We start from the raw sequence: 288,358 nt of genomic DNA, 5'->3' as shown, positions 1-288,358 counted from the left end.
AATATATCCAACTGCAATTATGAGTAGAGTTGGAAATATGAATGAATGAATTTCACTTACTCTCCATGCATTCAGGAAAAAATTACTTAATCTCTTTGAGCCTCATTTTTCTTCTATAAATCAATCCTTCTGGATTCTTTCAAAAATTAAAGGTAATATACTTTGAAGGGCACCTGGGTTGCTTAGTGTGTTAAGCATCCAACTTTTGATCTGGCTCAGGTCATGATCTCAGTGTTGTGAGATTGAGCTCCACTTTGGGCTCTCTTTAGACTGTGGAGTCTACCTAAGATTCTATCTCTCCCTCTCCCCCTGCCTCTCCCCTCTTCCTCTCTAAAAATAAAATAAAGGTAATATACTTGGAAGTATCCAAAATATGCCAACACAAAGTAAACATTCAATACATTTTAGGATTTTTTTCTCCATCAAAATGCAGCCTATTTCATAAGGTTTTTGTGAGGTCCAAATGAGGCACAGGAAAATTTCTACAAATTCAGAAAAATCGAAATACAAAGTATTAGTTGTATTATCATTGGCCTTATACTTAATAAGGTCTCAGTACATTAAATTTATATTTTATATACTAACATTGCTTTTGAAAAGTAAACCATCACCTTACACATCTATTGGAAATATAAGGTCTATTTCTTAGGCCTTTTGTGTAGTGGAAGTCTCAACAAAGAGAAGCTGTTTTATTTTCTTGACCTTTATATAATCTTCAAGTCAATGGAAAATTGTAGTTCTTAATCATAACTTGGACAAAAGTGGTATGAGCACCCAAGTGTTATTTATGGTGTTAATTTCCTAGAAGATACATTATGAGTGGGATAATTTACCCTAAAGGAAAAAAAAAAAAAAAAGGATGTGGCCAGCTAGGAATCATGACTACTTTTCAGTCTACATAAATGAATGGCATCCAGTGCTACAAATACAATTTTTCCTGGTATAATCTGGTTCTAGTTTGATTAGATGTCAGATAAAGGAAGCAAGGCAAGTAGAATGTCTTCTCTGATAAAACCACATTTTTATTATAGACCTATCATCAATGCTCTTCATTATGTAATCCCTGCCAATGTCAGCTACTCTAAGTCCTGAATACTCATGAGATACTGTATTCCATTTAAAGACATTATTACCTTTCTGCTCTCTTTATCAGCACAAGGTAGAAAATGAAAAAAGGGATTCTATTCTGATATCTATCACACCAATGGTCATGAAAAGATAGAAAAATGACATATTCATTTATTTAAGCTAATATGTGCAGTTCCAAAAGTCAGAGAGAAGCGATAAAGAACAAGATAGTCATGTCTGAGTTAAAGAAACTGTGACTATGGCCTTTTAGAAGCTTACTGGTAAGTGTTTGACAACTTCCTTGATGGAGATCAAAGAGAGCAATTCAAAAGAGGTTTTCAACCAAAAGAAGTATTTCAAGAGAGATTTTCAAGCAAAAGGTATTTATTTTGTTATATTTCCTTTGTGAACAGTTATCATTTTTAAGAGAGTGATTCTGAAAACAAAAAACTAGATGAGTGAAACTAACAAATAGTAAAATGTTGAAAGTGGCGACTTGAAAAACAGTGTTAAGAATCGTGCAGGAGGTAAACTGAACACTAGGATATTAAATTCTGAGTGAGAATCAGGGAGAGCAGGAGGGGGATGCATCACCAATAGCTAACTGCTGGATGTAATGGCACCAAAACACACTCCTCCAACCGGTATCTGGCCTTCCTGTCCTTATTTTGTTGTATTTGATCTAGATGTCTTGAGTTGTGATATATTTCTTATCCCAGTGTCCAGTTTAGTGACTTTGACCAAGAAAACCTAGGTCTAACCTCCTAGCCTTAGTTATCAGCCTGTTTGTGATGTCCATTATCTTTGGTGCTGACTGCTTAGTTTTTGCTTATTTTGCTTCATCAGTTTCACAGCTTCCTCTATGTTCCTGACTGTGACTTATTGCCATTTCTACTTGATGGCTCTGCTTGCATATCTGATCAAGAGTATCCTCTAACTTTGATAAATTCAACTATAGTGTCCCATAGAAAGAGCCAGATATCCACCAACAATGAAGATTATTAAGCTGTATAAGAGGTTAAGAAGCAGTTGAATGCATTTTACAGTCCCTTTTACAAACAGAAGGTGCTAGCAATATTCTTCTTGAAGTCCAAAAGCTGAGGTGCATCCCTGTTATCTTTGGTTAGCCTTTTTCTTTTTTCTTTTTTAAAGATTTTATTTATTTATTCATGAGAGACACAGACAGAGAGGCAGAGGCGCAGGCAGAAGGAGAAGTAGGCTCCATGCAGGGAGCCCGATGAGGGACTTGATCCCGGGACTGGGATCATGACCTGAGCCAAAGGTAGACGCTCAACCACTGAGCCATCCAGGCATCCCAGGCTTTTTCTTTAATGGAGAGAACATTCCCTGACTCCAGTATGTTTTCACTGAGGAGAGAGAGAGAGAAGATGGGAAGGAAGGAAGGAAGGAAGGAAGGAAGGAAGGAAGGAAGGAAGGAAGGAAGGGAGGAAGGAGAGAAGGGAAGAAGGGAAGAAGGGAAGAAGGGAAGGAAGAAACTTGCTGTTTGCAAAGCTATCAGCTCTCCTACAGAATATATTGCTTTATTCATTAAATCAATAACTACTTCTGAATGAGCAGAGCCCTGTGGTAAACATTATAAGGGATCTAAAGCAAGGCAAGCCTCAGAACCTAACAGCTTGATCTTAACAGTGCTGGACAACTGGACCAAAAGGTCATTTCTGAATCTTGGTAGCTATCCTGAGCTCATGTGTGTAAAATGGCATCTTTCCTAGGCTCCACCTAAAACCGTATAATGACACTTCAGTGTCTTACACTGTGACATTTTTCAATCTGTATCTGCTTAGGGGAGATACATGGTGCAGACTTGAGGAAAGGAAGGATCTGCATATACTTTCACCTTATACATTTCTAAAAACTCATACAGTGCTAAATAATGCTCTAATCACATTGAGCAAGATTAAAATGACTTTATTGATCTCTGTAGACTTATATTTAGAAAAATAATTTTCTTAGAGTTATCTTGAAATGAAGTAGCTTACCAAATGACACCATGAAAATATTTGTTATGGAGATTCTTGCCATGTGACAGACATGAGTGTTTATGATGATTTTCTATCATCCTACTTTAATGAGTCCAAACAAAGATTGCTTTTATAGCAGTATTTGAAATATCTGTTATATTGTGTTTAAAAAAAGCAATATTATAATTTTTGCTGTCAGTAACTTTTAACATTCCAACTGATTGACTTGGCATCTGAATTCCCTCCCCAGATGTTTTCATTAGTTATATATTCTTCTTTTCATTTATTTTATAAATCTTCCCATAGGAAATATTTCAGATACATTTTAGGACCAAAACATTCATGTTCAAAAGCAAATACAGCTTTGAATTATGTGTAAATGTTGTTGATTTTAAGGTAAACTCCTTTCGCAAATAGGACCCTTCCATATATATCAGGTTGTTTTTTTCTGAAATTAGACACAATTTCATGATACTATCTATTTGGGCATTTGAGAAAGATACACATAGTTTTAGCGCCAGCTATGTCACTTTCTAGCCATGTGACTTTTGGCAAGTCAGGTATTTTCTCAACCATCAGTGTTCTTATTTATTAAATTAGAAAAATAATATTCCGTACCTGACAGAGTCATTCTTAGGATAACATGTGATCATACATATAAAGCACATATAGGAGGTTTAGTAATATTCTTTCTCAGTTTGACTGTAGTTAAGGAATTCCCAGGTAGAAAGATGATAATAATTATTCACAGGTTTATCTTTAAGAATCCATGTGAGAGGGGCACCTGGATCGCTCAGCCTTTGAGCGTCTGCCTTTGGCTCAGGGTGTGATCCTGGAGTCCCGAGATCGAGTCCTGCATCCGGCTGCCATGAGGAGCCTGCTTCTTCTCCATCTGCCTGTGTCTCTGCCTCTCTTTCTGTGTCACTCATGAATAAATAAATAAAATAAAATAAAAAAGAATCAATGTGAGACCTCTAAGTTTAACAAAAGAGGGATAGAGAGTACGTGTATAAATGTTGGGGGATGTTGTGTGGAATAGAGAGATGCTGAGTAACAGAGGGTTTGCACATTGCTAAATTCGCTTCAGTGAAGCATATTTAACCATGTGTACCAAATCCCCAGGGGAACATGGAAGTGCCATAGAATGTACAAGTAACCCATCACGCATCATGGATGGGATGGTGATAATGGTAAGTCTTGAGTGGCCAAAACTCAGTGAGCTAAAAATTGAACCCAGGTGGCTTGAATCTCAATTCAGAACTACTTTATCTTTTTTCTGTACACCCCTGGAATGAGGTTCCTTGAGTTTTTGCTTGGATGTTTTATTTTGTTTTAAGTTAGCTTAACAATTTAATGATGTGAATTTCAGATGCCATGGGATAGCATATTCAAATTTGTCTGTACTTTACAGCTATTCTTCATTAGCTTATATCAAACTTGAATTTACTTCTGATCAAATCAACAGGAACATAAGCAGCTTGGATTCCTGAAATGTGTTTCGATTAAATAATGACAAATTTCAAAGCAAATTGTTGGGCCCATTTCTGTAGCAATCTTGTCCTATTTTCTTGTTCATTTACTGAAGTATAAGAGATGACAAGCTTCTTTTGACAGGGTTTTAATTAGTTTCCATATGTGATACTTTTAGACCATGTGGTTCTGAATTTTCTTTTTGTATGGAAAAAAAAAGGCCACTTAAACTGTTTTAATTATTTACCTGCATCAGTTCCGATATTCCCCAAACAGATGGCTTTGACACTTTTTTGTGCTTCTGATTTTTTTTTTTTTTTTTTTTTTTTTAGGCTCTGCTGTCATTCCAGAAATTCAGATAGACTGGTTTACTTTGTGAGTAATTGTATTAAAGAGAAGCAAAAGATTGACTGTAGGTCAGCTGAAGGATTTTATGCAGTTAAACTCAATTACAGGCAATGACTGAAGTGACTTTAAAATTGCTTTTCCTAAAGAGGAAATAGATGCTGTCCTCTGATTTCTGATGGGACAGTGCTCATGGAGCTTCTTCAAAATGAATGAAGTTTTGATATTTCCAACCCCCATCCCCTTTATGTTTTCCTGGTTGTGGGAGTTGGGTGGTAGAGAAAGAGGTTGTTTTCAGGTTGTTGTCTGGTTTCCACAGCTGTACTAAACCAACAGTGAGTTTTGGCAAAGATAAATCATTTTGTGTAGGGACATGAGGTAGTTATCTGAGAGAAAAGACTTATTTCTAACATAGAGAAATGTTTTCCATTCTTGCAGTTGAGGAGGCTTGCTGTGCTGCCCTTGGGAGTAAAGCAGAGATATTCACCTTCTCTTTCTCTTCCTTCTCCTCGTTGACCCTGGCTAGTCTTGTACCTAGCAGAAAGCTCAAAAGGGAGACCTTTGGAGAGTTTGAAACCAATATACTCCCAGAGCTCTGATGATGCTTTCTGATCTCAGAGTTTCCTCTATAACTCTGCCAACCTGAAATCTTCCTTTCGACTACCCATTCCTCTTTTCCAATCACTGTTTGAAATTCAGTCTTTTCAAGAAATGTGTTATTTAAGCCCATCCAGCTTAATTATCCCCTAAAGCATTTTGTTTGAGATGTAGAATGTGAACACTTATTCCCATATTTTTACTTGAACTCTCCTTTTAACACAATGTATGGAAGTCTTAGGTCTATCAATAGAATTTAAAATCCTTCAAAGACCAAATATTCCTTTTATTTCTTATGAAAAGAAATACGGTGTCATACGTATGCCTAGGCCACTGTCAGCCAGTGTTCTAGAAACTTTGAAATCCTCCCGTCTCCCACCTCTCCATTTCTCCCTAATACGAATGTAGTGTTGTCAGTGTCTTCCTGCTTGACTTTACTTTTAGTGGGTGTGACTATTTGGCCTCCTGTGAGACTTCATCATTATTTATTGCTCCATTCATTTATCTCTACATAATATTCTATCTTATTTACTGTAATATCCGTTCCAAATCTCCACCAGGCTTGTAATCTACTCCTGCCTGGCTTTAACAAATGACTATTTGCCTTCTACTTTACTGCAGAGTTTGAGATGTGTCACTTCTTTTTCTCTACTCTTGATTTTCTCTGGTTTTTCCTATCTGTGACTTTGGTATCTCTTGGCCCTGACAGTGCATCTTTCTTTCCTCCCAGCACCTGCTGTCAGCCTTTCCCATGCCTACTCTTCTTTTAGAAACATTAGTCTATGGATTACCGTCACTTCAATCTCTATTCTCCTTGCTTTAGGGTATGCCCAGGTCTGTGTCTCAGAGACAAGAGTAGTTTTCCAAATTGCATTTTTTAAATTAATGAATATAAAATGGTCTTTTCTAGTGTAAAATAAAACCAATGGAGGTATATCTTTAAATACATGAACATTATGGGAAGGAGCATACTTGTTTATCTCATTAATAATAAATGAGTTGGCAGCAAGGTTGATTATGTATTGAGTTAGGAAGAAAAGGTAATAACTTCTGCTCCTATTCCACAGGTTAGAATATGTGGTCATATGTCCACATCACTGTAACAATTGTGGAAAATATCAACCCTAGCTGTTTAGCCACTTCTCTGTGGTAATTCTACTTCATGGAAGAGGCAAAACAATGGATGTTGCTTTAACGTGAAGCCAGGTGGGTCTAGAGTTTGCTTTACAGGATTTTTCTTTTAAACAAATATAGAAGTCTGTCCCCACCTGCATGCCCAGGTTTGGAATCAGAAACATACTTTACGTAGTTCCATATTGTATAAGATATTGGCCCATTATTCCATTATTTTTTACTTCCTTGGTACAGCTCTGAACTCCAATTTTTTGTCTCACCAGCCTGGTGAGGCTACCACAGCTTCTGGATTTTGCTTTCTCATAAATAGAGGAAGCAAATGATCTTAAGTGAAAAAACAACAAAATAAAACAAAATGTTATGGCAAGCATAGGACTTGCCTCAAAATATTTTCTTTTTCTTGAGAATATTTTCTGCTTTCAGTAGAAAGGTTAGTCCAAGGTAAACTACTCTTTTATAGGTGCAAGCAAAAGCCCCAGGAGAGGATTTTGAGCAGAAGGGTTGAATTACATTTTAGAATATCACTCTAAACACTGGGTTTGAATAGACTATAAGAGAAAAGAGTAAAACTGAAAACAATTATGAGACTGTTGAAATAGTCCAGGTGAGAAATGAGCATTATGGAAATCTTAATAGCTCTGTAAATTCCCTGTGTGAGGTCACTCTAGGATTTGAGGCTGATGGGCCATGCAGTTGCTGCTTAAATCTCGCTTTACTGTGACCTCAGTTTAACTTCTTTCTGGACATCATGTAAAAGCCAATATAATGAGCATTAACGTATTGTATAGCAGTACTCCAAATATGTGTAATATAAGCATTTAATTAACCCTCCCCCTACTATACCTTTTCATTTTCATAACAGATTGTAGGGATATTTCCTTTCAAACATTAGTGATATAAAGGAACAAGATAAAATGTCAACAATGATTGACTTTACACTCAGAAAGATCTTTCTTGCTCAGAAAGATTGTGATTGATTGATTTATATACTGTAAAACAAATCTGTTTTTCTTTTATTTAAGTATAAACCCATTTATTATTAATGAGATGAACCAAAACAAAAAACAAAAAAAAAAAAAAAACGAGATGAACCAGTGAACTCTATCACATAATGTTCATGTATTTAAAGATACATCAAAATAATAGTACTGATTAAATTATAGCACATTATTTAAATCATCCAGAATTCTTTAAGATTTATTTATTTATTTATTCATGAGAGACACACAGAGAGAGAGAGAGAGAGAGAGAGAGAGGCAGAGAGAGAGAAGCAGGCTCCATGCAGGGAGCCTGATGCGAGACTCGATGCCAGGTCTCCAGGATCATACCCTGGGCCGAAGGCAGATGCTCAACTGCTGAGCCACCTAGGAGTTCCTCATCCAGAATTCTTAAATCATGGGTACAAGTAATGTTTTCCTTAAATGTTTTAGCCCTCCAAAACAGAATTGCATAAAGGTTGAGTATTTGTGCTTTGGAATACATTTTCTGAGTATAAAGCTCATCTATGTTCCATGCTAGTGGCATTAAGCTGGGCATATAACTTACTTTGTAAGGTAATTGTAAAGCTTAAGTAAGATAATCATGAAAATTTTTAGGACCATGCTTGGCTCACAATTAAATTATCCCATTTGTAGATGAATGTAAAGGATGTCTTCAGTTATTTTTAGAGGTGTGTTTAAAGAATTTGTAAAATAATATCTATTTATTATTATCTTTTTAAAATTTAGACACTCTATCTCTTTTTTAGCCTCCCTCCCACCCCATTCATGGCTAATCTAAAATGAGGTCGGGAGAATGTTAAGAGATTCCTTGAATAAATAATAATAACAATAATAATAATAATAATAAATAATAATAATAGAAAAAAACCCAGGAAACAAATGAATGCTGAAGTTTAGCTTTTCCTTTTTTAAAGATTTTATTTATTTATTAGAGAGACAGAGAGATAGAAAGAGAGAGCACAAGCAGAGGGAAGAGGGAAAGGCAGGCTCCATGCTGAGCAGGGAGCCAGACATAGGTTTCCATCCCAGGACCCTGGGATCATGACCTGAGCCAAAAGCAGATACCCAATCAACTGAGTCACCTACGTACCCCTGAAGTTTACCTTTTTTCCTCCTTCTTTCCATAGCTTTACAGAAGTAGCATCTAAGAAAACATCTTTCACTTTTCTTTTAGGAAACCAAAATATACAACTTGTTAAGTATAAATTTCCTTGAAATTTTGAAGGTATAACATACTCTGTCTACTTATTGGATGCCTCACAATTTGGTTCAATTGTAGTTGGATTGTTGAGATGTCAAAGTAAGCTCCAAATACATAAATTATTTTGATTTATTTGTTTTACCATCAGCAAAATGACACTTTAAACCTGCATCTGAGTTCATAGTATAAGACATAGGCAATAGAAATTGCTAAGACAATTCCCCCAAGGATGATTGCTGCAGTGACTTGAAGAAAACATATTATTAATGGGTTATACTTAGTACATAAGGTTTAGTCAGCAAGAAGAAAGCAGTTTTTGTTAATAAGAGTAAACAATAAATGTTGACTCAGTGAAACAATTCTATATTTTTCAAGAGTATTTCACTGATAGAGAAAGTGTCAAGTAGGCTATGCTGTCCTCTATCTGTCTATTTTTTATGATTTATTTTAAATATTTTGAGCACTTTTTATTAGAAGGCTTTGTAGGAGATGCACAGGTAAATAGGCATGCTCCCTATTGTCTTGATATAAAGTAGAACATCATAGCTGAAAAGAGAGGTACAAATATAAAATATGGTACTTGAAATAAGCAAAAGTTTGCTCTGTTCAGGGAGTTATAGCAAGGCAACAAAAAGCAGTGTCATTTGATCTGGACCTGAATAGATAGATTACACCTTGGAGGGTAGAGAAAAGACATTTTAGGGAAACAAAAGATATAAAATTAGAAATGGAGGGGAAAAAAAGCCATTAGTAAGAAACAAAAAGTAGGCCAAAATGTGTAAGAGGTTAGAAAAGCTAGGTTAGGGCCAGAATGTTGAATAATATAGAGTTTGTTTTTTCACTCCTGGGGCAATTTGGTACCACTGTAAGTTTTCGAGCTGAGAAGTTATACGACTTATATTAAAAGATTATTACTAATTCAGCACTGCATTAGATTGATCAGAAAGGGAAAATAATTGAGGCAGAAAGACTAATTTAGAGCTCATTAAAATAGACCAGCTAAACTGATTTCAGAGCCTCAATTTGAATATGATAGAATTGATACAAAACAATTTTTGTTTCTATTTAATGTATTGGTTCTATATAGTTAAATTCAAATTTATTTTATTAAAAAGTGAAAGTAGAAAGTACAATTGAAGTTATAAATATACATATATACATCATGTATATGCTTTAAAAACCTTGAAAAAATATGTAGGCCATTATTTCCAAGCTTCAGTGGCCAAATCCCAAAATTGGAGGACAGAGAGTTGTATCAGTCCAATTGGTTTGAGATGTCCCATTCTGGACAGGCTGGTGATCTTTCCAAGGGTAGCAGAGGTCAGAGAGAGAGAGATGTGCATTCAAGAAATTGACTGGGGAGTGCTCTGGGATCAACACCAGTAGTGAACTTAGTGGCAAAGAGAGAATATGAACTACAAAGCAATTGTCAAGGAGGGCCTTAACCAACCCTATGGGGATTTTAGAGCTAAGATATCCCTTCAGAGTTGTCCTGGACTGAGGCAAGAAAGCCAGCCTTTGTACCACTATATCTAACATCAGTAAATAATTGCCAATGTAGAACTTGTCAGCTACCAGTATTCCCAGCAGTCTATGGAATGAGTGTCTTGGTGGTACAAGGCATAGTCTGGCATTCCAGGCAACATACCACAATAAAATATGACAAAGAGTAGAGGTGAAGGACCACATTTAACTTGAGTTCTCCAAGAACATAGTGTCAGTATTGGGGGGTAGGTAAGAAGCAATTTCCATTCAATGAGTTATATTGTCATTGAATCACACCAGGATCTAATCATTCCCCTATTGTTGAACATTTTTCTAATGTTTTGCTATAACAGTGTAATAAAAATGTCATGAGCTATAATTTTCTTTTTTTTTAATTGTATTTATTTATTCATGAGAGACACAGGGAGAGAGGCAGAGACACAGGCAGAGGGAGAAGCAGGCTCCATGCAGGGAGCCTGAAGAGGGACTCGATCCTGGGACCCTGAGATCATGCCCTGAGCCAAAGTCAGACGCTCAACCACTGAGCCCACCCAGGCGTCCCAGCTATAATTTCTACTGGACTGTTACTTTACAATATTTGCTTTTGATATACTTTAGTGTCTATACTTAGAAATATAAATGCTGATTAGGTTAAGAATAGATTCTTTCCATTTCTCAAAACCTTCAGCCAGATGAGTGTGGCTCATTAGAGTCCTTAAGAGGAATTATTTAGATTTCTAGAAGCTTGAAAATAAGCCATGAAAGGTTTCTCATGAATCAAGATTTGTGTTAACCCTACCCACACCCTCGCTTTATCCTTTTTAAAGTTACCCAGTGAATCACACAGTTCTACAATATACTCTTTCTTTGAACGTGCAAGGCACTGATATGACCTGGTCCGTGATATTCTTCATTGGCTGCTGAAATCTTGGTGGCTGAATGAGCCAGGAAGGAAGCAGAGGTAAGAAGTCATGTGATTATTACTGCAGGATAATTTCACAGCTCATGGTAGAAAACAATTATGAAACTGTACCCAGTGACTGTGATTATTTTTGACTTTCTATCACCATCAGACCATTGCCTATTCTTTACTGGGAGCACATGCACATAAAAACATGGCAGAAACATGTGTATTGTCAGATGAACTACTTAGAGCAAAGGATCTATCTTGTCAGAATACCAACTGATCCCCTTTCAGCCCTGAACAAAGAGGTATGTTCACCCTTGTTAATCAAAGGAGAATGCAACTCATATCTGTATTGATAACTATACCTGTGTTTCTCTCAATATTTGCATCTTTATATCCATATGATCGGTATTGTTATTACATGTTTATTATATCTAGGTACTTTTATGCTTGTTAATTCTTACAGCGAATCTTTGAAGCAGGTGTTAATACTATCAATTTTCAAAGATACCGTGCTACATAGAAATGATAGACCTAGGGTTGAGTCACAGAGCCATCTATTTCAGAGCCTATACATTCAAAGGTTCCCCTTCCTAGCTACACACAAGAAATACATTTGGAGCTTAAAAGCGATTAGGATTCTGTACTACTTCTCTGGAAATTCTGATTCAATATGTCTGGAGTCGGAGCTCCAAATGTATGCTTGAAAAGCTGCCCAGGTGGTTCTGACATAAAGGTAAGGTCGAGAACTACTGCCTATGCTCATTCCACTCTACTTCTCTGCATTTTTATGTCAAAAAGGGAAGGCAGACAAATTTCCCAGATTGTGTATTGTTGAGAGTCCTGTCAGGTATATACAAGTAAAGGTTATGTATTGAGGATGTCTGGTCAAAAACGTTCCTCTTCTTGTTTATTTTAACATCTCAACCATCTGCTATGCTCATAAACTTCTAAAAATGTTTTCTATGTCTACACTAATATTACAAGTAGGACATATTGGTAACATAATAAAATTGTTGCATCAATGATGCAAAGAAGTAAAATACTTAAGTGGAAATCTTCTTTATTTATTTTCCCTACAAGATTTTTTCCTGTTGTAAATACTTTTACCATTCTTGACTTATTTCTATTAATAAAATGTTACTTGCTTTTGCAATAAGGACCATTTAAATTGTAATTTTGTTATGGTATGAAAATAGAATTAGGGTGCTGAATACTACTGTGAATACAAATTTTCATCTGGGTACATATTAAAATAACACATTCATTCCTACTAAGTAATAAGTACTGAACTAGGTGCATTAAATTGCCTTGAAATGAGCACCTACTATGTAACAGGCAGTTTTATATTAATTTAATCCTCAAAACAGGGAAGTTAGAGAAGCAGCCTTGCATTCCAATGTGCAAATGGTGCAGTGGAAGCTCAGAGGGGTTAGGCCAGTTGCCCAAGACCACACAGCATATAACTGGAGCCAAACTGAATGTAGGTTACTACCATTCCAAAGCACTTGCCTTTGCCTTGTATCTAATGACTACAATTTTTATGCTTAGTGTCCTAGGAGAAAAATCACTTTTTTTATTTCAATAATAACATATTTAGCAAATGACAGAGTAGAAAAAGTAATGTATGAGGCTTAATGCTCTTTCTTAACCAAGTGTATTCATATGGTAAGAATATAAGAGTCTATGGTTAAAGTGCTTCTTCTACAAAGTCTTTTCCATCAGCTTTATTTAGTTTTTTTTTTTTTTTTTTTTTTTTTTTTTTTTGAAAATCTTTAATTAACTTTTATTGGTGTTTAATTTACCAACATACAGAAAAACACCCAGTGCTCATCCCGTCAAGTGTCCACCTCAGTGCCCGTCACCCATTCCCCTCCAACACCCGCCCTCCTCCCCTTCCACCACCCCTAGTTCGTTTCCCCGAGTTAGGAGTCTTTATGTTCTGTCTCCCTTCCTGATATTTCCTACCCATTTCTTCTCCCTTCCTTTATATTCCCTTTCACTATTATTCATATTCCCCAAATGAATGAGAACATACACTGTTTGTCCTTCTCCGATTGACTTATTTCACTCAGCATAATACCCTCCAGTTCCATCCACGTTGAAGCAAATGGTGGGTATTTGTCGTTTCTAATTGCTGAGTAATATTCCATTGTATACATAAACCACATCTTCTTTATCCATTCATCTTTCGATGGACACCGAGGCTCCTTCCACCGTTTGGCTATTGTGGCCATTGCTGATAGAAACATCGGGGTGCAGGTGTCCCGACGTTTCATTGCATCTGAATCTTTGGGGTAAATCCCCAACAGTGCAATTGCTGGGTCGTAGGGCAGGTCTATTTTTAACTCTTTGAGGAACCTCCACACAGTTTTCCAGAGTGGCTGCACCAGTTCACATTCCCACCAACAGTGTAAGAGGGTTCCCTTTTCTCCGCATCCTCTCCAACATTTGTTGTTTCCTGCCTTGTTAATTTTCCCCATTCTCACTGGTGTGAGGTGGTATCTCATTGTGGTTTTGATTTGTATTTCCCTGATGGCAAGTGATGCAGAGCATTTTCTCATGTGCATGTTGGCCATGTCCATGTCTTCCTCTGTGAGATTTCTCTTCATGTCTTTTGCCCATTTCATGATTGGATTGTTTGTTTCTTTGGTGTTGAGTTTAATAAGTTCTTTATAGATTTTGGAAACTAGCCCTTTATCTGATATGTCATTTGCAAATATCTTCTCCCATTCTGTAGGTTGTCTTTTAGTTTTGTTGACTGTATCCTTTGCTGTGCAAAAGCTTCTTATCTTGATGAAGTCCCAATAGTTCATTTTTGCTTTTGTTTCTTTTGCCTTTGTGGATGTATCTTGCAAGAAGTTACTGTGGCCAAGTTCAAAAAGGGTGTTGCCTGTGTTCTCCTCTAGGATTTTGATGGAATCTTGTCTCACATTTAGATCTCTCATCCATTTTGAGTTTATCTTTGTGTATGGTGAAAGAGAGTGGTCCAGTTTCATTCTTCTGCATGTGGATGTCCAATTTTCCCAGCACCATTTATTGAAGAGACTGTCTTTCTTCCAATGGATAGTCTTTCCTCCTTTATCGAATATTAGATGGCCGTACATTTCAGGGTCCACTTCTGGGTTCTCTATTCTGTTCCATTGATCTATGTGTCTGTTTTTGTGCCAGTACCACACTGTCTTGATGACCACAGCTTTGTAATACAACCTGAAATCTGGCATTGTGATGCCCCCAGCTAAGGTTTTCTTTTTTAAAATTCCCCTGGCTATTCGGGGTCTTTTCTGATTCCACACAAATCTTAAAATAATTTGTTCTAACTCTCTGAAGAAAGTCCATGGTATTTTGATAGGGATTGCATTAAACGTATAAATTGCCCTGGGTAACATTGACATTTTTACAATATTAATTCTGCCAATCCATGAGCATGGAATATTTTTCCATCTCTTTGTGTCTTCCTCAATTTCTTTCAGAAGTGTTCTATAGTTTTTAGGGTATAGATCTTTTACCTCTTTGGTTAGGTTTATTCCTAGGTATCTTATGCTTTTGGGTGCAATTGTAAATGGGATTGACTCCTTAATTTCTCTTTCTTCAGTCTCATTGTTAGTGTATAGAAATGCCATTGATTTCTGGGCATTGATTTTGTATCCTGCCACGCTACCAAATTGCTGTATGAGTTCTAGCAATCTGGGGGTGGAGGCTTTTGGGTTTTCTATGTAGAGTATCATGTCATCGGCGAAGAGGGAGAGTTTGACTTCTTCTTTGCCAATTTGAATGCCTTTAATGTCTTTTTGTTGTCTGATTGCTGAGGCGAGGACTTCCAGAACTATGTTGAACAGCAGTGGTGAGAGTGGACATCCCTGTCTTGTTCCTGATCTTAGGGGAAAGGCTCCCAGTGCTTCCCCATTGAGAATGATATTTGCTGTGGGCTTTTCGTAGATGGCTTTTAAGATGTCGAGGAAAGTTCCCTCTATCCCAACACTCTGAAGGGTTTTGATCAGGAATGGATGCTGTATTTTGTCAAATGCTTTCTCTGCATCTAATGAGAGTATCATATGGTTCTTGGTTTTTCTCTTGCTGATATGATGAATCACATTGATGGTTTTACGAGTGTTGAACCAGCCTTGTGTCCCAGGGATAAATCCTACTTGGTCATGGTGAATAATTTTCTTAATGTGTTGTTGGATCCTATTGGCTAGTATCTTGTTGAGAATTTTTGCATCCATGTTCATCAGGGATATTGGTCTGTAATTCTCCTTTTTGGTGGGGTCTTTGTCTGGTTTCGGAATTAAGGTGATGCTGGCCTCATAGAACGAATTTGGAAGTACTCCATCTCTTTCTATCTTTCCAAACAGCTTTAGTAGAATAGGTATGATTTCTTCTTTAAACGTTTGATAGAATTCCCCTGGGAAGCCATCTGGCCCTGGACTCTTGTGTCTTGGGAGGTTTTTGATGACTGCTTCAATTTCCTCCCTGGTTATTGGCCTGTTCAGGTTTTCTATTTCTTCCTGCTCCAGTTTTGGTAGTTTGTGGCTTTCCAGGAATGCGTCCATTTCTTCTAGATTTCCTAATTTATTGGCGTACAGCTGTTCATAATATGTTTTTAAAATCGTTTGTATTTCCTTGGTGTTGGTAGTGATGTCCCCTTTCTCATTCATGATTTTATTAATTTGAGTCTTCTCTCTCTTCTTTTTAATAAGGTTGGCTAATGGTTTATCTATCTTATTAATTCTTTCAAAGAACCAACTCCTGGTTCTGTTGATCTGTTCCACAGTTCTTTTGGTCTCGATATCATTGAGTTCTGCTCGAATTTTAATTAACTCTCTTCTTCTGCTGGGGGTGGGGTCTATTTGTTGCTTTTTCTCTAGTTCCTTTATGTGTAAGGTGAGCTTTTGAATTTGAGATCTTTCCAGTTTTTGAATGTATGCTTGTATTGCGATGTATTTCCCCCTCAGGACTGCTTTTGCTGCATCCCAAAGATTTTGAACGGTTGTATCTTCATTTTCATTAGTTTCCATGAATCTTTTTAATTCTTCCTTAATTTCCTGGTTGACCTTTTCATCTTTTAGCAGGATGGTCCTTAACCTCCACGTGTTTGTGGTCCTTCCATATTTCTTGTTGTGATTAAGTTCTAATTTCAAGGCATTATGGTCTGAGAATATACAGGGGACTATCCCGATCTTTTGGTATCGGTTCAGACCCGATTTGTGACCCAGTATGTGGTCTATTCTGGAGAAAGTTCCATGTGCACTTGAGAAGAATGTGTATTCAGTTAAGTTTGGATGTAAAGTTCTGTAGATATCTGTGAAATCCATCTGGTCCAGTGTATCATTTAAAGCTCTCGTTTCTTTGGAGATATTGTGCTTAGAAGACCTATCCAGGGTAGAAAGAGCTAGATTGAAGTCACCAAGTATAAGTGTATTATTACCAAGGTATTTCTTGAGTTTGGTTATTAATTGGTTTAAATATTTGGCAGCTCCCACATTCGGGGCATATATATTGAGGAGTGTTAAGTCCTCTTGTTGGATAGATCCTTTGAGTATGAGATAGTGTCCCTCTTCATCTCTCACTATAGTCTTCGGGGTAAATTTTAATTTATCTGATATAAGAATGGCAACCCCTGCTTTCTTTTGAGGACCATTTGAATGGTAAATGGTTCTCCAACCTTTTATTTTCAGGTTGTAGGTGTCCTTCTGTCTAAAATGAGTCTCTTGTAGACAGCAAATAGATGGGTCCTGCTTTTTTATCCAGTCTGAAACCCTGCGCCTTTTGATGGGGTCATTAAGCCCGTTCACGTTCAGAGTTACTATTGATAGATATGAGTTTAGTGTCATCATATCTATTCAGTCCTTGTTTTTGTGGATTGTTCCACTGAACTTCTTCTTAAAGGGGAATTTTAAGAGTCCCCCTTAAAATTTCTTGCAGAGCTGGTTTGGAGGTTACATATTCTTTCAGTTCCTGCCTGTCTTGGAAGCTCTTTATCTCTCCTTCCATTTTGAATGAAAGCCTTGCTGGGTAAAGTATTCTTGGTTGCATGTTCTTTTCATTTAGGACCCTGAATATATCCTGCCAGCCCTTTCTGGCCTGCCAGGTCTCTGTGGAGAGGTCTGCTGTTACCCTAATATTCCTCCCCATAAAAGTCAGGGACTTTTTTTCTCTTGCTGCTTTAAGGATCTTCTCCTTATCTTTGGAATTTGCAAGCTTCACTATTAAATGTCGAGGTGTTGAACGGTTTTTGTTGATTTTAGGGGGGGATCTCTCTATTTCCTGGATCTGAATGCCTGATTCCCTTCCCAGATTCGGAAAGTTTTCAGCTAGGATTTGTTCAAATACATATTCTGGCCCTCTGTCCCTTTCCGCGCCCTCGGGAACCCCAATTAAACGTAGGTTTTTCTTCCTCAGGCTGTCATTTATTTCCCTTAATCTATCCTCATGGTCTTTTAATTGCCTGTCTCTTTTTTCCTCAGTTTCCCTCTTTGCCATCAACTTGTCTTCTATGTCACTCACTCGTTCTTCCACCTCGTCAAGCCTCGTCGTTAGGACTTCTAGCTTGGATTGCATCTCATTTAATTGATTTTTAATTTCTGCCTGATTAGATCTAAATTCTGCAGTCATGAAGTCTCTTGAGTCCTTTATGGTTTTTTCTAGAGCCACCAGTAGCTGTAAAATAGTGCTTCTGAATTGGCTTTCTGACATTGAATTGTAATCCATATTTTGTAACTCTGTGGGAGAGTGGGCTGTTTCTGATTCTTTTTTTTGAGGGGTTTTCCTTCTAGTCATTTTGCTCAGTGCAGAGTGGCCAAAAACAAGTTGTATTGGGAAAAGGAGAAAAAGAGAGAGAAGGAAAGAAAAGAGAAAAAGAAAAAAAGAGAAAGAAGAAAAAAATAGGGGAAAAAGAGAAGAAAAAGAAAGAAAAAGAAAGAAAGGAGAAAAAAGAAAAAAGGGGGGGGGTGGGGGAAGCAATCAGAAATCAAGAAGAAAGAGAGAAAAAAAAAAAAGCACAAAACAAAAAAAAAAAAAAAAAACCAAAAACAAAAAAACAAAAAAAACCACGGGGGAGTATCTTCCGATTCTGTGTAGTTTAAGTCCCTTGACTTCCCTTGGAACTGGTCCGTCTCGCTGGTCTTCTGGGGGAGGGGCCTGCTGTGCTGATTCTCAGGTGTTAGCACTTGGGGGAGCTGCTCTGCCCCTGCCTGGTGCAGGGCTCGGTGGGGGTTGTTCACCCCGTGAGGCCCCGGGAGGAAGCCACAGTGGCGGGGGCAGCTCTGGGACCCTGGATCCAGCCCCCGCAGTAGCTCCGGGGCTCTCCTTCTGCAGGGCCTGGGGGCTCCGGGGCGGGGCCGCTGATCTGCTCAGTTCCAGGCAGGAGCGTCCTTGCTGTCCTGGGCCCTCCCGGCCTCTGCCTGTCCCGGGGGAGGCCGGATCCTGGGCTGTGTCCCTGCGCCCTGTGCTCCGGGGCCTGCGCTGTTGGATTCGCGCTCCCGGCGGTGCAGCCCCCTCCGCGGAGCCGCCGCCCGAGCCTCTCCGAGCTGTTCCCGGAGCCGCGCAGCCCCCTCCGCGCGGAGCTTCTTCCTCTGCGCGAGCCGCCGCCGCTGAGCTGTTCCCGGAGCCGCGCAGCCCCCTCCGCGGAGCCGCCGCCCGAGCCCCTCCGAGCTGTTCCCGGAGCCGCGCAGCCCCCTCCGCGGAGCTTCTTCCTCTGCCCGAGCCGCCGCCGCTGAGCTGTTCCCGGAGCCCCGCAGCCCCCTCCGCGGAGCCGCCGCCCGAGCCCCTCCGAGCTGCTCCGGGTCCCGCCGAGCGCTGCAGCCCTTAGGGAGCTCAGCGCATCTCCGGGGCGCAGGTGCCTGTTACTGTCCCAGGGAGCCCGAGGGCGTCCCCGCCCTCCTGGGGATCCTGCTCCAATTCCCGGGGAGCCCCTTTCCGCGGGGAAGGTCGGTGCAGCTCCTGCTCCTCCGGGACGGGGCTCTCCTGTCCTGGGGACACTCGCCCCGGCCTCAGCCCGGCTCCTCGGGGCCCCTCCCCCTTGGAGGCCTTTTGTGTCTTTATTTCTTTTTCCCCGTCTTCCTACCTTGATAGAAGCGCGAACTCTTCTCACTGTAGCGTTCCAGCTGGTCTCTCTTTAAATCTCAGGCCGAATTCGTAGGTTTTCAGGATGATTGGATGGTTTTCTAGGTAATTTGCTGAGGACAGGTGACCTGGAGACCCTACTCCTCCGCCATCTTGCCCCTCCCCCCTATTTAGTTTTTTCATCTGAAAAATGGGGAAAAATATTAACATATCTTAGTGTTGTTGAGAAAACTTAATAGAAAACTACCTATTAAGATACCTATTTAGCACTTTGCAAAGTAGGTACTTCACACACACAGTTATTGTTATCATTAATAAAATTCTCATTGGATAGTTAGCCATGTTATTCTTATTTACCTCTTTATCTTAGATTCAGGAAAATAGGATAAGTATATCATATTTAAGGATTGAAGGGTTTGCATTAGATATTACATTTTTACAACATATAAGCCTTTATATGCTAACATAAAGGTCTGTGAACATTTTTTATTTTATTTTATTTTATTTTTCATTTTTTTAAAGATTTTATTTATTTATTCATGAGAGACACACACATACAGAGGCAGAGATATAAGCAGAGGGAGAAGCAGGCTCCATGCAGGGAACCCAATGTGGGACTTGATCCCAGGACTCTGGGATCACCACCTGAGTCAAAGGTAGATGCTCAACTACTGAGCCACCCAGCATTTTTTAAAATATCACAGCCCCAATCTAGGAAATTTAATTGTGCCATCTGAATAATATGATATGGTATGAAGAAGAAGAATTATGTTTAAGGAATTACTGGGGACATGAAGGATAAATGGTCTGGATAAATTTATATGGAAAGGGTACTGGTGACCTTCAACTTGATAGTATATATCGGACTAAATCAAACAAACTGGGAGACAGGTTCATCCATTTATAAAATGTAGAGAGATAAAAGAGGATGTTCTGGGAATACAAGTTTAGGCCATTCTTTTCATATTTATCAAAAAAATGACAACTAGTATAACAGCTCCTTCTAGAAGTGAACTAAAGTAATTACAGGAAATTTAAAAGATAGCAAAAAAGTACATATATTAATGTTGGAAATATAGTCAACGTTATGCTAGATATACAGCAAACTGAAGCAATCAACAAAGTTCATTTCTGAAAAAAAAAAAAAGTGAAGTAGACTGGAAAAGTCAGAAAAAATCTTCCCAGAATCTCATGTGTACACTGACCTTTGGAAAAGCTAGTTTTAGAAATAAAGAAGAGTTGCAGGAGACACACTTGCAATATTTAGAAATAGGCTAAGGTGGGCCATCCAAGGGCAAACACTGCCAATTCTAAAAAAGAAAACTTGTGTGGCATTCATGGCACTTTCCCTAATGTGGCAGATTTCTTCCCTCCTGCAATAAACAGGACAAATGAATACTTTTATACTCAGAAAAAGCAACTGGATGAATGAATAAATGTCACAGCAGAAATTAAAATATTGTGCAAAGTAATAAAGGCAAGAATAGATATCTTGACATCAATGACAAATTAATTGAGAAGCCACCATAAATCGGAGAAGTCTCTTAAAAAGGGAAATCAGTCAGAGTGGAATGATTGAGAGCACAGGCTGTGGAGCTAGACTATGGGTTTATATCATGACTCTACAATTTATTATTTTTTAAGTATTAATATAACTAACATAAAATGTTATATAAGTTTCAGGCATACATTATAGCAATTCAACAGTTCATTACTCAGGGCCCATCACAAGTGTACTCTTAATTCCCTTTACCTATTTCACCCATTGCCTACCCACCTAGCTCTAGCAAACATCAGTTCTCTAAGAGTCTGATTTTTTGTTTCTCTCTTTCTTTTTCTTTGCTCATTTGTTTTGTTTCTTTAATTCCACATATGAGTTAAATCATATGGTATTGGTCTTTCTCTGACTGCTTTATTTCACTTAACATTATGCCCTTTAGATCTATCCCTGTTGCCAGAAATGCCAGAAATATATATATATATATATATATATATATATATATATATATATATATATATATATATGTACTTTATCCATTCATCTATCAATGGACACTTGGGTTATTTCCATATCTTGACTATTGCAAGTAATGCTGTAATAAACATAGGGGTACATAAATCTTTTCAAATTAGGGTTTTTATTTTCTTTGGAAATATACCTGGTAGGGGAATTATTGGATCATATGGTAATTCTGTTTTTAAATTTTTGAGAAACCTCCATACTGTTTTCCACAGAGGCTGCACCAGTTTGCATTCCCACCAACAGTGCAAGAGGGTTTCTTTTTCTCCACATCCTCACCAACATTTGTTATTTCTTGTGTTTTAGACATTAGTCATTCTGAAAGGGATGAGGTGATATCTCACTGTGGTTTTGACTTGCATTTCCCTGATGCTTAGTGATGTTGAGCATTTTTCATGTTTGTTGGCTGTCTCTATGTCTTTTTTTTTTTTTTGAAGAAATGTCTGTTCATGACTTTTGCTCATTTTTTATTTGGATTATTTGTTTTATGGGTTTTGAGTTTCATATGTTCTTTTTATATTTTAGATATTAACCACTTAGCAGATATATCATTCGATATATGAGAAGATAAATCTTCTCCCATTCAGTAGCTTTTCTTTTTGATTTGTTGATTGTTTCCTTTTCTGTGCAAACCCTTTTTAATGTGATACAGTCCTAATAGTTTATTTTTGCTTTTATTTCCCTTGCCTCAGGAGACATATCTAAAAAAATGTTGCTAAAGCAGATGTCAGAGTGATTACTGCCTGTGTTCTCTTCTAGAATTTTCATGGTTCAGGTCTCACATTTCGTCTTTAATCCATTGTGAGTTTATCTTTATATATGGTATAAGAAAATGATCCAGTTTCATTTTTTTGCATGTAGCTGTCCAGTTTTCCCAACACCATTTGTTGAAGAGACTTTTACCCATTGCATATTCTTGCCTCCTTTTAATAGATTAATTGACCATATAGTTGTGAGTTCATTTCTGGGTTTTCCATTGTTCTATTGATTGATGTGTCTATTTTTTTTTTAATCACCACCATACTGTTTTGATTATTATAGCTTTGCAGTGGATCTTGAACTCTGGGATTTTGATATCTCTAGTTTTGTTCTTTTTCAAGATTGCTTTGGCTATTCAGTCTTTTGTAGTTCCATACAAATTTTTTTATTATTTGTTCTAGTTCTGTGAAAAATACTATTGGTGTTTTAATAGAGATTGCATTAAATTTATAGATCGCTTTGGGTTCTATGGATATTTTAACAATATTTGTCCTCCCATTCCATCAGCATGGGATAACATTCCATTTATTTATGTCACCTTCAATTTCTTTCATCAGTGTTTCATAGTTTTTGGAGTATAGGTCTTTCACTTGGTTAAGTTTACTCCTAGGCATTTTATTGTCTTCAATGCAACTGTAAATGGGATTATTTTCTTAATTTCTTTTTTTTTTTGCTACTTTATTATTAAGATATAGAAATTTTCTTGTCTGATTACTATGGCTAGGACTTTCAGTACTATTTTGATTAAAAGTGGTAAGAGTGAACTTCCTTTTCTTATTCCTGATTTTGGGAGCAAAGCTCTCAGTTTTTTCACCATCGAGTATGTTAGTTTTCATATATGGTCTTTATGATATTGAGGTATGTTCTAATCTGTCTTGTCTCTAAACCAACTTCATTGTGGGTTTTTGTCATGAATAGATGTTGTATTTTGTGAAATGCTTTTTCTGCATCTATTGAAATGATCATATGTCTTTTACCCTTCCTCTTGTAATGTATCACATTGATTGATTTGTGAGTATCGGATCACCCTTGTATCACAGGAATAAAGCCCACTTGATTGTGGTGAACAATTTTTTTTAACATATTGTTGGAGTTGGTTTGCTAATATTTTGTTGGCAATTATTGCATCATGTTTATCAGCGATATGAGCCTATAGTTTTCATTTTTGTAATGTCTTTCTCTGGTTTTGATATGGGGATAATGCTGGCCTTTTACAATCCATTTTAAAACTTTCCTTCCTCTCCTATTTTTTGGAATAGTTTGAGAAGAACAGGTATTAACTTTTGCTTAAATGTTTGGTATAATTCACCTGTGAAGCTGTCTGGTCCTGGACTTTTATTTCTTGGGAGTATTTTTTATTTCTGATTCAATTTAATTGGTATTACTTGGTCTGCTCAAATTTTCTATATTTTTTTTTTCTGATTCAGTTTGAAGGTTGTATGTTTCTAGGAATATATTTTCTAGGTTGTCCAATTAGTTGACATATAATTTTCATCATATTCTCTTGTAATCCTTTGTATTTCTGTAGTGTTGGTTATTTCTCCTCTTTCATTTTAAAATTTATGGAAGTCCACCCCACCCCCTGTGAATCTATTAAGGGATAATCAATTTTGTTGATTTTTCCAAAGAACCAGCTCCAAATTTCATTGATTTGTTCTACTGTTTTTTTTTTTTTTTAAGTTTCTATTTCATTTATTTCTGTTTCAATTTTTATTATTTCCTTCTAATGATTTTGGGTTTTTTTTTTCTTTTACTAGTTTATTAGGTGTAAGATTAGGTTATTTTTCTTGCTACTTGAGGTAGGCTTATATTGCTAATAATATTTCCTAAGAACAGCTTTTGCTGTATCCCCAAAATTTTGGATTACTGTGTTTTCATTTTCATTTGTCTCCAAGTATTTTTTGATTCCTCTTTGATTTTTTGGTTGATCCATTCATTGTTTAGTAGCATGTTATTTAACCTCCATATATTTTTTTTCTTTCCAGATTTTTTCTTGTGATTGATTTCTAATGTATAATATTGTAGTTAAAAAATATGATATGACTTTAACCTTTTTTAATTTATTGAGACTTACTTTGTGGTCAAACATGTGATCTATTCTGGTGAATGTTCCTTTTGTTCTTGAAAAGAATATGTATTTGCTGTTTTAGGATGGAATGTTTTGAATATAGTTTGAGCCATCCGGTCCAATTTGTCAGTAAAAGGCATTCTTTCCTTGTTTATTTTCTGTTTGGATGATCTGACCATTGATGCAAGTGAGTTATTAAAGTCCCCTACTATTATTGCATAAAATTTTATTTCTTTCTTTGTGTTTGTTTTTAGCTGCTTTGTGTATTTATGTGCTCCCATGTTGGGTGCATAAGTATTTACAATTGTTATATCTTCTTGTTGGATTGTTCCCTTTATGGCTGTGTGGTGTCCTCTTTGTCTCTTGTTACAATCTTCATTTTAAAGTTTATTTTGTCCTATATAGGTTTCTACATCAGTTTTCTTTTCACTTCCCTTTGCATGATAAATATTCTTCTATCCTTTCACTTTCAATCTGCCTGTGTCTTTTGGTCTGAAATGGGTCTCTTATAGACAACATTTGGGTAGTTCTTCCTTTTTTACCTAGTCAGTCTTTACCTAGTCCAGTCTTTTGATTGGAATGTTTAGTCTATTTATACCCAAAGTAATTATTGATAGGTATGTACTTATTGCCATTTTTTTACTTGTTTTATGGTTTGTAGTTCTCTGTTCCTTTCTCCTCCTCTCTTCTTTTGTGGCTTTCTTTAGTGATATCCTTGGATTCCACTCTCTATTTTTAGCATATCTATTACCATTTTTTATTTGTGGTTATCATTAGGTTTATATATAACATCATATATATAGTGATCTATATGAAGCCGAATGTCATTTAAATCTGAACCCATAATATGTGCAATACATTTTCACTCCCTCCACCGTATTTAAGGTATATGGTGTCATATTTTTCACTCTTTTATTTTGTGCTAATATTTTGCTATTTTTTGCTAATGAATGTTAGCAAATGTTTTCGTAGATATACTTGATTTTACTGCTTTTGTGCTTTAACCTCTCTGCTGGACTTATAAGTGATTAATCTACTACTTTTATTATGTTTATATGTACCTGTGAAATTTTTTCCTTTCCTATATTTCTTACTCCTGCTTATGGTCTTTCCTTTCCACTCTTTCCTTTCTCTTAGTGGCAATCGATTCCTTTAACTTTTGTTTGTCTAGGAGACTATTTCTCCTTCTATTCTGAATTACAGTCTATACTATAATACTATATACTATAATATAGTATTCTTGTTACAAGTGTTATCCTTTCAGCACTTTGAATATGTCATACTACTTTCTTCTGGCCCACTAGGTTTCTGCTGAAAAATCACCTGGTAGCTTTATGTGGTTTCCCTCGTATGTAACTATTTTCTTTTCTCTTGCTGCCTTTAAAATTCTCTCTTTATCCCAATGTTTGGCATTTAAGTATGTGTCTGTGTGTGGACCACCTTGGGCTGGTTTTTTGTGGGGGCTCTTTGTAACCCTGGATCTGGATTTCTGTTTCCCATATTAGCTAAGTTGTCAGCTAATATTTCTTCAAATAGATTTTCTGCCCCCTTTTCTTGGCCTTCTCTTTCTGAGATCTATATAATTCCAATGTTATCACACTTGATTGTATCATTGAGTTCTCTTAATCTATTCTCATTTTTATTATTTTTTTCTATTTACTCTTTAGCTTGATAGCTTTCCATTACTCTGTCTTCCAGCTCACTGATCCATTCTTATCATAACTCTACAATATAATGCCTGTGCAAATCAGGGAACTATTTTATCCCTCTTTCCCTCAGTTTTCACATGTGTTAAATGGAGATAATAACTCCTAATTAGAGGAATACATAGAATCTTAAATAAATTAATATATATTAAATGCTGTTATATTAAAAACTCTTCTACGTAGCTATCAGGATAATTAATAATGAGAGGAGTGCAAAGGCCAAAAGAAAAGTACATAATGTAACAGAAAAGAAAATAATGGTATAGGAAAAAATCATGAAATTAGTTTTAAAATAATGACATAAATAACATTTCAATTATAAACATGTTAGGTTAAATCAAATGAAAGTGATAGTCTATGGTTTATTAAACATCAAATATTAGCAATTTCACACAGGTTAACCTAAAGATATACATAGGTTTAAAAAATTCTGTTTTAGTGAAATTAATTTTTAGAAATTTGTCTGAAATATAACTGAATATACCACTCACATATTGATAATGTAGTCTTCAGTAGACTCTTTAAATATTTCATGTTCTTAATTGTGAAAATGGAATAATTGAGTTACTATTCCTCCAACTTATTTTTGGTGAAATAAGTCAAAGAATGTTATTATGAATTAGAGATAATTTATTAATTGCTGTTTTCATTTTAATTTCAATAATAAAAAGTTATTTTTAATTTCCCACTTTTAAAACTAATTTGAAGCTAAGATGGAAGTTTGGTATGTATTTGATCTAGTTACAACACAGAAAATATTTTGTAGAGGTAACAGCAATTAAACATGCATAATTATATAGAAGAGCAATTTTTTTAAAATGATATTTCACTGAAGGTAATTAATTTGTGATTCAATTATACAAAACTGGAAAATATTAGAGTCAGGAAAGTGACCTAAAAAACTCAAGACTTCCTTTCTTAATTTACTTTATGTAATTGTGGATACTTGTGAAATTACTCTGAGATATGTTTAATCACATATCTGGTATTTTTAATGGATGATGCTTTGGATGGTTGTCATTCAGTTAGGATGAAATATATTAATATATGCTCCCCCTTTAATATGGAAGATATATTTAAAAACCAAAATTAATGACCTTCTTAATAATTTTTAAATAATGATAAGCCACCTGGGTATGTTAATATATTTGGTATTTCACCCAGAATAATATTTGTGAGAATGCATATTTTCAAGGAATTAGCAATACCTATTTTTCTGCATAATTTGATTAAGAAGTTAAAATTCATAAAATGTAATTTAGAGAAAAGCTTCTCAGTGGACTGAAGATAAAATTTGTTGGGATTCTAAATGTTTATTAATCGTTTTCACTCTAAGCAAGATACAGCAGTTAAGTAAATAACATCCTTCATCTTTAGAGAAAAATAATTAATGAGAAATAAATCTCCCATTTTTTATGAAATATCTTTAGGAAAGGCAGTGAAACAAGAAGCTTGCCCTGTCCTGATGAAGGCAAGTAGAACAATGAAGAGACCCAAATTCATCTCTGAGGTAAGGATGCTGTTGTTGCAACATCCTCCCTGTTTAAGTGTTTACTGAGCTCCAACTCTCTTTAATTGTCCTTCATCACGTGCATTGGCAGGGAACCCAAACACTCAGATGGAACTGAAGGGCCCCTAACATTATTCCCACACTCAGCCACAGTAATCCAAACACAGGTAGTGCCTGCATCTACAGAGGATTCTGTGCAGAAGCGAGGCCTGAGAACAACAGGTGCATGGGATGATGCGCTCACATTCTAGGGCATATGATCTATGACCAAATTCAAAATCCTCCGCATGCTAGCTGTAGAAATATGGGTAATCTACTTAATTTCTCTGTCCCTCAGTTTCCTTATCTTGACATGGAGTTAATGGACCCTACTCCCAAGGTAGCTTGAGTTCAGTGAGTTATTTTGTTGAAAACTTTTCAAACAGTGCCAAGCATATAGTAAACACTCCAGATTTTAGTAATTACTATTACCATCACTACCACTACACCTAATCCATGGGCCTCTTTACCATTTTTAATGCCTGATATTGACTACGAAATCCAGGCTGTGCTTCTGGTGGGGAGGTAGGAGAAGATTAAGATATTGTTTCTTTTAACTGACCTGCAAGCTATTTTATAACACTTAAGCATTGATAGCCTATTACAAAGGTAAACTGCATTTCATATATTATTTTATTTTATTGAATATACATCTTATAATTTTAGTTTTCTTATAGTTACTTCTTGTGGCAATTCTTCTCCTTTCCATATGAGTGCTTGACGTTAATTTCATCCCTTGATCATTTTTTTTCCATTTTTTTTGTCAGATACTTTCAATGATGCACCTTAGTTAGGAGATAGGACAGTGGGGAGGTCTGTGTTCTGTCCATCCCACTAAGGTACCAACGTACCCACTATTCAAATGCTCAAGCTTCAGGGGGATTAGAGAGATGCAAGTATTTCAATCTACCTTATTTTATCTGTTCTTTCAGGGAAACCGATGAATTCTCAGAACTCCAAGTTACATTGTCTTCAGTTTCAAGTCTCATGTTGAGAATTAAATTTACTAAATCCTACACATAGGCCTTTTGGTGGCTTTTGCCAACATCTTAGTAATTACAAGTTGAAGTTTATAACACTCTCACTCATGTTACTCTAATAAGTTCAAATTAGGACAAATGGGACTTCAACGCTCTCATAGCTAAAACTTAAGAAAGAAATTGAGTCGAAAGTGGAAATAAAAAAAAAAAGAAGAGATGAACAGATTTGTAGACAACGAGGGAAGGCCTAGAGTCAAACACATATGAACACTGCAAAAAAGAATGAAAAATTTTAAAAAGAGACTAAATGAACCTTGGGGAGGGGGGAATCAGGAAGTCAAAGAAATTCATACTGAATGGCTTTTGGCTTCCCAGTAAAGAATGACACAAAGTTATATAGGAAAAGTAAGAAGACAAAGGAACTTTGCAACTTGCACATAAGTATGTTTGTCACCATATACAGTTCAGTAAGATTTTCCTATAATTTTCCTAGCTGAGTTATGCTCAGGGTCAGGCAGTCCATATCCTTCAGGTGAATTATAGGCAAATAATTTCATCTGATTAAAATATTCTGAAGAAGTAGAATCTAAGTAGAATATATGATATCTGTAACAATAAATTTAAAAAAAGAACATCACCACTTTTAATTTTGTTCTCTTAAAATCCTCACTGGGACTCCCTGGGATACTTTGGGAGCATGGTAATGAATCAATATTAGAAGTAGGGAAGTTTTAAAATCGTTTATTCTAGGATTAAGGCAATGCCTGGGAAATGATCTGTTCACAAAATGCTATAGAATCTCGTTAGAAATTTCTGCTTTGTAAATAGGAAAATATATTACATTATTATCTATATTGCTTATGTTTCAAAATTAGGGCTCAGTTATCACTGTCAGAACAGATCCTGAGACCAGAAAGCTCTGCAGAAGAAAAGTAATGGTAAAAACGAAGCAATGATCTACAGAAGGTAAAAGCACATATGGGACTTTAAAGCAACCAAGAGAGAAAAATAGAGTGGTTGGTTAATATATGATCCAGTACTCCCATTTCTGGGTATATTTCTGAAGGAAATGAGATTGTTATATCAAAGAGATATCTGCACCCTGTGTTCATTGCAGCATTACCTACAATAGCCAATACATGGAAACAACCAAGTGTCCATTGGTAGATGAATGGATAAAGAAAACATGGGAAATATACATATACATATGTTCGAATATATGAATAATATGAGTAACACTCTGCCATAGAAAAAAAGAGTAGGGCACCCTAACTTTTGCAACAATACTGATGGACCTTGAGGGCATTATACTAGTGAAATAAATCAGACAGAGAAAGACAAATACTGTATGATCTCACTTATATGTGAATTCTAAAAAAACAAGTTAAACTCATAGAAACAGAGGGTAGGATGTGGTTGCCAGGGGCTGTGGAGTGGTGGGAAGGAGACAGACGTTGGCCAAGGGACACAAACCTTCAGTTAAAGATGAATAAGTTCTGAGGATCTAATGTACTGCATAGTGACTATAGTTAAAAATATTGTACATTTGAATTTTTCTCAGAGAATAAATCTTAAATGTTTTCACTACACACACACACACACACACACTCACACTGTTAACTATGTGAGGTGATGGATGTATTAACTAACTTTACTGTGATAACTACTTCACTATATCAAACGATCATGTTATAAACCTTAAGATTTATGTAATCTTATTTGGCATTATACTTCAACAAAATTGGGTTGGGGGGGAAGGTAGTTGGTGAGTGTCAGGTGTTTTAAAGAAAGGAAACCAGCCTCTTAAAAGAGTATTAGATGATTTGATCTCCAGCAGGAGGCTTTGTAGCAAAAGAAGGCAGTACTTTTATCATGGAACACAAAAATAGGACACTAGTTACTGGGGCTGAGATAAAAGTGAAGGTTTCTTCCCAAAGTAAAAGCAAGAACAAAAATTGAAATGTAAGATATGAGCCTGTGGAGAAGGCAAGGTTGAGGATAAACACCTGACTTGCTCCCTGAGGGCCTCTTAAATCCTCCCAGATGGGACGTGGTAGTATTGAAATCCTTACACAGTAGCACCAATTAAAATGATTTCAACGATGTACCTGAAACAATGAAAGTAAGTTAAAATCCTAAAAAGAAAATCAGATAGCTCTTTGGTTTGTATTTAGAGTTAAATCCAGCAGTATATTTAAAACCTTAAACTTAATCGTGCAAAATTTATGCTAAAAGTGAAAGTATAAGTTAGAATTCGTCTCTATTTTTCCTCCAAAAAGGTGAGCCCTGTATATAACCTTAACTGCTGGTGATATAAACATACCTGGAACTTAATTTGTATCATTTTAATCTAGTACAGCTTTTAAAAAAAACAGCTTTTTTGAGACATAACTGACATACAATAAACTGCACGTATTTACAATATAAACTTTAAAAAGTTTTGACGTTTATATATACCAACATAATCATCACCAAAATTAAGAAAATAAATATATTCATTATTTCCAGAAGTTTTTTCCTGTGCCTTTGTAATTTCACCCTCCTGCTCTAGCCCCCATCCCCAAGCAATCACTGATCCGGCTTCTGTAATTACAGACCAGTTCACATTTGATATTTTTAGATAGGTGATATGTACTCTTTTTGGCCTTCTTTAATTCAGAATAATTATTTTGAGTGGTGTCTATCCATAATTCATTCATTTTTCTTTCTTCAGTAGTATTCCATTTTGAGATTAGATCACAATTTATCTATTCATCTATGAACATTTATCTATGGACATCTATGGACATTTATGCTGTTCTGTTTTAATGAAATAAAGCTGCTAAGATTCATGTACAACTTTACCACATCTAGAATTCTTGTATTTAGAATATAGCTACTCGGCTGAATGAGTCAGAGCAAAATAATCTGAAAACCTTTTTGAGAGAAGCTGTAGAGTGGGTGTCTCCTCAGTGACAGGTACACTGATATGTCTTTTCCTCCATGACCATTTGTTGTGTTCCATCAAGGCAAGTACCCAGTTTTTTATTGACTCGGGATGAAAATGTACCTGAGTAAGATTCTATGGTACATTAAATCACATTGAAGCTGAGCTCTGCTAGTTTAAACTTCAATCAATTTCTTTATTCTCAAGTACCCTTATAAGGAATCGTAGTGAAGATGCCCAAGCTTCATCACTGTGAATTTTGGGATATAATCATCTCCAAGTTATTTCTAATTAAATTTAAATTTTTTCATGTGAAAGGAATTCATACCTATATGCTTTGATTTCTAGCATTTCCTGAGGGATAGGTTTGAAGTCCATTAAGCTGGAAAGCATTTAAGATTCATTATATACTTTTCTTCAAAGCAATGATAATGGAAAACAAATAAGGTTGTTAAAACTACATTTTCTCAGTGACCTGGTACATATTTTGTGCAAGTTAAAATCATAGAACATAAGACTTGGTTGAAAGTTAGGTGTCTCATCTCATCAAGGTTACTTAGTTTATACTCCTGGAGGTAAAGCAATTTGCTTAAAGTCACATGAGAACAGTTGCTAATGACTGTGTAGGTATTGAAGCCAGTTACCATCAGACATCTGATGTGGTTTTATTTCCATTATTCCTTACTATTCCTGTTGCCTTCTCAATTTTTAAAATAGCTTTCAAATTTGGGGAGACATACAATATTTTTATGCTAAATTTTTCATGAAAATAGATGTGCATTTTCTTAGCCAAAAGGTGTCATTTTACCAAGACAAGCTGTCATCACTGCGAAAGCTACAAACTTCTATCCATGGAGAAATCCAAAATCTATACTTTTTGTTCTTCCTCTAAGTAAAATGTTGTCTTTATTTACTTTAACTTAGAGCTCTTCTTGCTGGTAGAAATAGCAACAGTTTGCTTTAGATTAAATGTTCTTTTAAAATGTCATAGCTCTTTTTCCTCCTACCCAAACACCCCATTCTCATCCAAGGAACTTTTCTTCATATAACACTTTTTCTACATTTTTATAAAGGACAAATAGACAAGTTATTTAGTGTGGAATATAGTAGACTATAAGACCTGAAGTAAGAACACTATGCCACCTAATAAATGTACATGCACCTAAACCTGTGCATGTGAATTTAGATCTCAAAGCTTTAGTTTCATTCAAAACTTTACATAATATTCTCTTCTGTGTCCAGTTGTAGAAATTATCATGAGAAGGAAATGAGGTACTTTATAGGAAAGCACTTTATAGACTGTAACATACTATAGACACTATCATTGTAATTTTATCAATTCTCTGAAGCTGGATAAGGGAGTTGTAAAAACCTTGTCAAAATGCTAGGTCTAGTCCACCTGGGTTTCTACCTATGACAAAGCATGGGGTATAGACCTATATATTTTAGAAATGCAAGTTCCATTTGTGTCAAGACCACCACAATGGTTTTAGCAAAATAGGTCAGTTCTTTGCACCAGTGTATACTAAACACATGATGAGGAGTACCCTCATGGTGATAAAAGCACTACTGGCAAAAAGGATATAGAAGCTTCCCCTACCAAAGATTTCTGTGTGCAAATATGGATTCCCTCTTCTTAGTTAACATACCAGCTTTGAATTGTGAAACTGAGGCAATTACATTCTTCAATTTATTTATTTATTTATTTATTTATTTATTTTTTTACATTCTTCAATTTAGATACATTTTTTTAACATGTGTATATATAATCCCTGGGTCAGGCATTGCTAATTTCTCCATCTACAATGATGGATGAGATCAACATAGTCCTGGTTTCTGCAACTTATAATTGGATACCATAACCTCTCCGTTGTTTTATCAAGCTTGTAAATGTTTGAAGCTATATGGTATTTTGTGACCAAGATTTTAAAATCAGAGGCTCTTGCTATCAAGTTATGAAAAGACATGAAGAATCATAAAATCAGAATGGTAAGCAGAAGAAGCCAATCTGAAAGGGTGGCACACTCTATGATTCCAACTGTATGAAATTCTGGAAAAGATCAAACTATGGAGATAATAAAGGGATCAGTGGTTGCCAAGGATAGGGGGGTGGGGAAAGATGAACAGGTGGAGTACAGAGAATTTTCAGCGCAGTGAAAATATTCTGTATGATATTACAATGATGGATATATATCATTACACTTTTGTCCAAACTCAGAATGTACAACACCAAGAGTGAATCCTAAGGTAAACCATGGATGTTGGGAGATAGTGACGTGTTAAAGGAGATTCATCCTTGATTTTAAAATGTACCAGTCTGGAGAATGATGTAGATAGTGACGGAGATTACACATGAGTAGAGGCACAGGGTATGTAAGAAATCTGTATTTCCCTTTCAGTTTTATTGTAGACCCCAAATTGCTCTAAATAAATAAAATACTAAAAATTCAAATAGAAAAAAGTAGAATTCTTAATGCAATAAAAGGAATACTTCTCTATGTCTTCATTTGGTATAAATGCATTTAATCCCAATATGCATTTTCACTGTCTATTGATGACAGTAATTCCCCATTTCCATAATATCATTTTATTTCACATTTTCAAAAGAGAATGGTGAAAAAATATATAAGTAATATCTTTGACAAGTCTTTAATGTTTTGAGATAAAATGTTTTGAAAATTTCTACATAATAAATTTACTTTTCCAGAAAAATGATACTAGTTGATAATAAGCATTTTTTTTTAAACCTTGTGCTTAAAATATTGTAGAATATCTGGTATGTGTAAACACAGCTTTGGTGTGTGATGAGACATTCAGATTTGACATCCTAAAAAGCCCTAATTTTCATTACTTCATAGAGAATAATTCTGATTTGGGTTTGCAATTGATTTTTTTTTTTTTTTTAAGTACACATGAGCTTAAATCTTGAATGGAGATCTTTGGTTTTCCCTGCAAAGTCTAGCTAAGGTAAAAAGAATAATTTTAATTTAAAATATTTAGAAAGAAGATGAAAATATACTTGATTGCAGAAATTATCTTTTCAACCAAAAGGTCAAAGAAGTCTTAAGTAAATCCTATTTCACTGCATTTTATTTATAAAGACAACTTTATGCATACATATTTTTAATTGCTAAAACTAAAAGGCAACATTTAGAAAGAATAGTATGACTTTCAGGGGCACCTGAATGGTTTAGTCAGTTAAGTGTCCGCCTTTGGCTCAGGTCATGATCTGGGAGTCCCAAATGGAGCCCCACCTCTGGCTCCCTGCTCACTGGGGAGTCTACCTCTCCCTCTGTCCCTCCCCTCCCCACTGTGTGTACTGACTCTCTCTCTCTCTCTCTCTCTCTCTCTCTCTCTTGCTCATTCTGTCTGAAATAAATAAATAAAAATCTTAAAAAAATAAGGAATGTTATGACTTTCAGTTTTATTCTTCCTGTAATATTTTAGGTGTTAAGGGAAATTTAAGTATTGCGTTTTATGCAGCAGGTATGGAAGCATGATAGAAGGAACTTATACGCAAACATAGCGTGGGCTCCCCATCACCAGTGTTAATCTAGCTACTGAGTTCCTGAACTATAAGAAGAGAGAGAAATGCTTAGCCCCAGCTATGGTAACATCTCTCAGGAATCTAGCTAGACACCTGGAAGCCCATTAATTGTATCTGAACCCTTTCACTGTGGAGGGGACAAAGTATTATATTATTAGGATATTCATCTACTCTGGTTATGAGTTTGCTTTCCTGCCGACATTACTTAGGCCAGAATACTATGTAATTATTTACTTAAAAAATTTCATTTATTGACATAGGATCCTGTGTAAAACCACTTTGGACCTAAGAATAAGTCTGAGGATGGCGGCCTGCAGGGTTTGGTTGCTATTTTCCAGGAAGCAGTATATACATGGGACCAAAACATATCTATGACACACTTGCCCAATAGCTAGAATGGATAGATCCCCAAACCAAGGAGTGAAAGTAGGATTAACTCTCACTCTCAGTGACTTTTCAGACTTTAAGCTTTGTGCCAGTAGCAACCCTAGAATTTCCTAGATTAGAGATCCTACTCACAACACGGTATGCTTTCATCAGGGTACATTATAAGAGCTCCATGAAAATATTCCTGTTACTCAATCATTTTGAAGTCCTCAAAATGTCAAAATGAAGTCAGTGAATAAGTAGGTAAAAAAAGGATTTACTGTAGTACTGGAGATAACCAACTCTACTTTGCATGAGAAGCTGTGGTTAATGCTATATAATCAGGATAGAGATGAGTGTGTCTAAAACGTGTAGGTTTTACTGGGCATCCCTTGGAACTTTCATGACTAGTGACAATAGTGCATGGGCAAATACTAAAACCTAATCTGATAAGGTGAAGGACACCAAGGACTCAGATATTCCAGGGATGAATCCCTGGTGACCCCACCAGACAAACAACTTACATTGGCTGAAATATTGGCCAAGAGAGATGGAAATCCAGAGTGGGTAGATGGAGGGGATGGCGAATATAAATTATGACTCCTGCTAGCTGCAAATGGGAACTAGAACTTGTTTTCTTAACTACTCTAAACAAATCTTGTTAGAGGTTGCAAACAGTACCACTTACAAGAGTTAACAACACAGTGGACTTCATATGGGATATAAGCAGAACCAAGTGATACAACTGATGATTCAGGCTTGGATACATTAACTCTCCTTGACCCACCTGAATTCACCACAGCTATAGTGTACTGTTCACTCACCTGGTCTGTGTGCTGAACTTATTTTTAAGTATGTATCTTAGTATTATGTATTATTTATAATATGTATATATAATATATATACACATATACATATATAAATCGTATATATATATGTATCATATGATATATAAAAATCAATTTCTTTGCTTTGCTGATTCATGGCTTTCTCCTTAGCCGTAGAAATCTGCTTAGTAGTGAGATTTCAAGGTAGTGAAAGTCCCCTGGGTCATTCCTGAACAAATAAGGAACAGGAGTTGGTGTATAATTCAGCCAGCCTCTTTAACCTCTGGAAAGAAGAGTCCATTCTGAGGTGACTTCTATGTAGTTTCTCATGGTTTCCCCCATGGGATTGAGCCCTCACTTTCCACAGAGGTACCAATTAATTAACACATACTTGATTGGATTTTCTGCTTTCCATGTCTCACATTCTTTCTTTTATTTAAATTTAAGAGCTGTTATAAAGTATAAGAGAACTACAGGGAGATTGTCTAGGTTACTTTTATAGCCTCATTATGCTATAAGTGTTCACATGCAAATGTGCAGTTGAATGGCATCTCATAAGACTATTTACTTAACACGTTTCATTCAATCTCATTTTGGTTCAAGTGGTTCATTGACTCAGTTCTATACAGAATTCAATTTCTCCACCCCAGGACATGTTTCTATTTCAGTATACCCTTTCTCTATAGACCATAATTTTTTTGTCCCATAAGTTTACCTTTAGATTTGGTTACTTTTATATAATTTAACTATTATCTCTTTCATTTCCAGATCATAGAGATGCTGAAAATGTAATAGGTACTCTAGCAAAATGAATGACAGTAGGAAATATGGATAAGAACATACAGCTGCCTAAGAGTATCTTTCCATCTTAATTTGAAATGTTAATGTTTGGGCCATCAAAGAGGGCTGAATCCAGGGATATTAAATGAGTAGTTATCTTATTTAGAGCTGGCAATTTTATTTCTTCTAGAATAGATAATATCGACTGTTCAATATCACTATTCTCTAGTATAGTTAATGGTCAGTGGATTTCACACTCATTTATTTGAGAACTATTCTTTAGAATGAGAGTGTAAGAAATTTATGAGGTGTTTCACAATTCCACTTGTATTAGGAGACTACAGACAATAAAACTGAGTATGTTTTTGAATTTTTTTTCTAAATACTACCTCACAAGGACTTCTCCAACAATATAATTTTGATTTTTCTTGTTAGTCTTGAGACTAGATAATATTTTATTAATTCCAAGAAAAAGAGTCTGTGTATACATTGTATATTCTAAATTTTGTTAGTCTAAATAGGTTTCTTTTGTTTTGTTTTGTTTTTGTTTTTTGTTGTTTTCTTAAATTTGTTTTTATTGCAGTTTGATTTGCAGTCTATAGGCTTCATTTTTCCTATTTAATAGCAAAAATTATTTAAATAATGACATTGTAGGAAAATATATAATGTTGTTCTATCCAGGAAATTAACCAAAGGACGAAAACATTTTGGAAAGAAAATTCTATTCAGTAAATACTTTGAATGCTCATTAGGTTCCAGACACTGAGATGTTTATTATAAAGAGTCAACAAATGAAGTTTGATTCTCAGCTTTAGTATTTGCTGACAATGAAATCTGGGCTACTTATTATTAACTTCTCTGGTAATATCTTTATCATTAAAAGGAGAATATGGATACTTCACCTAATAAGCTTAATGTTAGGTTTAGATGAAATAATATATGGAAAATGTCAAGTAGTGCCTAGGGAAAAGTGCTCAACAAATGTTAGTTATTTTTAAACTGCAGGGTATTTGGGATGAACAAGTGATACATCTAGCATGAAGACAGATAATTTAACACGTAAGGATAATAGAGTAGAGTAGGTGCTCTTAACAAGGCTTCCAGAAGGAGGTACCATTTAATTTAGGATAAGAAGAAAAAGAAAGTTGGCAGGGAAAATCAAAAGTTAGTATGTTAGTTTTAAAGAACAAAGAAAAGACCAGAAGAGTTTAAGAATATGGTGATTTTAAGGAATTAAAGGAGTTTAAATGTAGCTGAATAAGGCAGTATGACTGAAGTTGAAACAAGACATAAACACAGAGAGATAAGCAAGCTTAGAACAGTGGCTCTCAAACTTTCGGTCTCAAGATTTCTATTTACTCTTAAAAATTACCAAGGAGGGGATCCCTGGGTGGCGCAGCGGTTTGGCGCCTGCCTTTGGCCCAGGGCGCGATCCTGGAGACCAGGGATCGAGTCCCACGTCGGGCTCCCGGTGCATGGAGCCTGCTTCTCCCTCTGCCTGTGTCTCTGCCTCTCTCTCTCTCTGTGACTATCATAAATAAATTAATTAATTAAAAAAATTACCAAGGAATTCAGAGGGCTTTTGTTTATCTAAGTTTTAATATCAATATTAATCACAGTAGAAATTAAGACAAATTTTAAAGCACTTCTTTGTCAATTTGTTTAAAATAGCAACAACAAGCACATTACTGTTAACACAACGTATTTTTAAAAAATATCTTATTTATTTATTCATGAAAGACAGAGAAAGAGAGAGAGAGGCAGAGGGAGAAGCAGGCTCCATGCAGGGAGCCTGAGGTGGGACTTGACCCGCGTCTCCAGGATCCGGCCCTGGGCTGAAGGCGGAGCTAAACCACTGAGCCGCCTGGGCTGCCCCAAATAACGTATTTTTATGATAAATCGATTTTCCAAAACAATGCATCACATTGTGATGAAAAAGGTGGCATTGTTTTACATTTTACAAATTTCTTTAAAGTCTATCTAAATAGAAGATAGCTGGATTTTTCTATGTGCTCTGAATTCAAGCTTTTATGATGTTATTTTTGTTGACATGTATGAAGCAAATACAGCTTCACATAGATATGAAGTAGGAAAAGGGAAGGATAGCTGAATAACTTTTTAAAAAAATTTTATTTATTTATTCATGAGACACAGAGAAGCAGAGACATAGGGAGAGGGAGAAGGAGGCTCCATGCAGGGAGCCCGACGTGGGACTGGATTCTGGACCCTGGGATCACGCCCTGAGCCGAAGGCAGATGCTCAACCACTGAACCACCCAGGCTTCACTATTTGAATAACTTTTGCAGATAACTGTGAATAGTGTCCTTTTGATGTTATGTCAAAAATCAACAAGGAATAATTCTTAAACATTAGTTACAAAGTGAGGTCTGATCCCATATCAATCAAATTTTCACATACTATAACGGTATACTGTAATATTAGGGTTCACTGGTCTATTTTACACTTCGAATGCATCTTTTTCTCACATATAATTTTGTATCATGAGTCATAGGTCATTTGGAAAATATTAGTTCACTGTGTTATCACAACCTGATCTCTTCAGAAAAATCTTTAAGTATTAGGAGGATAATGAATTCATGGTAGCAAATACAAGTTCTAAATTTTCATTTGAAAGCTAAAATTTGATTATTGGCAATATATACGATCATTTTTTAACAGGCTCATTTCAACCATTTTTAAGAAAATTTCTATCAAATACTCAATTCTGAATAATCACCTTTTGTCTGTTGGTTGTTCTTTCAAGTGAGAATGGTGTTGAGTCAAGAAAGAAGCTAGTTCAGCTTGTAAATCAAACTATTATCAAGAGCTTCAAAAGTGTGTAATGCAAACTTCTCATTTTATCACCACAGAATATTCAAAAGAGATGTACACAGAGTGGAGCTGTGACACCTTTATGAGTCTTCATTAAGATTGTTTTTTCTTTTTAAAGATTTTATTTATTTATTCATGATAGTCACACAGAGAGAGAGAGGGGCAGAGACACAGGCAGAGGGAGAAGCAGGCTCCATGCAGGGAGCCCAACGTGGGATTTGATCCCGGGTCTCCAGGATCGCGCCCTGGGCCAAAGGCAAGCACTAAACTGCTGTGCCACCCATGGATCCCCCATTAAGATTGTTTTTAAGTGAAAGTAGCTTTAAAGAAAAAAAAGAACAGAGAATGTATGATAATAATTCAATGACTACTGGTAAGTCTACTGCTATTGTCTTAACTTGTGCTTAGAAATGAGCTGTATTATCCACTATTGTTTCTGTACCATCAGTACAAAACAGGAAAATATATATTTTAGTGTTGATATGAAAATAGTTTTGATCTCACATGTTCCTCTCAGGGGCCCAGAGGTGTTGGATCACACTTGTTTAAGAATGATTAAGTTATCAAAACCCCACAATATTCTAAAAAAGGAAATTGATGTATTTTTAAATGGTATATAACTTATCTCTTTTAATTGTATGTGTTCATCACATAAAGGATGTATTTACAGAGCCATTATATGAAACAGGAATTAAATGTGTCCTCTGGTTTCTTTGAGTGCAACTTAAGGGTATAAACATAAATGGCAACCAGGTAGATAAAGTGGAAACATAAGCACAATGAAGCATCACTGGATTTCTCAGGTGGTGAGACTATTTGGTAACTGTTAAGTTTTTAGGAACTGAGCCAAAGTAGGAAAACCATCAATGCCACAGAGTAGGTTTAAGTGTTGGAGAGGTTGTTGGACAAAATGACTTTCAGATTCTCTTCACTGTTGAAATACTATGGTCTTTTATTTAATTAGACTGCCTCAAATGTAAAACACTATGAGACACACACATAAAAATTTTAAGAAAAACCATTGTCAGATTTATTCTTCAGAATTGTTTTGTTGTTGTTTTAAATGCCAATTCCACAGATTTCCATAGACCAATTGCTTTTGGAAGGAAATTCTACTGGTATCTCATTTGGCTAAAGCATTTATCTAAACACAATCTGCTCAATCCTAAATAATGATAAAAGCTGCACATAGAATTGTGTTAAAACAGAAACAAGTCATTTGTAATTTTGCTTAGTGCCAGAGCTAATTAATTTTTATGAATTCTGTTTCATTTGCCTAATTACCATGTTCAAATTCCTGGTTTGTTGATTTCTTTTTTCATTTTTCAAGTGGACAATGGAATTTGTACATAAATTCAAAAAGTTACATATAAATTAAAGAGTGATGCATAATGAATAGATTATAAGTTTCTTCATTGTTTTAAAAAACTATCCCAGGTTAAATTTATGTGGTACTTAAACATTTAATTCAGTTTATTTGGAGAGAAAAAAATGACAATGATATTGCGTGACTATTGACTTCCTCTATATTTCAATAGGTTACAGTGCTCATTTTTGACATGTAGACATAGCAAACTGCTTTAATGTAAAATAGTATATATTAAAAAGTAATAAATATATTTTGTTAACTAACAATGTATTAAAAAGTAAAAAAAAAAAAAATCTGTTCCTCAGCCTCTCTCTTTCACTCTCTCGGTCTTTAAAGTAAAAAAAAAGTTGTACACAGACGTGGTTAGCTATGAGATAAAAGATGCCCTCCAGTTCTATGAAATACATGGAGGTGAACCCATGAGAGATTTTAAAAACAAATGTAAAAAGAAATCCTTGAGCTTCTTTTATTCTTCATTCTCATTTGTCTCCTTGCTAATATTTAAGAACATTCCAATCACATCATTCCCCATCTGAAGTGGCTATTGTCTGTTTCCTTGTTCTTTCAATCTTTTCTCTCTTGCATGGTAGCTTCTTTCATCTTTAGCTGTTAAAAGATAACTCTAACCATTGTTTAAAGAACAAGCAATCTGAGGTGAAGCTCAAAAGCACTAAAGAGCATTACATTTATTGAATTGTACTTAAGATCAGTGCATTATGAATCTTCTATTAGTGTTCTTTCACTATTTTATGGACACCTTCCCCTGTTTTTTTGTTACATATATAATGCACCAAGCCTGCATATAAGCAACATTCAGCTTCACCTTTAGGCTTGTTTCAGTTTTCTCTTATGGGCTTTTTGTAATTCCCTCTAAATCAATATTTGTCCTTTCTATTAAAATACCAGCTCTTGCAAGCAAGACAGCATTTACTGTGGATCCTAAATCAACAGAATACAAGCTCAGAAATGTGGTAATTGTAATGCTTGAGACTTCGATATAAAGAAAAATAATTTAGCTACAATGTGAAATTTGTCTCCAACAGATGTTAATGCAAAATTACTTAAAATATTTGTTATAAATTAAGCTTAACTGAATAGTTTATAAGAATAAGATTAAAATAGGTTACAATGCATTCTCAATATCATGATTATGATTTTTTTGCATTTGTTTTTATAAGTCCCCAAACTGAATAAATTTGATACATCTTTTTTTTTTTTCCCCCTCACTGTAGTTCTTACATGTCAAAGCAAAAATTTCACTAAAGTTAAATAAGCAAGAAGTCTTTATTCGGTCTATTGTAATACGAAAAAGAGGCTGCACTCAATTCTGCTGGGAAAAACAACTGGAGAGTTCTTAAGAGCAGGAGTAGAGGAATACTAGGTCATCTTGTTTGCTAAATGGCTTTACTCAAAGAAAAAAAGCAAAAACAATGTTTTAACTCTGGTATAGTTAACTATGGGGTTCAATTAGTTTCAGGTGTATAATACAGTGATTCAGCAATTCTATATATTAGTGCGCATCATGGTAAGTGTACTCTTAATCCCCTTCACCTTTTTCAACCGACCAGTACCCACCTCCCCTCTGGTAACCATTTGTTGGTTCTCTGTAGTTAAGTCTGTTTTTCGATTTGCCTCTTTTTTACCCCTTTGTTTTGTTTCTTAAGTTCCACATATGAGTGAATCATAAGGTATATTTGTCTTTCTCTTACTGACTTATTTTGGTTTGGATAACACTTTCTAGATCCATCTGTGCTGTTGCAAAAGATTTCATTCCTTTCGATGGCTGAATAATATTTGATTATATATATACTATATAGATTAGTACCATTAATATATATTATACCATGTATTATATATAATACATATATCATATATATACCATATATATTATACCAATATACTATATATATGTATATATATGCCATTTATTCTTTATCATTTCATCTATCAGGGGATACTGGCACTGCTTCCATAATTTGGCTATGCTGAAGAAGGCTGCAATAAACATAGAGTACATGTATCATTTAGAATTAGTGTTTTTGTATCCTTTGGGTAAATACCCAGCAGTGCAGTTACTGGATCATATGATAGTTCTATTTTTAATTTTTTGAGGAACCTCCATACTGTTTTCCATAGTGGCTGCGCCAGTGTACATTCCCACCAACAGTGCAGAAGGATTCCTTTTCTCTATATCCTTGCCAAGAATTGTTGTTTCTTGTGTTGCTGATTTTAGCCATTCTGACAGGTGTGAAATGATACCTCATTGGGGTTTTGATTTGCATTTCCCTGATGATGAGTGATGTTGAGCATCTCATCATGTTTCTATCAGCTATGTGGGAAAATGTCCACATTTTCCCATTTTCTATTGGAAAAATGTCTGGTCACGTCTTCTGTCCATTTTTAATTGGATTATTTGTGGGAGTTTTTTTAGTGTTGAACTGTATAAGTTTTTTTTTTTAAATATATATTTTAGGTACTAACCCTTTATCACAGATGCCATTTGCAAACCTCTTCTCCCATTCAGTAGATTGTCTTTTAGTTTTGTTGATAGTTTCCTTTCTGTGCAGAAGCTTTTTATTTTGATGTAGTCCAAATAGTTCATTTTTGCTTTTGTTTCCTTTGCCTGAGGAGACATACCTAGAAGAATGTTGTTATGGCTGATGGAAAAAAAGCAAACTTTCTTGTAGCTTCATGACAGTAGGTAATTTTACAAGTTGGAATACAGTGCTCTCAGAAGTTAGACTTCTACCTTTTCACAGAAACTGAGAGATAGGGATATTTTCTTCTGTTTTTATATCTTAAAGATGGCTCTTGGATCCTTGAGGGAAAGAAAAACAAACATGTGTGGGTTGCAAACTGACAAGAAACTTGGGGAAGATTTACATATATTTCAAAGGAGCAAGGAAAGAGTTTACATTGAGAAGTGTTTTAAAGTAAAGGCTCTAAAAAAATTAAAAAATAAATAAAGTAAAGCCTCTAAGGAAATGGAGATGAAGGGCCTAGAGACAGGAAGAAACCTACCTAAAATGTGGTCAAGCTATGGGAAAGGTTAAGACTGTATTGATCACATACACGATTTTTTCCAATTGAGACCTGTTTCTGTTTCTCTTTCATTGCAGTAGGTTATCACAACTATTGACAGAGAAGACAAAGTAGTTCCTATATTACAAAACTTGAAGAGGTTGGTTATTGTCGTATGGACTTTTGTTATAGAAATATCTATAAAAATGTTTCTTGCCTTTAGTTAATAAGAGCCCACAATTTATAAATTACCAGGAAGCAACACGAAGAAACAGAGACTATAAGATATTCTCTAACTTGAATAGCCATAATCACCTATTTTCATGCTAGTTGGTGATTGTGATAGTTCTAATATTTACAAGATAGATGGTAATAGGTGGACAAGTAATTGAGCTTTGTCTAAAATCTTACCAAAGGCTCTGTGTTATCACATATGCAACATGTACAAACACTTAGTTTTAAAACATATTTCTCAAATAGACACATGCTTCAATCATCTCAACATTGTCTACTCTGTGAAAGTCTTTAAGGATATAAAAAAGAATGAAATATAGACTCTTAGAGTTAAATGCAGTCTTAGATAATGTCAACCTCTAACATATATTTTTATGGATGAGAAGAGAACACAAAGGAAAAATAAGATGGTCCAGAGTCACAGGATCATCTGTAGGACTTCAGCCCTGTCCCCAAGCTCTGTCACTATTGCTTCAAATGGCAGAAAGTACATATGCTTTAAATCTGTCTAAAGAGCTGCTAAGCACGTGATTTAAAGACACTTCTTAGGTAATTATGGACAAGAGCAAAAATAAAGATGGGGAAAAAATGGGTACATACTATAAAATAAATATTCCACACACGGTTGAGACAGTTGCCATAATGATCACCTTTCAATTGTTAAAATTTTATTTTGGCCATATTGTAATGCATATGACATTTTATCAGATGTTTTAAAATGTGACTTGTCCACGTGTCCTATAATTATTTATTGAGTGTGACCAAATGTGTGCGTGAAGAAAATTCCAATCTTATATGCTGAAGAAGAATAGTTTTTAGTACCGTTTTAGAGAAGCGAGTCACTTTGAGTGACCCCTTTTTATATAGGTCTTGACTGCTCTTAATTTGAATTGAATGGATAATTAGCAGAAGAATTACCTAGAGAAAACAAGCTATTTTCAGTTCTCCAGTGGGAATTAGCTGGTAGGGATTCAGCCTACTGTGCTGAACAGCTCATTCAAATTATTGTAACTTAGAAATATCTAATGTACGGTGATGAGATGGTACTGTTTAAAGACATTTCTGAGGGTGTGGATTAAATAGAGCATTTAATGATAAAACAGAGAAATCAAATGGCATGATGTGGATGGAAACATAAGCAACCTTTTTGCTCTGAGCATGCTTTTGTTGCCTTTCCATTTCTTTTTAAGTCTCGTTTTTAGATATCAGTGATAAACTGAAGCCGAACAGAAAATTATTTTAACTGAGCCAACGCAGGGTGCATCTTCAAGTAAACTTCAAATGCAACCTGGGAAATTAATTCCAAGATGCTTCATGTGCTGCCATTGATTTGGGTTTTAAAGCAACGTAGTGTGGATGGCACAAGATTATTATCTTTCCGTCGTTACCCGTACGAAATGAGCAGGTCCTAGTTGCATAATCAGATGATATTGGGGAGAAAATGTTCAGGATTTTTGATACTGAAAAGAGGTGGTCAGGAATGTGTCTGGGGGGAATGCCTGTGTCAGGGGGTAACAACTATACTTTTTCACCCTTTACACGTTCAAGGTGGTTTGTAGGTAAAACAGAAATAACTAGTTTTAAATGATTCCTCTAGTGTGATTGTTTTCCTAAATGATCTGTGTTAATTAAAAAATATTCTGTGATTCCTGATGCATATATTAGTTTAAAGGGAGTCGTGAAGGTGATTGTCCTATCTTTGAGGATATGTGTGAGGATTTAAATCTTAAATGTGGTGTGTATGTGAGTATATATATATTCACACATGCATTCCTCGGCTGTTCCTAATTTGCGTGGAGTAGATAAGCAGCAGTCAGAAAGGCGGGGATATCTAGAGAAAATACATTTTTTACAATTTTCTAGTGGGATTTAGATAGAGGAGATTCAGCCTATGGTGTTAGTTTCATATATGTGTATATACATATGGACATGTACATATATGTATGTGTGTGTGCATGTATGTGTGTGTGTGTGTATGTACGTATACATAGTGCCTACTTCAGTGCCTAGGACGTCTATGACATTAAATAAAATGGTACTTCTTATTATTACTTATGTCAATACTATAAAAACTATGAAAAATCCAAACATTCCTATTTGGCTTTGATATATAGTCTTTGCTTATTATGCAACAAATATATAAATATATTCTTACTATAAAAGATTCAAATATGAAGAGTAAACCGTAGAATTTCTTTTTCCTTCCTCTTCCCAGCCTGCTTTCCTCCTTAGTGAATACCACTCTTAAGACTTTTGTATGTTTTTCTGCTGTGCATTTATATGCATTTACATGTTAGTAAAGAACTTATATACCTTCTCGGTTTTACCTACAAGAGATCACGGTATATGCCTTTTGGGGCAACTTTTGTTTTTCAATCACTAAATTTCAGCAATATTTCCATGACTGTGCACACAGGCATGCCTCATTTTTCTTAAAGGTCCCAAAGCATCCCACAGTGTGGATGTACTATGTATCATATAATCATCCATTTCTTGATGAACAGTTTAGTCATTCACAATATTTAGCAATTACAAACAAATCTGCAGTTAACATTCTTTTAGAACCTCTGGGAATTTGTATTCCTGGGGTTCATATTTCTAGATATAGAATTTCCCACTCAAATGAGCAGTTTTAAAATCTGTTAGGTACTGCAAAAGTACCTTTCAGAAACTTCATGGACATATATTCTGACCATCAGTATGAGTGTGCTCACCTTCCCCACTCCTTGTATGGCTATTACATACTTTTATCATGCTATGAACATAAAGGGGAAAAGCCAATATGATTCTTGACACAGTGGAATATGAGGTATCTACAGTGAACAAGTCCACAGTCTTCTGGACAGGCCAGGGCATGAAAAAATGACTGGTGCATTAATTCTCTTAAACATTTTGCTGCAAACACTGCCTTGGAATCTTTTAGAACTTAAGAAGCTTACAGTGCTTTATAGACTTTTGAATTTTTCCCACGAAAGCTGCTCTTGCAGAAGTCATTCCTATAAGTTTATCACCTAGTATTTGTTTTCAGATTGATTATATACTTTTCCCTTATGATTTTGTTTTTATTATTTTTATCTTTATTCTTACATAGAGAAAGAGCTTTATGCCTCTTGCTAAAACTACAAAGTCTTTGAAGAATGTTAATACTTGCTTTCCTGTATTTTCTAGGTAATACATGAAATTTTGATTAAAGTAATTAACACGACGAGAATGATCTGTTAGCTATATAAAATAATCAGATGAAACACATTTAAAAGCTTAGATTTAAAAAAAATTCTAGTGAAGTTGGCACACAGTGTTCTATCAGTTTTAGGTGTACAATATAGTGACTCAACAATTCCATATATTATTCAGTGTTCTTCAAGAGAAGTGTATTAAAAACTTGGATTTTCTCTCACATAGTCCCTAGAAAGTATAGTGTTACATTACTGATGAACATTTTTCCCACATTATTTTTAAATAGATATATTGTTGGATGAATTCAAACAAGTAGGAAGAGGTTTGTTCTTTGTGATGTTAGTTTCTTTCAGGCAATGTTTCCCTATATCCTTTAAGATACAGGAATTGATGGTTAATAGAAACAGTTTATATTTCCTTCTCAGATATTTCATATAAAAGTAGAACTGGAAAAAAATTAATAATAATAAAAGTACATCAACATTTAATGAGCATCTACTATTTGCCTGATGACCTAAAAATTCATCTTTTCCCATATGCATATAGGGGTATTAGCTGACAATTTATTTAACGTACTGTTCTATAAATATAGTTGTATATTCTTGTATTGTAAAATTTTCCAAAATGTAATAGAGAAATCAAGAATATCCAGTTCCTTGGCAGATACACGTTTACTAATTGAAAATAAAATCTTCTTTATTGATTTTTTTTAAATGATGAATTATGCCAAAGAGCTCAGGGAAGTCATACATATTTCAACTAGATTTTTTTTTAAATGCCTCAGTGGGCCAAGAAAGACAGATTTCTGCATTTTTATACATGCTTGGCTCATCCTAAATTACAGCAATGTTTCATTACCACCAAAATTCTCAAGATAAAAATTCGTAGCACAACTGCTTGCTAAGCAAAAGGAAAAACATAAATTGTATCTGTGCTGAGCAAATGGATTTGGAAACTGACTTTTATTTGGCTTGCAGCTCCCCTTGCAGAACAAAGTTTCTGCTGATTCTGTTGAGGATATGGCTAAGGTCAAGCGGATAATCTGATTGACAATCAACTGATCTACAAGAAGGGTATACCAAAATAGATGTTCTCTGTTTTGTAAACAGCAGTGATTCTTTTGACCTCACTAGTTTTGATTTGGAAAAACTAATTGCTCACAACAATTCTTTTTTCTTAAAACAACATTGTTGGTTTCTGCTTAAAAGAGGCCTAACGGTCCAGCTATAATTATTTTATTATGATAACATTACAAAAAGTTATTTAAAAGTCTTTTCACTTATAAATAATCACTTGGGGAAAAAAAAAAGAAATAAATGATCACTTAGGATAAAACATATGCCTGTTTCAATCTGTCCAGTAAAGCTAATTTAAATCACTGACATGTTCCTTATATTCCCCTCAAAAAACACATTTCCTGTTTTTGACTGTGTGGGTTGTCTAAAGTTTCCAAGAAGTCAAGTAACCCACATTTATTTTCATGCACTTCCATTCTTGATCATTTGTTTTCTCACATAGTAATTGCTAGTTCAAGCAAATAGATTTTTAATATGATTCTCCTGCTTTCATCAGGAATATTTTTGTTTATTCAATATGCAAATTTTAAGCCCTGCTGTAAGTTCTATGTTTCTAGTGTTGCCAGAGAGAGGAAAGCAGAGCAGATGCTACATGGCTCCAATGTTTACAACATTGGATTATCCATTTTTAAAAAAATGATTATTGTTTCAGATCCCTTGTTTAAGTTTATTCTTGTGCATACCTATACTTTACATTTTGATCTGATGGAGAAGGAGTTGGAAACTGATGGTCAATGAAAATTTGACAGATTCTAGTGATAGGTATGTTTATTTTCTTTATCTAAATAGTTTCTTTTTTTTTTTTTTTTTTTTTTTTTTTTTTTTTAATTTTTTATTTATTTATGATAGTCACAGAGAGAGAGAGAGGCAGAGACATAGGCAGAGGGAGAAGCAGGCTCCATGCACCGGGAGCCTGATGTGGGATTCGATCCCGGGTCTCCAGGATCGCGCCCTGGGCCAAAGACAAGCGCCAAACCGCTGCGCCACCCAGGGATCCCTATCTAAATAGTTTCTATGAATATAATACAAACTGGTTTCAGCAAGTAGGATTGAATACATGTTTACTCTCACTCTTTCCTTCAAGTCTACTAAAATGTAAACAAGGAGATTTTGGAAAAACATAAAATGTCAAGGACAAATAAATAGAGCAGAAGTGAGAAAGAAAGCAATGACATTTTGAGACTGCAAAGCAGAAAAAGTAAATCATACACACAATTTACTCCTCCTTTCTTGCTCAATTTTTCTACTTAGCACTTATTACTTGGCTCTGCCTACTGCCTGAGTCTCAGCCAGAACAGGCTCTACATGAACTGTCAGGACATAATTTCCTAGTAGAAAGTAGAGCGTGTGTCACCATGTCCTAGAATCTGAATCTTCCTCTTCCACAATGATGATCCAGTCGGTAGAAGTTCAGTTTGAATATTAGCTCATGATATTATTTTCCAAATAATCTATAAAATGTATAATGATGTTTCTATAATTCCATGTCTTCATAGATACTCACAGTGGGAAGTTTGGAGGCTCTTTCAGTTTACTGGTATTTAACCAGAAAGACTGGAAAGCTTTTACTTTTTATATGTTTTTGATTTTGTGCTTTAAACTTTTATACTAGATTATGTTAGTAGAAAATGCTTCTTCCAATGTCTTTTTTTTTCTAAGATTTTATTTATTTATTTGACAGAGAGAGAGAACACAGGAAGAGGGAATAGCAGAGGGAGAGAGAGAAGCAGGCTCTCCACTGAACAGAGAACCTGATGCAAGGCTCTATCCCAGGATCTTGGGACCATGACCTGAACCAAAGGGAGATGCTTAATCAGCTGAGCCACCCAGACACCCCTTCTTCCAACTTTTGAGTAAAGCAATCTTGGATAACAGAACATGAGCAAAACTGATGTATGGGATTCTAGGCGGAATTCTTAAAGGGAAGTAATATTCTACTCCCTTCCTATTTATTCTTTGCATGCTGGGTGAAATACAGAGAGGGTTTTGCAGTATCTCTAACCCAGTCAACCTATGAATGTTGGAAGAATAAGGGGAAGGAACCTGAATCTATAATTATTTTGCAGACACATATCATGCATATCATGCTAGGGAAATAAAATGACTTATTTTAACCTTGTTATTTTGGTTCTCTGATATAATTTGTATGAAACTGAATTGTGTCCTCCCAAAATTCATGTGTTGACTCTCAAATGTGACTTAACTGGAGATAAGGCCTATAAGGACACAATCACAGTTAAGTGAGGTCATGAGGGTGGGGTCGTAACTTGATAAGACTTGTTTTCTTTTCTTTTTTTTTTTTTTTAAGACTCCTTTTCTTTAAGAAGAGACACCAAATCTCTGTCTCTCACTTTCTTTTCCTCTCTCCAGAAGAAAGGCCATGGGAGGACACAATGAGAAGCCAGCCATCTGCAAGCCAGGAGAAGAAGGCTCACTAGAAATCAATCTTGACCTTGGACTTCCATCCTTCAGAGCTGTAAGAAAATAATTTTCTATTGTTTAAGCCACTCAGTCTGTGGTATTCTGTTATAGCAACATGAGCTAATACATATTCCAAACGTAAAGATTAAATAATATGAAATCGGTTCTGACAAGTGGGGTGTGGCACACAATAAAACCTAAGCTATGTTGGATCGGATCTACAGTCAAGTTCTAGCAACAGGACACTTGCATAGTTGTAAAACTAATGTTCTATTTATAGCATGGCAAAACATTTTGTTAACACAAATGTGTTTATTATGTCTGTAGTTCCCAGGATATTGTTGAAATCACCCAAGAAGTTGGTATGTGTTCACTGTTTCTTGCCATTTGCAGATGGGAATAGAAGACAATATCATTTTCTAAGGGAGTTTCTTTCTGATTTCAAACTTAAATATGAATAAGACTCAGGTAATATATGACCTTGCAGAATTGAAAGATGTTTCTACTTCTGTTTCCCAAAATAGAAGCAGAAATAGTTTTTTTTGGGGGGGCGGTCTTACAATGTGTAACATGTGTATGCAGTGAACTAAAGTTTTACCTTAAGATATCAATTTGAAAGATGTAATCTTTCTTTTTTTTAAAACTCTCCCTTCCCTGAGACAATGTAACCTAATACTTCCCTTCTAAGGCCACAAAGCTGAGTGCTCCAGAAAGGAATATCTAGTGCTGCCAAGAGTTCCTTCAGATATCAGATGGAGCTGGGATAATGCTCCTGCCCTGACAGCTAGTCATGCTTTTGCTGATGGTATGGCCTGAAATGTGCATGGAGTTGCAAGGTGGCCAGTCCCTGGGGATCAGTGGGAAAGGGATAAGTCAATGCTTCCAAACATTTTTGAAGTATCTGAAGCAGGAATCAATGGGAAGTTGTGCACAATTAAAGATGTGATTGAAATTGTTGTTTTTCATCCAAGTCTGTTGCTTGGAGATGGTCTCAAGGGATGATACATTAAGTTGTGGGCGTGGGAGTGAGGATTAGTCATAACACAGAGACCAGAAAATAAAATAATGCAATTTTCAGGAATAAAGTTTGTGCCTAGATGAGATCATTGTCTGTGGTTACTCCTAAAGACAGAAGTGTGGGATCCCTGGGTGGCGCAGCGGTTTGGCGCCTGCCTTTGGCCCAGGGCGCAATCCTGGAGACCCGGGATCGAATCCCACATCGGGCTCCCGGTGCATGGAGCCTGCTTCTCCCTCTGCCTGTGTCTCTGCCTCTCTCTCTCTCTCTGTGACTATCATAAATAAATAAAAATTTTAAAAAAAATAAATAAAATAAAGACAGAAGTGTAATACTATAAATTTTTAGGGTATAACATTACCAAACAAAAGACAAGACAGCTCTACCAGCTGCATGGTTGTTCAAATTCTTAAATCCTGACACTGAAGTCCAATTCTGTACATGTAGATGAATCTCTAAGCTCTAAAGAAGGTCGTAACTCCCAAGGACAATTTCAGATGCGGTCCCACAAAGTAGAAGAATAAGAAGAATTACATAGAGGGATGGATTAGGGACTACTGGGTTAAGAAATTCCTCCAACAGACTATAACCAGGGGCTGCCAGATGGACTAAATGAGGAATTTACTCTATTGTAAAGACAAGGAAGCCTGTACAAATTCTACTTGCAGGATTCAATAATTGCAAAAAAACCCAACTGATTCCTACATGCACCCCATTTATCTTCTTAAACAATAGTGTTTTGTTGCAGACTTTCTGTTCCTATGCCATAATTCTATACTGGCTATAAAGAGGAAAAATAAACTGCTTTTTAATTTATAGGTTTAATTTATAGGTGGATGGACAATAAAGAGCCACATATGGCCTTTGAAAGGATTGTACATTGCCCTGGGACCCTTAACTTTGAGCTAAGTGTAATAATGGGATGCATTTCTGTGTGGGAAATGGCATAGATGGACATTTGGGTGCCCTGTGGCAGACATTTTTTTTGGCAGATTATTAATTGTCCTTCAATACCCCTCTCTATTTTTATTTGAAATAGGAAGATTCACCTTTAGCTAGACACATAGCTGAGTAGCTGACCAGAATAGAGGTAAATTTCCAGAAAACCCTTGAATCTATGACCAACTTCTCACTTCTGGATAACTTGTAGACCACTAAGTTAAAGCAAACAGGAGCTGTGTTTAGTTAGGGACAATATGCTGATCTAAATATAGTGCACACAGCGTAGACCCCACTGCCAGTTGGTATTTCATACTGTATAGTCCAATGTAGGAGCCACTAGACACATGTGTCTTTCGAGACTTAAAATGTGGCTAGTTTGATAGAGGAGCTGAATTTTAAGTTTTATTGATTTTTTAAAAAGATTTTATTTGTTTATTCATGAGAGACACATGGAGAGAGGCAGAGACATACACAGAGGGAGAAGCAGGCTCCATGAGGGGAATCTGATGCAGGACTCCATCCTAGGACCCCAGGATCTCAACCAATGAGCCACCCACGTGACCTAACTTTTTTGAATTTTAATAATTGATATTTAATTAAGTTATTGAAAAATACTTAGATATGTTTGGAAAACTGGTATGTTACATCTACTTTTTCAATATGAATTCTATGAAATCAAAACAAATATTTTCAACAAAAATGTAGGGTCCAATTTAAGATACACTGTAAATGTAAAGAACATCAGATTCTGAAGATAATATAAAAATTTCATATATTTCATTAAAACTTACTATGAATTGCATGTTAAATGATAACATTTTAGATAAATTAGGTCAAATAAAACAAAAAATATTAAAATAACTTTTCCTGTTTCTATGTACTTTCTTAATGGAGCTACTAGAAAATTTTAAATTGCATATTGTGACTGGCATTCTGTATCTAATGGGCATTAGTGCCTTGGAACTTGAATGATGTCTACTGAATGTTGTGATGGGAGACCCTAACTCTGCCTTCCTATTCTCTTTTTACCTTCCAACCGGTTGAAATGAGGACTTGGAGTGGCTGTTTTGGATCAGATGGCAAGGTTAACATTCTAGAGATATTAGAGCAACCAGCCAGAGGAAGCATGAATCCATCACAGCATTGTAGGACTGAGCTGCCATACAAACTCAGAGTTTTACATGACAGATATATTTCCATCCAGTTTAAAATACTGCCTTTCAAATTTATATTATATAAAGCTGATGTCACTTCTACCAAAAATAACTAAGACACTGAATGAAATATAGTTTGGTGGACTTGCTCAGATAAAGTAACTTCAACTTTAAAAATGTATATGTTTTGTTTTAAATTTGAGACAAGTTCCCTTTTTCTTGGAACAGATTAACCTCCAGTACCTCATAAACCTTAGATTATTAGAATACTTTAGAATATTGTACACCTAAAACTAATATGACACTGTATGTTAACTAGAATTACAATACAAACTTTAAAAAAATAAAACACTCTAGAACTCAAGAGTAACAATGACTGGTATGGTATATATGGTATTTTTGTATAATTATTGCAAATAATGCAAATTCAGTCATTTTAATTAGGAGGCTTTATTTATTTATTTATTTATTTATTTATTTATTTATTTAGGAGGGTTTAAAGTTCATGCACATGAAGAATTCCCTGACTTAATTAATCACAATTAGAAAATTAAATGTACTCAGTATCAGAAAGATGACAAACATATGTTATTCTGACTGCATTTTGTTGAGGTTATCGAGGGAATATGGATTGTAAACTCCTGGTTGTAAGAAAGATACTCTGCTGGTCTACCTAGCAAAGCCAGCAACTGATTTAGAAACACAATTATCCAGGTATGTCTTTCAAAAATTAATCCACTGATAACCATTCCAGAAAAAGGCTTCCCTGGTTAAATATGTTTGAGTTACAATATGTAATACATACTTTTAGTAAATACTTGAAATGCATTTTAACTTTTTTTTTTTTTTGCATTTTAACTTTATAATGACTTTTTAAAAAAGATTGTTTAGTTATTTCAGAGAAAGAAAGAGACTGAGTGGAGGGAGGCACAGACGGGGGGGAAACCTAAGCAGACTCTGCACCCAGCACGGAGACCTACACAGGGCTCAATCTCACCACCATGAGATCATGACCTGGGCTGAAACCAAGAGTCAGATGCATAACTGACTGAGCCACGTAGGTGCCCCTAACTTTATAATGATTTTAGGGAGAGTTATAGGGAACTCATTTAACTTTATTAAGTGAATATTTTCTAATATTATATGAACATCAAACATTTTTTCTCTCTTTTTTTCCACATAGTAACTATATATTTGTGGAGGAATACCTACTGGGAGATCCTAGTCAAGAAATTCGACGGTGGCCATCTAACATTTAACTAAACCTGCTTAGCAAGTTCCAGTTAGGAATGTTCCCTTGAATCCTAAATTCTGAAATAGGTCTTGCCTCCTGAATTCTTGAATTCTTGTTGGAAAAGAAATCAGTATACATTTTTCTATCAATTGTTCTCAATATCTTCTAATTTCCATTTGAGAATCCATTTAGTTTTTAGGAACCTATCTCCACAATTCCAGGGTTGGAACCTGAAACCTAGTCTAAGAAATCTATTGTTCCTTTCTATCTTCTTAGCCATAGTGGTTGGTTCAGAGAATGGGCATATGCATCAAAAGTGGCATAGTCAAAGAAAATCTATGTATATTTTTGTTTGAAACACTGGAACGTTGTTGCTAGTTTCCTATTTTTTTGGTTTTGGGAGATTTTGCAATATTTTCTCACAATTTTTTGATGTTTTATTTTTTTGTGCCTTTTTTTCCCCTCAGGATATCTAGTCTACCACATTGCCAACATGATTTTTATGTTTTTCTCTGTAACTACATTAGGGATTCAAAGGATTTCAGGATGATCCCAAGGAAAATATATCACCACAAGAGGCAATAGCACATGATTAGCTTTATTCGGTGTTGCTTGGACAGAGTTGCATGTGAGGGGCAGTCTTGCACAGCAGGAGACTGTCCAGAGGCTTACAGTGAGAAGGCCACCATCCAGAAGGAGAGAGGGGCTAGGGGATTCTTGGGGAGTGAGGGCAATAAGAGAGAGGGATTGGGATCCCTGGGTGGCACAGCGGTTTGGCACCTGCCTTTGACCCAGGGTGCGATCCTGGAGTCCCGGGATCAAGTCCCACGTCGGGCTCCCGACATGGAGCCTGCTTCTCCCTCTGCCTGTGTCTCTGCCTCTCTCTCTCTCTCTCTCTCTCATAAATAAATAAATAAATAAATAAATAAATAAATAAATAGGGATTATGTGTCAACATGATGTCACTTAGAAATATGATGGGAAGACGATGGGTCATGGAACTCTGAAGGGCCATAGCAGCTTGGAGGATTATAACCACAAAGCTCTGTCTTTAAAGGCAAGCATATATGGGATGATGTTTCATAGGATATGCAAAGCAAGCAAGCTCTATATGGCCAAAAATATGCTTTTTGGGGGGCTATTTTAAAAATAATTAGATGTGTAAAATCTTGATTTTGACACTGGTAGGATTTGGACCTAAGATTTCTTAGCCTATAGTGAAGACATAAACAACATAGGGACAATAATACCCAGATGTCATCTTTGGCTCCTTTATGTGTCAACTACCTGAATCCCAATTACCTTGCTTTCATAAATACGCAAAGTATAATTTTGAGCAGGTGTGTTCATTTGATTTTTTTGAAGCCCTCATGATGTTTGTGAGAGAAATAATATACCAATGCACTGACTATTATTTTGTTTTTGCATTTTCCAGTTTTGCATGCTTAAGTTCTAAGGGATTTGGGAAAAATGAATAAGCATACAGACAAAAACCGTATTTGTTTTTTCTCTCATTAAAGTAGGTAACACCAGGCTTCTATTTATGTTAACATATCAGTATTCTCATGAACTAATTATATTTTGGAAGCTAGTTATGAGTGGTTGTTGTCTACTCCATAGAACATCTAACCATTTGATTACTTAGTCAATAAACTTAAGGCCAGCTGTGTCCTTTCATTCTTTGGCTATATGGAGAGATTCAGTTCAAAATTCTAATTCAATGACCTAAAAAATCTAAATTCCTCCCAAGGATATCTGAAAGGCTCATTTGCTCATCAGCCTTTCTGCCTCTGGTTTTTACATTCCTACATTCAGTTTCTCCTTATTTGATGTCAATAATGATGTAAAATCAGAAGCTTACAGATTTCTGTATACCCTAAAACCATTCATACCAAGGATTTAAAAGTCTGGGGTCATGAGTTAATATATATCTATATATATAGATATAGATATATCATTTATATATCTATATATATATATAGTTAATATATATATATTTGTGATGAGTTAATATTTTTTAATTTTTTTAAATTTTTATGATAGTCACAGAGAGAGAGAGAGAGAGAGAGAGAGAGAGAGAGAGAGATGCAGAGGGAGAAGCAGGCTCATGCACCGGGAGCCCGACGTGGGATTCGATCCTGGGTCTCCAGGATCGCGCCCTGGGTCAAAGGCAGGCGCCAAACCGCTGTGCCACCCAGGGATCCCGATGAGTTAATATTTTTAAACTTATTACTCTATGACATATATTTTGCTCCCCACTTTTGATAGATCATGACCTGATCCAAGAGTCATGCACCCAACTAACTGTGCCCCCCAAACACCCCACAGAATCGCTCTTAACCAATTGTAAAAATCCTTAACTATAGGCAAAAATAAAAACAGAAACAAACTAGATCTGTTCAGAGGGGACAAAGAGGAACAATATTCCTATTGAACTACATGTCTGAAACACTTCAAAGGGAGGTTAAAATTCATGAGAGCATGTCCCCAATGAATTGCTGATCATTGTTAGGAAGCACAAAGGCAACCCAGAGCATGCGTATACAGTGGCTGCCTTTTATGGATGTTTTAACACAAAATTCTTTGCAAATATAGGTTAGTTTTTTGTTTATACATTAATATTTGATAATGTGGAAATGGTGTCACAATCAATAAATGGTAATTAAAATAACCATATTTGACTATTTACTACTTGCTGCATTCTTCTATTTTCCCCATTCTAGTTAGTTAATTTAATTTGCAGTAAATTATTTTAATATTATTTTTTTAAGATTTTATTTATTTATTTATGAGAGACATAGAGAGGCAGAGACATAATGCAGAGGGATAAGCAGGCTCCCTGGAGGCACCCTGATGTGGAACTTGATCCCAGGACCCCCGGATCACGACCTGAGCTGAAGGCAGGTGCTCATCCACTGAGCCACCCACCCAGGTGCCCCTATTTTAATATTCTCATTCTCTCTTGGCATCCACAATAAAATTTTCACTAAGAATTATTCACAAAGAAATGATAGAAGTGATGATGGAAATAAGCATTAATTCAGATTTATATTTATATGTAATTGTGAATATTTCTAAATTCTATCTTAATAATCTACTTTGATATGCTAGTTAGCACATATTTCCTAATTATCTAGAAAGAAAATCTGTGCTCCAAGATCTCTTCAAAGTTTATAATTTTGAGCTCTCTGCGACCAAATATTTGTTAAAATTCCAGTTTCTTTAAACAATTAACAAACATTTAAGTTACTACTGTATTTTAGTGGTTTTTTTTAGATGCAAGGGATCCATATAGCTTATTTTATCACTAATGGTGGATATACCATATAAACAAATGAAATAAACTTCCGTATCTTCTTTGACAGAAGTCACAAAGGATGTCCCCTAAAAGACTGATATTTAAAAGATTATATAGTATATACTTTCTCCCCCACCTTACCTCACACCAACAGGGTTCCACTGTAATAACAGAGCATTATACTGATGAATCTGGCTTCAACCCCAAATCCTATGTGTGATTTTTTTTCAAGCCTGACCATAGGCAATTACACAGGCAATTACAAAGGCTTTACCTAGCAGTCCTCCTCATCCAGAAAGCTGCCTTCTCCAAAACAGATTGTATTCAGCCCACTTGGCTGGCCGGCCATGCTTTTACATATATCTCTATTCCCAGCATAGGTTTTAGAGGCCTCTTTCGTGGGGATCCTTGACCAAGCCTTTCTTAAGCATATCTGCCTGGAATTCCTTTTGGGAGGATAGAACCTCAACCCTGACCCAGGACTTGGAACTTTCCCACTACTATTGACTCCACCTGTCTATCCCCCCAGGCAACATACCCTCTAAGACTCATCCTCTGGTCCTCAGTCCATAAAACAGCAGGAGACTTTGTTCAGGACACTTTTCCCTTCTGAACTGAAACAGGGGCCCCTTACCTAGCACCATCTACAGGGAAAAAGTGGAACATTCAGGGAGCTGGCACTTTCTCCTGGTTTTTATGCTATAGCAGTGAGTGATTAAAAGCTTGACTTTGTTTTGGCTTATTGTCTTAATTGTCTACTGTGACACCTAGCATAACAGCTCAGCTCCCAGCTCAGCTCAGCTTTCCACACAGAACTAAAAGAGCTTCAAGGCACAGACACTGAGAAAGAGTTCTTAGGGAAGCTCAAAGGCAACAGAAAATATAACAAAGACACATGAGAAATTTGAATCTTTGGCCAAAAGTTACAGCAAACATTAAATACAGCTCAATTACTAGCCAGATAAAATCTCACACCAATGGCCTATTTATGTTGCCACTATCTGATATATTATGTCTGGTTGTCAACAAAAAATTGCTAGATATTCTAGAAGGCAAGAAAAAAAATACAATTTGAAGACACAGATATCAGAAACAGATTTAGATATGACACAGATATTGGGATTATCAGAGCATTTAGAATAGCAATGATCATGGAAAGGGTTCTAACAGATAGACAATGGGTTCTAAGTAGACAATGTGCAAGGCAAGGGGTAAGGTAAGCAGAGATATGGAAACTCTACAAATGAATCAAAAGCAAATACTAGAAATCAAAAACACGGTAAAAGAAATTCAAGAATGCCTTTGGGTCATCAGTAGACCCGGCATGACTGAGAAAATATCTTTGAATTTTTATTTATTTATGATAGTCACAGAGAGAGAGAGAGAGAGGCAGAGACACAGGCAGAGGGAGAAGCAGGCTCCATGCACTGGGAGCCTGATGTGGGATTCGATCCCGGGCCTCCAGGATCGCGCCCTGGGCCAAAGGCAGGCGCCAAACCGCTGCGCCACCCAGGGATCCCGAGAAAATATCTTTGAATTTGAAGAAATGTTAATAGAAATTTCTCAAGCTAAAATTCAATGAGATAAACAAAACAAAGTCAAGACAAAATTTTAAATAATTATTGGACCGTTTCAAAAGGTGTAGCATAAAGATAACTGGAACACCAGAAGGAGAAAATAGAGTAAAGCAGGAGTAATATCTAAACAAACAATGACCAAGAATTTTTAAAAATTAATTACAGACACCAAACCACAGATTCAGGAAATTTAGGATTATAACACAGTTTTGATGCATCTAATTTTTCTGATTTATATTGACTTAGTCATTTTTGCTTCCCTTTTTTCCTTTAACCTTATAGTTTCCTTACTTGTTCTTTTCTAGATATGCAGATGATTTAAGCTTCTTATATTTATACTCTTAACCTCTTAGAGCTTAATTCTTTTCCTCAATACTTAATCCTACTGTTAATGCTTATAATCTTTACCTCTTGAATCACATTCTTTAATCATAATCTTTCTTCACTTTTATTTTAATGTTTTTAATGTCATTGATTTCATAGGTTTATTTGCTATATTTAAATGGAGTGAAAGTCTTTAAATTGTGCTTGAATTCCTGATTTATATTATTTTCATGTAATCACTTTTATCATTTTATTTATTTTTAAAAGATTTTATTTACCTATTTCAGAAAGAGACAGTGAGTGGGAGAGACAGGGAAAGGGAATCTGAAGGAGACTCCGCACTGCATACAGAACCCGATTTAAGGCTAAATCCCATGACTGTGAGATTATGACCTGAGCCAAAACCAAGAGTCAGAAGCTCAAGTGACTGAGCCACCCAAGTGACCCTTAATGTAATCATTTTTAATTGTTTAGTCTTTATTTATTCTAAATTTCTTGGTATTGGCCTTATCACCTTTTATTATTTTAAAATTCCTTTTTTGTGAACACCAATAAAAAATAAATTTATAAAATAAAAAAATATTTTTATTAGTAAAAAAATAAAATAAATAAAATAAAATTCTTTTTTTGTAAGAACATTCTTAGTAAAAAAAAAAAAAAACGAACAACAAACAAACAAACAAAAAAACCCTTCTCCAATCACCATAAACAGGATATAATAAAAAGCCTTTAGCATTTATTCATTTAGTCTTTCATTCACTCAACAGATATTTATTGATAATGCACTATCTAGTCAGTGATTTGCCTTTTTCGTATATTAGGGAGACACTAGTGAAAAATATAGAATTCCTTCTTCATATGAAGTTTATGTTCTAGTGTATATTTGTGTGAGGAGGACAAGGGAGTGTATGGCCTCAGAAATAAAAAAGCAAGTAAGATAAGCGTGATGTGGTCTGATAGTGAATATTCCTAAAAAGGAAGTAAAATGATTTGATAGAGTGTCAGGATTCAGGAGTGCCTTACATTGGGTGGCCAGGGGTAACATTTCTTACAGAATAAGGCCTTAATGAGAAGAATGAGACAAAAGACTGTGAGAAGTATATATTCTAGGTAGAAACAACTGTGAAAAGGCCCGAAGGTTGTAAACATCCTCATGTTTTCAAGCAACAGAAGGCAGAGAAGGTAATTAATAAATGCTGAATGAGACACAGGCAAGAGGTTAGACAAATGTGATCACACACCTGATCCTGAAAGCTTTATTAGACATGATAATAAGTTTTGAGCTTTGTTATAAACATAATGAGAAGCCTTTCAAAGGTCTGATTAAAAGAGAATTTCTCTGGCTGCCACATAGAAAATGAATTAGATACAAGAGTGGACAAAGGAAATGTAGTTCTGTAGTTCGTTTAACATTGTAGTGACTTGTACTAGGAAGAAAGCAATGGAAGAGTGAGACATGGACAGGTTCAAGATATATCTTTTTTTAGTTAAACATATAGGATTTGCTGATGGGTAAGCTGTAAGACAAAAAATGAAATCAAGACTAATGAGTGGGGATCCCTGGGTGGCGCAGCGGTTTAGCACCTGCCTTTGGCCCAGGGCGTGATCCTGGAGACCCAGGATTGAATCCCACGTCGGACTCCCAGTGCATGGAGCCTGCTTCTCCACCTGCCTGTGTCTCTGCCTCTCTATCTCTCTCTGTGACTATCATAAATAAATAAAAATAATAATAATAAAAAGACTAATGAGTGGACTTGGGGTTTGTAAAATGGGTAGAATAATTGTACCATTTGCTGAGCTTAGGGAAGACCATATGTGAGGGTAGAAGTTAAAGTATATTTTGAATATTTTAAGTCTGGGATGCTTATATATATCCCAGTTCAAACCTAATGTAGGCTCTTGGAAATACACATCTGGGGCTCAGAGGAGATTTCTGAGCAATAGGAGATAAATATGCTATTTTAGATTCATCAGCACTTTTAGCTGCTGTGATGCTGTGTAAAATGGAGACACAAAATTGATCAGATTCGGCCTCAGAGATATCATCATTGGCTTTGAGAAAGTTCAATGAATGGATGGTGGCTGAAGATGGTTTGGAGTGAGTGAAGGAATTCACTCATTGAGTTGAGGAAGTTAAGACATTAAATATAGAGTTGTATTAATGAAAAGTATAGGATTGGAGTCAGAAGAGTGGAGATAAGGGAGATATTAATTATAATAGTCTTCTGATGGACTTAACAAGTAGATGGAGAGAAAGAGATGATGCAGAAGAGAACATAGAGCTGATGAAACAAAATATTTGAGAAGGTGAGGGGGCCTGGGTACTAGAGCAGAAATAAAGGGGTTGACCTTTGAAAGGAGCAGTAATATTTCTCTGATTTTTATAGAAATAAGCAAAAACAAAAGTATTTGATGAAGGTAGATCTGTTCTTTGATGGCAAGAAATTAAGATAGCTTCTTACTCTTTACCCTTATTTTTTATTAGCATATCTGTATTGTGACCAATTAATATTCATAGGGGAAAGAGGGAGTGATGGAATTTAAACAACAGAGAAGGAAAAGTGGTAGGATTTACAGGGATGATTGAGTGTTTATTTGAAGCTGTGAGCATAAATTAAACTATCACTAACCAGGTTTATGTGATTTTTTTCAGTTGTGTTCAGATGCTAATGTGAAGTATAAAAAAGTCTGATTTTTTTCATATAGTTTTTTTTTTTTTTCCGCCCAGGTAACCACAGAGGAGAAAAAATAGAGTAAGGGAGTTGCAGGAGTTTGTATCAGACGTGGTGACAAGCATGGTAGCTGAATGTTAGGACAATAATTCATCAAAACGATCTTTAGTGTACTTTCAATGGTACTTCATATGCTTCGGAAACCTGAAATATATCATTCTTAGTGAATTAGTATACTAGAAGACTTTATACCAAGCAATAGTTGCTTTGTGTATCTACTTAATGATGTACTAGAAGTGTAAGGTTGTATCATCTGACATCTTTTTACAAAACTGCTGTGTATTTGAATATATGTGCATTATTTATATATATAAATAGATATTAGATTTGGAACATTTGGTGTAAGGCCTCCAGTATGGCTTGATTGATCAATTATTTGGGAGTAATGGGAAACAGAAGTGGACAGTTTAGCTAAGAGAGGAAAAATCTGGGTTGAGAAATAGCTGGGTTCTACTGAATCTGTGTCATCATAGCTAAATTTAATCTCTCCAGGTATAAATTTCTTTACATATCTAATTACTTATATTATAATTATTTATAAGAAAGATTACATGAAATATGCTGCAGCCCAAAGCCTGACTGAGGGTAAGTTTAGCTCAATGCACGTAAGTCATTATTTTTACAAATAAAGTCAGAAAAGTCTTGGGACATTATCCTGATTGCCCATGCTCAGTCTGCTATAATTTGATGTAAGTAGATTCATCTGATAGAATATTTGAAAGTTAAACTTAGTACAGATATTTGAAAAATTTGCTTTCCAAGGTAAGAAGTTTAAATTATATTCTGAGACAATCAGCAGTAATTGAAGATTTCTGAACTTAGGTGGTCAAAAAATAGCAGTAAGAATAGGCAGTTGACATCAAGATAGAGCCTCTATCGCAAGGAAGTTTAAGATGGCAGCTCTGTTAAGAAGCTCTAGCTCATAACGAGACAGAAGAATCATTCTTACAGTGGTGACTTACACAGTCACTTGATAAAATATAGTATTAAGACAATATAAGTAAAGCTCAAAAGAAAATAAGGAAATTAGAGGTGTAATATGGTTATATGGAGAGCTTTCCTATATGAAGCAACAGGCTTCAAATAATTACACTATCCTTAGAAAGGAATCTAAGAATTGCCTCTCAGCTCAAGAGTTTTGAAAGTTTGTGTGTTTCATTGTCTAGGGAAAGGAAAAAAGTCACTTATGTGAAGCCAAGTCTTTAACTTGGAATTGTGCATGGAAAAGGCATCCCAAACAGTCTTTCTGTGTAATGTGTAAAACTCCAGATTGAAAAATTAAGTGAAAGGTTGGTCCAGGGACAGTGAAAACCCCAAGACCCTGACATAAACAAATACACAGCTGCCTTATTAAGACATATCATCAACTCAGAAAAATTAAACCTCTACAGATAAAACAATATTAACAATAATATCGCCAAGAACAGTGACAGGAAGCATCAAAAATAACAATAAAATCTAAGCACTATGAGTTATGAGTTACTGTGATGCATATTTGATAGAAAAGAGAGTAATAATGTTTTCTTAAACCCGGAAGTAATGCAATGACCTTAGACTGTTTATAATATAAACCACATTTAAACAAAAGAACACAGTTTAACATGTTAAACAAATTAACAAGAAATGAAAAGGAAACAAACTGAAAAAACATAAGTTTAATGGATGTTTTAAAGGATTGAATGGCTAATAAGGCAGTAAGAAATGGTGATCAGAATTCAAGGGAAGGTTAATATGATAAATACAAATTTAACAGCAAACACATCCTTCCAATATTGAGAATACAGCATTTGTAAACAAACAAACACCACAAGCACCACAGCTGAGAAGAGCTCTGAGGAAAACAGCTCTCCAGAGGCAAAAGATGGTGGGCAGCAGTGCTAAATTCCAAAGGAAAAATATCAAGGACAATGTTTAATTGAATTGTTAGAGTTTGAAAATATGTGTTTCAAAAAAAAACAAAAACAAAAACAAAACAAAAACAAAACAAAAAAAACCACATGTGTTTCAAATGAGGAACTAGACATTGTTCAGATGTTCGGTCACAATATGTTCTCTCTCTGTGCCTCCACCTCCTCCCTTCCCCTCCTCTCTCTCTCTCTCTCAAGTCACGTCAAATAATGTGATTGATAGTAGGCAAATGAAACTTCTGTCTTTTGATCTGAAATTCTGATGCCAACCAAATTTGACTTAACACTTTTCCATTTCTTTATTTTTAGGGTGCTATTATTAGAACAATTTGACAGGGAAATATATGTGAAGTTGAGAAAGACTTGAGCGATGCTGTATGCCAGAATGAATATATTATGTGGTATGTTTGATTTTAATAGTGCATTTAAAATAATATGATAGGAAGATCTGATTTTGCCAGAAAGCATGAACTGAATAATTTATTTTATAATATAAATTTATCCATTGAATCGATGTGTAGTATTTAGCCACCTTTTCTATATTTAGTTTTCATTCATGTCATAAATTTTAATGGATTATTTAAAACAGATAGGTTATAAATTGTGAATTCATATAAATGATAATGCACAGTCACATGTGACAAATTCATGAGCAGAAATACGCAGTGAAAATATTTCTTTAGAGATATTTGTACATTTGTCAATTTCTCCTAAAATTTAAATATGAAATTGCTAGTAGTTCAACTCTTGATAATAGAATATTTAAGAATAAATAATCTAGTTTTACTATTTAAAATTCACTATAGGTGTGCAAACTATAAACTCATGTTGTAAATATAAATTATACATCAAAGGATTTAGGAATACATATGTTGCGCATTTTATGTCTGAATTCACAGATTCTGAGGTAATATCAACTACCTGTATTGTAAACATGCTTTTATGTATTCTTTTAAATAATTCAAGACATGCTCATTAGGACATGAATTTTTTTTTAAATATGCAATTCAAGAAAATCATAAGTAAAATCCTACAGTAAACCCATAATATCAACTCTTTAAAATACATTGTTTTAAAAATATATGGAAAATGTTTTCATCCTTCATAGTTTTTCTATAGAATTCATAGATTATTTTGAACGGCTTTTACCTCTTTCTTTAAAACTGTGGACTAGAATTACTATGAAAGAGGCTTGAGGTTTTAGATGAATTAAATGCTTTATAAATCCATAGTGTGATGTGGCTGCTATATGGGAAATATAAATTTAAGTTGTTCTGGTGGATATATGGTATCTAGGATGAGTCCCACATAGAGTTGTTCTGTTTTTCTCAAGTCTGATCATAACTGTAATATTACATTCAGTTCTATGCTCCACACCTTGAAGGATATTGATTGACTTTAATGCATTCTGAGAAGAACAAAAAGGGTGATAAAAATGAAACCAATTAAAGGAACAGGGGACATTTACTATAAAGACAAGAAGATTGCCAGCCATCTGATACTTACTCATCTCCAAACTCGGAAAGCCTATCATACAGAAGAAAGAGTAGATTTATGGTGGCTCCAGGGAAGGATTTTAGCTCAGCGCATGGTGATGTTACCCCTGCTTTGTAATGGTGCACTGGGCAAAAGGGATGGTGCTGGTACTTGGGCTTTCCTGAGTTACTCTGAATTTCATTTGACATTGATTTCTTCATTTACAATGAAACGTACTGTTGTTGTTAGTAACAAGTAATAATATACTTAGTAACTAACTTGGAGATGAAGGGGGTCTCTGTGAAAGGATGGAATGAACAGGGGTTGAGAGTCATGAGACTAGACTTTGAATTTGAACTTTTGCTGCTTATAAGCTCTGAGCACTTAACCAGCCAGTCATTTTCACGAAAGCCCCTTTTTCAGAGGGACTGATAGTATCTTCTCAACTTTCCCATTTTTTAACATTACCCTCTAGTCTTCCGGTCACTCGAATTTCAAATTTTAGGGACAGAAGAGTAGAGGAATCATTGATGCTGAAAGCCTACTGCCTGCTTTGGAAGTCTGGCTTTGCCACTTACCCACGGGACCTAGGGGAAATTACTTGGCTTCTATGAGTCTCAACCTCCTCTTCTTTAAACTGAAGATAACAATAGCACCTATTTCATGGGTTTGTTGCAGAATTAAATGAGTAGGCACGAATAAAGCTTTTTAAAAAGTAATGGTACAGAGTAAACAGATGTCAATATTTGCTATTCTTATTTGTCTGTCCTTCGTAATTCACTGATCATGTAGCCCGTATGCAATTATTTTCCAGATTCTGCCAATATTTCCCTCTCTGTGCTCTTTTTTCCCATGCTCTTACTATCACTGCATCTCAAATAATTTAACCGTTATGAGATCTATTATACAAATCTTCTAAGTGGCATACCTTCTCTCTCTCACCCTTCCAGTCCAGATTACAGATTGCTGACATGTCTTTGAGAAACACTTCATTATTCTTACCCTTCTCCATAAACTTTGAAAAACTCTGAAATAAACCCCCTTCATAATCTGATTTGAACCTGCAACCTCTAGATATTTCCTCAACTACTTCTGCAAAATCTTGGACCCCAGCCTTATTTTGTATCATTTCCAAACCTGCATTCCTGTTTGTCCTCTAACCGTCTGGCTGGAAGGACTTGACCTACTTATATTCCAATAGTCAAGCTTCAGCCTGAACCTTATTCCATCCTAACACTTTCCCAGAACTTTGGTGCTCTCCCTCCCTATCATGAAATTTTATTGTGCTAATTGTCCTACGTATTCTCCTCATAATATATATCTCGTGTCTTGAAATTTCTTTTATTTGGATATTTTGTAACTTTTCACAATATTTAACACCCGTTTCACCAAATAAATATATTAAGTGATTATTACCAACAGATTCTTTTTCACATATTTGAAGTTCCTTCTTAATTCGATTATTAATTATGTCCCGCATAATTTTGCTTACACTTTCAAATATGTGCAGGTAGGCTGGCTTCATATCAGTATTAATTTAAACATACTTAAATTTGTGAGGTTTGATCTCAAACTGTCATCCTTAACATTGTCCCTTGTACAGCTGTTGAAGTAAGTGAAGTTTCATTTTACCATACAGTGCTAGATGATATATTGTGTGAGATGTTCCTATTGTGTGTTGTAGTTTTGGAGGTTTAAGTGAATTTTGTTGTGTTTTGCATTGAGAAAAAGTAGTTTGAGAAACGTACTGGACAGCAGTAGGTGACACATGGAGTTCTGAATCAAGTCTAGGTCTTGCTTTTGCCATTTCCTAGGCATTTGACTATGAGGAAATCAATCTCTCTGTACCTCTTTCCCCTTGTATAGAATGAAGATGATAATTCCAACAAATGTAAGCCCCCTTTATGAGATATTTGTCTGTTTTATCATTATCGTAGCCCAAATATCCATAATTGTGGCTGACATAGAATAAATTCTCAATATATTTGTTGAATGAACATCTCCTCCAAAGAAAGTATTTGTCAGGATGAAAAATATTAATGTTTGTGAATGTGTTCTGATGAGGGGGGATTTCAGTTTTATGAAAAATTTTATGTAAGCTCCTTAAGGAAAAGGTGTATTATGGTGCATCATTGACCAACTAATTCCTAGTGCCTGGCACATGGAAAGTGAACTGTTGACGCCAACCTTTTCTGAAGGTGGAGGGAGAGGCTGACCATAGGAATTCCTGCTTGTACATGCCATTCTGTTTGTACGTCATCATTTTCCTGTGAATTTTTTCTTATAATTTTAAGTATGTTATGACTGATATAGTTTAGGAAACTAGTTTGTATCTGGGTATCAAAGACAGGTGCCACTAAAGTACAGTGCTCATGGGTGAAGCCATGTGTAAGTGTGATTTTTTTAGATGTATATTAAAATATTTAAATATTCAGGGTAAAGGAGAATTAACACCTCCTTGCCCTGTGATAAAGTCTAGATTACTTACCACCATTCTGATTTGATAAATGTGCCACGTTCCCATGATATGAACAAGGATGAATATAAAACATTCACATGCTATTTGTTTTCTTAGGAAAACTAAGTTAGCCCCATTTAAAAAAAATGTATTCCTAGCCCCTCTATAAATATAATAAATAAGATTTAGAGTGGGTAAGATCACATAGTTAAAAGGAAACCAAACCGTGAAGATAACAATCCAGGCCATTAATTTCCAGACAGTGTCAAGCCACAGTTGTAAAATATCAGTACGATTTGTTTGAAGGCTGTTATCCATACTTAAGAAGCCAGGACTCATCTATTTTCTCCATCATTCTATCCTCATTAACCTGTATTTTTTGAATAAGAGAATAAGTAAATGAATGCTGAATGAGAAATTCAAATAAATTGCCAGGAAAAACCAAAATGAAGATTTCTTTTGGATGGGAGATTCTGAGGGAGTTTTTTGAAGATAAAGAATCCTGTTGGTATTCAGATGAAGGGTGGGAATATTGTTAGGTGGGGAGGTGGGATTGTGGGGAAAAGGTATTATGGGCAGAGGACAGAGCACACTGATGAGCTGAGAGCTGCTGGGGTTCTCCTGCTCTAAACGTTTCCCTCATGGAGGAACTGATAGGCCAGAGGATTAGGGCTGGGCTGTGTTGCTCTGGGGAAGGGGGTGACACAGGGAGAAGGGCCTCCTGGCCCTTCCTGTGCTGCCACTCCGGGTCCGTATGCTTTACCATGTTGCCACAGCTTGTCCATGTACTCTGAGCTCTCCTAAAGTTACTTTCACCTGTGGATAGTTGTTAAACCATTGGTTTTGTTGGGGGCAGGTAGAGACAAGGCTGGGACCTCCTATTCCACCATCTTGCTGACATCAGCCTCTCCTAAATTCTTCTTCACACAGTTTTAAGACCCCCAGCTATCGACTGACCAATTCCTCTTCCTGAGCCTCTGATTAAATCTAGCTCAACCACTTGCCATCATGGTTCTCATACTCTGTGCCACAGTGCACCTGCCCAAATCACCCTGGAGTCAGGTTAGACAGCTGGGGAAGCCACTATGCGCCTGAGCCCAAGAGTTTATTCAAAGTAGCCAATCTCCAGGGAGGCTGTGAAACCCAGCTAACCCTATGGGTCTTGCCATTGATAAGCTGCTCCCTGCAGCTCCAGCTTGCTGCTCCTCTGCACCCAGGAGGAACTCCCTAGGTGGCCCTCCCATCCTTCTCTCATTTAGAGCTGTAAGGAACAAAGACAGCTTTTCATCATCTGAGGGTCATTGTGATGTGTTCTGCTCTCAGAAGACTCTTTAAATCTTATAAACCATATCATGAGACAGATTTCAGATTATCTGGTGACCAAATAGAGGGATAGAGTGCAATGTTTTGGTAGAATGGATGGTATTTAACGGATTATCAAGGAAAAATATGGAGTAAAAGAAATCCAAGGACAGAAGTTTGACAAGTGCCTAACTTTAAGGAATTTAAGGAATGTAGTGAGGAGGGAAATAGGCAAAGCCAGGTAAGTGATCAAAGTCATAGCAGAAAATCTGGGACAGTAAAGGGTCTAAGCCAAGGATGGATGGATGGATTGATTGATTGGATGGATTGATTGATTGATTGACTGACTGATTGATTTTAAGCCAAGGATTGATTATGAGGCCTGTATTCATACAGATTTTTAAAAACCATTTTAATTGTTAAAAGAAATAGTAATGAATGAGTAACAGGGATGAATGCTATAGCAAGGAAAAACATAAATGGGACTTAAAAGAGCTTAATGGCTATTTAATTTACAAATTAATCCCCACGGCAACTTCTTCAAGTAGTTCACGGTTTCCTCTGTTGTGTTCCCATAGCCCTTGGTGAATATTCCTTTATTATATTGGCACTTACAGGCCAAATTATAATTTGTCTGTATGATACATTAAAATGTAAGCACTCTGAGAATATAAATCATGGACTTACTTGGCTGTCTTTTTTTTTTTTTTAACATCACATACACTCACTGAGATAGAGCTATTACTCATTGAGTGTCAAAGGAACAAATGTTTATTCTACTCCATTGTTAACACTTCAGCGCTCTTTTTGTATTTCAGAGGGTATTGGAACTGGAAGCAATCTCTTGTTGATTTACTGATTTTCCTAACATAGCTTCGGTAATCAACAGGAGCTCAGCTCTGCAGTTACTCAAAATTTTGTCCCGCTATGTATCTTTATTTTTTTATTTTTTTCCCGCTATGTATGTTTAATGTGTTCTAATATTTCCTGATGAAGAGCTAGAGAAAGGGGATAATCTTGTGTCAGAAGTTCAGTATCAATATACTCCTGCAATGTATCCTATCCCCATAGCAATAACCCCACGTCCCTCCATAAGACATTTTGTGCAAAGATGTCATGTATGTGATACGGAATCGTAAGTCTTCCGTTAGTAAGTCACTAGGTTCGAATCCTGTGCTTATGAGAACTGTGCTATGGTGACTAACTTCTCCGGGGACCAATTAACTTCATTTTGCCTGATGAATAATGATTATATTCTTTATCCTAATAAATCATCTTTTAAGCCTGTGTTTTGGTCACAGAGCAATTAAATTTAAAAATGTATACCTGAATTTTAAGAATTAAAACATGCAGCAAAGTCATACAAAATGTGTAATCATATTGATTTCCTCTTCTGTACCAACCCATTGGACACTGGGCCCTGCCCTAGGCACAAAAAGGATAGATTGAGAGTGTGTTACCTCACAAGAAGGAATGCTTGTTTTGGTCACAGAGGCTGTTCAGCTTCATTTTCTCGTAAAAGAGTGAGGAGATGAGGCCCTGAGAAGTAAATCAATCACTTTTGAAACTAGATTTTATAAAAAATCTAGTAAGTAATCCAACAACAGTTGCTCTAATTATGGCTAAATGTTCGTATCACCCAAGGAACTTGGGAAAAATATACCAAGATCTGTTGCTCCCTCCCAAAAGTTTTTTGTGTATGTGTATTTGGCCCACACATTATTCCTAAAAGTAATAATGATTACCCATTAGATGCTTTATTGGAATTATATTAAGAGCATATACTATATATCCTTAATTGATTAATTATTATGTCATGAAAAGACTGGATGGTATTTTCCTCATTCTGGGAGAATGAAAAATGGCGATAGCAGAGTATTAGAGACATCCAGATATGACAACAATCTCTTTCTTCAAAACAGTCAGATATTCTTGCATGAGGCAAGACAAAATCTGCTCTTCAAAAACAGAACGGGAAGCAAAATGAAATGAAAAAAACACAAAATGTGTTCATATTTCCAAATGAAATATGAGAATGGGATTCACATAAATATGAGCAAATATTTGCTTTTATAACAAATGTTGTTGCAATGAACAACACAAATTTCATTGTCTAATTTTATGGAGTTTCTATTTTTACATTTTAGAAACTAAAGAGTAAACTTGTGTTGGGTGCTGGCTTTTACTTACAGATACAACTGTGTTTACTAAAAAAAATAAAATAAAATAAATGAAGAATTTAGATCATGCCCAAACCAGAGAAAAACTAATTACAAATTTAGTTGTGAGCAACAAATAATTTGTAGGGCAGGGGTTCAAATGGGCTCCATTTCAGAGCTTTTAATGTGCAGCTGGGTTTAGAAATGCAGCTAGGTTTGAAAACACTGTCCTCTAATATCTAATTCTAAAAGTCATAAAATAAAAATTTTATTCACTATAGAAATAACTGCATACTAGAAGAAAAGCAAACAAAATGTAAAACAAAGCAAAAAAACTGCAAGAAATTCATGAGGGACCTTAGAGAAAAAATGGATACAATCCTGAATGTTAAAACATTTGCAATATTTTATTTTTTAAAGATTTTATTTATTTATGCATGAAAGACACAGAAGCAGAGAGAAGCAGAGACACAGAGGGAGAAGCAGGCTCCGTACAGGGAGCTCAGTGCAGGACTCAATCCCGGGACCCCAGGATCATACCATGGGCCAAAGGCAGGCACTAAACCACTGAGCCACTCAGGGATCCCCAATTTGCAATATTTTAAAGATGCCTGTTTGCCACCACATTAATTTACAAGCTTAATATAATTCCAACAAAGCATCCAAAGGGTAATCATTACTTTTAGGAAAGAGAGACATGTCACAAAAACATTCTAAATTTTGTATACTTTTTTTTTTGAGTCAATATGTTTAGGATTATGCGGAGCATAAAATAGAATCTTAACACTTGTTAATTGACATCTTGGTACTTTGTTAATAGTCAAGACCTCTTACTTGGCTTTAAACAGGCTATGTATCTGACACGTTTAGTATCAAATAATATTATGAGTAATAATAGTGTCTTTTTAAGTGTTTCTATTAGGAAATGTTCCACTGAGTTTTATTAATTGAAATTTCAATAGATTTTCAACCTTCCCGTGGTCTTCAACAGATCCAGTACTTAACCTTAATAATATTTAATAATGTTTCAGTACAAACACAGGATTCTCATCTCAGGAATGGAAGAGCAGATTTTGAGGAGCACTATGTGAATTACCACTTTTAGTCTCTTGGGACACAACTCAGCTCCAATCTAGATCCACTAGGACCCATTCCCAAGTGGAGCAAGACGTACTTGTTAATCAATTCTAGCCCTGGGCTAAAAACCCTCTGTGAGTGATGTCACTGGTCAAAACCTTTTGAAAAGTCAAACAAGCTGCTCAGGACACCCATTTTTTGTTTTTGTCGTTTTTTCGCTTCTTCCAGATTCCCATTTCTTTTTTATCTTGACATTGCATCTTTCTATCTCATCTTTCACTAAGTTGTGATATAGCTACGGAAAGATATAAGAATATTTTTTGCAGGTTTACATGGGATAAATGAGTTACTACCTTCTAATCAAAACTTAGACTTTCCCCTACAACAAAATGACAGATGGACTTCTCCATACTAATAGCATATGCTTAAAAGTTTTGCCATTAGTTAATGGATTACGTTTTTCTAGAATTATCTGAAGAGAACTTTAAAATGTAAGAATTTTGAAGATAAAAATTAATGTGGAGCTAATAAATATATTCAGAACTAGATGCCATGGAGAATGGGAATCCATTTTCCCCATCTATGAATGAAATTTGAGACTAGATAATTCCTAAATTCCACTTAAATTCTTACTAAGATGGTTTTATTATTCATTCCAAGTCACAGGAATAACTTTTTTAAGTACTAAGAAATAATTAAGAAAGGGAAATATGTGGGAGAGATTTTTTTTTAGTAAAAATCATAAATATATATATACATGAGCTTAAAGAAAATTAGGTTGCCTGGGTGTTATATATCTAGATAACTAATTAAATATGTCTGGACAAGAATTTCATATCCTCAAGTCAACTTTTCTAAACTGTAGGACATTAAACATTAAATCTGTAAGATCTTCTTTTCTTGGAAGAAAGAAAAGAAGGAAGGGAATGAAAAGGAAAGGAGGGAGGAAGGGGGGAGCGAAGGGGGCAAAAGAGAGAAAGAGGAAGGAGAAAAGGGGGAAGGAGGGAGGAAAAAGCCAAGAGACAGAGAAAGAGTTGCTTGTTCCCCTTCAAATAAGCATGGGCTTCTTTGTCAAAGTTTCTTTACGATTCCTTAATGCCATGAATATGATTCTGGGCATTATGACTCTTTAAGCTGGAGAAGAGAATGCATATTATTTCCCAAACTGATTTGGCCACAACAACATCTTTATTACAAAATACTTGTTAAGGTACCATAGGGTTCATTTAGAGCTGCCCAGGATTAAAGTTTCTTAGAGCAGTTAAAGAGAGCATTGCTTTTTAAAATAAATAAATACATAAATTTATTTATTCATGAGAGACGCAGAGAGAGATGCAGAGACATGGGCAGAGGGAGAAGCGGGCTCCCTGCAGGGACTCCGATGTGGGACTCGATCCCATAGGATCCCGCCCTGGGCCAAAGGCAGACACTCAACTGCTAAGCCACCCAGGTGTCCCAAGAACATTACTCTTTTAATCGTTCCAATTCTATGACATCACATATCTTTCCAAATATTAAACTAGACCATTCCTAAGTTGCTTCTGGTAATGAGGAGAAGGAAATAAATGTCTTTCATTCTTAGACAAATATGTAGCATATTATATTATTTCACTGAGAACTAAAATTGCAGTCCTGAGCTTAAATGTTACTATGTTTGTCAAGACCAAGCAGTTCTCTAGTTTACCCCACAGGTGAGAAATATATTTTTTTTATTATGATCGTTAAATTATCCATCATTTTTATTAATATGTCTCTTCATTACATTTTCAATGGGAGTTTAAAACGACTTTCTTGGAGAAGTTAACCATTAAATCCATAGCTGGATACACGCTACGTTCATTTCATAATGCTGTTCTATAAAATGGAACAGAGCTGTCACTGGCTAATTTATTTCCATGCCAAACCATTTAATCTCTCCAGAGAAACCCCTGTTTAAATAAGGCATGCTTGACCAGGAAAGGTTGTCATGTATTAACTGTCTCTGTGGGGAGTTGATGTTAAAAGTATAATTGGTTCAGTGGAGGGAACAGAAAATAAGCTCTTCTATTCACAGTCAGAAAAGCGGCTCCCAGTCATCTCTGCATGTAAGTGTGTTGTCACTTCTAACTAAGAAAGTGCCACCAGACAGCATTAGCAGTAGGAAGACTTCTGCTTTTCAAACCTTCAGGATTTTTTTTTTTCTACCCCGAGGACAGAAATCCTCCTAATATGCATTCTCTGATTGCCATTTATCTGTTAGAGTGTGAGGATGCACTCTCAAACTTTTTCTTGTTCCTGTCAAAGAAAGAATCAGATTTCCTCTTATTGTTTCCTTCTCATTCCTCTTCTCAATTTTTCATGATATTGTATTCCTTCTGGTATTTCATATTTTCTTCTAATACAGAGAGAACACCTATGCCATGGGATTTCAAGGTTATTCGTATGCTACAAAGCAAAAGCACTCTCCAATGCTACAAAAGCAAAACCATTTTTTTTTTTTAATGGAGTTGAAAAAGATAAAAGACAACCTCAGTTGCAGGGAGAGTAAGAATCCTCCTAGGATTTTTAATCCACAGTTCAAACAAGGTTCTAATTTCTTAATCATGATATAGAAAGACTAATGCAACCAATAGTGAAAACTGTTTATTCCCTCCCTATTTAAATATCTCTACTCAGCAATAGTTTCAACCCACGGATAAAATACTTTCTACAGTTCTTCACTGTGATTATCCAATGTTGATGCTGCAAACCAACAGGGCATTTGCAACCTAAATCTTAGTTTATTTTAGAAAATGTTTGATTTTCCCTTGGCAGCTCAATTTATTGTTTCTATCGACTTTCCAACAGTATTAGGTCAGACAAACTTCTTCAGCTTTCAGAAATGATGACTTAATACCATCTCTATTCTCTTTTGTACATAAAAATTACAAAACATTAGTAGTTGATTGGGTTTTTAACTTTTTTTGTGATCAGACAATGTAAATTGTATGATATCAATACTTTGAAATGTGTTGAGGAGTGACCTAGCATATAATCGATGTTTATAATAGTTTAATTTGTACTTGATAATAATGTACTATCTCTACTCATTGACTGTAGTACCCTAGAATGCAAAAAAAATATATATATATATATTGGTTTTGTTTTGTTTAGAAATGGTCTATATTCTTATTAAAATTTTTGATCTACTTAATCACAATTTTCTGATGAACTATTATAAAGATTTCCCACTATGATTAGTGGGTTGTTAATACCTCTATATAAGTCTTGACAGGTTTTGCTTCATATATTTCCTAATGATGCCAATTATTTTAACATATCATTATCCAACTGTCTATTATATAATATTAATATTCTTCTCTATTAATGCCGTCTACATGCATTCTATTTTATCTAATGTCAATATTGCTACCAACAATTTTCCTTTGTCAAGTGTTTGAAGATATATATTTCCCATATATTTATTATTTAACTGGTTTTTTAAAAATTTGTTTTTGATGTACTTAAATGATCTTTGTTTTAAATGTTCTTATCTGGGGCACCTGGGTGGCTCAGTTTGTTAAGTATCTGCATCCTGCTCATGTCATGATCTCCCAGTCCTGAGATGGAGCCCCGCATCAGGCTCCCTGCTCAGCGAGGATTCTACCTCTCTCTCTTTCTCTCTCTCTCTCTCAAATAAATAAAATCTTAAATAAAAAATGCTTTTATTTTGTGTTTTCTTTTCAGAAGACCTCTTCTTTGCTTTTGTCTTTCATTTCCTTTCTTGTCATCTGGTAAAATTGACATGTATTGACAATTACAATATGTTTATGTTTCTCTATTAGTTTGAAAGGTATAGATTGTATTTGTAGTATTTTGTTGTTTACATTTTAATATATATATATTTAAATTTTTCTAACAAAAATTATTAAATATCTTATCTTCCTCTGGAAAGAGATGATGACTCTGTCTCTTCTTTTACAATCATCCAATCTTGCTATTGGCATCTTGAAATGTAATTTTATTTTTATGTTGTTAGGTGATTTGTTTCATTTTACAGTAATAAAGGCACAGAAAACAATGCCCTGAGGGGAAAAAAAGACTGTGAGTAACTTACTTTACTCAACACAAATGTTTTTGAAAGACAGCTCTTACCTTTTGCCTTTTACAGTTTATATTTAAAAGCATTTATAAAGCATTCCGTTGAGGAAAAGCTTCTTCACTCCCAACTCTCGTTAATCCAATTTTCTGCTTTACATGCATTTTACAAATTGTCTTCGTATGAGGTTCTGTGGCATGACAGTGTATGATGTTTAACATCATGGCTTCCCTAATCAACATGGAAAGCCAAGTTACAAGGCCTTTTGCCATTTTGATGCCTTTCCAATTTTACTTCTTTTGTGTGTATCATGGAAAAACCTGAAAGCTTCATTACTCACTGAAGCAAAATATCGTCTATTATTTCGCAGAAAAATCCAAGATTAGCCCATCTGCTCATTTTATAATTTACATGTGTGTATTTATAGGTGATCTTTGTATAATATCTATTATGCATTCTTCTTTACCTGGTAGGGCTTGGACTCAGTGCCAAGGCAAATGGAACCACCTTCAGTTATTCATATTTTTTTCCTACTTTGTTTGAAAGACCACCTACAATGTATTTTACTCACCACAGAGAAGAGAAAATAGTCTCTTACACTCATCATCCAATTTTTGTTCTTCATTTGGAACAAGGGAGAACAGCAATCACCAGGGGTCAAATTTTGGTATTAGGCTTCAAAACTGATTTACACAAAATTCTACTAAGAAGTTTATCACTGCTGAGTGAGAACAGATGACTAATTTACGCATAGATAGCATCTCTAACCTGGGTTCCTCCTAATTTAGGAATTCAAACAGAGAGAATGTTACAAATAAACTCATGCTTATTAACAAACCAGAGACACACTTCATTATTGGCTTATGGGAAATTCCTTGTCCACACTTTCCTAGTGAGAGTATATTTAGGAGTTGAGAATTGAGTTTCTTAGGCAATTAATATACAAAAATCTTACCATCTGGTTAACTTTCCTGGATTTCTAGCTTCATGATATCTGTGCACAGGACACCTCTGTAGCCATCGTAAGGAAAAGTATGGTTGCTACTATATATAGAAAACTGATTTTATTTACCTTAAAGAGAGGGCAATAGAAGCGTAAGCAAAATAAATACTAACTAGTGATATTAGCATTCATTTGAATACTATTGCCTGACAAAATATCTGAGTCTGAGATCTATTTTCTCTTTTTGAAAAGGAAAATTATGTAACGCTAGAGAGGCAATAATGGAACGTTAGCAACAAAATGAGTTTTTCTTGCCAAAAGTGAGAGAGAGAAAGAGACAGAGACAGACCTGAAACGGGAGTAACTTTCTCAATGGTGACTCAGTGTGATTTAATGTTATTCTTCCAGACATCTAAATTTGTCCCTTTTTCTACCAGAAGTAAGGATTCTACTCTTCAGGAAACTCTAGTGCCACAATTTCTGTTGTCCTACTATAATTCTTCAAAAGCCTTTCCAATGCTGACCAAATAGATGGAAGTGATACTCTGAGCTGTTTTCCAAGACCCATTCCATTTATATCAACCATTCGATATATGGGAAAGATAGCATTTCTTACTTATATTTACCAAAAAAAAGTTAATGACTTTAAAGATAAGCTGGCCAGACAAGAAAATTGTAAGTAATCATGCATCAAGCAATAGAAAGATAACATAACCATTGATAAATATATTTTTTTATTTCGTGACAAGTTTTAGTATCCCCTGTATTTCTCAATAATTTTTTACCCAAAATCAGATCTCTCAAGGTTCGGTGTATAACAAAAATTTCCAATTTTCACATGGTGACTCAAAAGCCTATGAGATACAGATGTGAGTTTAAAGACAAATTTTACTGCTAAGGTCATAACTTTTGAAAGAAGTTCAGCTTTTTTCATCAAAAACTGAGTATAGACATAACTACCCCAAATTTGGTGTTTCATGATGGTAATGTCTGATACTTAATGAACACTTACTATGTACTGGACATTTATTGAACACGTAAGTGCTTTGCATGCATACATTTACTCTTCACAACAATCTTATGAGATATGTACCATTATTATTCCCATTTCCAGATTGGAAACTAAAGCCCAGAGAGGTTAAGAAACTTCTCCAAGCAGGACATATAAATGGACTTCTTGTCTTTTTATTTTTTAATATATTGCCCATAATTTTCCCTTTGAAATATATATTTATAATAATATAAAAATAATATATATTTTTAATATATTTAATAATACATTGCCTTATATCAATATAGTGATATAAGTTCTTATAAATGTAAGAACATGCATACGTAAGTGATTGTATATTACATGACTCTGTGTGTGTGTGTGTGTGCATGTGTGTGTACAAGGTACTACTGTATCTTAAGACCATTGTATAAAAGGCTTTTAAAGCCAGGCAATATCTAGTGATTGTTGGGTATTATACTCTTTTCTAGCTTCTGGTAAATTTTCTTTCTAAACGTTTTTTATTAAGGCATAATTGACATATAGCATGATATTAGTTTAAGGTGTACAACATAATGATTGATGTATATATTGTGAAAGGATCACTGTAGTAAGTCTAGTTAACACCTGTTACCAAACATAGCTACATTTTTTTTTCTAATGATAAGGACTTTTAAGATTTATTCTCTTAGCAACTTTCAGACATGCAATACAGTACTATCAATTATATTCACCATTATTAATCCCATGGTTGTCATAACTTGAAATTTTATACATTTTGACCTCCTCGACCCATTTTGTGCCCTCCACTCTCACCTCCACCCTCTGACTCTGGCAACCAACCATCTGTTCTCTGTAGCTACCAGCTCAGGTTTCATTTTAGGTTTTTGTTTTTTTTTTCTCTTTGGGTTTTGGTTTTTTTCTTTATTTTTTAATTCCAATATAATTGATGTGCAGTGTTTTATTAGTTTCAGGTGTACAATATAGTGACTCAATAATCATTGAGAAATACTTCTGAATAATTAATTGGGAGGTTATCAAAATAGGTGAAAAATGTATACTGTTTAGTGTGTTTAGATATTCATCCATTTATTTACAGAGGGGAACCAGTGGAAAAAAATACATTACAATACCTCTAGTGTTCTTATATTGGTGATTGGATTATTAGTGATGCTAAATTATTTCAGTATACACCAGACTATCTTACAGTAAGCAGATATGACTTGTGTATTCTAAAAGCAACTAAAACTTACTGATATGCAAAAATGGCAGTGACGTTTAGAATCAAGATGTGAAGTGCTTCCAGAATTTGAGGGTTTGAGCCTGAAATATCTGATGATTTAAGAAGGATAAAAGGTAAAATTAAAAATAAATATGGATGATATTCTCCATAACATAAATTATCCATCCAAAAGATGTTTTGAAATAAATTTGGGAGACTTCAAACAGGCTGTTTCAGGATAGCAGTTTGTTTTTCTGCAGCAGATTATAAGGACAATAATTATTACTTAATTGTAGGTGAAACTGTCAAAGTAATGTGATAACAGAGTAGAATTATCTGCCATAAATATTGGTATGAATTTTGAAAAAATGTAAATGTCATGAAAAAACAATTGTTTAGGTGATATTTCACATATATGTGGAGACATCTGTATATTAAAAAAAAATCTGAATGTCCTTGTATTAGTAAATTCTAGTAAATTTCTAGTAAATAAACATAAAGAGGGGAAAAACATAAAGTAAATAAACATAGTAATTCTAGTAAATAAACATAAAGAGGGGAAAATAAATTTTTCTAGTAAATAAACATAAAGAGGGGAAAATAAATTTTTCTAGTAAATAAACATAAAGAGGGGAAAAATAAGTTTTTCCATATGAGAATCTGATCACAAATATTTTCTAAAATGAATGGATTTTATTAAAGTAAAATAAGACCTGGAAGTTACTGTTTGTGTAAATTTTCAACGTCTTATTAATGATATGCATGCCTCTTTCATTCTGGCCATAAAAGGTGATAAGATTCATATACTAGGGGGATCCTGGGTGGCTCAGTGGTTTAGCGCCTGCCTTTGGCCCAGGGTGTGATCCTGGAGACCCGGGATCGAGTCCCATGTCGGGCTCCTTGCATGGAGCCTGCTTCTCCTTCTGCCTGTGTCTCTGCCTCTCTCTCTCTCCCTCTCTCTCTCTCTCTCTCTCATGAATAAATAAATACAATCTTAAAAAAAAAAAAAAAAGATTGATATACTAGATTTTAATGACCAGAAGTTAGAGAACAAAGTTAGTAAAGTAAAAAGCTATATAAAGCCATTATATATCCTTCATATCCATCTTTGAAATTTGAAGTCTTACTTTTGAACATTTAAACCAATTAACTAAAGTCAATGTATTTGTCTGTAAAAATCAGATGATAAATCATTACCCAATCAAACATTCAAAAGAATTTTCTCACATTACTGGTTCTAAGGGGAGTTTAATAATTTTTTAAAACAATATTGATTGGAAAGTTTAAGAATAATTTTGTTGCAAAGACAGTCTATCAAACTCGACTTTAAGCTACAAGCGACAGGAAAAATACATATCACAAAGAATGTGCAAACTCCTGGTTGTTTTTGGAATGATTTGAGGTAGTCTAAAGTACTGCTCTCTTTCAAGATCCTCACTCACAACTGTCCAGGAAGATTTGTGATTTGGGAGAAGGAAGTGGGATGTAGGACTCAAGATTCCTGGGTTTTCCTTGTTATTGGACAGAACATGTTTCATACCTGTATTCAAAGGAAAACACACAAGGATAAATGAAATGTCATTAAAAATGGTTTTCCATAAGAAAATAGGCAACAGCAGGGCTACATTAAAGTTTAACTTTTCTAAATGGAACTTGCCCATAATTTTTAATTTACAACCATACAATGTATGTTTTTCTTAAAAACTATTAAATTAGAAGAAAAAAAATAATATGACAATGTGGATGACATACTATAATACAACTGCATAGATGAAATACATGTTTCAAACACTTTATTTTTTAAAAATATTTTATTTATTTATTCATGAGAGATACACAGAGAGGCAGAGACACAGGCAGACGGAGAAGCAGGTTCCCTGCAGGAAGCCTGATGCAGGACTCAATCCTAGGACACTCAATCATGCCCTGAGCTGAAGGCAGATGCTCAACTGCCAAGCATCGAGGTGCCCCTCAAAACTCTTTAAAACATAGTACTTATTTACATTTCCAGTGCATGTTTTCCAAGAACAAAAAGAACGTAAAGAAAGCCTAAAGTCTATTCAGAGTGTTTTTATTTTTATTGATCACAATTGTGTGTATATGTGTGTGTGCGTGTGTATTTGGAACTATAATGTATATATTTTAAGATATGCTAAATAATTATTTTTTTAAAAAGTCAAAATAAATTTTAAAAATTTAATAAAATATCTGTAGTCTTAAATTTGAAATGAAAATACCAACAGGAACTCAGGACTTTTTAAAATACAGTAGCATTTCTTTGCTCTGTGCAATGTAAAGTCCAAGAAGCAATAACAAATCAGTTGCAATGAGCTCACCTATCATCCAGAGGATAATCTCTAAATACTATTTCCTACAAATAAATAAGGGAGTTCTGGGGGGAAAATGGTTGATTCTAGGCTTGGAGAAGAAAATATGCAAGAGTAACTTATTATCTCACAGTTCCAGAAAGAAAGGATAATATATAAAAGAATTGACTCATGTCTAAGGAAACAAGAGGCGGTTTGCAAGTTGACAAAGACTGGAGAATTTTTAATGCAGTGAACCAAACTTATCAAATACATGGAAATCTAGAATTCATAATGATACTCAAATAAACTTTAGGCACCAAAAAAAAAAAATAAATTAAAATAAAATAAAATAAACTTTAGGCACCAACTAAAACACTAACTCATTCTTAAAAGTGATAAAATGAAAGGAGGAACATTGGTTTTCCTCTGTTTTGTATTGTTGGATAACCAATAGTTAATAAGACAATGTCTTCTTCATAAAAATCATTATAGGTAATAAATGCAGGAAGAATGATAGAATTTTTATATTACTATTTTGCAATTTCTAATGAAATAACAGATCTGGGGAATGATCAATAGTGGATGCTAAAAGAATTTGGTGAAAGGCTGATGGGGAAATTTATAAAAGAGGAATAAATCTGACATATTAGATTTCTATTGCTGTCATCATAAATTACCACAAGTTTAGTGGCTTAAAACAACATAAATTTATTATCTCATAGTTCTGTAGATCAGAAATCTAAGTACAGTGCAGCTTAGTTCTCTTACCTGGATTTCACAAATCAGAAAATAGGATTGTCAGCAAGAGCTGCAGGGGTTTTTTGTTTGTTTGTTTTTTATTTGCTTTTTCTCTGGAGGCTCTGGGGATGAATTTACTTGTAAGTTCATTCAGGTTGTTGACACAATTCAGTTCCATATGGTTGTAGGACTGAGGTCCCACTTACTTGCTGGCTTTTGGCTGGAAGTCATTCCCAGCTTCCAGAGGTCCCTTCCTTCACTTGCACAGTGAGCAGCAGCACGTCTGGTTCTTCTCATGTTGTGATATCTCTGACTCCCCTTCCCATTATCTCTCCTGCTACCTCTTCTCTCTGACCCCCGTCTGAGAAAATTCTATTTTTTTTTAAGGACTCATCTGGTTAGATTGGATCTAGTCACATAATCCAAGATAATCTCTTCATCATAATTATATTGGCAAGATTCCTTCACAGCAGTACCTAGATTTGTGTTTGATTGAATAACTAAACCCAGGAACTTGGGTGGACATCTTTAGAATCCTGCCTACCACAGTTGACAATACTTGAATCTATGAATCAATCCAAATAAAATCCGACTGTGGTTTTTGTAAACAAAAGACCAAACACAAGTGGAGACTGAGTTTTTGATTCTGTACAGGTAAGGGCCTTAGAAGTCACAATTTCAATCTAACAAGCAAAAATCTGAACAGACTGAAAAATCAACAACTCCTCTTGGATTCACGAGAGAAGACATAGTGCAAACCACTAGATTGAAGGGACAGGTGAATACAGAGTCCAGGCTTAGAAAAGCTGACTCACAAACAAGCAGAAACTGCTTCAGGATTCAGTGCCTGGGTAGGAAAACCTGAACTATGATCAATGAATTGCTGAAAGCTCTTGTGGATAAGTCTGAGAACTAAAAACTCAGGGAAATCCAGTCTTCTGTGGAGGGGGAGGGCCTCACCCACAACATCATGAGATTTACCTTCAGGAACTCGACCAGATTCCCACAGTTAAATATCAGAGAAAATCCCTTCCTACTTTCAGCCAGAGACTGGGAAAGGAAACATTTTGAAATCCACCAGAGCACTCTATTCTTAACAGAGTCTGACCTCAACAGAAATCAGTTAACCAGAGCTAACTTGCTGTGGTATTATCAGAGCCTAGTGACCTGGGGAAGGGGCATACCAACTCTAATCAGCTCTAGCCTACTATTAAAAAGAATGGAAATACCCAAATCTAGACCACTGGAGTCATCTTATACCTAAGGGGGGGGGGGAGAAAAAACTGAGAAATACTTGTGAAATTCACAATCCAGAGGCATAGCCTGACTAGAAGACTGGAGACCTAATCATTGGGCTATTGGATGCTTCCTCTCCCTGCTACGCCTTAAAGATCCATTTATAGCAATTCCTTGTACTCAGTGCATCAGGTTGGCTGACAAGAAAAAATTATGACATTCCTTCCAATGGGCAAAAAACCAAACCAAACCAAAAGAAAACAAAACCCCCACAATTTGAAGACAGAAAACCTATCAGCACCAGACATGGCAGGAATGTTGGAATTATCAGGTGGAAAGTTAAGATGACAAATATGATTAAGGGCTCTCATGGATAAAGAAGGCTTACAAGAACAGATGGGCAATGTAAGCAGAAAGATGGAAATTCTAAGAAAGAATCAAAAGAAATGTTAGAGATGAAAAACGTCCCCCCCCACCTCATAATTTTTAATGCAGGCCAACATCTATTTCCTAGGGCAGCAGCTGTCAGGATGTACAGGGTCGGGTGTTTGTTAAGTCCAGGCCCATAGTCAGTATCCACATCAGTCACCGATGTGTTCATTGGCAGTATTCCTGCTGTAGATACAGCTGTGAAAAAGCCACCAAATCTCTGCTCTCCACCCACTAGGATACTAGTGGCCTTTATCACAGGAGTATTGCTCTATTACCAATTCACAGAAATAGTGGTTCTTGCTGTAATAAATATAGATTAAAAATATTCTTTGGATAATCCAAAACTCTTCAGGAAAAGACTCATCTTCTAATGCAAGATACATTTTCCCTTGATGAAACCATGGTATTATAATCATGTCAATCAACTTCGCCCAGAGATATCTTTCTCTCTGAACCAAATAAATTTGACAGATATATGCAGAACATTCCATCTGAATGCAATGGGATACACATTCTTCTCAAGTGCACATGGAACTTTCTCCAGAATAGACCACATACTGGGCCACAAATCAGGTCTCAACCGAGACCAAAAGATTGGGATTGTCCCCTGCATATTTTCACACCACAATGCTTTGAAACTAGAATGCAATCACAAGAAGAAATTTGGAAGAAACTCAAACACGTGGAGGTTAAGGACCATCCTGCTAAAAGACGAAAGGGTCAACCGGGAAATGAGAGAAGAATTAAAAAGATTCACGGAAACTCATGAGAATGAAGATACAACCGTTCAAAATACTTGGGATAAATTGTTTCACAACTTACCCTTAAAAAAAAGTTATAGTATTGTGAACCTTTCATGGTTTAGATCATATGTTTTTGGTGAGAATTTGTTGTTGATGGCAAAAATTTCATTCTATGTATTAAGCATGGATATATATACAATACATAAACAGGGATACATTGTATCTATGGTATTAAAGTTTTATAGGGTGGCAATTAGGATTAAAAGGCCTAAAAAAGGCTCTAAGGTAGTAAGAATGGAAAAAAAAACACAAGTTAAACGCTACTTGAGAGAGAACGCTACTTGAGAGAGAATGTAAATTATTTGGAAATTGGCTGAATCTTGATATACAGGTTTTGTATAGAATTTGTTTGGGTGCTGTTGGGAGGATGAGAGTGAGTGATAACCTTTCTGCTCTTTTTTTTAAGCAGCTACCTATCTGTCTAAAATCTTTTATCATCTAGGAGATTGCCATTAAACTAGGTTTTTGCTTTGTTTTTCCTAAATTAGAGTACTTGGAATCTGATTGAGCTTTCAGCAGTTTAAAATGCTTTTTAGCCATTGAAATGAAATTTATACAGTCAGTTTGATTGAACTGACCAGTAGGGTTTATTTTTATTCCTGTATACTTTTGGTATCTGTTGAACAGATTTTACTTTGATGGAATGCCATTTTGAACCATGGAATTGTCATTAAGTTACAATTGTTCACTGACCTAATTATCAGAAGTATAGTTAGTATCAGTTCTTCGATTCACATTTCAACAGAGCACTGGCAAAAAAAAAAACTATTTTGGATTTATATACTTAAATCAGATGCTAGATTTTTTTTTTCTGAATTAAGGAAGTATTTTGTTATAGAGGATACGCAGACTTCCAATTTTATCTGGGTTCATACTATTTAATGAACTGGGTTCATTAGACATGAGTTGCATTATGTTTTTGTTGGTTCTAAGTAAGTACGATTTAGTATCTTGTTTAAGCCATTCTATAGAGACAAATTTAAATCTCAGATTTTTTTTTTTTTTAAATCTCAGATTTTTTTTGTTGTTTAAAACAGGAATATATTTTCAAAAGAATAAATGACTTTAAAATTTAACTTGTCTATATTTCAGCATTCCTTAGTAGAACATTTCTGTTACCTTTCAAAGATGGTAATAGTTAATTTAAGTTTCAAGGGTAAATTTCTGGAACAATTTTGCTTATATTTGTTCATTATACCTTAAGAGACCAGACTTTGTGAACATGCACAATGTTTACAGAGAGGTATATCTAATTTAGAGTGTGCTATAATAAAAGCTGTGTTTTGGGAAAATTAAAAAAAAAAATACTTGGGATACAGCAAAAGCATTCCTGAGGGGGAAATACATCGCAGTACAAGCCTCCTTCAAAAAATTGGGAAAAAACTCAAATACACAAGCTAATGTGGTCCCTAAAGGAATTGGAGAAAGAACAGCCAATGAAACCTACAGCCCGCAGAAGAGAGCTAATAAGGATTCCAGCGGATTGCCCTGAAATAGAGACCTGGGGTTAGGCCTTCACTCTCACCCGCACCCCCCACAGGTGCACGGTGCTTGCCCTTGTTTCCCGGGCACACAGGGCTCCCGGCTCGTCCTCTGCAAGCACAGGCCCGAGCTGTCTCATCTAATGGGGTCGAGACAAGGCTAGCACCCCTGCCCCCAGGCCGCCTCCTGCATCGGCCAGAGGCCCTGCTCTAGGTGGAGAGACCCCAGGGCACCTCAGCCCCCCTCCGGGACCGATGTCCTCTGGAGCACGTGCACCTGCAGCGCCTGGAAGCAGGTGGGAGAGCCCCAGGCTGCGGGGAGGGGAGGGAGGCCCTAGTCGGGCACCCCAACTTTTAGGACTTGCAGTGGAAGGCATCCCCCGGTGGCTCAGAGGTTTAGCTCTGCCTTCAGCCCAGCGTGTGATCCTGGGGACCCAGGATCGAGTCCCACGTGGGGCTCCTTGCAGGGAGCCGGCTTCTCCCCCGGCCTATCTCTCTCTCTCTCATGAATAAATAAATAAAATCTTAAAACAACAACAACAACAACAAAAGATGTGCAGTGGAGGGAGGAGCCCCCAAACTTGTAGCTTGCAAACCCTCCCTGGTCGCCTGATGCCCCAGCGCAGAGCCCGAGGACTCGCGGGCTACAGGTGCTGGGACCTCCTCCAGGGCTGCAAACCCCGGGGCTCACCCGGTTTGTGTGTCGGGTGGTTTTTACCCTGGAGGCTCTGCTGGCCCCTCAGGCGTGTGTCTGGGCAGTAGTTTTGCCTCGGGGCCCGGGGTTGCATCAGGAGACGTGGTTTGCATCCAACCCTGGTTTGCATCCAACCCTGGTTTGCATCTGGGCCCCCTTCAGGGTGGGGGCAGGGGTTTTGGCGCCGCGTCCTTGGGGCTGTAGGTGCGCAGCCGGCTCCCGGATGGCTGGCTCTAGGGACACGCAGGGCCTAGGTCTTGGGGCACCCCAGGTCTGCCTATATTAGCACACTTTAAAAGCTGCTGCCTTAGGGTATCCTAGTCTTCTAGCTTCTTCCCTGCCTCCCAGACTCGTGACATTACCACTTAGAGTTGGTGACCACAGCTGGTGAGACTAACCAACCTTGAGAGTATGGGGAAGGGAACCTAGCTCCTAAGGTCTACGTGGTCATCGCTGTTTATATTCACCATTTGTAGGGGAACCTATAGATGGTCCAAGGAGCCTGGCCACCTCCCTATGACTCAAGATGCTGCATGCAGATGGGAAGAAACCTGTGTACCCCGCCCAGTTCCACTTTACAGGTGAATCTTATTTCTATTCCTATAACGATTTTAAGCCCTCCAAACCTCAAAATTTGCCCCTTACATCAGGCTTAAAGAAATGTCACCTTACTATAAATAGGACAGTTGTTTAACTTAACATAAATTGAAGGTAACCACACAAGTAATCAAAATAAAAACTTACTCCTATTAGTAAACCTAATCGGAACGCAGTTGCTGCTGCAAGATAAAACTTTTCAGGTGCTGATTAGGGGCAAAGTCACTTCCCACTGTACCTGCTACTTTGTGTTCCTTCCTCTAGTCACAATCAAAATTACAATCATAAAAGGAGCATATTTGCTTCTTTTTTTCTTAAAGACTGCATCTCTCAATATTGTCCATGTTCACCTTGATTCCTGAGGCTATGTACTGATGGGCAAAAATAATTTCACTTAGGGTCTATAAATTAATTATATGAAGATCATTCTCTTACCATAAAATGGGCCCATTGTTTTGGAGAAAATCAGTCATAAGGATCTCACAAATTAGTCTAACCCCGGTTGACAGATTCATAGACTGGCTGGTCTTTTGCTTCTGGCAACTTCATCAGCTCCTCCCTAATCTAAAAATAATCTTCAATTGGCTTAGTTTCCTGATTATAGTCCGATCAACAGTCAAACTTGTCGAGAACTCTGGCTTAACAGAGGCTGTGTGGGGATAATTATATCTATCAAAATTTGGACTTGGAATATGCCTTGAATGACAACGCCCAATATACCCTGAAGTAAACAACTTAAGCTAGATGGTAAATGTAGTAGTAAGAATGAAACACAAGAGAAAGAAAGTGAGGTAGAACTATTTGGAGGCTACCATTAGTAGACAAACTTCTTGAAATCTGCTGTTTAAAAAAAAAAAAAATGGGAGGAAAGAAGAAAACCATAATTAGGGTTCTAGTGAAGGTTTTTTATTCACGTACTTGTGTTTGCTTTTACAACCAGGACCAAGCCAGACCAGCATATGTTTGAAGAGGTTTACTAGAAGGATAAAGGGGAGGAAAGTTTGGCAATTTTGAAAAAGAAGGGAATGTGCAATCCATTCAGAGTTAGGAAGAGAATAAAATGTCAGCCTGTTTCAGGTTTAAATGAGAACAGGCTATTGGAGCTGTGAAAAAAAAAAACCACACACACACACACATCTTCAATCTCAACAGAAATACCATATTATAGCAAATTTTTGGAAAAATGACAAACAGTACTCACTTGGAGGAATAGAATTGACATTGATTTAATAGTATCTGCATTTATTCAGCAGTATAGGGAAAAGGACGATTGTTTTCAGTTCAAATAATACCTTATTGGTTTGGTTTTTATTTTCTTAGCTCGATGATAAAGATGTGGTACGTGTGAGTACACATATAATGTATAGCATATATACTATATATCCCATACAATATATATAATATGCATATACATATAGGTACATATATGACACATACACGCATATACATTGGAATATTGTTCAGTCCCGAGAAAGAAGGAAATCCTGCCACTTATGACATGGATAGATCTTGAGGGGATATGCTAAGTGAAAGAGAAAGATAAATACCATATGATATCACTAATATGTGAAATCTAAAAAAGCCAAACCCGTAGAAACAGAGAGTAGAATGATGGTTACCAAGGCCTGGGGGATGGGGAGAAATGAGGAGATATTGGTCAAATGGTACAGACTTACAGGATGAGTAAGTTGTGGAGAGCTCGTGCACAGCATGGTGGTTTTAGTTAACCATTATATATCATATACTTGAAAGTTGCCAAGAGAGTAGATCTTAAATCTTGTTGGCATCACAAAAAAGATGATAATTATGTGATGTGATGGAGGTGTTAGCTAATACTATGATGGTGACCATATTGCCATAATATCAGAAAGGGAGACAGAACATGAGAGACTCCTAACTCTGGGAAACGAACTAGGGGTGGGGGAAGGGGAGGTGGGCGGGTGGTGGGGGTGAATGGGTGATGGGCACTGAGGGGGGCACTTGATGGGATGAGCACTGGGTGTTATTCTATATGTTGGCAAATTGAACACCGATAAAAAATAAATTTATAAAAAAAAGAATAAAAGTGTATCAGATCAACAGGTTGTACACCTTCAACCTACACAGCGTTATATGTCAATTTTATCTCAATAAAGCTGAGGGTAAAAGATAATGTATGTTGACTCATAAGGGGCATTAAACTTTACATTAAAGTAGTTACTAATCATGACAGTTAAAAGTGTTTGAAATTTACGTTTAAAAAATATTTGGCATACTTTGACCTTGTATCATAGCACTGATTTGCTATTTTAATATATATACAATTAAAAATAAAACCTAAGGCTGCAATTTGATCACTTTCTGAGCTGATCCTGAAAGCCTGCTTTTCAAGAGGTCAAGGAAGTACAAGTCATCAGATTAGCTCTGTGCAGATGGGGGCACAGAAGGGACCAGACAGGTGAGAGGATGCATGTGACAGTCTTTTATAAGGCTCATCACTTTGACTTGTGAAGAAGAAAAAGTCACCATCTGTGCTGTCATCCTTGTTAACCTTCTGCTTTGAGTAGGAAAGATAAACTAAATACCGAGAATAGGTGAATCAACACAAAGCAATATTTGTGTCAAGGCTACTGAAAATCAAATTAAGGATGAATAACCTTGCCTTTGTGATGCTTACTATACATATTTTTGTAGATAGTTATCTTTATGACTGAGAAACTGTTTTGTGGGAAAATACTATGCATCAACTCTGATTTAAGTTTGAAACTGGTCTACTTTATGCATTAAAATTTCATTTTTGGTGTTACTGAGCTACTTGTTAGTCCTATTTAGCTATGGCTCTTATTTTTACTGACTGGGTAATTTTTAATAACCCATAAGGGAGAGAGGAACTTATTCTGATTTTTATAAGTCATTGAGCAAAAAATAAAGGGGTCAAATTTTAATGTTAATTAGATGATATTTATTTTCTTGGTTTGACTAAAATTCTGAGAATAATATTGTCTTTTGCAACCAAATGTCTTTCGGTTTTATACTATTTCGTTGGTTTAATTTCTCAGACCTTTCATTTCTTTCCTCCTATCGTACCCTGCTTGAAGGAAGAGAACTAAATCTATCCAGATCCTCAGAGATCTGTGTAAATATACATTGTCAGTCATAGTAGTTTCTTATTTTAGTGCCTGGGATTTAGTATCAAGCCACGTGTTTGACCAATCTGCAATTCCCCGTTATTCCTACATCTTACATTGAAGTAGGAACATCATTCAAATTCTTTAACTTATATGTCTACCCAATTTTTCACTTAGATTTCCTTGTCTCATCTCTAATACGTACATACTCTAACATGTGCTTTTATTTGATAGCCAATTTCATAATCCATAGAATAAAATTGAAATTCCTTAGTGCAGCATGCAAGGTCCTCTGTGATTTGGCTAAAGCTGGTATCCAGAGCCTCATCTCCTTTGATTCTATCTCTATCCAATGTGTCAGCTGAAGCTATTGTGTTGTAGTTCTTTACATACTAGTTCCTTAGTCTAGAATGTATGCATCTCAACTTTCCATTCTTCCAAGGCCAATCTTCAGTACCCAGCCCTGCTTAGCCTACATGCCTCTCTCATGTGAATCCTCCTGTAATTTCTTCCAGAATTCCCATTTTGTTGGAGCTTATCCTCAAGTAATGTCTTCAGCAAATGGGTATGGATGGTAAATTTCTTGACTCTATGAGGTTTGAAGATATCTATGTTGTGCTCATGTTTGAGATCAAAAGTAGATTTAGATAATTGTGAAGGACCATTATTGCAGAGGAGGTAATTGTTTTTTCAGATTTACTTATAGATATAGTGTAATTCCGATTAGATTATGAAATTTAAAAATAAGAATAACGAATGAGGGGATCCCTGGGTGGTGCAGCGGTTTAACGCCTGCCTTTGGCCCGGGGCGAGATTCTGGAGACCCGGGATCGAGTCCCACATCGGGCTCCCTGCATGGAGCCTGCTTCTCCCTCTGCCTGTGTCTCTGCCTCTGTCTCTCTCTCTCTCTGTCTCATGAATAAATAAATAAAATCTTTTTTTAAAAAAAGAATAACGGATGACATAATATTCTTTTGTAGTATATGTATATCCCAAAGCTAGCAGTATTATTATTTTATTATAATGTTTTCTAAAATAATTTGTTTGAAAGAAAGGAACACAATTTTTTATGAAGTTTTTTTTTTTTTACTTTTATGTCTGCCTCTCCATTCTAGAGGACACTTGTTGACAAACATTGTGTCCTTTGTTTTTATATGAATATAAAGCATTGTCATAAATAAATGGCTTGAAAAACAAACCATAGGTAATGATAATAATTATTTTTAACATATTTTCTCATGGTCATATTTTCTTAGTGCAGATAGATAACTTAATAGAGTGGAATAACATCTCCTAAGAGCTAAATTCATAAGTTGTAGGTCATGCCTGAAAATTCAGAAAATCAGTAAGTAGCTTCTCAGATTCTGAAGGTCATCTTTTACTCTTTGGGGTGGATAGTAATATCATTTTTAACTAACTATTATGTGTTCATTTTCTGATACCTTGAGACAAATGTGTCTCTTTTATAGGTGTTTTAAAGAAAAAGGAATCGGGATGCCCAGTGGCTCAGCAGTTAAGCATCTGCCTTCAGCCCAGGGCATGATCCTGGGGACCCAGGATCGAGTCCCACGTTGGGCTTCCTTCATGGAGCCTGTTTCTCCCTCTGTCTCTCTCATGAATAAATAAATAAAATCTTTTTAAAAAGTCTAAAAAAATAAAAAGTAAATACAAAAGTAAATATAAACTTGTATCTCAAGATTCCTAATGAAGAGTAAATAGTAAGACGGAGTAGGTGCTGTCATTAGACCACACGTAAGAATTTTTAAAAAGTGGGAGAGATGCCTATGGAGGAATCAAGGTTCAGATGGAGAAAGACAAGACACAATACCAAGATTGAGCAATTTTATGTTTTTAGTTAGGAAAATATGGAGGTATATTACACCCAGAATTGAGGAGAGGATGATTATCTCATTGTTTTGTTTATATGAATATCTGTTATGCTTGCTATGAATCCAGCAGGAAAGGCAGCAAAAAAGGAACTCAGTGTTCAAAGTCAGAATGATCAGAAGTTGAGTAGTTTGCCCATGGGCAACAGAGAACCAGCTGCTAAGAGAGGGTTCCAGGGCAGTGTTCAGGGAGTTTAATCTTCAAATGAAGTGCTTACACAACTGTCAAGGCAAGGGAACGTACAAAGACAGGTGGATAAAATCGTTTGTAACTTTTTAATTCTATTTCTTATCTTTTGTGTTATTTTTATGACCAGTTCAAAATGAACTGGGAAGATAATTAAACATTTTGTTTTTCTCATGATCATGTCCCTCACCAAAGGGAATATTTGTTGGATTTTATGATCTGTATATCTTATACACTTACCTCACTGTCGTAGTCTTGGCTATCATTTTTACTTTTCTCCAAATACTGTGTCTAGTCCTCTCAACACACTTAACTCTGTGGAAGATTCACTTAAAAATTATTCATATGTGTCCAAACTTCTATTTCAATTTTTTTGGCCTGAAATTTTATTTGAAGATGTTGTGAAGATCAAACCAAATTTAGAACCCAATTGATTGCCATAATAGAAAAACAAACAGAAAATAATGAATAGTGCTCCATTCATTCAAAACATATATTTCAATTCTTAATAAAATAAAATATAAATACAAGTTTTTCCCAGACATTTATAGAGCATTTTATATGTATACAGAGGCATTGCTCAATGTAATTCATCTAAACCAGGATTCTAGTAGTATAAACCAAATCCATTATGTACACATGAATATTAAGGCACATTAAAATTTAATTAATCTGAATAAGCTATTGTATTTTATTTTTATCTATATTGTTATAATTCAATATAAAGAACTCAGAAAATTATTGAAAATGGTCACATATATTAAATTGGACTTTAAAACTCTAGTTCTCATTATTGCCAATGAATTTTTTTTTTTGCTATGTTACACTACCATTCAATAAATTATAGGCTAGAATCTCATTTAGACAACTAAACTATAAATGTCCAGAACAAAGAGCATGCTGAGGAAAGATTTAGAAGTTCCTGTTTGTATTTTGTCTTTTCTGGTTTGGAATCCAGATATCTAATAAAAATAAAGTTTTTAATATTGTTAACGACTGAACATAACCTTTTAAATCAGCTATTTATGTTTTATTCACTCCTAAAGGAGAATGAAAAGACATAAAAGGTGCTATTTAACCTTTTTAAAATTTGTCATCCTCCTCTTGGTAAGAGAAGGTGAACTGCTCAGTATCCCCTCATTGCATTTAATATAAAGTCTGAGCCTTAACAATTTTGGTGTATTATTTCAACCTTTTTTCTCACATCTTAGAGTTGAAAATTCAAATGGCTAGTCCACATAGAGCCAAACTGCAAGCCTAGATGGTATGCAGGATTCATTGCTGCGTCAAGAGGGAGTGAAAAATGAGAAATAAGAAGAGACAGGTAGAGTAAGATCAGATTATGCAGAGCCTTGAATTTCAGCGTGTCTTCCAGTGACCTATAGGCAGCAGAGAACAATTAGAATTTTAGTAGTGGACAACATGAAGCAGTGATTCATGAAGGTTAACCTGGAAACCTTGTCTAAAACGATGCAAGGAGATTACAAAATAAACTCCTTTTCATTTGACATGGTTCTGTGAAGTTGTACTTTCATGGCTGCATTTCCCCCTGTTCTATCACCTGTTGGTCAGATTAAAAGAAAATTCTCTTTATAGGCTGTTGTTGAGAAAGAAATTATAGATAAATTTTGAGATTAAAAAGGTAACTCGGAGTGATCTTTAGCAGCTGGAGACTCAGAATCTTCTATCAAGGTACCTGGCCTTAAGCATTAGCTTGTAGCTCACACACAGAGAGAAAGCTTTAGAAGGATGAAGGCTACCGAACGATTTAACCAGAGTGTTAAAATACACTTACGTCGTCTTTTAGATGTAGCACACAATGAACTTTCTATTGCTTGATTTGAAAATCTAGTATAAATAAGTTACTTATTAATATAGATAGAATGTAGAGATGCATACTAGCCAGGAACATCTGAAATAGACTTAAGGAAAAGTGCCTTTGCTATCAACTCTGCAGGTAATGGGCCAAGTAAGCTCAATTCAATACTACTTTAACAAAAGGCAGGGCATTTAAGACAAGTAACAGGTTAGGAAAAAAGTATTCTCAATTCTAAGAGGAAATTCTTAGTATTACTCAATAGTTCATTTGCAGTATAACCATTTATAATAATAGCTATGTGCTGTGTTTGAATAAATGTATTACATTCATAATTCCCATATCTCTACAACCTCTGATTTTAAAGCATCTAACTTATTTGACCATTAGCTTTCCCTTTTTTATTGGATAATGAAATTCCTTTTTATTCCCAGTGAAAGTGAAGAAAAATAAAAACACATATACTTATTTCTCCCTTTTATGTCCTTATTTTGTTTTCTAAAAGATGCAAGCAGCAGAGGTGTTTCTATTTAGTAGTTTTAAGTACTGACCACCAGACATCTTTGTCCTTTAACCCCCGGAAGCTCTCCATTCCAAATTCCATTGTTAAACTGCAGAAAGAGCTATCAAATGGATCCCTAATGATAGCAAATTTCCTCCCTTCCTATTTTCTCTCTGTAACTGGAGCATCTGTGTTGAATGAAATTTAATATGTTAGACCCAACTGACAACAGTCAGTCCCTATGCAAGTGTCATTACCTGGTGCTTAGTGCAGTCAACACAATGGGCTGTGGAAAGGTTCAGAATATAAATTTTTCTTCACTTATTGTCATTAAGCTCATATATATACAGTGGCAAGGCAATATTTCAGCCAAGATTGGAGGCACTGTATTATCAGCCACTCCTTTAAAATGAAGTGGCACTAAGTTCTGTCCGGTGAAATATTTTTGTAACAAATCTACTCTAGTCGGAGGATATTTCTAAGCAATAACATTTATAGGGAAACTTATCATGAGCGCCATGTTGTGTTTCTGCTTGGTTGGCTTCCCAAACCACTGGAGGGGCTGATAAGCAAATACAGCTGGCCATGCTGTACACTCAAGATTAACTTCTATGAGATGTGCCTTAAAATAATTACCCAGACTCACAGTGACCTCATCCTGCTCTGACTTCTTGTTTCACTCTGAAGAGGAGAACTATTTTCTGCATTTTCCTGGGTTATGACCGCATCTCATAAACTAGAGGCTAAAAATCTTCAGCCATGTTCTTGGAGTAATGATGACAATAAGAATTGCAATAATGTCTAAAACTAAATGTCTTATTATGGTTCACACACTATTCCATGGCCGTATGTTAATTAATTTAATCCCCACAACAGCCCTAGGGAGTGGTTAACTTATCTCTTTCTGGAGAAAATGAAACCTGGACACAGTTTAATATCTTGTTCCAGGTCATAGAACTAATATGCACAAAAGTTGAGATCTTAACCAAAGCCCCAGGGTTCCAAAGGCCAGCTCTTAACCACCATGCTCTACTGTGGGGAAACATTTTAGGCCAGTGATTCTACCAACTTGTTCTCTTCTCTCTCTGTCTTTTTTTTAAAGATTTTATTTATTTATTCATGAGAGAGACAGAGACCGAGGAGAGAAGCAGGGAAGCTTCTTTAGATGCAAGCCGAGGGAGAAGCAGGCTCCCTGGAGGGAAGCCTGATGCGGGACTCAATCCCAGGTCCCCAGGATCACACCCTGAGACCCCCCAGGTGCCCATTGCTCTCTCCTCTTAATGATTCTATCTCTGCCCCTATTTGCATGTAGCCACAGCACCAGAGTCAGTGCTTGGTCCCTGTCTACTAGGGGTATTCATCAATCAAGTTGCAAGCAAACAAAACACTCTTACAGAAAAGCAGCTTACTGGAAAGATATTGCATAGTTCACAGTATTGCCAAAAAATATGTTAAGAACCAAGCTTTTAAAAGTTACACAAGGAGATAAAAACAAGCAATATGATGCTCCATCCTGCTAACATCAAGCTTTTTTTCTGTGACTTTCATTGGACGATGGAATATCCATGGAATATTTTCACACCACTTCTGAGAAGCAGCTTTAAAAGGCATTGCATGATTCCAGTCTCTTTTTTCTCTCATAAACTCAGCATGTCCCACGCAGGGACTATTCCTAAGGTGCAAATCCCAGAAATACATGCTTATTGTGTTTCGCCCGCTTATGGTTTGTCTGTTAAGCAGCATAATTTAGTTTAAACTGGCTCATTTAGGGGCACTCAGTAGCAAACAGAACCATGTCCAAAATGATGTGACCGTGTGCATTCGATGAGAACGATATTTCTTTTCTATAAGAGAAAATGAATTCAAAGGCTGGTACTGCTGCCACTGTTATGATTCAACACTAAATCCCGGTCTTGGCACCACTGTCGTCATTGTCCCAGAAACAGGATTTGCTGTTGCCACAGCAGTCATTGATTTTACATGGTTCATGTTTCTTCAGTTCCTGATTCAGTGTCTGGGAGAGAGGCATCTGATTACTGGAGTTTATGGCTAGTATTTTGCCTCAGTCACGAGGTTATCTAGGAAAGTAAATATCTGGGTTTTTCAGGTTTTATGGTAAGTGAAAGGCTCTTCTCATCAACATGCACCCTGAGGAATTTCTCAAATAACAAAGGGAGATATCTTCACATGCATTAGAACTTCCCAGATATCAAAAATCTCAATTAAAGCAGATTGAGTCCCACCCCCTTTCCCCTCTACCTTTCCCCTCTGTCCCTTCCTCTCTCTGACCCTAACTCTATCTCTTTCATTGCAATGAGCTTTAATAAAGCCATGATTCTCCATGAATATGAATGGATTAGAACAGGAGAAGAGAAATAGGAGGAAGACCAAAATTCAGACCCTGATGAAAGTTACATTGTTCAGTCCAGATGTACCATCAACAAAGCTGAAACAAATACCTTAAGTTGAAAAGTATATCTATTTCTCACTTTATTCAGACTTTGTATGAAAGAAAGAGTAATGATAATTAGCAAATGTCAAAACTAGCATAGCACATCTAATGTTTGAACAATGACGTCAAGGATTCTATCTTTTAACTTGAGAGAGAATACATAGAGGCAGTCCCCTTTAGAGTCGCTATTCCATACAATGGTGCATGGCTCTGCAGTGTAGAAATGGAATTTTTCTGTTTTAGTATATGTTTATTTCTATCAGAGGAAGATTTAGATAAACAAAATTTATACAAGATAATATACATGAAACAAAATGCCAGTGTGTTAACTAAAAGACTTGCCTTTCTGAGAATCATGAGTATTTTCTCTCTTGTCACACACAGTTCCTTAGGAAACTATTTGTGATTAAGGATTACTTGATGTGTCTCACCCCATTAGTTGGGTAGCACAACTTCTACTTGCAAACCAGTCCTCTCTTGCTAATCCCAACTAGAGTGGCTTTCTTAGCCTCTCTTGAGTTATAGGTGGCCAAGTTTCCATGATAAAATCAATAAATAATCATCTAAAGTCTGAGGGTCACAAAAAATAAAAAGTCTGAGGGTCACAGGATTCTGAGAAAGCTTTTGTTTTATTGATAAAAGACCTCATAATAAGCCTGGAAGTACTCCTTTCCTTTTATTATTGCTTTTAATCCACACGTGGAGCTGTGGCCACCATTTGGTAAACGTGAAGGATAGAATAAAGAAGAAAAACCAATACGTTAAGGATGGTATATGTTGTTTGTATATAACAACTGGGCAACTACCATCTACTTCCGTGATACTCCTTAATTTAAAAATACATTTCTTTATATTTCAAGCCACTATTGGTTAGATATTTTGCTAATAAAACCCAAAAGTATTCCTTTTTGATACACATGGTAAGTATGAAACCATATGAAATAAAATAAAATGTTTATTATTTTATTAGAAGAGATTTTTGACATAAACTTTGGGAAACTCAGTGAAATAATCCTATTATACAAAATTAAGAATATTTTAGAGATGAAATTTCTCCTATAGCTTTATTACCAGTATATATCTTGAGCAGACAGTATTTAATGTACTGTGGCTTTTGTCTCTATAAACTTATTTTCCGTAATTTCATGCTGATCACCAGTTGCATGGAAAAATTCACATTTCTTTTTTTTTTTTTTAAATTCACATTTCTTTTTTTTTTTTTTAAATTCACATTTCTAATTAAATTATTAATGTTTTTGTTATAGACATTGTATCTTTTATCTTCAAGGATTGATATTCATTAGTCTCTGATTATAATGGCATCTTAGAGTTCCTACTTTGAGGGTCGACGTCTGGATTTTGCCGTTAATGAGCTGTTGATCTTAAGCAAGTTATTTGACTAGGGCTTTATGAGTCTATATTGTAAATGATACCTTGGGTATTTGACTTTCTAAGTATATGCTGAAGCATCTCTAGCATTGCAATATCTTAGGCTTCCCTCAAGATAAAAGCATCCTATTTCAATAAATAGTTTACAATATTTTGTTTCTCATAGATTTTTTAAACTCTTGCCTCTATAACTTTCCCTTTTGGAGGCAAAAACCAAAACAAAACAAAACAACAACAACAAAAAACACTTAAAAGAGTACCTACTAAAGAGAAAAAAGATTAAATTGCAATGGATGTTATAAAAATTATTTAAAATTATATATGGATGGCAGTGTGAGTGACAGTAAAGAGACATTACAGAATTTATACAAATTATGAGTTTTCTCTACTGTCCTCAATGTACCCCCAAAAGACTTACACATACAAACATTTAGTTAACTTAAGTACTTTCTTTCCTCTTAAAAAAGAGGGATCTCTGAAAATAATGCATTAGTGCCATTATGTGCACTAAATGGCATTTGGAACATAAGGTTCCTGGTAACAGTTAGGAGTGATCACATTATTTAGGCTATTCGGTGCAAAGCATGGCTCATGCACATCTGAGATGCTTATAAGGGACTAACAGGCTGTTTATGAAACTGATATCTAAATCTTAGGAAAAAACGTTTCTATTTCTAGCTTGAATATTGTCATTTTGGTCAATGTAGAATATGTTGGATATTTAGAATTTCAGCTGGCTTTCATTTCTTGGTGGTGAAATAAATAGCTACTCTTTCCTCTCTTAATGTTTATACAAATTCAGAACTAAATTATTTAAATTCAATTTTAATGCTTGATAATTTGAGCAGACAAATTAGGCTATTCAGAATTAAATCTGATTACATGATCATTGAAAGGTAATATCGTATGCAGCTTGCTACAACCCATAAAATAATTCTTTACAAAGGAACTGAAACTTTAATTACATGTGTATATCATTTCATATTATCTAAATTGTTATACTCTCCTTCACATACAATTCTAATTTAGTTTCAGTCTCATTAAACGTTTCCAATATTCATTTTCTAGTGTTCCTCAATTTTAAATTTGGTTCTTTGTCATACATTAGTATTAATGTTATATAAGTACATATTTATTTTTACCTACCTTATTCCTCAAAGGTATTTCATGTTACCATAATGTCTTTTCACAAGGAAATTTAATAATAATCAGAGACCAGAGGAATCATTTGGAACTGTGGTATGAAACTGACTTTATTCTTAATGATTGAGCCCCTTCCCCTTTATGTTGGTAAAGTTGATAAAGTAATCCTGGATGCTTTGCTTTCTATGTTTAAGGGAAGTTCAAAGCATGCAATCCTTGGCCCACGTATAATTATCCTCACCCCAGCTCTGCGCCCTGTAAAAGTATAGCCAGTCTCCTTTTGGACCATCTTGGGAAATTACCATGCTTATCCAAGAAAGCCTCAGTATGTAAGTGATAAACTTTCTCACAGGTATGTGTGGCATCATTAATTTCAATACCTGAACCAAATGCTGAATGGGGTGTCCATCCTGTCTTTGTGAGTTGGTTACAGCATTTGGCGCTATAAATGGTATGTCTAGGCAATGATCACTACTGCTAGTCATCATTATTCTTTTGCTTTGATTCACTGCCCACTGGCAAACATGATCATTAAGTTGGGCTTCTCTGTAGTTGAGTCCTACTGAGCCTCTCCTAGCTTAACACATCAATGTTGGAAGTTTCTATATTTGACATTTAAGGACAGGAGTCTGGGCCTTGGCCCTCCTTAAAGTGGCCCAGAGTTGAGTGTCCTGGCCCAGACCGTGGCATTTAAGGACAGGAATATGGGCCTTGGCCCTCCTTAAAGTGGCCCTGAGCTGGGTGTCTTGGCCCAGACTGTGACATTTGAGGACAGGAGTATGGGCCTTGGCCCTCCTTAAAGTGGCCCTGGGTTGAGTGTCCTGGCCCAGACTGTGACATTTGAGGACAGGAGTATGGGCCTTGGCCCTCCTTAAACTGGCCCTGGGTTGAGTGTCCTGACCAGACCATGGCATTTAAGGACAGGTATGGAATTTGACCCTCCTTAAAGTGGCCCTGAGTTGAATGTCCTGGCCCAGACTGTGACATTTAAGGACAGGAGTATGGGACTTGGCTTTCTTTAAAGTGGCCCTGGATTGAGTGTCCTGGCCTGGACTATCTTTGTGTCTTATATTGAAACGTGTCTCAATTCAGTATAAGCCATGACTGATGCTAGAGTTATGAGAACAACTCTTATCTTTTTACTACTGATTATATGTCTAAGCCAGACATAGATCCCCAATTGGTAGAGTACTTAGAGGAAAAACTGATATTCTCTACAGTACATGGGCACATTGGATGGTCACTTGTGCGAAGGAATAGTCACCACGTGGCTTGCTGAGGTCATATTCCTAAGAACAAATGCCTTGTTAGAACCCTACAGAATGCTTCTGCTGCTGCCCATACTTTTATGGCTAAAGAAGATATTTTGACCCTCAGGGTTTTAGGGAAAATATCCATGGCACCCCTGTGGCACAATCACAGGGCTCATTCAAACTCGATTTGAACTCCGGGTCCTTAACTTCTATAAAGCAACTATTGCCATGAGAGAAACTCCTAACCCTGATGATATTGATTTAACACTCTCTGGAAGAAGGAATTTCTAAACATGGGAAGGTGAGAGAGAATCTCCCCTGCAATAAATCCAGTACTATGAAGGTAGTCCATTCAACAATGGTGATGATGACAATGAAGGAGGAGGAGGAGAACAACAGGAAGATGGAGGAGGAGATGAGGAAAAAGTTGTAATCATTGCCTGGATATAGAGGAAGGAAACAAAAAACTAAAATAGAGGTCCAAAATTTGACCTATTTGGAAATCCAGAATTTACTAAAGTAATTTATAACAACAACAAAAAGATAAAACTGTACTTATTGACTTTAATGCCTCTACAATGTAGGTTCTGAATTAACTTCAACATTGGCTGAAATGTACCAACTGGCAAACCTTAAGAGTCTTAATTGGTACTGGGGTTCAAGTTACATTTATACCTGATATTCCACAAAATTTAAATAAGGTGCTCCTCTTCTTTTGGAGGAGTTATCAATATAAAATTTCTCCTTAACCATTGGAACTATTGTTCCGCCTAAAATTCTCCATAGTCATAACACCTAGAGTCCTGAAATATCCCATAGTGAGCATGACCATTCTGACCCAATGAGTAGCACATTTAAATAGAATCTTGATACCTATCAATTGGCTTGACAAAGTGGGATCTGCCACAGACCTTCCCCTGCTACCCCTACCCAGTTAAAATAGTTACTATGATTCAATATAAATTAAAACAGGCCTTTAAGTGTTGAAACCCATTATACAAAGCCTATTTGGGACCAGGGATGGTTTTCCTGACCATTTCTTCAATTAACAGCATCATTTGGCCTGATCTTAAACTTGGAATGAATGAATGGAGACTCATTATGGATTATAGCAACTTTTATCCTGTGATTTCCCCCATTAAGATACTCATGTCCAATATTATTGAATATACCAACTCCGTCCAATCAGAAACTGGTAAACACTTTGCAATTACAGACTTGGCTAATATTTTCTGTTAACTCCTATTTCAGTAGTCTTTCAGCTACAGGTTGCCTTTAAGTTCAAAGAAACATAATTTTATCTGACTGCACATGGTACCTCAACAGCCTGCCATCTCACACACTATTTATTTATTTATTTATTTATTTATTTATTTATTATTAATTAATTTATTTATTTATTAAGATTTTACTTATTTATTCATGAGAAATAGAGAGAGAGAGAAAGAGAGGCAGAGACACAGACAGAGGGAGAAACAGGCTCCATGCCGGGAGCCCGACGTGGGACTCGATCCTCGGACTCCAGGATCACACCCTGGACTGAAGGTGGCGCTAAACCACTGAGCCACCCAGGCTGCCTTCACACAATATTTGTAGGAAAAAACAAATTAACCCTATTCATCTTTCTCCAGGAGTACAGGTATGACATCACATCAATGGCATCATTCTCTAAGGAGTCATTTGATAAACTCACTCAAGGAATACAAAAAAATCACAAAAGAGTTTTACCAAAAGGGTGTGAGCCATTTACCTACCCCTAGTACAAGGCCCCACCATCTTGGTTAAATTCCTAAAAATTATTGATCAGTCAAGAGTTGCTTCGGCATTGACACTATCAAGAAACAAATATTTATCTGTTCAGTACAGCAATGTTAACATGAGCCAAACATCTTTTAGACCTTCTCAATTTATGAATCTTACTTAAAAATCCATTTATGGTGTTACTTGCGAAACAGTCCTTTTTTAATGAGGCACCTTACTATAAAAGTCTCTAGAATCAGTCCAAATTGCAATACAATAGGCAGTCCTTGTAATGTCTCCCAGGCACTCCTTCACTGTAGAAGCTTTGGCAAGCTCCTCTAATGCCTCCTCTAGATCAACCAGGACGGCGACCAATTTCCTTTGGACTTCTGAAACATAAATTTCCCATGCACTTGTGTGGCACATACCATTAGAGCATTAGTTGTCGGCCGCATACTGAGTTTACCGAAGTTCTAAGCTCATAACTTGCTTCTCATTATGTCTTAGGTCATAAAAGTAGCACCCTACAAGCTTGGTTCAAGGATCAAGAACTCCCTGATAAGATGAAAAATGTACCTACAAGATCCGGGTCTTCTGACGTATTCTGGATGCATGGGGAATGCCCTTCTTGTCTCTAGTCCATTGTCAGATACATGGTGCCAGAGGAGGTCTCTCTCTCCCACCCCTCTGCCTGGATAGCCTTTTGGGATTGAATGAATGAATGAATAGCACAGGAAAGGCAATTTTTATACTTTATGTATAGCAGCAACATTCTCATACATAATGGAGCTTGCTGGAGAGCTGCTGGTTTTCATCCCTTAACAAGAATATATCTGATCAACAATGAAACCCAAAGGCTAGCACATTGACTGTATTTCAGACAGTGATCTTAACACTAGATTGGCCCCATCCGTATTTTTTTATGGACTCTTTGGCCATTGTCAGTGGTCCGGCTATCTGGTCCAGTCAGTGGCCACAACAATTCTTTATCCAACATTTCTGCCTTTCAGGAAAACGTTCTTCGAAACTCTTGACTCACAGATTCTCAGAATAAATTTCAAGGTCCAGTTGTCTTTAACCCATACTAAAGTCATCGTGCAAAGCCTCATCATTATGCTCTTCAATCCCTTCTAAGTTTAGACATTAATGACTGTGAAGAGGGTACTCATTTTACTTCTCAGAATATGTGTTGTTGGGATCTTAAACAGGACATGTAATGGAACTTTTACCTCCCTATCAGCATTGGGCTACAGGTCTCATGAGGTAAAAACATGTGTTAAACAGTTTCAAATTCAATTAAGTGAAAATTTGCACATGTTAGTCATTAAATATCCAGGTGAATTGTAGTATAGAGTGTAACTCCTTTTTTGATGTTTTATGGCTGACAGCTTTAAAGCCCTACCACTTCCCGTTCACCTTCTCCTCCACATCTGAGTAATCTTATAAGAAAGCCTGGGTGCTCTCTTCTTTGGCACCAATGGCAAGTTTAAACCATACAAGTCATGCAAGGTTTGTGAGAAACCTCACTCTGGGCCTACCCTAACCACCATGAAAAAGGAGCCCATCTCCTTTTTCCACTCCCCACAGTCATTTTGGGCCATCTTTGGATGCCACACTGCTTTTCTCAGAAAGACTTCATACGTCATTAATAATGTTTTTTACTCCCTATTGGTGTTTATGTGGCATCTTGACATTCAACTAAATTTTTGTTAGGGTGATCTATCCTGCTTTTATGGAGTGGCTACAATAGAAATACTGTGCATCAAATGTCATTCTATTTGTGCAGAGAAAAAAACAAAATTGGCTTCCTCAAAAATATCTAAGGTAGGAATCATAATGGTTATCTAGTCATCACAATTGCTAAGAGTCGACATTACTGAAACACTGATTGCTGTTATGAATGAATATTTTTGCCCAAAGAGACAATACAAGTTGTTTAACAACAACAGCAGCAGCAGCAGCAACAACAGCAGGAGCAGCAGCAAGAGTTTTATTGTTCTTCGGCCGATCCACAAAAAATATGCTTAATAGGCAAGAAAGTTTGCTGGTGCCTTGCCTACATTATTAAAATGGTTGACTTTTAATGCTTACTTTGGTTCTAAGTGCATTAGAAAAAAGTTTGGAAGCATTCATTTTTCCCTCTCCAATTATTGTAACGAGTACAAATAGTGATACTTGTACAACAATCACTTCTATTAATATATTTCTGATCCTTAGAAGTAAGCATATTGTTTGCATGCCTATCTTTAGAAACATTTCCATCCACCAGCTAATCGTTAATCAGCCGGTACCCATTAGAGCCTGACAGCAAAAGAGAAAAGAAAAAAAAAAGTCAAATGGAATTTGTTTTTACCAATGGAGAGATAACAATGAAGCCTGTAAAGTTAAAACCATGTTTTAGCGGTAACTAGAATATTTGATGCACAAATTGGGGTAAGAATAATGCCTCCAACCCCACTCAAGGAGTCTCAGAATACAGTGATCAATGCCATTTTCCAGTTCTTTATCTCTTTTCCTAATATGTCCAGGATGGTATGGACACTTCATAGTATCCCCAAAGGTAACCCTGCTGGTTTTTTTTTTTTTTTTTTTTGTCTAACCATGGTGAGAAAGGAACTCAGATGAACTAAGAAGATTCCTCAGTTTTTCCTAGAAGCTGCTTATTTTGGAATGAACCCCTTCTTCAAAGAGTTATTGAACTTCTTATACTACAGTTGAAGTTCTAGAGCTGAATCCCATAAGAAACTTAAGAAACTTGTTTGCTGCTGCACTGTTGATCATGCTCTTACACCTGTCACAGCAGTTGAAACTTAGACCATTATACAAGTTGAAGTCCTTGGACAGGCTTCCCACTCAGACCAGTACCTCCACCTCAGGTGGAATGTTGCTCAGACTACAAGAGTTTTTCAAGCTGTGGAATAATAAAAATTCCCTCACCTCAGGATAATGCTAAGCCAGTTGGTACCCACACTGACTTTAAGTCCTAGTATTAAAAAAACAAAACAAACCTGGATTTGTTCACACTGCTGCATTTTCAGAGTGCCATAGCAATCTTGCCTTTCCCATCTCTTTCTCCTCCCAGAATGATTTGTTTTCTTAATTATACAGGTCTATTATCTTTCCTACCATAACAGGATTGCAATAACTTAGAATTTCAAGAAGAAATGGTGAGAAGATATGGTCAATTCCAAGGAGACTGCTTGTCTCTTCAGAATACTCCATGTATACCCAAGACATTTTGATCTCCTTTAATCAAAAATGTAAAAAAAAAAAAAAAAAAAAAAAGAACTATTATTAGTTCTTTCAATGAATAGACATTTAAACACCATAAATTCAGAGTCCCTGGGTGGTTCAGTGATAAGATGAAGTGTCTGACTCTTGATTTCAGTTCCAGTCATAATCTCCAGGTCAAGGGACCAAGGTCTGTGTTGTGCTCCACATTTAGCAGGGAATCTGCTTAAGATTCTTTCTCTCTCTCTCTCTCTCTCTCTCTCTCTCTCTCTCTCTCTCTCTGCCCCGCCTTCTCTCTCTGTCTCTCTCAAATAATAAACCTTTTTTTAAAAAATAACATAATCAATTAAACTAGATTCTACTTTCCAAGCATATTATAGAATGCCTCAAAAGTAGGCAATAAAGGATATTGTCTATAAAGTGAAATTATTAACATATATTTTTGACTTCTAAAGATGCCATTTTGTTATTCAGTTTTTAACATTTATGAAGTAAATAAAAATATTTTTCTTATTTTTTATGGTTATATTTTCCAGGAAATGGGGATTTATTTGCAAAATTTCTAAACATTCTTAGTTACCTACAAATTGTCTAGATTCCAGGCTAGGAGTAAAATTAATTTCCATAAAACCAATATTATAGACTGTATGACACTTGCAGAAAAATTAATTTGTCTTTTTTGGTAGAAATAAATATAATAAAAAGTCTACATCACCTACATGTGTTAAGACAGTCAACAAAGTTGAATTCAATGAAAAATATCCAGTTAAAGTCATTTTTTTCTGTTTAAATTATATCAGCTGGCTTTAACTGTTTAACTTACATGCGTATTATACAGACTCTTTCAGACTTTTTCAAAGTAAAATACTTTTAGTAATCCTGTTTAACAATTGTTGTTGTGTGAGGTGACTGAAAAGAAAAATCTGACCTTTTAGTCAAACATACCACTGTAAATTAGAATTAGAATTACCGTGTAGTCAGTAACACCATTGTTCTACAGCTATGATTATGGATATATTAGAAACTAGTATATTTTTAATACCCTAGAAGTTTAAGATTATAATTAACAGCCACACCCACAGAAAATATTGGTATTAGATAGTTTAGTATGCAAGGCAAAGTTGATCAGAAAAAAATACTTGATGAAATATTTCCAAATATGGCCTGTGTTTCTTTGTTACTTATATCTAATATCTACTCTGTATTTAACTTATTTCTGCATTCTTAGAAAATAAAATTTTTGTTATTATGATCAGATGAAATAAAGTGTTACACATTTTGGCATATCTTTTTGGTAACACACTTAGCATTATAAATATTACAAATATACATATATGCATTTTGTGCATTTATACTTTTACCTATAAAATTATAAATCTACATCTAGTGAAAATGTATATTCTGAGTAAAATAAAATAGCATTGCCAAAGTTTTTCTATTTATTATTTCAGATAGAATTCTATTAGGATTTTAGTATTTGTGCCTTCATTCATGCTGTGTGCATAGCCTATCTCTACTCATTCTATTTCAATGTCTGTTCCTCTGTGAAAATTTCCCCAAGATCAGAATATTGTGTTCTTTCTAGTTATCTTGTTGTGGACATGCCTATAAATCATACTGTGAACCATGGACTATGGTTTGCTCAGCTTTGAAGTCCTCACATTAATCAATATACTAGTTCACTGCCTATAGTACATAATTCCTAATAGTTGAGTTGAAATCAGGGCTAATGGGACAAATGTTTTAAGATTGTCTTAAAATTGAATAAGGGTAACCAGCATTTCTGTAGAAAGGGTCATTGCAATTGCATTTCAATTTCAAATAGGGACTCTCATAAACATAATGTATTTTGCTTCATTGGTTTATCTTCATTGGTTAGGGAAAAAATGGTAGATGGTAGGAGGTGAGAGCAGTTATGATACAATCTGCATATATTTTAGCTTCTTATTCTAAACTGAAGGAAAGTTTTTATAAGGCTCAATACTATTGTCATCTTGTCTGAAAAATAATAGATAATTGTTATAGATGCAAATAAGCATTAGCTATTATTAGACCTAGGAAAGTTAATTGTATCTATTTATGTCCCACATCTCACATCAATATTACTATTAAAACCTCATCATTATTTCCAGTTTATTTTTTCTGAGATCCTCAGTGATAAAGAATGTCTTTGTCCCTTAGCGTCCAGTACCTAACACAACTCATGGTCAATTCTATATACTCAGTACATATTTATAGATTAAATGTATAGTCTTATTTGAATTGTAAGACTTCCACTTGCAATTTTAGGACTCATGCTACTCCAATAAATTTTGCCATTACATGTGGCTTTAAAAAGCTATACATGTATTGTAAATGGAAAAACAATATTGTCAATATATTAATTTAACCTTTGAAGACATGACTAAAAGTATAAAAGGTCATAAGTATTTATAAGGTTATTATAGTAATGATTTGGTTTTACAGATGCAGAGTAAAAACTCATCTTTATTCTAATAAGTGGTTCTCAGATAAATTTAAAGAGGAATTAGCTGCTATTGTTTCATAAAGCTTTAATAGTAAAATTAATACTAGTTATGTAGACAAAATAAACAGAAAGAATAAAACCTATTATTTCACTAAATTTTCATCTACTCAAAGATGGAATATTACTAACAACAGTTCATGTCATTGTTAATCACAAAGTTAATGGTAATAACTAACAGTTTGCTCATGCTGATTTCCTTGTTTCCCAAATGGTTAGTTATAGCCTATTCTCTGCTTTTAGAAGAAAAATATATAAAAAAAAAAAAAAAGAAGAAAAATATAGTGGTAGGTTCTTTGCCAGTGTTACATGGTGATTAGCTATGCTGGGATTTGAACCCAAGTCCTTATGTGGTATGGACTTGGGTCCAATGCCTGTGGTATTAGATGTGCAGAACATGATTAATGCTGACTTACACTGAGTACCTTACATCTGATTTATTAGTAGGCTTTAATTTGGATATATTGGACCTATAATTATTCAATGATCTTACCATTCCTCATCTCCATACCCTTACTGAAATGATGCCTTGCACCTCTAGGCATTTCAGTCTCTAAAAGAACCTTACACAGCAAATAATATCCATCTTGGTTTTTGAAGGTCATTCCTGATTTTTTTCTGTCGGATGTGAAATATCTTTTTGAATACTCAGAATGAATTTTTTATTATTTGATAGCACAAATCAAACCCTATTTTCCCTTTAGTTATTTCCATGTTCATATGCTTCCTCTCCCAAAAAACATGACAAGCTTCTAGACCTGGGAATTATGTCTTATCAGTCTTTGTAGGGACTGTGTTGCCTGGCATAATAATGTCTTGTATTTGTAGGGCCCTTAGCAGGTTATTGGATATTTCCCAAAAATTCTTGATAATATAAAGAATGATTTTATCAAAATTAGACCTTTTCAAGCTGTTATTATCTGCATCTAAAATGGTGTGCATATAGAATCCAATCATCAGGTGGAGAATTGAACTGATTAACTTCTAAGACATCACCCCTAATATTCTATAGCTTGATCTTCATGACAGCTTTGTGAAGCAAGCAGAAAAGCCATTTAATAGACATATTTTTTCTACTGGATTATTAATACCTCATGCACCAAAATATTGAGTGCTTTAGAAATGCTTAAATCTCTGATTAGAATATTTTTGTAGATTGTCTACTGATTGCTTTTGCCAATCCTCTAGAATAGTGATTTTCAAATTATTGCTATAGAGTCAGAGGACCTAGTGTGATGCATAAGGAACGGGGGTGCTGCAGGAGAAGGCTCCAGGACCCCCCCCCACCTGGTTAATACAAGTGTAAATTTATTAAATATATTGGAGTTGTTGGCAAAACATTTTATTTGGGAAAAAAAAAGTTTCCTCAGGAGAAATAATAAAGAAGGGGAGAAGGAGAGGAGAGGAGAGGGAGAGAGAAAAAAAGAGAAATAGAAGGAAAAGAAGGCCAAAGGAAAGAAAGGAGGAAAGAAAAGAGGGAGGGAGGAGAGGAGGATGGATTAAGGTGCTGATCTAAGGAATTAAAGCATAAGGGGGAAGAAAAACTCTCTTAAGTTTTCCTGAAAAATAATGACTGTGAAATTAAGACTACTTCATGATTATAGTTCGGGTAAACGTGTAAATAAGGAGACAAACAGGAAGCTCCCACGTAGGAGGTATGTACATGCTTACCCTTACCTTTCTGCTGATATATGGAGTGATCGCAAGGAACAAGTCTTTTGTTTAGCAATCATTGCTTTTTTTTTTTTTTTTTTTTTTTTTTTTTTTTTTTTTTAGCAATCATTGTTTAAGTAAAATGTGCTAAGGAAAGGGGCCAAGTGGGGGAGCCGGGTTAATTGCCTTCTCTGACTGCTTATTCGTTGTCAGGAAAGACAGGGATACACACCACTTCCTTTCTTCTGCCTGTTAAAAATCTGTGCTCTGAGGATGTATCAGAAATTCTAATTCACTCCTTGAATTAGAGCAAAGAAATAAAATACTCTGACCTTCAGAATGTTCTTTCATTTATTTTTTATTTTTTATTTTTTTTGTGTGTGTGTTCTCTCATTTTTGAGTGACAAGACATTTCCTGTGGTTACTCTATCATAGCTGTCTATTCTTAGGTTTATTATATAGGAATTAAACTTTTAAGCCATTTTTAAGTGGGACTGTCTCTCATGGGTGTAGTTGGCGAACAGACACGTTCAACCTCTCCTGGAGATTAGAAGTCAGTGGAGCTGACACAAAAGCAGAGCATGAACTGGAAGGATTTAGACACAGGGTCACATGACTGAAGTGGACCTTGTTTGTATGACACCTCCCTGACCCCCCCAAAGAGGAAGTAGTCTAGAACTGGAAATGCCTGCTAAGGAGCAGCATAGGGTGTGGTTAGGAACTTGCATTCCGGAGCAGAACCCTCTGTGGGGTTCTCTTCTGATCCACCTGTTACTAACTTAACTACTGGGTGCTTCAGCTTCACCTTTTGTAAAATGAGGATTATGAAGTTTGCCCCTCATAGATTTGTTGTTGACGGAATAAGAAAATTCCCAATACCTGAGTACACACCAATGCTCAGGAAAATGTCAGTTAATATTCTTATCATGGGCTGCATCAGTGCAAATAAATGAACATTTAAAATAATAGCTCTCCATGCAAAGGCTTCTGTCCCTTTGCATGGAGCACTTGTGGGAAACTTCAGTATGAATGTGAAATAACAGAAAACAGCATCATGTAAAACTGGGTTAGAATTCCTGAGGTCACCTTGGACAATTTTAAAGTTAGTTTGTTTGTATGAAAATGTGTGGGTGGCTCAGTCGGTTAAGCCTCCGATTGGGGAGGGGGGTCCTGAGCTGAACCTTGAGTTAGGCTTGGGGACCAGCGTGGAGTCTGCTTGAGAGTCTCTCCCTCCCACTCACCCTCTGCCTGCCCCCTGCTTGCTCTCTCTCATTCTCAAATAAAAAAATTTAAAAAAAAGGATTTTAGGGATATTCAAATGAGAAAACAAAGGTGATAATATTATCATAAGACCTGAGAAGTGTTCATTATTCATAAAAATTTGCTCTTATTGTCACTTTCATACACTGACTCATTTTTGATTTTTGACTGCTAGCGCCTTTGAAGCCCTCCCCCTCCCTGTTCCCTTTCTGCCCCACAACTGGGCAAGCTGATAAGAAAGCCCTGGTGTTACTCCCTTTAGCATCGGCATGGAGTTCAAAGTTCAAAACCTGTACAGGAACCCTCACCCTGACCCCACTCCCTACTCACGATGCAAACAGCAAACCAACCCTCTTTCTCTGCTTTCTTAAACAATTTTCAGAACAACTTACTAAGTCTGCCTTTCTCTTTTCAGACTTTATGTGAACAAAACAATCAAACAAATAAACAGGGACTCCTGGGTGGTTCAGTAGTTGAGAGTCTGCCTTTGGCTCAGGTGGTGACCCCTGGGTCTTGGGATGGAGTCCCACATCAGGCTCCCTGCATGGAGCCTGCTTATCCCTCGGCCTAAGTCTCTGCCTCTCTCTCTCTGTGTCTATTATGAATTAATAAATAAAATCTTTAAACAAACAGCTTCTCATACTCTTAGTGTATGCAGTGCATCAATAATCTGGACATTTTAACCAAATTTTAGGTGGGGATGTGTCCTGCTTCTGTAGACAAGCAGCCTCATGAGCCATGTGACCGCTTTGGTTATGTGAAGTAAGAAGTTTTCTATGAAGTATAGGATTCAAATAAACTGTATCTGAAATACTCAAGGTATATTGAAAGAAAAATTAGTGTAATGCTGCAGGTCACGTTTTTAGCAGTTTTAGGTAGGAAATATGACAAAGTATCATTGGAGCTTCTTTGTAAATCAGGAGGACACTATTTCAGTGATCTTATTCATTCTTTCTTATTTAAAAGAATTCTGAATACAATGCATATATTAAAGCTTTTTCTTATATATTCTTTTTCTTTTTCTTCTCTTTTTACTATACATGTGTACTTACTTTCTTCGTGTTGTTTATAGCCCATGTTAGTGAAATTGTTATTTCAAATTTAAGTTTTGTAAAATTATTCTCACTTCTACTTTTCTGGTTTCCTACCATTTCCTACCATTCTACTTTTGTAGTTTCCCTGTATCACTTTTTTTTTTTTTTAATAGAGCTACATTCTGGTTTATTTATGTTCTTTTTCATTCATCCTTTGATGTGTTGTTTCCCTTCTGTAATAGATATCATATTTGCTCATCATTTGAAATGTGCTACCACAGTAACATTTATATCAAACATGTGGAGATTTTGCTCTTATGTTTTCAAACTCTTTGTCTTAGCATCTGATAATCAACTTATAAGTTATTTCATCTGTAAACAAACCTCAAAATCCTATTATGCCATGCTTGTTCTTCTGTATATATGGATTCCAGTCACACTCCTTTCTGTTTATTTTTTATAAAAATGAATTTTTATTCTTTAAGAATAAATAAGGGTAAAATTTTAATTTCAAAGACATTACTATTGATTGATTGCCACTATTTTGAAGTCACTGGACTTAATGTGGTCAGCACTGATTGCAGGGAAGGGAGCTTTAATAAGATTAATAGACAAGTATTTTTTGTGTTGTTACCTACCCTGTTTTATTGTGGTTGGGAAATTTGAAATAAAATAGTGTGCTTCTTCCAAAACAGAAAGGGTTTAAAATGAAAATTTTCATCAATTCTATAACTTTATAGTTATTACATTTTTTACATTACCTTGCATTTTATGTGACCTTTAAATAAATAATATATGCTCAGTTCCTATTTTATATTTAATAAGTGGAAAAGTGAAAATTTCTATAATTCAAAGATTAGAATGAAGAGTTGATCTTCAAACAGTTAAATTGGATACAGTTTGATCATAATTTGTGTTTCTCTTTATAGTGAGTACATTTTCCATCACTGACTCAGTTCATGCTGTATATGTATAGTGCCTTGTTCTCAGGTTGAATTCTACAATAAAAGTGACTTGATAAAAAAAATAAAAATAAAAATAAAAATAAATAAATAAATAAAATCTAAAAAAAAAGTGACTTGAAATTTTTCTAGGGAAAAGCTAATTTATATGTATATTATTTATTCTCTACATCAAAAACAACAGAAATGATCAGAAACCCCTGTCCACTGTCAGCCTTATTCACTCACACCGGCGCTGTTCACTCTTAGCCTAGCCCTTTTGCTGCTGAAGTACCATTCTATCTTTATCTGCTTCTCACAAAGTTATTAAACAACTACAACTCATTAAAGAATGCATGAGCATGGAATGTTTTTCCATTTCTTTGTGTCTTCTTCAATTTCTTTCACAAGTGTTCTATATATACAATGAAATATTAGCCATCAAAAAGAATGAAATCTTGCCATTTGCAATGACATGGATGGAACTAGAGGGTATGATGTTAAGCAAAATAAATCAGTTAGAGAAAGACAAATAAAAAAAAAAAGACAAATAAAAAAAAAAAGACAAATACCATATGATTTTGCGTATAAGTGGAATTCAAAAAACAAAACAGATAAACATAGGGGAAGAGAGTGAAAAATAAGGTAAAAACAAGGAGGCAAACCATTAGAAATCTTAGCTATTGGAAACAAATTGAGGGTTGCTGGAGGGGAGGTAGGTGGGCAGTGGGGTAACTGGGGGATGGGCATTAAGGAGGGCACTTGAAATAATGAGCACTGGGTGTTGCATGCAATTGATAAAACACTAAATTCTACCTCTGAAACTAATAATACAATATATGTTAATTAAATTGACTTTAAATTTTAAAAAATTTTAAAAGAAAAAAATGCATATAAACCTGTTTCAGGGCACCTGGATGTCTCAGTTAAATGTCTGCCTTCAGTTCAGGTCATGATCTCAGGGTCATGGGATGGAGCCCCACATCAGGCTCCCTACTCAACAGGGAATCTGCTTCTCCCTCTACACCTCCCCTTTGTTCGTGCTCTCTCTCTCAAATATATAAATCTTTTTTTAAGAAAAAAAAATCTTTTTCAGCATCTCAACATTGTAATGTTATGTTGTTAGCTGTTCTCACTCAAAATATGTATGTTGAAATTATGTATTTTGATGTGGACAAGTTTGTGTAGAATGGTTAGAGGCATAGTGTTTCTAGAATTACTATGTGCCCAAGGACCTCTTCACAGGAAGGTCATAGGAATAGAAAATGCAGGGACAACTGGAGTCAAGAGGTGTTGTAAGGATGGGGCATGATGGGTCATTATGTCACAAGTATTTTTATATTGATTGGTTTCATTAATGTATAACTTAGATACAGTGAAATGTATAGATCTTAAGTTTAAGTTCAATGAGTTGAAGTGTGTATATGGTGTAACTAAAGCCTTTCTCAAGATTTCCATTACCATCACCTGTAAAAGTTTGCTCGCTCCACTTCTCTAACAGTCTCAACCCCCAGCCCCACCCCATGTCGGGTAACCATTCTTCTGATTTTGTTCAGCACTTAGGGGAATTTTTCTGTCATAGGGAAAGTTCAGAAAGTTCAATACCTCTGAAAGGAATATCTTATAACTGATGCGGTTATCAGATTATGAATTTTGTTTACCATCTTAATCTTCTTATATAATACTTGCTAAGATTCTAGTGACATTATTTTAGCTTGATGTATGTAATTTTTTGAAGATCTATAAATAGCTGTCTTCTGCATATTCCAATCTTTGAAGGAAAGGTATAGGAATTCGGTAGTGAAAGATCAGACTACATAAACTCTGGGACTTTCCCTAAGGGATCAGATCATTGCTATATGTGGGGAATAAAAAGCATCATATAGTAGGTACTCATTGTTTGTCCAACTATGACCCTCTGGCAGTCTGTCAGGATTATTGATAAAGCTTATTAAAATTCAAATTCCTGGGCCCTATTTGCAGACTTACTGAATGGGAAGCTCTAGGAACTAGGAATACATTACTATTTTTAAAATGTCGTCATCATGAGTGACTTACATACATAAATCTTGACTCAAACAAGAAAATTACTTAGCTTCTAGTAACTCTATTACTAAGTTTTGAAGAACTAATCTGAGCTTATCAGTGGTTCTTAAATGAGGTAGGAACCCTTAAGACAATCCCTGGCATACAGCAAGGCACAACCAATTTTATCCAGTTTTACTATTGTTATGTTTTTTGTTATGAACACCCCTACTTAAAATCCCTGGATCTTCTCTTTCTGGTGAAAAGGAATAAATAAAGTCCATAATGCAATCTCAGAGCTACATATCTCTTCACCCACACCTCTAGTATAAAGCACTCTTTTACTTTCTAAGACCTGTCCCCATCAGTTACTTTTCAGTGATTTGAATGTGCCACATTTCCTCCTAACACTGGGTCTCTATAAGCGCTATTTTCTTACCTGGAACACTTTCTCTCTACTCCCTGGAAACACCAGTTCAAATGCTATTTCCTCAAAGTTCCCCAAATACACTTCCCCAAAATAAGTCAAGTATCTTTTTATTTCTTCTTTTTTACTTTTTTATCTTTTTATTTCCAAATAAATCAAGTATTTTTAATTATGTAGTTTTCTGAGACTATTGCTATTTACATTTTTAAAGCATTTATCATAGTGCCAGTTTTATACTTGTCTGATTATATGAGTAATGTTTATCAACTATGTTTGACATAAAGGGCAAATACTATGGCTAGTTTTGCAAACTACTGATAAGTAGTAGGTGATTAAAAAAATAAGAGACTGAAGTGCTTTTTGACCAGTCAGATTTGTTTTGTTTGTTTGTCCTAAGTTAAGGAACCAAACTTAGTTAAGGAACTCTTATATTATTTTTTCATTTATTTTTTATTTTTTTTAAATTTTTTTTTATTTATTTATGATAGTCACAGAGAGAGAGAGAGAGAGAGAGAGTCAGAGACATAGGCAGAGGGAGAAGCAGGCTCCATGCACCGGAAGCCTGACGTGGGATTCGATCCCGGGTCTGCAGGATCACGCCCTGGGCCAAAGGCAGGTGCCAAACTGCTGCGCCACCCAGGGATCCCTATTTTTTCATTTATATCATATTTTATTACAGTCTATGACTGTACTTACATACATTAAATCTTTGCAGAATCCATATTTTATGGCACTCAAGTCTCCCAGATTAAGGTCCCTATTGCACTTTGCTCTCTAATTTCAAGCATTAAAATATAATAAGTAAAATTCCCAATTTCATATTGAATTTGAGGCTTAAATTTGTACAATAAATTAAGTACTTTCAGATATCTCGTCAGAAATTAACAGGCTAGGGGTTGAACTAATAATCTGACATGGTTTGATCATCATTTGGTTTATTCTTATTACTCATTTACCTTTTTATTTACAAATGTAAACAGATTAAGGGGCACCTGGGTGGCTCAGTGATTGAGCATCTGCCTTTGGCTCAGGTTGTGATCCTGGGATCCTGGGATCGAGTCCCACATCAGGGTCCCTACAGGGGAGCCTGCCTCTTCCCCTGCCTATGTCTCTGCCTCTCTCTGTGTGTCTCTCATGAATAAATAAATAAAATCTTTAAAAAAAAAAAACAAAATTCTACTTTTAGATGGTAAAATAGAGCTATTAATGGAAGAGATAGATCCAACATTTGCTATATCTCTGGACATTTATCTTGCTTTAAATGCTAGTCTTTTGTGCCTTGAACCTCTTACTGAGCAGTGAATGTTTATCTGTGCACAATCCATTTCTCTTCCTGCTGAGATTTTCTTTTAGAGTCAATGGTTCCATCACTGAACAATTCTGAATGTGCTTCATTAGGTATCTTTGTTCTGCATGGAGTATTTTCAGAGATCACACTTGGACTTTTGGCTCCCACGGCTTCTCCTGAAGCTATTAAAATTCCACCAGGTTGGTTCACCATAAACTTTGCATCTTTTTCAATGAAGTGCAAGGTAGTTTCAAGCATTTCTATAAGGTCCGTCAGCACTGAGAACCACTTGTTTTTCTTTCATCTTGTAGATGATTTGTTGAGTTTTGGCTATGGCCTGAGTCTTTTTCTGATAGTCCCTAAGTCAATTTTAATAAAAGTCTAACAAGCCTGATATCTCCTATCAAAGTCTGTGTCGCCTTCTGTTTATTCAGTATCTCAGTAAGTTATCAGTAAGATAATTCCCTCTCCTGTAACATTTCCTTGAAGGTCTTCATGTACAAGTACATCCAGGATGACCAAATCAACAGCACAAAATACTGGATTTCCTCCATACAGCATTACTGTATCCCAGAGCTGCTGACAGCTTATGCAGTTTCTTTGGTTGCTACCACTCATTCCATTGGTCGGCTATTGCCCATTGGTTTTCTCATTTTGACAATGTCCAGAATAAAGTCCTAGCCATGTATTTGGAAGCTCCAGAAGTATTTCTCAGCTTGTCTAAAGCCTCAGCTTAATTTTTAGTTAATTAAAATTTAAAGCATGATAGATAAACCTAATTATTCTTATTTCTCATCCTTTAATAATGTAAAGTAGTATAGCTTTGTGTTATCAATGATCATTTAGGTAACAAACGTTTTAGGCATAGAAGATAAGTTTTATTATTTTGAATTTGAGACCTAAATTTGGGAAAGGTAAAGATTAAAAAAGATTTTCAGAGGAAAAAGATATAAACATAAGCCACAGGTCTCCAAATATAAGTTATAACATTCAATATGTAAGGAATAGTATACATAATATTGTAAAACACAAAACACACATGCACATATGCACTCAGCAATAAGTGACTATAATATTATGCACTTCTAACTTTTACAGAAATCGATGACAATTATAAAAGGTAATTTACAAATATGTCAAAAAGCACAGAGAATTAAAAATATATTTATTATAAAAATAATTCCATTACTTGGGCATGGAACAACCAGTATTTAACAAAGAGAATGCTCAAATTCTGCTTCATTTTTATTTGCATATTGTACATTTAACAGTTTGTGGTAAAAGAGTTACAATCCTTTTTTACCCCTTATGAATGAACCTATTATATATAATTAGCCAATTTTCTTAAATATTAAATATATTTCATTGCTTCCATCTCATTATTTTTACTTCACAAAATTCATTTCATTCATGCCCTCTGTGCTTATTGTACAGCTTCAACAATATTTCATTGTTTACTATTATATTTAGAAACAACCACACCTGTCTTCCTTTAAAAGAAAATATTTTCTTTTTATCTCTCTTCTTGTCTTAGATAAGCAATAAATATCCATTTTTCTACATATGTACCCTGATATCTTACATACTTTTTTTTTTTTACATTTCTTCAAAATGAACAGATATGTAACATGACCCAAACACATTTATATGTCTTTTTAGTTGAAGGTTACTCTATAATGTGTTACATACGAGCACAGATTATATTTTCTATGAATATAATTTATCATTAATTTTAGCTTAGATCTTACAGTTAATAAGAATCTTGAACTTATTAAGTTTACATGATTGTGTTTATCCTTATGGCTTAAACAAGGTAAGAACTTTATAAGAATGAACTCCTTTAAAAGGCTTTATTGACTCCTAACTCTGGGAAACGAACTAGGAGTGGTGGAAGGGGAGGTGGGCAGGGGGTGGGTGGGGTGACTGGGTGGCAGGCACTGAGGTGGGCACTTGACGGGATGAGCACTGGGTGTTATTCTGTATGTTGACAAATTGAACACCAATAAAAATAAATTTATTATAAAAAAATTTAGAAGGCTTTCTTATGGCAGTTTTTCTTAGATGAACACAGAATTTTGTGGTTTATCAAACATTTTTAGAAACAAAATATTTCGATTCATACATAAATATGGAAATTTAGAATTAAAATAATAAAATATTTTTTAAACTTAATTTTTATTTTTTAAGATCTACTCTCAGCAACTTTTGAGTATAAAATACAGGATTGTTAACCATAGTCACCATGCTGTACATTAAATCCTCAGAATTTATTCATCTTATAACTGGACATTTGTATCTTTGACAACCTTTGCCTTATACCCCTGCCACTGGCAACCACCAATCTGCACTCTCCTTCTAGGAGATCTATTTATTTAGATGACACATATAGGTGAAATCTATAGTATCTCTTTCTCTTTCTGGTTTATTTTACTTAGCATAATGCCCTCAAGGGACCATCCAGGTCCATCCAGTTGTCACAAATGGCAGGAGAACCTTCTTTGTATGGCTGAATAGTATTCCATTATGTGTGTGTGTGTGTGTGTGTGTGTATCAGAAATCCTTCGTAAATTGATAGACTCTTAGATTGTTTTCATGTTTTGGCTTGTAAAGAATGCTGCAGTAAACAAAGGAGTGCAGATATCTCTTCAAAAATAATGATTCATTTTCTTTTAGATATATACCCAGAAGTGGGATTGCTAGACCATATGGCAATTCTATTTTTATTTTTTTGAGAGACATCTGTACTATTTTCCATAGTGGCTGTACCCATTATGTTCCTACCAACTCTGTACAAGTGTTCCCTTTGCTTCACATCCTTACCAGCCCTTGTCATCTCTTGTCTTTTTGATAATAACTATTCTAATAGATGTGAGGCGATATTATGATTTTGCTTTGCATTTTCCCGATGATTAATAATGTTGAGAACCTTTTCATATATCTGTTGACCATTTGATTATCTTTGGAAAAATGTCTATTCTGACATTTTCTGATGATTAATAACGTTGAGAACCTTTTCATGTATCTGTTGACCATTTGATTATCTTTGGAAAAATGTCTATTCTGGTCCTTTGCCCATTTTTTAAACAATTTGCCTGATTTTTGCCATTGAGTGTAATTATATTTTTACAGAAATGGAAAAAAAATAATTCTAAAATTTGCGTGGTAACACAAAAGACCCCTAATAGTCAATGAAATCCTGAGAATAAAGCTAGAGATATCACACTTCCTGATTTTAAACTACATTACAAAGTTATAGTAATCAAAAAAGTATGATACTGGCATAAAAACAGATATAGACCAACAGAACAGATCTAAGAACCTGGAAATAAACTCATGTATATATGGTTAACTGATCTTTGACTAATATTTGACAATACTCAGTGGATAAAAGATTGAGTCCAGTCAATAAGTGGTGTTGGAAGAACTGGATATTCACATGCAAAAATATGAAACTGACCCATATCTTGCACCACTCACAAAATTCCTCAAAATGGATTAAAGACTTAAATGTAAGACACAAAACCATTAAATGTAAAACCTGAAACCCTAGGATAAAATGAAAGGAAAAAGCTCTTTGACACCGTTCTTGGCAAGCATTTAATGGATCTAAGAGCAAAAGCATAAGCAACAAAAGCAAAACTAAACAAGTGGACTATATCAAACTGAAAGCTTCTGCATAGCAATAGCTATGATCAACAAAATGAAAAGGCAACCTGTGTAATGGAAGAAAATATTTATGGAAGCATATATCTGATAAGAGGTTAGTATCTAGAATATATAAAGAATTCTTACAATTATTAGTTTTATATAAAGTAGAATATTATTTACACTGTGATAAAATTAGGAAGAAGACAAAGAGTTGTTTTAAAATATATTAATAACTCTTATTTTTAAAAAGGGCCTTCTACTTATCAAAAATATTAAATTAACTTTTGTTAACACATATTATAAATCCCTGTATTCACAAATTGTATTTTAAAAGACTCTTTAAATTACGTTTATATGTTCTGAGTATCATACTTTTCTCCTTATGTCTAACCAAGACTAAGGCTATTAGCTTAATTCACTGAACTCTAGAATATTTTTTTGAGGGAGGGAGGGGAAGTGGGAAAGGGAGAGAGAATCCATGCCCAGCACAATCTTACAACCTTGAGATCATAACCTGAGCTGAAATCAAGAATTGGACGACTAACCCACTAAGCCACCCAGGTGAACCTAGAATATATTTTTACAAAAAAACAAATTTACTATCTAGCCTTTTACAGAGCTGTTTTAGGAAGGGAGAAAAAAGCTTTACTTAGAAGAGTCAAAATATGTGAAGCATTCAAAGTTAAACTTATTTTTTAAATTTCCTTATCTTTTTATTTTAAATTTATATAAATCTTAAAAAATGTATCAATTCAAATTTAAGCTCCAACAGATTGTAAGAGACCTTAAAATCTGATTCATTGAATGCTTTTTTTATGGAGCCTCTCAAATGAACAAATTTGTTCATATCAAAAGTTCCTCTGTCACTACAATTCCAAATTGCCCTTATTGAAATTATGCCAGCTAGAGAGATTTGCATGTTAGTTAGGATTGTAATATGAAACATGAAGAAAGCAGATTTTTAGTGTAGAAAGAACACAGATTTAAAAAAAAAGCACATAACAGCAATAGTCAATAAGGACATAGTCGTGAAATCACGAAATCAGAACCTGGCTAAAGACTAGCAGCTCGAAGACGTGTCTAGTCCTGGCCGAGGGAATTAAGTAAAATATTTTCAGAAACATAAAGAAAATACTGAGGAATGTCCTTATATTGTTTTGAAAGGTAAATTGATGTAACATTTGTCTGAAGGATACTAGTGTGACACACCCTGTGACATGAGATTTGGAAACTGTCAGCTTCTAATTCACTTGAGAGGCCAGTTTTTCTGAACTCTGTCTTCTGTCCTTTGAACTTCAACTTATAAAACCAGGGGTCAGCAACTTACTATGAGCAGCAGGCTAAGTCCAGACCAACATCTGTTTGTATAGATAAAGTTTTATTGGAGCACAGCCTCGTGCATTTATTACATATTGTCTATGACTGTTTTCATGTTGCAATACAGATTTGATTTGCAGCAAAGGCTGCCTGACTCACAGAGTCTAAAATATTTACTATCTGACCTTTTACAGAAAGCCATTTGTTGAAACTTGTTGAGATATAACCTTATAGATAATAGACAAGTAGGAGAATGGGTGGTGTGGGAAGATCCACACAAGGGAAAATGTCTACAAATTTGACTGATGACCAGGAAGTCCAGAGAGATACTTTTCTCACAAAAGAAGAAAACTAAATATTGAGAACTCTGTAAAATAATTGGAGCTCATGTTAAAAATAAAACTTCATGCTCATGGAGACACTGGCCCTCAGCAGAGGGAAACGCCAAGTATCTCAGATGTGCACACTTCCATGGGGTTGAGCTTCCTGTTAGCATCATTGAAGGATTGGCCAAATCTTACTGGGTACTCTGCTTGCTAGGCTTTCCCAGCCTAAGACCATTAGGGAGACTCTACTGTTAACTTAATTAGCTTGATAAAGCAAAGGAAGATGAAAACCACGAGGATTCTTAAAATGGGGAGTCAGGGAAGATTATTTTATAGCATGTTGGAAGCTGAAATAAGCCATAGGATGATATTCACGGGGAGTGAATGGATTTTATAAAATAAGGAGCTCCTGGAAGATGAGTGGTGTTCCCTTTAAAATATTTCTGTCTCTATTTAGTTACTCTGAGAGTAGTTGGTCTGTGTGTTAGCTTCGGGTGTTTGTATCTAAATAAACTGATGTTAAAGGGCTTGGGCTTAGCTCATCTTGCACGTCATGCTTGTGTACAGTCCTCCTACAGTTTTGGAAATATGGTTTCATTTAAGGCTCAGTATAAGAACATGCATTGGAGTAATAATCACCACACTCAGGTTTGTAGGAAAATATATAATTGAGAATAGGTACAGCTTCTATTTGTACTTTTCTTAAATTGGTACAGCTTAGTTTATATTTTTTGTAAGATGCCTTTCCTCCTGTGGCCTGTGAACAAACACTGATGAGAGTTGAGTGGAGTTACCAAACACTAAATGCTCCTGCTATGATCTCTCCCTCTGTCTTCCCCACCCCTGACATATTCAACATTATTCCACTACTGCTCTGCTTTAAACTCCAGGGAGATTTTCATTGTTCTTTTTATTTAGCCTGTTGCCTCCAGAAGCCCAGGTCTCCCTAGGTATGTATTATGTTTCAGCTTATAGAACATAAGTTCACAATACTTTTCCATATGATCATTTCTTACAGCCTAAGTGCCAACTCATTTTACTTATTTCTTTTTAAAGTTGGTACCCCCTGTTTTGGTAGCAGGGGCTAGGGCACATGTCCTATTCCCAAGATTTCTGTTGTTGATTATTCATTCAAACACTAATGTAGGTACTGCTGTGAACAGATTTTACAGCTGTAATAAAATCTCAAATCAATTGGCCTTAAGATAAAAGAGATTATCCATCTTTCTAGGTGGAATGGACTCAGTCAGGTAAGCCCTTTAAAAGCAGTTTTCTCTGGCTTCAGAAAGGAGACAGAGATATTGAAATTGAGAGAAGAATTTGAAGTGCTGTTGCTGCTTTTGGAGGTGGACTGGGTCATGAGCCAGGAGCAGCCACAAGGAGCTAAGCATGATCCTTAGCTGATAGTCAATAAAGAAAGGAGGACCCCAGTCCCATAACTGCAAGATGAACTCCGCTAATGGCATGAATGATCTTGGATGTAGATTATTTCCCAGAGAGTACAGATAAGAGCCAACCTCTGCCAACATCTAGTTTTTCCAATGTTGTAAGAACCTAAGTAGAGGTCCCAGCCAATACCAGTCAGACTTGTGACCTACAGAACCAAAATAATAAATGGGTGATGTTTTCAGCTGTTATGAAAATAGAGCTATTTCCCCCCATTTTGTTCATTGTTATATTGTTAGTGCCTAGAACTGTGCCTGGCATATAAGAAACACCTCAGAAATAATTTCAAGTAACCTGCTAAACCAAACACTGTGAATAGTTTGAGACTATTTTAATCTGTAGATTCACTTTAGATATTTAGCTGTAAATCCAGGTGAGTAAAGGATTAAAGGTTAAATGTTTGAAGAGTAGTCCATTGAAAAATCTTACATGGTCTCTGGTAACATTTTAAAAAAAATTATAAAAGGCATCAGTGATACACTTACAAGTGTTTTTTTTTTTTTTTTAGGATGAATTGATTATCAGACACTGAATACTTAATTTAATGCATGTTTGGTGCACTTTATGTGACACAAATTAATTTGCAATAGAGGCAGGAAACCTATCTCTAAGGTAATTAGTCATGGTCAAATCTTAATTATCTCCTTAAATAGGAAAACAGGCTTATCAAGATATCTACTGTGGTATTCTTGAGTAGTACTCTCTCTTATTTGTTAATAACCCTTTCCACTAAAATAATAAAAAGATATTCTATGATATATATTTTAACAGATGAACCTTGAAATAGTGACAACCATTTCTGAACACCTCCAATGTCTGTATTCCTTCCAATCACAATACAGGGTGCTTTTGTCTCTATACATGAGGAAAATGGGCTTCAGAGATATCAGGTAACTAGCTTAAGGTCAGAAAAGTTGCCTAAGATTCCAGCCCAGGTTGACACTTAACTGAGGTTCCATGTTTGTCCTATTCTGACACACTGTCAATCAGTTATGTTTTATTAAATGCATCAATAATTATTGTGAATATATATGAATTTACATCCATGTCTGAATATTTGCACTGTGTTTGTAACCAATTTATTGAATATTAACAAGAAATGATCATCATTTTCCTAGATATTGATTTTACCTTGGAAACTTTGTTAGAAGTCCTGGATTGCATGAACTTTTGTCATGAGAGCAATAGTCAAATCTGCAAAACAAGTTGAAAAACGAGTTAAGTTTGATCAACAAATAGACTAAATAATCTTGAAGCAACCCATTATCAGTCACTTGACATTTCTTTTTCTTTCTTTCCGTACACATTTGTTGAGAGTACATCATGTGCTTGGCATTGTACTCTATGCTAAATTCAGCATGACATTTGTCCTTGGTATTTTGGGAGCTTTGACAGAGGGATTTGAGGTGATATATTGTCAGAGACCTGAAGCTGAAAGATGAGTAGGTGTTAGCCTTAAGAAGGGCCGGTTAGAGGGAAAAAAGAGAGCAAAAGTGTGGGAATATTCTAGATGAGAGAAAGTAAATAATAAGGACTGAAAATTAAGCAGAACTTGTTTTTTTTTTTTTTTTTTTTAACTGAAAGAAGTGCACTGTTGTTGAATGTTAGAGTCCATTGTGTGTGATAGGAGCCCATAGAGGCAGAGATTTAAAAAGGATGTGTATGCAGTGGCTTCTAGGTCACATTAATACAGTTGAAATTTATGTGGTACTGCTGAAGGGAATGCAATGAGTAGGTTTTTTATTTGTTCATTCACTCATTCAATAATATTCATTAAAGGCTTGCTTTGTGCGCTGTGTGCCAGGTGCTGGCTCATGGGTTAGGAACTAGACTGCAGTGAATTTGTCATTGTCAGGGTCCTTTCCCTCATGGAGCTTATTATCTGGATTGATGGTTTTGAAAGGTCATTCCGCTGCAACATAAATAATAAACTGTAGCAAGGGAAGACCAGATAGAAGAAGCTGGAGTAGAAAGCAAACAGGGATGATTGTCTGAGCTGAGGATTCAGGACCTAGCAACAGGGAAGTCATTGGTAGCAGAAATGGGGATATATTGGATGGAGGAGACATTTAGACCCCAACTTCTTTTTGTAAAGTTAGAATGAGGTAGAGGGCAGGGACTGTATGTCTTTATCACTGTATTTCTTGTCATTTTCTACTAATTTAACCTTGACTCTCCATCATCATCTTTGCCAGATCATTGATTGCAAGCATTTATGATTTTAGAGTGTGCCCAGTATATCTGCTACAAATGGGACTAAATTCGAGGGTTTGGGATATTTTTTCCTCATTTTTAATATTCACAGTTAAGTATAATTTTCTGAATAATGAACCTTAACTTTTTGGACATTTTTCTTTTCGGCGTTATAGGGATAGAGTCACATTCAATTAAATACTGCATGGCATATTAATGAATGGTTAGTGAATCTCTACCCCAAATATCTACTAATCTACTCAAAAATGTATAAGATGGTCACTTCCCAAATTGACAACCTGCTTTAGAAACTATTTGTGCATTTACTTTTTTTCTACTGTGCAATTTGTTCTTGTATTGACAGGTTTGCTCTATAATATTTCGTTTGTAAATGCTGGCACTCACTCACAGTTTTTAAAACAAAAAGCTCAAATTGCTATTTGAGCTTTCTTCCCTACCCTTGAAGGAGAAATTAAATAAATTGGCTCCTTTTCTGATTTTCTTAGTTTTTAAAGCTGTATTAAGTTTATAAAGTACATGCTTTTAAAATTATGTTTTTGGTTTGGAAAAAGGAAATATGTTCAATAATTTATTTAATAATTTTCTAAATATTAAAGTTGGAATATAATTATCATTTGCAAAACAGTTCATTCTTTCTCCACATTCTTGAAACAAAAACATGGGCCCTTTGTTCATATTCTCTGTTTTCAAGTCTTCATTTTTTGGGGAAAAACGGTATTTAGGGATTGAAAGTTTCCAACTTTATATTTAGATCTGAGAGAAAGAAATTTCAGAATAATTTCTATTTTTAAAACTCCTTGACAATTTTAAATATGTCTATGTATAATTTTTATTAGTCATGTTATAGCTTATTAGTACATTTGGTAGAAGTCACAAGGTTGGGTTTGAACATACTTGTATTTAACTTTTCTTCTGCTAAAGTTTATTTGTTTTAGTTTGGCTGCCTATTTTTCTAACATGTTATATATTCAAATTTCAATAGCATTATGTTATGGATGATGTAGAAAAAGTTTGGCAACTTTGGAGGAAAAAGGGTAGAATAATTTCTCAAAATTATCATAGTACTTTAAAAGTCTTAACCGTTGTAAAATTTAAAGTGTATGACAGAAACATTTGAGATTTCTTAGATCTCAAGCCACTAAAGCCACTCCCCTTTTCCAGTTTGATAAACACTTTGTTTATGAAAAATTTCAACCTTATTAACCCAATCCTTTTTCCAACTTTCTTTTCTTCTTCTTCTTGGCACCATATTGGATAAATGGAAAATTTAGAATAAAAATCCTCAATCAAAACTTCCATTTTTGTGCATTTCATCTTGTGCCAGATAATTCAATATGTATAGTTGCTTAAAGCCTACAATAATTAATGTAAGCTAACAGGTACCATAAAAAATCAAACATTTCAAATTACTAATAAAAACAAGCATTTAGAACTATTCCTATTTAAGCTTTCCACAAAGTTGAGCTTCTCTATTCTATTTTCATCTTGCCTTTAACACGTTGAGGGCAAAATTTGTGAAAGAATCTGAAGTTTTACTTTAGGATATTGATGGATACACATAGATAGATACTAAAGGGTAGGAAGGAAAAAGGTCTTTTCTTCTGGATAGTAATTTCTAAAAGAGTGCATTTCATCTGTTCCTCTGGTATTAGTTCTATGATAAAATATGCCTTGTAGAAGGTTTCTATATAATTCAGCAGGCTTTCCTTATAATTTGCAAGATGCCTTATAAATGAAACCTATAATTTATGCTTATGGTTTATGTCAAAGTCAAATATTTTTCTATTACTTTGAAGACTTTAAAATGTTCATTTTCAGCTTTAAAATGTCTTATTTTCCCACTCAAAATCATCTCTGCTTTTAATATTCAAACACATCAGGTGAGTGGCTGTTCTCCAAAGAAATTAACTATGGATTTAAAATTCATTTTTTTTGCTTATAAAATCTTAACGGTATCCTGTTGGCTTTATGGAGCCAGGCTATAAAATTGACTGATAAACAAGTTGAGAAGTTAATTGTACCTTTATGTGTAAAAATTTATATGGAAAAATCAGGTTTCATCAGCTGTTTAAAGATTGCATTCGTCTTGTCCCTATTGCATGCTCTCGAGACTAGAGGGCGCTGTGACATTAACGAACATCAACATTTCAAGCAGAGATGTTTATAGCTCTTTTTAAGGGCAAGACCATCAGCTCCAATGTGTTTCATGACTGCTATGTATTAATCATTTTGTCTTTCTCTCAGTAAATATCTTTTTCATAATGCTTTAATGAAGTTCTTTCCATAGGCTTTCATCTGAGATAAGTAAAGATGTGAATGCGAATGCATGGATATATTTATGGAAAGCATTAGCTCATATGTTAAATGCCTCATGAAGTTTCCTGACAGCACCGCTCTTAATTTTTCACACATATAATAATATATCGTGACAAAAATCAGTCAACATGAGTCACTAGACATTAAATATTAAAAATTATGGAAAGACTGACTGATAACTTGCTTTGACATTCTGGAGAAGCACACATTTTGTCACATGCCAGAAAAATGCAAACCAATATATTTAGTCTGAGTGATGCACAATATTTCTGGCAATACATAAAATAGCTCCAGTTAATTGTTATGTTGGTCATTCCAAGAAAAAGAAGGTTGTTTAAAACATAGTGATTTTGAAATGCATTGATCTTTAAATTTTTATCTAGCTGGTTTGAAAATAGGGGTATCTGATCAAAGAACATAGTGTTCATGTGGATGTTTTCTAAAGTGAGAACAATTAGAAGAGAGGTACCAAATTCTCAGTTTGGAATACCATTTGCTTCTCTCCTTCCAGCTCTTAATGTTTCGCTCCTTCTTAAATGCTGACTTTACATGCTGCCACCTGCACTGCTGCTTTCCTATGGCAAAATACTCAGAGATTGGCCCAGCTTCTGGGAATGAGCCTTAGCATACAGAATATATTATTGAAATGTTTAGGCAGTATGGCTATCGATTATCATCTGCCTTTACGTATAATAAATGGTAGGGCAAAAAATAATTGTAAACAGCACACATATCAAGAGATTTAAGTGTGTGTGTGTCTTTAGACACTTTAATCCCATTATTTAGAATCTCTACTCAAAATGTTCTGAGACAGTAAAGATAGTTTTATGCAAGAAAAAAAAAGAAGAAAATACTTTTGCAATTCTGGAATCATCATAGTCTTATGCAAGAAAAAAAAAGAAGAAAATACTTTTGCAATTCTGGAATCATCACAAATAATTAAGAATGGTGCACAACTCAATGTGGTATTCTAGGGATAATATATATTATATATACGTGTGTAGGTAATATCACATTATGCATATATGGGCACATGTGTATAGTGGTTAAAGCACAGATTCTGCATAAATGCTACCTACTAGAGAGGGTCCAGTAACTGCATCTATTAAAGTTATCATTTCCATTTCATCACTCCAATTTCATATTTTTTTGAATTTTTTAAAATTGTTTTTATAATAAACATAAATTATATCTACTGAAATGTGAATGTCTGTCTTCTCTACTGGACTACAATTCTACTGAAGTATGAGCTTTGTCTGTTGGCTCTTTATGTTGCTTGCCCCTAGAATATAAGACTGGTCAATTAGGGACGCCTGGGTAGCTCATCAGTTGAGCATCTGCCTTTGGCTCAGGATGTGAGATGGAGTCCCACATCGGGCTCCCCTGCATGGAGCCTGCATCTCCCTCTGCCTGTGTTTCTGCCTCTCTCTCATCCTCTCTCATGAATAAATAAATAAAGTATTTTTTAAAAAAAGACTAGTCAATTAATACGTGTTAAGCAGCTGAATGATTATGACTGAACTCAGATGAAATTTCTGTGAGAAAAATTTTGATACTATGTCCATGGTAATTAGGCAAACTGGTATCTTCTACAGATAGCATCAATCAAACACACATACTTTATGAGTCACAGTAATATTAATATAATTTTCTAATATTTACAGACTGTGCCTAAGGGTAGGATTGAGCTGGATATCATCAATGGATCATGGAGCTACTAGGGAGGGTCAGTATAAGCATCAAAGTGAAAACAAAAATTAAAATTACTCTAAAAGCTAAACAATGATTTGTTCCTATTTTAAAGAAGATGAGCATATGTAGAAATAAAGGAGAAAATGACATTCTACATGATCTAAATCTTAATTTATAATACTATTTGGATTATCTGATGACCAGACATTTCCCAAGTTGAAGGATAAGATAGCTACATTTTGGATGATGCCACTACAATAAGATTTCTTATTTTGTCTTCCAGTTAAATTGTGTGAGCTGTGCAAACAAACTGAAAAATGCTAATGCCCAAATGGCTACTCCTGTATATTCATATTTTATGGTCTTTCTTTAGAATAAAACATGTACTATTTTCTCTCTGAGGGAATAGCTCATAAATAACAAAGCCTTTGAGACTACCCTCTTGGACTAAAGAGCCCTCATACCTTTCTATAACAGATAATAGTATCCTAGAGGATACAAAGTATAGAAATACAATTATAACCATTATTCCATTGATTCACCACATTCTCAAATCAAAATAGGGCTTTTGTTTCAAAGTGTGATCTCTTGTTCCAGTTCCATTTCAATAACTAAAGCACTCGTCAGTGCTTGAAATGTTAAATAATTGAACAACTTTTGATGATGAATGAATATAAAATGTCAAGCCAGTAAATCTTCATAAATGCGTTCAGAGACCTGTGAAGAAGGTGCCATGATCTGTTTAAAGATAAGATACTAAGGTTTGAGGAGATTGACTTTGGAACCAGCCAACCCACGTTCAAATCTCAGCTCAACCACACACTAAGAGTGTGATCTTTGGCAAGTTACTTAATTCCCTCTGGTCTTAATTCCCTTCTAAATAAGATAGGGATTGATAATAATACCCAGACATAGAGGTTATTTTAAAAATGAACTGAATAGAACATCTGACTCATTAAATCTTGTGAAATGTTTTGTTTTTCTTTTTGTTTTGAGAGAGAGAGTGGAGGGGGACGTCAGAGGGAGAAGGAGAGAATCTCAAGCAGGTTCTACACCCAGCCTCATGAGAGCCTCATCCCAAGATCATGAACTGAGCTAAAATCAAGAGTTGGATGCTCATCCAACTAAGCCACTCAGGTGCCTCAGCATATGAAAGGATTTTCAAAAATATATATGTATATGTATATATATATAGATATATTTTTAATAAGCTATTTTTTCTTTACAGAGTTTTCCAATTATTTTGGGAATCTGAGGTTATTTTGATCATTTATGTTATCCAGTGAATTTGAAATATTTCTAATTAATGGTTCATTCTCAGTTTTCAGCACCAAAAAAAAATATTTTATATAAATTGTTCATTAAAATAAATACCTATATGAGCATTACTAAGAGGCAATTTTTGGCCACCTGTTCCCACATCTTTCTTCCTCTCCTCCAGCCTCCCTATTTCCTGACACACAGCAATATTGAAATTAGGACAGATAATAACCCGATAATGGCTTCTAAGTGTTCAAGTGAAAGAGTCACGTGTCTCTTACTTAACAACTAGAAGCATGGTAGCTAGAAATGACCAGTGTTAGAGTCATAAGTTATCCATATTCTGCTGATGACTTGATAAGAAATCCTGGCCTTTACTCTTCAACATATTTCACATGGTGATATTAACATGACCATTGTAAATATTTACTAGCCATACATCATGCCTAATAATGAGAGAAGTGCTCAGAAGGAAGTGGTGGAGGACATAAGAAATGCTTTTGCCATAGTCATGGTCCCTAAGGTATCAAAGACTTTTCAAAATACAATTTATTTTTCAGAAGTCAGACATAGGTTAATTAAATTAACATTATTAATGTTATATTTTATAATATTTATTCTCACTTACCAATGAATTTTCAAATGTCTTACCAAAACTGAGGCACTCCTTCATGAAATTTAGTGAGCAGCCTCCTTGGGGAAAACTATCAATTTGCAAGTGTTGTTGTTTTTTTTTGGGGGGGAGCAGGGAATACTATGGTCTAATTGGAACTCTAATTGATACCTTGATATTCATGCTTTGGTAAATGGCTTGCTGCTGAAAATAGAAAGGGATTAACATGGATGAAAGTTGCATTATTTATTTTGGTTCTTCATAACATTTTACCCCCTTAACTCTCTTTTTCTACTTCTCTCTTCCTCTCTCTCCTGAACACACACACACACACACACACACACACACACACACACACACACTCATCTGATGCAAAGTATTCTGAACAAAGAATCTAAATGGTCTATTCTTTGAGAGATAAGCCATGTAAGAGTATAAGGTCAGAAAAATTCAGCACTCTAGAATCAATTTCACACATGAGGCATGCTCAATGCTTGCATGATGTTTGTTGTGAATTAGCTGCAATTGACCTTTGGACTCAAGCGGTATTTATTAAAAGCTTCCCCCTCTTTTATTTTACATATACATTCTGCTTTCCAAATTGGCTTCATATTATTGACAGTTTTTCTTTGAAAATCAGAACAGGGGACACCTGGGTGGCTCAGTGATTGAGTGTCTGCCTTTGGCCCAGGGTGTGATCCTGGAGTCCCGGGATTGAGTCCTGTGTTGGGCTCCTGCTTCTTTCTCTGTCTGTGTCTCTGCCTCTCTCTGTGTCTCTCATGAATAAATAAATAAAATCTTTAAAAAAATCAGAACAGGAGTTAAGATCACAATATGCCTTTGCTATTGGTACTTTGCTATATGGTGTTTATCTCACATCTTTTGTACTGTGAGAAAAATCTGATGTACAACCATTAAGTAATTTGCCACAAATACTTTAAGATGAATCTTTCCTGTAGTATCTCCTTTTGCTTTACTTCCCTTGGTCGGTATGTGCCTTCACTCTTTACTCCTGGCAACATTTAGTGTTCCGGCTTCTGTAGGTGGGTTAGATGACTCAGTGCTATCGGAATTTTACTCAGCAGACTCACTGCAAGTTTTTTTGTCAAGATTCTTCTAAAATCTTTTTAACAATAAAAAATTTGATGGCAAAACAGTAAAAAGCTAAAGTTAACCTTATACAAATATGTTGCACAACTTTGCAAAAAATTGAGTATATTAAGAGATCACGGGTGGCAAGAAGAAACACTGAAAAGCCTATGGGTGAAACTTGGAAAACATAAGGGCAGTCTCACGTCCAGTATCAAGACACAAACAAGTCAAGCCTGCTCTGTCATGGCTGAGGACTAGCTACTACCACCTGTGCCCTGACTCTGACCATTCCGATTTATTCATTGGAGACCTGCACTGCCCCTGATGCAGGCACTGCTGCCCTTGAAAACTAGGGATGCTGTCCACTGTTGAAACCACTGCCAGAAATGACTTTCAACAGCAATACTTTCTTGGGCCATTAGCTACAGACTCTCAGGCCAGGGCAGCTGTATGTTTTGGCTAAGCCTAAGGCATATGTCATAAAAGCATATGCTCTAAAAGCAAGTGCTCAAAAAAAAAAAAAAAAGTACAGGCTTACCTCATTTTATGGCACTTCACTTTATTGCGCTTTGCAGCTATTGCACTTCTTACAAATTGAAGGTTTGTGGCAATCTTGCCTGAAGCGACTCTATTGGTGCCATTTTTCTAACAGCATTTGCTCACTTCATGTCTCCTTATCACATTTTGGTAATTCTCAACAGCATTTCGAACTTTTTCTTTATTATTTATGTTTGTCATGGTGATCTGTGACCAGTAATCTCTGACATTGCTATTGCCATTGTTTTGGGTGTCACAAATCATGCCCACATAAGATGGCAAACTTAATAGATAAATGTTGTGTATGTTCTGATTGCTCCACTGGCCACCTGTCCCCACATCTTTCTTCCTCTCCTCCAGCTTCCCTATTTCCTGACACACAGCAATATTGAAATTAGGACAGATAATAACCCGATAATGGCCTCTAAGTGTTCAAGTGAAAGAGTCACGTGTCTCTTACTTAACAACTAGAAGCATGGCAGCTAGAAATGACCATGCTTAGTGAGGAAGGTGTGTTGAAGGCCAAGTGGGCTGAAAGTTAGGCCTCTTGTGCCAAACAGTTAACCAAATTGTTAACGCAATGGAAAAGTCCTTGAAAGAAATTAAAAGTGCTACTCTAGTGAACACTTGAATGAGAAGAAAGTAAAATGGCCTTATTGCTGATATGGACAAGGTTTAGGAGTATAGATAGAAGATCAAACTAGCCACAACATTCCCTTAAGGCAAAGCCTAACCCAGAGAAAGGCCTTAACTTTTCATTTCATGAAGGCTGAGAGAGGATGAGGAAGGTGCAGAAGGAAAGCCTGAAGCTACCAGAAGTTGGTTCGTGAAGTTTAAGAAGCTATTTCCATAATATGAAGGTATGAGGTGAAGTAGCAGGTGTTGATGTAGAAGTTATAGTACCTTATGCAGAAGATCTAGCTAAGACACTGAAGGTGGCTACACTGAACAATGGATTTTCAATGTAGATATAGTAGCCTTTCATTGAAAGAAGATATCATCTAGGAGTTTCATAGCTAAAGAGAAGTTAATGCCTGGCTTCAAAACTTGAAAGGGCAGAATGACTCTTTTTAAAAAAAAAAAAAGTTGTTTTTTTTTTTTTTTAATTATTCATGAGAGACATAGAGAAAGGCAGAGACACAGGCAGAGGGAGAAGCAGGCTCCATGCAGGGAGCCCGATATGGGACTCAATCCTGGGTCCCCAGGACCACACCCGGGACGGAAAGTGGCACTAAACCGCTGAGCCACCGGGGCTGCCCCCAGAATGACTCTTGTTAGGGCCTCATGTAGCTGGTGATCTGAAGTAGAAACCAATGCTCATTTAGCATTCTCAAAATCCTAGGGCCCTTAAGAATTATGCTAAATTATGCCTGTGTCTAATAAGTGGAATAAGAAAGCCAGCATGATAATACATCCGTTAACAATATGGTTTATTGACTATTTTAAGCCTGCTATTAAGACTTCTTCTCAGAAAAAAAGGTTCTTTTCAAAATATTACTGCTCATTGACAATGCACCTGGTCACTCAAGAGCCCTGTTGGAGATGTACAATGAGATTAATGTTGTTTTCTTGCCTGCTAACACAACATCCATTCTGAAGTCTTGAAGGAACAAGGTGTAATTTCAACATTCAAGTCTTATTATTTAAGAAATACATTTTGAGGGGCACCTGGGTGGCTCAGTGGTTGAGCGTCTGCCTTCGACTCAGGGCATGACCAGGGTCCTGGGATCGAGTCCCACATTGGGGTTCCTGAAGGGAGCCTGCTTCTCCCTCTGTCTATGTCTCTGCCTCTCTCTGTGTGTCTTGCATGAATAAATAAATAAAATCTTTTTTAAAAATACATTTATAAGGCTAGAGCTGCCATAGATAGTGATTGCTCTGATGGATCTGGGCAAAGTAAATTGAAAAATTTCTGGAAAGGATTCACCATTCTAGATACCATTAAGGGCATGATTCATGGGAAGAGGTCAAAATATCAACATGAACATGAGTTTGGGAGAAGTTGACTCCAGCCCTCATGGATGATGACTTTGAGGAGTTCAAAACATCAGTGGGAGAAGTGACTACAGATGTGGTGGAAATAGAATGAGAACTAGAGCCTGAAGATAGACTGAGCTGCTGCAATCTCATGATAAAACTTTAATGAATGAGGAGTTGCTTTTTATGGATGAGCAAAGAAAGTAGTTTCTTGTGAGGGAATCTACTAGTAAAGATACTGTGAAGATTGTTGAAATTACAGCAGAGGATTTAGAATGGTACATAAACTTGGTTGGTAAAGCAGTGGTAGGGCTTGAGAGGATTGACATCAATTTTTAAAGAAGTTCTATAGGTAAAATGCTGTCAAACAACATTGCATGCTATGGAGAAATTGTTTTTCAAAGGGAGAGTCAATCAATACAGTAGACGTCATTGTTGTCTTGTTTTATAAAATTGACACAACCACTCCAGCCTTCAGGAATCACCACCCTCATCAATCAGCGGCCATCAAGATCGAGGCAAGATGCTGTACCACCAAAAAATATTGACTCCCCAAAAGCTCAAATAGTTGTTGGCATTTTTAGCAATAAAGTATTTTTAATTAAGGCATGTGCATTGTTTTTTAGACATAATGCTATTGAATTCTTACTAGACTCCAGCATAGTGTAAATGTCACTTTTATATGTACTAGGGAACCAAAAAATTTCGTTGGGCTTGCTTTGTTGTGTAGTTGAACCAAACTCGCAGTATCTCCCAGGTTTGCCTATATTTGGAATATTCAGCTTCTTTTTTAATTTTTTTTATTTTTTTATTTATTCATTTTTTAATATTCAGCTTCTCCTGATGCTAATGTCTCCCAGGATGGGTAAATTAGATCTAGTAGTCAATCTACAAGATACTGCTTTCCGGGGATCCCTGGGTGGCACAGCGGTTTGGCGCCTGCCTTTGGCCCGGGGCGCGATCCTGGAGACCCGGGATCGAATCCCACATCGGGCTCCCGGTGCATGGAGCCTGCTTCTCCCTCTGCCTGTGTCTCTGCCTCTCTCTCTCTCTCTCTCTCTCTCTGTGACTATCATAATTAAATAAATAAAAAAATTTATAAAAAAAAAAAGATACTGCTTTCCCTTTCTGTTTATCTTTCTGTATTTCCCCTTGAATCTGGTTGACTCTAATTTGTTTTTCACCAAGAAGATGTGATAGAAGTGAGATTAAAAAAAATCCTTATGGCTTCTGCTTGAGTCTTCAGGGATATTTGCTTTTGGTTGCTTACTTTAAAACTCATCTGTCAGGGTGCCTGACCTCAGCTCAGGTCATGATCTCAGGGTCTCGGGATCAAGCCCTGCATCAAGCTCCATGTTGGGCGCTGCCTAGGGCTCCGCACACAGTGGGGAGTCTGCTTGTCTTTCTCCCTCTCCCTCTGTCCCTCCTCCTCTCTCATGCATTCTCTCTATTAAATATATAAGTAATAAAATATTTCAAAATAAATAAAACTCATCTATCATACAGTGATAAATCCAGAACACATGAGAGGCCATGTGTAGATGGGTCTGATTGAAAGCCACTATTGAACTTCCAGCTGATAGTCAGTTTCCATCATCAGTTATGTGAGTACACTGTCTTAGATATCCAGCCCAGTCAAACTTTTAAGACTACTACAGTCCCCGCTTAACATAGACTGCAACCCCTTGAGAGATCATAAGCAAGAACTGGTCAACCGACCCTAGGAAGCCCACAAAATCCACAAAACCATGAACACTCATAATATGTTGTTGTTTAGACAGTGTATTTTGAGATAGTTATGCAGAGTGGATATAGCCAAAATAAGAGAATTCCACAAATGTAGGAGAGAGGGAGTGATAGGGAAAAGGGAAGAAAAAAACAAGAAGAGTAGGAGGAAAAAGCAGGAGAAAGAGAAGAAGGGAGAGACAAAGAGAAGTGATTAACCAATTTTATAAATTTACAAATTATACCTTGTCCCTGTTTCATTTAACCTATCAAACATAGACATAATAATTTTTTTAAAACACTAACATTTCTTAAGTGACAAGGACTATACCAGATGCCCTCTTGTAGAGATTTTTTTTCTTGACTGTTCATAAAACATCACAACTCTTTGAAGGATACAACTATATTTCAAAAGATAAAAAATTTAAAAAAAGATAAAAAATCAGGCTCACGAAGGGTAAATAATTTGCCTGAGGTCTGGGCTCAAGTCTTTATGAATCCAAAGGCAAAGTTTAACTTCACTCTATCGCCAAATTTGCCTTTCCCCCCTTTCATTTAGAAGTGTGCATCTAGTTTGGTAAATTTTTCTTATTTCAAAGAAAAATATGCAGTATGTATCAGTTCAGGATTGATTGCTTAGAATTGCCCATATGATTTTGAGAAGAGAGCAGTAACAGCTGATGATCTATATTACCAATTATATGTCTAGTTTCATGAGCAAGTCTTGCTGAAAGTCTCCACACCAATTATTTGCTTTGAAATATGCTTGACTAATTAGTGCTTCTGTCAATACGTGCCTTCAGAGCCATTCTGGAGACATGCAAACACCCTCTTATCCATAGTGTGTGCCCAACAACTTAAGGGTTTAGACATCACCATAACAATGAATTGTGGGATGAAGGCACAGAAGGCAAGATTGCTCATACTTACTATTTATTTATAAAAAATAAATGATGTAGTGGGAGAATTATTTGACACTTTAGCTGGTATGTCAAATTGAATGATTACAGGGTCACACAGTGAGATACTTACTTAAATAAATTAGCCTGTTTGTAATGAATCTTTGTTTTGGCATTACTGCTAGCCAGTTGTTGCAACAGGACAGTTATAACAATGAATATGTACAAGCACATTATTTCCTAATGACATGCTAACCTAGAATCAAAACAGGCATATATCAGCGTGTATTAAAGTTGAATCGCAATTAAATAAGAACTGACATATTTTCCTATTTGCTTTCTGAAATTACTCAGTTTGTTAAAAACCATGAGTTGGAAACAGTGCTAAGAATAAAGATTCAGAAGGTATTATTATTTACAAAATCAATATGGATGGTTAATAAGAAACCTGTGGTCAAAAATAAATGTGAAGTAATATATTTTAATATATTTAATATATTTATAATATATAATAAATTATGTATTAAATTATATATTAAAATATTATATATTTTTAAGCTTTCTTAACATTCTTTAGTGAAATTTATATTTTTGAAATAGAAAGAATAGGATAATTTTTCCAGAAATAAAGAATATATCTTCAGTGCTAACTTATAGGGAATATTGTGACTACAAATTAAAATAAAAATGGCTAATTAATGAAGTTCAACATGACTGACTCATTATTCTGAAGAAGAACCTTGATATTGGCACACAGAGATTATACTTTTAGTTCTCCAAACTTACAAACACCATCTTTGTATCCCGCTTCTCTATCTAGTTATTGGTCTATATCTTTCTGACGAGCGTCACCTTCTTGGAACACTTTCTTCAGTTGGAACACTGTGCCCTTTAATCTCTTCCCTATTGTTGCTCCCCAACAGTTTGATTTGATGTCTTCCCCACATCTCTGAGCCCTCTAAAACTCAGAGTGCCATAGGAAAGCAGGCTAACCAACCTGGATGCTGGCTCCTTCCCCTAGGGAAAGAATGAAATTCATCTGCCATTACCTCAAACTGACCAGAGCCGTACCTGGCCTTCCCCATGAACAATATTTAACAGAGAAGCCATTCATCTCAGAGGAAAATGAACTCACAAAACAAAATTACACTTGCAGAGTATCTCTTTCAAAAGAAAAGGAAAAAAGAACTCTTCTCTATGTTTTCTTCTAGGAGTTGTACAGTCTCAGATCTTACATGTAAGTCTAATCCATTTCGAGTTGATTTGTGAGGGCAAGGCTCCAGTTTCATTCTTTTTTGTTATTGTTCTTTAGATCCTTATATCTTACTTATCTTACAAATGAAATTTTGTATCCTTTCACCAAACCCTCCTTACTTTCTCCATCCTTGGAAACCACTTTTCTGCTATTTATGAGTTTGATATATTCTTCTAATTCCACAAATAAGTGATACCATGCAGAATTTGTCTCTCTCTGTTTAGCTTACTTAGCTACTAGGTCCAACCAAACTGTTGCAAATGACAGGACACACACACACACACACACCACATTTTCTTTATCCATTCGTTGATGGACGCTTAGATTGTTTCCATACTTTGGCTATTATGAATAATGCTGCTAAGAACATGGGAGTATAGATACCTTCTCAAGATAATGATTTTGTTTCCTTTGACTACTCAGAAGTGGGTTTGCTGGATCATATCAAGTTCTATTTTTACTCTCTTGAAGAGTTTCCATAATGTTTTCCATTGTGGCTCTGCCAGTTTATATTTCCAACCGGACATAAGGGTTTGTTTTTCTCCACCTACTTGCCAACATTTATTATCTCTTGTCTTTTTATTATTATTATTTTTTAAATTTTTTATTTATTTATGATAGTCACAGAGAGAGAGAGAGAGAGGCAGAGACACAGGCAGAGGGAGAAGCAGGCTCCGTGCACCCGGAGCCCGACGTGGGATTCCATCCCGGGTCTCCAGGATCGCGCCCTGGGCCAAAGGCAGGCGCCAAACCGCTGCGCCACCCAGGGATCCCTTGTCTTTTTATTAATAGACATCCTAACACATGTGAGGTGATACCTCATTGTGGTTTTGATTTGTGTTTCCCTGATGATTGGTCATAGTGAATACCTTTTTGTGTCCCTGCTGGCTGGCCATTTGTAGGTCTTCCTAGTTTTTTCTTTATTGAGGACCAGGACACTATGCCAATTACTAAGGAGGTAAAGATGAAGAAATTGACACAGGCCCTATTCACACAAAGTTTACCAGACAAGAAAACAGGCAGCTACAATAGGGGCACAGCATAACAGGGCAGTTAAGGACCTGGGGTCTCCAGAGCCAGAATGCCCAGGTTGTGAATCTGTCTATTCCTCTTGTAAGATCAGTGACATTGGGCACATGATTTACCCTCTCTATGCCTCAGTTTTCTTCTCTGTGAAATGGGAATTGTAATAGTAGTCCCTGTCTCCTAGAATGTTTTGGGGATTGAAGTAAAGCCCTTAGAACAGTAATTGGCACATAGTAAAAGTAATCACTATGTAAATATTTAATAAGATCTATAAATGCTGAAGACCACGGATATAGGAACATAAAAGAGGGGTCTGACTCTTCTTTTGGAATCCAGCAGACCCGATGGAAGGTGGGAGTTGCCCCGACAGGCCTGACTATGATCTTGCTGTAAGAGTGGTTCAGGTGCAGGTTCATTTAAATAAGTGCCAATGTCTCCTCCCCAGTCTTACACTTTTACCACCACCATTTATTGAAGAGAATATCCTTTTCAAATGTGTGCTCTTGTCACCCTTATCACAGATTAGCTGACTGCATATGCATGGGTTTATTTTTAGACTCTATTCTGTTCAACTGGTCTACATGTCTGTTTTTAAGCTAGTACCATATTCATTTTGATTACTATAGCTTTGTGATGGAGTTTGAAATTAGAAAGTGTGCAGCCTTGGATGTGTTCTTCCTCAGAATTTCTTTAGTTATTTAGGGTCCTTTGTAAGTCCATATAAATTTTAGGATTGTTATTTTTACTTCTGCCCAAAATGCCATTGGAATTATGATATACATTGCACTGAATCTGTAGATGGGTGAATTAATTATAATCATTTTACAATGTATACATATACTGAATTATGTACACACTTTAAGTATATACAATTTCACTTGTCAATTCAATAAAGCAGGAAAACAAAAAAAAAATGACACTGCATTACAAATTGTATCAGGAGCAGAAACATCGATACCAAAAGACCTATTTCATAGTAACTTAATAATCATACTAAGTTATATAAGGAAATATATTATTCTAAAAAGTTAGGGGATCCCTGGGTGGCGCAGCGGTTTGGTGCCTGCCTTTGGCCCAGGGCGCGATCCTGGAGACCAGGGATCGAGTCCCACGTCGGGCTCCCGGTGCGTGGAGCCTGCTTCTCCCTCTGCCTGTGTCTCTGCCTCTCTCTCTGTCTCTCTGTGACTATCATAAATAAATAAAAATTTAAAAAAATAAAATAAAAAAAATAAAAAGTTAGAAAAAGAGCCAAGTAAAATATTAGCTTTGAAAAATGCGAGAGTTGAAACACAGAATTCAATAGATAGAATAGATACAGCAAGAGACAAATTAGAAAATTGTAAAATCAGAATTAGAAATCAAACATAAGAGATATGAACTATAAAAATGGAAACGTAATATGCAGATTGTAGGAGTCTCAGAATGACTGGAAGATAAAAATGAAGAGAAAAAAATTTAAAAACAACAGAGATAAATGTAATAAAAATAAAATGAGAAAATGATAAGATACTTATTAAACAATAAAACACCTTATGCTATTGAAAAGGCACAAGCATCAGTAGAGGAGAGATAAGAAACATTGCAGTCCTTCATATAGAGTGAAATTTAAAACATCAAAGACAGAAGATTATAAGGAAAAAGAGATTATAGATAAAAGAACAAGACAAACAAGATGAATAATAGCTTAAGACATGAATGAGAAAAGAAGATGGAATTGTATTTCTAAAGTTTGAGGGAAAAGAATTTAGAATTTTATTCCAGAAAATTGTCATTTAAGTAGAGAGTATGAAAATATATTCTTGGTTATCGAGAGCTGCAGAAGTTCTGCTACACAAAACTACATTGAACACAGCTGTGCGTGAAGCATGTAAATAATAGGAGGCTCCAATTCAGCAGATCTTTGAAAAAAGATGCACAGATACTTAGTAACATTTCTTACTTTCTTAAAATATATATGTCTGTATCTAGATCTATATACATGAATATTTATCTAGATCTATCTACCTATATGTTCATGTATCCATGTATCTATTATAACTCAGTCTTAGAAATCTAACAGGATGATGAAGTTGGGAGAAGATCAAGAGTCTTAAGAATGTAGGAAATCATTTTATTTTTAGACTGAAAATAAAGATACTATTTTTTAAAGAAGAAACAAAATATAAAAAATCACAACAAACATGATGAATTATTGTTGTAGTAGATCTAAATATATTAACAATTAATAGAAGTGGACTAAACTCACAAGTTAAAAGACAGGAATTGACAAATGTGATAATGTAGACTTGGAATCTACCAGAATTTTTTTTTTTTTTTTGTCTGTATTCATTCCCTTGCAATGGTATCCTTTAGCTTCACGGTTTTACATACCATTTAAATACTCATGACTTCAGATTTATATTTCAAACCTGGACTTCTCCCCAAGACTCTAGACACATATACCCAATTACCTGCTCAACAACCACAATAATAAAAAAAAATCACACGATCCATTATTAGAAGAGGCAATGGGATTATAATCTGAGATGGTCAATGAAGGTTTCCATGAGATAGTGGTATTCATAATGAAATTTGAAGAATGAATATGGGGGAAAAGTTTAAATTGGGAGAGAGCAGAGAACTTAAGAGAAAAGGATCAGATTCATCAAAGACTCTGAGTCGGGAAGGAGCCCAACATATCTGAGGAATTGAAAAAGGCTGTTATGATGATGGTTACTACAGAGATTGGGGAGGGAGATGGGCAAAATGGGTCAAGAGGAGTGGGAGATACAGGTTTCCAGTTATGGAATATTTATGGAATGAATGAGTCGCAGGACTAAAAGGTGCAGCATAGGAATATAGTCAACAATACTCAAATAGTGATGTAAGATATAACTGGACAGATGTAGCTAACCTCTCTGGTGAACATAGCATAATGTATGAACTTATCAAATCAGTAATTTGTACAGTAATGTAACATTGTGTGTCAACTATATTCAAATGAATAAATAAATAGATGTTTCTACATTGTACACACTTGAGAAGGACACAATGTGGCTGACAATGTATAATCTCAATCCAGTCACACAAAATCATCAGACACTCTCAAAATGAAGAGAGTTCTATTTTTAAAAAATGAAATGAGAGACTCTGTTCTTAAAAAAAAAGCCAATATCATAAAAGAGAAGTTGTGGATATGGTTGAGATTAAAGAAGATTGAAACACTATGATAATTACATACACTACCTGCCCCTAAATTTGATTCCATACTTGTTAGAGAAAAGGAAAACAGTCTATGAAGGTTATTATTAGATTAACCAACACAATTATCATAGCACAGTAGATTAAATAAAAGTGTCAATGTAAAAAGAAAGAAGAAGAAGAAGAAGAAGAAGAAGAAGAAGAAGAAGAAGAAGAAGAAGAAGAAGAAGAAAGAAGAGGGAGAGGGAGAGGGAGAAGGAGAAGAAGGAGAAGGAGAATGAAGGAGAAGGAGAAAGAAGAAGAAGAAGAAGAAGAAGAAGAAGAAGAAGAAGAAGAAGAAGAAGAAGAAGAAGAAAAGAAGAAGAAGAAGAAAAGAGGAAAGAAGAAAGAAGAAGAAGAAGAAGAAAAGAAGAAGAAGAAAAGAGGAAAGAAGAAGAAAGAAGAAGAAGAAGAAGAAGAAGAAGAAGAAGAAGAAGAAGAAGAAGAAGAAGAAAGAAGAAGAAGAAGAAGAAGAAGAAGAAGAAGAAGAAGAAGAAGAAGGAGGAGGAGGAGGAGGAGGAGGAGGAGGAGGAGGAGGAGGAGGAGTGGTCGTCTGTGAGCACACTACAGGAAAGTGTTGCAAATATGGCCCTAAAGATGGGTAGAGCTAGAATCCTCCATATCTCTTTGAGCTAAAGGGCTTTCTTAGGGATTTTGATCTTTATCCTAATAACAATGAGAGGGGATTGAAGGATATTAAGCACTAAATGACCAGATTTTAATTTGGAAAGTGTCCTTAAGAAAACAAATTGAGGGATGCCTGGGTGATTCAGTTGCTTAAGCCTCTGCCTTCTGCACAGTTCATACTCTCCCATCCTGGGATCAAGTACTGCCTGAGGCTCTCTGTTCAGCAGGGAGTCAGCTTCTCCCTCTCCCTCTGCCCCTTCTCCCCCCTTGTTCTCTTTCTCTCTCAAAAAAATAAATAAAATCTTTAAAAAAAAAAGAGAAAACAAATTGAATCATACTTATCACCAATATTTAGCAAAGCACGTGGTACATGGTACACAATAGAGGTTCCAAACTGTCCTTTGTATATGTGAGATTATTCGGAACTACATTACTTATTAATAATCAAGTTTTGGTGAAGTTTATTATTACTTTCTAATACTTCTTTCATAAGCTCTGTAGAATTGTATTCCTTCATGTAAACACTCTTTTCTTTTTATAGTATTTTAGATCTATTATGAGTTAGCAATGAGTTGTACTTTCCAGGAGTCGTGATTTATCCATTTAATATAAACTTGAAAAGGTGGTTTCAGAACTGGGAGTTATGAATATCTACTGAATACTTGAAAGTCCTTGGGTCATTTTGTGTGCTAGGTAAAATTTCAAAACCCACTTTTGACGCAGTTTTATTTTGGCACCCTGGCTGCTAATTGAAATTAAAAAGAGAAAAAAATATTTTCACACATGGTTGGCAAACCAAATCTGCTGAGGTTTCTATAAGTCTAGCTTGCTGTTGTCTGCTATTTAATTAACCAGTGCACAAATAAAATGTCCTCAGTTTAATTTCCATTCCATAGCTCAATACTGTAAACTATTCACAGCATAATTAAAAGTCCTGAAGTCTCCCAGGAATGATATTACCAGTAAGCAACCAACCCATGAAATAGAGAAGCCTGACTGCTACTCTGCTAAATTGTGTGTGCTAATAAAGCTGCACAAGTGTTCTCTGCTTAATCTGACTGAGCTGAGAAAACCCCAGCTGGCATCCAAGCTACCTGTTTTTAAAACCTCTCCAAGCATCTGAGCTCCAGGAGAACATCATTAAAGTTAATATAGGAATTGCATTGTATTTTATTGAATTTCGTTGAATCTTCTTTGTGAAAGAACTTACTCTCAAATAGTATAGATTCACTCCAATGTCACCAAGTGTGACACTCCAATGTCAGGCTTCAAGTGTGATGTTTATCTTGAACCGGAGGAGAAAAAGAAATGTCATAGAAAGTTTTAAAAGAAAAACAAAAAGGCTGAAGCCTGACTTATGTTATTTAGAATAATTACTCAATTTTATGTTGATGATGTTTAAAATGAAAGACCATTTCGCCTATGAATCATCATTATTCAAAGAATCAGTAATTTAAACTTTTAACTGAAATTAATAAAAAAATAAAAATTAAGTTAAATTAAATTAACTACACAGGGCACTATTTACCTGGTTATTTCAGCCTGTGCAAAGAACCTGATTACAGCACGGTGAATACCTTCACCAGTTGTTTCAGCAGTCACAATGAAGAGAGGATAAGCATAGAATTAATAGTGTATGGCTACAGTGTGTATATAATTATTCTACATATCTAGGGCCTCCCTGAAAGTTAAATATTTTCAGAAACCTAACCTATTACTAGTAACTTTGATATTCTTGATGCAATGCATTAAAAAAAGTTTCATAGTTTGGATCAAATTTACGTCTTGGGAATGATGCTCCTTTATCTGCAATACCTCACTACAGGATCATTTTGTTGATAAATAGGAGGAAAAAAAAAAAGAGGAAAGTTTGGCCTTATCACTCTATTTCTTGAAGGATAGCACATTCCTTTAATTGCCAAATCTAAACTGATCTCACATTTGAAAATTTATCACTTGAATAGTGGTCATTTATTCAGAAGGTTAAGGTGAATGCTCTGTGCAGCATGGTGGTGCTGTGAAGGTCTTCAGGAGTGGGTACGAGTTGTGCTGTTTTCTTGGCCAATGTTTTCTTGGCAGGTGAAAATGAGGGGCCAGTCTTACAGATTTTGATACTGGCTTGCATGTTGCTTATAAAGGAATTCAATATCCGAATTAAGCAATCGAGTATGCGTATATACTAGGCCATCTCAATTGTCAAATAAAAGAACTTGAAGGCTAAAGTGAGCGTATAGTTATTTTTTAGGGTCTGGTTTAGGAAACGTGTATTAATACTGCTGCAAACATTCCAGGGCAGGTATTCTCTAGGCTCCTTTGATAAATCATACTGGTTATCAAAAATGTTTTTGAGAATGTTTCCCTCTAAATATTCCCACTTTGGGCAACCCTGGCAGCCCAGCGGTTTAGTGTTGCCTTCAGCCTGGGGTGTGATCCTGGAGACCTGAGATCGAGTCTCACATCAGGCTCCCTGCATGGAGCCTGCTTCTCCTTCTGCCTATGTCTCTGCCTCTTTCTCTCTCTCTCTCTGTGTCTGTCATGAATAAATAAATAATATCTTTAAAATAAATAAATAAATAAATAAATAAATAAATAAATAAATAAATAAGATTCCCATGTTTTGATTTTTGTCTTGACCTGAGTAGTGGTAAAGACCCATGTTCTGAAGTTAGCATCCCTTCTTATACATGAGATATGGATAAGTCTTTTCTCCTCTAGGCTAGATTAGAAGTCAAACCAATTTGTGTATGGGGGATGTTTTGTGGAAAACATTTTGTTTTAATGTCTAGTTTGTGTTTTAAAAGGGCATAATACTTACAAGAATTGGATTATAATAGAATCAGTTTAGTGCCTCCCATTTTATGTGGAATGCTTCATACATGTAGATTAGCATCTCTTGCAAACTTTTGAATGTGTGTTCCCGGCATTAAATGGTCTCAATTTTCTGGGTCTACTTTTTATTCGTAAAAAAAATATATATATATATTATTGGAACTCATGGGATTGGCTTCTCTCACTTAGCTAAATGCAGGTAAATTTCATCCATATTTTTGCATAGATTTACAGTTCATTCCTTTTTATTGCTGAGAATTACGCCATTGCATGATTGTTTATCGATTTGCCTATTGAAGAATATTTAGATTGGCTTAGATTTTGGTGATATAAATAAGACCACTGTGAAATTTTGCATGGAGGTTTTATGTGTTCCTGTGTGAGCATAAGTTCTCAATCCACTTTAGTAAGTGCCTGAAGTGAGATTGCTAGGTCTTATGTTGACTGTGTTTGCTGCCAAACAGATTTCCAGAATGCTTGTACCATTTTACATTACCACCAGAAATGTAAGAGAGTTCTGACACTTCCACATCCCACCACTTAGTGTTGTAGGTATCTTTTATATCTGTTATTTTAATAGGCATGTAATAATAGTAGATCTGTTTTAATTTGCATTTCCATAAAAACAAATGAAATTGAGCATCTTTTCATATGCATATTTGCCATCTGTATCTCTTCTTTGGTAATGTGTCTTCATGGGTATTTTTCCTTCTTCTTTTAAATTTAGTTATTTCTCTTCCTACTGTGAATTTTTCATATATTATTAGGGATAGCGATCCTTTATCATTTATGCGATATGTAGTTATTTCCTCCCAAACTGTGACTTGTCTTTTTATTCTCCTGACAAGTGAATATTTTTAATATCCAAAATGCCATTTGTCAATATTTTTAATGGGTGATGCTTTTGTTGTGGCATCTAAAAACTCTTTTGCCAAACCAAGCTCCCATATTCTTTCTTCTATATTTTTCTCTAAAAATTTTAGAATTTTGATTTTATAGTTAGGTTTATTATCCATTTTGGGTTAATTTGTATATAAGTGTGAGGTATATTCTGAGATTTTTAAAAAATATATGGATGTTTATTTAATGTTCCAACAGTACTTGCTGAAACGACTATCTTTTTCCATTTGATTGTTTCCGTTTCTCTGTCAAAAATCAGGTTTCTATATTTGTGGATTTACTGCTGGATTTATCTCTAGTCTGTTCTATTGATCTGTATGTTTACTGTAAATATTACATTACTTTGTTGGGTACTACTTTTTAAAATAAAAATCGTAAAAAAAATAATATAAAAATCGTATCTATCTCAAGTAAATAACATGATATTTTGATATACGTGTACATAGTGAAATTATCATTACAGTCAAGCTAATTAACATATCCATCTCCAAAAGGTAACTTTTGTAGGTGTGTGTATGCTATGAGAACACCTGAATACTCTCTTGGCAAATTGCCAGTACACATATATTATTATTAACTATAATAATAATAAATCATCTTGCTGTGTATTAGGTCTCTAGATGTATTCCTCTTATATATCTGCAGCTTTGTAGCCTTTGACCAACATCTCCCCATTTTCCCCATCTTTCAGTCCCCGGCAAAAAACACCTTTCTACTTTTTCCTTCTGTGTATTCAACTTTTTTAGATTCCACATATACTTGAGGTCATGCAGTATTTTTCTTTTTTATTGAAATATAAATGACATCTAATATCCTATTACTTTCAGGCACACGTCATAATGATTTGATATTTTTATATATTGTGGAGTAATCTCCATGATAAGCCTAGCCACTATCTGTCAGGCAATATTTTTCTTTCTGTGTCTGGCTAACTGGGAGAATGTTATACTATTACTTTAAAGTACATTCTTTAATTTTTTTAATTTAAATTCAATTAGCCAATATACAGAGCATCATTAAAAAGTGCGTCCTTTAAACTGGCAGTGTGTGTTTATTTTCTCAATGTGCTACTCTATTCCTTTCTCTTATAAATTTTATAATCAATTTCCTCAATATCTTCAATTTTTTTTCTGGGATTTTGATTGCGAATGCATTAAATTAATAGATCTGTTTGGAGAAATGACATCATAATACTGAGTCTTCAATTCATGAACACAGTCTATCTCTCCATTATTTTAGATCTTTTGTGATTTCTTCCATAAATCCAGCACACAGATGCTTCACATATTTTGTTAAATGTGTTCCTAAGCATTTAGCTCTTTTGGAACTATTACAAAAGGTAATGTTTTGGTAATTTCCAATTCAAATTGATGATTGCTGGTACGTAGTACGTAATATAATTGAGTTATATTCTGGCTGCTTGTTAAACTTGTTATTTTGGGGAACTATTTTGCAAATTTTTAAGATTTTTCTAGATAGATAATATTTTATCTGTGAATAGAGACAGGGGACCAATAAGAGAGAACATCTTTGACTTTCCCCTCAATAGCTCTGGGGGAAAGAATGTAGTTTTTTTGTCATTAAGTTGTTAGCTGCAAGTTTTGTAAACACCCTTTGTTAGGTAAAGGAAGTTTCCTCCTATTCCTAGTTTGCTGAGAACTTTTTTATCATGACTAGATATTGAAATATTCTTATTTTTTGCATTTATTGAGAAAATCATATTTTTCTTGCTTTAATCTACTAAGATGGTTAATTTCACTGATTTTATTTACACAGACTTGTATTCCTAGCATTAATCCATTTAGTTGTGACACATTATACTTTTTATATGCTCTTGAATTCAATTTAATAAGATTTTGTTAAGAATTTTGGATCAATATTCAGAAGAGAAGTTTTTAGTAATAGGCTGTTGTTTAGTAATAGGGTAATGAAAGTTTCATAAAAATAAATTGAGAAGTGTTTCTACTTCTTTTATTTTCTCAGAAACTTTTTAGAATTATTTTTCTTTCATTGATGTTTAATAGAATTCTGAAACTTTGGGAGTATCCACTAATGAAAGAATCTAGATCTGGGACTTATATTTTTGGAGTATTTGTAGTCATAATTAAATGTATTTAACAGATATAAAGCTCTTTTATTATTTATTTTTGAGTAAGAGTTTGTGTTTTTTGAATTTGGTGCTTTTTAATTTGTCTAGATTATGAGTATAATAAAATTGTTTGTAATAATTCCTCTTCTTCCTATTTAATGTCTGCAGACTCCATAGTGATGTTCTTTCCTAATACTGACAATTTGAGACTTCTTCTTTTTATCTTGGTCAGTTTGGCTAGAGTTTATCAATTTTACTGATAGGTCTCTAACCAACCTCTGGATTTGATTGGATTGTTTTTATTAAGCTTTCTTTTTCAGAATTTATTTTATTTCATTTGAAATGAACATTAGATAGATTTTATTGCATTCACAAAGTTGTACAACTATCACTACAATCTATTTCTAGAATATTTTTGTTATCCCAGAAAGAAATCAATACTCATTAGCAGTCATTCCCCATTGCCTGTCCCTCCATAAATACTAATATACTAATATATTTTCCTTCTCCAAAGACTTGTCTATTTTAGACATTTTAGGCAAATAGAATCATATTTGTATGTGACCTTTCCTGTATGCAGTTTTTTTTTACTTAGTGTAATCTTCTCAAGTTTCATACACATTGTAGCATAAGCTATTATTTTATTCCTTTTTTTTTGACTGACTCATATTCCATTGTGTGTATATAATTTTGTTTGTCTCTTCATCAATTGATAGACCTTGGGTTTTCTATTTTGGGGCTATCATAAGTAATCCTGCTATAAATATTTGTTCATTAGTTTTTGTGCAGTTTCAGTTCTCTTGAGTATATACCTAAAAGTGGAATTGCTGATTCATATAGTAACTTCATGTTTTATTTTTCAGGAACCACCAAAATGCTTTCCAAAGCAGCTGTACCATTTTACATTCACACCAGAAATGTGACTGTTCCAGTTTTTCCACATCCTCATCACTTTTTTTGCCTATCATTTTGATTGCGGGCATCCTAGTGTTTCTGTAATGATACCTCATCATGGTTTTAAGTTGCATTTCCCTAATGTCTACACATGTTGAACATTTTTATGCAGCTATTAGATTATAAATCCAGGTATAATATTCATAAATTCTGTTTTTATTTTTATCAAAGTATAATTTCTCTTTAATCTCTGAAAGATGCTATTGCTAAATATAGAATTATTCATTGACAGTCTTTGTCTTTCAATACTTTGAATATAACATCCATAGTTTCTAAAGAGAAATAAGCTATTAGTAGTATTAAGGATTGCACATGGTGAGTTGCTTATCTCTCACTGTTTCCATGACCCTTTGTCCTTTGTTTTGACAGTTTGAATATGATGTGTTCAAGTGTGAATCTGTTTAACTCACCTGGAATTCTTTGTGAACATCTTAGATGTGTATATTAATCTTTTTTCAATGATTTGAAATGTTTTTTGCCAATATATCTCCAAATATTCTTTATGTCTCTTTCTCTTTCTTCTGTTTTCTTAGGCTTTTGTTATGTGTATGTTTATGTTCGGTGTTCTCCAACAGATCCCTAAGGATTTGTATACTTTTCTTCATTTTTTTCTTTTTGTTATATGGACCAAATGAGCTCTATTGAATATTTTTCAAATTAACCAAATTTTTCTTCTGTCAGCTGAAATTGGGTAACTCCCTGTCATATTTTTTTTCAGTTATTATGCTTTTCAATTTCCAAAATTCTATTTAGTTATTTTTAAAATATCTATATCTTTATTAATATTCTGTATCTGCTGAGACATTGTTCTCATACATTCTTTTAGTTCCTTTAACATATTTGTAATAGTTGGATTAAAGTCTTTGGTGAATTTAACTTCTGAACTTCTTCAGGGACAGTTTCTATTGACTGATTTTTTTCCATTTGGATAATATTTACTAAAACTTTTACATGTCTCCTATTTTTATTGTTGAAAATTGGACTTTTTAATATAATGGTATAGGTTTTTAAAACACTTATAATTTTGGGAAATCATTTTTCATTCCATAGTGGTATATATTATGAATATTATTTTCTTTAACATTTAGAGATTATTTTCTCAGTAAACAATAGTGTAACATCAGGATCTACATATTTGAAACCTTCTTTTTCCACTAATTTTCTTGAAACCCTTGGTGAAATTACTTTGGAGAATGTGTCTGCCAACTATTAAAAAAAGTGGAAGAATTTATTTATAATATGATTATTACCATTATCTAACATTTTTGTATATTTTATATGAAGACTGTACTCATGTCTTAAGCCATAACATTATTTTATTCACTGGAAAGTTTGATTGTTATAAAAATTGGAGTAGTCCAAGGCTGAAAATCCCTTAGAGATCTGTTGAGAATGTGGTATTAAGCTAATTGCTTTACCTCCTCACTGTATATTCATTTATTTAACTTTAGTAACAGTTACTTAGGTCACTAAATTAGGATTTGTTGCCTATAGCACCTATTGCAGTTTTTAAAATGTAATATACTATTTTCCTGAGTATAAATGGTTTATTTTCTTAAGAAATTTAGCTTTATAAGCATAGATTATCCATACAATTTACCACTTCCTACTTTGAAGTATCTAGCATTGATATTCCAATAGTGTGTTGATTTCTTAATTGGGTGGAAAAGTACTTAGCCTTATGGCTAAATTATATACAGCTGACCCTGGAAAAACACAGATTTGAACTGCTTGGGTCTACTTATATGCAGTTTTTTTTTATATAAATACACTACAATATTGTAAATGTATCTTCTCTCCTTATGATTTTCTTAATAACATTTTCTTTTCTCTAGATTACTTTATTGTAAGAATACAGTATATAATACATATAAAAAATAGGTTAATCAACTATGTTGTTGGTAAGGCTTCTGGACAACAGTAGGCTAATTAATAGTTAAGTTTTGGGGAACCCAAAAGTTATATGTGGATTTTCCACTGTGTGAAAGTGGGTGTCCCTAACTCCTGTGTTCAGAGTATAGTGTACTGTAGCTCTTTCTGATTCATGAATAAGAGACACTATATAATTTTTCTGAACACACATCTTTCTAAGTAGAAAACATTGTTTTCCATTTTTTTCCTAAAAAATAAACAATTTTATCTAAATTAAAGCAAAATGCAATGAAACATGTCTTACGTTTTCAAGGTATCAATAGCCAATCTTGTGCAATTTTTTTGCCTGATGTCTTCATCTTAAAGATAAAGAAGACAAAAGTAGTCTTTCACTTTTCACTTTCACAAAAGTAGTGTTATATTTTAAAGGATAGAATTATTTTAACATTTAATGATTTTAATCTCATTTTAGATGAATTTAATATGATCTGATTTAGTCTTTTATATGCTATTAGGGATATCTTAAAAATGGAACTAGAAGGCTGTAAATATGTTGTTAATTTGTGAAGATGAAAACACATAGGGCTCTTGGCATAATTTTAAAGAATTGTCTACCAAAGCAGGAAGAGAGAGTATATGATTCTGAAGTAATTCAGGACAATAGGAGAGTTAAGAAGGACCAGTAAGCTTACCTATGGTTCAGAGATAGATTATTCTATAAGGCAGGATCTTAGAGAGCAGAGACAGAGGGAGACAGAAATAAAAGAATAAACAGAGTAAGCAAAATGTTATCAGATATATCAAGCTTAATACAAATTAACGGATAGAGCAAAAAAAGGACATTTCGAGTAGCAGCAGATACAACCTGAGTAAAGGCAAATTACTCTTCATGGATGCAGAGGGAGATAAGTAGAACTGCAAGGGCACTCTGTAAGAGTTCTTAGCAGGAGCTGGAGTGGGTCTGTACTTTTCATTTGCTTTTAGCCTGGTGCTTATCATTGCATAGTCTTCTGCACTGTCTCCCTTCATTCTGGATTACAAGATTGACCTGATAATATTAGGAGAGCCCCACTCACCCAAACAACCAAAGCTTTTAGCAACATATGTCCATTGGAGCACCAGACCTACAACTTTCCTTATGAATACTCATTCGTGAAATTCTGTATATTATTTCCCTCACTTTGAAATCTTCAAAGCGTACTGGAAATATCAAGTCTCTGCCATCTCCCACTGCAAACAAATCTGATTATGATGTGTAATTCAGACCTTCCCAAAAATATTTAATCACATATTCATTTATTTCTTTTTTACTGGTAGTAGGATATGATTTCACATCTTACATAACACACTTTGAGAAAGGCTGTCTTAATTATTCAGCTTTACTTAGAATAGCCCTTCAGATGTTTGGAAGGAATTTTATTATTCTTGTTAGATATTCTTTTCTCCAGGCTTCAAATCCAATTTGTTTGTATGAAAAGATTTTTAAATCCTTCAGTATTATAGTGAAAGAAAAGAAAAGCATCTTAAAATTACATTTGTGGAATAATATAAAGGAACAGGAAATTGGGGGCACTGGAAATATGAGTTTGCATTTTTGTTCTATTACTAGCTTGTTAAGTCTACAACGGCCATTATTTAAAATCACTGTTCCATGTTCTGGAAGAGAAAAAAAAAATTACTCATGCAGTAATTAAATAAAATAGGATAATATTTATAAAAACAGTGTTTTTATTCATATCTCCCAGAAGTCATTCAATCAATGCTATTTCCTTATTTTCTCCATATATGAAATATATTTTTTATGTTTTCCTATTTATAAAAATTGTATATTTAGGAATTTACTGGTTTATTTTAAACTATATCTAAAAAACATTTTCCCCAGCTAAATAATGAGGAGAATCTTATCAAACTATTTTATTAACAAAAATATTTTTAGATATTTATAAAGAATATTTGAGAATAGCAAAATTCACATTAAATACTTTTTTAAGAAGTTTGACTAGTTTGCAACAATAAAACATATTTTAGAAACATATTTTCCTTGTGTTATAAGTTTTCTGAATTTATAAATCTAAGGTAATAATCAAATAAGTATATAAGCATATGTAGGAAGCATATATAAGTATATGTAAGGGAGCTTAGTATATTTAAGGAAGCCAATTATAGTGAAAAAATGAATATCAGAACAATGTGTAGCCCATGAAAAAACTATGATAAGTATTTTTAAGCAATATATTTTTAGAAAATTCTGATTGGATATATATCAAAGTCATACTTTTTATTTCATAGGGTTCAGGAAATAATGAATTTTTCCTTTTTTGCTATCTGTATTTGCTGAATTTGTATAAAATAAGCCTGTATTAGTTGTGCAAAATTTAAAATAATGAAAACCAGTTGGCACAAAATAATTATATATTTTCTTATAATTTTTAACAGCATTTTGAATCATTGTTAACCATCCTAAAGAAATTCAAACTTCGTTTAAATTAAATGCTTCAAAGTTGGCTAAGCCATGGAAATCATATGCTTCTCCATAGCATCCCTGAAACTGTGTCTATTTTGTCCTCACTGAATACAAATGACAAGATGAAGAATGGATAAATTCCGAAAAATGTCCCAGAGCATTCCCGGTAACAGTTATAACATTTGCTCTATCAATATTTTGTAAATCAGCTGAAGACATTTTGCTGATTGCAGTTGGAGCACGATTCTGTTCCATGAAATTAGGTCACTGAAATTTCAAGCGGGACTTTATTATTTGAACCAGTCTAGCACTTTTCAGGAGTTCAAATAAACTATAAATGTGCACGCGGAACTAGGCTTGGGCACTAATTACGTTCTGCTTTGTGTAGCATAGCCTTATTTAATATTCCTGGTGCCATAGTAAATCTTACCACAGTTTAGGTTGCCTGTTGAGATTTAGCCAAGAAGAACCCTGAATGGCAAAAGCAACTAATAACTCAAACATAATTTGAACATTATAGCATACTATGGGTCCAATGCAAAATCTGAAAATAGACACCAAAAATGAGTCTATTCGTGGGACATGAAACCAGTGCCTATGTCTCTTAAACTCTCATGAATCCTAACAGGGAGGTAAGCTTCTTTTATGTATACCTGCCTGTCTCTGCTTGACCCAAGACCCATTCATATTTTGGAGAATGGAAGTGGAGTTTGAAAAACTAAATAAAATAATTGGATAACCTACAAAAATATATATTGTTCCTTCAGATGTTGGAGTTTAATTTATATTGCTGACAATTGTAACTTAATCTCTCAAAGTTTTGTGAGCATAGCTCTATTTTATTTCCCTAGAAATTTTGGAATGGTAGGCCAGAGACAGGGATAATGAAAGACTAGTGGAATTTGAGTGTAAAATGTTAGGGTGGGAAAGGAAAAAAGATGCTATTGATCAAATCCAGGTATGACAGTCTTGAACCAGAGAAGTAGAAGGTACATTATAGTAGAGCACCTGACCAGAGCGGCTTCTTGAAGCATCCGGGGTCTAATTCTTTCACTACAAGTAAGTGAAAAAAGCAAAACACTCTATTTACTACTATTGTTAAAGATGAAATATAGTTTATATTGTCAAAAATGCTGTCAAAAATAAATATTTATAAAGTATGCCTTATGTAGATTACTAATGCCAATGGTTTTACAAATCTTCAAATGTCTTCAACCAAAAGTAATATTATGTAATAATAAAAACGTATTATTTTCTGTTGTCAAGAATATTCCCTGATTATATATCATCACTGAATCATAACTCTTGGATAAACTTGAGTTATAAATTCTCATTATTTAAAACAAAGAGTTCTTACATAAAATTTAGGAAAACTGTGTATTCTAAGTTCTCCTTTCTATTGAACAGTATGTTTCTTTACATCATTATAGTTGCACTTAAAGTGCAAAAAAAAAAAAAAAAAAAAAAACACAATTTCAAAATGTAGCCTAGAAGATTTTTCTACTTTTTTATTTTATTTTTAATTTATTATTAGTTTTTAAAATTCCAGTATGGTTGACGTAGAGAGTTATATTACTTCCAGAAATACAATATAGTGATTCAAAATTGTGTACATTGTTCATTGCTCATCTTGATAACTGTACTCAGGCGCCTTCACCCATTTCACTCATCCCCCACCCCCACCTCACCTAAGGTAACCGCCAGTTTGTTTTCTATAGTTAAGAGTCTGTTTTTTTTTATTTGTCTTCTTTTTCTTTGTTTTTTTTTTTTTATCTTAAATTCCACATATAAGTGAAATCATAGTTGTATTTGTCTTTCTGTGAATGATTTACTTTCCTTAGCATTATACTTTTTAGATTCATCCGTGTTGTTGCAAATGGCAAGATTTCACTCTTATGGCCAAGTAATATAGCTTTCTGTGTGAGAAAAAAATATATATATATGTATATACAATCTACACATCTATGTATTTACATGTATATATGCATACACATACCTACATACACTCCACTTCTTTATCCACTCATCTATCAATAGACATTTGGGCTACTTCCATAATTTAGCTATTGTAATAATGCTGCAATGAACATGGGGGTGTATGTATCCCCTCAAATTGTTTTTTGCATTTTGTGGGTAAAATCCCACTGTGGAATTACTGGATCGCATAGTAATTCTATTTTTAACTTTTTGAAGAACCTCCATACTGTTTTCCACAGTGCTTCACCAGCTTGCATTCCCACCAACAGTGCATAAGGGTTCCTTACTCTCCACATCCTTCCAACACTTGTTGTCTTTTGTGTTTTTTATTTTAGCCATTCTGACAGGTGTGAGAAGATAACACATTGTGGTTTTGACTTGCATTTCCCTGATGATGAGTGATAATGAGCATCTTTTTATGTGTCTTTTGGCCATCTGGATGTCTTCTTTGGAGAAATATCTATTCATGTGTTCTGTCCATTTTTTATTGTATTGGTTTTTGGGTGTTGAGTTGGAGAAATTCTTCCTATTTTATATATTAACTCTTTATCAGATAGGTCATTTTGCAAATATCATATCCCATCCAGTAGGGTAACTTTTAGTTCTGTTGGTACTTTCCCTGGCCGTGCAGGAGCATTTGATTTTGGTGTAATTCCAATAATTTATTTTTGCTTTTGTTTCCCTTACCTCAGGAGTCATATCTAGAAAAAAATGTTGCAATGGCTGATGTTGGAGAAATTACGGTCTGTCCTCTCTTCTAGGATTATTATGGTTTCAGGCCTTACTTTTTGGCCTTTAACCCATTTTGAGTTTATTTTTTTAGATGATGTAAAATAAGTGACCCAGTTTCATTCTTTTGCAAGTAACTGTCCAGTTTTCCAAACACCATTTGTTGAAGAGATTTCCACTTTCCCACTGCATATTCTTGCCTCCCTTGTTGAAGATTAATTGATTGTATAGTTATGGGTTTATTTCTGGGCTCTCTTCTGTTCCATTGATCTATATATCTGTATTTGTGCCAGTACCATATTGTTTTGATTACTATAGCTGTGTAGTGTATCTTGAACTCTGGGATTTTTTTTTTATTTTTATTTATTTTATTTTTTTAAATTAATTTTTATTGGTGTTCAATTTACCAACATACAGAAAAACACCCAGTGCTCATTCCGTCAAGTGTCCACCTCAGTGCCCGTCACCCATTCCCCTCCAACACCCGCCCTCCTCCCCTTCCACCACCCCTAGTTCGTTTCCCCGAGTTAGGAGTCTTTATGTTCTGTCTCCCTTCCTGATATTTCCCAACATTTCTTTTCCCTTCCTTTATATTCCCTTTCACTCTTATTCATATTCCCCAAATGAATGAGAACATACACTGTTTGTCCTTCTCCGACTGACTTATTTCACTCAGCATAATACCCTCCAGTTCCATCCATGTTGAAGCAAATGGTGGGTATTTGTCGTTTCTAATGGCTGAGGAATATTCCATTGTATACATAAACCACATCTTCTTTATCCATCATCTTTCGATGGACACCGAGGCTCCTTCCACAGTTTGGCTATTGTGGCCATTGCTGATAGAAACATCGGGGTGCAGGTGTCCCGACGTTTCATTGCATCTGCATCTTTGGGGCAAATCCCCAACAGTGCAATTGCTGGGTCATAGGGCAGGTCTATTTTTAACTCTTTGAGGAACCTCCACACAGTTTTCCAGAGTGGCTGCACCAATTCACATTCCCACCAACAGTGTAAGAGGGTTCCCTTTTCTCCGCATCCTCTCCAACATTTGTGGTTTCCTGCCTGGTTAATTTTCCCCATTCTCACTGGTGTGAGGTGGTATCTCATTGTGGTTTTGATTTGTATTTCCCTGATGGCAAGTGATGCGGAGCATTTTCTCATGTGCATGTTGGCCATGTCCATGTCTTCCTCTGTGAGATTTCTCTTCATGTCTTTTGCCCATTTCATGATTGGATACACTGAGATTAGTGAGTAAATCTGGCTGGAAGGAGATTTAATGTCATTGAGTCCAATCTCCCCCATAATTCAGGAATCCCTATATATTTTTGGGCAACAAAAAATTCACAAAGCAGTACACTGTTGATGAAAAGTCTTATTATAAAATTTTTCCTTTAAAAGGGATTTAGAGTTAGTATAGGTTCCAGAGTTTCTGTAAAGGATTCCGTTGCCTGCCTCATAAATTGAATGAGGACTGGAAGCCATGTGTTCCTAGAACATCCCATAAGTTTCATAAAATCGATTGACTACATCAGTGAATAGTGAGACTCTTATTGAAATTATGAGCTTTAAAACTACCAACACTTCCTTGGAGGCATTATTGCATAGACGAGTTCAAAACAGTTATCACCGGTCAGCACTTCAAATATTTAAAGATAATTATAATCTACCTTTTAACTCCACCACAGTCTAATCATCGTAATTACTACTGTACAATTTTTCTCTTCTTGTTAATACGGAAGAATCTCAATGGGTTCATGTGAAAAATGAACTATTACCTTAAATCTCTGTCCTCAGAGACCAATTTAGCACTTAATTTATATATCAAATTGTTTTCCTTGTTTCAAAATACTTTTTGACTTACAGAAATGTTTGCAAAAACTGTACAGAGAATTCATGTATACCCATTACTAGCTTCTCCTAACATTAACATCTTGCATAACCATAGAAAAATGATCAAAATGTAAAAGTAACATTAGCACGATATTATTAGTTAAACTATATACCTTATTCAAATTTCACCAGTTTTCCACTAATTCCCTTTTTATGTTCTTGGATCCAGGATCCCACATTGTATTTAGTAGTTTTGTCCTTTTACTTCCTTTAATCTGTGAAAGTTTTTCAATTTTTTCTTACCTTTTATGACACTGGCACTTTGGGAAGAATACTGGTTAGTTATTTGGTAAAATGTCCCTCATTTTGGATTTGTCTGTTACTTTCTTATAGTTGGAATGAGGATATGCATTTTTACAGAAAAAAGTCCAATTAATACACGTAGAATAAAAGAAGGAAATTTAAAAAAATCATCTTTAGGAATATATCATAGTAATAATTGCTACAGATAAGGTCTATAGATACATGCTACTATTAAGAGCCCTGATTCTTTTTATTGGAGAATGGTGTTTAGAAAGCAAGGTATGGTTGCTGTGAGTATTCATGGTTTCCAGAATAGCATTGCAGCTACACTCTGTCAGTGGACAGAACTAGGAAATATACCTATATTAATCCAGCCAAATATGTATATCAATATTTACTTCTTTATTTATCTATATATTTTAAGACATGAATTTATATTGGTATCTTTGTTCCTGATGCAATAACATAAGTTTTTTCTAGCCTTCTCCCTTTCCTTGGTAATATTTTTCTCTAAACATGAAAAATTAAGTTCATTATATACAAGGATATACATTATATCCCTATCTTATTAATTCTAACATATACATAAAGGCATTTCAGAATCGCTAAACCGTACCTATGTGAAAAACCAATTTGCTAACTAGAATTTAGTATTTCTGGACATTTCCTTTTGTCTTAGCCTTACAGTATCTCATAAAAACAGTATTTTCCAAAATAAAATATTAGTTCCTTTCTTAGTGTAGTGATATTATTCATTTGCAACACAATTCAGTTTATTTGTTACTGTTATTCCACTTTGTGCCTTCTCGTCTTACTTGTTTGTTTAACTTTTTTTGAGGGTTTGTGAAACAGTTCTGTAAATGTTAACAATCATGGCTACACAAAAATTGTATACTAAAAGAAGTGTCACTTTTTCTCAATCCTCACCACTCCATCCATTTCATTCTTCTTTCCAGTTCTTTCCCTTCAAACCCTCTAGGAAACCAACTCTTTTATTTTCTGGCTCATTTTCCTACACTTTTCTTGCAAAGATAAGAAGATAAATGTGCATTTTCTTATGTCTTCTTCTTCCTTAAATGAAGGATGGCATGTTCTTTTTCATTTAACAGTTATATTAATTTGTGGGGCTGCCATAACAAAGTACACACACTGGTGGCTTAAATAACAGAAATTTATGTTCTCACAATTCTGGAGGCTAGAAGTCCAAGATCAAGGTGTTGACAGGGCTGGTTTCTTCTGAGGCCTCTCTCCTTAATTTGTAGATAACTGTATTTTCTCTGTGACTTCCCATGATCATCTTTCTGTGTGTATTCGAGTCCTAATCTCCTCTTACTAGGACTAATCATATTGGATTAGGGCCCACTTTGATGATCTCATTTAACTTAACTCTTTAAAGACCCTATCTCCGGGGATCCCTGGGTGGCTCAGCGGTTTGGCGCCTGCCTTTGGCCTAGGGTGCGATCCTGGAGACCTGGGATCGAGTCCCGCGTCGGGCTCCTGGTGTGGAGCCTGCTTCTCCCTCTGCCTCTCTCTCTCTCTCTCTCTCTCTCTCTCTCTCCTCTGTGTCTATAATAAATAAATAAATAAATAAATAAATAAGTAAATAAATAAATTAAAAAAAAAATAAAGACCCTATCTCCAAATATGGTCAAATTCTAAAATAGTGGGAATTCAACATATGAATTTTGGGGGACAGAATTCAGCACATAACAACAGTATATCCTGGAAAACACTTCATATTTAAATTGACAAATATTCCTATTTTTTTTTAAATAGCTTCTTAGAATTCCATTTTGTACGTGTGACAATATTGATTCACCCACCTTCTTTTGCATGATCAGACAGGATATTTCTTTTTTTTTTTTATTTATTTATGATAATCACACAGTGAGAGAGAGAGAGGCAGAGACACAGGCAGAGGGAGAAGCAGGCTCCATGTACCGGGAGCCTGATGTGGGATTCGATCCCGGGTCTCCAGGATCGCGCCCTGGGCCAAAGGCAGGCGCCAAACCGCTGCGCCACCCAATAATCCCAGAGGATATTTCTAATGCCTTGTACTCACAGACCATGCTGAAATAATAACTTTGTACACATTTATTTTCACACAGATAGAGATGTGTCTTCAAGATAGGTTTCTAGAAGTGAGAATCTGGGTGAAACAGTAAGTACGCATGCGGTTTTGTTAGGCCTTGAAAAATTCCTGTCTAAAAGAGTTTTACCAGTTTATATTTAAAACATTAGTGTATGAGAGTGCCTATTTCACCATTTCCACAGAATTTTTTTGATCTGTGACAATTTGATAGATAAGAAATGATACTATTAATATTATTTTAATTTGTATTTCTCTAATTCTGGGTGAATTTATTTGTCTAAAGACCATTTTAATTTCTTATTTAAATCGCCTATGTTTTTCCCACTTTTAAGATGCAGTTTTGGTCTTTGTGACCCAACTTTTAGTGTTCTTTACATATAAAGGATATTACTCTTGGTCTCTTATCTATAATAAATGTACCTAATATTTTTATATACATATACACACACACACACACACACACATATATATAGTAAATATTTTCCCTAATTATTGTCAATAGTTGTCTTTTTAATGTTTTATGATTTTTTTAAACCATGCAGAATAACACACACACACATTATTTCTGTCAATTATATTTGTTATAGGTAGAAAATCTTTCCCTAATCCCAAAGTTAAAGAAGAACTCACTCATTTTTTCTAGTATTTGTGTTTTTGTTGTTTATTGAAGTGTAGTTGATGCATGTGACATTAGTTTCAGGTATACAACATAGTAATTTAGTAAGTCTGTATGTTATGCTAAGTACTTGTAGGCTTTTAAGCTTTAGATCTCCAGGTTATTCTTGTGTATAGTGTGATATATAGATCTACTTTGATTTGTTTCCAAGTAATCACCCAGTTTTCCCATACCACCTAGAAAATATTTGGCTCTGACCAGTGACTTAATAAGCCAGTTTTATCCTATATTGAATTTCCACATATATTTTGGTCTACTACTGGGCTTTCTAATCAGTGATTCTGATCTTTCTGTCTATTCATATGTCAATACCACATTGTCTTAATTGGTAACTTTATAGTACATTTTAATATTTGGAAGAACTGGTTTTACTGAGTGTTTATTTTCTTCATGGTTTTCTGGCTATACAATCATTCTTAGTTTTCTATGCAGATGTTAGTAACAGCATCTCTAGTTACTTTAAAAACTTGATGTTTTTAGTAGGATTGCATTGTATTTGCAAATTAGGGAGAATTGAAATTCTATAATGCTGAGTTATCCTATGCAAAAGCAAGGAACTTCTTTTCAATTTGTTTGACTTAATCTTGTGCTTTTTAGTAAAAAAAAAAAAAAAGAAAAAAGATTCTGTAGCTGCCATGTCTAAAAATAAGAATAACATGCAATATGACACATTGAGCTCTTCTTGAATTCTACTATGGTAGGTGGCTCTGGAATGGGAGGTTCTGGAATGGGAGGCTATGGCAGAGATGGAATGGGTAATGAGGGAGGTTATGGATCTGTTGGAAGGATGGGAATGGGTAACAATTATACTGGAGGATATGTACTCTGGCTTGGGTGGTTATGGCCATGGTGCTGGAGGCAGTGGTGGTTACTATGGGCAAGATGACATGAGGAGAGGTAGATGGCATGGCATATATAAAAGCATAACCACCAACAGAAAAGTCCTGACAGCAGCGTCTGGTCAACCGGACTTTCTTAGATATTTTATTTCTTTTGTATTTTAAGAACTTTATAATGACTGAGGAATGTCCTTTCAAAATATTGTTTGGTAAGCAACAAGTTGTGATGGGAAAATCTGTTTTCTGTAGGATTTACTTTTGCATACTTTGACTTAAAAATAAATTTTTATATTCAAATAAACAACCCCCCGCAAACCACCAAAAACACACAATGAAGGATGTTTTGTAAAATTTCCTTCATATCAGTTTGTACATTTTTGTTTATTCCTAAGTATTCAATCCTTTTTTGCCATTATAAATGCGATTTTTTCTCTACTATATGTCCTTTAACTCCTTACTCTTTGTGTGTGTGAAGGCTATTAATTCTGTATGAATGATAATTTGCTGCTTGTAGTATTACTGAAATCACTCATTTTATTTTGTCATTGATTCAGTAGGGTTTTTAAGATAGGGTATGTGAAAATACAGATAGTTTTGGGGGTTATCTTACACATTTTTATGTATGGAATAGGTTACTTTTTTCTAATTATAATGACAGATATCTCAAGTGCACTGTTGAATAGTAGTGAGGTTAGAGGGCATCCTTTCCTTATTCTTGGTCTCAGCTGTAATGCATATAGTGTTTCACTATCAAATAAGATAGTAACGAGATTTACAGAAGATTTTGAAGTACAGAGAGTTCCTATGTTCTCCATACAATTTCTACTATTAATATCTAACTTTAGTATGGTCGAATTAATAATCCAATATTGATATATTATTATAAACTAAAGTTCATATATTATTCACATTTCTTAGTTTTTATCTAATGTCCTTTTACTGTTCAGAATGCCATTTAAGATATCACATCACACTTAGTAGTTCTATCACTAAGGCTTTTCTTGGCTCTTAAAAGTTTCTCATACTTTCTTTGTTTTCTGTGATTTAACAGCTCTAGATTTTAGACTTTTCTGATATTTTCTCCATGCTCAGACTATAGGTGTTTTTAGGAGGAACACCACAGAGGTAAAATACTGATTTCAGCATATCATATCACAGTTACTATTAGCATGATGTATCCTGGTGATATGAAACTTAATCAGTGGTCTGAGGTGGTGTTTATCAGGCTTCTCTATCATGAAGTAACTATTTTGGGGGGATTTTTTTTACCGTCCATACTGTATCCTTTGAAGAACTCACTATGTGCAGCCCATACTTAAGAAGTGGGGAGTAAAGCTCCATTTAATGGGGAGACTACCTACATAAATTATTTGTAATCGTTCTGCATAGATTCATCTATTTTCCTATATTTATATAGCCAATCTTTTATATATATTTGTAAAGATTCGTGGGAGTGGATTATATACTTTGGATTATATAATTTGTATATATTTGGAGTATTCCAAAACTATTTTATTCATTTTGTTGATTGAAATACTCTAACTTAGTTCTTTGTTAACTCTTTTTGTCTCCTTTTGACATATCACCATCATTTTAAGGTTTCTTTGTATGTTTGCTTGCTTTAAGCATGAGATACTGCAGGCTTATTCTGTATAGTTCCTGCCCAGTCCTAGAATCAGTCATTTCCCAAAAGTAGCTTGTATCCTTTAATTGGAGAGAAGTAATAGAAACCAAGATCTGCTAGGTATACTCCTTCAATCCCAAGTATTGTCATGGCTTGTAGGCTGTCTCAAGTGATAGAGGAAACGTGTGTGTGTGTGTGTGTGTGTGTGTGTGTGTTATACTAACTACTAACTCATATGCAAACACACATCTATAAACATTTCTGTATGTAACTAACTGTATCTATATTAAGCTAAACATCAGTTCATAATATTGTTTCCCATTATATCCATTACAATGAGGATAATTCTAGCATCTTTCCTCTGCTTATCTGTAAATTCTCATTCCAACAGTAACAGTCTTGGCTATCAACATAAACTATAGTCCATATACACTTAATTGCAAAGATCAATAACAAAATTGTTAACCTGTATCTATATGGAAAACAATTTTATCAAGCAGAGAACAGTGCTTATGCACAGTTTATTTTGCCTTTAGTCTTACAGACTCCTCTTAACTTACAAAGTTATGTACGTTAGTGATTTCCCCCTTATCTCTCAGTGAGGCTGTTTCACATACAAGTGTAATACATACAAACATGAAGCTGTTTCACATTATAAATGTAATACAGTTACATTGTCATAATCTGCATTTTATCCTAGGATCTTATAAGCTCCTAAATTATTCTTTTAAAAACTTTGTGCAAGTTAAAGTTCATTCTTGGTGGTTTAACTTTTATGTGTCTTGACAATGTATAGTGTCATGTATCTACCACTACAGTTTCAGGAAAAAGTGTTTCATCACACTAAAAACAAAAAACAAAACCAAAAAATCTGAACCATACCTGTTCAGTTTCTTTCTTCTTCTCCCATACTAGTGGCAACATCAGATCTGTTTACCATCTCTACATTTTTGCTTTTCCTAGAATATCGTATAACTGGAATCAAACAGTATATGGCATTTTCAGATTAGCTCTCTCATTTAGCAATATGGACTCAATATTCAGGCATTTGCATGATTTGAGTGATCATTCTTTTTTATTCCTATTACTAGTATGAATATAATAGTATGAATAGTAGATTTTATGTCTCTGCTTAAGTTACCTATTGGTTTTTCAAGTTGTCTAGTTTTTCCTTTTTTAAAAAAATATTTTATTATTTATTTATTTATTTATTTATTTATTCATGAGAGACACAGAGAGGGAGGCAGAGACATAGGCAGAGTAAGAAGCAGGCTTCTGGCAGGATGCCTGATACAGGATTAATACCCTGGACCCCAGATTAAGCCCTAAGCCAAAGGCAGATGCTCAGCCACTGAGCCACCCAGGCATCCCTAGTTTTCCTTTAGAATCCTTAGCATATTAATCATTGTGATATGAAATTTCCTTCTAGTAAATTCAATGTCTGTATCAAATCTGAATCTGGTACTGATGCTTGCTTTTTCTCTTCAGACCTTTTTTCCTTGCCTTTTAGCATGCCTTGTGATTTTTGTTGAAAACCACGTGTTATATTGGGTAATAGGAACTCTGTTTATCTGGATAGTATTTGAGTTGTGTTTAATCCTTGCTGTAGCTGGGGATGCCATACTATAGGTTTGTATTCTTGTAGTATATTTATATTTGCATTCACTGTCAACTTTGGGTTCCACAAAGTATTCTTCCTCAGAAAGTCATTATTTTAAAAACTTTCAGCTATAATCCACTGTTGATATCCTGAATTTCTGTTGACATGGGGGTCAGAACCAGGAGAAGATCTTTATGATCTTTACCATTAGAACTTCATGGGGATTCTTAACACTCACAAAACTATGGAAGTTCCCATATGTGACTCATTGAGGTCTCTCATTGTTACACTAATCTACTCTGAGACACTAGTGATTTATTGAAATTACTATGTAGGTGTTCCAACCAATTTATGACTCCATCACCTTTTGTTCCAAGTAAGTAGATTGTGCTTGTTTCTTTCTAGATTTGCCTCTCTCTCCATTTGTGGGCATGATATTTTGTCCTGAAACTTCAGTTCTCTGTTGGGTTTAAGAACAGCCATTAATTTTAAGTTTATTAAGCATTTTTTCTTATTGTGAATATTGGAGAGATGATTTTAAGCCCTTTCCATTTTGGTACTGAAGCAAGAAATCTTGTGAGTTGAAAGTCCTACAAAATAGTTTGCTTTTGTTAATGATTTCAACTCTATTCCTGCAGGTTTAGAAGAATTATTCTTTACGTTTGAAATCAAAGTTTTACTCTGGAAAGTCTCAGAGTTGATCATTTTAGGTTCATTTTTTTAGGTACCCAGTGAAACTTTAGTGGTAGATTCAGGTCTTTTCTGTTATCAGTTTTCTTAGATGATAAGTTTATATAAAAACTATATTCCATTGTTTTATTTTACTTCTTCAAGGGACTCTAATGCTATAAATATAATACTAAAAAATATAATTCTTCCCACTCCTTTTTTTCTGATCATTTTTACTTAGTTATATCACTTTGTTTTCTTGGTTTTCTGGGGGTGGGGGGTGATGCCCTTTATTAAAATATCATTTGTGTCTTTTCTACTTTGGGTATCTTCTAATTTATTATTTATTTCTAAGCCAATTTTGTCTTTTTTATAATTCTTTGCTGAGTTCATTCTAACCATTTCCTTTCTTCTGGATTTTTGTCCATTTTTCTTTGTAATTTGTAAATTTCTGATGCAAGGTGATCTCATGACATTAAGTGCTTGCTCAAGTACACTTAATTCTCTTTGTACTATTGACTTACAATTTTCCTATTTCTTGGATTTTTATTCATTTATTGATTTTTGGTGAGGGGTGTGGATTTTCTTCAATTGAAACTGTGAAATTCCTTAATTGTATGAAATTTTGTTTGCTAAATTTATGCAATTACTTTGTATGAATTTATTGTCCTAATGTTCATTTTCAACATTTCCAAGCATTTCAAAAATTTTTAGTTTAATGACAGGTAACTTTCTGTCAGAGTAGCAAGTTGGATATTTTAGTGTTTTTTTTGTTTGTTTGTTTGTTTTGGTGGTGGTATGGTTTTGGTTGTAAATCTTATTTTATGGATTTATTTGATCTTGAAGAATCTTAAAATTTATCCCTATTTCTTCCTGTTGTTTTCCTATTCCAATTCGAAAGGATGCTTCTCTCTTTCTTTTTGTCTTTTTCCTCCCTAGAATCTCGAAGACTAACCTTTAACTTGCATCTGGCTCTTTAAATTATGCCCCTTCTCTTTAAATCCTATAACTGCCCCCTTTGAATTAACAGCAGTTTGAGGTTTATTTCTTATAGCCGGTATTCTAATGTGCATGGATACATATTTAGTATTTTCAGATTTAGAACGGACTTAATCTTTCTGGTGGCAGTGGCTAATCACACTTGGGCCCTTTCCATATCATTTCTCATCTGCCTCTCCCCCCTACGTTTTTCCCTATACCGTTGATGGATAAAAGCTTGTGATAGCATGAGGTTGCATTGGAAAAGGCATGGAAAAGACATGACCACCACTTGACTCGTGAACGGATTCAGGCGATGGGAGCCTTGAGAGAGCAAGATGATGTTGAGACTGTCTGGATATAAGTGTTTGAATGACAGTAAGGCCTCCATATAACTTTTTAAGATTCAGGTGGGTAGGTGTAGACAGTAGAGATCTACTATCTTGCTTCTGTCCAAGACAAGCTTTGTAAGTTTCTTTGCTTACTAAACCTGCCACCTACCAAATCTGAGGTGGCCTGCCTTTTTCTTCTGTCTCTCCCTGCGCCCCCCCCCCCTTTTCAGGGACCAGTGCTGAATTTTACTTAGGAGAAATGCCAAATTTGTGAACCAAAAAATTGAGGCCAGGATTTGGTGTTCTTTTCTCTTTTTTTGCTCAGTGTTAATTTGAAGTGTGTTATTCTCTTTCTTCAATACATACTGAGAATATATTTTCCACATAGAATTACTCCTCTATTCCATTCTTTTATATTGTCCTGAGAAGAAATATTAGGAGGTGGGTAGTAAGGCTAATCATAATTGTCTAACTCCATTTTTGCCATCTTTAATATTTTGCATTGAAAGTTAGTTCTGGCCTCTCCAAGAGAAATTAAAGTGTTAGTTATTCTAAATGCATATACTTCTATGGGATTCTTAACGATACAATGGTCCCCACTTTTAAAATATGATGTCCCAAACATTTATATCTCCATTGGTAATATCCACTAGGGAAGATATTTGGGAAGCAATTTTATATTCTTGTAGTGCTTCCTCTGATGAAAGTTTCCTAACACTTTTGAAAGTACCTTTAAAACTAGTTTCTTCTCCACATTTAAAAATCCCTCAGCCTTGGAGCACCTGAGTGGCTCACTTGGTTAAGCCTCCACTCTTGGTTTTGGCTCAGGTCATGATCTCAAGGTCAGGGGATAGAGCCCTACCTCAGCCTTCCCACTCAGTAGGAGTCTGTTGGAGATTCTCTTTTTCCATCTCTTTCTGCCCATACACCAACTTGTACTTCCCCTCTTGCTTTAAAATAAATAAATAAATCTTAAAATGAAAATAAAAATTTCTTAGGCTTTCATTACATCTAATCTTTGGCCCTCATTGATAATGCTGTGCTTGAGCTTAGCATTATCTTCATTATGTTCAACTATTATCATAAAATTCAGTTCAGGCTCAAAGGTTTTCTGTTTTTCAGTCTATTCATAGAATGTTTTTATGGCACAGAAGATAATTTTAATAGAATAATTAAAAATATTTTGGAAAAGCAAGATGACTATTTTGAAAGAGGAAACACTAATTTAGATGCGTAATGCTATAGCGCTGTAGCTTAAGAATTATTCTCCTTACCTTATAGTTTCAATTCCCCTGTGGGTAGCAAACATGAGTTGAATATCCATGAACACAATAACATATCCAGTTCATCCTTTCTATTTCATTTTATATATCAAATAAAAAGTAGAGATCAGATAGTTATTTTGTTTTAAACTCCACAGTACTTTTACAATGCTTTATTATTAAGAATGGAACCTATTTTTTTAAAGATTTTGTTCATTTACTTGAGAGAGAGAGAGAGACAGAGAGACAGAGAACATGAGAATCAGGGAGAAAGGAGCCGGAGGAAGGAGAGGCAAGCTTCCTACTGAACAGGGAGCCCTGGGAGCATGACCTGAGCTGAAGGCAAACACTTAAGCAACTGAGCCATCCAGGCATATCAGAACCTATTTCAAATATTAAATTGTATTAGCTCAAAGGTATATTCCAATAAAAATATATTATTGAAGTTAGTATCATGGATAACTACACTAGATTTTGTTGTTATGGGGTGTGTGTGTGTGTGTGTTTTAACAAAATACTTCTCAATTTTTGTTTATGGCTCTATAATTCTTACCATTGTGAGTCAGAAGCTTTAAAAAGCCAAGTAAATACCTTCTTTTGTTCATAGTTATTTACTTGGAATATAGTGTTCTTTTCTGTCCTGCATTTGTACTGTTAGCATATTTTGTGACAGTTTTCCTTGTCACAAAATAATAAAAAATAAGGAATACTGAAAAAAGTACAATGATGATCAAGATACAAAAGTCTTTTGTCTGCTTATGATTTTATTTTGTATCATATTATTTGCATTCATTTTTTTGTGATAAAAGATAATGACTTTCAAATATTAAATGTTTTAAGCAATCTCATTCCATATATATTCTGTTCTTAAATGTGAAACTCTTGATAATTATTCAAAATGAAGATTTTTAGTAAAACAAGTATATCTCTCTCATTTACCTTGTGTTTAGTCTTTCAAGTTCCCATTCACTGCAAATCAGTATGTATCTCATGCTATGAGAGTGCAGAATGGAGCCACTATTCTGCCATTGAGGAAAAACAAAACAAAACAAAAAAAGATCTCTTCATTTTAATATATTTGGACAAGAAACTTCCATGGGTCTGAAAAAAAATCTATTTTTTAAAACAAGGATTATATCTTCACTTATTAAGATAGGCCAAAGAACAGTTATTGAGATATATTGATTATTTTTAAATTCATGATTATCATTAGCAGATTATAAATCCTAACACTTTGCACTATAGAGGAGCCTAAGACCTGAAGCCTGAAATTTTGTATTTCAGTCAAGCAGAGTATGTCACATTATAAAAATTTGGCAGATATTTTCAGAGATTAAACATGTGAATAACTTTCTTTGTTCTCTTTCTTTTGATTTTCCCAATATAGCAAATACATTCATAATTTATTTTTTCAAGTAAACTAGAAGATACTTAACATTATTTTAGGAAATCAATTTCTTTGGGGTTTATTGGTACAGATAATATTGGTTTGTAGGAAATCTCACAGTATTATTTGTTTGGAAAATAAACCTGTTAATCTAATAAAAAAGTTCTTAGTTTCACATTGATAGATGATCATTACTCTAATTAGATCCAACTAAATGTAGTTGGAGCATAATCTCAAGTTTAATGTTCTTTTTATTTATTAGAAAACATAGAATCTAATTACTTCTCTAGAATTTATGTGTTATATAAAGGACTGGCATATGGATTGAGTTGTTTTCTTTTTTTGACTTAAATTTATAATCACATGTTTTCATGAGACAATTGGAACATGTTTGCTGTTACTAGTTTCCTCACTGGATATACTTTATAATTAGCTAGAGCATCATCCACAATAGATTTGGCACAACTTTCTTTCCCCAGGGAATTTCAATCATTTCCAAATACCCATCTTTTAAAACATTGAAGAGTTATTTAGGAAAAGACGAAGTTAAAGTAAACAGAAACTTTAGCTAGGAAGCAAGCCATGTATGTTCAATGTGTGTGTGTGTGTGTGTGTGTGTGTGTGTGTGTGTGTAGGAGGAGGAGAAGGAGGAGGGAAAGATGAAGATAGGAAGGTGGATGTTAGAGAAAAGAAACTTAAATCTCTTATTATTCTACTCTCTGGCACATAATCTGTTTCTAGAAACATCTTGAGAGGTTAAGATGCACTGAAACAGTACTGATTTGGGAAAATAGATATGGTTTTGGAGAGATACTGGTTTATAGTCATGAAAAAATGGTTTCAAATATTTTCACTTTCTTAACAGGAAAAGTAGTGTAGATTAATCTTTTGTACCTGAATTAGATAGATAGATAGATAGATAGATAGATAGATAGATAGATGTGGCCTGAACTTTTCTAATGTACTGTAAATGCATGTAAAATATTGACATAAACCCTTTGATTTCAGTTAGCAAATTTGTAGATTATTATAACATAGAAAATATTCTAATTATAAAAGTGAAGGAGGAAAAGTTACTGCAGGCTATTTCCTATCTTTTAAAAAACCATGGCAGAGAAAGATCCATCTCAGACAGAAAAAGACAAATACAAATACTCTAAGATTTCACTTGTATGTGGAATCTGAAAAATAAACCAAAAATTTCAAAGATACAAAGAGAAGATTTGTAGTTGCCAGATGGGGGTAGGTGTTAAGTGAAATGGATGAAGGCGGTCAAAAAGTACAAACTTTAGTTATAAAATAAGTAAGTCCTGGGAGTGTAATGTACAGTATGGTGACTATGGTTAACAAAACTGTATTGTATATTTGAAAGTTGATTAGAGAGTAAATCTTAAGTACTAAATTAGAAGACTTTACAATCATCAGGAGATTTAGAGGTAATTATAGTTTATAAGAACTATTGCACTAGAGCACAGGGATTTCTAGAAAAGATTGAGATAAATCTTCAGTTTGGTAGAAATTATAACCTTGGTTTTAGTAAATGGTTTATCTTGCTTATTATACAAACTGATCTCAAGTCATAATCATTTTTAATGTAATTATCCATAAAATTGAAATTTTGTTGTTCCCAGACCATAATATTTAATGAAAACACCACTTCTGGTTTTAAAAAAGAGACTTCCCAGCTCTTTATTCCAATTAAATGAAAATCATAGCCATGGACTTAAGCTATGGCGATTCAGTTAGACATAATATGTTTAATAATTCTCTGGATAATTCTGGAAAACAATCAGGATAAAGGTTTGGTGAAATTAAATAACTTCTGAGTAAAAAGTATTTCAGTAGATTGTAGCATATATATTTCAGTTTAGCAAGATGACAAATATATGCCTTGTGCTTTATAACATCCAGTATTCAAGTATTTAAGTAGAGCAAGAAAGAATAAAAAAGACCAAAAAAGCTCATAAGAAATGAGCACATTTAGGCTATTTTTTGCTCTTGTAAGCTGTGAAAATCCCTCCAGAAAATGCCATAATTTCTTGCAGATTGTCATTTACTTTGGTTATTACTACTTGCAGTAAGTTAACAGAAGCTAATATATTTCTAGGAGATCCAAAGAAGACTGAGAAGTATAAAGCCTCTTATCAATGTGATGCACCTACACTGTAAATTGTAGGGAGCAGCCCGCTTAGTAGAAGCTGGTTATCTCTGAAGCTGCTCCATGCTCAACCTTGCCAACACAGAGCCTGGTAGGAAGTGCTGCCAGTGGAAATCAGCCAAAAAACTGTCACCAAGTTCAGTCCATTGTTTCCTACTGGAAATGTTTGCTTACTTTTTGCATGGATATCTAGCACACATGATGACTGTACATGAGCAATAATACAAAAGGAACAAAAAAAAAAGTAGCCTAACCAGCAAAGAAACTGAAAAAACAGTAAAAGGTGACATGCTACACAGGCCCAAAATATATGATATTTATGGGTCTGTGCATAAAGCTGGCTCTTATTAACCAGATGTATGTTCTTCACATTATACTTCTTTTGGCTTAAATTATCTTATGAGGAGCTTGGAGTGAGAGCATCATTGGTTCTCAGCTCTGGATGCACATTAGATTTATCTGAAGAACATTAAAAAATACCCTACCTTACTCCAAATAAAATAAATCAGATAGTCTATGAAGTATAATCCAGGCATAGATTTTTATTTAGTAAGCTCCTTGGGTGCTTCTATGTATAATAAGGCAATAGAAACCCTCAACTGTATAATCACTTGAGTCTCTTACACATTTAATTTTCCATACTTTCTAGGAGAGCTCCCTCTCCTTCAGTTTTCCCCCATCCTCTTTCTCTCTCTGTGTAAGTGTTCTATAGAGCAAAGAATAAAAAATAAAAGATATTATTTTAGCAACAAGTTTCATAAATAAATTTCTTCATATGCATATGGCTCCATGGCTACAACCTCAGGTAAACCATATCAGAAAAAGCTGTTTCATATTGGAAATGAAGTAACTGGGATACAAGGTACAACTAAGATATTCTGGGTAATACTTCATCTGTCCTGGAATCATAGTATTTTTAACCCAGGATATTCCAAGAAGACTTAGTAAAATCCTCAGTGAAAGCATTCTGCTGGACTAGATCCAAGCTCTGATTTAACTATTAAGATTTACTAGAATTTGTTACAATAAGCACTCTTAGGCATACCTTAGGGAATTTTCCAGCTATTCCCTAATAAGAAGTGAGCACATGGGATTTTTAAGGCATTTCTTATAGTACATGCAGTGGTAGGAAGAATTTAACTTCCAAAGTGGGTAGTAGTTTTAAGTTCTATAATGAGGCAGGATAAGTAAACACTAAACAGTTTTTAGAAAACTGTCAAAGGGATATTTAAATGGTTGAAAACTATGATATCAAGTATAATTTAAAAAATATACACACTCTGTCAAAATACTGAAGTCCTGTTATAAAATTTGAATGGTTGTTAACTCAAACTATATATATTTTTATATATTTTTAAATATTTTATTTATTTATTCATGAGAGACACACAGAGAGAGGCAGAGACACAGGCAGAGGGAGAAGCAGGCTCCCTGTGGGGAGCCCGATGTGGGACTCGATCCTGGGACCCCAGGATCACAACCTGAGCTGAAGGCAGATGCTCAACCACTGAGCCACCCAGGCGTCCCAAACTATATTTTAACAAAAGCACATATTTCCTAGCTTTCATTACTAAAAAGCCTGGAAACAATGACCACAGTAGCAATGAGCACATTATGGCAAATAAATTGTGGGCTTTAAATAGTATTTTTCACTAAACAAAAATAGGACACTCTGAAGAAAAGGTTGATTAAGTGTCTGGGGCCAGACATACTGAGAGAGAACTTAGAATATCTTGTCATACAATGAAGCAGGAAAACTCTTAAATTACTAAATTACGACAAAAGAACTCAGGTGCCAATGAGGAGTAAACTATGATAGCAATTTGTGAACTCCTGAAAATAACCCAAGAGCTAAAATGAATAAAATAGTTTTAAGCCATAAGTTCATAATTATAACAAAAAAGCAAATACATACATCTATACATATCTAGCCCAAACCTCAGTTTTATCTTTGGAGGTTGCTAAGGAACAACTCATTTTAAAGTTGATGAAATAACAACAGTTCTCCCAATTCCCAGAGAATAGTGATAATATTAAAAAGAGGACTCTTGTTTTATAATCAGTCATCATTAATAAGGCAGATCTTTTAAAAGTGGTATCAAAAAAGAAATGAAGTAATAGAAAAATATTTATTTCCTAGCATGTTCTTGATGGATTAATGGGGGCAGGCATCATTTTGTTTGATAGACTTGGACAGGGCAAATACAGTTATGGATTGCCATCTTTATACTAGGTCTGTGACCTTGGTCCAGTCATTGGATTCTTCTCATTTGTGAAATAAAAGGTTTAAATTTGATTTTCTTGATCATGATCAGCATTGAACATTTACAGTAGAATGAAATATGATAGATGGTTAGAAAGATGTGGCAAAGGTTGAAAAATTTTTAAAAGATTTCATTAATTTATTTATGAGAGACACAGAGAGAGAGGCAGAGACACCGGCAGAGGGGGAAGCAGGCTCCCTGCAAGGAACCTCATGTGGGACTTGATCCCAGGACTCCAGGATCACGCCCTGAGCCAAAGGCAGATGCTCAACTGCTGAGCCACCCAGGCGTCCCACCACTGAAATTGAACTTCGATTTGTGCACCTAACCCATTGTGCTAAAAACTAGTATAACGCCTTTTAATGCTATTCCTAAATTTAAGTTAACCATGATCAAAGACAAAGAACAATTTGTTGTTTGCAGTCCGTATTTTAAAACATTCTAGCTGCCACCACAGTTTACAACTCTTTTCCCCATTACCTAGTGTTCAATTTAGATTTAAACGTTTTTCTCAGGGACCTTTCAAGTCCATATTGGAATATCTTGTTCATTGGTATAAGTGTATGATAGCTTCAAGGTAGTAAGTGAGAGTTGACAGATGAAGACCGTGTTTCATCACTACAAACTTAAGTCATTTCTTTCCACACTTTTGTGGTTATTCGGATCAAAGAAAACAGAAGGCCTCTATAGTTTGGATCAGATGCTTTCTCTTTAGTCGTGTTTACTTTTATGCAAGAAACTGCAATGTGGAATCGTTGAAATGGAAGCCTATTCCATCTATACTATACTATCCCAGCCTATGCTTTGGAGGAGTTGCGCACTTTTCTGGAAAGAATTAATTATAGAGTAAAAAGAAGAGAAAACATAAATGAAAAACAATAACAGCAATAAACTTTTTCCAAGGACCTTTAGAAGTCTGAATGTAATCTGGAGAACAATAATTATTCTGATTGAGTCTATAAATTTCTACATTTCTTTGCTGTTATTAGAAGAAAGTATATTTAGTGTTATTAATGATATTTCATATTGATGTAACCTTATGCTATTTTCCAGGTTTATGCTCTATCAAAGAATCTATTTTAATGTCAATATCCTTATTCTAAAATATAACTTTTTCATGTAACATGGGATCTAACTTTTTTAACGATGGATTTATTTATTTGGGGGGTGGGGTAGAAACAGAAGGAGAAGGAGAGAGAAACTCAAGCAGACTCCACACTAGCATGGAGCCCAACAAAGGGCTTGATCTCAGGACCCTGAGACCAACCTGAGCTGAAACCAAGAGTCAGATGCTCAACTGACTATGCCACCCAGGCACCCTGTGACCTAACTTTTTAAATTTTCCTTCTAAAATGTTGCATCTGCTATTCTTTCTCTTAGAACACTCTTCCTAAATTGTCCTGGAGCTAGTGACTTATCATCATTCACGCCTTTGTTGCTTGCTAATATTTAACGGTTGCTCTCATATTTCTCTGATTTACTATTTCATAATCATCATAAAAATTTTTATTTTCATAAAAATAATTTTTAATAACTCAAAGAACATCATGTTAATTTATTTTTTCTTAAGAATCATTGTGTACTTAAAGGTTTTTTTTTTCCAGTTTGAAGTTTTTATTTATTTAAATTAAATTCCAGTTAGTTAACATATAGCATAATATTAGTTTTAGGAGTAGAATTTAGTGATTCATCACTTATATCACACACCCAGTGCTCATCACATCAAATGCCCTCCTTAATATCCATCACCCATTCAGCACATTCCCCACCTACTTCCCCTCCAGCAAAGCTTAGTTTATTCTCTATAGTCAGTTATGTTTTATGGTTTGCTTCTCTCTTTCCCCACTATATTCATTTGCTTTGTTTCTTAAATTCCACATATGTTCATTTACTTTGATAGCATATTATCTGTATTACTATACAAATTTCCCTAAAAGCAGGGACATTGTCACATCTCTTGTCTAACTCTCATAGCTAGTACATGGTGATATTCATTAAGTATTTCTAAATAAATATTGGGTGAAACCCATCCCTTAATGTACATTCTACAGGTTCATAACATCCATGTTGTCATTGGTAAATTTGAATATTAAAATGGAAAAATTGGGATCCCTGGGTGGCGCAGTGGTTTGGCACCTGCCTTTGGCCCAGGGCGCGATCCTGGAGACCCGGGATCGAATCCCACGTCGGGCTCCCGGTGCATGGAGCCTGCTTCTCCCTCTGCCTGTGTCTCTGCCTCTCTCTCTCTCTCTCTGTGACTATCATAAATAAATAAAAATTAAAAAAAGATAAAAATAAAATGGAAAAATTAGTCATTATCTGGAGAGTTCAATAAAAATACTTGATTCAGTGTTTTTTAGAAATGTGTTTTAAAGCTCTGTAAGGGCTGGGAGAGGTCAGGTAAGTGGAGTATTAAGAAAGTGGTGATGTTTACTAGGGTGAGCCAGGTATGAAGTCCAAGTTAGCTACTGATATCCAGAGGGATATGACCGATGACTTGGTGATTCATACCAACAGTTGATATGTTAGGGTTTTTAATAAGGAGGGACAGGTATATGTCCCAGAAGGCAAAAAAAGCACAACAAAGACAAAACAGCTTATGAGCAGGAGGTAAACGCAGTGCCAAGAGCATCTAATTCTAGGAAGAAATGGGACAAGGAATGGGCCCCTGGCTACAGATGGAGTTTTAGGGCAGGACTGGTCCAGTGAGGACCCTGTTTCCCAGGTTTGTACAAGGTAAGGGCAAGGCAAAAGTCTGCTTCCTGGTATTAAGAGATGACATATGTTAATTTTTATATCTTAGGCCTGGTCAATATCAAAAAGATCTCCTTACATGTACTAAGAACACAGTTGATCCAAAGACATGATGAAACTCCACACGAAGGCAAAAGGAAGAGGAAATGGCTGAATAAGAGTAAAGGAGGGGCACCTGAGTGACTCAGTTGAGCATCTGACTCTTGATTTCGGCTCAGGTCATGATCTCAGGGTTGTGAGCTTGAGCCCTGCATTGGGAACCACTCCATGCTCATGGAGCCTGCTTGAGATTCTCTCTTTCCGTTTCTCTCTGCCACTCTCCTTCATTCCCCTCTTTCTCCCCTACTATTAATAATAATAATAATAATAATAATAATAATAATAACAAATAAAAGAAGCTAAAAGAGCCAGACTGACCGTTGCAATTTTTGTTTAAGAAAGGTAATAAATAATTTCGTATAGAGATAATTTTTAAAATCTGTGTTTAGGTTATTTCTCTTGATGAACACACCTTAAGGACCACAATCAAGTTCAATGGCAGCCTGCTCAATGGGAAGATAATTAAATTTAGGAAAAGTTCATCTTTTCAAACAACAATGTATTAATATAGATAGGTATGGAACTTTTTTTCAATAGAAAATAAGAAGCCAAAATTTGAAAAATGGTCTTTCCCAAATGGACTGAAAAGGGGAAAATCTGTCATCTTTTCAGGGCACATGAGTTAAGTTAGAACATTATTGCTAAAGATATCTGGTAGGCATTTCTGCATGTTCACAAATCTTATTTGAATCCCAATTTGAGTTTACAAATCTTCACTGGCATAGTTTCTTTTGTTTTGTTTTTGTTTTTCTTTTTGTTTTGGTTTTTCTTTTTCTTTTTTTTTTCTTCTTTTCTTTTCGTTCTTTCCTTCTTTCTTTCTTTCTTTTTTTTTTTTTTTAGACAGAGAGAATGAGAGAGAGAATGGAGAGGGATAGAGGGGGGGAGAGAGAGAGAGAATATTAAGTAAGCTCCATGGCCAGCACAGGGCCTGACACAAGGCTCAACCTCATGACCCGGAGATCATGACCTGAGTCAAAATCAAACGTTGGATGCTTAACCAGCTGAACCACCCAAGTGCCCATCACTGACATACTTTCAAATCAAACTCTGATTCTGGAAGAAAAGGAGATGTAATTTTGATATTGGTAATAATAGCAGTAAACTTCATATGATAGAACTATCTTAGAGTATTTTAATATTATTGAAAGATTTATCAAGGACAATCGATTTATCCCACAAAATATTTTTTATTTGGAAGGTGCATCTATTTAGGTGTCTTAACCCAGTCCCATAGATTTCAGTTCATTGACAATCCACCTTATAAAAAGAGAGGAGGAACTAACGCCACATGCTCTTTCAATGATCAGAGAGAATTGAGTCACTCTGATTTAATTACATCACTGAAAAAGAAAATTATAGTTCAATTAAGGGTGTATAACATGAATCAGATTATAGAAGACTTCAAACAATTTGTGGATTTCCAGATGAAATTTTTTAAGGATTAACAAATGAACTTCAGTGGTTTCCCTAACAACTCTGAGTGAATTTATGCTAGAGTATTTAATCAGAAACATTTGAGAAAGCAGTTTTTATTGCTGACATTTCTGGTAGGTTACCTTCACCATCTGACTGAAATCCGCCCAGATGGTATCCTCTCTTGAGTGTTGAGGTGCTACAATAAAAGATGATCCTGACAATAGTAATTAGATCTTTTTTATTGATAAAAAGCTTTTAATCTGTACGTTTTTTTGGAGCCAGCTTTTTTTTTTCTTTTAGTGTAAAGAGCATTTTCTTTCTAGGTTTCTCACTGGGATAAATAGTTCTAAACTTGATTTTTAAAATGCTCTGTGGTTGTTTCAAAGTCAATTGAAGGATGCAGGTCAATTTTCTTCAGGTTTATTTTTCTTTTCCTCATTTGAAGTGTATGCTGAGTTCACTCACAAGGATTTACTATAGGGTAAACTCAATAAAATTTACCAGAGTGAACTGGACTGTAGGATCTAATCCAAAAGAGGAAATTAGGATCAAGAGAAGTATTGATAATTTAATGAAGAATGCTTTAATTGAAAAGATTTAAATAAATGGAATCAACATTTCTCTGAGACTATTTGCCTTTTTCCAATTTCTTATTACTATTATATCAGAGGAATCTTCTTTTCATTATATTTAAATAATAGGATAATGTATGTATTAAGAAGATGGTATAGTGATTATTTTTGCATAAAAATGAACATTTTTCCACTACCACTTTATAATTATTCATTCGAATAATTGTACTTGAATTTTTAAAAACTTTTACTAATTTTTTTTTATATAGCATTTGGTAAACATAGAAGGATACGTAGGTGTTGATAGTCTAGTAAATTAAAATTTCTGGAATACCTGGGTGACTCAGTGGTTAAGCATCTGCCTTCGGCTCAGGGCGTGATCCCGGGGTCCTGAGATTGAGTCCTGAATCAGACTCCTTGCAGGGAGCCTGCTTCTCCCTCTGCCTGTGTCTCTGCCATTCTATGTGTGTCTCTCATGGAAAAATAAATAAAATCTTCAAAAAACAATAAAAATCTTCTAAAAAATCTTATATAGCATTTGGTAAACACAGAAGGATAGATAGATGTTGATAGTCTATAAGTTTAGATGTATCATAATAAAACTATAAATTAATCATTTGTGAGTTCATTCCCTGACTTAAAAATTAGAATATTTTTGGGGCACCTGAGTGGCTCAATTGGTGAAGGGTCTGACACTTGGCTTTGGCTCAGGTTGTGATCTCATGGGTCTTGGGATCAAGCCCAGCATGGGCTCAATGCTCAGTGGAGTCTGTTTGAAGATTCTCTCCCTCTGTCCCTCCCCCCACTCTATCCCTCATTCTCTCTGCCTCTTTCAAATGAATAAATAAATCTTGAAGAAGAAAAGGTTTAGAATATTTCCAGTAACAGGAAAGTGTTTATATGCTTTTCCAAGAATTGTTCTTCTATGCAATTTATGTATTCCATAATTTTTCATCTGACATGAAGTTTTAAGATTTATTCATGTTATTAAATTGAAATAGTTTCATTACTGTGTGTCTAGCTTTATATACATTATTTCACTCAATTCTCATAATAGCTCCATGAGGTGTATATTTTTATTTCCATATTAGAGTGTAAGTAATTAAAGCTAAGAAAATTGAAGGAAATATCTCAAGGTCACATCTCAGAAAGGTGACAGACCTACCTGTGATTGGTAGCAGCACCTCTCTGACTCCTAATCCTGTAATGTTTAATATAGTGTAATTCATAATTTCAAATAGCAGAAGGAGCTCAAGGCCAAGTTGTTCTTGAGGTTGTGGTATGTCCATTTTACACATTAGCAAAGAATAGATATTTCCCAGAAGTTGCCTATCGTGGGAGGCAGAATGTTGGCCCTACCAAGATGTCTACATCTTAATTCACAGAACCTGTGAAAATGTTATGTTACACGGTAAAGGAGAATTATGGTTGTAAATGGAATTAAGAGTGCTAATCAGCTAACATAAAATCAGGAGATTATCCTGGATTTTGTGGGTGAACTTGATATAATAACAAAGATCCTTTAAATGCAGAAGAGGAAGACAGAAAAGCAAATGAATATACCAGTTTGAATAAATGTATTTCCTGCGTGACAAAGGCATTTATGACTGCTAGTATATTGCATTTTCCAAATATCAACCTTGAAACATGTAAATATATAACTAGTATTTTTATTGATGTAATACATACATGTTCAAATTTTAAATATATAAAATAACACTGTAAAATTCCATTTGACATAACTGATCTCCAATTATGTACTTTCTTTCCTTGAATACAAACTGTACTATTATTTTTGATAGCTATTTTCCACACATATTTTATGTTTATAGAACCAAATGTGTATATATATACATATATATGTTCCTCCTTTTCTTTCACACAACTGACCATACTATAACACTATTCTACAGCTTAACTACTTTACATTATGGTTTAGAAATTGTTTTATTTCATTATGCTCAAAACTTCCTTATATATTTTTAAACAAGTACGTAAAATTTTATTGCATTAAGCACCACAATTTATGTAATCATTCTGTTACTGATAGATTGTTTTGTATTTTTTTTTTGTTATTTCTCATCCCACAATAAGCTAAAAGAGAGTCTGTTTTACCTAAACTTTGTCAATACAACGTGTTCTCAAGCTTTTTAATCTTTACCAATATTGAGAGAGAAAAAATGGTGTCAGTATAATTTTAATGTATATTTATTATGATTGAGAATGAACATTTCTCATCCTTGAAAATTCCTTTGTATTTTCTTCTCTGAGAAATCTCATTATAGCGTGTGGTCATTCTTCTATTATTGATTTTTCTCCTATTAATATTTAGAAATCCTTTATATATTAGAAAAAAGACTCTGTATGTGGAATGAGTGGCATGTATGTTTGGTCTTTTATAACTTTTGTTATGGATCAGAATTTATCAATATTTTATTGTAATGCAAAATATATGGTTTCATTCTTAGAACCAAATTTTTCTTGCACTTGAAATTAATTCTAATGTAAAGAGTAAAGTTTATACCTGTCATTATTTTTTAAACATATGACTACCAAGTTTTTCCCATACTTATTTTTCCATTGATTTGAAATATCATTTTAGCCAATCCGAATTATGAATATATTTTTGTTATGTTGTTTATTTTATTATATATAATATTTATTATATAATATAATATGGTCCTTTTTTTTTCATCAATACCACCTAGTGTTCATTACTAGGATATTGTAGCTGAGCCCAAACAAAATCTGATATCTAAAGTGAGGAGCCAGTGATCCCTAAGATATTTTATAAATGGGAGCTTTTTAAGATGACGGAAGGAAAGTTTCTCTTCTTTCTTTCATTTTTGGGGGAGAGGGAACTAATATAAGGGCATAGGAAATGAGGAAATAGACTAGGATGGAGCAAATGTTAGCTGTAGGTTTTTCTAAATTTTTTTATCAAGTTGAGAAAGTTGCCCTCTAATACTAGTTTGTTAAGAGTTTTTGTCATGGATAGTTTTTGAATTTTGTGAAATGCTTTTTCTGCATCTATTGATATGATCGTGTGATTTTCTTCTTTTGCATGTTAATATGATGGATTACATTAATTGATTTTTGGATGTTGAACCAACATTGCATACCTGGAATAAATTCCATTTGTTCATGGTGTATTGGATTCGACTTGCTAATATTTTGTGGAGGATTTTTACATCTATGTTTATAAGACATATTGGTCTCTAATATTTATTCTTATGTCTTTTTTCTAGTTTTGATGCTAGAGTAATACTGACTTTATAGAATGAGTTAGGAAGGATTCCTTCTGTCTCTATCCTCTGAAAGAGATTGTAGAGAAATGGCATAATTTTTTCATTAAATATATGGTAAATTCACCAGTTAGCACATCTGGGCCTAGTGCTTTCTGTTATGTAAAGTTATTAACTATTGGTTTGATTTCTCTGATTGATATAGGCCTATTCAGATTGTCTATTTATTCTTGTGTAGATTTAGGCTGATTGTATTCTCCAAGGAATTAATCTGTTTAACCTAAGTTATCAAAGTTGTGATGATATAGCCGTTCATAACATTCTTTATTATCCTTTTGGTGTCCATACGATCTGTAGTTATGTCCTTTCTTTCATTTCAAATATTAGTAATTTGTGTCCTTTCTTTTTTTCTTCAGGGAGCTTATAAATAAAGACTTACTGATTTTTTTTAAGGTTTATTTATCTATTTGAGAGAGAGAGAGTGAAAGTGGGGGTGGAGGAGGGCAGAAGGAGAGGGAGAGAATCCTCAAGCAGACTTCCTGCTGAGCACAGAGCCCAAGGTGGGGTTCAATCCCAGAACTCTGAGATCATGACCTGAGCTGAAGTCAAGAGTTGGAGGCTTAACCAACTGAGCCAGCCAGATACCCTAAAACTTATTGACTTTATTGTTCTTTTCAAAGAATTGCCTTTTGGCTTTGTTGATTTTCCTTATTGACTTATTTCAATTCCATTGATTTCTACTCTGATTCTTATTTATTTTCTTCTTCTTACTTTGGATTTAATTTGCTCTTAACAGTTTCTCAAGAGAGAAGCATACATTATTGATTTTAGGTTTTTTTTTTCTTTCTTAATATGTGTATTCAGTGCTATAAACTTCTCTTTAAGCTCTGTTTCCATGCACTCACAAATTTTGATAATTTTTGTTTTCATTTATATCTAGTTCAAAATATTTAAAAATGTCTATTGAAATTTCTTCTTTGAATCATGTGTTATTTAGAAGTGTGTTGTTTAACCTCCATGTATTTTGGGAAATACAAAAATACATGGAGAGAACACATTGTATGACTTCTATTCCTTTAGATTTGTCACAATACTTTTATGGCCCAGAATGTGGTCTGTCTTGGTGAACGTTCAATGTGAGCTTGAGAAGAATGTCAACTCTGCTATTGTTGGATAAAATAGTCCTTAGATGTCAAATATATCCAGTTAATTGACAGTGGACTTGTTCATTTCTGAGAAAAGGTGTTGACGTTTTGGTTATGTTAGTGGACTTATTTCTTTCTCCTTGGAATTCTGTCGGTTTTTGCTTCACATATTTTGATGCTCCAGTATTAGGCTCATCCATGTTCAGATTTATATGTCTTAGTGAATTGACTTTACCATTGTGTAATGCCTCACATCTTCCTTGATCACTTTCCATGGTTTGAAGTTTGTTTTGTCTGAAATTAATATAGCTACTCCTGCTTTCTTTTGGTTAGTGTCAGTATAGTATTTTTTTCTCCAGCTATTTCACTTTGAATCTATATGTGTCTTGATTTAAATTGAGACACTTATAGACAACATATAGTTGTGTTTTGTTTTGTTTTTGTTTTGGTCCACTCACAATCTCCCCTTCAATTGGTGCATTTAGATTTTTCATATTCAAAGTGTTTATTGACACAATTGGGTTAATATCTGAAATACGTGTTGCTCTTTTCTATTTGTTATCTTTTTTATTGGTTCTTATTTTGTCTTCCATTCTTGTGACTGTTTGGTTTTATTTGAGCATTTTTTATTATTCCATTTTTAGAATAATAATTTCATTAACACATCTGTTATTTTTTTAAAAATTTTTTAGTGACTGTCTTAGAGGACTGAATATTTAATGATTCCAAAGATTTTTTTGTTGGCTCTATGTCATATGAGCAGAGTGGTTTTGTAACAAATTGCCTTTAAAAAAATACTAATTGAAACATGTAAGAGGGAAGGTACATAAGTTCTGAGATTCCCCTTAAAACTGTAGTTAATAAATTTTAATAACAATGTAGAAAAAGAAATTTTAATAATTTTGGACATTTGATGTGTTGAAGATTTAATTATACTTCTTTAAGAATTTTAATGTTTTAAAATTTTGCTTTAAAAAATACTCCATAATTTCTCATAAACATCTTTCAGATTCTAGGGTACTCTACACAGTAAGTCTCAAATCTACAAATTATCTCCCCTATTATAGATATTATGCATAATTTAATTTTTATAAGTAAGAAAAACTTTAGGTATGATTGTGCTAGAAATGCACTCAATGCAAAGAATAAATTAGTCTCAAGAGAGTTACTGGTCTGGACTCATATTCTCTGGCTGCCCAGTACCCTTAGATTAGGTTACTGTATTCATTTGTATTGTGTGAGCTTTGAACTAGAAAATACGGGACTATGAATGATGCTTTTCAAACTAATCTGAAATAATAAAAAAGTTTAAGTCTTAAACTGTCATTTTTAGTTCAAGAATGAAGCAATTTTTCTTTTATTGCTACAGATGAATGGCAGGGAAGGTTTAAATTTAAATCAAAACTTCTAAGAACTTAGCAAAAAAGTTAGAATCTCTTGTGCTTGCTATAATCACCATTTTTAGATGTATTTTATTTTCATTTCTTTGAAGAAGCAGGAAATGAATTGAACAAAGATTTATGCCATTTAATGTCACAGTTGATTACCAATAGAAATTGGAAGAACACAATTTTTATGACTTTATGTAAAAGTAAGCTATAATTCAGGATGAAATGGAGATTGGCTAGACAGACAGATTTAATTTTTTTAAATATATGTTATCTTGCAAGAAATATTGATATAAATTAAGAAAGTCAAATCTCTAAGTTATTTAGTTTAAATAATTTATCTGACCTAGTGCTATTCACATATATTTCTTAAATATGACTTTATTAAGCAACCTCTTTTTGAAACATTTTGAATTTATATCTCTTATTTCTATTATCAAACTATTAAAAAATTGCATGAAACACTATAATCTTAGTGATGTAATTCAGTGAATTAAGTAGCTATTACCTGACATTTGTTATTTTAATTCTGTGATGTCTAATGTGGTTGATACTATGTTTAGTAAACCCCAATGATTTACATTTATTCATTAATGTTGGATGCATTTATGCATATAGCTTTATCTTTCACAGAAAGATAGCCTTCCTAAGATGATTATTCTCATCATGTTGAATAAGAACCTGGTTGTGAGAGACACAATCAAGAAAAAAAGTAATAATTAAACAAGAATTAATATTTTCCCTGTCTTTCTCTCCCCTACCACCTCCAAACTGTATGGAATTTTTCATAAATGCATTTATCCACTCACCTCATATTGAGTAAGTGACCAATATTTTGGTCACTTACTATATACCAGGAACAGTACTAGGTGCTAAGAGAACTCAATTTACTAGATATCCACTGTGCTCAGGGTTTATATATTACTAGTAAGGACAATTATTAAATGATTTGCCATTCTTTAAACATATTGGTACAATTCTATGTCTGTATGTTTGAACATGTTGTTCTTCCTACTGTAAGTGCCCTTCCACATTTGGACGATCTAAGAACTGCTCTTTATCTTTAGGGTCAAGTTGTATAGTGATTAGATATCTAGTTCTATTTTTTTCTAAAGCTGTGATTTACACTGATTTGGTAATACTGCTACCTATATTTAGAAACGACACCTCCTAGCAAGCATATGCCACTTCTCTGAGAAGGTTTAAAATATGGTGTTACTTGAATTTGCGTACCATATGTGGACAGTCATCTGACTGTCCTTATTCATAATAGAAACAGATCACTTTAATATTATAATACTTATATGTCATTTAATCAGCATGTGTTTAATTGGAAAATGAAAAAACTGCATAATTAAAATGCTCAGCTTCACATGACAGAGATATAGCTAAGATGTAACTAAATGGAGATCTATTTTTCTCATGTATCAGGAAGCCTCAGACAAAAAGGAGAACAAAGCTGATACGATATAGTCAGTTTCCAATGGTGGTCTTGTCTTTGTTTTCCAGTATCCTTACTCTGTTGCTTGTTGCCTTATGCTTGGAAGATAATTGCTGTATCTATTTTTAAGAAGGAAGGAAAGAGGGAGGACATAAAAGGCAAAAAAAAAAAAGTACCAAGTTGGATATTTTTTGTAGATATAAACAGCTTTTTGGAAGTGCTACCCAGTAGACTGAGTTTACATCTATTTGGTCAGGTATGGGTCATTTATATAAATTTACCAGCATGGGAATCTAGAAGATTGAATAATTTTTTCTTGTTGGATTATCATCCTGAAAAATATTGGAGTTCAATTGGGGAAAAAATGAGAATGGGTATGTAATAGGTGCCTTGAAGTATCTATCATATATAGTCTTATAAAATAAATACACTGATTTTAATATTTCTTTGTGTATAAATTTCAAAATGATTTCAGCACATTCATGTACTTTCTCAATATATGAATTTCCCAGTGTATATTTGATCTATATATTGTGTTGAACTCTAATCTGCCTTTGGCATTGTTGGTAAAATAAGTTCAGTGGCTTGGTAAATGTAAAGATTCAATAACATTTATTGAAGTTAATTAAATATTTGAGTAACATTTAAAAAAAATTCCAGAATGTCCAAAATATTTTCTTTCTGTAATTGTTAGCAAATGAAGTAGAACACTGAAACTAAAAATTCCTCGCTTTAACTGCTTATGTTCTGAATGTAGATTGCACACACAGACCAAAACTAAAACTTTATGAAATGTAAAATCCTAAGAAAATGCATACTTACCTAGAATAGCCCATTCTTTTCTCGGGTAGAAAATTGAACCCAGGAAGATAAAATGACTTTCTGTAGTCACACTTCTAAGTCAATGACAAATCAAATAGTAGAAACATTCTGAGTCAAATTAAAAAAATTATACACACACACACATATATATACACACACATACATTATATATACATACATGTGTGTATGTAAATATAGAAGATGATAAAATTTTCTTATGCATAATGTTGCACATATGGATTGGCATGGTTTTCAAGCAAATATTATTTAAATTATTTAATGTAGCACTCTTTTACATGTTTTTTAAATAACAAATATGTAAGTAGCATAATAAAGTCGGAAAAAAAAGCAATATTTATAAATTAAAGAATATTTTATTCTGTATGGATGCAAGGTAGAGCAAAAGTAGATTCTTTTTTATTTTTTTCAAAAATAGATTTTTAAAGATATAATATCTGATAGAACCTTAGGATAATCCACTATGTACTTTCCCTTTTAACCCTTTGGGGAAATTGTTGCTGTAATTCAGTTGTCATGGAAAGAATAATATGACAGCCTTTTTGTTCTCTTTTCTAGGATTTATTGGTAAATATCATACTCAAGAGATTTTTCTCTGCTGGCAATGTGTCTTTATAATAAATGTTTTTTAGCACTTAAACATTATATATAGGCTTGCAATTTAAGATGGAGGACTGAACCCAAGCATTTACATCCCGTTATCCCTCAACTGCACCCCCAGTGCTCCATAGAAATAATAGAAAAAGAATAGAGCAACAACAGCAAAGAGAAACATCTCATCTTCATAAGTATATGCGAGTTTTTTAATTTTTCTGAAGCTGAACTCTGGAGAATGTTAATGGATGAAGCAAAGAGTAAGATGTTGGTATGTCATGAATGCAGATTTCCTGGCCAAATCCAGAAAAGGCTCTGAGCTTCTCCTTGGCAGTGTGTTGTAGTGCCACAGTGTGAAGGAGTGCTGAAAACAGGGAAATCGATTGAAGTTTAATAAAGAAAACAAGTGTATCTTTTCGGACACTATATAAGTGAAATATATCATTCAGCCCAGCATTCAGCCCCAGGATTTAAAATGGTAGATGTAGTCTCTGAAGAATTGGGTAAACCTGTGAGGAGTTGCTATTGTTCTCATCATTACAGCATTTGAAAAACCACAGCAATAGACAGCAAACCTAACTCACTGTAAATGGAAGAAAATGTCCCTCTCATATATCAAGTTAACAATCAGCAAGCTTCATGGAAAATAGTCATGTATTATCCATTTAGCAGAAGAGACTCAAAACAGCAATAAAAATAAAATACAAAGGAAAATGAACAAAAAATTAAATCATGGAGGAATAAGAGATAATTCAGGGAACAGAAAAGAACTTAAAAACAAAACCTATAATTGGTTTATAGAGCTTTTCAAAGCCAATGATTTATAGAAACAATATAATGATGTTACAAAAAATGAGGGAAAGTATTCTTAGAGATAAAAAAATTTGGTTATGAATTGAAAAAAATGTATACGAGTATTTTATGAATAGAATGGTAACATTCCTAGAACATACAATAAAGTGATAAAGATATCAGGATAAAGATATCAAGAAAAAAGATTAAAATGCTACAAATAATTAATGCAGATGGGCCTATATTCAAATAATAACAATTCTGGACTGAAAGAATAGGTAAAATGTATGGGACAAAGTTAACAAGTGATGGAAGGAAAATTTCCACTGCTGAAAAACAAAACAAAACAAGAGACAAAAACATAAGTCTTAATTTTGAGTATCTATTCATTATAGATGAAGAGAAATTTTGAAATTGACGCTTAGATATGCCCTAGTAAAATTTCAAAGTAACAAGAGAAGAAAAAGTAAAAGAAACTGGGATCCCTGGGTGGCTCAGTGGTTTAGCGCCTGCCTTCAGCCCAAGGCATGATCTTGGAGACCTGGGATCGAGGCCCGCATCGGGCTCTCTGCGTGGAGCCTCTTCTCCCTCTGCTTGTATCTCTGCCTCTCTCTGTGTGTGTCTCTAATGAGTAAATAAATAAAATCTTTAAAAAAATTAAAAGAAACTTGAAGAATTTCAGCTTGGACAAGAGGATATAGACCTGTTCCCTAAACTTCCTCACTAAGCACAACTATGTAATCTCTGGAAAAGGCACAAAAGACAACCAATGGAGAATTCTGAAAGGCTGGTTTGGGACCTTTGAACTGGTAGGACAGCACAGCAGCCGGAAATCTTGCATGCTCCCACTCAACAGAATACCACCCAGACCTGATATTTTCCTACCCTCTACCTAGCAACAGAAAACCGTCCAGGTAGACTCACTCTTCCCTTTGGTGGAATGAGTGTTCTCCTGATACCAACTGTAAAGGAGATAAGTTGAGACCTCCAGCAGAAATAACCAACCAAGGGAGATACTCTCCTCTACCAGGCTTGAGACTGCCCTTTTCTACTAAGAGATATCAAGGAAGGTGGGCAAAGCCCACACAAGAGAAATTCTACATCGGTGGATCTACCAATGACCATGAATGTCTTTGTCTCCTTGAGCCAGAAATTCTCTTCTCCTGCCCAGAGACTACAAGACAGATATGGGGTGGTGGCAGGGGTTGTGGGAGAGAATGGAAAGAGGATCTCATGTTCCTCCCTACTGAAGAGATATCTGGAAGCTTGGTCTGGGGTAAACCGCTCTTTCCTCTCAGGCATTACCAGTAAGGACCAGTGGGTAGTCCAGTAGCACCAGATAAATAAAGTAATCCAAAATAACTGAAAATCAAATTTTCATTGGAACCACAACCCACAGAAATAGACTAAGCCTCAAGATAGTGCTACTTCCTTTCCAATCTGGATGCTATCAAATTATCTTTTCTTACCTTATTTGTCTGGCTCAGACTTCCAATACTATGGTGAATAGAAGTGGTGAGAGTGAACATCTTTGTCTTGTTACTGATCTTAGAGGAAAAACTGTTAGCTTTTTATCACTGAGTATGATGATAGCTGGGCACTTGTCATATAAGATCTTTATTATGTTAAGATACAATCCTCCCATGTTTGGGAGTTTTTATCATGAAACAACGTTGAATTTGTCAAAAGTGGTTTCCGCATCTATTGAGATGATCTTATGACTTTTTCTCTCATTCTGTTAATATGGTGTATCAGGGAAGCCTGGGTAGTTCAGCGGTTGAGTGCCTGCATTTGGCCCAGGGTGTGATCCTGGAGTACCAGGACTGAGTCCCATGTCGGGCTCCCTACATGGAGCCTGCTTCTCCTTCTGCCTATGTCTCTGCCGTGCGCTCTCTCTTTGTGTCTCTCATGAATAAATAAATAAAAATCTTAAAAAAATATATGGTATATTATATTTATTGATTTGTGTATGTTGAAGTACATTTGCATACCAGGGATAAATCCCACTTGATCATGATGTGTGATCCTTTTTATGTGCTGCTGAATTCAGTTTGCTAGTATTTCGTTGAGGATTGTTGCATCTATATTTGCCAAGGATATTGGCCTGTAATTTTTCTTATAGTATCCTTTTTGGTGTCAGGATAATGCTGACCTTGTAAGATGAATTTGGAATATCCTCTCCAGTGTTTGGAAGAGTTTGGGAGGGATTAGAAGGAGAAAGAAACAAATAATGAGAAGCAAAAATCAATGACATGAAAACATTAAAATAGTAAAATCAGTGGAACAAAGGTAGATTCTTTGAAAAGATCAGTGAAATTGGCAAACCTCTTACAAAACAAAGAAATAGGGGAAGATACAAATTACAAATATTAGGAATGAAATAAGGGCTATCTCTAGAGAACCTGCAATCATCAAAGGGATGGTAAGGAAATAATGAAAATAGCTTTAAATATATTTGGAAACATAGATGAATTGACCGATTCTTTAAAAAAACCCACAAACTACCACAACTCTCCTAATACTGATAGATAGTATAGATTACCCTAAAACTATGAACTAAATTGAATTCATAATTTAAAACCTTTCTCCCCAAAATAGACCAGTTCCTCAAAAACCACAAGCCTCAAGAAAGATACATTAGAACTCTGAGTAGCCTGTACCCATAAAAAAAAAAAAAAATTGAACTTCTAATTTGAGTTTGGTATCACAGGAGCATTCTACCAAACTTTAAAAGAATTAATACCAATTTTACACAATAGTTTAAAAATATAGAAAAGGAGGTATCATTTCCCTACATTTTACAAGGTATTATTATCCTAATATCAAAACCAGACCAAGACAAAACACACACACATACACCCACATGTCTTGTGAACTTAGACTTAAAAAAACCTCAACAAAATATTAGCAAATATAATCTAATCTATATGAAAATAATTATAGAAAATGACTAAGTGATATTTATTCCAGATATTCAAGGCTGGCTCAACATTTGAAAATGAATCAGCATAATCCATTAACATACTAAGGGTGAGAAATCATATGATCTATAGTAGACAAAATAATGCCTCTTTCCCAAAGATGTATCTTATGTCCTAATTCCCAAACTTATGAATATATTAATTTATATGGAAAAAGGAGCTTTGAAGGTGTGATTAAGGTAAGGATTTTGGTGGGGAAATTATTCTGTATTATTGAGTAGACCCAATGGAACCACATGAGTCTTTATGAAATGGAAGCAGGAAGATTAGAGTTGGAGAATGAGATGTGGTAATGGAAGCAAAGTAGGAAAAGCAGAGACAGAGACAAGGAGAGGTTGAAAGAGAGATTTAAGAGCTCCAGGTGGTTCAGTGGTTGAGCATCTGCCTTAGGCTCCGGTCATGATCCTGGGGTCTTGGGATCAAGTCCCACATCAGGCTCACTGCAGGGAGCCTACTTCCCCCTCGGCCTATGTCTCTGCCTCTCTCTCTCTATGTCTCTCATGAATAAATAAAATCTTTAAAAAAAGATTTGAATATGTTGTTCTGTTGATCTTGAAGATAGAGGAAGAGGTCATGAGCTAAGAAATACAAGAGATCTCTAAAACTAGAAATGCAAGGCAACATCTTCTTTTTTGTTGTTGTTTTTTAATGTCTCTGAAATGAGCACAGCCCTGCCAACAAATTGTCTAGGACCCCTGAATTTTAGAACTATAAGGTAATAAATGTGTGTTGCTTTAAGCAAAAAAGTTTATAGATATTTTATAGCAGCAATTTGACAAATTCTCAGCTGATGAGAAAAATACAAGGGACTTAACTCAATTGGAAAGAAAAAAAGCATGTACAAAATTTCACATTTATTGTCATACTTAATGGTGAAAGGCTAAATGTTTCCCCAAAATTTGAAGCCAAGGCGAGAATATCCTCTCTAACCACTCTTATTCAATACAGTACTGGAATTTTTAGTTATAGAAGAGAAAACAGACTTAAATTAAGGAAGAAATCTATTTCTATTTGTGAATGACATGATAATCTACATGGAAGATCCTAAGGAGTCTATAAATAATTCATACACCGAGAAGTCAGTTTAATAAGGCTGTAGAAAGTAAGATAAACATACAAATATCAATGGCAATTCTATATACTCACAATGAATTTGTGGAAACAAATTGAAAACACTATGCCATTTATAACCACTCTAAAGAAAATTTAATACTTAGATTCACACTTAAGAAAACAAATGTTACAAGATACACGTGCAGAAAATTACAAAATCTGAAAAGTGAAATCAAAGAAGACCCAATGAACAAAAAGTGGTGTTCATGAATTGAAAAACTCAACACATTAAAGATGTCAATTCTTTCCTTACAGGATTTTGGTGTCATGTGAATCCTATCAAAATGCTAGCAAGAGTTTTGTGGATACAGATGATTTCATTCTTAAATTTAAATTAAAAAGTCATAGGCTCCAGAATAGCCTAACATCTTGTGATGAAGAAGAAAGTTGGAAGGATTACTTGCCATAATAATAAAGTTTAATATATAGCAGTAATAATTAAGAGTATATTATTGATAGAGGGATGGTCACATAGATCAGTGGAGCAGAATTATATCCACATAATATACTCAGTTCATTTTTTAACAAAAGTGAAAGGCAATTTAATTGAGGAAAGATAGCTTTTTCAACAAATGTTCCTGGAGCAATTTGACATCCGGCTCGATATTATTCAAACAAAAGAATAAACCTCGACTTAAACCCCATATCTTATACAAAAAAGCTTCCCAAAATGGAATGCATAATTAATTGTAAAACATAAAAATAGAGACTTAAAAATAATGGAATTATCTTTGTGATTTGGGCTTGGCAAAGAGTTCTTGAGTTTATAATAATAGGATAATTCATAACAGGAAAAGTTTAATAAAAATTTGAAGCTGATTAAAATTAAAACAAAAATTGCTCTGAGTGCCCATGGGAAGAGAATGAAAAGAAAAGCTGCAGACTGGGGAAGAATATCTGCAAACCATGTATCCAACACAGCACTAGTATCTAGAATATATAAAAACCACAAAACTCAACATAAAAACTCTAGTATGGGGATCCCTGGGTGGCGCAGCGGTTTGGCGCCTGCCTTTGGCCCAGGGCGCGATCCTGGAGACCCGGGATCGAATCCCACGTCGGGCTCCCTGCATGGAGCCTGCTTCTCCCTCTGCCTGTGTCTCTGCCTCTCTCTCTATCTCTCTGTGACTATCGTAAATAAATAAAAATTAAAAAAAAAATTAAAAAAAAACTCTAGTATGAAGATGGATAAAAGAAATGAACACACTTATCATTGAAGACAATATACAGAACAAATAGCATGTGAAGAAGTGTTCTAATTCAAAAGTTTATTATGGAAATGGAAATTTAAAACCATGATGAGACATGGTGTATCTACTGAGATAACTAAAGTAAGAAAATAATGACACCACTGAATGATGATGTGGATACTGGATTGTATTGTTCTTACATTGCCGGTGGCAAGGTAAGGTGGTACAACCAACCAATCTTGAGCTCATTTTAATAGATTCTTAAAAAACAAAACAAAACAAAACAAAAAAACTAAACACGTTGCTACCAAGTGACCCAGCACTTGTATCCAGGGGCATTTATCCCAGAGAAATAAAAACTTGTGCTTACACAAAATATCTATATGCAAATGTTAAAAGCAGGTTTATTTGCAATAGTTAAAAAAGGAATTAGTCCCGATATTATTTGGCAAATGAATGGTTAATCACAACAACATAAAGGAACAACCTATTGATACATCTAAGCTGGGTGAATTTTCAGTCAATTATGCTTGACAAAAAAGTCAATCCTAAATGATTACATAGTGTATGATTCTATTTATATAACATTTTTGTAATGATAAAGTTTTATAGATGGAGGACAGATTAGCGGTGTCTGGAAATTGGGGCCAGGAGGAACACGAGGGAGGAGGAAGGTGGTTGTGGTTATAGAATCACTGCAGGAAGGATACTTGTAGCATTGGGACTGTTCAGTGTCTTGACTGTGGGAGTGGAAGCAGGAACCTACACAGGTGATAAAATTGTACAGAATTTAATGCAAGGAGTATGAGTGAAACAGGAGAAATCTGAATATGACTGGTGGATTATATCAATATCCATATTATGGTTGTGATATTACAGCATAGTTTTGGAAAATGTTACAATTGTGGAAACTGGGTAAAGGGTATTTCCGAATTATTTCTTACAACCTCATGTGAATCTACAATTATCTCAAAAAAAAAAATAGTAACAGAAAATTCAGAACCCCTAAGAAAACACACCAATGGAAAAGAAGAGTGCCACTCAAATCTCTTAGATTAAATGACTTTTTAGTAATGTTACTTATTTAGTCTCAGTAAAGTTTAATAAAGTGTGAAGTCAAAATAAATATATTTTCAGACATGCATAAAACATACAGATTTTTTTCTTATATCCCTTTTGTAGATAGCTGACAATAAAACACAAGAAAACCATGCCCCCCCCCCCAAAAAAAAGGATGATTGAGGTTCCAGTAAAGCCAAAAGATACTCATATGAAGAATTTTGGAACATGTCTAGAAAGAAATTAGTCCAGATCAAAATTTCAGGTCTCCAGAAGAGATCTGAGACAGTGAATGGACCTCATTCAGTAGGAAATCTGGTTTTAAGGCTAGATAAGCATGAGTTGAATAAAGAAGTTACCTTACTTGTGGTTTTGGGTGTCAGCATTAAGAAATGAAAGCTTTTTGGTAATTTCAGTAAGACAGAAACCTTGGTTTACATTTGAAGCAAACTAGCATGTGGCATTATTTCACAGAACTGTAGGGTATAGTAAACACCTGCATTTGGCCTTGTTCTAGGGACATTTTATATCTATTCTATGGAGAGTTCATTCCAAATCAGTTTTTCATTTTAAAGCTGCTAGACTTTCTGAAGTTTATTAGTCTTTGACAGTATTAAAAACATCTTTAAGTTGAATTTTTAATCATGTTCCCCGTAAGCTGTATACTTTTAGTAAATGTGGGAACAAAGATAAAGTGTTTATTTCTTTCAGAGTTCTGATTAAAATAATCTTTGATTGTGTCTGAACTGAATTAGTGATTTTTATTAAAAGTATTTTTAGGGGATCCCTGGGTGGCGGAGCGGTTTGGCGCCTGCCTTTGGCCCAGGGCGCGATCCTGGAGACCCGGGATCGAATCCCACGTCAGGCTCCCGGTGCCTGGAGCCTGCTTCTCCCTCTGCCTATGTCTCTGCCTTGTCTCTGCCACTCTCTCTCTGTATGACTATCATAAATATATAATAAAAAAAAAATTAAAAAAAATTTAAAAAAATAAAAGTATTTTTATTCACTATAATTATTAACATTTCTTTAAGTAAAATGTAATATTTCGAACCCGGTAATAACTAGTGGGCCAAAATGGTTATCTGTGATTTCTACAGAATGCATTTCCTTCTAAGACATGAATGGGAATTTGCAAGTCACATCAATTAGGTGTGATTGTTTATCTGGATGACAATATGTTGGACATTTTAATAGGTTTAGAGAAATCTGTGAGCATCATGTAATAGTCATAGAATGAAAAAGCCAAGCTGATATGAGGAAGGGAGTTGTGAATGGTAGAAAATGAGCTATTAAAATAGAAAAACGCAGCTGGCAAAGAAGCAAATAGAAAACATTAAACTGACGAGCAATTTCTCAACCTTGGGAATAGGGTCAGGATGAAAAATGTTACTACAATGGAATCGTCCCCTAACTATTACATTTGCAGTTTTCCTGTAATGAGTGAGAAATCCTTATCAAGGAAAAGCAATTACTGAAGAATGTACCTTCTGGGAAGCAAATTTATAAGGTGAACACACTTAACCTAGAGATTAAATCTTTAAAAAAAAAAAAAAAAGATCACTGAGGTTCTCACAAAACACTAACATATTATTGGTTGCCAGAAGTTGCTGACAGGTCGTTAATAACAATAGCAAGTGTTGAAAAGAATGTTAAGCTTCCTGTTAACCAGTCCATGTGGTTGTCAATTTTAAAGATTCATTTTATTGTGTGAACACATTACCAGATAAAACCAGTAGGAGGGTTCATTTTGTTGAACCCCTACCCCACTCTGACTTGAGAAAATGCACGGATATTTCTATTCAGCTCTGTACTAATGCACCAGACTCCTTCCTGAAACATTAATCAACCACAGCCAGAATGAAAATCAATAGAACCCTGAAACATAGCTCCGGATACCAAAAATAAGTGTGAAAAAAAGACAGAGCACGCAGCATCTTTCTCAATGTTTTGGGGGATTGTGCTAGCATTGCAAAGAGCAACTGTTCTTTTTTTCCCTCCGTAAACAGCTATGGATATGAATTTTATATGACATTTTCAATGCTAGGTGATGTATTCCCAAAACAATATTATTAAAGGCTGAGTCTCTGTCCTATACTGGCTGTTATTTATGATTGTTGCTTTGTGGCAAACAAAACACCAAACACAAATAAATAATGGTGTGCTGTGTACGGGCTTTTCCTCTCAATGTAAAAAACAAAACAAAACAAACAAACAAACAAACAAAAAAAACAGAAGTATACTCTTTGGTTTTTGCTCAGGAAAGGGGTTTATTCATGTAAAACAGTATTCCTTTCAAGAGGGTGTGTAAAGAAATAAAACTAAGTTAGGCAATAAATTCTGTTGTATGAACTAATTGATTCAGCTGATAAAAAAAAAAATGTGGAGCATGACAGATGGAAAGCGATCCGTAGCAACTGAATAAGGAAGCCAAACCTGCTTTTCCCTTCTGTCTCTCTGCCCCTTTCTCTCCCTGTCTCTGTCTCTCTCTCTCTCTCTCACACACACTAGACTGTTCAATACAAAAGAGGATTGTGAAATTCCTGATTATGTGGTGATTTTAGATATTTAATGGGCAGTTTATTTCAAAGTTGTTCATTTATCCATATTTGTTCCTTTTTGAAATTAATGTGATGTCTTTAAATAATGGTAGTCCTGACTTTACCACTTATTGCTTTTTTTTAAAGAAAAGAAAAAAATAAAAAAAGTCATAGTAGTTCCATATTTCAGTAAAAATTTGAGATATGAAAACATATTTACTTACACACCAATAAAATAGTACAGATTTAATTATCAGATTTTGTTTATGATCCTGGTCAATTAAAAACAAAATTTAGGGAATAATATTTTATTACAGATTTAGTTGTATTGGGACTCAATTGTATTCTACATCGCATCATCCTCACTAAAACATAGACATGATACATCTGCATCCATAATTACTGCCTTCTATTTTTTTGGTGCTGTTTCTTACACATTATCTCAGTTGCCCATCACACAATAATTTTAAGAGAATATATGTTGTTATCTATACTACTCTGCAGATGAATAAATTGAGGTTCAAAAAATTAGAATGTATGGGGGCAGCCCTGGTGGCCCAGTGGTTTAGCGTCGCCTTCGGCCCAGGGTGTGATCCTGGAGACCAGGGATGGAGTCCCACGTCTGGCTCCCTGCATGGAGCCTGCTTCTCCCTCTGCCTGTGCCTCTGCCTCTCTCTCTCTCTCTCTCTCTCTCTCTCTCTGTGTGTGTGTGTGTCTCATGAATGAATAAATAAAATCTTTAAAAAGAAATTTAGAATGTATGGACCAGACAAATAATGTCTACCCAAATTATCCAGTTTATTCAGGGGTGGCTATCTCTGTACTCCTTAAACATTCACCTACCTCACAATTTTAGGGACGTTCTCTCCCCTTGGAATTGTGGCAGATTTTCTCTTACTTTCTGTCACCTACACATTATGCTTCATTCTTATTTACAGATACTTAGAGAGTTGACACCTTCCTACCAAAAGGCAGAAACTTGGTGCATCAGATGACCCACAGCTATAGCTTTGTTCGTTTGTTTTCCTTTGTATCACATTTCTCTAGTTAAAGTTCTTGACCACAATTCGGTTCTGATTCAACCTAGGATTATTTTTTTTTTCTCATTGCTTCCTAAGATTATTGCTTTTATCCTATCAACTCATGGTCTCTTTTGTGTTGGCTGTAATAAGACATTTTGCAAAGAGATTACTGTGCATTTGAAGTGCATACAATCAAGTGGGTAAATTAGCCACAGAAGTTGCTGAAAGTGTTTACATTAGTGAAAAAGAAAAATACTTGAGTTACACTTCTCATCCTTATCATTCCTTTTTTATTGCTAAAGAAGATAATTCCTCAGCAAGTAATCAAAGGAATTCTCAGACAGGAGCCAAGGGTAGATATAAATCCCTAATAATGAATAATAAGGTACAGGCTGTATAAAAACGATATTAGAGCAATTCTTATTGCTTTGGATGTTTTTGGAATTCCTCAGGAATAGAAGAGAGAAAGGTGATTTCTAATCCTTATAATTCCGACATTTTGATAACTGAATCTTGTTTTAAAATAATTGGGTGTGATATCTTAAAAGTTTCATGTATATTCTCTGGGTCCATTTCAAAAAAAAAAAAAAAAAACAAGCAACCAAAAAAACAAAAACAAAACAAAACAAAGAAAAGTTCTGAACTTTTCACATTTCAATCTATATCTTTGCTAGTCCCATTCAGGAATGCTGACTAGAGCCTTGCTCTTTCTAGGTGTTATTCACACATCTACTAATCAGGCTGAGGCCTTTTGTTTGCTTGCAGCCCAGTTCTGGTCCTCACAGCTATGCAGAGTGAGTTTTAGAGGTTTTCAGGAAATTTGTGTTAAAATGACTCGCGGGTTTCATCCTGCTGTTCATTTTGTTCTTCAGTCTTGGGCATTCTGAGCCACTCTGGGGTTTTTAGGCTCCAAATAATCAATAATTGTCAATTTTCATCAATCCTAAGGATCACTCATGAATAACAAGAACGATGTGTTTATATCTATGTAATATTGAAAAAAAATTAAGTTTGGTATTTCATTCTCCAAACAGCATTGATCATATTATTTTCTTCTCATGTGATTTGTAGGCTCAAAATGTCATAAACTTTCCTATCAGCTACTTGGTTTTGCTTATGTATTCCAGACCCTAACCTAAAAATTATATAAGTATAAAATATACATGATTTACATAAATTAGTATATATAAAGATTTTAGAACCTACCCTGGAACATAACTGGCACTATGGTAGAATTTTTTAATGACATTTCACTTAATTTTTACAATGTGATATAACTGTGCCATTTTATAGGTAAGTAATTGAGGTTCAAAGATTAATTAACTTCATTAGTTAACATAATTAATTAATCATCAGTTCTGTCTTATAAATTCATATTTTTGATTACAGAGCAGGTACTAATTTCACAAGATAGTTCTACCTTCTATTTAAGAAAAAATAACAATTTCAGCCACAGAAAAATTTGGAAATAATTACTCCCCTGACAATCTTTTTTTTTTCTTTTTTTAATAGAGAAACACCACACTTTCAGTGATTTGATTCCTGCAAATTCAGGCCCACAGAACAAATGATATGATTCTTTATATATATAAAGAAAAAAAAAGGTTTAGGAATAAAAATCTTTATTTCAAAGCTTCTCAACTAAAGCCTTGAATTCAACTCATATGGCTTCATTTTGAGCTATATTGATTCTTATATAAAATATAACTCAGAAGAAGCTTTGATATATATTTTACTAGCCACCAAGAGATTAAAAGCAACAGAAAAGATATAAAGGCTATTTGAAAAAAGCATCATTACCGTTGCATTTTCAATGTTTGACACAAAGAACATGAGATGAATTTAAGAAATAAAATTTCATAAACATGTGGTACAAACATGATCTTCAAAATTAGAAGCTGAGACATGAAAAAAATGTGAAGGTAGTGTTTTTTTGCTGTTAAAGTCCATTATATTTATAATGCATTTGATAAGGATCATTATGAGTTCCCATTTCAAAAGTAACACTAATAGAAGTAAGCCACATTTTTCTTGGAAAGTTCATTATGTTCAGTATATTTTTCTCCAGGAATGTTAAACCTGCAAATACACCCATTCTCTCATATAATCCCATATATGAGCAGTCTCCCTCCACAAGTTGAATGTAGAAAGATAAAATCAGAATTGTAATGTAAATGTAGCAAGATTAAATGGCTAGCCAATATCTAGGAAATGAAGCACCTGCTGTACACTTCCCCTTATGGTGCATTAGCCAGACGATGAGTGTTTAAAGAGCCACTTCCAGAGTGAATTAGAATGCCATTTAGCTTTTTACTTGTCATTATTTCTCAAAATTATTGATAGCTAAAGTGTAAAATAATGAAGAAAAGAGTAGAGCATGTATTAGTGGCCGGGGTTGCGAGAGAGTACAAAAGAATGTTGCAAAAATCTAGTGCCCTGAAATGATGGGCAAATGACACCTAAGGGCAGGAAGACTATAAAGCACATTCCTGATATGATGTATATTATTAAAATATGCATAAAGCTCAGTACATTCCTCCAGCTACAATATAAATATATGTAGTGTTTCTAGCAAAAGAGAGACAATGTTGGGAATTATAATAAAGGAACATGCATGCAGTTCACATATATTTATGAATTTTTTATGGAAAGTAAGGAATTTTATAGTTATTTGGCCTTTCATAATTAAATTAGTTGTTGTATATCTATTATGTGTCAGGTGCTAGAAGTCCTAAGGATAATGGGCTGCTATGAGTTTCTGTTTATGCTCACAGATGTATTCACTCATTGTTTCATTATTTGTTTCACCAAGAATTTATCATATCCCATCAACTAAGAAGAAGAGTACTAGGCCTTAAAAACAAAGTCTAGAGAAGATGTACCAAATCCTTGGCCTTATAGAGTTTGAACTTTGGATGAATATAAATCATTGTGCTAAGTTCCATGTTAGAGTCAGATATGGACAGCTCTGATATACCAAAAAAAGCACAATAGAAAAGAATAGAAAGAAACCCTTCATGTTTCTTATGGTGTGGGGAGTTGTGACAGGTGAAGCTTCTCAGAAGTGATTCTTAAACCTATTATTTAAGAAAAAAAATAAATGTATTCAAGTGGGAAAAGATTAGGTAAAGAAGTCCCAAACTAAATAACACTTTAAATAGTTGTTTGCCACTTTCTGATAGTTCATAACTGAAGTCAAACAGATCTGTATATCCAGATGCCTATTGAACATCTTCTGTGCAATGACCAATAGGTAACTTAAAGTAGATTGAATGGATTCATTATCTTAACCTTTTCCCATTTACCCATTCTTCTCTTATATCCCCTCTGTTGTAATTACACTCACCCTCCAGTCCGTCACACTTCAGCCTTGATTCTTCATCCGCCCTTACTTCTATGTAATCAGCTAGATACTAAGCCTTATGAAAGTTACCTTATATAAATTGCAATTAAATCTATCCCTTTCCCTTCATTCCATTACCAATTAATTCAGGTCCGCTTCATTTCTCACCTGGATTATTACAACTAATCTCTGTGCTTGAGGTTCCTTTTTCTTATATTTATACTTGTCACGGACACCAGCATGCTCTTTCTTGACTAAAGCACACATTAGTTCATGTCCCTTCTGCTTTAAATGCTTCAGTGATTTCCTAGTGTTTTAGAATTAAATCTATTACTAATGTGGGCTAATAGGTCATTGAGATCTGGTTCCTGTCTACCTCTGCTCTTTTATATCCAGTAATTTTTCTCTTTTATCTTTCTTTCCAATCATAGTGAATCATTTATAGTTCAGAATATATGAATTTAGTTTTATGAATCTGTGCCTTTGAACCTGGTAGTCCATTGACTTATTCAAATGAATATTTAAATAAATGTTGAGGGGATCGTCTCTTATTTTTGCCTAGTTTTTAATGTTTAGTCCACTTCTTGTGCAGCAGGGACCAGAGCAACTCGATTACCTCGTTAAAGGAGTGTGAACATAACCGAAAGAAGTCCAATCAGATTTTCCCTGGGGGTATTTGTATCTTGAATGAAGAGCAACAGGTCTAAAAAGCAATTTGAGAAGAACATATCTGAGAGATGACCCAAAAGTTCTTATGAGAAGATAATGCTTATCAAATGTCCTGCTTAAAATAATAGCATTTCATTCTTTGAGGCAAGCATTTCCCTACCATGAAAAACAGAAGGAGACCATTAGAAGGAAGGAAAAACACAGACAAATAAGGCCTGTGAACATAGATGCAAAAATTCTCAAATATTAGCAAATGAATTCTACATGTATAAAATTTACAAAAAAGATAATACCCTAAGATTTGCTATAAAGGTATAGTTATACTGACAGTGTGTTATTGATAAAAAGATTAGACACACAGTTCAATGGAATATGGCAGGCACCCCAGAAATAGACCAACACAAATATATTCAAGTAATCTTTGATAAAGGAGCAAAGATAATTCAATGGAGAAAAAATAGTCTTTCTTAAAAATGGTAATGGAATTGGGCATTCCTAGGCAATGAATAATAAGTATATGAGATACCTTCCTACCTACAAAAATTAATGTGATTACAGGCCTAAATGATAAATGCAAAACTCTAAAGTTTCTAGAATTTGATTTCTAGGAGAATATATATTTGATTTGGAGTTTTGTGATGAGTTTTCAGATACAGACTCAAAAACACAATCCAAGGAAGAAAATATTGACAAATTGAACTTACTGAATTTGCTCTGGGAAAAAAAAATTAATGGAGTGAAAGAACTAGCACAGGCTAGAAGAAAATATTTGTAAACATGTATCTACTAATGGAGTTAATGTTCAAAATATTTAATTCTTAAAGCTGAATAATAAAAAAAAAACCAAACAGTTCAATTTAAAAATGAGCAAAAAAACTATATACTTCACCAAAGATGTTATATTACAGATAGAAAATAAATGCTGATGCTTAAAATTACTCTTCACTAGTGAATTATAAATTAAAATCACAATTAAATACCACTACACACCAATTAGAATGGCTAAATTTTTAAAAATAACAACATAACCAACTCTTGATGAAGGTGAAGCGCAATATGAGCTCTCATTCACGACTGGTGGGAAGGCAAAAGAGCATAGCCATTTGGGAACACAGGTTGGGAATTTACTAGCAAGCTAACAGCAGTATTACCATAAGATCCAGCAATTATGATTCTAAGTATTTACCCAACTGATCTGAAAAGGATGTGGACATTAAAGTTTTCACTCAGATGTTTTAAAGTAGCTTTATTCATTATGTATAAAAAAAATGGAAGTAATGAGTAGTCCTTCGATGGGTGAACAAATGAACAGAATACTATTCAATGTTGAAAGAAGATGGACTATTAAGCCGGGGAAAGATACTGATGAATACTCTATGCATATTACTAACTGAAAGAAATGTGAGTGAAAAGACCACATATTGTAGAATTCCAATTATTGGACATTTGGAAAAGGTATTGCTATACCTACAGTAAATTAGTGGCTGCCAGGGGTTCAGAAGGAGGGTGAGGGTTGAGTACATTGAAACACGGGGCCGTTTTTAGGACAGTGGAACTAATCTATTTGATACTGTAATTGTGTACACATGACACTGTCTTATCAAAACCCATAGAATGTTATAACACAATAGAGAAGCTTAATGTATGCAAATTTAAAAATATTTAGGAGATTGGGGAATCCCAGGATGGAATGAAGAATGTGACAAATAATTAAAGTGTTTTAAAAATATATGGGCTATCCTCACTGATGTGATGTAGAGGAAAAGCTGGTGACAAAAGTACCGCTGGAAATGAATGGAGTCTAGAAGACTAAAGGCAAAAAGAATTGTACAGAAGCACCTTACTTTAGTTGGCAAAATTGCTTCCCAATACAGAATATATTAACAGTTTTGATACTGCTGTGCATAGTCTTAAACAAGAAAACACAGGAATTAAACAGTTAAGAGACTGGATGGCAGGTAGTGGGGGCGGATAGAGATGAGCAAGAGGAACAGGCTATGATAACCATGGATTCAAGATGAAGACATGAGTCTCCAACTCATGTTTGATGCAATATGCATAGAAAGGTTTACCTATGGCAATAGTCATAGTTATGTGTATACATACGCAGGTTAATATATGTGCATATATCGCCTTGCTCTGTCAGCAGGGAGGGCCTAGAAACAAGTCTACCATGGTAGCAATGGTTACGCTTAGCACTCATACCTTGGTTTCTACTTAAAAAAAAAAGAACACTAAAACATGCCTACTTCTGGGACTGGGACAGAAAATATATAGCACGTATATAAGACAGGCCCCTTGTCATGCCAGAAGCTAAGGGAGCGCTCAGAAAGAAAAGGAAAAGCCACAATGATGGTGGTATGTTGAAGAGCCATAGGAGCCAACTGAAAGGGCTTCAATGTCCAAACCTGGAAAAATATGAGCAAAACAGTATGCAAATAGAAATAATTAGACCTCCAAAATATAAAATAAATAATTTTAAAGTTCCATAAATAATGGCTAATTTAAAATTTATGGATAATTTTAAATACCCATAAATCCTCCATACATATATATATATATATCCATAAATATACATATGCATATATATTTAAATTACTTCATTATTCCTGTATTTGTTCCAAGTCCTCCTGGGAGCTCTCTGAGCTTTCAATTACATGACTTGTGCTTCCTTTGAACTCATGTAGACTGGTATTCAAAGAGGTATATGCACGAATGCAAAGGGCCAAGCGTTTTCATTATGTTATTTAAAACCCTCAGCTCTAAGACTGTTTTCTTCCTGGAAGCTGTGTGCATAAGCCAAAGGAAATAGTTCTCCTATGTGACTTTATCAAACTGTGATTCTGAAGGATCAGCCTATTTTTAGGATCCCTTGTGTAGTTTCTATCTAAGAAACTATCTGGTTAGTTCTGATTTCTACTTCATTTCAGACCTCATAATCTTCCTATTCATTTATAACCATATCACCTTGTGGAGATCATGCCCACTCTCTCACATCTAGTCATTCCTTCCTTCTTTTATTCCCTCCTCCCTTTTTGCCCAACTGTGTGCAACAAGTGGCTACCTTATGGTAGAAGACAAGACAAATCAATATTAGACCTATCCTTTTGGAGCTTATAAACCGTTAAGGGAAAACAGACGTTAAAATCAAAAGCACAGTGATAGAAAAAAGGCAGCCCACACGCATTTGCTGTAGTTCTTCCAGTATACAAGAGGGAATTATTTAAGCGTATCCACAAAGGCTGATATATGTAAGATAGAAATCCGGTAGTTTTGTCTATTTCTATTAACTTTGCAATAAGACCAAAGCAAAATATATTTCCCATCTTGCCAAAAATACGAAAACAAACAAACAAAAAATCCCCAAAACAAAAGTGGTAAGTATTAGGCAGTACAATTAGTTAATTTTAGATTTATATTTCACTGGTAGAGACTTACACGTACAAAAGCTTAAATCAAACGAAATGTATTTCTTTTTTTATATTAAAGGATATAGGCAGTTCTAGGTTGGTATTGATGGCTTTGCTCCATGAGGCCCCAAGAATAGAGGCTTTTCTCCACTTAATTGTTTCAACAACCCAGGTAGTATTGTTCTAATGGTTGAATATGGCTATTAGGGTTTGGAACACATATTCACTTTCAGGTTGCTGATTAGAAGAAAGGGCCCAGGAAAATGGAACAAAAATTAGAGCCCATTGTCTTTAATGGAAAACTCCAAGAATTTGACACATAACTCTTCCATTTCTATATATGTTTGACCTAGCTGTCAATGAGGTTGGAGGGTGTGGCTTTTTTTCTGGACAATTATATGCCTAGCTAAAAATTGTGGGAAAAAGAAAAATAGATATCAGGAACAGCTAGCAGTTTCTACAGTACTACCTACAATCCGTAAGGCGATAGCTTGGTTTCCCTGCATGCATTTATAAATCACCACTGTTTGCATCCAGTTACACACAGATTATGTCTATAAAGCAATATTGATTAATAGGATTCATGCATGGATGAAAATTTCTGTATCTGCATCTTCCAATAGAATAGCCAGTAGCCACATGGACTATTATTAAGCCCTTGAAATTTGGCTTGTGTGATTGAAGAAATGAATTTTTGTTCATTTGATTAAATTTAGATTTAAGTAACTACATGTGGCCCGTGGTATTGATAACAAAGCTATGAAAGCTTTAGTATGATCCCATAGCCGTAAGCTTAAACTTGCTTCCCAGCTTCTGATGGGCCATTTATAGATTTGTATGTTTAATTACCTGACATGAGCAAGGTTTACAACTTAGAGGAAGCTTATGTAATAACATGATAAAAAAAGAACAAAACCTGGGAAATACATTTTCCTATTTCCTATTTTTCCCATTATGATTTTAGTCTAGGCTTCCTTTCTAACACCTTGCTTTTATATTTTTTTAACTTTAAGTAAAAAAATAGAAAAGGTTTCTGGTATGACCCCTTATATTAGTTTGTAGCCTTGTCTGTGGTCATTTGAGTACTCAATCATCTCGGTAGGTCTTGTCATAAGGGTTAATAGGACAAGACTAGAAACTGTCTAAAAATTCTGGGAAGTGCATTATTATTCTTATTACAACAATTCTGGAGGATCATAGATCCTTGAAGAATTCGAAGATCTTTATCCTCCCTTATGAACACATTCAACAGACGTTATATTGATAACGCTCTTCCTTTAAACTATGTTTCTGTACATATGCATGTGCCTGTATGAGAAGAGAGAAATAACCAAAAAAGTATAAAGTTTAACATGGATAAAGAGGAGACATATGAGGTTTCTTGGGTGATAAGTGTATATGAAAAGTGAAGCTATTTCAAGGAGATTAAGAGGCAAAGAAAAGATGAAAAGAAAAAGTCATTTCTCAGTAAATAAGGAAATTTAAATATTTTAAACTATTGCCTTATTTGGTGGTGAGGAGGGAGGATAAAATCTCTATAGTGAAAAAGCAATTCATCAAAACTTTGTCAGTATGTATGTATTTTCTTCAGTGTACCTGTGTGATTTTCATTTCTCTTTACAATATTTTCTTCCAAAACAATCTTCCTATTCACTACAGTTAGAAATTTGAGGTTTGCTCATCTTGTTTTTATAGTTCCAAAATTTAGCTCCTGCTAGGAGTGAATTATGTATACCTACATGTTGAGCTTCAGGCAGAACTCAAGAAAAACCAATTGCTATTTCAATTTATTAAATGTATTGCAAGCAAATTTCTGACTATAGGACATCTCTGTCAAGAAAATTAGAGTTTTAGAAGTGAAAACTTCCAACTATCACACATTTACATGTAGCTTATTCTTCATCTGGAAAAGGAACGTGGTGGGGGGACCAGAATATGGTATTTAGTTTTAGGTGGTAAAAACAAAACAAAATAAAACAAAACAAAAAATACTTTTTTTCGTTTATTTATATTTGATTTTCCACAGATTCTATTAAGAGAATATTTTTTTTGTTTATGAGAGTCCTCTCATCCTTTTACATTTTGTGTGAACATTTTTATTACAAGTCTGATGCCACTAGCTGACATATTTATATATCTAGAATACAGTCTATAAAATTACTTCTCTATACCTATGGAAAAAGAGTTGGGGAGGTACCTGGTAGCTCAGTCAGTTGAGTGTCCAACTCTTGATTTCAGCTCAGGTCTTGATCTCAAGGTCATGAGTTCAAGCCCTGCACTGGGCTCCATACTGAGCATGGAGCCTAATTTAAAAAAGGGGGGGAGGGTTAGGGTTAGGGAAGAATTTTGTACATAAATTATCACATATTTAAAGGTGTGAATAAAGAGACCGAAGATTTGTAGAAAAATTTACTAAAACTAAAGACAATCGGTTATCTTCTTCACCAAAAAATACATATGCATATGGTGAACATATATATATTGAATATATACATATACATATATACACATAAAATGCCTTTTACTAAGATGAGTGTTACTCAAGAAATTAAAGTGAAGAGAAAGCCTTAAGCTTCTCATATGTTATGGTTTGCTTTGAGGAGTTGTCATTTGCTCTTAAATGGAGTGAGATAAATTTCTGTTTCAATGCCCTAGAACCAAGTTTGCCCTGGAGAATAATTACCACAGCTAGAAAAGAGCAGTTTGGAAAAGGCAGGAAAATACTTAGAGGTTTTCTCCAAGAAAGGGAAAGCAATTCAGATCCTTTCCTAAGAACAGGGTTTTAGAAGCAATGGAATCTGGAGTGAAAAGGGAGGGGATGAAAGTTATGGGTAACAAAGGGAGGAAAAACCCAATTCAGCTAACAGCACACCTCAGTTGTTATGAAATAAGTTCATGAAATAAGTTTTCCAAGACTATTTATTCATTTGATAAGAAAGCTTTTAAATTGAAAAAAAAAAGAAAGAAAGCTTTTAAATTGTCCAATTTTTCTAAAAATGCATGACCTAGGATCATTATAATGCTTTCATTACAACAACATATTCAGAATCGCAAGTATTTAATTTTGAGGATTAAGTATTTAAAATTATATCATTAAAGACCTATAGCATGTTTATTCAGCATTAAACATTATTTCAGTAAGGAATATCTTTGTGTTGCTGAGGATTGGCACATAGAATTCTTTTAAGGAGGAGGATCAAATAGAACCTTTGGAATTAAGCCTCCCGTGTGGAAGGTGAGAGAACTGTTTTCTATGACAATTATGGAGACGATTAAAATTGGCTTCATTCAAAACATGTATTATTCTAGAAAATGTCCCTGTTTCCTTTGCTGTGTTTTTTTAAATATCATTTTCCTAAGGTGGAAAGATAGATATAGATATAGATATAGATCAATATAATTCCAAGAGGGAAGGTTATCAGCATGAACACAGAGTGCCTAAACTTCAGAATTTAATAGTGTTATCATTGTGTGGATGGCATTGAAGAAATAGGTTTAAATAGTGCATTTATTTCTTTGATATATTTATTTCTAAACAATTGTTATTATTACTGGAACTTTTTACTATGGAAAACGTGATTGAACTTTGATAACTGACTACAGGAATCTAATAACTTTCCTTTCAGATGATGCATGATGCCTGCTGTCAAACACGTTTTGTTCACAATACATTGTCACAAATATCTGCTTTTCTTGCCAGCATCTCAGAACAGTGTTAAGCATAAATCAAACATTTTCTGAGAAAGAAAGACTAATTGAATAAATGCTCAGGTGTAAACAAAAAGCTTTTTGCTTTGAATGTTATACTAGAAGTCCCCGTAAATAGAGAGTACAATGGCACATGATAATATTATTTATGATCGCTAACGGCCAATATGCTTCATATTTTTCAGAAGTCACTGACATTTAGTAGAAATATTATCTCACCAATATATTATTTCCCATTAAATTACTTAGTGATATTTCTCAGTTGTATGGCTAACAATTAAAATGTTATTTGACTTTATTTGATCTGAATTATACATAGTTCACTGGGGGATATTTCAGTCTGAGCTCAAGAACAGACACCAGCTATGAAAGGGGAACTGATGGGTTCAAATTTGAGAACACTAGGGCATCTTCTTTACTGCTACCATGTATAATAAATCTAAATAATAAATCATATATTTTTTATATTTTATAAATAATTAATTATTTTATAATAAATAAATATATAATTATAATACAGTATGCATTTATTATGTCTTTATTATATATTATAATATTTATTATATATTATTATGATATATAATGAATAATTTAATATTTTAATAAATAAATGTTTATTTAAAATATTAAATAAATATTTTATAATAAATCTAAATAGACTGATATCCTTGCACAGTTACCTATGACTGTGTAACAAATTACCACAAACCTAAGGGCTTAAACCAACATACTTTAGTATCTGACAATGTCTGTGGGTGAGGAATCACAGCTTAGTTTTGTTCCCTGCAAGGCATCAATCAAGGTGTTGGCTAGAGCTGACTTCTTATCTAACGGCTCACCTGGGGGGGTGGTTTTGCTTCCAAGTTCAGCAACATGGTTGTTGGCTATGTTCAGTTCCTTGTGGCTGGTTGGACTGAATGCTTGAGTTTCTCGTTGGCTGGAAGCTACAGGTGCCCTCAGTCCTTTGCCAGGCGGCTACCTGCATGGCATCTTGCATCTTCAGTCCCCTGAGGAAGAATCTCCAGGCAAGACAGACATTGTAACCTTATGGGACATTACTGACATCCTGTCACCCTCTCCATTTTCTATTTAGAAGCAAGTCACCAGCTCCTCCCACACTCCAAGGGAGGGGATCATACACGGGGCGGCGGGGGGTGGGGGTGAATATCAGGAGATGAGGATCCTGGGAGCCACCTTAGAGGATGCCACTATGCTATTTTTACAAACCGACAGTGGCTACTTATTGCCTCTTGTCTAGTTCATTATCTAGTAGCAGGCAGGTTTTACGGTCTCATCCCCTACCATTCAGACCTCATCTCTAAATTCCAGACACAAATATTCCTAATGATCTTAAATAACCTTGATCTCGTTCAAGTATTGGCAAGGTGTAAACATTTCCTTGTGAATATTCAGGTATTCCTGTGTGTGAACACTTCCCTTCTCTAGGCTTCCAGAAGACTTTCTATAGAGTACTACTTCGTTGTTTTTAAGAATTAATTTTATTTGTTTATAGTTAATCTCTGCAGCTATATTTCTTGCATTTACCCACCACAAAACAAAGTTTATTGAAAGTGAAGATGAATTAATTAATGAACGGATAGGTGATTTCATAGGGAGTCTTTAGCAATTCTTTTAGCTTTAATATTTTTTGTTCTTTGACAATGTCCAATTCTTTTTTTATTGAAGTATAGTTGACATAAATGTTACATTAGTTTCAGATGTACGACATAGTGATTCTACAAGTCTGTTCTTCTGTGTTTACCCCAAGTGTAGCTACCATCTGTCACCAGACGAAGCTATTACGATAACATTGAATATATTTCCTATCCTGTATCTTTCATCCTCTGTGACTTATTCATTCTATAACTGGAAACCTTTATCTCCCTAACCCCTTTACCCACTTGCTCATATCCCAACCACCTCCCCTCTGGCATCCTCAGTTTGTTCTCTGTATTTATGGGTTTGTCTTTCTTTCTTTCTTTCTTTCTTTTTCTTTCTTTCTTTCTTTCCTTCTTTCTTTCTTTCTTTCTTTCTTTCTTTTCTTTCTTTCTTTCTTCCTTCCTTCCTTCCTTCCTTCCTTCCTTCCTTCCTTCCTTTCTTTCTTTCTTTCTTTCTTTCTTTCTTTCTTTCTTTCTTTCTTTCTTTCCTTCTCTTTGAATTTTCTGGGTTTTAATATTCTAAACATATAAATGTTAATCCTTATTTCAATTTATTAATCCATGAATCCCTTTAATGATAGTTATATTATATTTTCTTATAATCTCTATTCTGTGTTTTGAAAGACTAAAATCCTCCTTCATCCACAACATGCTCTCTTTTTTTTTTTTTTGAAAAGTATCTGAAAGTTCTGGATCATTCATTCTTCTCAGTTAATATATTAAAAATCCTTTTATCAAGTGAATATAACCTGGGGCATTTAACACAAATGTCCATTAGCATCTACATATGGTGGCATAAATCAACTTGGCATATGAATCCAGTAACTTCACTAAACCCAGAATTCAAGAGAGAGTCCCCAAGCTTGGATTGGAAAATTTATATATATATTTAAATATATATATATATATATTTATGAATATCTGATGTTCAGACACTCCCTGGGAGAGAAGATATAAATGTGATATGATGGATGGCCTTGATTTTTATTAATTGATTAGATATTTATTATTATTGCATATTCTGTAATAATTTTCTGATAGAAGGAAATCCTTAATCCTTAAGGCTGAGCAGTCCCCATAAGGAAATATCAAGCTTATATGTTTATCCAGTGATCATAGAAATTATCAAGGCCTCCCCATTGCTCTTGAAGAATTTATGGTCTAGAGGAGATTTTATTTTTAAGATTTTATTTATTTATTTTAGAGATGGAGAAAGAGAGAGAACGCAGGGGGGGAGAGGGAAAGAGACAAGCAGACCCCACTTAGTGTGGAGCTCCACCCAAGGCTCAATCCCACAACCCTGAGATCATGACCTGAGCTGAAATCAAGAGTCAGAAGCTTAACCAACTGAGTCACCCAGGAGCCTCCGGAGTAGTTTTTTGATATCTACTCCTTGTTAGCTGAAGCCTCTCTCCAATCCAAAAGCTAAGAGTAATTTAAAGCACAGAAAAAGGTAAAATCAAAGCACCCTAACCCACAAGATTACCCTCAAATGTTTAAGGGCACAGGTATACAACAGTGTGTCATCTGTATTGCAATATATCTATTGGGAAATGGTCCTTTGCTCTTTCAGTAGAGGTGTCTGATGTATGTCATATTTATTTGGTTTTGTGGCTTATACAAAGGTTTTTGTGATTAGTATCTAAAGATGGGTGAACTAAAGCGGCAAACCAAGAGACCTGGGCAAGCTAATTAATAAGTGAGCTGAGCATGAAGATCAAGGAGGTAGAGGGAGATCATTTACTTACAGGAAAACAAAGTGCACTTCCTTCCTATTTTGGCCTTAACCTAGACTGTAAATACTTTAGTCATTTTAGTCGGAAATACCTTTATTGAGACTGAGCAGGTGTTTTCTTTTTTCCCCCCTGAAACATTGACCAAAACTAACATTGACAGGGTGAGCTATCGATACATATATGGAACCAAATGAAGGGAATAGAAAAAAAGGAATATCCTAAGATAGTAATAATATTCTTAATTGAATACACCTGATTTACTTATGGTGTCATCCTTAATTTTTTTTTCACATTCTTTTTTTTCTTTAAATTCAATTAGCTAGCATATAGTACATACTTTGTTGCAGGTGTAGTGTTCAATAATTTATCAGTTGCATATAACACCCAGTACTTACCATATCACATGCCCTTCTTAAGTCCCATCACCCAAATACCCGATCCTCCCCACCCACCTTCCCTCCAAGCAACCCTCAGTTTCTTTCCTATAGTTAAGAGTCTCTCATGGTTTTTCTCCCTCTCTGATGACTTCTCATTCCGTTTTCTCTCCCTTACCCTATGATCCTCTGCACCATTTCTTATATTTCACATATGAGTGAAACCATGACTGACTTATTTCACTCAGCATAATATCCTTTGGTTCCAAGCAGGTCAATGTAAATGATAAATATCTATCCTTCTGATGGCTGAGTAATATTCCATTGTGTATATAGACCACATCTTCTTTATCCATTTATCTGTCGATGGACATATGGACATCTCAGCTCTTTCCACAGTTTGGCTGTTGTGAACATTGCTGCTATAAACATTGGGGTGCAGGTACTCCTTCAGATCACTACATTTATATTTTGGAGTAAATACCTCGTGCAATTGGTGGGTTGTAGGGAAGCTCTATTATTAAATTCTTGAGGAACCTCCCTATCATCTTCCAGAGTGGCTGCACCAGCTTTCATTCCCACCAACAGTGTAAGAAGGTTCTTTCTCCACATCCTCGCCTACATCTGTTGTTTCCGGAGTTGTTAATTGTATCCATTCTCACTGGTGTGACGTGGGATCTCATATTGGTTTTGATTTGCGTTTCCCTGATGCCAAGTGATGTGGAGCATTTTTTCATGTGCGTGTAGACATTTGTATGTCTTCTTTGGAAAATGTCTGCTCATGTCTTCTGTCCATTTTTTGACTGGATTGTTTGTTTTTTGGGTGTTCAGTTTGACAAGTTCTTTATAGATCTTGGATACTAGCCCTTTATCTGATATGTCATTTGTAAAAATCTTCTCCCATTCTGTAGGTTTCCTTTTAGTTTTGCTGACTGTTTCTTTTGCTGTGCAGAAGCTTTTTATCTTGATAAAATCCCAATAGTTCATTTTGGCTTTTGTTTCTCTTGCCTTTGGAGGCATGTCTAGCAAGAAGTTGCTGCGGCTGAGGTCAAAAAGGTTGCTGCCTGTGTTCTCCTCTAGGATTTTGATTTAGGTCTTTCATCCATTTTGAGTCTATTTTTGTGTATGATGTAGGGAAATGGTCTAGTTTCATTCTTCTACATGTGGCTGTCCAATTTTCCCAGCACCATTTATTGAAGAGATTCTTTTATCCAGTGAATATTCTCTCCTGCTTTGTGGAAGATTAGTTGACCATAGAGTTGAGGGCCCATTTCTAGGTTCCCTATTCTGTTCCATTAATCTGTGTGTCTGTTTTTGTGCCAGTACCATGCTGTCTGGATTATAGCTTTGTAATGTAGCTTGAAGTCTGGAATTGTGATGCACCAGGTTTGTTTGTTTGTTTGTTTTTTTCAACATTCCTCTGGCTATTTGGGGTCTTTTCTGGTTCCATACAAATATAAGGATTATTTGCTTAGCTGAAAAAAGTTGATGGTATTTTGGTACAGTTTAGACTGAATGGACAAATTGCTCTGGGAAGCATAGACATTTTAACCATACTTATTCTTACAATCCATGAGCATGGAATGTTTTTCCATTGCTTTGTGTCTTCCTCAACTTCAGAAGTGCTCTGTAGTTTTTAGAGTATAGATCCTTTACCTCTTGGTTAAGCTTATTCCTAGGTTTTTTTCCTAGTTTTTTTTCTTTAAAAAAAAATCGTTTTCGGTATAATTGTGAATGGGATCAATTCCTTAATTTCTTTTTTCTGTCTCATTAGTATATGGAAATACAACTGATTTCTGTGCATTGATTTTACATCCTACCATGTTGCTGAATTGTTGTGTGAGTTCTAGAAATTTGGGGTGGTGTCTTTGGGTTTTCCACATAAAGTATCATGTTGCCTGTGGAGAATGAGAGTTTGACTTCTTTGCCAATTTGAATGCCTTTTGTTTCTTTTTGTTGTCTGATAGCTGAGACTAGGACTTCTAGTACTAAGTTGAATAACAGTGAATGTGGACATCCCTGTCGTGTTCCTGATCTTAGGGGAAAAGCTCTTTTTTTTTCTCATTGAGAATGATATTCACTATGGGCTTTTCATATATGGCTTATATGATATTGAGGAATGTTCCCTCTATCCCTACACTGTGGAGTGTTCTACTCAAAAAGGATTCCATATTTTGTCAAATGCTTTCTCTGCATCAACTGAAAGGATCATAAGGTTCTTGTCCTTTCTTTTATTAATGTGATGTATGACGCTGATTGATTTGTGAATGTTGAACCACCTTTGCAGCCCAAGAATAAATCCCACTTGGTCATGGTGAATAACCCTTTTAATATACTGTTGGATCCTACTGGCTAGTTTATTGATGAATATTTTGGCATCTGTGTTCATCAGGGATATTGATTTGTAACTCTTCTTTCTCATAGGGTCTTTGTCTGGTTTTGGGATCATGGTAATGTTGGCTTCATAGAATGAGTTTGGAAATTTTCTTTCCATTTCTATTTTTTTAAACAGTTTCACAAGAATAGGTATTACTTCTTCTTTAAATGTTTGATAGAATTATCCTAGGAAGCCATCTGGCCCTGGACTCTTTTTTTGGGGGGGGGGGGGAGCAGGCAAGTTTTTGATTACTGCTTCAATTTCCTTGCTGGTTATGGGTCTGTTCGAACTTTCTATTTCTTCCTGTTTCCATGTTGGTAGCTTATATGTTTCCAGGAATGCATCTATTTCTTCCAGATTACCTAATTTGTTAGCATATAGTTAGTCATAATTTGTTCTTAAAATTATTTGTATTTTCTTGGTGTTGGTTGTGATCTCTCCTCTTTCATTCGTGATTTTATTAATTTGGAACATTCTCTTTTCTTTTTTGATAAGTCTGGCTAGGAGTTTATCAATCTTATTAATTCTTTCAAAGAACCAGCTTCTAGTTTTGTTGATCTGTTCTTCTGTTCTTCTGGTTTCATTTCATTGAGTTCTGCTCTAATCCTTATTATTTATCTTCTCCTGCTTGGTTTGGGCTTTATTTGCTGTTCTTTCTCCAGCTCCTTTAGGTGTAAGGTTAGCTTGTGTATTTGAGATTTCTAAAAAAAAAATTTTGAGAAAGGCTTGTACTGCAATATCCCAAAGGTTTTGAACAGTTGTACTTTCATTTTTATTCATTACCATGAATTTTAAATTGTTTTTAATTTCCTGGTTGACCCATTCATTCTTTAGAGAATGATATTCACTATGGGCTTTTCATATATGGCTTTTATGATATTGAGGAATGTTCCCTCTATCCCTGCACTGTGGAGAGTTTTACTCAAGAAAGGATTTCTCCAAGTGTTTGTGTTCCTTCCAACTTTCCTCATGTGGTTGAGTTCCCATTTCAAAGCATTGTGGTCTGAAAATATGCAGAGAATAATCCCAGTCTTTTGGTATCAGTTGAGACCTGATTTGTGACCCAGTATGTGATCCGTTCTGGAGAATGTTCCATGTGCACATGAGAAGAACGTGTATTCTGTTGTGTTAGGATGGAATGCTCCAAATCTATCTGTGACATCCATCTGGTCCAGTGTGTCAATCAAAGACCTTGTTTCCTTGTTGATAGGTCTGTTGCTAGTCTAATATTCTTACCCCTATATGTTAAGAACCTCTTGTCTCGAGCTGCTTTCAGGATTTTCTCTTTATCTCTGAAATCTTCAGGCTTCACTGTTATATGCCAGTGTTGATCTATTTTTATTGAGTTTGGGAGGGGTCTTTTTCTACCTCTTGGGCTTGAGTGCCTGTTTTCAGATTAGGGAAGTTATTGGCTATGATTTGTACAAATATATCTTCTGGCCCTTTCTCTTTCTTCTTCCTTGGGGTCCCAATAATTGTAATATTGTTTTGTTTTAGGGCATCACTGATTTCTTGAAGCCTCCCCTAATGGTCTGTTAGTTGTCTTTCTCTTTTCCTTAGCATGTTTCCTTCCCAACAACTTGTCTTCTAAGTTACTGATTCTCTCTTTTGCCTCATTTACCCTTGCTGTTAGATCATCCAATTTAGACTGTATCTCAGAGCATTTTTTATTTCTGTCTGATGAGATTTCATTTCTGCACTAAGAGATTCTCTAGTCTTTTTTTCAAGCCAGCTAGTAAGTTTATAATTGTTATCCTGAATTTCAACTCTAACATCTTACTTATATCCATATTGATTAGATCTGTGGCAGATTATTACATCTGGTTCTTTCTATTTTTATTAATTCCTCCTTCTAGTCATTTCACTCAGCAAAGAATGGAGGGGGTAAAGAGAATACAAGCTCACAGGTTGAACAAAACAGGGTGATGCACATGGTCTCAAGTGTCTTTTCGTCTGCGTGAGAAGTCACTGAGCCCCAAAATTGTAAAGAAAACAATACATATCTTTATATATATATATATATATTATATATATATATAAAGATAAAATTGAATACAGTGAAAGGAAGCCAAAAATGAAGCATGTATCTATAAAATGTATATATAAAAAAAATTATGAAAGCTAAAAAAAAAGACAAAAACAAAAAGTTGATAAAATAAGAAACCCGTTGAAAAGGAAAAAAATGAAATGGAAAATTTTAAACTGAAAGATAAGTGAATCATAAGAAAAAACCTCGAGTTCTATATACCAGTTTCTCCTGGCTCTGGAGTTTTGCGGTCCTGTTTGGTCCATAACTTGCTGTCTACCTATTGTTCCAGCTGGTCTTCTGGAGGTGGGGCCTGCTGCGCTGATTCTCAGATGTCTTTGCCTGAGTGGAGTTGCACTACCCCTTGCCAGAGGGTCGGGCTCAGTGTAAGCTGGTTGTTCTGTGTGACTTTTGTTCCCTGAAGGTTTTCTGTACCTCTTTAGAGGGTTAAAATTAAAATAGCACCCTGATCTCCAGCCTGGGAGCTAAAAGGTCACATGTGTGCCAAACTCTGTAGACTCCTGTGGTTTGTGCCCACTCCGCCCCTCCCAGGGAAAGGCAGAGGGTTGCCTCATTCCAGTCCTTCGCAGGCTCCAACATGAAGGGTGGTACCCCAGTTAGCCACCCGCTGAGGTTTATGGTGAATGGAGCTGAGCGCTCTCTCCCAGGCTCACTGACCTAAACCAGTTTCCCTGTTCTAATGCTTGGGAACTCTCCTGCCTCAGCCTCCCCTGTTCTCTCTGTGACTCCAGAGATCTTGAGACCCCAATGTCCCACTTCAAATTCTGTTCACTTCACCACTGAGCATCTTTCAAGCAGGGAAGTCTCTTACTCTTACTGGAGCAGATTTTTAAAGGTTTCAATTTTGGGTTCCAGGGCTATATCACTTTCTGGGAGCTGGCTCACACAGCTCCCTCCTGCCACCATTTCTCTTCTGACATATCCCTTCAGTTTTGTTTCTCTGTAGTCCTGCTTTGCAAAAGTGGTCACTTTTCTATTTGTAGAATTCCAGCCATTCTTTTCTTATGTCTCAGGTTGAATTCATAGGTGTTTGGGATGATTTGATATTTATCTAGCTAAATTCAGGGGACCAGATGAAATGAGGTCCCCTCCTCTTCCACCATCTTGCCTCCCTTGGTATTAGCCTTAATTTTTATGTATCTTAGGGAGATACTGTTTTCTCCCTTTTATGATAGAGGAAACAGCTTCAGAGCTGAGTGATTTCATGAGGGTCGCAACTAGAAAATGGCTGATACAGGATTTGGCCGAACATCTCCAAAGACTAAGCTTAGATGAATTTGTGTTATTTAGAGATAAATTAAGCACACACGCTCTTCAGTGACAGTCTTGTGACTGTGAACATAGAGTTAGATGACCCAAAAAGTCCTGAATAATCCAAGGGGATCTCTGCAATGTTACAGGATTTTGGAGAAATTTCTGCAAAGAACACATATTTGCAAAAGAAAGCTCTCTCATTTACACATTCTTATACCTCCTTCAGAAAGACCACAAAGTACTCGAATTTAAGAAGAAATTTCAAGGATATCATTGGTAGCCTCAGGAGGCTATTGTTTTCTCCCTTGGCAGATGATTAAAGATGTTGTGATTTAAAAGGCAAGCAGCAATTAAGAAGCATGTTATTAGACAATACTGAGATTGATAATAACCTAGGTAAAATGGAAGCTTTCAACTGAAGGAAATTCTATAATATCCTTGGAGAGATTGTAAAAGCTGCTCAAGGAATTTGGATTTAAGGATTTTTAGAATCTGACTTAGTGTTCCTATTTATAACATTATATATAAATCAAGTCATACAGTAAATGATAATGGTTTAACATTTTGGACTTCAGACATTATGTAAGGCATGTATTAACAGAAATAAAACACATACCATTTGCCTCCTAGGAACTCACTTTTTCTTTATTTACTCTTATGTAAGTACTGGTAATGCAAACATTCCCACTTTTGGGGGGGTTTCACCCTGCGAATTATTGAAGATTCTAAAAAAAATCCATGTCTGCAGGTTCTGTCTATCGAAACTAACACATTTAAAATATTTCTTTATTAACCCACTTAAAATTAACAGTATAATATTAATAACAATAATACACTCAGTACATGTTAATTTCAACAGCATGTTTTAATTTAAAAAGTCGTATTTTCCAAATAAAAAAAAAATCAAATACAGTGGTTCAGTTTTACAGTTATCTCTTTAATTTGTGTCCTAACACGAAACAGTCCCTTTCTCATGTCTACTTCTGCATTCATTCTGGAAAGATATTTGCAATAGGCTGAATAATGGCCATTCAAATTTATCAGATCCTAATCTCTTGGACCTATAGATGATTATTATATATATAATATATATTATATAGATATAATCATATATCTATATATATTTTATATTTATATGTATTATCTATATTTATATTTTTATATATTCACTATATATATAGTGAATGTTTTCACATGTATATATGGAAAAAGGGTCTTTGTAAATGTGATTAAAGATCTTAAGATAGGAAGATTATTTTAGATTATCTAGGTGGGCCCTAAATGCCATCAAAAGTGACATTATCAGAAAGGGGCTAAGGGAGATTTGACAGTCTTTGCCAGACCAGTAATATAATATGAAATAGAAATGGAAAATGATTCTTGCTGATTAGTGAGGCTGATTCCCTGGCCCCTTTGAGAATACTGAATATTATTCAGTGTTATTTTAATAAATGACAATTGTTTTTATATCTGCCAGTATTGCTTTCTGTTGCTTGCGTTTAAGAACTTCAACACATATGAATGTTGAACCTCTTTGCACAGAAAAAAAAATTTTATTCCCTACATTGTCTTACAAACTTTATGACTCTTAAAGATAGAACTAATATCCTATTTAGGGTCCTGGCTTCTACTTTGACATAATGCATGGTGTATCATGGACTCAAATTAAGTTCTCGTTGACCAAGAGCCTATAATTGATGATTCCACTGCGACGTATAGAAGAAAGAAAATCAATGTTTTCCATTACTTTCACAATAATGTCCCAACACATGGAAAGCCCTTAAAAATCTACCCTCTGATTATTGTACCAGCCTTATAGCTGATTGCTATATCCGTAACAACTTAAGCAACAATAAAACTGAATTACTATCCTTTCTCTTGAAACAAAATGTTATTTCTTGCCTTAAATCATTTAACAAATATTGATTGCATGACTATGGAGACGAGTATTTTACGAGGTGCTGGAGAAACAAAAATGAGTTAAGTCTGAAACTCCTGTCTGTGGTAGACAAGCTTATATACCCGATTCCTTCTGCTGAGAACACCTAGAACATTTTAATAAAATATAAAAACAAAACAAGAGAAAACAATCTCTTTGAATACACTGGAAAACTGCTAAAACGATCAAAGCTTGAGGAACCAAGATCCTGGCTAGAAGGGAAATTTAAGGAAACAAATCCTACATTCTGAACCTCTTTTTCTCTCGTGGGATTTGTATTTATCAAGCTATAGCTGAAAGGCTGAAAAACAAAGAAATTGAATGGCTCATGTACGTGGTAAGGGACAGGGAGACAACAGATGATAATTCAAAACCCATTAAGGTAGAAGAGAATGAGCAAACACCCAGCTTTGAGTTTTGACTCTTAGAAGCTACACTCTAGGAAGATAGTGGACTATACAGAGAAGGATATTAAAAATGAGTTTCAAATTAGCTAAATCAGAAATGGATTAAAGTGACCATCCTTTACACCAGATACCTATTAAGGCAAAAGTAAATCTTCTCATGAAGAAAGATAATACACACAAAGTGTTAAATTATCTTACAGCTTATAATATTTAGACCTCTGTAAAAAATAATAAGACATACAAAAAATAAATAAACGAGGCAATTACATGAGCAGAAAAAACTCACATAGCTAAATAAACTCACAGGAGGTGAATCTAAATAGTGGAGTTAACAGAAAATAATTTTAATATAAATGTCATTCATTATTTAGTGATTATAATATGGAGGTCTAACAGAGGAGAAAAAGGACCAAAAGTATAGAAAAGATAAGTAAGGTACATACAGGACCCAAAGAATAGGCCAAACAGCATCTGACTCATTTCCAGATAGACAAGAAAAGCACACAGGGAAGAAGCAATATCTGAAGAGATAAAGTATTAGAATTTTCCAAAACATGTCTAATGCATACATTTAAGAATAGTGGAGTATGAACTCTAATCAAAATAAATTTGAAGAAGACTGCATTGAAGAACCAGATAGTAAAATTGCTGAAAATCATAATGAAGAGAAATCTTAAATATGTAGCTGGGGGTTGGGGGGGCGGGTCTCCTTTAAAGGAACAAAATAAGAATGGTAACTGACTTTTAAACAGAAATGAAGGAATCCAAAATGTAACAAAATAGCTTCATTAAAGACAAAAAGGAAATAGCTATCAGTCTTTAATTCCATATCCAACAAAATGATATGTTAAAATAAAGCTGAAAAAATAGTTTTAGAACAAATAATATGAAGATAAATTAGGAGAGAAGGCCTAATAAGGAGTTCTTTGGGCAGATAAAAACGAGTCCCCATGAAAGCATGTAAATGCAGACAGAAATGAAGAACAAAAGGAGTAATACAGATGTGGATAAATACAAATGAATATTGAATATATAAAACAAGAATAGTAATAATACTTTTTAAAATAAGTTTTTATTTATTTATTCATGAGAGACACAGAGAGAGGCAGAGACAGAGGGAGAAGCAGGCTCCATGCAGGGAGCCCGATGCAGGACTTGATCCCAGGACTCTGGGATCATGACCCAAGCCAAAGGCAGAAGCTCAACCACTGAGCCATCCGGGCGTCCCTAATAATGCCTTTTGAAGTTTAAAACTGTGTAGAACTAAAATATTTAAGAACAAGATCACAAAGGCAGGAGGGAGAAGACCGGATTTAAAGTATTTTAGGTGCCTTGCATTGTATAGGATGTGGCAAAAGACTATAATCTTTATTGCTTAAAATCGACAGTTAAAATGTCAAAAAAGGAAAATAATATCTAATAGGCAAGTTCATAGAGTGGAAAATAGTTAATAATACTTAACCCCAAAGAAAGAAAAAAATAACAAATACAAAAATACCTGATATAACTAAATAAAAACAGATAATAAAAAGATAATTATGAAACCAAATACATTAGTAACTACCTTAAACATAAATAGACTTAATGCACTATGGATAAAAACAAAACTGAATTATATGCTGCCATCGAGAGACATTTCTTAAATATAATGGTATAGAAAGGTTGAAAGTAAAATGATAGAAAAAAAAATACCATGGAAACTCTAACCAGAATAAATCTAATCTAAAATATAAAAAGTAGACTTTGCAACAGATTGTAGGTTTCACATTCTCTAGATAGCAGACTCAGATGGAAGTTAGCTTCAAGATAATTTTGGGGGAATTCCTCTGGGATGTACAACTGTAGGGAGATGGAAGCAGGTATGAAAAAGGGGCAGGTTGGGTTATGCCACAGTTAGAAGGAGAGATCAGACCACTCCCTACATGGAATGAAGCTGAGAAAGACCTTTAGAGTTGCTGGATTTGGAGTGAGGTGGCTAGGCCTTGATGAACTTTTCATCAACCCGTCACTGAATGCAAGCTGTCAGTGGAAGGGGAGCTGGTTTGGGTCGGGTGGTGTGCTTTAGCTTAAGTCTAAAAGTTGAGGATTGTCCATCAGGAGCACTTCTAGTAGGTGGGAGAATAAATCCTTCGGTCCAGAAGATGATCTAAAGAGTACAACGTGATGTCAACTCTGCATGCTTTGTTTCTTTGGGAAGAGAATAATAGAAAATGGCACCACTTCTATGTGCTTATTTGTCTCAAACGATGCCAAATAGTTTGTGACACTGATTTTCACAATAATCGTATAAGGTTAGTATTCTTAACACATTCCTATGGATGAGAAAATTGAGAATCTGAAAGGTAAGCTAGCAAGAAAATATAAAGGCTGGAAATCAAACTTAAGTCGACATGACTCCCAAGCTTTTCCTCTTTCCACTATATATGCTATTTCTGGAACAGTAAGGAATTAAACTAACTTTTAGAGAGATTTGATGATGAAAATTATATATTTAAACATTAGGTATAAAGCTTATTTTTTAGTTTATCTCCATCAGCTTCATCTTTTTGTGGTGTTCTTTTCTGAACAAATGACACTTTAATTCCATAAATAGGTTCATTTTAGTCTGAGGAAAGTGATTCTATAACTTAAAAGCACTCCAGAAGCTAGTTTCAAAAACAATTTAGGATTATTTAGTGCAGATAGTCCCAAAGGAAAGCCAGTATGAGATGTACTAATAATATGATTTTCTCTGTGTCACACAGAATATGAATTCAATTTTTTTTTATTCTCAAGGGACTTCAAATGTGATCATTTCCAGTAGCCAACCATACCATCCCACAGCTACAATTTCAGAGTATTAGAATAGAGTATAGAATTATCTAATTGTCAAGATATAAAATGAAGTCACTATGTACTTTGACTTAATTTGTGGAGATCCTACAACAGTCCCATTAATCCTCTGATATTCTATTTATACTAAGAAGCATAGATCTTTTGAGGAAATAACCAAAAAAAAAAAACCACTCAAATCTTTATTAACTAAAATATAAATTAATTTTTGCCTTGATAGTTCATAGACAAAGTCAAGGTGGATTATGGTAGCTATTTCTGATAGACTCTTATATTCCCAAGTATTCCCTTAAGAATCTGTGTGTGTGTGTGTGTGTGTGTGTGTGTGTGTGTGTGTGTTTCTATGTCAGTCTTCAGGGGTATGTAAATGTCATGCAAGGTGATATCACTCTGCAAAGCAAGATAAACAAGTAGGAGTTTCATTTGGAGAATTGTGTTTTTCTCTGGTTCCTTGATATGCTTTCTCTGTTTTCTGGAAACTGAAGCACTTTGGCTCTCACTGCCTTCTTTTGACAGAGATGCCACCAGGTATCTATACATCTTGAAGGCTAACACAAAATCAATTGGTGCGATTATGCAATTTAGCTGCATTTGTGGTGCTAATTTATCTACTGGCATCTGTAAATGACTTTATTATAAAAAATTCAAAGGCTCTGCTCAAAGCCAAATTAGGCCTAGTAGCAACAAAAGCATTATCAACAAGGGAAATCTCTAAAAGCACCAGCAACCAAGGAAACATCAAGCGATGTCTGGAAAGACATAAAATGTGATATCAATTCATTAAGTGCTGACTATTGTGGTTTGAGTTGAGATCTGAGTAAAAGTGCTGGTGGATTTGCCAAGTTTCCCTACTGGGAGCCAATTTACCTTTTCCCTCTCGGATACTTCACAGGCAAGGTAACTGGGGCCGGCAGTTATTAGCAGGTTACAGATGCCAAAGTTCAATGGAGGAGAAGAGGAAGTCAAAGAAAAGACATTTATGTTAAGTTTCCAAAAGAAATGCATGTACATGTAAGATACGATTAAAGATACGTGTATGTAAGATACAGTTTTAATTACAATGAAAAATGATCTGATCCAAAAGCAGTGATCTTCAAAATTCATACAGGAAGCAGCTCACATATTAAAGATGATATCTGGGCCCATGTGATCCGAGTGCAGACCAGAGGAATCCAGGTAGGCTTCTATCTATTAAATAATTTCTCCCAGTAGATGCCAATGAGAGAAACACTCAATGAAGACAAAGATAGACTATCCTTGGCATGAAAAAAAATTTCTTTTATTTGAATCTCAGAAATTCTGTTGGATACAGTCACAGATACAACTTCTGTCTCATGAAGATCCTGGTAAAATGTTAAATCTAACAAGAAATGTAAAGGTTATTTGAGTTGACAGCCTCCTTTTAAACAGAGATCCAAACAGCTTAGTGGTCGCTCCACTTGTGGTCGAGATTAAAACCAATTGATCAGTTAATTAGCCAATGTCCTTTCCTCAGCTCTCTTTCTTACAATCATATTTAGCAATAAAAAAATCTAACCCCCTTTAGGATAATTTTTGGATAAAGGAACCAATTTACTAAACACCGATCTTTATTTTTTTAAAGGCCAGCAGCAGATTTAATCTCTTGGAATTATACCTACTGTAAAACAAGTTCACAAATACAAGCCACTAAAGCAACAACAACAACAACAAAAAGAACAGGCTTATGGGTGGTCTTTCAAAGAGGACATGACTTATTATTTATTTATTTATTTTTAATAATAAATTTATTTTTTATTGGTGTTCAATTTGCCAACATACAGAATAACACCCAGTGCTCATCCCCTCAAGTGCCCCCCTCAGTGCCTGTCACCCATTCACCCCCACCCCCTAACCTCCTCCCCTTCCACCACCTCTAGTTCGTTTCTCAGAGTTAGGAGTCTTTATGTTCTGTCTCCCTTTCTGATATTTCCCACACATTTCTTCTCCCTTCCCTTATATTCCATTTCACTATTATTTATATTCCCCAAATGAATGAGACCATATAATGTTTGTCCTTCTCCGATTGACTTATTTCACTCAGCATAATACCCTCCAGTTCCATCCACGTTGAAGCAAATGGTGGGTATTTGTCGTTTCTAATGGCTGAGGAATATTCCATTGTATACATAGACCACAGCTTCTTTATCCATTCATCTTTCGATGGACACTGAGGCTCCTTCCACAGTTTGGCTATTGTGGACATTGCTGCTAGAAACATCGGGGTGCAGGTGTCCCGACGTTTCATTGCATCTGTATCTTTGGGGCAAATCCCCAGCAGTGCAATTGCTGGGTGGTAGGGCAGGTCTATTTTTAACTCTTTGAGGAACCTCCACACAGTTTTCCAGAGTGGCTGCACCAGTTCACATTCCCACCAACAGTGTAAGAGGGTTCCCTTTTCTCCGCATCCTCTCCAACATTTGTGGTTTCCTGCCTGGTTAATTTTCCCCATTCTCACTGGTGTGAGGTGGGATCTCACTGTGGTTTTGATTTGTATTTCCCTGATGGCAAGTGATGCGGAGCATTTTCTCATGTGCGTGTTGGCCATGTCTATGTCTTCCTCTGTGAGATTTCTCTTCATGTCTTTTGCCCATTTCATGATTGGATTATTTGTTTCTTGGGTGTTGAGTTTAATAAGTTCTTTATAGATCTTGGAAACTAGCCCTTTATCTGATACGTCATTTGCAAATATCCTCTCCCATTCTGTACGTTGTCTTTTAGTTTTGTTGACTGTATCCTTTGCTGTGCAAAAGCTTCTTATCTTGATGAAGTCCCAATAGTTCATTTTTGCTTTTGTTTCTTTTGCCTTCGTGGATGTATCTTGCAAGAAGTTACTGTGGCTGAGTTCAAAAAGGGTGTTGCCTGTGTTCTCCTCTAGGATTTTGATGGAATCTTGTCTCACATTTAGATCTCTCATCCATTTTGAGTTTATCTTTGTGTATGGTGAAAGAGAGTGGTCCAGTTTCATTCTTCTGCATGTGGATGTCCAATTTTCCCAGCACCATTTATTGAAGAGACTGTCTTTCTTCCAATGGATAGTCTTTCCTCCTTTATCGAATATTAGTTGACCATAAAGTTCAGGGTCTACTTCTGGGTTCTCTATTCTGTTCCATTAATCTATGTGTCTGTTTTTGTGCCATGACTTATTCTTTAAATAATTTGAATGGTCAGTAAGTTTGAAGCGGAAGGAACTAGGGTCTTGTCTCAGAGAGTTGAAGAATGAATCTAGCAGACAAAGGAGAGTGAGTAAAGCTAGAGTTTTTTATTTATTTATTTATTTAGTTAGTTAGTTAGTTAGTTAGTTAGTTTATTCCACCTACTGCATTTTTAATTTGAGTTTTTTTTTTTCACATCTGATTGGTCATGTGTTTTTTTTTTGTTGTTGTTATTGTTGGAATTCAATTTTTCAACATCCAACAACAATTCAATTTTTCAACATCCAACAACAATTTTTCAAACATTTTTAGCATAACACCCAGTGCTCATCCCGCCAAGTGCCCCCCTCAGTGCCCATCACCCAGTCACCCCCATCCCCCGCCCACCTCCCTTTCCACCACCCCTTGTTCATTTCCCAGAGTTAGGATTCTCTCATGTTCCATCACCTTCACTGATATTTTCACTCATTTTCTCTCCTTTCCCTTTATTCCCTTTCATTAATTTTTATATTCCCCCAATGAATGACACCATATAATGTTTGTCCTTAAAGAAGTTTATTAATTGAGGATACAGGAGTGAGAGGGATCTGGAGAGGGTTGCCAACATGGGCCTTTGCCAATAGTCTTTTATTGAGAATTTACCCGGGAGCTTGTGGCTTTATCATTCTTGTGCTGTCTTGGTTTAAGCAAGAACTTTTGATAACACCCCCAATGACTTCTTTGTGGTCTGGTCATTTTCTGTGATTACACTGGAGCCACCAAAGAAAAATACTCTCTCACATCTGGGACCAGGTGGTCTGGTCTATTCCTTCATCTCTGATTTCCTTACATCTCAGCATTTGGGGGATTTCTGAGCCTGATCGTACAGTCTCCTATTTATCTCTCCCTCTAGCCCTGCCTGTCCCTTTCTCAAGTTGAAGATTTATTAGATCAAAAATGCTGGTCTTTGCTCTTCAAATGAGAGCACTGCAAGTTGCTTGAGTATCAAACCTCTAGATATAGGTTTTCCTAGTAAGTGCTGTCAGTGCTCTTGAGGAGAACTATTTCTAAAATTTTGAGGCAAGCTGACAATATTCTTTATAGATGAAATCTAGTGATTTATGTTGATTTTATTTCCAGGGGTGAATCAACCATCCAATTGATGTGTGTAGGAAAGAAGAAGCTTAAAAGGTAGGTACTTATTACCACCTAACAGTGCTACCCAGGTATCCACATGTCCTTTAAACAATAAAATTCATCATCTGTATAAGCACATATATGCAAGTATTACCAGGAATAAGAATTGCCTAGAATAATGCAGTTGGGGATTTTTGTTATTGTTGTTTTTGTGAGTGGTAAGTTGTCAAACTGGCCCATGACGATAATCATGAACACTGCTCCAGGCTTTGGCCTTCAGTGGTTTATACTATGCATCATCTGTAACAGGTATAAAATAATATTGAAGTAAAGGATTTGGGTATCATCATCAAAGTGGAATTCAGAGAGCCCCCATCCCCTTTTTCCTCATATAATGTGGTTAATGATTTGTGATTGTCATAGCTTGACTCAAAGTGGATCTAACAGACTAAAATCTGTTGGTTCACAAACTGAGAGACATTCACATATACACATATACATGTTCTAGATGATATCTCCCTGGGTCAACATGATGGGTCTGACAACTTCATGTATCTAAAGTGAAACTGACTATAGAGACAAGAAAAAAACATTACTTCAGGCTGGTGGAATCAGGGACCACTATATGGAAGAGATGTCCCTAACCAAAAAATTGAAATAGGATTTAGATATTCAGAGAGAAAACAAAGGTACCCTAGGCCAGAAATATTAGTAGCACAATCACCCAAATCCAGCTGACAGAAGGCAATCACCTGATACCAGTAGACTCACCCATTACTTATCTTAATGATATATTTGACTAGGCACCTAATGACATTTCACCTATATTCAATCCCTTTTTTCTGTTTTTATCTGCTCAGGTTTGCTTTGGAGTTTTTTGTCAAACCTGTTTGAAGATAATTTAATTCTTTTTTTACATTTATCAAAATTTTTACCATCTTAAGACTGAAATGATTGTGTACTTGAATGAGTTATTTTTTTTCCTATTTTCATTTGCTTTCAATCACGCTAAGTATGCAATTTGTATGATATTGAGTCAAAATTATACTTGCTTTTTAAAAAGACTTTCCAGTGAATATTTTTTTTAATTCCAAACATCTAAAAGGTAGGTTTTTTATTTTTTTTATTTTTGAAAATTAGCCCCTTGTCAAATTGACCATTAAATAGAATGATTTAAGTGAAATTAAGTTTAGTTATATAATTGAAATTTAATTTGCTTTAAATACATTTTCTAGTGTTGCCAAATGTATGTAAAAACATTCAAAGATGGTTGGACTTTGTACCATCTGCTTATTTTTTTCCAAGTGATTATAGGTGTGTTGATTTTAAACCAGTGGAATCAACTTACTGAAAGGCTTTAATGGAAGAAATCAGAGCACATATCAAAATAGTGAAAACATCAGTTGGGGTAATTATATAGGGCTTCTAGAGATTAGGGGCAATAAATTGGGGCCATATAATGGAGGAATTTGATCTGGGGGTTGGAGGAGTTTAGCTTTTGCTATGTTGTAGAAAATAACATAACTTTATCTTTATTTTAGGAAGATTTATAAGTACCATGTAGGCTAGATTAAAATGGGGAGACCTATGAATTAATTCCAATTAAATAATTGTCTAATTCAATCAGGACACTAAAGCAGGAGGTTATTTCATAGTGCAGGTAAGAGACAATGGGTTTCTGAATCAGACGGGGGCAAGGAGAATAGATGCATGGCTTTGGAACATCTATGGTGCTGGGATTGCAGTTAATTGGAAGGATAGCAAAAGAGTGGCATTTTTTCTGACCTTATCTGTAAACATAGAGAACAATAATTATGAATCAAGCAGAGGAATGAGGTGACAAATTGACATGTGTACAGGTAAGTAGAAGGGACAATTATAAAAAGAATCAACTAGATTCAAAACATAAATGTATGTTGTTATGTTATTTGAAATTTTACAGGATAGTGTTTTGGGTTTTTTTTTAAGATTTTATTTATTTGAGAGCAGGGTCAGGGGCATGAATGGGGTGAGGAGCAGAGGCAGAAGCAGATTCTCCATTGAGCAGAAAACCTGTTGCAGGGCTCTAATCGGGACTCCAGAATCATGACCTGAGCCGAAGGCGGATGTTTAACCTACTGAGCCACTTAAGTGCTCCCACAGTATAGTTTTGATTCTAAATCATCTTTTAATTTCCTCCGGCCTAGTTTAACTTATAAAATAGCATAACAACCGCACTGGTGTTATTCAAAGTACCACGCATCCTGAAGGCCTGCCTAACCCTTTGACTGAATAAAAGTACTCAACTTCACAATTCTATTTGTCTCAATACTTTACTTTAAAAATATCTTTTTAAGGGGAGCCTGGGTGGCTCAGCAGTTTAGCGCTGCCTTCAGCCCAGGGCCTGACCCTGGAGTCCCGGGATCCAGTCCCACGTCGGGCTCCCTGCCTGGAGCCTGCTCCTCCCTCTGCCTGTTTCTCTGCCTCTCTCTCTCTCTCTCTCTGTCTCTCAAGAATAAATAAATAAAATCTTAAAAAAAAATCTTCTTTAATGTGTAGCCCTACCCTCATAGATGATTTTTTTAGATACTACTAATCTGCATCTTACATCTAGAATGAGATCAGAATTTGGAAAACAAGTTACATTGTTATTTTTTATTAAGTTACTTTAGTGTTTCCTTTTATATGAATATTGGCAAAAAACTATAGTAATGATAGAAATATTTATAAACTTGCTTCCAAGATAAATACTAAATATATTCATATTCTGTTACGTATAATGTTATAATGTTATATTAAAATAACATTTCTATTCTGAAATTACCTGAGCACAGTCTTCTTGTCCATAGAAGCTCATATGACGCAGCTGGCCAATAATGAGAAACTCTGTGCCTTCTCAATATTCAGCCACCAAACTTCATAGAAAGTCGCATTTTCCTATGTTGCTTTCCAGTGTTCCCTAACTTCAGTTGTTTAATCAATATGTGGAGGGAAGTTAAAAGACTACAGTATAATGTTGTGTTTCGATCTAACCAATAGACTTCATATTTTGCCAGTATTTTAAATGCATTTTCTTGTTAGCTTGTGTAAGAACATATGTTACCATATCACATTCTTTATGTTTTAACTGCATCTCAACATAATTGATGTTTATAAACTCCCCAAATATATGCTATTTTATGTAGTTAAAATGTTTATCTGAGATAATTTCATATTTTTGTTACTGCATGAAGTGAATGTGAATGGCACTTTTTGCTAAAAATATACTGAACTCCAGAAGATCTTTGTAAAATAAAAATAGCCCAAAAATCCAGAAGGGAAGTACATTTTGGGGGTCACTATTAGGACTTCAACAAAGTTAATATGCAATTGAATGGAAAAGACCCTAGTCTAGAAGTCCTGATTTGGTCTTAACTATGTGGTCTCCTGCAAAATGCTCAACTTCTATTTGACAATCCTGTCATTGTTCTAAAATGTGATAATTTCTTTAGCTGAGCATTGAGCTAAGGAAATGGGAGGTCTAGACAGGGATAGGTCAGCATACGTTCAAATTATAAGAATAAATTTATCTTATTATTAAAGAAGAATTTATCTAAGGGAAGACCCACCACAGAGGGTGGCTCAATTAAGGAAGATGTAAGAGAAACGTTAATTTGAAAAAGACTTAGGAGAGAAATGATATATATTTCAATGGTTCTAGTTCATTCCTTGGTATTACTTTCTACTATAATAGAAATATTATACTTCTGAATATTAAATACCTGAAGCTCAAAGCTTTTTATGCCAATTTTTTTTTTATGGGAAGAAGCCACTTTAGCTTGCTTAACTAATATATTGCTTAGCTAATATATTTGAGAAACAATTAATTGGCATGTACCTTCCAAACCACTGGCTGCATTTAACTGAACTTTGTGAATTACGCTTGTGATTAGGCTGCAGGATTTAAGCATTATGTGCACCTTTGGTAATACTATTCCTAAGATATTAATAGTGCTTTTATTTGACTCCGAAATCAAAGCAAAATGTTCTTAAGGCATTCTATAACTGGTATTAGTACTGCCACAAAGAGGTTTTCATAAGTTGTAAAAATGTTGATCAATCATAAATATTTCTACATCTTGGAATTTCCAGTAGTAGCTGTCTTGCGGCTCAGTTTTACAGCAATTCTCTACCTCTGTCTAGCTTTTTTTGTGTGTGTGTGTGAGTTTTGACTTCTGTTTTATCATATATCTCTCTTGAGAGCACTATCTGGTATAAAATCATGCATGATTATTCAAATTGTATTTGTGCAAATAACAGCATTATATTATGATCCTCTGATAGAACCACAAAGTGGAGCAGTACCTCATCAGATATCTCTTGGAATGGGAAGAAATCAAGCTCCCAAGATAGTGTTAGTATTCATGAAGTTTATATAAACATCTGGCAAAGCTGTTGGGATATGAAAGAACAGACATGAGCCATCCCAGCTGTGGAAACCCACCCTGAGATGAATTAGGCCACAAATGATGAGATATTTGGGTGAGGCCCTCTAGACCAGCCAGCCACAGAGAAGTTAACCCAGATAAGAGAACCACCTAGTCAGCCTTGAAATTTTTAAAATAGTATGTGTTTGCTCCTTTAGAATGCTAAGTAGTTTCTGAGTAGTGTATTGTGCAACAAATGCTAAGTGAGAGAAGAATAGAGGAAGTAAGTGTTTGGGGTGAATTGTTGATTGTTTTGATGGTGTTGACATTTTATTTTGCTTAATTTTTGTTTTGCTTAATTCATAAACAATCTTAAGTGCTAATGAATAGAAACCGATCTAGAAGACACATCATTGTTCCAGGAAAGAAAAGTGACATTTCAATCTAACACTAAATAAGTAGTGTTTGAATAAGAAAATTGGATGTGAGAAGATAAAGTTTAATAGAAGTAAAAACATAGTAATAGTAATAGAAGTAAAAGTTCTATTAGGATTTAATGTTCTGAAGCTAACCCTTTTCATTTTGTTGTGAGGTAGGTTAGGGCCATCCACTGAGCCTGAGAGGGAAAAAGCTGATTCAGTGTTTTGAGAAGAGTAGGAAAACTGATAAATATTGCTGTGGAGTTTAGAAGCAGAATTGATCAGAGGAATATATGGGAAACGACAGTATCCTCTGGAAGTGTGAAACAGCACTATAGCTGAGAATTTGTTTCAATTTTGTGATTTTTATTGACAAGAAAACAAACATGCAATGTATTAATCATGAATAAAATAAGCATTATTCTCTCCATGCATAAGTTTCAGAAGATAAAATGAATACCTTTGACGTTTGAGCAAGATTTGCTCTCACAGTACCTTTGTTGAAAGGCTTCTTAGTACACTGTTCTCTTAATCTCTAACCCTAGACCCCAAGCCTCTAAGGAAATTATTTTTTTAAAATTTTTATCCTGGATCATTAATCTACATATAGATAGAACAGTTTTTAAAAATAATCATATGAAAGTTTTAAATTTTTAGAGATTTCTCCCTTTAACCTGGATACTTTGTGGGAAGGAGTGGTGCTCCTGCTTGATCTTTGGTTTGTAGTCAATGCAAGAAAGGACAACTATGAATAACAACAATAGAAACTACGGCGTAAGAAGCCAGATATTCTAGATATCACTGTTTATAAATATACACTTATACACAGATACCTATACCACATACATGCACACATATTCTTCTCATTCTCTCAATGTTACAACATACTTATTTGCCTCATAAAAATGTTGATGGACAGAGAGGATAAGTAACATGCCCTGGGTCACACAAGTAGTAAATGGCAGAACTAGAAGGCAAATCTATGGAGTTTGGTTCCAGAATCTGTGCTTTTGACGACTGGGCTATTTTGCTCTTGCAAGGTTCTGAATCATTTTCAGTACGTGAGATTAACATATTTACAATAGACACAGATTGCCAGGGCTATTTGACAAACATATTAAGTTATCAAATTTCAGACCAATGATCTCTTTCTACTGAGCGGAAGCTGTTTTGAATCAAACACAGATTTAAGAGTATGAATACAATTTTTAGGGATATCAAAAGAAATATATAGTTTAAAATGAAAGGAATCCTTTCAGTATTTGTTTTTTCAAACTCTAAACATCATAGGAATGTTGAATTCATTATTAATTGGCACATGATTAGGAAATGACTATATAAATAGTAAGTGTGTATAATACAGGAGAAATGCCTGAATAGTAATGTGTTGCATAAGGATGATAAATCTGGAATAAAAGATACTAATAGTTTTTGTTCAACAACCTCTTATGTTTTTTTCAAAAAACTTTTATGTTCTGAAATCAGTAATTAGACATTTTCAAATCTTCAATGATAGAAGTTTGAACAAATTTATGTATAGAAATACGTACGTTTATAAAGGTTTTGAAAGCTTAGAAAAATGTAATCACAAAACTCTATTGTGGGGAACAGATTATAATACATAGACAATGGTTCTCTAAAAAGAAAAGAACACTATAATAAAATTATTTTTCTGATGACTTCTAGAATTTCTAATTGTCATCCAGACAAAGGTCATTGATAATCCAACAGTCAGAAAACGCTTATGAATCTCAAAAACCTGTCAGCTAGTTAAAGTGAATATTTTTAAAATATTGTAATGGTGTCTTAATGAGTACAGTGGGATAAGAAGGATCTCTTTGTTTTCTGTGGGTAAAATTAAGAAAAAAAGAATTGGAAGAAAATCTAAAAGATAAGTTAATATTTCTGCTTTGGATAGTTGTGTAAGAATAGCCTGGGACTATGTTAAATCTTCCTGTTTATTTAAATGAAGAACAGAGTTTAAGCTCAAACTGTGAATAGTCAGAGCCCCTAAAAATGAAAAAGCAATATGTACTTCAAATACAGCACCCAAGGTCCTAAGGATGTAACATTTGTTGAGGAGGGTTTGAATCTATCTCATAAAATATAAATAAAATATAAAACAAATATAGAAACTACCATCTCATTCGAAACTTTGGAGTAAAAATATTTATATTTAGATATTGGCTGAACTTAATGATACCTCAAGTGGCTAATTTCAATGCTGTCAGGGAAGGCAAGACTAGAATATATTGATTACACTTAAATTCCCAGGCAACTTTTATTTTTTGTTATTGTTATATTTCACTATAGTTGACGAAAGGGATCAATTTCAGACACCTGATAGGGCAGTAATCAAAAGCAGTCATTGTCCATGAAAGCATCTTACTTCTCATATTTTTGTTTTGGAGACAGTTCGTGGACATGGACTAATGCTTTTGTCACTTTCCTCCACGCAGTTGCTACCTTTGCTGGTGAAAACAGGCTCCACATCATTTAATTGTTCCATCAGCAGAGAAAGTTTTGTCCCTGACATTCCAATACTAATTGCTCTGCAGCAGTGAGGAAAGGTTGAGCAGGAGAAAGTACATGGCATTTTCATAGTATTATTACTCATGTTTCCTAATAGTGAAAAACTCTATGGAATAAGAGCACTTATATGTTCTTATTAGCGCCCAGCAGTCTTAGCCCTATTTGGTTCAAACATTTTCCTCCAAAACTTTGAGAAAAAGGTTAGGCAAGGTTTTATTGTTACTTTGAAATTTGGCACACAACTACTATCCATTTATTATGCATGATTCTGCTAATGAGCAGTCTCTCTACTAGCAAATGAATAATTGCTTCTTCCTTTAACTTTTTTTTTTGCTCCACAATTAAATACAAAATACCTGAGAAAGAAACTACATAAGGAATATGAAATACACCCAAAATAACTCCGCATAAACTAAGCCACAGTTTACCATTCCCAGCTGAGCTCTTTCCATTACCTATGTTCTGCTAAGTCTGGACAATTTGCCATTACCTGAATAAGTCTTGTACTTTGTAGTCTCATTATAGCTATGGTTGTCATTCCATCTGTTACAATATCCATTTGTCAAAAATCTACCTTTCCTTAAGATCAGTAGTAATGATTTCCATGAAATCATCTCCGAGCATCGTAATGAAAATGTTTCTTCTAACTCCAGTAGCATCATGTATACATTGAACCATATATAATTTGATGTATTGAATTAGAATTAATTATTTACATAGCAGGGATCCCTGGTGGCGCAGCGGTTTGGCGCCTGCCTTTGGCCCAGGGCGCGATCCTGGAGACCCGGGATCGAATCCCACGTCGGGCTCCCGGTGCATGGAGCCTGCTTCTCCCTCTGCCTGTGTCTCTGCCTCTCTCTCTCTCTGTGACTATCATAAATAAAAAAAATTTAAAAAAAAAATTATTTACATAGCATACACTCTACTCTATTTGCTAAGTTCTTTGAAGGCAGATCATTACACCCTCATACCTACTCTTAGCCAAGACCATCTAATACCAGCTCCTCCTACCCAACTCAACAGCTTTCTACACATACATGAGTTAGCGCAACCAAGAGCAGCAAAATCCAACAAAGGTTGTACAATGTTTTGGGATGGCTTGTTTTACAATAATAGTAACAACTGTAGCAGTTGATTGCTCTTATTTTAATGAGTCAAATTGGCTCATTTTATCTATCTTGAAAGTTGCCATAGCATATCTTCATGACTGTTTCTCTTGACTTTCTGTTTTGATGTCCAAGTTACTTCTATTAGAAACAAAACTACTTAAAGATGATCTTTAGCTCTCTCTGATAATTTCCTATCTCACTGTGGTCTTGTCGCCAGTTTCTTCCAGGGATGCTAAAGATCCTTTGCTTACTAAAACTTTTATTGGTGGTTTTCAGGTAGTTCAAGTCCTCTGAGGACAGATTAATCAAGTGATTCACATGTCTACCACATATTTGAGTGCCTGTGCTGGTCGGAGGTTTATTCTGAGGTTTAAATGTGATGAATGATCACTGCTCAGAGGTTTTGGGATGAATGTGGTACTAAGAGATGCGCTCTGACGTCATATTGTCACATGGTCACATGGTCACATTGTCACAACTCCCAGGTCAGTCACTTACAGAATATGTACTTTAGCAATTAACTTCTTTCTGACATATACCATGAAAATTATTAGAATTAAATCTATGAATCTGAGAAATGAGGATAACAATAGATGCCATTGAAGATTACTTTGAAACTTAAACTGAATATTGAATGTAAGGTACTTAGCATAATACTGGGCACATGATGTTCAACAAATATTAGCTATTATCATAAATAATTAACTGCATATCATTGTGATAAATGGCATATTAGAAGTGTGCAAAGGTATTACGAGAATAAAGGATAAACTGTTCTCCCTACAAGGGTCAGGTGAAGCAACAGAGAAGAGATGCCATTTGACCTGGAACTTAGAGAATAAAGAGAAATCGGGGAAGGAAAAGCAGGAAAGGCAATTCCAGATGGAGTTCTAAAAATGAATATAAACAGAAAAATATCCTTGTGTGTGGTGAACAGTATTCTATTGTTAGAATACAAGACATTCATATTGGTTGAAGTATAGAGATCAGTTTTACTGCTTTGAAATTGGGAGATAATAAACACAAACAACTTAATGAGTCTCTGATGAACATGTACCATGGACTAATGACTATGTTGAGGCTCTTTGGATGCAAAATCTCAATGATATTGTGATATCATAGTAAGTAACATTATCCCATTTGTTTGATGAGAGATTGAAAAACAGAAAGATTCAGTTAGTTGCCCAAGGTCACTGTATTGCCACAATAAAATTATTATAGGCACATGGTAGATTCATCTTCCTTGATTTGAACCAAGGATTTGAACCCAAGCAGCATGATTCCAGAGACCATACCACTTCCTGGACCATAAATACTTAGCTAAGGATACTCAATTTTATCAAGCTTATTTAAAAAATCAGAAAATCTTCTACCTACATGAGTCAAGCAAGTAACATACATGCATGATTCTAAATAACAGCAAAAAAAATTGGAGAATGTTAAGAGCTCTGGAATTTTTTAGGTGAATGAAACAGTCCAGGGGTCATACCTGCCCAACTCATCAGTTTTCAACTATGTTAAGCAGTGAAGTATTGTAAAATTTTTAAGCCAAAAAAAAATGATATGATGGATTTTACAACTTAGGAAGGACAAATAAGGCAGGATTGGATTGGAGTGGGAAGACGCTGGGGAGAGATATGTAAAGGAAAATTCAAACAAGGAATTAAGTTCTGGAATGGACCATGGGCAGTGTAAAGGATTTAAGGTGACAATCCAGGGACCCTTCCGATTGCATAATGAAACCAGTCTGTTATTTTGTTGAAAATAATACTAGAGCATGAAGGCACTCCAAAACAACCTTTATTCTGTGTATTGACAACACCATCTTCTTGGAAGTACCTTTTTAGGTGGGTATTAGGAAGACCTCAATACTTGCCGACTTCCTCTAGAATACCTTGCAAGAAGTGTCGCCTCATTCTTACAAGTCCTGGGCAGACCATAGAGGAAGAGCTATAATTCAGGCATGTAACAGAGCATGAATCAGTTGCAAAAATAAGTCTCAGAACTACCAGGGTTCAAATTAGAGCTCTTCTACATGCTAAATTTGTTCTATGCTTCTGTTTTTGTATATAAAAATATATATATTTAACTTTCCTCAAAAGGCAACATAAAATGATAGTAACATATAGCACACAGCATGGCAAGTAGTGAATACCTAATAAATATGTAAACCATTTTTACTGTTTTTTCTATTTTTTTAAAACTGGTCCATATAGACAGAAATGATGCAAAGTAATGCAAATGAATGACATTTCTAGTGTGCATAAAATAATGTAATATAAAGACATATAAAATCAAGAAATATGATAGAAATATAGAAATAAAATTTCCCTTCAACTGTTAATATGTTAAGTTGGATAAGATAATTAATTAAAAAAAATCTCCCTGGTCCTTTCTTCACATTTTTATGTTATGTTATTTTATTTTATGTTTTCTTTCTATACATTAGAAACATGATATTTTAACCTTAACTTGGCACAACCCATTGTTAGATAATCGATAGGTAATATGATTTATTAGAACATGTTATGATTTTCATTTTTTGGATGACATGCACATTATTTTTTTTGTTAGGATGTTTATAGGATAATGTTCCATTTTTTTCATATTCAAATTGAATAGTTCTTTGGATTTCAGAAAGAGGGAATTGAATTGTTCTGCCAAAAAATAGCTTTACCCTTTCTCCAGTAAGACAGGACTGGGATCATATAATCAGCCCTTGACTCTGTCAGCATGTCTTAACAAAATGAACATGAAACTATAACCTAGAAAAGCTCTTATCTGACACTTCCTTTATAAGGATTTATATTAATTTGCAGAAATTCCATTGATCTTCTTTTGACTTCTCATCCACAGTAAATTTGAAAGCTAAGTTTATTCACTGAAATTCTATAATTTTTTTCTAACTTAATATAATGCTGATTATTATTAAAATGCATTGGATTCTGTGTGTGATTTGTGAACAAAAATTGTATGTGAACAATATGGTAGTGTCATTATTAGGGCTTACTAGATCAAAAAACATACTTCGTGTTTAATAGAACCAGCGTCTCAATGTTGGAGAAGCATATTTAAATCCAATTCTCTGCCTTTGGGTAGAATAGTCAAATAATTCCATAAAAATTACATAATCTTACTTTAATCTACCAAAAATATTTCTAGCTTTATTTTTGTTTCAAGTAACATAGAAGAAGCTGATTCCTGTTGAAGCAAAAAATGATAATAATATGGCATTGACATGGTATACCATATGCTTAAAGGAAGGGTCACTACCCAAAGACCAGTCATCCTGAATTTCATCAAATATTGGAAAAAGTGAATATCTAAATTCTGGCCCATTCTGTCCACTGGGGAACCTACATTTGGGCTAGGGCAGATGTTTGTTGATTTACAATGAATAATGGATGGAAGAAGCAAGGTGCTTGAATTTTCTCACTGGAACTTACTTCCAGTTGAATAGTGTATAAGCAAACATAGAGTTTGCTGCCTATTGAGATTTTTCTGTTTGTAGACTATCTTCAAATAGATTTTTGACATCAAGAGCAAGGAATATTTTGGTCCTGGTATTTCAGTGTGCTCCTTTTTCTTTCCCTTTTTATAGGAATAACAGATTATCATTAGCATTGCTGGTCAGTGGATAATAGACCAAATACAGTGAGAGAAAACTTTTCCAAGGCTTATCTGTGCTATCATCTCTAGTACACAGTCTCAAACTATAAGTCAGAAGAACACGAGGCAAATTTTCATGAAGCATTAAAGCCCAAGTCATGCGATGTGATGCTACAGTATAATGAAAAAAGAAGCAATTGCTGAGTTTATTTAATGAAACCCAGAAACTCATGGTTTGAAGAATTTTTCAGCAGTATGCACATACAGGAATTCATATATTAATATTATATACTTACATTAAACTCATACTTTAAATATTACTTATAATAAATACTAATTTTCCTTAATGTCAGGTGATTGAGACAAAAATAGAGAAAAGCACCAGAATTAGACATTTATGTTCTGTTCAATTATTCCTGTTTAAGAGCAATACATATTTAGGTAATAATCTGGATACTTTATACATTAAAAAAGGTTCTGTTGAAATATATTTTTAAAAGGGCAATCTTCCCCTTTAATTTCACTGTATTTTTTAAAGATTTTATTTATTTTTTTCATGAGCAATACAGAGAGAGAGACGCAGAGACACAGGCAGAGAGAGAGAAGCAGGCTCAATGCAGGGAGCCCTCATGCAGGGATTCCGAGTCTTCCAGAATCACACCCTGGGCCAAAGGCAGGCACCAAACCGCTGAGCCACCCAGGCATCCCTTTCACTGTATTTTGTTATTTTATTGCTAATTTTATTCTGCATGTGAAGACTAAACCAGAGTTAAAATGAAAAACAAGTGACAGCATGTGAGAATCACCATGTGGCAGGTACTGATTTAACTCTTATGTAGCCCTCTGAAGTATGTACTGTTATATTCATATTATATTCATATTTTATAGATCAGGAAAATGAGGTACATGGAGATTAAGAAAGTTGTCACAGCACAGTGAGAATTCAAGCTCATGTGGTCTGGCTTCAAAGTTCATGTTCTCAACTACTATACTTTACTATTCTAATATTGCAACTTGAATTGTACCACTTTTCTCAATGTATTTTTAAAGAATGATAGAATACATAAAGAAGGAAATAGAAGAGGAAAGCTTTTATAAAGACTGTTTTATAAAGCAACATGGGAGAAGAAATTAGATCGATTCAATCGACAATTATAATTTTCCAAGATTTTTGCAATATTCAGAACATAATTTTCTGAACATCAATAGTGACCATTAATCTAAATGTTTGCATAGTTTGTTAACTTCTGTATTCTTTGCACATGGGGGGATATTTTTTCTGATACCGTGAAGAGTCTACAAATGTCTGATCCACTCTGTAAAGAGAAAAATCTAATAAATGTTATGGAATTAATTTTCTAGATAATTTAAAAAATTCTATGAGTTTTCAAACTAGTGGAAGAAATGTAATTTATTATGAGGAAAATGAGGATCCAATACATGTATTTTTAGCAGAAAAGTGCTGCTATGTAAGCAGTTGATTAGTCTGATTATTTATTAGGCATTTATTGGAGAGAAGAATGAATTAGAAAATGAATCTTCATTATTCATTCATTCATCAATTTGTGATATATTTTGTGTAAAAGTCTCCTCACTAAATGTAGGCATTTTTCTCAGCATTTATGGTATAAAGGAGAACCAGAGAGACACAGTCCTCATTTTCATAGTATTAAAATCTCTCTCAAAGGAAACTATTAGAATGGTACGGTTGAGAGATGATAGAGTCCCAATCTAGGAAGACAGATTAAAAGGAAGTTCAGATTTGAAAAAAGTGAAGGGGGATCCCTGGGTGGCACAGCGGTTTAGCGCCTGCCTTTGGCCCAGGGCGCAATCCTGGAAACCTGGGATCGAATCCCACGTCGGGCTCCAGGTGCGTGGAGCCTGCTTTTCCCTCTGCCTATGTCTCTGCCTCTGTGTGTGTGTGTGTGTGTGTGTGTGTGTGTGACCATCATAAATAAATAAAAATTAAAAAAAAAAAAAGAAAAAAGTGAAGGAAAAAATTCCAGACCTGAGAGTTCAGTGTGAAGAAGGAGAGGAATAAAATCAGCCAAAAAGGGATTTGAAAGAAAACATTTTAAAACATTTTTACTTAAACATTTCACGACAAATTAGATCTAAATCTAAATCATCAACAACATAAAACACTTCTAAAAGTAACAATTGGCATTATACTTATCAGATTCTATAATCACACCACTTAAATGAAGTCAAAACAGTTATATTGGTCTTATAATCAGTCTTCTATTATATATACATTTTTTTTTCTTGAGAAATTTTAAGTACTCTTACCTTGCACACACCACTTGGGTCAGAGTGTCCATAAGAGAAATAGCACGATTTCTTACCAAGGGAAAGCAAAGGGGAAAATCAAAAGAAGGGTCAAGAAAGCTGTCAGAGGAATAAAAATTGTGCAGAGGTGTATCACATTCCCTGCCAGTCTGTAAACATAAAATCTAAATACAATTTTGTCCATATGAATTTTAGTAAATACAAGAGACAAATTGAAAAAAATATGAGAACACTGGAAAATTTCACAGAAGAATGAAGATTAGGAAACTTCATCCTAGGTTCCTAAGGCAGAAAGGCATCTGAAAATTATTACAGAAATCAGAAATTATTAGTAGGACTGGGAGACAGTAATGCTTAGAGACGAACAACATGGGCTCTGAAGCTGACCACCTGGTGTGGCAATAGTGGCAATACTACTTACTAGCTGTGACCCTGGGTAAATTAAGGACAACTAAGAAACTCAATTTACCCTGAAGTAATTGGTACATGACTTGCAGAAATGAAAACTTATAGTCTACCTTTATTTTCTTTATTGCTATAGCCTTTGAATATTTATGTAACTTAACAATTTTTGTCTTTTGCCTATTCACTGATCTTTGCAAAAACTCACTTGTTGCATAAGATGCACTATGATGCTTAATTTTATGATATGAAAATATTGAGTTGAGAGCATGTCAGAATTATGAGCAGTAGGTGATAGTACACCGTCGATGGGTGAACGTGTTTTGGACAGAATGCAGAACGGTTGCGTTAAATTAGGCAGAAACAGTTTTAATTATGCAAAAAAGCATTGTATATGGATGTTGGGAAGTCAAAGTGGTAAACTGCATTGGGAAATTTTACTAGTGATGTTGGCCAGTAACTGGACACTGTGCCCTCCTTCCTTCATACCTTGGCAACCAGCTCAACAGTATGTGACCAAAGCTAAGCCAGTCCCATGGTATCACTCGGAACAGTGAGCCTGGAGTGACCATCCAACTCTGACTCTGGTGTTAGTAACCCCAAAAAAGCAGTAATAGTTTGGGATTCATTCCACCAGCCATGACTTAGACTCCCAGAATCTGGAATACACTGAAAGTGCTGACCCTAGAATCAAAAAGCCCCTTGGTGCTGCATTAAGTATCTCATGAGGGTGGTTATCCAGCTGTGGCAATCTTTTGCACCCCATCATAAAACAGTGGTATTCTGGACGTCTTTGGGAGATTTCACTATGTCCTCAGCTTTTCTCTCTTCCCTTCCACTGTCTGTGCTTGCTTTAGTAGGCCTTCCATATATCCTTTGAGCTTCATGTTATACTTCCAATGATCATCTTTCAACTATATTAATTGGAATTCATTTCTGTAATTTGCAAACTTGAACCATGATGACACATGCATTTGAGTAAGAATAATGTAAGTGGGTTGGTTACAGGTTGAAAATACGTCTGAAAGTTGTAAAATAACAAAATTGGCTATGCAAGAATAAAAGTGACCAGCCTGAGATTTCCTAATAAACAAGATAACAATGTATAAGTAAACTCAAACAGACATTTATGTAAATATTTTAAGGTCATTTTTTAGACACACAGAGTGCAGTGGTTTACATAAAAATGTTGTAATTCATAAGACAGCACAAATGTAAAATTTAGACGTTATCAACAGATGAGGAAATGTATTTCCTAAACATAATTTGTCTGAAAGTAACGTATTTGCTTTCTTCAGAATTATAATTTGGAAACTTGTAAATGACTTCTTTCTTTTCACTCTTCTTTACCTCTGATATTTACTATAAGCCCATAGCCACAGTCTTTGCTTCCTGGTACATTTGAAGGTTTTATATTTCCTATAATGGTCCAAAATAGCCTCTATTGTAAACTAGTATAATAAGAATGGACCTGATCCACATTAACTCTGTGGAGTCTTCAGGGTCTTCACCCTCAGCCCAAGATCTGGTTGTCAGTGCCCATAGTTATCCCAAATTCCATGATTCTATTGTTTGTTTGTTTTTTACTTTTAGGACATATTTTTATTGTATGGAAGTATAATTAACATACAATGCTGTATTAGTTTTAGATGTACAACATATTGACTTGATTCTACGCATTACTCGGTGCTCAACACAATAAGGTCAATAAGCTCGGTGCTCAACACCGTCTGTCACCATACAACAGTTTTATAATATTATTGTAATATCCCCTATGCTGTATTTTTCATCCCCAGGACTTATAACTGTAAGCTTATGCCTCTTAAGCCATTTTATCTATTTCACCCATTCCCATACCACCTTTTCAGTTTAAGGAAAATTAAGGGGAAGGTACAGAGATTTCCCATACACACCACCCACACATGCATAACCTTCTCCATTATCAACAACTACACTAGAATAGTACTTTTATTGCAATTGAGGAACCTACGTTGACACATCCTGATTACCCAGAATCCATAATTACATTACAATTCAGTTTTGGTGTTCTAGAGTCCATGGATTTGAAGAAATATATAATGACTTTATCCATCAATATAGTATAATACAGAGTAATTTCACTGCCCCAAAAATCTTCTGTGCCCTGCCTATTCATCCCTCTTGACCCTCCAGTCCCTAGCAACTACTGATCTTTTTACTGCCTCCATAGTTTCACCCTTTCCAAAATTCATATAGTTGGTATCATACAATATATAGCCTTTACAGACTAGCTCCTTTCATATGTATTTAAGATTCCTCCTTGCCTTTTCATGGCTAGATAACTTTTCTTTTTAGCACTAAATAATATTCCATTTTCTGGATATAGCCACAGCTTATTTATCCCTTCATCTACTGAAGGACATCTTGTTGCTATTTGGTTTTGGCAAATAAAAATAAAGCTGCGATAAACCTCCATATGGACATAAGTTTTCAGCATCTTTGGGTAAATACCAAGGAGCATAACTGCTGGATCTCATGGTAAAGAGTATGTTCAGTTTTGTGATAAATTTTAATTACCTTCCAAAGTGGCTGTACCATTCTGTATTTCTACCAGCAATAAATTCCGGTGGAGTTTCTGTTGCTTCACATCCTCATCATCATGTAGTGTTGTCAGTATTCCAGATTTTGGCCATTCTAATAGGTGTATAGTGGTAGCTCATTGTTGTTTTAATTTGCATTTTCCTGATGACATATGGTGGGGAGCATCTTTTCATATACTTATTTGCCATTGTATATCTTCTTTGAAGACGTGTCTGTTAAAGTCTTTGACCATTTTTAAATCAGATTCTTTGTTTTCTTACATTGATTTAAAAAATTCTCTGCATATTTTGGGTAACAGTTTTTATCAGGTGTATCCTTTGCAAATATTTTCCCCAAGTCCATGTGTTTTTTTTTTTTTTTTTTAATTTATGATAGTCACAGAGAGAGAGAGAGAGAGAGGCAGAGACACAGGCAGAGGGAGAAGCAGGCTCCATGCACCGGGAGCCCGATGTGGGACTCGATCCCAGGTCTCCAGGATCGCGCCCTGGGCCAAAGGCAGGCGCCAAACCGCTGCGCCACCCTGGGATCCCCTCTTTTTTTTTTTTAATATTCTCTTGACACTGTCTTTCACAGGGCAGTTTTTAATTATAATGAAGTCCAGCTCATCAACTATTTCTTTCTTTATTATTCTATCTAATAAGGCATTGTCATACCCAAGGTCATCTATGTTTTCTCCTATGTTAACTAATTTTAATTAATTTTTATGAAGGGTGTAAGGTCTTTGTCTAGATTTTTTGTTGTTGATGCATGTACATGTTCAATTGTTTTAGCAGCATCTGTTGAATGGATTATTTTTCATCCATTTTATTGTCCTAGCTCCTTTATCAACATGAGTTGACTATTTATATTGATCTGCTTATTAGCTCTCTATTTGTTCCATTGATAAATTTCTCTACACTTTTACCATTACCATACTATATTGATAACAATAGCCTTATAGTTAATCTTGAAGTCCGATAGTGCTTGCCTTCAACTTCACTCTTCTCCTTTAATATTTTGTTGTTTATTCTGGATCCTATTCCTCTCCATATAAACTACAGAATTAGATATCCATAAAATAATTTACTATAACTGTGATTGGAAATGCATTGAGCCTGTCCATCAAATTGGAAAGAACTACATCTTGACCATATCGAACTTTCCGGTCCATGAACATGGACTATCTCTGCATTTAGTAATTGTTCTTTGATTTCATTCATGTGAGTTTTGCAGTTTTTGCCATATAGGTCTTGTACATATTTTATTAGATTTATGTATAAGTATTTCATTTTGAGAGATGCTAATGTAAATGGCATTGTATTTTAATTTCAAATTTTATTTGTTGACAGTGATTTACTCTTGTATATCAATCTTATATTCTGTATCTTTGATGTAATCATTTATTAGTTCCTGGAATTTTTTAATGATTCTTTTGGACTTTTCTATATAGCAAACATAACATCTATAAAGAAAAACAGTTTTGTTTCTTTCTTCTCAATTTATATACCATTTTATTTTATTTTATTATTTTATTTTATTATTTTTTCTGTATTGCATTAGCTAGAAATTCCAGAACAATATTGTAAAGGAGGAGTGAGAGGGGATATTTTTGCATTATACCTGATTTTAGTGGGAAGGCTTCATTTCTCACCATTAAGGATAATGATAGCTGTAGGCTCTTTGTAACTATTCTTTATCAGGTTGAGGAAGTTTCTCTCCACTCCCATTTTAATTGAATTTTTACTATAAATGGGTGTTGGATTTTGTCAAATGGTTTTTCTACATCAATGGATTTTTGTTTTTAGTCTGTTAATGTAATGGATTAGATTAATTGATTTCTGATTGTTGAACCAGGCTTACAATTTGGGATGAATCCCACTTGGTCATGGTGTATATTTTTTTTCTACATTGTTGAATTCAATTTGCTAAATATTTTGTTAGGAATTTTTGTATCTATGTTCATGAGTAATATTGGACCTTAGTTTTTTTTTTAATATATTTTATTTATTTTAGAAACAGCATGAACAGGGGGAGGGGCAGAGGGAGAGGGAGAAACAAGACTCCCTGCTGAGTAGGGAGCCTGGCATGGGACTTGACATAAGGCTCAATCCCAGGACCCTGGGATTGTGACCCGAGCTGAAGGCAGACATTTAACTGATTGAGGCACTCAGTCAGTTATAGTGCCCCTGGACTACAGGTTTCTTTTACTGCAATGCCTGGCTGGCCTCATAGAATAAGTGAGGAAGTATATCCTTTGTTTGTATTCTCTGAAAAAGATTGTAGAGAAATAGTACAATTTCTTCATTAAATGTTTGGCACAGTTATCCAGTAAACCTACCTGGACCTTATATTTTCTGTTTTGGAAGATTAGTAATTATTTGTTCAATCTCTTTCATAGATAGACAGCTATTCAAATTGTCTGTTTATTCTTGTATGAGTTTTGCAGAATTTATTTTTCAAATAAATAATCCACTTGATCTAGGTCTTCAAATCTGTGGTCATTGTATTTTCTCTATTATCCTTTAATATCCATAAGGTCTGTTGTTGGGATGTCCCTTATTTTGTTTCTAATATTAGTAGTTTATAACCTCTCTCTTTTTTTCTTATCTAGTCTGGCTAGGGATTTATCAATTTTGTTGATTGTTTTAAAAACAATTCTCTTTTGGTTTTGTTGATTTTCTCTTATGATGCTACTCCAATCCTTTTTTGTCTTCTGCTTACTTTGGATTCAATTTGCTCTTTTTTTTTTCTAGTTTCCTATGGTAGAAACATAGGTTATTGATTTTATATCTTTCTTCTTTTTTTAATATATGCATTCAGTACTATAAATTTCCTGCTAAGCAGTGCTTTCATTGCAATCCACAAATTTTTATAACTTGTACTTTCATTTTCATTTAGTTCAAAATATTCTTTATCATTTCCCCTGAAATTTCTTGTTTGACCCATGTGTTATTTAGAAGTATGTTGTTTAATTTCCAAGTTTTTGAGATTCTCCTGTTATGTTAGTTATTAATTTTTAGTTTAATTCCAGAATGGTCTGAGATTTTTTTTGTTTGTTTATATTTTTGGTTTTTTTATTTGTTTGTTGTGAGTTTGGGGGGCATTTATCTTGCTTAATGTTTTTGGAGTTTCCTTGCACATGGTTCAGTGTCAGACATTAATTTGGGGAAATTCTCAGTTATTATTGTTTCAGATATATTTTTTTAAATATTTTATTTATTTATTCATGAAAGACAGAGAAGCAGAGACACAGGTAGAGGGAGAAGCATGCTCCATGCAGGGACCCCAATGTGGGACTCGATCCTGGGATGAGCCAAAGGCAGATGCTCAACTGTTGAGCCGCCCAGGCATCCCTGTTTCAGATATTTTTTTGTTCCTTTTTCTTCTTCTTCTGGGATTCCCATTACTTGTGTATTACACCTTTTGTAGTTGTCCCAAAGTCATTGGATATTCTATTCTGGGTTTTTTTTTTTTTTTTTTTTTTTTTTTTTTTTTTGCTTAGTCCTTTTCTCTTCGCTCTTTGGTTTTAGAAGATTCTATTGATATATCCTCCATCTCAGATCCTTTCTTCATATTCTTTTTTCCATCAAAGAAAAATCTATAACATGTTTTTTAATCTGTCACATTCTTTTTGTTCTTAGAATTTCCATCTGTTGCTTACATTGCCCATTCGTTCTTGCATGCTGTGTACTTTTTTCATTAGAGCCCTTAGCATATTAATCATAGTTTAAAATTTCTAGTCTGATAATTCCAACTTCCCTGACATGTCTGGTTCTGATGTTAGCTCTGTCTCTTCAAATTGTGCCTTTGACTTTTGGTATACCTTGTCATTTTTCTTAATAGCCATACATGATGGACTGCTGTAAATAGAACTTAGTAATATGTTGGGGAGATGTGGGAGAAGGAAACAATTTACAGTCCTGTGGTTAGGTGTCCAGTGAACCTATGCCTCCAGATTGTGAATTTTCCGGGCGTTTCTCAGTTTTTTCTTCCCCTGAAGTGGCTAGAGTAGACTGAAGTTGATTATTTTCTTTCCCTTAGGTCAATTAGGTTCTGATATTACTCAAGTAGGTTGGACTCTGGTTAACTAATTTCCCCTAAGGTCAGGCCTTCATAAGAAAAACAGTGTGCTCTGGTTTATTTCAAAATAGTTTCTTTGCCCCTTCTACTGGAAACACAAGGGATTTTTGTCCAATATTTACTGTGGGAACCTACTTGAGCTCTTTGGGGTAAATCTCATAATTTTTGGAGATCCCTCTGTGCCTGGGTCCCCCTGCACTTGTTAGTTCTCAGAGTTGTCCATACTGAGCCTCCAGCAATTTGCCAATTACAACAGTTTAGATTTTTTCCTACCCCAGCACTGGTTCCTGTAGTGTTTTCTGGTTGCATCTGCTCCAATAAGCTGTGACTCCCTTTATTTACCTGTTGATCTCTTCAATGTTGGGGATGGTAGTTTGCCCTATGTTTTCCCTTCTCTTAGGGATCCAAGAAGAGCTATTGATTTTTTAGGCTGTTCAGTGTTTTACTTTTTTTTTTAGGATAGAGTGAGGGTATTTCAAAGTGCTTACATGTGAAACAAGGAAGTTATATAAAAGTTTAATAATCACATAGCTTCAGCTTACTGGACAATTATCAGTCCCTTTAGTAATTTATGTCATGCCAGGGTGACCTCTGGAAATCTAGATAGAGCAAGTGTTATGAAGCTGGTGAAAAATTATCTGTCTTGTGGCCAATAGGTTTATTATCATGATGCTGTCTTTTTAATTTTTTCCTGTTTATTATTATCTATAAAGCAATAAACCTTTAAAGGAATACAGCAATCGGTAAGGAAAGAAAGTGGAGTCAAGCACAGAAATTAGATTTCCTATGAGACAAGGTTTTGGAATAATTTTCTATATCTTTATCTTTGACATGGGCTTGGGGAAAAACACTTTTTATACTTAGTGATGGGAAAGATAAGGGAATACACTTATTTCTGTGCTTTCATATATTATTCCATGGCAACTATCAGTTAGTAAAAATTATCATATACTGGTAAGATGAATGTATTATATGTTATAATAGATATTAATTAAATATCTTATAACACAAATTTAAATGCCCATTAAGTGATTATTAAAATGCATGTTAGGATTTCCCAAAAGCAGATTTTTTAGGAAAGTATATTTACTGTCATTGCAATTATATGCTTTTAAAATAAACTCTTTATTAACTGTGATAATAGCATATATTTAACATACAAAAATATATCCTAATTGAGATATTTAATTTATGGAATCACCAAAATATGCTTGCTTAAAAAATCCATTATCAAGTACTAGCTTATTTCCAGGAGAATCCTGGGACACTGTTAACCATAACTCAGATCTTTCACTATAAGAATAATAATCTTCATGGATATTATTTATCATTACTACTCTGTGAAAAGTTCTCATTTTATGAGAAAAAAATGTTCAAATATAGGGAGGGATTTTTTCCCTAAAAATTATCTCTCAGAAATGAAGACGTTACCTTATTTTTGAAAATTTACCTAGACTCTCATATTATGGGACATTCTCTCAATTGTTGATTTTAAACCTTACAATATTGAGAAAAATCAGGTGCTATCCCAATAAATTCTAGTTTTAGATTCCTTAGGTTACTAGATTGAATTAATTATAAAGGAACAAAAGATAATACCAATCTAATAAATATTACTGAGATTTTTTAACATATATAAATAAAATCTTGAAAACATTTTAGATTATTAGTCATCTCTTCCAAGGTGAGATGGTATGAAGAGAATTGGTTGTAGTTATGGATATGAAAACAGTGAGTGATGTTAAGGATGTTCATTACTATGGATGAAACAGAATTACTGAAAGGAGAGCCACAGTTTAATAATGCTTTCTTTTTTGGATAGCAAAAAAGCTGCTGCCACTTTACAGCTTCTGCTTTAGAAAGATATTCAGTGGGTGGGCTATTTCTGCCATAGAGGTTCCACGCATGGTTGGGGACTGCCTGGGTTCCATAGGCTCATGTGCCTTGGCTGCCAAATCCGGTTAGTGGATGGGTATTACTCATATGTGGGCTGTGCAGCACAAGGAAAGCAGGATTTTGGAACTAGGGAAGTATGAGGAGAGTCTAGGACTCAAAGTGGGCTCTTGTGGTCCATGACATCTGCCTAATTCCAAGCCCTAACCTACACAAATGTTCATATCTTTTTCTGAAGCCTGAGTTAAAAGAATCTAGACCACCTGGTCAGGATGGTAACTCATGGGCTGCTCTAGTTATTCTTAACTAAGACCCCTGAGAGTCTAGGGTCATCTGGATGGCTCAGTTGGTTGAGCATCTGACTCTTGATTTTGGCTCAAGTTGTGGTCTCAGGGTCATGGGGTTCAAGTTCCACACTAAGCAAGGGATCTGTTTCAGGTTCTCTTTCTCCTTGCTCCTCCCCACTTTCTCCCTCTCTCATCAATCAATCAATCAATCAAACAAACAAACAAAAGGGAGAGTATGAATATATCCCCAACATTATAGAACACAATGTAGGCATCTAGGAGGGTAAATATAGAGCAGAAAAACAAACAATAAATACCCCATTATAGCATGTAAAAGTTTTATGTCAATTGTATCTCATACTACATGGAATGACAGGATACAAAAGAATGTACTCAGACCTAAATGAACCATATACGAACATTGATTAGCATCATTATGAGAGTCACCATTCAACTGTGATAAATCTTGTTGAGTCATAATTATAACTTAACAGTAAAATTGCCATGCCACTGTTTATGCAAATGCTAATATAATGGAAATGGTTTCCCAGAAGATATGATGCTTTGCAATTATTTTTCTCTATATATGAAGTATTGATATTTTTATAATTTTATAAGAAAACTATTGAGGTTTAAAAAATTGCTATGTGTTTAGAAACTTCCGTGCAATCTTAGAATACTAGAATTCTCCTAAGGTAGGTAGGAAGATGTCCCCACCCCCAGCGTTTTTTATAGTAATATCCTTGTAACAATTTACTAGACAAATATGGACAAATACTATATACCAAGCTATCAGTTACATTTTTATAGGACAACACCATTCATTTGTCAATTCAGATTTTTATGGGATTACCAACACAATGATTTATATATCAGAAGTGCCTAATAATATCATTAAGTCAACAAATGCATAGATAAATATATTGTACAACTTTTCAAGAAACTGTAACCATATTTGAAGATTTCTGAAGAAAAAATATTTCTATACAACTAAGTGGGAGAGACTTAAGTATAATAAGTAATACGTAATAAAAGTAGAATCATATTTCAACTATCCTATGCTGCTCTTTCTCAGAACTAGGTTTGTCTTGAGGTTTTATTAGATAACTCATCATACTAATTTTGTGTATGGAGAGACAGAGTTTGTTCAAAGCATATATATTGTTTTCTAATGCAGCTGGAATATTGTTCATGTCCCCTATTTTTTAAAAAATATTATTTTATTTTATTTTTAAGGTTTTATTTATTCATTCATGATAGAGAGAGAGAGACAGAGAAAAGCAGAGACACTGGCAGAGGTAGAAGCAGCCTCCATGCAGGTCGCCCAATGCGGGATTTGCGCCCCTGGACCAAAGGCAGGTGCTAAACCGCTGAGCCACCCAGGGATCCCTTCATGTCACCTATTTGCGTATTAATCCATTTGTTGGTTCTATATATCTCATCCTCTAAGAACATATATTTCTCACATATCTGCTCTTTAAGACACATATTTCATAGCAACATAATATTATTCACGTACCTACTTGTTGAATCTATATTCTTAAGTGCTTAGTCGTCTGTTGGTATGTAACAAATTACTCTAAATATTTATGGCTTAAAAAGATCACACATTTGATTAATATCAGGAAAGGTGGTGGAGGAGTAAGTACCAGGAATTCACCTCTCCACCTGCATAACAATTTGTATTGGCAGGAACAGTCTGAAGTGACCACTTTTAACTCTTGAGTTCGTGTGAACATTTCATACTCCCAGGGAGATTTTAGATAGTTAATTTCTGTCAACTTAATCCATGTGATGTCAGCTACCTATCACACACCCCCTAACTTTATATCCGGCCACTGTGGGGATGCTAACCATAGATTCTGGTGCAGTGTGCTGGAACCAAGTTACACAATAAGCAACTTCTTCTCCCAATCTTGTGATTCTGTGTTTTCGTTGTGCATTACTACTCCTGACTATGAACTTGTATACACAGAGGTGGGTTGTCATTGTTGCAGTCCTACCACCTGAAGCAGCTTCCAGAGATTTAAGTTGCTGCACTTATTTTTTCGGATATTCCAACACAATCTCATATATATGACAATTTAGAAATACCATACATGCCTATGAAAAGATGCAAGCTCAGGAAAGACCTGAAAAGATGTTGAGTTTGCACTTCAGGCTGATACTTAACACAGAAATACCATACAACGATAAATAAATAAATAACAGCAAACCATGAGGGGAGGAGTGTCTAATTTCCAGATATATCATATTATAAGATTTATGTATCTAGTTTTCAATGAAAAATAACAAGGCATAGAAAGGAAGAGGGAGGACAGCCCCAGTGGCCCAGCAGTTCAGTGCAGCCTTCGGCTCGGGGTGTGACCCTGGAGACCTGGGATCGCGTCCCACATCGGGATCCCTGTATGGAGCCTGCTTCTCCCTCTGCCTGTGTCTGTGTCTCTGCCTCTCTCTTTCTGTGTCTCTCTTGAATAAATAAGTAAAATCTTAAAAAATAAAAAATAAAGGAAGGAAGAGGGAAAGATAACTCATCCAAAGGAACAAAACAAATCAGCAGAGTGTTACTAGGAAAGCCCAGAATTTGTACTTACTAGACAGACTTTAAAAATACTATCTTAAATATGCTCAGTGAGATAAACAAAGACATGGAGATGCGGACACCCTGCACCTGTCAGTCATTGCATGTAGGCAGTTCTGAGAATGGTGTCTGACTTTAGGCAAACAGCTCACTTTACCCGACAACTTCCAGATAGAGATGAAATTTGAGAGCTGTTAGAATATAGCATTTCTAGCCTTGAGAAAAATAATTACTTCAGTCCTAAAAATGGAATAAGACTGTGTATTAAGTAGACAAAACTAACTACTCACAGAGTACATGACCGTATATGTAGAACATCCCAAAAACTTCCTAAGAGAGCTAATAGAGCTAATAAATTCAGCAAAGTTACGGTGTAAAAGGTCAACACACAAAAGTAATTTGTGTTTCCATCCACCAACAATAAACAATACGAGATGGAAATTAAGAAAGAAATTCTATTTACAAAAAAAAAAAAAAAAAAAATTCTATTTACATTAGCACCTAAAAGAATTAAATAACCATAAATAAAGCTATGGACATGAAAGAATTATATATAGAAAACTACAAAATATTACTGAAATTAAAGAGGACTTAATAAATGGAAAGTTATCTATGTTTATGTGTAGGAAGAGTTAATATCATTAAGACATCAATATTACCCAAAGTGATCTATAGATTTAATGCAGTTTCTACCAAAATTCTCATATCCTTTTTTTTTTTTTTAAAACAAAACAAAAGCTAGTACCCAAATACAAATGGAATTGCAAGTGGCCTCCTTAGCTAAAACTATCATGAAAAAGAAGAACGACAGTGGAGGACTCATGCTGCACAATTTCAGAAATTATGACATAGTTATGATAACTTTAAAGCATAGTACTGGAATAAAGATAGACATATAAACCAGAGCAGCCCCGGTGGCTCAACGGTTTAGCGCCGCCTTCAGCCCAGGGCCTGATCCTGGAGTCCGGGGATTGAGTCCCACTTCTGGCTCCCTGCATGGAGCCTGCTTCTCCCTCTGCCTGTGTCTCTGCCTCTCTCTGTGTCTCTCATGAATAAATAAATAGATCTTTAAAAAAAGACATATAAACCATTGAGTAGACTAGAGAGCCCAGGAGTCAATGGTCTTTACAAACAAATTGATTAAATGGCCAATTTGGTTTTTATTTATTTATTTATCCATCTATTTATTTTTTAAGATTTTTAAAATTTATTCTTTTATGAAAGATGCAGAGAGAGAGAAAGGCAGGCAGAGACTCCATGCCAGGAGCCTGATATGGTACTTGATCCCGGGTCTCCAGGATCTTGCCCTGGGCCAAAGGCAGGCACCAAACCCCTGAGCCACTCCGGGATCCTCCAATTTGGTTTTTATAAGACTGTAAAGACCATTCATTGGGAAGAACAGTTATTTCACAAATAAAATAAATGGTGCTAGGAAAACTAGACATTTACATGCAAAAGAGTTGAACTTAACCTTACCTATACCAAATACAAAAAATAACTTAATACATAGATGTAAGTGGTAAAACAATAAAATCCCTAGAAGAAAACATTGAAGAATATCTTCGTGGTATTTGATTTGGCAAATTTGGCAATGTCTTCATGGAGATGAAGCACAGTCAACAAAAGAAACAGATAAACTGAACTTTGTCAAAATTAAGACTATTTATGCATCAAAGAGTACTATCAAGAAAGCAAAAGGACAACCTAATGAATAAGAGAAAATAATTTCAGATAAAATATAGGATTAATATCCAGAATATATAAAGAACTCCTAAAACTCATTGACCAAAGACAAACAACCAAAAAAGAAATGAACAAAGGACTTAGGAGACATATCTTTGAGGAAGATATATAAATGGTCAATATGTATATGAAAAAGATGCCCAACATTAGTAGTTACAAGAGAAATACAAATCAAAGCCACAATGGGACAGCACTTTACACCTACAAGGATGGCTATAATAATGATAAATAAATAAATAAATAAATAAATACATACATACATACATACATACATACATAAATCAGAAACACCAGATAATAACAGGTGTTGGGAAGGATATGGAAAAATTAGAACTCTTGTGTACACCTGTTGAGAACGTAAAAGAGTACAGCCATTGTGGAAAATGGTTTGGCAGTTTCACATAAGATTAAACATAGACAAAACCATATGACCTAGTAAGTCCACTCCTAGATTATATATATAATATGTAGTATATATTATATATGTAAAATATATATTATACGTATTTATTCAGAATAATTGGAAGTAGGGACTGGAACAGATATTTGTCACCAACATCATAGCAGCATTATCCACAATAGTCAAAAGATAGAAACAACCTAAGTGTCCATTAGCAGATGAATGGAAAACAAGATGTGGTACATACTTCATTGGAATATTATTCAGCCATAAAAAGGAATAAAATTGTGATATATCCTATAACATGGACCTGCAATCATTGTACTTAGTGATATAAGCCATATACAGAGGGACAAATATTATACGATCCCACTTCCACAAGGTACCCAGTGTAGGTATATTCACAGAAACAAAAAGTAGAATCATAATTACTGGGGGTCCAGGGGAAAGTGGTATTTGTGTTTAATGAGTACAGACCATTTTGAGGACAATGAAAAACTTTTGGGGTATAAATAACAGTGATGGTTGTACAGCATTGTGAATGTATATACTACTCAATTGTACACTTGTGAATAGTTAGGACAATACACATTGTGGATATTTTATCACAATAAAACAATTTTTAAAAACCCCACATATTTATTAATTCCCAGGCTTTGTAGGTCATGAATATAGGCCCAGCTAAGCTAGGCCTTCTATTTCAGAGTCTTTCATAATACTAGGGTCATCTGAAGGTTCTGGGGAATAATCTGCTTCCATATTCTTGTGTCTGGCTATTGGTTAGTTCAGTTACTAAAAGGTCATAAAATTGAGAAGCTTAATTCCTCACTGGCTAGTGGCTTATCAACAGTTCCTTGCCACATGGGCTTCTTAACGTGGTCAATCGCTCATCAAAGCCAGAAAGGGAGGGTATGCTAGAAAAACAGAAGTCACAATTCTAATCACAGGAGTGATAGCTCATCATCTTTGTCATGTTATATTGGTTAAAATGAAATGATTAAGTGCAGCCCACAGTCACAGGGAGAGCATTACACATACACATCCCAGGAGGCAGGAGTCACTGGGGTCATCTGAGAAGTCGGTTTGCTACAGTAAGATTATATCAAATGAGGAACAACATTTGAATGATAATTATTAATATCACCTACTGTATAACCATATAGAAGCAAATCAAATGCCTCTGGATATTTAGTAACAAGTAGCCAAAGATTCGGATGATAGACTTGAATATTCACCTTTATTCCGTATTTTTCTTGCTCCATAAAACACAGCCACAAAGATAAATATACTTACTTTGATAGTTCCACCATTTCTGTTTGAAATATGAGAGCATTTTGCATGTCAGCTTAGATAAATGACGTTTCTTGAAAGATGTTTAAACTATCTGGCCTTCTGAGAATCAGATTGCTTTATTATTGGACATCAATACCTTTCTTCCAACAATTTGACATGCCATTAATTGTGATTGTAAATCTGTGCTAGATCCTTGTAGAATTGTAATTGATGCCCATGGAATCTAACTAGTACCTTAAATTGTTTATCAATAAAGTTAATTATGTCTTTGAATAATATATAAATATATATGAATGTGTATATACATATGTATACATCAATTTGTGCATATTGATTCAAAATAGATTAGGAGCAGACATTTCTAAAAAACAAAAAAGCAGTAAATCCTAAACTCTGCCTTAGTTTTTGTTTTTGTTTTTGTTTTTGTTTGTTTTTTGCCTTAGTTCTTAATAAAGTAAAATTTCTCACCTTACCTGGCCTCTAAGCTCTGATTAAATTTACTAATTTACTCATATTCCCAGAAGAATGAAAACAGTCGTGACTGTCTACCAAGTGCCTGCACAGGCTCTAGAGTTAATTCACTGAGTGCAAAACATTGTTTCATTTTCTTTACTAACTGTGAACTTTGGGGCACTTATTTCATTTTGTAGCTCTTTGCCTCAGTTTTCTTAGCTGAAATTTGATTGATAATATTTCCTGCCAGATAGAGGTATCGTGAGGATTAAATCAACTAATACAGAAGTCCTTAGAACACTGCCTGTTATGTCTCTGTATAAATATGTCACAGACAGAGAAAAAGATATAGACATATAGATATGGAGGTGTAGAGGAATTACTGCTTAAAGCAAAAGTAAAATGTTGCAACAAATGTATTTTAATTTTCTCTATTGTGGCTGCTCATTCTGAAAGCTCCAGTTTTGGGCTTGGTGTGTGGAGAGGGTGAGAGTTAAGAAGGACACACAAGGTTGATAAAACAGTTGGACTTTCCCAATAAATGGAATAGTAGCTTCTGGTTTAAGACAAAAAACAACAACAACAAAACATTTTTTTTCATGTTAAAACAGTATATTTTGAATGATCAATCAGTTAATCCAACAACTTAAACTTCCTGGGGCGCCTCGGTGGCTCAGGTTGAGTGTCTTCCTTTGGCACAAGGTGTGATCCCGGGGTCCTGTGATCAAGTCCCACATTGGGCTCCCCGCAGGGAGCCTGCTTCTCCCCCTGCCTGTGTGTGTGTGTGTGTGTGTGTGTGTGTGTGTGTGTCTCATAAATAAATAAATAAAATTTTAAAAAATTACTTTAAAAAAATAAACTTCCTTTCGGAGTTATTTCTCTCCTCCTAATCACTCAAGCTTTCTCTTTCCAATAGAGATTCTTTAAAATCTCTAATGATAAAATCATTAATAAACTAATCACTGCAGTTCTCTTAGGCACTAAGCAGTATTATTATTATTATCATTATTATTATTATTATTATTATTTTTACCCTTCTGGTAAGGTAGAGAACTTTCAGGGGCTTCCACGTAGTCTCTCTTAATTTATTTTCCTCATGCAATGGTTCAGGGGTCCAAAATGGGAAATCTGCCGTTAATGACTATGCCTATTCCAAGTATGCATTCTGAAATAAAATGGTAATTAGAAAAAAATGGTAATTAGTATGCGATATTAATGGTATTTGATTACTTAGTCAATTCAAAGCCTGTGTTTAAGAATTTTGAAAAGTTGGGAACTTCCCTTTTCTCATTGCAGAGTCATTCTGGCAATGGTCTTATGTTTCATGACAGGAAGGTTAGGAGAAGGACTTACAATGTATAACCAGAAGGATCTCAGGGTCCTGCTTGAGGTGACCTAGTCTCATTTACCTTTAAGGAATCCCAAGTCTGTGAAGTGACTCAGTGTCATGACAGTGTAGTTCTTAGGGCTACAAACCCAGGGACCAGGTAGTCTTGGTTATCATGTGCTCTGTACCTCGCACGTTGAGTAATTTAGGGAATCAACATTCTGGTGGGACGGTTTCTCCTCAGTTAAGGGAGGTACAGATGTATGCTGACCTCACAGGGTTGTTGTGAACATTAAGCAAAGGTAAGAAACGATGAATCGCAAAGCAAGGATGTCCAAGCAAGCCAATTCCTGAGAGGCACAGGCCTCCTCTGAGTGCTTTCAGGATCACCAGCAGCTTTGTCAAACATACTGCTCTGTGGTCTAAACTTTTCCACCTGTGTATCCTTCTCTTTTCCCTTCCTTGGGGTCTGATTTCCTTGGAGGTCTGACGACTGACCAAACTTCTTCGGGATCTCTCTCTCCATTTGTTCTCACAAGCATTTAACCTAATAAAATCCTTGCATATTTATTTGTCTTTATATTTGCTTCTCCGAGGATGTGCAGCAAGTGTTATCATTTGGAAGAACGAGGGAGCCAACGCTGAGATGGAGATTAGCCCACAGTAATAAATGTATAAGGGAGTGTTCTTGAAATCTCTGTGAGGAAAGTAAAGGGAACATAAAACTGGGAAGAGGAAACACTGGAGTTGCAGAGCAGTATCAGCAGAACTCGTGAGGAGCTCCAGATCTCAGATGGCTCTTTTAGGATGTCCCAGCTTGGGACCAGGTGGCTAGACTTACCATCTTCACTCTTGTCGGTCATCCAGTGTAGACAATCTCTGGGAACTGGGTGTGACTTTAGGCAAAACGGCTCTGGTCATCCAAGGGCAATTGCCAGATTGGGTTGAAACTGGAGGGGTGTTAGAATATAGCATTTCTAGCATTTGGAAAAATAATTTCTTTGATCTTAAGAGAATATAAAACTGCACATCAAAGGTTTCAAAATGAACTTTTCCTGAACTCTGGAAATACACAAAGAGTTTGCAACAATCTGACAAGCATTGATTCCAGAAAACTGTCTGAATCTTGGTAAAAACTATGAACTTTGTGGCATTTTAAATGGTCTCACTTCTATCATCCTCTCTCCACCGACACAGTAGCCTGTAAACCTACAGCCTTGCTCTCAGAATAGCCATGAAACCCGCATCCTAGTAGCCACTGGAGAGGCAAAATCTATTTGGAGCTGTTTCCCCAAAGCCCCATCTCTAATCTTTGTCATTATGTTATCTGTCTTTCAGTTGACTGGAAACCCTCAACACACTCAGAGGATTTATCTTTTATTTGAGCTGACTTAGAGCTTGTTCTCTTCAAATAGTCTTTCCATGGAGTGTTTGCATAAAACAATCAACAGCCCTGAGGGGGGCACTTGACTGGATGAGCCCTGGGTGTTATACTATATGTTGGCAAATCCAACTCCAATAAAAATATACAAAAAATTAAAATACATATATATTAGATACTAAAAATAAAAAATAAATTATATAATCAGTAAAATAATAAAACAATCACAGCATTTTAAAAAAAATTTATTTGCAAGAGGCGATGATACCAGTTGGTAAAATGACCTAAAATGAGATGTTCACAGGAGAATTTTAAAACCTGGGGCATATTCCTGGGAATTTACTTACTTACTTACTTACTTTTTATTTATTTATTTATTTATTTATTTATTTATTTATTTATTTATTATTCCTGGGAATTTAGAAGGCAACATGCCCGTGGGGGGCTGGTGTGCTGGTCCAGGAAAGACCTGAGATGGCGTATTTCTCTCCCCTCTGCCTGGCATCAAGGCTCTGTGAAAGTACGGGTAAATAAAGACTAAACTAAAGTCATCAATGCTTCTAGGAGCATTGAAAACACAGAGTCCCTCGGCAAAAGCTAGGAGACTTACTGGTTTAAGGCAGATCTTTGTCTACTTATTACCCAACAACTATGCTAACTAAGCTGAAACGTCAGTAGCCACACATGGCTAGCTATAAGGGTTGGCAATTATTTATTTTATATATATATATATATTTTTATTTATTTTTCTTTGTCCAATTACTGTTGCATTAAATGTGATTCATATGGATAGCCACTTCTTACAATGTTACTTTTTGAATACTTTGCCTCTGCCATTGTTACTTTTGTAAAAAAAAAAAAATTCATTGATAACATATGATTCTATTTCTGGAATATTTATTATGTTCTTTCCTACATGGATTTTTTTTTATTAGGAATGTGTATTCACTTTTTAAAAAACTTTTCTGTTAAAAAGTAAAAAAAATATTTTTCTGTGTCGAGAGAATTAGTTTTCTTTATTCTATTAATATTGATAATAACATTGATTTTCAGATGTTCAATCAGACATTTCATGAATTAGACTTTTAAATATCACTGGTTTCAGTTTGCCATTAACTTGTTAATTTCTTTTCTGTTACATCTGCCATTTTGAATAATGGGGCCCTGAAGTTCTTCTTTTCTTTTATTATTATTGTCTGGTTTTGGAAAATGACAAAATTGTTTTCAAAATTATCTACTCAGAGACATTTCTTCTTTCTTTGTTTTCTGAAAAGTTGCATAGAATAGGGGTTATTTCTTCCTTACATGTGTCATAGAATTTAGCTGTGACATGATCTGAGCTTGGGGGGGGGTTGTTTGTTTGATCTTTGTTGTTTTTGTTGTTATGGGAGTTTTTTATTGAAATATAATTCATTTTATAGATATAGGGTAATTTGAATTTTCTATCTCTTGTGTTAGTTTTAGTGATTAGTGAAGACATTTGTTAAATTCATTTAAATGCTTGAAAATTGTGGCAGAAAATTGTTCATACTATTCTTTATACAGTGCCCCTCTTTCGTTTCTGATATAAGTGATGTGTATTTTATCTTTTTATATTGATTCATCTAGCTAGAGGATTACCAATTTTACTGATTTTTTAAATTAAAGTATTTTGGTGATACTTATTTTCCCTATTGTTTGCCCATTTGTTACATTTATTGTATGGTTGTTGTTGTTTTTTTCTTGTATATGCTTCAGTTTCAACTTGTGTTTCTTTTAATAATATTTAGATAGAAGCTCAGATTTTTAGTTCTATATCTATCAGGCAATGCTTTATCTTCATCTCACAGATTTCCATCTGTTGTGTTTTAACCTTAATTTAAGCATTCAGTTCAGAATATCTTTAATATAAATGCTTATTGTTTCTTTGACCCATGATTTGTTTAAGCATATCACTTAATTTTGAAGTATTTGGAAATTGTCTAATTATTGCTTATGTGTTGAATTCTGCTAGAGTCAATGAAGAAATTATAATTACAGTTCTTTTCAATTTAGAGATGACTTGTTTTATGGTCCGGCATATTATGAATCTTGCTGAATGCCTCATTTTCATTTGAAAATATTTGAAATTCTAATGTCCTTGGGTTTGGTGTTCTATAAATGTAAATGAGGTTAATATGGTTGATATTTTGTTGTGTCTTCTCTAAAATTAATGATTTCTTTTCTACCTATTTATCAGTCACTGAAAGAGGAGATTTTAAATCCTAAATATAATTGTTAGTATGTATATATGTCAGTTGTTGCTTCATGCATTTTGAAGACCTATTATTTAAGGATGCATATTTCCAGTTATACTCAGAATTCACATTTAGATAATTATGCTTCCCCCTGAGCTAACCTCATTTTTTATTGTAAAATCTTCTTTACACTTAGTAATATATTCTCACTCTGATTTCTACTTTGTTTTATATTTTGCCATTCCAGCTTTCCTGTGATTAGTGTTTGAATATTGCATCTTTTTTTTCTTTGCATATACTTTTTACCTATTCTCTCTTTATATTTAAAATACGTATCTTAAAGTACGTATCTTATCAGTGGCATATAGTTGGCTCTTATATTTTTATCCAGTGTTTAGAACAATAATAGTTAATGTAATTATAAATATAGTTTGATTTATATCAACCACCTTACTTTTTAAAAATCTATCTTTTCTATTCTTTGTTACATGTTTCCTACTTAGCTTCTTTCTACTGGATTAGATGAGAAGTCTTTAGAATCCCATATTATATCTACTGTTCCAAAAACATTTAAAAATAAAATTTGCTTTAAAAAGAGTAGTCTGGGGATTCCTGGGTGGCTCAGTGGCTGAGCATCTGCCTTTGGCTCAGTGCCTGATCCCAGGTCCTGGGATCGAGTCCTGCATCGGGCTCCCTGCTTGGAGCCTGCTTCTTCCTCTGCCTATGTCTCTACCTCTCTCTGTGTCTCTCATGAATCAATAAATAAACTCTTTAAAAAATATATAAAAAGAGTAGTCCAGTATCAGTTATATAAAAAGAAATTAAGAAAAGAGTGGAGGGGATCCCTGGGTGGCGCAGTGGTTTAGCGCCTGCCTTTGGCCCAGGGCGCGATCCTGGAGACCCGGGATCGAATCCCACGTCGGGCTCCCGGTGCATGGAGCCTGCTTCTCCCTCTGCCTGTGTCTCTGCCTCTCTCTCTCTCTCTCTCTGTGACTATCATAAATAAATAAAAATTAAAAAAAAAAAAGAAAAGAGTGGAGAAACAAACAGTGATTTTGTTTAGTTCAATGTCTTGCCGAAAATTCTAAAATGAGATGACAGCAGAGCCAAGACTGGAATAAAAGTATTTTGAGTCCTATGTCACTGCTTTGCTACTAAAATGATCTGCTTTATAAGAAAGTAAATTGATAGGAAGTATATACTGCATTCCTCTGAATTAATTCAACTATTAAATTTTCTTCCAGCTCAGAAAAATATGTATAAAAGTGTTAACTAAATATCATTTGAGCATGAAATCTATCATATACATAAAATATTGTTTTATCACCAGGGACTATGTTAACTCCTGGTGAAACAGAAGCAAACATTAGGAGCAATCTCTATCCTCATGGCATTCATATTCTTTCCAAAATGGAAATACACAATAAAGGTATAAAATAAAAAAACATAATTTCAATTAATAGATGTTTTATGAAAAACACCAGAGCAGGGTAAATGAGATGATGAAGGGCATGTAGTACAACTTTTGACAGGGTAAGTCAACTTATAGTGGAAATATTTATTAGGAATGTAGTGAAGATAATTTATATGTACTGAAGTTAAATTTTCACAGAAAATAAAATATCCTTGAAGTTAACTTAAATCTTAAAAATGTATTTTACAAAATTCTGTTGGATCCTCTAGAGCGAATCTCAGTATGTTATTCGATTATATTTTAATGATTTTCTAATCCAGATATTTGAGTATTTTGCATATTTTAAAATAATTAAGTAGACTGTACTTTAGGGCTTTACCTCTTCACATACTAAAATATATGTTTTATATTTTGATAATTGTTGTAACTATTTTATGAGTATATTGTATATTCTAGAATTTCAAATTGGTGACTTCCAATATTACACATTAAAGGCATTCACTAAATGTCTTTGTTAAGGGTAAAATTTTATATTGTAACATAAGACCATATAATAAAGTATGATTAATCTCCTATACAAAGCATTAAAACCTTTAGGTTGGGGATCTTCTACAGCTTTATATTTTCTTTGGTAATGTTCTTATAGCAAGGCCAAATAGATGCTAAAGATAATCTGCTTAGCCTCGAGAATAAGATGGTATTCCATAATTATAGGTAAATGCCAGAATTCTTGGGGGTCCCAAACAGAGCTAAAATACTAGGATCATCTAGTTTATACACTATTATGTTAACTAAAATAACCTATGCCGGAGCAGAAGCCCTCAAGATATTTATGTCAAACAGGATTCCTCTACAAGTGAGCATTTTCCTAGAGCTTCCCATATTGATTGTAGGTTTAGGTACCATTAATCATCCGGTGAACTCCAACAACCAAATCCCTGCTCTCACTTATTTGCAGATGACTTCAGTATTACCATTTCTGTAAGACCTTTTGCACAAAGGCTCTTTTGGTAATATATGCCATGAGGGTATATTATGATAATGGATATTCTGAAAGAATGTTCTAATAGTCTGACATAAAAAAAAGTTGAACAGATGCTTCTCGGCCTTTTTACTTTGACTTGTTAGGTATTAATTGGTCACTATTCTTCTACATTTGATAAAGCATGATAAGCATCTCCAAAATATCAAAGTAATCATTTTTGTGCTTCCTATAAATATAAGCTCTGAGAAAAAGGATAACTGAACAATCGGAACAGGGTAAAGGCAGAGAAGTATTTTATTACAAGCCACTCCAAAGATCAGTTTGTACTGCCCATAATAACAAGTTTAAATGATCCTGCCTGAGTCTGCTATTAGCAGTTGCACTGTTACATTATGCATGGCATTTGACTATTCATAGAAAAGAAAATGCACTATATTCCATTAGTGGTTTCCTATGAGTGTAGGTCTACAAATTACTGGTGATGTTTAGGCTGATGTGTTACTCTTTTGCATATTTATGATGCTCCTGTCACATTCATTATTAATATGAATGTAATGTGAGGTACTAGAGATCAATATGATTTCTATCAATTTCAGATTCTATGTTTGTGATTAAAATTCTTATGCAAATATGACAGTGTATTTATATGCTACATTTATGCATGATTACAAGACTTTTGTACTCATCTTATATCACAATTAATATGCCAAAAGGGTAAAAAGAGATCCCAAAATATGTTTAAAAAATACTGTTATTTCTGAAATCAGTAAATGATGGCACGCTATAATGAATGACAGTTCTCTTAATCCAGAACCACTCATGGACACTTTCTATAAAGATCAGCATCTGATTTATTTCCAGAAAGAGAATCCGGTTTTATGGTAAATATTTCCAAAGATGAAATTTTATAGGATGCAGGTTTAAGCACTTTCCTGGACTCTACAAAGTTTACCTTTCCTTTATTCAATCAGAGTATAAAGATTTTTATACCATATACTTCTACATGATTGGTCCCTCAAGAAAGCTTAAAATCCTGGGGTGGTTAAGAACAAAATGTATCTTCCATTCTCATTGTGCCAATAAAAAATTAGATTTGGGTCATTTTAGTTTCCCAGTCTCAGGAATTTATAAATTCTCATAACAGAAATAAATTATTAAAGATGTTGCTTCCAGCTTTGACAGTGTAGATATAATTAGTCCATAAATGCTAGATAATTTTTTTTTTTAAAGAAAGGAAAGAAAAACAAGGAGGAGGGTGGAAATTAAAAAAAAAAAAACACAAAAACAAACTGTTGTGTTTGAAGGTGCTGGAGAGTAGTCAGTACCCAAGGGGCGAAAATTCAAGAACAAAACACATTGAAGTGACCTGTATATTTACAGGTACTTTTTCTCTTGGGAATCCTGGACATCAGAAATCAGAAACCTTGAATTTGTGGCAGTCTTTCTGAGTTAACAAGGCAGCCAGGACTCACAAAACCAATACCTCAAATAAAAGTCAACTATAGTTGATTTCAGGATGCAAGCTTGTTTAAATGTTTGAAAATCATTCACCTCACTACTTAGGAGATGAAGTGAGAAAATTGTTTTGATGCATAAAATATATTTGATAAAATTCAGCACCCAGTCATGGTTTAAGAAAACAAAAATAAACCATATAAAAAATCTAGATAGCCGTGAATAGTAGGGGTCATCCTTCACTTAATAAATGTTATATGTATATATAACAAATATCATATTTAAAAGTAGGATGGTGAAATATTGTCCCAGGAAATTACAGAAGTCTGTTCATTACCACTATGTTTTGTGTTATTCTGGCAAGAAAAATAAATGCAAGTATATGAAAAAAAGGAGAAACAAAACTGTCTTAACATGAAGTATTATTGTTTACATAAAAAATCCAAAGAATATACATGTAAACTATTACAACTATTAAGTAAATGTGGCATATTTGTTGAATGCAATGCCATTATAGAAAATTAAATTGCATTTCTATACATCAGCAACAAGCTATTAGTAAATGAAATAAAAGAATATATTGTATCATTAAAATTATCAAATATGTAATTATCAAGTGTAATTTAAAATAAACTTCTTAGGGGTTGTTTGTTTTTCACTAGGAAATTGACAAAATGCATCTAAAACTTATATGGAAATGCAAAGTACCAAGAATAGTAAAGACCCTTTTGTGAGGAAAAGCAAAGTTGAAGGCCTTGCACCATTAGATTTAATTTCACTTTACGATAATTAAAACAGTGTCACTGAAATAAGAATTAAGAAGCAGATACAAATCTATTTATATAGTAACTTCATTGGTAAGAATAATTGCCACTCCGTGTACGCTGGGTCAACTGAATATTCAGATAGGAAAAAAATTAAGTTAACCTTGACTTTTACCTTTACCATACATAAAAATTGATTCCAATTGAATTATAGGCCTAAATGGAAAAAGAAAAGAATTTTCCAGAGGAAAGAATAGAAAAATATCTTCTGGTTTCCTTGGGATAATAAATTACTTTAAGATAAAAACAATAAGACAGCAAAAAATTAATAACAAAGGGAAATATTGATAAATCAGATCTTATTAAAATATGTCACAAATAAGAAAGTAAAAATTCACATAGAGAATAAGAGAATATATTTAGAACACCAAAGATTCATATCCATTAACATATGAAGATTATTATATATCAATGAGAAAGGACAGACTATGTAATAGGAAAATGGGGAAATGACTAGGAAATACATGAATCTAAAATTACAACTAAACATGCTAAAAGATATTCAACATTGTTAGTCATAACCACAATATTTATGTATATATCTCTCAAAATTATTTAAGTTAACATAAAAAAGCTTAATACAAAGTGTTGGTGAAGGTATAGTGTGATTGGAATTACACATATTATTGGTAGTTTCATAAATTGGCATGAGCACTTTAAAAATAGGAAAGCTAACTGTATGCATATCCTCTAATGTAACAATTCCACTCCTACATATATATATATATATATATATACATATATATATATACATATGTAGTTGCATAACTTTACAAAGAAGAGATGTATAAAATCATGTAAAGCAGCATTATTTGTGCCAAATTGTAATAGCCCAAATGTCATTCTATTTAAATGAGTAGTGTTATTTTGTCTATGATATAGTGTAATGATCTAAATTAGTAATCACTGCTATGCACAAAAACGTGAATAGATCTCACAAATTACTGCTACAGGCAACAATATCGATGAATTTTATATTATAATCTTCAGTGAAACAATCCAGGATCAAGAGCACATAGCATATGATTTCATTTATATGAAATTCAAATCCAAGAAAAGCTAATGTTTGCTGATAGAATTCAAAATAATCGTTTTTGGGGGGCATGATGTCCAGGGTTACAAGAAATGTTTCTGGTTTTCCTGGTCATTTTCTGTATTACGATGTGAGTTTTCCCACACGTGTTCTAATTGTGAAAAATTCAAGAAGCTATATACATATGCATACATTTTCCATTCTGCACATTTTATTTCAATAACATATTTGTCTAACATGGTTTTGAGAAAATTGTTGCTTTTCAAATAATGGCCATATTTCTATTAAACAGGATATATAAAACCCAACAAGAATATAGTTGTTTCCATATTCACTATTGTATCATGACATTCACTTCTAAATAAGACTTTGGAAAAAAGAATGGGACCTGTATCCTTTTCTTGGTTTCTTCATCCAAATATCAGCCCATATTTATGGGAGGAATATTTTTTTAATAAATAAATTTTAGAAATTAAGACATTTTTATTATAATAATGCATTTCAACAAAAAGAATGGGAGAATAAACTATCTCTTGATTCTATGAGATATACTCCTGCTTCAAAGTTTATTTAAAATGCTATATATTAAGTGTAGTTTCCCTAAGATCTCTAGTTGAAGCCAATGTCCTCTTCTTTTGTTATTCCAGAGTACTTTGCTTGGTTTCTATATTCTTATGATAATATATGTGTAATTCTGCTTTGCATCACACTGACTTGTTTGGTGCCTTCCACCTCCCTGCATGTATGCTATATGTCAAATAAGAACACGTGCAAAGATGAATAATGTGAAGCTTCTCTCCTTCAATTTTTACTCTAAAGGAAAAGTATGTACATTGAATTTTATGTTGCAATGGAAATCTAAAATAAGTACTGCCATTGAGATGAAAGAAAGATACATTGGGACAAAATGCATCATAGGGAAAATCCTGTGAGAGAGGGTTTGAACCAAAGTTAAGAGCGTAGTAAGTTGTCTCTTTGTTATTTTATTTAGTCAATTATTTAAGATTTACTGAGTGTTTCTACATGACTGGCACTGAGATAGATGCTGGAAATATATAAATGAATAAGATGCAGTCTCTACCCTAGAGAAGTTCAAAGTTTAATGGTGGAAATTCATGCCTTGATATATACTCACAGCAGAGTGGAATGCCTAGTAAGAGTTATTTTTAAAGTGCTCTGATAGCACAGAGGAAGGAGAGGTAGTGGCTCAGTGGTCAGAAGACATTAAAACAACATCAACAATATATTTTTTTCTTTTTACTTTGCCACATGCAAGCGACTGTACTAAGTGTTTTTCATACATGAGTTCTCTCATTTGTACTTGGCTAAACTTCTCTGGTAGGCTTATTACCGGATTTAATGGATGAGGAAACCAAGGGACAAGGAGTCAAACTAGCTTGCCTAAGAACACACATTTTGTAATTTCCATATCCATGATTAGGAACTAAAATCATCCTATTTCAAAGCTGTGAAAATACTGTCTTAACCTTTAATCATAGAGTCTTTGTGAATGTACCCTCCAGTGATGCTTGTCAACCTCCAGGCATTAAAAGCAAAGACTAAAAATACTTTACAAAACTCTATTTCACTGAATATAGATAGGACTCAGAATTTTTCCCAACAAAGGCCTCCACCCACTACTAATCTACCAGAGTTATGCTATGTTATAATTTCCTCTTCAGAGAAATCTTTAGACAAAGATCAACTATGAGCACATGTTAAGTAGGTGGAGAGGTAAGGAGGGTGAGACCAGAGAACAGTCCTTGCCAGCTATTGAGAAGAGCAGATGGAAAACACAAATGACTAAGAAAATGTGGTTTATCATGGGATTATAAGCATAGTAGTTTTAGAAACTCCAGCAAAAGATAAATAAAGGGAGAAGGTGGAAAATGATCCTGAGTAAGACTTGAGTAGACATGGATGTGGATGAAGGGAATTTCGCATAAATAAATTAGTGAGAAATCAACGATCAATCAATCAATTAATTTGTGAGACCAAACAAGTATTGTAAACAATACTTGACATTTTTTACTTAAAACTGATCACATGTGCAAGCAAAGAATCAAATGACTAATGCATTGCACATGACATATGTTTTAGAAAGATTTTGCTCAATATTTGTTGACATATAAATATAAAAATTCAGCAGTTCACTTAATATTATTTGAAGCTTTTTTATGAGGTAAGGGAATATTCCTGTGGCATGCACAGCATATGCTCGTTTTTCTAAGAATTTTTGTTTCCTCTTTCAAATTTCAGTATTATTCTTTACAATGAATAACAATGAAATTTAGACATTAATCATATATTCAGTCTCCACTTTTACAATGCATCTCTGCTTGATTTTAGCATCTGGGATTAACATCTAAAGTTACTAAATTTAAAAGTCAGAAAATGTGCGGTATAAATCTTAATTTGTTCCATGTTTATTAAGTGTGTGGAATTGTAAGACAGCCCTGCTATCTTGTTGTGGAAATCTTACATAAACTTAAAACTTGATGTCTAAAGGAGAATCAAAGCATATTTAATGGTTCTGAACTTGCGGGAATCTAAATGTAAGACACAGTGTCACAACAAAAAAATGAAAGGGACTTGCATTGTTGGAAAAGGCTTTCACTTTGAATGTCTGCCACGACGCACCTACCACTCTTTCACACTGAATGCAGGCAATTATTATTTTTATTTTTGCTCATGCATGAATTAGAGAAAAGAAAACAAAACTAAACAAAAGGCATCATTGTATCCCTAAAGTGAATCAAGGACAATGAGCCACAATTAGCCCATATAATATAGCATGTTGACATGTAATCTACAGGAATTCCCACAGTCTAATTTTAGCTGATAATTTTAATGCACTTTCCAATAGAACTATTTAATCAGGAATAATGAAAATTAATGACTATGGGACAGCACTTCATTTTGAAAGAGCTTTAGGGGAAGTTAATACACTGTTATATGGACTTAGCTCTAATAGGCTTCTGGGTCATTGGTGAGCCAGTTCAAATATGCATCTACTGTGCTGATAAGTCATGTGTCTGCAATTATATGGGTTGTGCTTTGGGTATTCTTCAAAGACATTGCTATATAAACCAACTGTCTGTTGAAAGCTTTTATCCAAGATATGAGTCAGTTCAACAGTGTGGAAACTCCTCATTTCATTAAGGAAAAAATGGATAATATGTATATGTGTAGGGACATGTAAATGTCTGAATATCTACATATATTTCTACAATATGACATTTTATTAAAATGATATACTTCAGGTGTCAGCATCTCTGATGTTATTAATACTTTTTTTTAAACAAAAATAATTTCTATGACTACCTTGCCATTCTCTAGTTTTTTTTTAAATTTTTTAAAAGATTTTATTTATTTATTCATGAGAGACACACACAGAGAAAGAGAGAGGCAGAGACACAGGCAGAGGGAGAAGCAGGCTCCATGCAGGGAGCCTGATGTGGGACTTGATCCTGGGTCTCCAGGATCAGGCCCTGGGCTGAAGGCAGTGCTAAACTGCTGAGCCACCCGGGCTGACCTCTCTAGTTTTTTTAAGTAGGTTTTCTGCTTTGGACATTTTTTTCTGACTCTGGATGATATCATCCACTGCCAGAATTTCAATCTTCACCTATTCCAGAGAAAGAGAGAGAGAGAGAGAGAGAGAGAGAGAGAGAACCTGAAGTCTACTCTCTTGGCAAATTTCCAGTATTCAATATAGTATTGTTAAGTATATTCATCATGTAGTACATTAGACCTCTAGACATATTTATCCTATATGACTGCAGCTTTGTACTCTTTAATCAAATCTCTCCATTTCCTCCACCATTCAAATCTCTACTTCTACATATTAGACATTTTTGGATTCTACATATGAGATCGTACACTTGTTTTCTTTCACTTAGCGTAACATCCTCCAGGTCCTTCCATGTTGTCACAAGTAGCAGGATCTTTTTTTTAAGACTGAATAATATTCTATTCTATACATATGCCATTATTTCTCTATTCATCTGTTGATAGACATTTAGATTAAAATTACCTTTTATCAATGTCGAAGCATCTACCATAAATGTTTTATTTTTTAAAGATTTATTTATTTATTTATGATAGACATAGAGAGAGAGAGACACACACACAGGAGGAGGGAGAAGCAGGCTCCACGCCGGGAGCCCATGCAGGACTCGATCCTGGGACTCCAGGAGAACGCCCTAGGTCAAAGGCAGGCGCCAAACCCCGGAGCCACCCAGGGATCCCCCCATAAATATATTTTAATAAATTATTATTAAAATGCTTGAAATAAAAAAGGAAAATCTTAGCAAATAAGTAGAATATATAAAAACTAAATTGAAATTTTAGAAATGAAAAATACAATAAAAATTGTTTGAATCAATCAATTGGCTCAATAGAAGAAAGAAGGGTACAGAGGAGTGACTCAATGAACCCAAAGAAATAAAAGTAGACATTACCCAGTCTGAACAACAGTAAGGTTATAGACTGAAAAAACAAAAATAAAAAGAAAAACAAAAACAACGGAGTCTCAGGAGTATTGGGACTATAACAACATAGTTATTGTCATTTGTGTCATCAGAGTCCTGGAAAAATAGGAGAAAAGGCTGGGGCTGACGATGAATTTGAATAAATAATGGCCTGAGAACTTCTGAAATTTAGCAACTAACATAATCTTACAGATTCAAGAAGATGAACAAATTCCAAACGATAAACTCACAGAAAACCAAACCAAGACACGTCATTTGTCACACTTTTGAAAACTAAACACCAAGAAAAAAATTTTAAAACTATTGACAGTGAAACAATATCTTACATATGGGGAAGAAATAATTTGAATGAGATCAAATTTCTTACATGAAACCATTGCAGTCAGAAGGAATTGGCACAGGGAAACTGAGTGGCTCAGTGGTTGAGCATCTGCCTTCAGCTCAGGGTATAATCCCAGAGTCCCAAGATCAATTCCCACATTAGATTTCTTGCATGAAGCCTGCTTCTCCTCCCTCTGCCTATGTCTCTGCCTCTCTCTCTGTGTCTCTCATGAATAAATAAATATTTTTTTTTAAAAGAAGGAACTGGCACATCATTTTTCAAGTACTAAAAGAAAAGAACTGTCAATCTAGAATTCTATATCCAGGAAGATTTTCAGGCATGAAGAAACCACTTCATTGTCCGAGAAGGAAAACTAAGAGAATGTGTTGTGAGCTGACCTAATCTTTCTCTTTACTATTTATTTCTCAGAGAATCAGTTTCACCATCTCCATATAGAGGACCAAGTAGAAAGGACCTCATTTTATATTTCTGAAAAAATTCTGACAGTGCAACACATGTTGAAATTCAAAAGACCATCTTTTCAAGAAGATTTTACCATCCTCATCATTGACAGGAATGATGTTACTCTCAATGTCTCTTTTAACTATTTTCCATTCTGGAATACAGTTAAATAGTTTGGAAAAAGAAGGTAGTATTGGCTCATTCGTTTATTTATTTAGTCATAAGTAAGACCTCACTGTAGTATCAACACAATATTAGGTACCAAATAAACATAGTTGAAATGGAGAAAAAGATCCTAAACTCTAGGAAATAGGGGAAATTAAAAAAAATAGAGATAAAGATAGCCAGAAAATCACTTAAGGTTATTTCAATGCTATGCTATTTTCCTAGCCAAAAAACATTCCAATATATTGGTAGAAAAAGTGACAAATATATTGGTCAAAAACATAATATATGGGTAGAAAAAGTGACAGATTTTATTTTTTTCTTGTAATGTATGAATTTTCATTGATCAGTTAAAATAAGAATAACTGGGATTAATAATATGCAGGCTAAAATTTTCACTTAAATATTTTCTGTCTTCATAACAAACACTGTCTATTACTCCAAATTCCAAGTTTGATCCCCTGTGCCTCTTGTTTACATGGTGTTTCAACTTAATGAATTAATTCTCTGAAACCATAATAGAATATTATATATTATCATTATCTCTTTAAAATTTAAATAATTAATATGTATTGGGGGATATTGTATGGTTGGGTAGTTTTAATTTCCTTTCTCAAATATAGCATAATTTTTAAAATTTGTGCTTCAAAGAAAACAACTGGTTTTCATTCTCATTTAACAATTAAAATGCTTATATAAATTCAAAGAATGTCTGAAAAGGCTATTAATTTTAAGAAATGGAATAGTTGGAAGCATGATCATGGTTGATTCTGTTAGAGTGATGTAAAATTGAGTATTGTCGAACCACTTCATTTTATGGCAAAAAGCATCTGACCACAGAGAAAAGGTTCAGATAACACTCTCAGTCTTTTTAAATACTTGTTCTCTGCTGTTAAATGCCTAGCATCCCCAAAGGTAAATAGTAAAGCACTTTCTTCTCTATTTTCAGAAAGCAAACATTTTAGATCTCTAATCTTGGAGAAACTGCACAATGATTTAATCTTCAAACTAAATTCTCTGCAACACAGGCATTTGCAAGTGTATGTTCATTATGATTTTTACCAGGATATTAGGTTTCATTGTTCATAATATTTAGAGATTAATTGTGTTATATATAAAAGCCAATAAAATAAGTAAAGTTTATAATGAAACCATCTGAAAGAAGAGTTTCTCTTGTATAAGTGAACTATTTAATCTGTATCAGGCTTTATTCTTTATTCCATAGATATTTAAGTGAGTGAATCCAACAAACAATAAATTCAGATTTTTCCAGTTTTAAACTAACCTGCTTCTCCAGAGATATGGTTTGGGATTGTTTGAGAAAAATCCAAGGGAAATATTAGACTCATTATATTACAGAAATAAACTTTGATTATATAGACCTTTCGGGCCAAAAACAACTTGACATTGAAAGCTTGTTTGCCTGGTAAATTCTTATTTAAATATCTTTAGATGACTCAATACTTATTCAGATAAATAAGAAACAAAAATTTATTGCTATTTAAATACATAAAAGAGAATCATGTTTTAATCAAGTGTTTTAAATCATTGTAAAGCTGAACTCTTAAAAATTGTAATGACACTATAAAAAGGTCTGCTTAATTTTTAGGCATCAGTTCTATTTACCCTTAGTTAATATTATGTTTCAGTGAAATTATACTTCAATAAATAGTTAAAAGGGGAGATGTTAGAGGTGCCTGGGTGGCTCAGAGAGTTAAAGGCCAAATTGATTTTGGTTCAGGTCATGGTCTCAGGGTCATGAAAGGGAGCCCAGTATCAGGCTCTGAGAGCAGTGCAGAGTCTGCGGAAGATTCTCTCCCTCTCCCCTTCCCACTACCTTTTCCCTGATTCATGTGCGCACACATTCTCTCTCTTTCTCTCTCTCTCTCTCTCTCTCTCTCTCGACAAATAAATAAATCTTTAAAAAGAAAAGTGGAGAATTTAGTTTACATAATTAAAAGAAAACAGCAAGATTTTGGAGGATTCTACATTTAACATAATTAAACCAATTAACACACAAACCTTCGTAGAGAAAATTTACCATGGAAAGCCTCAAAGAATGTTTATGGAAGTTTAAAATGTCTAATTTCTTGGCAGAGATAAAATCCCCTGTGAGAAAGGAGTACAAAAATCTCCCTTTTGAAACTGCCAGTTGTTGTGGATGTTCAGTAGGTTTCAGAATGAGTGAAGTAGGCTGAGAAGCACACGAGGGCAGAGTGTTTACTCAGCCTTAAAAAAATCAGAGCTATGTGTCAGAGACCATAACATTTGTCATAGAAAAGTTTGGAAGAAAGCATATTTCAGGTCAAGGAAAGACAATCTACAACCTCAGCTACTACTGTAGTAGAAATTCTACTCCTGGTAGAAATTCTGGAATTAGAATTTGATAATGAGGAAATATATTTCGATATCATGCATCAACCCAGAAATTAATGGTGCTAAATGCAGTTCTGCTTCGTTTAATGCCTTGATGTATTTCTAGGCAATAGATGCAGGCAAGAGTTGAGATATTGAGGCAAGCGCAAATTATAAGGGATATCTGATATTATGGTTTAGTTCTACTCTTGGTTTTGGCTGTCTGCAGCAGAAGACACCAATGTTAAACCACAAATTGGATGAGAAAGAACATGATTAACTGCATTTTACTTATTTTTAGTTGTAATGCCTTGGGCATGTTACTAAACATCTCTGAACCTCAGTTTGTTGTGGGAACATGGAATAAATATTATCATAATGTTTACCTTACAAAGTTGTTTTAATGATTAAAGATAATACCTTATACTTGAGAAAACTAGCAGGAACTTGGAACATACTTATCATATATGATTATGAATTAATAATATTTTTAAAAATATTTTATTTATTTATTCATGAGAGACACAGAGAAAGAGGCAGAGACACAGGCAGAGAGAGAAGCAGTCTCCATGCAGGGAAACCTGATGTGGGACTCAATCCTGGGACTCCAAGATCACGCCCTGGGCTAAAGGTGGTGCTAAATTGCTGAGCCCCCCAGGTTGCCCTAGATTATACCCTCTTAAAAAAATTACTTAACTGTATTTTATCTCCAAACCATAATGCTACCACGTGCTACCTCATGCCAAGACTTTATCTCAACTCAGTTAATAATTTATTCCTTTATTTTAATAAAAATCTTTGACTTATTTGGGAATGTCCTATGGAAAAATCTGTATGAATAATCTTTGGTAAATTCTGATCTTGTAGAATTTTATTGCAAGTTCAATAAAATCTGAATACATGTAATAATCCTAATATTTCTTCTTTATATACATAATACATCCATCTGTGAACCAAATTTTTTAGTATATCACAGAAAGTAAATTTTTGAGTTAAAAAAGGTAATCCCAGATTAAACATCTCTTGTCAACTTTTTGACCCTTCTCTGTGCTTTCAAGAGAGTGAGTTCTGTTTAATGGATGCACCTGGTGATAGCAATCCATTACAAGTGCTCTAAAAGCAGATAAGTAAAACAACCTAAACCACATCCATTTTTAATAATGGATGTTTATTCATCATTGGCAATATTGATTATAGGCTTGAAAGGAAATTCTTTGTATATTGATGTTGGAACCGTTGCCTTGCTAGACAGCAGTACCTCCTTATCTGCAGTGTATATGCTCCAAAATCACAGTGGATGCCTGAAAGGAATGATATTACCAAAACCTACATATACTACGTTTTTCCTATACATACATATCGATGATAAGTTTAATTTATAAGTTAAGCAGTAAGAGATTAACAACAGTAACTAATAGTAAAGTACAACAGTCATAACAATATACTGTAAAAAGGCTAAATGTGGTGTCTTTCTCTCTCAAACTATCTTATTGTGTTGTATTCATGCTTCTTATGATGATGATACGAAATGATAAAATGCCTACTTGATGAGATGAGTGAGGTGAATGACATAAACATTCTGAAGTAGCATTATGCTGCTACTGACCTTCTGACTATATTTCAGAAGGAGGATCATCTGATTTTGGACCGCAGTTGACCATGTGTAACTGACAACTACAGATAGGAGGGGACTACTCAATAGACAACTGCAAGCATCATGAACTTAATGAAAATGTATCACAATTCTTTAAAAAAAAATTAAGTAAGTCATTATAGAAACAGGATGCAGTTAAGTCCAAGGCTTTTTGTAAAATGGAAAAGGCTACCCCTGAAGAGATGCCACAAAAGAATTCGCTCAGGATTTTCTTAAGAATATGGACTGCTATTACTAATGGCACAATTAAAATTGAGAACTGTTTTATTCTAGAGGCTTCAAATATGTGTACCCTATATTTTAGGTATGTGTGTGAAAACTGATTTCAATGACTATTTAAAATACCAATAATGCTGTTTGAAATGTGTTTATCTCACTTGTTTTGTTCATGACTCTAAACATTGTTTCATACTGTGATATAATGGGGTTCAAAATATACTAATGGAAATATGTAACTGTATAAATATAATAATATATACAAATATGTAATAATGCAAATATGTTAATGGAACAATGCGACCACTATGAGACAGTCTCCATGTTTATTATGGCTTTTTGATGTGGAAAATCATACAAATAATGGGAGAAGAGAGAGTCATAAAGACCAAACTATGACAAACATATTTCTGTCATGTAAGAAACTCTAAACTGGGGCATATTTAACAATTATAATTACATTCTAATATTGGAGCTATCAGTTATTAGCTTATGACACTTGACTTTTCACAATTCCTATTATTTCCTATGTGTTAAATGAGTGACAGTAAAAATCTGTCATAACCCTCCAACAGGATGTCATGAATAGTAAATGGCACAATATACATGGGAATTGTAAAGCGTGAGGAAAAAAAATGAAGGGCAGGGTCTTATTATTTCTCTAGATCTAAGATAGAGAAGACATGATGGGCAATGACAAATATGGGATAATTGATTAAAATTAGTTATTAAAATGGTTTTGATATGATGTGAGTGCAGTCATCAATAGCTTTGAATGTCAAGCTATTGAGAGAAAGTTTTTGGAGGAATATAAATTAGAATATTTAAACCAAATTATTTCATTGTCAGTAACTTATCCTATTTGGAGTATAAGCAAAATACTAATAAATTATGTGTACCTTCATATTATCCACCATTTTTTTCTGTGAATATATAAAATATGTGTGTCATCTTTTTTAAGTGAAAAATCTATTGCCACACTCTATATTCATAGTGTCAGCAAGTATATGTCAACCCACATAAACATATGCTAATATACATATTTGCATATAGAAACATACCCTGTAAATACAGTGGAGATATTTGTAATACCACTTTTGTGGGATGGTGAAAAGTAGAGTTTGTAATGAGGAAGATATCCATTTTTTAAAAGATTTTATTTATTTATTCTTGAGAGAGAGAGAGATGCAGAGACATAGGCAGAGGGAGAAGCAGGCTCCATGCAGGAGGCCTGACATGGGATTCGATCCTGGGTCTCCAAGACCCAGACCCTGGGTGCTAAACCACTGAACCACCCGGGCTGCCCAAGATATCTATTTATATCCTACCTATATATTGTATTATTATATATTAATATATATTATAATATGTATTATAATATATATTAATATATGCCTGGCAGATATTAATTGCTCAGTAGAGACCAGTTCTTCTAACAAGTCAACTATTTTTCCTTAAGCTTTCTTTCTTTCTTTCTTTCTTTGTTTCTTTCTTCTTTTTTTTAAAGATTTATGTATTTATTTGAAAGAGAGAGCATGCATGGACATGGAGGGAGACAGGGAGAGAATTTCGAACAGACTCTGGCTGAGCACAGACTCTGACTTGGGGCTCGATCCCATGACCTGAGCCAAAACCAAGAGTCAGACACTCAATCAAATAAGCCAGGCAGGAGATTCCCGGGATCCTGGCCGATTCTCACCTGCCTTCAGCCCAGGGGGTGATCCTGGAGTCCTGGGATTGAGTCCCACATTGGGCTCCCTGCATGGAGCCTGCTTCTCCCTCTGCCTCTCTCTCTCTGTCCCTCTCTCTCTCTCTCTCATGAATAAATAAATAAAATCTTTAAAGAAAATAAGCCAGCCAAGTGTCCCTTCCCTAAGATCTGTCTATATGTAGTTATGACATGGTAAACATTATTTAACACACAGTGCATTAAAGTTTTAAAAACTTTTTTTCATTTGTTTCTCACCATGACCCTTTTACAATTTGAATATTTTCAGATACTATAAAAGACAACTCTAACTGACTTAAGCTATGAATGAGTTTGTCCCAATGATTAAGATATTCAGAGATAGAATATAGTTTCGGTCAGGTTTGATCAGACATCCAGTTTCATTTTTAGGTGATTATCTTAGGGCTTCTCATCTTAGTTCCTCAAGATCACATCCCTCAACATGGAAAAATGGCTGCTATTGTTTCCAGTTTCATGCCTGCATTGTTAAGAGAGAGTTTCTGTGTCTCAAAATTCCTAGAAACAGATATTGAGCTTGGCACTAAAGGGCCTCCCTCGTAGAACAGAGAAATCCCATCTGGTTGGCTGCAAGTTGAACTTCCTGAATTTCTGAGATAGGATTAAAATGTTCCTATTTTTTTTATTTGAAAATTCCATTTATTAAAACAAATACATTGTATGGGATGAAAATGTGCACATCACATTCAGCTTTTCCTGCTTTCACATTTCTGTATTTTCCTCTCTTTGAAAGACACACTCCATAGATATTGTATAGGAAAAATGTGAACAATCCTTGGGGTGGGAAAACATTAATGATATGTAATAATTTACCATTGCCAGAAGCAGCTTGAAGCAAATATTAAAAAAAAAAAACTAGAAAAATCTAAGACAACATGCTTAATTTCCCCAAATCCCATTTGTGAATAGGAGCATGTGGAGAAATGCTTTTTAATTTTTCCTTGGTAAGCAATCTCTTTCAAATATTATTATCAAAATTAGTCTCAGGTCATAGTACTATTTTGCAATTTCTAATTTAAATGAAATAATACTTGATTTGAAACTGAAAAAAAAAAAGAAAAAAGAAATCAGAGTTAATATTGCAGATGTGCAAGATTTTTTTTTCCTAACATGAGGGTTAATGTTATAGTTTAACTGCATGGCAGATTGACTTAGAGTCCAATACAGAAGCTGGGAATAGGATAAATCCTAACCAAACTAAATGCCTGCTGCATAATAGAATGAAGGCTGGAGTAATAATCATCATGTTCAAGTAAGACCCTGTGGAACATGTAGGAAAAGAATCTGCCTAATTCCTTATCTGTAGTGTCCTGCTGAGCGAAAACTTCAGTCCAGAACTGAAGGAGAACTTCCAGATTATCAATGTAACCATCTCCTCAAAACTTAAGTTAAAATTGAATGACATATTCAAGATAATATAAAAACACTCTTGAAACATATTTCAATCAAGCTTATTTTGGATCCAATGCTGCTGACTGCAACGAGTTCCGAGGAACAGTGATTGCTTACCTTTAAACGTGGATCACTAGGTTTCATGAAAGGTATGGAGCTACTCTAAATTGTTCGGCAATCTATCTGAGTATTAAACATGATTACATGCTGAATAAATAAAGTAACTATTATCACATGAATTATTGTCATCATAAATATGTTTTCATTCTAAAAAACCAGGAGTTACTGCACTACTACATGCAGCAGTTCAGATGAAATATTTTCAAAATGTTGACTTGAAGCTAATTCCAAATTGCAGTTCTTTTCTCATCACACTTTTTTATTAGTGCATGGTTACATACATTCAATTTTCAAACAGAAATTATGGTGTACTTACATGTACTATAATTATCAGTTACGATGATGAGTAAAAACCAATATTTATGTGATCTAAATGTTCATGGAGTTTAAATTGCATTAAGCATATTTTTATTACATTCACAACTGGAAATATTGGGAGCACTATTATAATCCATTAGTTAGTGACAGGAAAGATAATATAAGTTATCAGAACTTTATTACTGTCTGGTTGAAAGACAAAAACCTTAGTCTAAAATTACTGAAAGAGCATTCTTATGGTAATTTTTAAGATAGATTTAATACCAAAAAAGAAAATTAATAATGATTGCAGTTAATATATGACTATCCACTCATAACTAACATTACTACTCTCTTTCAGTCTTATTTCCCTTTGTTAATAATGATTTTTAGTTTCAAAATTAGTGGGAAGAAAATATCAGATTAGTTATCTATTGAAGTGAATAAATTATCCCAAAATTTAGTGGTTGAAAACAATAAATATTTATTATCTCAGAGTTTCTGTGTGTGCAGAAAGCTGGGCATAATTTGCTGGTTCCCATAGGTACAAGACTTATCATAAAGCTGTATTTAAGCTATCCACCAAGGTTGCAGTTTCCTCTGAAGGCTCAACTTTAGGGTATACACTTCCTAGTTCATTTACATGGTTCTTACCAGGCCTCACTCTCTCTCTCTCTCTCTCTTTTTTTTTTTTTTTTTTAGATTTTTAAAAATTTATTTATTCATGAGAGACACACAGAGAGAGGCAGACACAGGCAGAAGGAGAAGCAGGTTCCCTGCAGAGAGCCCAATGTGGGACTTGATCCCGGGACCCCTGGATCACAACCTGAACCAAAGGCAGATACTCAACTGCTGAGCCACCCAGGCATCCCAGGCCTCACTCTCTTTATGTGAGTTTTTCTACAAAGCTATTTCACAGTATGGCAGCTGACATCTCCAGAGTGATCAGAAAAAGAGAGTAAGAGAATGAGAGAGATCAACCATGAGAGAATCCATATTATTTTTTATTCACTAATTTTGAAATTCATATCCTACCACTTTCGTTGTATTCAATTTGTTAGAGGGAGTCAGTGGGTCTAATCCACAAATTAGGAGAGGAAATTGTTCAGAGTATGAATACCAGGAAGTTGAAATCTTTGAGGATCTTCTTAGGAGATACTTGACACAATCTGCCCTCTGGCCCCCATAATGCACATCCATGATATGTGCAAAAGACACTCACACTTTCCCAAAGGAAATAAAAATTACAATATTAATTCAGAATCTAGAATCTCATCACGTAGATCATGTCCATGTCCAATGGAGCTCCTCCTGTGTAATTCCGTAAGTACAACTCCTCATGTACCATTTGTTTTTATCTGAAGGCCTACAAAAATCAGGTAAGTCATCTGTATTTTTCACACCTATTTATATTGGAATGTAACACTGGCATTCCTGTTAAAAGGGGGAAAAAACGAGTGGCACAAAATAGTCCTTGGTTCATAACAACCCTGAAATCCAATTTAGAGAGTTTCTTGACTAGATGTTAAGGCCTGGTTAAAATACTCTGACTCTTGTCTCCACTCTCTTGGCTCTTGGTTCCACCCTCTAAATCATCTTTCCTTTTATATTGAAAGTGCCACATATTTACAGCTGAGCAGCTATCTCAGTATGCTTCCTGCTAGTAGAACTCTGGGGCTCCAAAGATTGTTTCTCACTCTGTTGCTTCTCAGTCAACCTCGATCCAAACTGGTAATGTCTCTCCACATTAACTCTTCAAAACACTTAAGAATCCCCTCAGAATCTTCTCAGGGTTTATGGCACTAAATAAAAGCCACAATCACTCAATAAACAAACTATTGAGAATGTATTTCACTCTCATAATAAAAAAGCAAAATTCCAAAGATGATTTTGACTGTCAGCCATTATTTTACTAGACTTAACTGAGAAGTTCTTGGGTTTTTTTTTTCCTTCTAATCTCAGCTGATTATCATCATGTATCTCCAGTGAGCTGTAAGTCAGCCAGGGAAGCTCTGAAATGTGCTTCTGATGATTTTCTCAATTTGCTGTTATCTAGTGCAACTTGATTCTCTTCTGCATGCTTTCTCATCATCCAACAGGATATCCAGGTTTGCCTTCATGGAGGCAGGAATCCAGTAAAGGGAGAAGAAATGTGCAGGGCCTCTTTATTCCTAAGACCGTAATGGCACACCACCTATTCCTCCACATTGTATTTGCTAAAGAAAGTCATAAGGCCAGCCCAATTCACATGCAGGTAAAATATCTTTCTTTTCTTATTAGAAATTCACAT

General features: G+C 34.7%; 1 pseudogene; it reads right to left on the bottom strand.

Annotated features, from left to right (window-relative positions):
• Positions 1 to 118,897: 118,897 nt before the first annotated feature.
• LOC121491795 lies at positions 118,898 to 240,074 on the bottom strand (annotated as a pseudogene).
• Positions 240,075 to 288,358: the final 48,284 nt, after the last annotated feature.

The sequence above is a fragment of the Vulpes lagopus genome, chromosome 5 (genome assembly GCF_018345385.1).
Source record: "Vulpes lagopus strain Blue_001 chromosome 5, ASM1834538v1, whole genome shotgun sequence".
In the NCBI taxonomy this organism is placed as follows: Eukaryota; Metazoa; Chordata; class Mammalia; order Carnivora; family Canidae; genus Vulpes; species Vulpes lagopus.
This window is presented reverse-complemented; position numbering and strand designations above follow the sequence as displayed.